We start from the raw sequence: 288,358 nt of genomic DNA, 5'->3' as shown, positions 1-288,358 counted from the left end.
AGGCAGGGGCATTTCTGTGAGTTTGAGGTCAGCCTCGTCTACAGAGTGAGTTCCAGGTCAGACAGGCCTACAAAGACACACACACACACACACACACACACACACACACACACACACACACACACAAAAATAATAGTAATAACAGTTTATTGATTAAGCTCCATTTTAAGTATTTTAATATATGTCTTAGTTAAGATTTCTAATGCTATGAAAAGATACCATGACTACTGCTGGCATTTTCTTGTCCCGCCTGGTCCCACCACCCTTCTCAGTCCAATATAAACACACAAAGACATGTTAATTCTTAATCTGTTGGCTGATGGCTAGGGCTTCTTATTGGCTAGCTCTGTCTTAATTATTAGCCCATTTATATAAATCTATGTATTTCTACACAGCCTTATCTTACAGGATAGGCGCGTCCTATCCTCTCACTCTCCACTTGGTGACCTATTGGTGGCGCCTGTCTCCCCAGCATTCTCCTTGTCCCCTAGTCCTGCCTATCTTCCTTCATGTACTAGCTACTAACTAAACAGTGTTTTATTCATCAACCAATAAGAGAAACATACATACAGAAGGACATCATGGCAACTCTTAAAAGAAAAAACTTTAATTAGGGCTGGCTTACAGTTTCAGTCCATTATTGTCATGTCAAGAAGCATGGTAGCATGCAGGCAGATATGGCACTAGAGAAGGAGCTGAGAGTTCGACATCTTGATCAACAGGCAACAAGAAGTAAACTGTCAGCCGGGAGGTGGTGGTGCACACCTTTAATCCCAGCACTCAGGAGGCAGAGACAGGCAGATCTCTGAGTTTGAGGCCAGCCTCAAACAACAAGTTCCAGGACCACAAAACTACACCTACTCCAAAAATACCACACCTCCTAATAGTACCACTCCAAATGAGCCAAGCATTTAAACATGTGAATCAATGGAGGCCACAATATAGTTGCTTGCTTGCTTTCTACGTTTTGTTTTTTTGAGACAGCATTTCTCTGTGTAACAGCCCCAGCTGTCCTGGAACTCACTGTGTAGACCAGGCTGGCCTCAAACTCATATCTGCCTGCCTCTGCCACACACATGCTGGGATTAAAGTGTGTGCAACCGTGCTACCACTGCCTGGCCAATATAGTTGCTTTCTAAGCAAGTCTGTCCGAAGGTTATCTTATCCTTGCATCCCCATGACCCAACCTCACGGGGACCAAACTGTGCTCATCTTCATTCATTTCATTACCGATTTTCTTTCTCAGCTTCACAACACCATCTCTCTGTGGTGCCCTGCTTTTCCTAATTTGATAAGGAACATAGACAATAGAAAAGGCTGTCCCATGGATAATACTTAGGAACATCACTAAGGAAACATGCTTATAACTAGAAATCCATTATAAAATTAATTCCAGGGTTATATCTTAAGCAGACATCAGAAGCAAGCACCACAATATGTATCCTATATCCAAAAGTATTTAATATCTATATCAAAATTATAATACATGAGTCTATGCATTTTGTCTTTACATTTGTACAATTAAAACAATTATATGTTTGTTGTTGTGTCCCTCTTTTTCCCTTCTCCTTTTTACAGTCAATGCATTTGGGAGGGATCACAAGAAAAGAAAGGGAGAAGCAGGCATGTCAGCATGAGACAGAAATTCCAGGACTGGGAAGTTGAGGCAGGAGGATAAAAAGTTCAGATCATCCCAAGCTACATAGGGAGAGCCTGTCTCAAAATAAATAAATATTAAGCCAGGTATAGTGGTGCACTTGGGCAGCTAATACAAGGGAATTGTTACAAGTCAAGACCAGCTGGATACATGTACCATGTCATAAAGGTTTTATAACAAGTCCCCATCTCAACAAAACAAAATAAAAATAGGCCAAAGGGAAGACAAGTTTGGCAAGGAACTTAGTTAGGATTTTTTGTTTTTCATAATTTGCTTATTGCATTTCTTTATTTAGTTATCCTGCAGGAAGGGACACTAATGCCATAGCTTACATGTGGCGGTCAGAGGACAACTTTCAGGGTCAGTTTTCTCCTTCCAGCATGTGGCTCCTGGGGATACAATTCAGGTCATCTGACTTACTGCAAGTGTCTTTATCTGCTTAGCTATCTTGCTGGCCCAGAATTTGGTATTTCTTATTTCATCTTACTAAGTTGCTAAATGGTACCTGCTGATCTGGGGTGGCATAGACCAGACGAGTGTTAACTTCTCAACTCCCATTGTTAATGTGTATTTTCACAGACATTTTCCCAACGTTTCTGTAGCTCTCAATGCTGACTGTACATTAACTTCTTTAATTTTTTTTATTTGCTTGTGTGCCTCGTGTGCATGCATGTTCCTCTGACTTCCCCATGGGTGCTCCGACTTTCATGTGTGCTCTTTGCTCTGCACTCTCTAGGCTCTTTCTGGGTGAGAGGGTTGAGACAGTGTGTCTCTGTGTAGCCCTGGCTGTCCTGGAACTCACTATGTAGACCAGGCTGGCCTCAAACTCACAGAGATCCACCTGCCTCTACCTCCAGAGTGCTGGGATTAAAAATGTGTGCCTCTGCAGAGACTGTAGTGTAACAGGTCAGCAGAAAAATCACCCTGCCCATGCTCTGTGCCCAAGCTTTGAGATTTGGAAATCCTGTCTCCAAGACTCAGCCATAACAGTCAAACAATGCTCCAGAGTTAACAGCCAGGCAATACTTCTGGCTGTACCTTTTCCACTAGATCACTGCAAATGCTCCAAAGACCACATAAAAGCCTGCCCGAGCACCCTGCCCACTGTTGTCTCTGCTGCCAGTCAGATGCAGCCACTATTCTGTTCCTGTCCCCAATAATTCTCTTGTGTGAGGTTTGTTGCATTGCGTGGCTTTGTAGTATTCCTTGGCTTCCAACTGCCAAGATACCCTTGCCCAAGAAAACCCTTAAGGAGATCCAGTCTCAAAAAACAAAAGCAAAAAAGAAAAGAGAGTAGAGAAACTAACATTTATTTTAAAACTTAAATTGAAAGGAAAATGATGTCTACAGATAGATACATGTTTACTTATAAAATAGAAATTTGTCAGTGGTTATAGACCAAATCGTTGAAATGACATTTTTTAGGTGACAGGGTTATAAGTCTATCTGATTATCTTTATTTTCTACAATAAGAAAACACTGTATTAGCAATAAAACCAGTTCGTTTGTTTGTTTGTTTTTTGGTTTTTCAAGACAGGGTTTCTCTGTGGCTTTGGAGGCTGTCCTAGAACTAGCTCTTGTAGACCACGCTGGTCTCGAACTCACAGAGATCTGCCTGCCCTCTGCCTCCCGTGTGCTGGGATTAAAAGCGTGTGCCGCCACCGCCCGGCTAAAACTAGCATTTTTTTTTTAATTTAATGTTTTCCAGTATAACTCTGAGCAATTCCTGCAATACACAGTTGCAGGCTTTTTCCAGAATTCTACCTCTTATCAAATAGCACTTCCAAGGAATGGCTGCTCGTAGCAGCAGTGTGGTGATTTCTGCTCCAGCCAAGGGTTTGGAAGCCGCACCATCTTTCTGGAGTTGGGGCAGACACAAACAGTTCAAAAAGGCCCATAATGACTCCATTTGGAGAAGCCATCATATGTGAATTGAGTCTGTGCTGACCACACACTCTCTTGGTGTATGTGGCAAACACACCTGACTTGTTTTGTTTTGTTTTTTCCAGACAGTTTTTCTGTGTAACTGCCCTGACTGTCTTAGAATTCACTATGTAGACCAGGCTGGCCTTGAACTCACAGAGATACACCTGCCTCTGTCTCCCAAGTGCATGAACCACTACACCTAACTAACACAGAATTGAAAATTACGATTTCAACAGATTATGACTGTTCCATTTAGCTAACATTGCATAAGGTTGTGCAACCACAACTTATGCCTGCCAGAATTTTTTATAATCCAACCAGAAACTATCCATTAAACAACTGCCTATTTCTCCTGGCAGCCACTGTTCTGTTCTCTGTCCAGTGGATTTGATTGCTCTAACAGGTGGAATCATACCTCATTCATGTCTGGCTTATTTTATTAGCTTACTTCCTGTGGCCATTGTTTTGTTTTGCTTGTTTGATTATGAGACAGGATCTCTCCATGTAGCCCTGGCTGACTCTTTGCACATGGCTGGCCTCAAACTTTTAGTAATCCTCTTGTTGCCTCTAGAATTAGTACTACAGTTGTGCGCCACCACACCCTGATCTCTCTTTTTGTTAAAAAGTACATTTGTTTATTATTTATCTGTGTGCATGTGTGTGCTATGGGTGTCACATGCTGTGATGTATATGGAGGTAGGAGGACAACTTACAAGAGTTGGTTCTCTTCTTCCACCATACAGGTCCCAAAGATCAAATTCTGATTGCGTTTTGCAGCTGGCTTGATGACCTAGTTTTTGTTTATTGAGACAAGATCTCACTACCAACAGGTTCACTCACACTCACACTTGTTTGGTAGCACAGACTGGCTGGGCTTGCAATCTTGCCTCCTCAGCTGGGACAAAAAACATGTACCACTATGCCCATTTTAGCCCAAGGTTCTTAAGGTTCAACCACGTGGTAGCATGTATCAGGATTCCAGTCCTTTTCAAGATATATTCTGGTCTATGCACACTTCACATTTACTTCATGCAGTTGTCTGTACATAAACACAGGCTGGGGACTGAGTAAATGACTCAGTAGGTAGTGCTGTGCAAGCCTAAGGACTTGTGTTCGATCCCCTAGAACCTAAAGCCAGATACTGTGCCATGTAGCTCTAGTCCCATTATTCCTAAATTGAAGCATGAGGGCCAGCTAGCCTGGAGTGTCTACCTCAGCAGCCTGAGCAAGAGAGACGGTGCCTCCAAACAAAATGGGAGGAAAGAACTGTCTTCAAGAACTGTCTTTTTAAACATGGGTTGTTTCTACATTTAACTATTATGAATATTTTCCATGTCCTGTGTGTCCTTAACAAGTAAATTACCAACAAACAATTATACTTATTTGTTAAGATTTGTCACACTCAAGCCGGGCAGTTGTGGTGCACAACTTTAATCCCAGCACTAGGAGGCAAAGACAGGCAGATCTCTGTGAATTCCAGGCCAGCCCGATCTACAAACTGATTTCCACAGACTGAGTTCCAGGCCATCCAGGGATACACAGAGAAACCCTGTCTTGAAAACCAAATTAAAGAAAAAGATTTGTCACACTCTTTAATGTCACCCAGGGCAGTTGAAATGCAAAGTTTGCTTTATTTCCTACTCCAGGTCATCTCCCAAACACATTGCCTAGAAAAACAGGCACAGAATTCTATTTGGGAAAACATGACAAGTAAGGGCAGGGAGAGATCCAGGAAAGACCCTGCAGGGAACAGAGCCCAGAGGGAACTGAGCTGAGACAGGATGATTAAAGAGTTAAAGAATAGGGCCCAGATCCCAAAAACTCAAAGAGCTTTTGCCCAACCAGATGGATCAACAACTGTCATTCATCTGAACAAAGCCTGCCACCAGAAAAGCCAGTTTGGTGACTTACAAGGTGGAGAGGAGTGAAGTCAAAGCTTTGGATTTGAACACTGCAAACATATCTGGGCAGAACCATATCTGGGCAGAACCCGTTCATAGTTTGAACTTTTTGGTTTTTGTTTTTGTTTGTTTGTCTTGGTACTTTGCTAATCCCTACTCTGCTGTAAGTAATTTCTGAAATTAATCTAAGCATTACAAATGCATAAATCATTCAGGTATCCACAATGAAAGTCTTTCACCAGCCTCTGAAAGTGCTTGTCTGGGTGTGTGCTAGCAGGGAATGCCAAAGATGCATGTCTCTTATGTTAACCTCCCACAAAGCATTTCACGGGTCAGTAGCATGCTTTCACATTTTAACAGAAAAACAAAAACAAACAAACAAAAACTTTCCATTTCTCTTTCTTTTCCCTAGAATTGTCAGATTTTGTTTTGTTTTGTTTTGCTTTCTTTTGTTTTGTGTGTCTGTGTGTGTCTGTGTGTGTCTATGTGTGGTGTGCTCTCACACTTGCCTTTGGAGGCCAGAGGGTAACTTTGGGTGTCATTGCACGGGAGCTATCTACCTCGTGTTTTTTTGTTTTTGTTTTTGTTTTTGTTTTTTGAGACACAGTCTCTCAGGATCCCAAGTCTAATCAAGTAGGCTGGGTTGGCTAGCCAGTGAGCCCTGGAAACCTCCTGTGTCTAACCCTTAGCCTGGCACTAGGATCACATACACAGGCCAGCAAACCAGCCTTTTCCCATGTGGGTCCTAGAGCTCAAGCTCAGGTCTTCTGGTTTATGTCACCAGCACTTTACCAGTTGACCTATCTCCCCAGCACCTCTGCACCCAAATATTAGATTTTCTTATTTTTTTTTAGACAGGGTCTTCATGTGTAAGCTCTGGCTGGCCAAGAACTTGCTATGTAGGCTGTCCTCAAACTCACAAAGGTCTGCCTGCCTCTGCCTCTGAGTGCTAGGAGTAAAAGAATGTGCTACCATGCCCGCCTCAAATGTTAGAAATCCATATTCTTCTCTTCTCCCCTCCTTTTTTCACTTTGAAAGTGATTTTTGCTATGTAGGCTAGGCTGACTTTCAGCTCACAGTGATCCTCCTGCCTCAGCCTCTCTTGTGCTAGGATTGCATGAATCATCATATATACCTTATATGGAGATATACCTTAGTGGTAGATTGTTTATCCCGAATTTACAAGCCCTGAGTTTTACACACACACACACACACACACACACACCCTTTTGATGAGAGGAGACCATAAAGGGGGAGGGCCGATTCCAGAGATATTAAAAGGTAATCATAGGCTTAGTGCCCACTGACCGTGGGAACGGAAGAGACAGTAGCTTGGTCTATGGTCACAAGTCACTAGGGATTGGTGATGACTACGATAAGGCAGGTGGGCAAGGGTCAGGGCTGGGAACGATAATGAGGCACCTTCAGGGGACAATGTCTGCATGACCAGTCCAGAGCTCAGGAGCATGTACGTAGGAGTCACCGTGCACCCGTAATTACAGGTCTGGCCGTAGATGAAACTGCATGGGAGAATGCAGAAGGAGGAAGCCAGGGTCACAGCTCAGGTCCTCCTGCCTCTAGTCTCACACCAGGGCTGAGCAGGTGATGCTCTCTGTTTCGTTCTCAGGTTTTGACTATAGAAGACTAGCCACATTTAAAAACAAATCAAATTGTGTATGTGAAAAGATATGGTTTGGGAGGCTGGAAGCCAGTTCGGTAGTTAGGAGCACATGTTGCTCTCCAGAGGACCAAGTTCAGGTCCTAACAGCCATATGTTGGCATACAACCTACATTATCTCCAGTTTCTGGGGATCTGATGGCCTCTTCTGGCACCCGAGGACACCAGGCATGCATGGGATACACATACATACATGTAGGCAAAACCTTCATATGCAAAAAAAAAAAAAAACATTTTTAAGATGATACAGTTTGAGTATCTATTAAAATTAAAACATAGGTGGCCGTAAGAATTGGGCTCTGGGCAGCTGAGGTGGAGGTGCTTAGTAGAGTAAGGGAAGGTTTTGCACATGTCCTTTCCACTAGAAACAGCCCATGTACTCTGTAACAGCCAGACTGGAGCCCACCTCTTGGGGGTCTGCTCTTTAGTTGAGAGTTATCAATTTGAAAGCCTTTCAACAGCCTCATCTTTGGGTTCCGATGGATCTCAGGTAGCTGCTGTACTCTCGATGGCTGCTGTGCCTCACATATATGCTCTTGAACAGTGAGGCCTGGTGAAAACACTGGACCACTTGGACCTCAGGATCAGAACTTCCAGATTCTTGGAAACATGGAACTCCTAAAAATCTATTCTTTGACAATGTCATACATGTATATAATAGATCCTGGTCACACATATCCCCATTCTTTTATCTTCTTCCCATCCCCACCACATACCACCATGCCATCAAGTTCCCATCCCATTTTCTTATCTTTGTATTTTTGTTTTGTAGCACATTAGGTTTAACCAGGGCCTCTCCAGTGGGGATGGGTGTGGAGATTACATCTCTGAAGACAATGACTTTCTCTCCAGCAGCCCTCAGTTGTCAATAGCTCCCCTGGGTGAGGCGGGGCACCATGAGTCTTCCCCTGTCTATGACTGAATGTTCACAGGTTCAGCCTTGTCCAGGCACTATGCATGCAACTACAGCTACTACAAGTTCATGAGTGACACGGCCACGTCATGCCCATGAAAAAGCACTTCCCCGAACCTCCTCCCCATGCCCCTATTGTACACTGTTTTTCACCTTCTCTTCTAAGAGAGTCCCTCAGTCTTGGATGGTGATATGGATGCCACATTTAAGGCTGAGCACTCTTAACAGTCAGTCACTAATCTCAACGAGTGTATCTCAGCATCTGCCTTCCATTGGATGTGAAGAGAAGTGTCTTTGACCAAGGCTGAGGACAACACTAGTCTACTTCTGGACAACATGTCCATTCAGTAAAACAAAGTAGGTTCACCCCTGGGGCCTTTAACATCCCCAGACCAGGTCCACAGTACTGGGCATGCACCGCTTCCTAAAGAGGGGGGCCTCAGATTTGATCAAAAATCAATTGGCTACACCCATAATAGTCATGCCACTATTATACCAGAACACACCTCTTGCCTAGCAAGTTGGCATTGTAGCATGCAAGATGCAAAGTTGAGAAAGACCATTGCAGGATTTCCCCATCCAGCAACTCCTATGGCAGCTAGTCAGCTAGGAAGAAGCTTGCAGTTCAGTCACAATATGATTTCCTATGCTCTACAACTGGATGTGTGGAGTCTTCAACAATAGGGTCTTAGCATCCAGTCCTGTGGGCAGTGGCTATAACCTATATAGTTTTGGGGGAACCTCTGGGGTCTTCTTGGCTATCAACTCTTAAGGAAGTGTACCATATCTGACACTTGGACTTTTGTTTAATAACCCATAGCTCTCTTGGCATAGTGGTGCATGTCTTTAATGCCAGCACGTAAGAGGCAGAGGCAGGCAGATCTCTGTGAGTTCCAGGCCAGCCTGGTACACAAATTGAATTTCAGAACAGTCAGGGCTACACAGAGAAACCCCGTCTCAAAACAAAACAAAACAAAACAAAAAACCAAACCCATAAAAACATGGCTTCTGGGACCATTACCCACATATTCATGGTATCTCTGTTCAAACTCTTTTAAAATTAGGAGCATAATTTTGTTTTTATTTTATTCTGAAGCAAGGTCTCACTATATAGCAGCAATTCTCAATCTGTAGGTCGTGGCCCCTTTGGGGGTTGAGCAATCCTTTCACAGTAGTTGCCTAAGACCCCTAAGGAAAAAAAAAACAGATATTTACACTATGATTCATAACAGTAGCAAAATTACAGTTATGAAGTAGCAATAAAAATAATTTTATGGTTGGGGTCACCACAACATAAGGAACTGTATTGAAGGTCACAGCATTAGGAAGGTTGAGAATTACTGTTATATAGCCCTTCTGGCCTGGAACTCACTCTGTAGACCAGGCTGGCCTCAAACTGACAGAGATTCAACTGCCTCTGCCTCCCAAGTGCTGGGTTCAAAGGTGTGCACTACCACTGCCCAAACTTTTTGTTATGAAAAATGTGAAGCAGTAATTCCCACAGGTTTCTATTGTGCATCCCAGTTTCCCTTGGATGTACCTAGTATCAACTCTTCTATTAAAAGTACCATTCTCGACAGAGGTGGTGATGCACACCTTTAATCACAGTACTTGGGAGACACAGACAGATGGATCTCTGAGTTCCAGGACAGCCAAGGGAAACAGGGAAACCCTGTCTTGGAAAAAAAAAAAAAAAGTACCATTCACCCCGGCCCTAGGAATAGCTCCTTCCTGTCATGAACAAGGACTGTGGAGAATAAAAGAGAGGAAACATAGCCAGCAAGGAAGAAGAGAGGTAGAGACCTTGCTTGAATGCCAAGACCGTGTGAATTGGCCTTCACGGTGCCACAGAGAAGTCTGGGTCTCCAGGAAACTGAGAGATAGTGAGCAGCTTTCACCCTTCTTCAAAGGATAGATCACAATGAGGGGGTACTAGGAAAAGGAAGGACTCTTTCCAGGACAGGTGTGTGTTTCCAATTTCAGCTACTAGAGGGCAGAATTGCAGCACTGGTAATGGAGAGATGTTTCCATCCCTGATGACTCAGGAGGCCAAAATAGGCACACATCCAGTTTAAAAAAAAAAAAAAAAAAAAAAAAAAAAAAAAAAAAAAAAAAAAAGGCAAGGTGCTGGCCAGGAAAGGTACAGGAAACAAGGGCAGGGCAGAGCTGGTAGGTGAGACCAGGGTGTGGCCGGACCAGGAACGCGCTGCTGAGGCGGCATCTAACAACTGCTGATGGGACAGCGGTGACCCCCGGGTCCTGGCATCACCTCAAATGAGACTGTCTAAGGTGTGGCTGACACAGATGAGAAATCTCTGAGCCTGGAAGCTCAGACTTCTGCTCAGAGTTGCGGGTGGGGGTAGAGAGTCCTACTAGAGTAGAACATTTTTTTCCAAGGGAAACTCCCAGGAAAGTTGGAGGGGATCCAGAAGCAAGTACAGACAGAGTATGGGGGTGGCCTGTAAAAAGCAAGGGATGACTTCTGGGGAGTGGTGAAGACATTCTCCTCAGTCAGTAAGCTGATAATTAAAATCCCAGAGCTCTGACCCCAGCTCCGAATCAATGCCCAGGAAAGATCAAGTCTCCTGCATACCTGTTAGTCATCTAGTGTATGACGAGAACTAGTGATTGATTAGGAAACATTAACAGACACTTCATGTACGATGGATATATGCAATGCAAAAAGGTTTTATTTTATAATTTATAAGCAATCGTAATTGAAACCAAGCCTGGTTGCATAGGACAGCAATCCCCAGCTACTCAGGAAACTGAGGCAGGGGCTCACGTGGGCTACAGAGTGAGTTCAAAGTCACCCTGCGTAACTTACTGAGAACCAGTCTCAAAATAAAAAATAAAAAAGAGAAGAGACTGTAGCTTGTGGTAGGATACTTGCCTAGCATGTGTGAGGCCCCAGGTTTGGGCCCTAGTACCACACACACACACACACACACACACACACACAGTAGGACTTTTAGCCAAGTATGCCAGTTGAAACTTGTAAGTCTAGCTCTTGGGAGAAGACTTTAAGTCCTTCTAGGTTATGTGAGCATTTGAGGTCAGCCTGGACTATCTGACACTTGTCTCAAAATTAGTTCCATCACCAGAATCTTGGGGGTGGGGATGAATGTTCTTGAACACATGTTTATGGACCTAGAGCACCATTTAGGCTACCTGGAACAGCCACAAATAGTGAATAAGTATACAAATAAAATGTTCATAGCATGAGAGAGCAAAAGGGAGGAAGGGAAGCTGGACAGGTGGCTGAGTCTCTCAAAACATGTGTTGGCAAGGAACCTATGTCTCCAGTGTGATGTCTGAGCCAAGGCTAAATGCTAAGGAGCTTGCAGAGCAAAGCTGTGTGAGGAAAAACCTTTCAGGCAGGGGGAAAGGCATTGTGCATACTTAGGGCTTTATTATTTATTATTTAGACTTTGTAGGCTCTTAAATAAGGGGTTGGGTTTTATTCTATCACAAAGCAAAGTCAGTAGAGGATTTTAATCAGGACTCTCTGGTTTGAATTTATTTTTCTTCTCTTTAGTATTGGGATCAAATTCAGTCTCAAACATACTACGCAAGAACTAATCCCCAATCCCCAAATTCACTTCCCCCGCCCCCTCACATTTGTAATAGTGTTCAGTGGACCAGGTATGGTGGTGTCTCATGCCTGTAATCGCCACACTCAGGAAGCTGAGGCAGGAGGACAATGGCAAGTTCCAGAGCAGCCAGGGCTATATAATGCAACCCTGTGTTAAAAAAAAAAAAAATAGGGCTGGTGAAATGGCTGTGTGGGTAAAGGCACTTTGCTGCCAAGTTTGATAATTTGAGTTCAATACTGGGGATCCAGGTGGTAGAAGAAGAGAACTGACCCCCACAAGTTTTCCTCTGACCTTCACACACACATGCCATGACACACACACACACACACACACACACATGTACATATAGGCACACACATTACATAAATAAATAAATAAATACCAACAAGTAGTGATCAGTGAGATATTAACCCTAAGGAGACAAGAATGGAAGCAGAACAGAGTGGTACACAGCGTTGATCCTAGCACTACAGAGGCAGAGGCAGGCTGATCTCTGCAAGTTCAAGGCCAGTCTGGACTACATAGAGAGTTTCAGGACAGCTGGGGCTACCTAGGGAGTCCCTCCTTCAAGGAAGGGGGATAAAGGGAAAGAATGAGGAGGAGTAGGAGAAGAGGAAGAAGAAGACAAGAACTGAGGCCAAAGGGTCAGGCTCAGCAGCAGAGCACTTGCGTGGCATGCAGGTAGCTTTGGGTTCCATTTCTACCTCTGAGAAAACAATAGAGGCAGAGACTAGTTAAGGGCCGTGACCAGAGTGAATGAAAGCTCATGGCACCATGGACTATGGAAGAAGCAGAGAGACAGGGAAAAGTTTCACAAGTGGATGACGAAATAAGAACAAGTACAGATGATTGCTAGAGGTTTCTCTAGAACAACCACACAGCTGGTGTTACAGTTGGCCCTGTTAAATGAGAGGAGGCTGCAGAGCCAGGCTAATAGCGCTGATGGAGGTGGGTTGGGGAGAGAGTTCTAGTTTGAAAAAACCCAAGCAGGCAGCTCTGTGGATCTTATCAGCTTATTATTTTTTCTTTTTTTTTTTTTTGTTTTTCAATTGTGAAAAAGTCTTTATTTTAAGAAAAAAAAAATTAGTTAACAAAAAATTCAACAAGTTTCACTTAGAAAAATACACCCAAAAGGAAAAACACAGTACAAAGAAAGCTTTAAGCTTTCCTCACCAATTCCTACAGTATTAGTATTGTGTCTTAATTCTCAAAACTAACTTTAAAAAGCTTAAACTTAGCCTAAAGATTTAAATGAAAATATAAACTAGAATGAACATGAGAAACCCTTCTCTTCCCATCAGGGATCTAGCACCTTTTGAGTTCTCCAGAAAGTACATGTCCCCAGTGCATTCACGGTGGTGTGCTTAAAGATCTGCTCAACATACTCAAACTACTTAACTCAGATAACATCACTCTTAAGTATAACACTAAAAATGTTAATTGAGAGAAGCAGAAGTAAATAGTTTTAGTTTGCTCAATATTACATGCTAGAAGAAAAGTTTGCATGAGAAACACTGAAGCGGTAATTTTTTAAATCCAGATTTCACAAACTCATGTTGCAAAGTGGGTCCCAAGCTTCCTCTAGAGTTTAAACTGCTCTTGACTGCTTATTGGCTGCCTGTGAAATTTTCAATTGAAATAACTCAAATGCTCCTACTATACTAATCATATCCACCCATGCTGTTCTGACCGCTGTAGCCGGCAAATAATAGAATTCGTCAAAGGACAGAGTGTAGATTAAGGCAGGGAAAGAAGACAATCTAGACCTGGAGAGATGGCTCCTGGTTTGGTCCTCAGAACCCAAATTGCACAAAGACAGAAATAACCCCCAAAATTGACCTCCACATGCATGCCATGGAACTTGCATGGTTCACAGTCCATTTAAATTTAAAACAAAAAAGCATCCAACCAGAGCTCCTGGACAGAGGACTCAGAAGAGGAAAGGATGGAGGACAACCAGGAAAAGAAAAATCTGAGGGTTCCAAGACTCTACCCTCAAAGAAAGGGCATTTGAGAGAAGAGTGGCCCACCATACTAAATGCATCTGTCAATCAATGGCTTCAAAACTGTCAGAATGAAAATGTGAGGACGACCAGGAAAAAATGTAATTCCAAGGAGTATGAAGCTGAACCACTCATGGAACTTGCAAATTCCCTTTAGGGCTGTAGTGTGGCCCAGTGAGAGCACTTGTGTGTATCCATGAGGCTCTGAGTTCCATCCCCAACAGCGCTCATAAAAGCAAAAACAAATTGGGCCATGGTGGTGCACACCTTTAATCCTAGCACTCAGGAGGCAGGAGGATCTCTGAGTTTGAGGCCAGCCTGGTCTACAGAGTGAGTTTCAGGATAGCTAGGACTACACAGAGAAATCCTGTCTCAAAGAACTAAACTATTTTTTTTCTAGTACTGGGAACAAATCCAGGTTCTCATACATGTTAGACAATGGGGATCTTCCCTCAGCAAGGGCGTTATAATGACCGGGGGTGTTCTGCTTACACACTCCCAACCCTAATCGGAAAATTTTTGTGGAAGATCTTACAGGAGATCTCAAGAAATGTCAGACCAAATCAATCCAAAAGCCAGAGACATCCTAAGTAGGAGAGGTTCCCAACTTGGTTGACTACTGTAATCTTTCAAGAAAGTTAAACAAAACAAAAACCACATGGGGTGGGTGAAAGGCTGGGTGCCCATGGTCAAGCTGATGACCTGAGTTTAATCTCAGGAATGAGAACTAAATCCTTCAAGTTGTCCTTGACTTCCACACAATCCCAACACCCAAATAATAAATAAATGTAATAAAAAGTAAAGACACACACACACATCACACACATACATACTCATACACACATATCACACACATGCACATACGTAAACACATATCACACACATCACATGCACATGCACGGACACTTCCTAGTCCCATTTGATATCTGTTGAATTAATAAGAGAGAATATTTGTGTCTGTATTGGAATCCCGAGACAGTTGTAATTTAGCTAAATAAGAGCAGAAAGCAGGGCAGAGGTATTCCCACCGTATATAGGTAGGACACTCAGATTTTAAGTTGTTCTTCCCTAATGTTTGCTTCAACCTTTAGGTCTTGCTATCACTGGTTGCCAGTGAGCTCTTCTGGAAGCCAAATGCAATGTTTAAAGGAAACTCAGAACCAACTCGCCTTGGGTTGACTCCTCTCTCTCACACATGTGCCTTGTACCATGGCTGAGAAGCAGCATACACAGAACTAGAGGGCATTTCCTTACTTGACTGAGAAGCTGGTCGGCTGTAAAGTTTTGTTGGCTGTGCACATGGCACAGACACTGTCAAGACTCTGCACCACACTTGGAGGATAACTGGGAAGAGCCTTAATATCTTCACCACCTTTTATACTGTGTCCCTCGATGCCATGCTCAGGGAAGCCATTCCTCAGAGGAGGCCCAAGAGTCTAATTCCTGCCCCTCTTGAGTTCACAAAAATATTCCTGAACAAGAGCAAAGCAGGAAAGACAGAAGTCCTTGAGTGGTTGCACTGACACCCTCCTGTGCATGACCACGGTCCTGTGCCTGCCGGGCAGGCTTATCTCATTTGATCCATTCTGCTATGGGTTTTTTTGTTGTTTGTTTGTTTGTTTGTTTTGTTTTTTAAACTAGGTCTCACTTTGTAGCCCAGGCTGATCTGGAACTCTTTATGTAACCCAGGCTGACCTCAGCCTTGTGGCAATTGGCAATCCTTTTATTTCAGCTTCCCAAGTGCTGGGATTATAGGTGTGGACTATCCCACAGAGCCTTCTTGTTGTTGTTCCTTTCAGACAGTCTCACTAAGGAGATGGACTAGATGTCTTCACACTCTTCCTTGGTCTTCTGAGTGTCAGCCTGGATGAGTCATGACAGTCCTTTCTTCAGATGATAAAGCAGACTTCTAACTGACTTGTTCACAGTCACAGAATTAAAGGTAAACACAGCAACCACAGGGAATGAGCACCGAGTTATGACGCAATTTGGATGATTCTCTAGGGAATTCTGCCGATTACAAAAGCCAGTCCCAAAAAGTTCACATTCTAGTTAGGTGATGATGATGCATGCCTTTAATCCCAGCACTTGAGAGGCAGAGGCAGGTGAATCTCTGAGATCGAGGCCAGCTTGGTCTATAGAAAGAGTTCCAGGACAGCCAGGGCTACATGAAGAAACCCTGTCTTGAAAAAAAAAGAAGTTTACTTACTCTATGACAAGATTTTAGAACTGGCAATAGTGGTTTGCAAAGGTTGGGTATCACATGAAGAAGCAACGCCAGGGAGGCAAGTGTGCTTATCTTAGGACAGTACAAAGGATGCTAAAGGAACGGTTCAGTATCCAGAGTACATGGACCTTCCTGAGTGACCACAGAGTGTAGATTTAAAACCCGGGAACTTTCAGCTTGGCAGTGGTGGCACATGCTGTTAGTCCCAGCATTAGGGAGGCAAAGGCAGGCAGATCTCAATGAGTTTGAGGCCAGCCTGGTCTACAGAGTGAGTCCCAGGACAGCCCGAGTTACACAGAGAGAGACCCTGTCTCAAAAAAACAAAATCAAAACAAAAAACGAGGGGAACTTTGAATAGTGCATCTTCTGAACATCTTGGTTATGAAAATGCTACTTATTATTTGGGAAAATGATAAAAGCTGCAGAGAATTTCTCAATATAATTACTTAGAACTCTGCATAAATTCATAATTACCTCAATAAAATCTTCCATTCAAATAACGAATGAGTCAGGTTGTGTCTCTGGCGCCTGGTCTTGCCTGTTTCATTATGTGTCACCACCGAGTGTAACAGAGGAAGGTATGATCTGAACTTTACAGCCCCCAGTCTGACTCACTGAATTCTGGGCAGGTTGGAAATTGGGCATATCTAAGCCTTACCCTAGGAGATGAAATGGATTCCCCAGAATAAACTTCCAAAAATATTCCCGTCTTGAAAGCCAAGATGACCTAAACTCCAAATGACCCAAACTCTACTGCGCGCTAACATTTTATGTCTAAGTCAGCTATTCTGATGCATCCTCTGAGTTTTCCTTTACTCCTTGCTTAGATAGGAGAGGATGAGAGAGGTGGCTCTGGGCTTAAGAGCAATGACGGCTCTGCAAAGGACCTTGGCAGGTTCAGTTCCCAGCGCCACACTGGGTTGTGCCCATGATGGCCTGCAGCTCCCTCTTCTGGACTCTGAAGGCACCTGCATGCAGACATACGGGCAAGAACCCCTTTTAAAAATTTTTATATTTATTTATTTATTTATTTATTTATTTATTTTACATAAGAAAGGAAACAGCCAGGTGGTGGTGGTGGTGGCGTACAACTTTAATCCCAGCACTTGGAAGGCAGACACAGGCAGAGGGCAGAGTTTGAGGCCAGTCAGGTCTACAGAGTGAGTTCCAGGATAGCCAGGGATACACAGAGAAACACTGTTTTTGGTTTGTTTGTTTTTTTCAAAGGAAACTGAAACAACAACAACAACAACAACAAAAAAAAGGAAATTGTCATTGTAACAAGGCCTCAAAACTTAGTAGGCCCCCAGTCCTCAGCACAACTGAATCCATGATGGAAGTGCCATTCAGGTGTAAAACTCAGCACATAGACAGCACCACCTGCTAAAACTAAAACAAACGACTAATCCATCAAAGTCCGTAGCTCTGGGTAAGTCTCTAAATGGACTAAGCTTGCTATTTTGGCTTCTATAGTTCTTCTTCTGGCTAAGTGTTCTTGTTAACTGAAATATGTCAACCCAGAACACGGATTTTTGCTTAGAAGTTCATCCTGAGAAAGGCTCAGGGGTACACTGAGATCCTGAACACCTAGTAGTAGCTGGCTGGTTAATAAAGACTTTCTCTTGACTTAAACCCATGTCCAAGCACTCTTCTCTGGTGAATACCCGACAAAATTTCTGGAGGTCCTGAGATCCCAGAGACCAGATCTCTAGACACCTGGGATCTGGTAACTGACCTTCACCAGTCTACTTATCTGGGGTCCACAAAACTTTCTAAGTTGCTCAGACCAAGGTATCTTACACCTAGACCGGATAGCCTAGAGTAGGATGTTCTGGGAAAAGTGACTTCGCTGAGATCTGGTGGGGGGGAGGGGACGGTTGAAAGTTGTTGTAGATACTTTTTTAAAGTTGTTATAGATACCTTTTTCTGAGCTGGGCAGTAGTGGTGCACGCCTGCCTTTAATCCCAGCACTCGGGAGGCAGAGGCAGGTGGATCTCTGTGAGTTCAACACCAGCCTGGTCTACAAGAGCTAGTTCTAGGACAGCCTCCAAAGCCACAGAAAAGCCCTGTCTTGAAAAAAATAAAAAAAAAAAGATACCTTTTTCGGGTTGGTAGAAGCTTCTGCACCTGGAGTGAAACTATTCAAATTGTACCTAAAAAGCTCCTCCAGGAACTGATCCCCTGATCTGGCCTTCCCCTAGCAATGGGTCTGTGGTAGTCTGAAAGAAAATGGCCCCCAAAGGAAATGGCACTATTGGGAGGTATGGCCTTATTAGAGGAAGTGTGTCACTGTGGAGGCAGGCTTTGAGATCTCATATATGCTCAAGTCACACCCAGTATCTTAGACTACTTCCTGTTGCCTACATAAGATGTAGAACTCTCAGCTACCTTTCCAGCACCATGTCTGCCTACACACTGCCATGTCCCACCATGATGATAATGGACTGAACCTTTGAACTGTAAACCAGCCCCAATTAAATGTTTTCCTTTATAAGAGTTGATGTGGTCATAGTATCTCGTCACAGCAACAGAAACCCTAAGACAGAGTCCAACCATGTCCTGGCTTTCATAGCCAAAAATCTCCTAATTAACAGCTAAAACTTTAGATATAGAGTAAAATCTTCATTGTGCAGAGACCTCAGAGTTCTGGGCAGGTAGAAAGAGTAAACAATACATCAAAGGAAACTCTAACAAAACTCTCATTAGAGTCCAGCAAAGGTTGGATAAACCTCCTTCCCTTTGCTTCACTATGATACTGTGTTTAGAAAACTTCCTCCATTGCTTCTCAGGCTCAGAGACCAGTGGTTGCCAGAACTCTCTAACCATTCTTTTCTCAAGTTGCTACAGGCTCTGCAGTGGACTATCCTAGAGACCTAACCAACCACTTTCCTTTCCCCTTGCTCCAGTCCGATGATACTGTCTAGGTCAGGCAGGTAGCCAAAGGGGCACTGAAACCAACCTGGAGAGGACTCTACATGGCAATTCTCTCCACTCTATGGCTGTGAAGGTAGCTGACATTACACCATGAATATACCATACCCAGGTCAAGAATGTGGATGCTGCCAAATGGACTGTCTCCAAACTATGAACCCATTGAAATTAAGGTTTCTTTAGGCCCTCAGGCCCCTTTCCTCTCTGCTCCTCTACACTATCCTGAGACTTGTGTTTGGTACAACCCTCACTGTCCCCAGGCCTGGACTTGGGAACTATGGGAGACAGATATAGAGAATTTACTAGTTAATGTGACTACAGACCAGAGCCATATCCATCTGGACCTTTGCTCACTGATGCCCACTTGAAGTGTCTGGTTGTATTGGAGAAAGGAAAGATGTGGGACTTTATCTTTTGAGATAAGAATACAGAGTTTACAATTACACGCATGCCCTGTGACTGGAGACCCTAGTTGCCAGAAATAAGGTTGTTTCTGTTGGAAAAACTGGGGTTGTAAAACTGGGGTTTCCTGAAAAAAAAAAATCTTTTAAAAAGATTCTGGCCTGGGGCTAGAGAGATGCCTTAGCAGTTAAGAGTGCTGGCTGCTCTCCCAGAGGACCCAAGTTCAATTCCCAGCACCCACATGGCAGCTCACAACTGTCTGTAATTCCAGTTCCAGGGGCTCTGACGCCAATGTACATAAAATACAGTTAAGTAAATTATATAAAAAAAGATTATGGACTTTAGGAAATAGGAAAAATCTGGGGGAATCAGATTCTATACCACAGGAAGGGACCCTAGGGATAGAGTTAACCATTCCCAGCCAAAATCAGCCAGGATGGCTTGTTATGCTTATGCATCCAGCCCCGGTACTACACAGGATTAGCAACCAACCATATTGTCAGCTCATTGACTAATGAAACTGATTGTTACTGGGAACAGCCCAAATTAACATTAGAGGACTTATAAGGGGCTAAAACTTATCTAATATCCAAAACGTTTAACCCTTGTGCTTTCCTTATTCCAATTCTAGAATGCCTGCAATTCTATCTTATGAGTTAATTCATCTGGATAACAGCAATATTACTGAGCCTCTGAGACTACTTGGTAGGTATGTTTGACTGAATGTTCCTCCTCTGATGCTTTCCAAACTAAGTAGACAGGTTGATCAGGACTTAGAGGTATTAAAAGTTTCTATTTTTAGCTAGATGGTGGTGGCACATGCCTTTAATCTCAGCACTTGGGAGGCAGAGGCAGGCAGATCTCTGGATTTGAGGCCAGCTTGGTCTACAGAATGAATTCCAGGACAGCCAGGGCTGCACAGAGAAACCCTGTCTTAAAAAAAAAAAAAAAAAAAAAAAAAAAAAAAAAAAAAGTTTTCATTTCTGAATTAAAACTACAGATTCCTGAACACCCAGTGTAGTTGCTGACCAGCTATTCAGGTCTTTTTATTGACTTAAACCCACAACCAAACAGTCTTCTCTGGTGGATACTTGCCTATAGTACAAAAGAGAGCCATTATTGCATTTAAAGCCACTTTCAGTTTTGTCTGAGTCTAAGAAAAACATGCCTTCCAAGCAAGGAATGGTAGAATCCTGGCTAATCTAATCAAAAACTAGAACTTGGAGTGCTACTTCATTCAGACTCTTCCTGGAAGATCTGTGTTCTTAGTAAGCACAATCCAGGAGATTAGGAGCAAGGTTCGTCCCATGAACTCAAGACTGCGCAGCCCAACACGTAATCACAAGTGGGCACAACCTGCAAGGTACAGAAAGAGTGGAGGTTGTAAGGATTCAGGCATTATGCTGGCCTGCCCCTGCCACTTGGCAGAATGCACTCAGGCAGTACCCTGGTCAGCCCAGGGTTCCATGGTTGCAGTGGTCTGCATCCAGTTACAAAGGACCCCTTTAAAAGAAAGACCCCCCGTCCATTTGCACCCCCTTTCCTGTTTCCTGCTGTTTCCTTGGGGCAAACAGGACTTTTCCTGTCTCCTTTTCTGTCTTCTCTCTGTCTCTGAGTCTTTTACCTCTTTTCTCTTGCCTTCCCCCTTCCCTCCCCTTTCTAGTAGAACTTCTCATTTAAGCTCTGTCTGCCTGGCGTGTTTGTCCCTCTGCCTGGGTCACCCTCGCCTGCCATGGAATCCAACAAGGTTCCCCATGCACATTATTCATAACAGAAGTGGCTAATCAGAAGAAGAAGGGATTGGACAGAACCAGGAGGGAAGGAGGGATGTGGCAGAATGCTACTGGAAAAAGGAGGTGATTCGTCGTTTCATGCATCCAGCAAAGGTATGAAAAGACGTGATTTGAACAGTGGCAAGGAGAAGGGAAATTGTCACAGAAGTGTATTGCCTCATATTAGAAAACTAAGTCAGCCTTTTGTTTTTGTCCTTTGTCTGAGATAAATTGACAGAAGGAATAGCCACCACTAAATATCCCCTGGCAGCAGAAACCATGCTGCAAGCCCTGGCCACTTCCGGGTTAGGCATTGTGGTAGCAGCATGGTTTTTATTGTTCTACAAATGTCTTGGCTGGAGTGAAAATATTCTGAAGTTCTCTATAGCCCTCCCTTAGCTATCAGACTATTGAAACACAGGAACCCAAGGAATTGGAATTTCTCCAGGAATCTCATGCTGGGGGAAAGGGAAGGCTAAAGACTGGTGCCTGCCAGAAAAGGAACTTGTCTGACAGGGAGAGATTTCACCCTGGCTGACAACTTGGGGACCACGTGTATTTAGTTACTTTTGCTGTTATCAAACACCATGACCAAAAGCAGCTCACTTGAGGAAGGCAACATGAGACAACGCCAGGAACTCTCAAAGTACCCCACCCAATGACACTCCTCTCAAAGGTTCCAGGACATCCCTCAAGCGGCACTGACAACTGGGAACATAGGTGTGCAAAGACCTGAGCCTGTGGGGACATTTCCATTCCAGCTACCACATCACTGTTCAGGAGAGAGCCAGGCAGACTGAACAGTGGTTCACTGATGGACTGGGTATGTAACTATGCATACCTCATGCCCTTTAGTTAAACATAAAGTCATGCCAGCACTTTAAAATGGATTTGGGGGTGTGGATGGGTCACTGGACCTTCTTATTTGTTCCTTTTGCCAGAGCGGCCACATTGAATAAATCTCATTTCTCTGTTTCTCCCATTACATGTCCCTTTAATTGTTATGATAAGGCACAAGAGGGACGTTGGAAGGTTGGATCCAAGGAGCCCCACAGTGGGTAAGAGACAGGTACACCATGCAGACAAAACTCATGTGGAGAGTTTTATTGGCAAGGGGGCGGGGGAGAGGGGAGAGAAAAATGAAGTGCAGAGTGGCCTCATGGGAAGAGAGACAGAGGTACAGAGAGATGGGGGGGGTGCTGGAGAGAAGAGGAAGAGAAAGAAGAGACATAAAGCAGCCGGAGTGTGTTGGTGGCGCACGCCTTTAATCCCAGCACTGGGGAGGCAGAGGCAGGTGGATCTCTGTGAGTTCGAGGCCAGCCTGGTCTAGAAGAGCTAGTTCCAGGACAGCCTCCAAAGCAATACAGAGAAACCTTGTCTTGAAAACCAGAGAGAGAGAGAGAGAGAGAGAGAGAGAGAGAGAGAGAGAGAAAGGTGAAGAGTTAGGAATAGCAGTTTAGGGGAATGAGTTCTCAAGACTGCTTCCTGCTGAACTGGGGATGTCAGAATCTTGGGGACCTGATAAAGCTGGGGTGCTGGCCATGTCCTGGGGTAGCTGTTTGTTTCACTTCTGTCCAGGCTCTATGGAACCAGCCAGTGCCTCTTGGATCTAGAAAGATCATGGCAGAGCAGAGGACAAAGTGAAGTTAGGGAAAAATAGTGTTCTTAGGTCCTGGTAATTGAGGTAGAAGGGTGTCAAGACCAGAGAAAGGTAGGGAAGCTTAGGCTGTTGATTAACAGTACTTAATTGAGGGGTGCATCTGACCTGTTTGAGATGAATCCAAATCGAGTTCCTGGAACTTACAGGAATTCTTTGAGCTTATAAAAATGTGTAAGTTTTAAAAACGTTAGCATTCCCACTATTTGTAATCTGTACTAAAATTCACACTGTAGACAAGGCAGTATACTTAGGCCAGAAATTATTCTGGTTGAAAGCATTAATACTCCTTTTTCTATTCAGAAAACTGTGACAGATGTTTTTACAACCATGAAAAGCACCTTTTTAATCTATAGTTAGAAAACAACCAAAAGAACAGGGTGGTGTCAGTTGGTGCACTCCTTTAATCTCAGTGCTTGGAAGGCAGAGGCAGGCAGATTTCTGTGAGTTAAAGGCCAGCCTGGTCTACAGAATGAGTGCCAGGATAGGCTCCAAAGCTACACAGAGAAACCCTGTTTCAGAAAACAAAAAAAGAAAGGAAGGAAGGAGGGAAGAAAGGAAGGAAGAAAAGAAGGAAGGAAGGAAGGAAGGAAGGAAGGAAGGAAGGAAGGAAAGAAGGAAGGAAGGAAAAGGAATTTAAAATCCTGATCATATGATCATATGGTGACAGTATGGTGTTTAGTATTCTGCCAGAGCTAAGTTAATAGTTTATCAGAATTCCATCAATTAATGTTAAGACTATTAACTTTTGGAGTCTTAATATACCAGTAGCATAATGAGAGTGAGAAATCTGAAATATGTTTCATTCTTTTAAATGCCTCAAATCACTGAGTCTCTATCAGCACTTAAGCCGTTTCATCCTCAGACTTACATGACTTACACTTACACACCTTAAGTCACTTTCTTAGCCCCTGAAACATTCTTAGATTCTCACATCTTAAGTTTTCATGTCCTCACATAAGCTTTGGACCTTAAAACACCGTTTATCTAATTCACCAGGAGATACAGGTGGCTGACCACTGAGAACACACGATGCAAAGCAGGTTTCTTTAAACAAAGGAATGATAAGACATTACACTGAAATCTGTTTTGTGAGTTTATCTCTTTTCTGAGTGGTAAAAAGGTAGATTGTGTCTAGACTTAGTATTAGCTCGAGGACAGTGAGGCCTGTGACCTGAATTTCATACAGAGACCTGATAAGGCAGCTGAAGCCCTGGTTGCTGCGGTTTAATTGACAAAGCTACCTCTAGTCTAGTTGTCAAATAGCATCAGAGTTCTGAGAAGGATAAATTTTACCTGAGTTAGTGATTGAAAATGACAGAAACTTACTTGCTGGCTACCTAGACAGCTACTCCCCAGGGTCCCTCACAGTTATTCACAGCAGTGGTCTCAGGGCAACATCGGTCTTGAGCCTGCCAAGCCTCAGAAGATCCTATAGAACAGGAAGACCAGTCTGCCTTTATCAAGGCAACTCAAGGCAATTGATTTCCCAGTGTCCTGTTGTCCAAGGTCTGAAGAGGGTCTTAGCAGCAGTTGAGGTGAAAGGCAGGTTTGCCCAGTGGCTAGCATTGCCAATTTTGAAGCAAGTTCTGGGTGGAGGTTCTTCTGGACCCATCCATCTTCTTTGGAGGAAATAGGGGTGCTGCCAGGAGCTGGCATGTTTCTCTATTACGGAAGGCCTTTTTTGTTTGTTTGTTTCTCTTTCAAGACAGGGTTTCTCTGTGTAGAGCCTATCCTGGCACTCCCTCTGTAGACCAGGCAGCCTCGAACTCACAGAGATCCACCTGCTTCTGCCTCCTGAGTGCTGGGATTAAAGGCATGCACCACCAACTGACATGAAAAGCCTTTAAAAAAAAAAGATTTTATTTATTGTGTATACAGTCTTCTGCCTGCATGCCAACAGAGGTCACCAGATCTCATTCAAGGTGGTTGTGAGCCACCATGTGGTTTCAGGGAATTGAACTCAGGACCTCTGGAAGAATGGTCAGTGCTCTTAACCGCTGAGCAGTCTCTCCAGCCCATGAAAAGTCTTTTTAATTAAACATTTTAAATGCCATATTCTGCAGATCTCTGAGCATTTGAGGACTATCTGTCTATTGGGTGTATCTGAGTAGAAAAATTTTGTCTTTAGTTACTTGTTTTAAGTCTAACTCTGAAAACATATAAGGGACTAGGTAAGGCTTACCCCTGTAATTAATTACATCAGTACTTAACATGACTATAATTAAAGAGCTTGATGATTTATAACATGACTATTGTCTTCCTTAACAATCTACAATAGGTTAGCAGCTCTCCTAAGTCTAGGACTTTACATTACATTCTTGTCAGGTTTAGCATTAAGAATAATAATAATTTTTACCCAGTCACTGAGCTGCCACTGAGGACTCAGCTGCCTTCATCCCCCTGTCCACCTTCTCCCGCAGCTACCTTCCACAGGCCGTTTCCACCAAGGAAAAGGAATCTTATCGGATGTCCACTATCCAGAACCTCCACTCTTTGGACCCCTTTGGTGATGCAAGTAAAGGTGAAGACCTGCTTCCTGCTGGCACTGAGGATTATATCCATATAAGAATTCAACAGAGAAAAAAAAAATAATTCAACAGAGAAACAGCATGAAGGCCCTTACCACTATCCAAGGGATCACTGATGATTGTAAGAAAAAGAAACTAGTAAAGGCATTTAAGAAGAAATTTGCCTGCAATGGTACTGTAATTGAGCATCCAGAATATGGAGAAGTAATTCAGCTACAGAGTAACCAGCGCAAGAACATATGCCAGTTCCTGATAGAGATTGGACTGGCTAAGGACGACCAGCTGAAGGTTCATGGGTTTTAAGTGCTTGTGACTCTCTGAAGCTTAAGTGAGGATTTCCTTGCAATGAGTAGAATTTCTCTCCTGTCCCTTGTCACAAGTTTAAAAACCTCACAGCTTGTATAATGTGAGGTCCACTTTTAACTTGGACTAGTGTAACTCCTTCATGCAATAAACTGAAAAGAAAAAAAAAGAATAATAATTTTAAATTGAAGGTCTTTTAGTAGCAAAACAAAACTTTTTAATCATAGATAATGGGTCTAGTAAAGAAACCAAAATAGCCATTCTGTGGGTAAAAACAAACAAGTTTGTATCAAACTAAGACTGTCTCCTGAGAAGACAAGAAAAAGTGATAGATAGGAACAGATCCAGGACCTAATGGAAACAGGAGAAAAGGGAGGTTGCAAGTTGCAGTGGGGTCCATGAGCAGGGACTGTGGGCGCACACAGGCCAGCACTGACCATGGCAGGCCACGGGGGACTCTGCCCAAATGCCCAACTCTGGGAAAAGGACCCTCTCTGGGGACCAAGCATTCTATTATAGAATAGCTATCCTATTTATCAAACACCTTATACATCAAACACATGTCATTTATTTAAATTCTCTGGAAGCTTGGTATTGAACACTTGTCAAAGACATAAGTTCTTAGGTTTAAATCTCTAGGTTAACTTTTTGCCATTTTTTTTATTGAGTTATACATTTTTCCCCACTCCCCTTTCCTCCTCCCCTTTCACCTACCACCCTTCCCCCTGTTCCCCCCCCACACACACACACATATTCCGGATTTACCTAGGAGATCTTGTCTTTTTCTCCTTCCTAGGCAGATCCATGTATGTCTCTCTTAGTGTCCTCTTTGTTACCTAGGTTCTCTAGGGTTGTGACCTATATATACTCTGGTTTTCTTTTGCTTTATGTGTAATATTCACTTATGATTAAGTACATATTATATTTGTCTTTCTGGATCTTGGTTACTTCACTCAGGATGACTTTTTCTACTTCCATTCATTTGCCTGCAATTTTCAAGATGTCATAGTTTTTTTACCAGAGTAGTATTCCATTGTGTAAATGTACCACATTTTTCTTATCCATTCTTCCGTTGAGGGGCGTCTAGGTTTCTTCCAAGTTCTGGCTATTACAAATAATGCTGCTATGAACATAGTTGAACAGATGTCCTTGTGGTGCGACTATGTATCCTCTGGGTATAAGCCCAAAAATGGTATTGCTGGGTCTTAAGGTAGATTAATTTCCAATTTTCTGAGAAACCACCATCTTGATTTCCAAAGTGGCTGTACAAGTTTGCACTCCCACCGGCAATGGATGAGTGTTCCCTTTACTCCCCATCCCCTCCCGAATAAGCTGTCATTCATGTTTTTGATCTTGGCCATTCTGACAGGTGTAAAATGGTATCTTAGTGTTGTTTTGTTTTGCATTTCTCTGATGACTAAGAACATTGAGCATTTCCTTAAGTGTTTTTTTTTTTTTAACCATTTGAGATTCCTCTGTTGAGAATTCTCTTTTTAGATTTATACCCCATTTTTTATTGGATTATTTGGTCTTTTGATGTCTAACTTCTTGAGTTCTTTGTATATTTTGGAGATCAATCCTCTGTCAGATATAGGGTTGGTAAAGATCTTTTCCAATTCTATGGGATGACATTTTGTCTTGTTGACTGTTTCCTTTACCTTACAGAAGCATCTCAATTTTAGGAGGTCCCATTTAATAACTGTTACTCTCTGTGCTACTGGTGTTATATTAAGAAAGCTGTCTCCTGTGCCAATGTGTTCAAGGCTACTTCCCACTATGAGGTTCAGTGTGGTTGGTTTTATGTTGAGGTGGTTTTGTTTGTTTGTTTTTTGAGACAGGGTTTCTCTGTATTGCTTTGGAGGTTGTCCTGGAACTCGCTCTGTAGACCAGGCTGGCCTTGAGCTCACAGAGATCTGCCAGCCTCTGCCTCCCGAGTGCTGGGATTAAAGGCGTGTGCCACCAGCACCTGTCTTTATGTTGAGGTCTTTGATCCATTTGGACTTGAGTTTTGTGCATGGTGATAGACGTGGATCTATTTGTATTCTTCTACATGTTGACATCCAGTTACACCAGCACCATTTGTTGAAGATGCTTTCTTTTTTCCATTTTATACTTTTAGCTTCTTTGTCAAAAATCAGGTTTTCACAGGTGTGTGGATTGATATCAGGGCCTTCAGTTTGATTCTGTTGGCCCACCAGTGTCCTTTTATGCCAATACCAAGCTGTTTTCATTACTGTAGTTCTATAGTAGAGTTTGAAGTCAAGTATGGTGATGCCTCCAGAAGTTCCTTTATGTACAGGATTGTTTTGGCTATCCTGGGTTTCTTGTTTTTCCATATGAACTTGAGTATTGTCCTTTTGAGGTCTGTGAAAAATTTTGCTGGGTATTTTGATGAGTATTGCTTTGAATCTATAGATTGTTTTTGGTGAGATTGCCATTTTTACTATATTAATTCTCACTCACAGAAACATGGCCAGAGGTGGTGGAGGGGTTCGCCAATCATTCTGGTGTTGGATGGAGGAATCCATCGATCCCTTAGTTGGAAAAGTTATGAAGTTTGAGCTTGCAGGGTCCTGGCTTGCCTCAGGGCAGGTGCCAGGAGGGCACCAATGTTTTGATATGGCCTGAGAGGGTTGGATCCAAGGAGTTCCCACCAGCACAGTGGGTGAGAGACAGACACACCATGAAGACAGTGCTCACGTGGAGAGTTTTATTGGGGGGTTGAGAGAAAAAGAGCACAGAGAGGCCTATAGGAAGAAAGAGACAGAGACAGAGAGAGAGCCAGAGAGGTACAGAGAGGCAGAGAGAGAGAGCGCCAGAGAGAGAGAGTGAGGTGGGTGAGAAGAAGAGGAAGACAAAAAAGAGAGAGAAAGCAGGTTGGGTTCCACCTTTTTAAGGGAGCATAGCTATAGAGATGTAGCTGAAGACATTGTTAGGACCCTGAGCAGATCAGAATAATGCCTGAGTATTGGCAAGGGTATGTGCATAGGGGTGATTCACTCTGCCAGGTCTCCAAGGAGGTGGGTCAGATGTGCATGAATTCTAACATTAATTGTCCTATTCAGTATTGGTGGACAAGTCTGCATTATTAGGACTGTCAGGGCCCAGACTTTGACCTTAATGATTCTGGTAACAATTTTTTTTCCTATTTTGGCTATTACCTTCAAACTTTAATGCTAATATAGCAGGGCATGGACATGACAGACAACAAACAAGTGAATATCCAATGGAAAAGTGTTCAAAATTTTCTGTGACCTCACTGGCTTCTAGATGCACCCCTGTGCTGCTCAGAGAAGCCTGGGAAAGGCAGCAAGTTGCAAGGCTGCTGTCTCTTTGGACCTGAAGTTTTTTCCTAAACAGATTTTTAAAAATCAAATAAAAGGAGAGTGCTGCACATAAGAGGTCATTCCTAGAATTACAGCACTTGGGAACTTAGTCCAGAGGATTGCCATAAGTTTGCAGCCAGCCTGAGCTACATGGTGAGTTCTAAACCAGCTTGGGCTGAGTTTCAAACTACCCTAGACTATGTGAGATCTTGCATCAAAAAGAAAAAGTTGCCCAATCCAAACTTCAACTTCTCTGACTTCTCAATGGCTAGAGGATGGGGTTAAAACTGCCAACCCTCTAGTGTTTCTTTGGTCTTTCTAGTGAAATAACTCCAGAAGCTACTAGGGGATACCAACCACCAGTCATTATTATCAAGAAAGTTAGGACTTGATAGATTCCTGGGGCTTCATCAGCTATTTGTTGGGAAATTGATCCAAAGCCAAACAAATATATATCATACAATTATCTCACAGTATCCTAGGGGTAGAGAAAGAGGCTCAGCAAGAAGCAACCAAACTGTACTCCCAGACAGAATTCTTCTGCTTTGTCAGCTTCCATCATTTACTTAGAGACACTCTTGAGTTAAGAGATGTCGCTAGCACAATTAAGATATATGTTAGCTAGGTGACTGGAGGAGAGTTTGCTACAACTCTGGGATCAGGGAACTTGGGTTAGGAGATCTTGGAGCAATTGAGAGAAGCAATTTAAAGTATTGTTGTAGGCAAAAGAAAGCAAAGACAGAAAGGAGGTGCTAAGTATAGATTATAAAGAACAAGAATTATAGGATTTTAATACAGGCATGATGAATCCTCTGATGCAATAGTGGCAGGTCCAGTATTGGTGTAACCAATCACTTTTCATATTCAATTTGATGCCCAGTCCATGAGAATTCAACTCTGATATTGTCTTTTTTAGTATTTACTTGTATTTTATGTGCAATGGTGTTTTGCCTTCATGTTTGTCTGTATGAGAGTGTCACATCTTAGAGTTACAGACAGGTGTGAGCTGCCCTGTGGGTGCATGTGGGGATTGAACTGGGGTCTTCTTGAAGAGCAGTCATTGATCTTAACCACTGAGCCATCTCTCCAACCCCCTCCCATACTGCCTTAGTGTTTTTATTGCTGTGAAGACACACCATGACCATGACAACTCTTAAAAAGGAAAACGTAATTAGGACTGGCTTACAGTGAAAGACCCCCGAAGAGGTACTTTCATAGAAGGAGACCCGCACCCAGGAATCAGCGAGACCACAAACTTGGATGCAAAACCGCAAGAGGCTTTATTGGAGATACGGGTACCCGGGCGACTTAGCTTCTGTGAGGCCAAGCGCCCCGAGCCAAGGGAAAGGGGTCCTTATATAGGGAAAAAGGCGCAAGCTAGGAGCAGGGATTCTATTGGATAATTCTAATGAGGCATTGTACAGAGCTATTCCCATTGGTCAATGTAAATGAGGCACTATACAGGGTTATTCAAATGAGGCGCAGTACAGAGTTATTCAAATGAGGTGAAACACAGAGTCTTTCAAATGAGGTGAAATACAGAATCATTTCTATTGGATGGTTCAAATGAGACACAGAGCCATTCCAGATCAGCATATTCTCAAGGTCTGGTGTCTGGTGTCTGGTACAGACTCAATTCCCCCCTCCGCTTCCTGATGGCTGACCTTGGGGGCGGAGACCTTGGGACAGAGTGTTTCTCATCGGGCGGGGGCTCAGGGGCAGGGCTCCAGGCCGGCTCACTTGGTGTTTGTTCTCGTGCCGGCCCACCTGGTGCTCGTTCTCGGGCCGGCCCACCTGGTGCTCGTTCTCGGGCCGGGCGTGCGGCGGGTGGCGGGGGAAGTGGAGGCCGCCAGGGGTGGGGATCAGGGAAGCCGCCGACAGGAGGAGGAGGAGACAAACGAGAAAGAAAGGGCTAAGGGGCAGGGGTCTTTCAACAGTTTCAGCAGTTTAGTCCGTTATCATCATGGTAAGAAGCATGGCAGCATGCAGGCAGACATGGTGCTGGAGAAGATACTGAGAATTCTACATCTTCATCCGAAGGCAGCAGGAAGTAAACTGTCACACTGGGCATGACTTGAACATATATGAAACCTCAAAACCGGCCCCCACAGTGACACATTTCCTCCAACAAAGCCACACCTGCTCCAACAAGGCCACACCTACTCCAACAAGGCCACTCCCTATGGGCCAAGCATTCAAACACCTGAGTCTGTGGGAATCATACCCATTCAAACCACCACAGGCACTAAACAGTGTCAGTCTATGACTGGGACTTTCCCTAGTGGGAAAACTTTTGCTGCTGTTTTGCTGGGCAGACATTATGTAACTGTCAGATTGCCTTCTAAATAATTATGTTTATGCCAATAGAATAGCACTGATTTTATTTTTGATCAGAGAAGCTTCTTTTTACAGTAGTGAATGGTGACTGACTGCAGAGATTCATAACTGGTCAAAGAACTGAGGATTAATGACTGTGGAAAGCCCAGCCATAGATGGGACATCTACATCAGTCCTTCTAAGGATCAGAAAACATCCTGAAAGAAGTGTGAAAGTGAATATGAGATCCAGGCAAAGAGAGGAGAAAGATGTGCGGAATGAAGACTTCTGGGCATGGCTAGGCTGCTGTCCCTTGGACCCAGAGCCATTGTAATGACATGCACTAGGTCTGCACAGTACTAGGTCCATTAACACATAACCATGTCGGGGAGGGGCTCACAGGGCCTTGCCCCTTCCTGAGGATGCAATTAACAGTGACAGTAGACAAAGAGACATTTTTCTCAGTGGTGTAGCCACTGGTAAGGTGTCCATGCTACTGTGAACAAACCCTCACTCATGCTTCTGTAAACAACCATAATGAAACTCATTGGGGCACACACAGGACATGAATGTAGGGGGATGGCATTTGGGAAGGGCTAATGAAGCAGCTTTGTGACTGTCTCTTGGCATTTACCGCTTCTGCCAAGCTGTGCCAGCAGCTTATGTGACCCTCAAACTAGATGCATACTAGATTGAAAGAAGGACTGGGGAAATGGAGTTGTTTGAAGGTTTGAGGATGCTGTCCAGTAGTAGACCATTGACACAAGGTCCCAGAGTGATCTCCAATACTGCAAGAAGAAAAGGAGGGAAAGAGGTGTGCCCGCACACATGAGCAATTGTATGAAGAGGTCAGAGGATTGCTTCTGTCTCAGTATGTAAAGATTAAAGGTATGTGTTGTGTAACCGTTTCCTCTGAGACAGAAACATTCTATCTACATGGAAGCTCCTTAAACAGGAAGGTAAACAACTCAAAACAAAGTCAGGAAGTTCCCCAAAATAACCAGATTCACTAGGCTCTTCGCTGCCAGAGTAAACAATGAAAAGGTCAGGGTCACTGGGAAATAGCCTGCCAGAACAGAACTAACAAGACTCTCAGACCAGACTAAGCTTCCTGGAAAAATCAGAAACCAACAGAGGTGCCTGGAAGGGGTTTAGACCACTGAGGCACCGGAGGAGGATACTCTCCAGTCTAGTGAGCTGCCTGCAGGCTGTGCAGTGTGAGTGCGCCAGGTTCCCAGCTTTGCGAGCACACATGCTGGTGTAGGCTTTGGTGACTCAGCCATCTGTAAGTCATTTCTGCTCCTGTAAGTAACTGCTCACCCATATTCTTGTAAGTAACCCCAATAAAACTCATGGTTCACCAAGTTGGACTTTGTTGGTATCTGTACTTTGCTCTGTCACCCATTGGTTCCTTGTCTGTGGTGAGTAGACATGTGTGCTGCATCTCCCCAGGAAAACTGTTGTCACACACAGAACGTGCCACTGCAGACAGCTTATTTTTTCCTGTGAGTGTGTGCACACATGCGCGCACACACACATGCATGCACTTTAATCCTGTGTCTCTAATGTATGTTGCGAACTCTGAAATCTAGGGCAGAGAGGGCTTCATTCTTGTTTGTTTTCAATGGGCCAGGTATTTTGCAGGGTGAGCTAAGTTTAGAAAAATTCACTCACTGAGAAGTGATCCTTGGAATGAATGGCAAGTCTCTCTGTAGGCAGCTTTGTGTGGCCTGCCCTGGTTGACAAGGAACTATACACTGTGCTACCGATGGTTGTAGATTGACTTCTGTTCTCATTAACTGTGCACTTACAAGTCTCATAGAAACCTATCTTCTCATCTCCATCTGCTGGCTTCCTTCCTTTTCTCCTTGATGGCTGCCTGCTTATAAAATGGATAGTACATGCAGTGTGATTTATTAAAACATTTAAAAGATCAAACCTAACAGTTCTCTGCTGCCTTATCGTTTTCACACAGAGACAGCTGCTCTCTAAGAAGTCAAACTTCCTGTCTGGGAAGGAGCAATAGTAGACGCAACCAATTGGCAGCCTTGGGAGGAGGGGTGTCAAGGCAGGTTTTCTTGTTTACTAGCTGTGTGGACTAGAAGAAACCACTCCAAACTCAGCAATCTCCTCTGTAGAATGAAGACACTACCTGTCTCAACATGTTTCTTGTTTTTCTTTTTTTTTTTAAGATGTATTTATTTATTATATATACAGGGTTTTGCCTGCATGTATGCCTGCAGGCCAGAAGAGGGCATTATGGATGGTTATGAGCTACCATGTGATTGCTGGGAATTGAACTCAGGACCTCTGCCACTGCTCTTAACCTCTGAGCCATCTCAATACAGGGTTTCTCTGTAGCTTTGGAGCCTGTCCTGGAACTTACTCTGTAGACCAGGCTGGCCTCAACTCATAGTAATCTGTCTGCCTCTGCCTCCTGAGTCCTGGGATTAAAGGCATGCACCAACCACCACCACCCAGCTTCCTCTCCATCTTTCTAATACATTTGACTATAAAATGGAATATTGAATATCAAATATTTCTATGTGTCTTTTACTGGGGACTATACCTGTTTGACAAGGGCTCTACCAGTAAGCTATATCCCCATGACACCCAAGCCCTTGAATAGTCCTATTCAAATGCACAGAGTATTCTCAAGAGATTCTCAGAGAAATCTCCAAAACACTGGTCCTAAATCAAACAGAAATGCCTCACCTAATGTGGGACACTGTGACATCTGTCAAGAGCATAGTTTACTTATTTATGGACACATCAAGCACCAGGTACAACACCTGGGTGGAAAGTAAGTAGTGAATTATCAAGGAAGAAATCTGGGTAGGTAGATGCAAACAGGAGGCTTCAGGCTTTATCACTTACTGTGCATTCATTCATTCTCTTTTTCTCTGAAGAGAAAGCATACCATGGAACATGTGTGGCAGTCTGAGAAAACTGTGGTACAGCTCTCCTTGTTTTGTTTCTGTTTGGTTTGGTTTTTCAAGATGGTCTTCTGTGTAGTCTTGGCTGTCCTGCAACTTGTTCTGTGGACCAGGCTGTCCTCTGACTCAGATCTGTCTGCCTCTGCCTCCCCAGTGCTGGGACAAAGGCCTGTGCCACCTGTGCCTGGCTAGTTCTCTCCTTCTTAACACATGGAGTCCAGAGATGGAACTCAGGTTTTCAGGATTGGTAGTGAGTGTTTTTATCTGCTGAGCCACTTCAGTGGCCCAAACAAGAGAATTCTGACTTTAGAACTTTTAAAAAGCTAGGCAGAGTGAATAGAGCATACCATTTGTTTATATGTCAGAAGCATTGATTAACATATCTGTACCTTTCTATGTATGTCATCAGAATTTACTGAATGGCAATAACTTGACAATCTGTTCAGTTCTGTTGGTGCAGTTTGTCACATAGCCTGTTTCCCTTGATTGCTAGCCATTGGCAATCACTGTTTCCTTTATTCCGATCTTAATTGTTAATATTAACTTTGAGATCACACGTTACACTTTATAGAAAAATCCCTATGCAGGTGAGAAAATGTCAGAGAAAGGGTTAAAGGTTTCAGAAGATCACAGAGGTTGTCCTGAAGTTGGAGCAGGAGCTGGTACAGACTCAAGGAAGAAGCCTGTAGCTGGACAGGTAAGAGCTCTTGCAGTGTGAGATGTCAGGAGTAGGCCTGGGCGGCAGGCAAGACTCAGCTAAAAGAACATACCCTCACCGGGCGTTGGTGGCCCATGCCTTTAATCTCAGCACTCGGGAGGCAGAGGCAGGTGGATCTCTGTGAGTTCGTAGGCCAGCCTGGTCTCCAGAGCGAGTGCCAGGATGGGCTCCAAAGCTATATAGAGAAACCCTGTCTCGAAAAACCAAAAAAAAAAAAAAAAAAAAAAAAAAAAAAAAAAAAAAAAATCGAGACCAGCCTGGTCTACAAGAGCTAGTTCCAGGACAGCCTCCAATGCCACAGAGAAACCCTGTCTCTAAAAACAAAAAACAAAACAAAAAAAAAAAGAACGCTTCTCAGAGGAGAAACTGTTTAAGATGGGGAGAGTGGGAACAGAGGTGGGGCTCCTTTTTCCTAGATGAGGATGATTGGTAAGCATCTGGGTGACTAGTCAGTATGTCTGCGGCACTGTAGTCTTAGGGTGCTCCTTTTCTATAGTCCCGGGTAAGGGGCTACATCTGATGTGACTAACAAAGCTTGTGTGTCAGGTGTTTCCCATGACTTGATATATTTGCAGGTGCCGTTCTTCATGGGCACAAACAAATAGCCAGTGTGTGCCTCCTGGTATACAGAAGGTTCCTTACTTGCCTACACTAGATGTAGAGTCATCCTTCCTTGGCACTTATACTCAAAATGAAATATCTCAGGTTGCAGATGTTGCTTCATAAAATGGAGTCACTCAAGGCTTGGCACAGCCTGAAAGCTGCTATTCCATACCCCAGAAGTGTGATCCAGAGTAGCCCTGCCTGCTCTGGTGTGGTAACAACCATAGACTTTGTGTGTATGTGTGTACATGTGCACAAGGGCTGACATAGCTAAGTTTGTGCCTTACTGTTTAGCCATGCCCCTAGACCCCATCTTGAACTTTTTATTGTTGTTAATTTTTTTATTATTTTTTTACATTCCAATCCCAGTTCCCCTTCTCTTTTCCTCCCACTGCCCCACCCCCCTCATCTGCTACTCAGAGAGGATAAGGACTTCCCTAGAAAGTCTACTCAGTCTGTCCCATCATCTAGTTGAGGCAGGACCAACGCACCTCTTCACCCCCACACCCCTGTGTCTAGGCTGAGCAAGTTATTGCTCCATATAGAATGGGCTCCACTAAGTCAGTTTGTGCATTAGTGTTAGATCTTGGATCCACTGCCAGTGGCCTCATATATTGTCCCAGTCACACCATTGTCACCTATATTAAGCGAGTCTAGTTTGGCCTTATGCAGGTTCCCCATTTGTCAGACTCTCTCTAGCTCGGGTCAGCTGTTTTTGTGAGTTTCCCCATCATGATCTCCACTCCTTTGTTTATACTATCGATCCTCCCTCACTTCGACTGTACTCCAGGAGCTTGGCCCATTGGTTAGTTGTGGATTTCTGCATCTGTTTCCATCTGTTTCTGGAGGAAGGTTCAAGCTTCTCTGAGGTTATGGATTGTAGGCTGGGTATCTTTTGCTTTATGTCTGGTACCCACTTATGAGTGAGTATATATTATAATTGTCTTTCTGGTTTTGGGCCCACCCTGAATTTTTAAATCAGGGTGTCCAGAGTGGGCAGAGATGGCTGTGGTCTGCCAATGACAGAGCAGTAGAGCTGGCAAGATGGCTTCTTGGGTAAAGCAATTTGCTGCCAAGCCTGATTACCCTGTGACCTGTATGGGGGGAGGGGAGAACCAACTCCTGAAAATTGTCCTCTGACGTCCACACATTCTGTGGCACACATACAAGATAAATAAATATAATTTTTAAGTGTCATCTGCTGTTTTGTTCCTGTTAGATCAGTCTTACTTATAGCTTTTGACTAAACTAAGGAGGCAGGGAAAATAGAGAAAGGCAGGAGCAGCGTTTTGTTTTAATGTAATCTTAGCTAAACTCCATTGATGAATATCAACAAAAGAGTGAACACACTTCGAAGGTCATCAATGAAGGAGGAGTGAACATCCCACGCAGATCATCCCATGCTACTATTTCCTCTTCTACTATTCAAAGGAGGATGAAGGCTGGGTTGTAGCCTTTGTAAGAAACAGTCATCCTTCCCAACTGCCTGTCAGCTACTTAACTCTCCCAAAGATTACATCAATGAATTAATGACAGGTTATCATGTTTTGTTTGTTTCTGCAGTAGGGGAAGGCTTGAACTCAAGGCCTCTCACATGCAAACAAGTGCTCTACTGCAGACTCACACTAATGCTTTCATCAAGTTTATTGTGGGGGGGGGTGCTGCATATACACAAGTAAAAAGGAAGAGAGCACATGGTTGTATTTTACTAGGACAGGAATATGAGGAAACAGTTTTAATGCTGTGTGAGAGGGTTTGGTTTTTAGGTCAGCTTTATTGACACATTGTTTACACACTATAAAATATGTCCTTTTCCAGCATGCTGTTCAATGGTCTTTAGTATACCACAGAGTCCAAAAATCAACTTTATTATCTAATTCTAGAACATTCCACCAACCCCAAAAGAAACCTGTGATTCATGACCAAACGTTTCCTGCTCTTTGCTTTTTCCTTCTAAGTCCATGGTAACACTTGTAGTTATTATTTTTTCCAGACAGGGTTTCTCTGTGTAGCCATGGCTGTTCTGGAACTCACTCTGTAGACCAGGCTAGAAGTGGAATATTCACTGTGTAAACTGGGAGGTAGTGGCACATGCCTTTAATCCCAGCACTGGGGAGGCAGAGGCAGGTGGATCTCTCTGACTTCCAGACCAGCTTGGTCTACAGAGCAATCCAGGACAGCCAGGGCAACACAGAGAAACCCTGTCTCCAAAAACCAAAAAATCAGAAAAAAATAATTCTGCTTCTTGGCATTTCATACACACGAAGTCATACAGTAGCTTCTCTGGTTGGCGTATTTCATAGTTTCAAAGTTGATGCAGGCGATATAGCATGTATCAGTAATTCATTGCCTTAACATTTATTTCCCTTTCCCTAGTACTGAGGAATCAAACCTAGGGCTTCTGAACATAGGCACAGACTAGACAGGCACTCCATTACCAGACAGTACTCTTAGCCTCTACCATTGCCTTTCTGGAGCTAAGTAATAGTCCATTGTAGGGGTAACACACTTTCACGGCTCCTTAATTGGAGAGCATCTGGTTGTTTTCATATTTCTTAGATTTGTACCTGGAAGTACAATTGCCAAGTCATATCGTAATTCTACGTTTTTACCCTTTGAAAACCTATCAGTGTTTTCCAGTGTGGCTATACCACTGAACTATCCTTCCAACAATGTAAGGGTTCAGTATCTTCATGTCTTATTGCCAGCCTCTTTAATCTTAGCCCACTCAATTTGCTGAAGTAGTACTTCTTTTTTATTGGAATTTCCATAACGACTAATAACATTAAGTCTTTTCATGTCTTTTGTCTAGATGCACATATAGATAACACATATCAACACAAACATATTTGTGGCAGGGTTTAATTGTGTTGCAGAGAAATTGACTTCAAATTCCCAAACCTCTTGCATTAGTCAATTACTGGAATTACAAGGTATGTGCTACTACTCCTTTATTCATATATATATTTTTCCCCAACACTTCCCACCCTTTTTTTTTCTTCCAATGCTAGAGACAAAACCCAATATTTCACGCAGAGAAGGCAAGCTCTTCACCACTGAGTTCATACTCTTATCTCCAAGCCTATTTGTATATATTCCTTAAGGAAATATTAACTGATGCCAGTCGTATGGCCCACATATGTAATGCCATCATTCAGGGGTGTGATGTAGGAAGCTTGAGAGCATAAGGCTAGGCTGGGTTACATAGTGAGATGTCCTCTAAAATCAAAGGGGAAGGGGGAAGAGGAAGCAGTAAGGGTTTGCTTTGTATTACTGGGGCTGTACTGTGGGGATGTGGAGGAAGAGGAAGAGACAGGCAGTCTCTCACGAGCCAACTCATCAGTCTGCTACTTCTCCCAGGTGGTTGTGGTCATTGAAGTAAAGGCTTTTACACAGAAGCATGGAGCCTGTGACCAAGCAATGGGAGCAAGCACAATGCTGGTCAGCAAGAATCATGCCTTAGGGTAAAGAGTACAGCCCCACTGATTAATTAAAGTAGGTAAAACCAGTTGGAGGAGGCAATAAAGTGAGGATACACAATAAAAAGCCATACTGGTCACCAAAGGATCAGAGTCTTCCTAGCCAGATGTGGCAGCCTATGAGGTCTTAGCTATTCTGGAAGTGGAGGCAGGAGGATATTGTTACCTTAGGACTTAAGACCATCCTGGCAAGACTCATTTCTAATAAAAGGAGATGGGTGTTTAGGAATGTTTGGCACAAGGCCCCATGTGTGGTGGTGCACTCAGAAGGCAGAAGCAGCAGATATGTGAATATGTGGCCACCTGGCTTATATAGACAGTTCTAGACCAGCCAGGGCTACATTAAAGTAAACAGATAAATAAATTTCTCTGAACATTTTAAAACAGGAAAGCTCAGTCAAACTTCCTATTTCCTGCCTCTCTCCGAAGAAATTCTTCTAAGTTCTCAATATGCCAAGCAGCAGTTCCAGAACCATAGAAGGAGGGGAGGAAGGAGTGGGCCAACATCGGGGGTGAACATCTACCCTACTTATATTCCTAATTTGAAGTAAACAAGATCTCTCAAGTATATGCTTTCTCTATCACAATCTTTATCAAGAGAGCTGGGCTGTCTCTGTTAGTGCCTCTTAAGCAAGCATGAGACCCCATGTTTGTTTGTTTTTGTATGTATTCATATTATTCAACAGTTTTCTGAATTTAGATAATGAATCTTAGTAACTTTCATGCCATATTATTTGGCCGTGGGTTTGATCGTAAGAGAACTGATTTTAAGCAACACCAGCTACCCAGACTCTCCAGGGTCTAATATGAAAGCTGAGCATATTCTCAGTGGGACCTGTCTGGGTAGCCATGGACACAACAGGGAAAGAGCATTGGCCCGTGAGCCAGGAGACCTGAGCACTAAGTACAGTAGTGCTACCAATTAGCTGTGTCATCTTGGTTGGGCAAGTCATTTCTTTGGCCTATTTCGAAACAAGGGTGTTGGGACAAAATAGATACTCAACTCTTCCTAATATGCAAAACGTAAGCTTTGATGGCATACTTACCACTTATTTTGACAGATGTGGTTTTGTAAAGTTATTGTAGAATGTCACTTATTGTGTCTCAAATGTTCTTCACAACTCATGACTATAATAAATAATCTGAGGCTGAGGCAGTAGGATTACCAGGAATTTGAAGCCAGCCTGGGGTACACAGTGTCAGGACAGTTAGGAATATAGAACCAGATCCTGTTAAAAAAGAAAGGAGGGTAGAGGTGGCTCAGCGGTCAAGAGCACTGGCTGCTCTTCTGGAGGACATGAGTTTGATTCCCAGCACCTAATTTGGCTCACAACCACCTGTAACTCCAGCTTTAGGGGCTCTTATGCCCTTTTCCAGGCTCCGATGGCATCTGCACCCATGTGTATGTACAGAGACACATACACACACATTATTTATTTACTTTTGGTTTTTCAAGACAGGGTTTCTCTGTGTAGCTTTGGAGACTGTCCTGGAACTCACTCTATAGACCAGACATATAATTTAAAATAAGATAAATATTACAAAAAGGGGGTAGGAGGAAAGGAAGAAAGGTAGAAGAGGAAAAAAACCATGCCACAGGGCTGAGGACATAGCTCAGTTGGTAGAATGCTTGCTTAGCAAGTCAAATGCCCTGGGTTTAATCCCAAACACAGTGTAAATGCTAAGGTTATAGCCCAAGCTTAGCACCCAGCAGGTAGAAGCAGAAGACCAGGAGTTCAAGGTCATCCTTCACTATAAAACAAGCTAGAGGTCAGCCTAAGTTACATGAAAGCTTGTGTAAAAAAAGTGAAGTATATAGAAATATGTATATATATATATATATATATATACATTAAATAAATATATGGAAAACAAAAGTGGGTTTAAGGGAAATCAATTGGCTTAAAATTTTCAGAAAACATTAAGGTAATGATTCTAAACTCCTAGTATACAATTCACTTTTTTCCTTAAGAAATTGATGTGACTGTTTTTTCATAAAAAAAAAAAAAAAGAAAGAAAGAAAAAGAAAAAAAAAGGTGGTGGGTAGGCTGGGGTCAGTGGGGAGCATGGGAGGATGGAAGATAGAGGCAATGGGGGATTGATATGTAAATAAGAGTGCTTCTAAAAGAAAAAAAAAAGCTTTTATTATTGATTAGTCTTTTTGACATTAAAACTGTTTTTTCTGAGACAGGGTGTCACTATGTAGCCTTGGCTAACATTGAACTCAAGGAGATCTTTTTTCAAGTTAGATTCCTAAATTGAATTAAAGGTAGCCAAAACTGCATAGTAATTCATATTCCTTATTTTTTTTAAAAAATTATTTCTTAGGGCCAGTAGAACATCTCAGTGGGTAAAACCACTTCCAGCACAAGCCTGGTGACCCAAATTTGATCCCCAGAACCCTACATAAAGAGCCACCTGCATTCAGGGAGTGGTGGCACTCGCCTTTAATCCCAGCACTTGGGAGGCGGAAGCAGTGGGATCTCTGTGATTTACAGGCCAGCCTGGTCTACTGAGTGAGTTCCAGGACAGTCAGGGCTACACAGAGAAACCCTGCCTGACCACCCTCCACCCCAGACATGTGCAACAGTGAGCATCTGCAATCTTAGCTATTTTTCTTTTTTCCTTTCTTTCCCCAACACAGGGTTTTTCTGTGTAGCCCTGGCTGTTCTGGAACCTGCCTCTGCCTCTGCTGGGATTAAAGGCATGCACCACCACTGCCCGGGCAGTCTTAGTTTTTTTCTGGTGAGCACAGACAACTGTTAGAAACTGAAGTGCGTGCAGCAGCGATAAGAAGAGATCTAGATCTCTCTCTCTCTCTCTCTCTCTCTCTCTCTCTCTCTCTCTCTCTCTCTCTCTCTCTCACTCTCTCACACACACACACACACACACACACACACAACACACACAGAGTCAGGAATATCAGGAACGCACCTTGGCAAGCACTTGGTCACAGCAAGGCAAGAGTAACTCCCAAATTCTCTCCTATACAGACTGTTGGGCATTTCCTTAATGATTTTGGTATGCTGTGAGCCCTCCCACTCATGGCTGTTGATTGTGCAGACAGCACTTTCTGTTTGGTTATTTCACCTTGATTAGTGGATTGGAATTCAAATGCCATTTCCTGTCTCCCTGGAGGCATGTCACCGCTATGGAGCCCGAGGGGCCTGACACTGAGAGAACTTGTACTGTTTATGCATTTGTTGTTGTGACTTGCTATCTGTTCACCCCCATCACTGAGCAAGGACCATGTTTGTTTTTATCACAATTGAATTTCCTGTCCCTAACATCTTCTTTGGGGCAACAAGCCTGTCAAGTGTATTAGATAAGTGACTGAACACATTCCACCAAGTCTGACACTCTGGCACTGAGATGTTCTGACTACACTGTATGGAGCAGATATAGACCCATCATAAAAATTATCTCCCTTGTCTCCAAACAGCAGTTTCTGCCAAATGTACTCTTTCAACATAACATTCTATATACTTCAAACACACACAAGGCAAGAAGAAAACTATTTCCTGGTCCCCAGGTTATATTTTGCCAGACTAGCAACACAGGTCCTTTTATCAAAAGGGTAGTGACTCCAAGGAAGCCAGAGACGTAGGAAATAAGAGACAATACTTTACTTTCATTAAAAACATATATTAATATATTATATAGAGTTCCATTATGACATGGTCATCCATGTATAAAATGTATTTTGATCATAATCACTCACACCCCTTTTCCTTTTTTGTCCCCTCCACATTCCTTCTGGTCCTTCCTCTTTCTAACTCCTCCCCTTCTATTTTCACCTCTTAGATTTTCATTAGAGTTGCTTACAGGAGTCTGGGAGGTTTATTACAGGGAGTTTGGCTGGTGGTGATTTGAAAGAAAATGGCTCCCATGAGCATAACCACTTTGTGAACACTTCCGTACTTGCCTCTTCAAAGTATACATAGGGACCTACTGGGCTGCTCCTCCAGGCAGGCTGGCACTGGACAGAGGAGGTCCAGGGGGATCTGAGCTGGCTGCAGAAATCACAACAGCTTTTGATTTCCAGCTGCGGAGCAGGGACACAGAGAATTGTCTCAAACACATGGTGAGTGTTTTCAACATCTTAACCTCATTCCTACCTGGGAGATTCTTATTCAGGATCTTCATGTCTTCTTCAGTGGGGAGGTTGTCAAGAACCTGAAAGACTTTGCTCCTAAAAGACTTCTTGGCTAGTAAATGACTTGGCTGGTAAATGAGAGCATTAATGGATATTTCCAGAGAACCATACTTGTTTATGATGGGGTTTCTGTTGTGATATACTCAAGTTCTTCAGCTAACACAACCATTCTTCCATTCCTGTGTGGTTGAAAACTTCACTCACAGCCAGGCAGTGGTGGTGCACACCTTATACTCCCAGCACTCTGAGGCAGAGGCAGGCAGATTTCTGTGAGTTCAAGGCCAGCCTGGTCTATATAGTGAGTTGCCAAGGCTACACAAAGAAATCTTGTCTCAAGAAAGAAAAAAGAAAAATAAGAGAAAAAGGAAAAGAAAACTCCAGTCACTAGTTGCTGGACTTCTGTCTCCATTGTTCGTTGACATGCCATCTTCTGGCCCCCTCTCTGGTGCATCTCTGATGGGCTGGCTGCCTTAGTTTGCTCTGAAGTCTGGGTTCTTAGCTCTTGGTGGAGTGGTAGCTCCACCTTCTCTGACTCATCTTCTTCCCAAGTATTCAACTCCCCCAGTTCCCACAACGGGCTAGCAAGTGAGTTCTTCAAAACAGAGAAGCATACTTTCTCTACCCTACACCTATGCTTTTGTATAAACTAGTTTAGTTCATGTTTCTCAAAACAAACAAAACCTGCAGAAATAGCAAGAAGTTCAATTACCAGCACCACACAAAACACACACTCACATGCACACACAAGTGCCAAAGATGATAATGAAGATAAGGAAAGAGCAGGAAATGAAGAGGTTCCAGCTATTCAGTCTAGGAAAGGTCGCTTTACATCAGCCTTAAAGTATATGAAAAGATTGTGATAAGGAACAAGGTGGGGGGCTGGAGAGACTCAGCCCTTAAGAGCACTTACAGTTCTTGCAGTGGAGTGAGCTTGGTGCCCAGGACCAGCCATAACTCCAGTCCTGTCCTCCATACTCAACATGCACACACTCATGCTCCCACCCCAATAAAAAATAAATCTACAACCACAGAAAACCCTTTTTCTTTACCTTTATTCTATTCATTAAAGAAAAGCAACACAAATATGTGAATCCTATGCTAATGAAGTATTACATCATCATAGAAGAAAATGGTGACACAGAGCCTTGCTAAACACCTGCATGGCAGCAGCAGGGGGCCAGAGGCTAAAACAAAAGCCCAGGAAATCTGAAGCAATCTTAGCCTTACAGTTATAGAGAATAGTACAAAGGATTCTCTCACCTATCACTGAGGCTGCAAAGCTATTACCCAGCATGTGTGAGGAAGCAAGACCCTGGGGTTGATACTCATTCCTCATTAGGTCTATTAACATCTACAAGGACTTTGTCTGAATCTCTGGTGAGCAATTTTCAGACATTTTTCTTTGTCCCTAAAATTTTCATTCATACTTCCTTAAAACTAGGATATGCTCCTGCCTAAGGAGCGATACTAATTTGTGAAACCAAAAGTAATACAATACTATTTAATTGTATTCAGTTTTTTACTGAAATTTGCCTGTCCTTTATGTTGTTTGTTTTGTTACCTAATTTTTTGAGACAGGGTCTCTCTCATGTAGCCAAGACTCCTTGATCTCCACCTCCTCCGAAATGCCTAGACTATAGCCATGTACTGCCATGCCCAACACCCCAAAGTCCTTTTAAAAAAAAAAAAAAAAAAAAAAAAAAGACCTGGCCTGCTGGTCTACTATAGAACACTCTCGTGGTGAGCACTCCTTTAATCCAGCATTTGGGAGGCAGGCAGAGGCAGATCTGAGTTTGAGGCCCTCTGGGGTGTAAATCGGGTTTCAGGACAGCTAGGGCTACACAGAGAAACCTTGATTGGTGGTGGTGGGATGGGATTGTTTGTGTAGCTGTCAGCTGAGAATATCATCTTTATGGTGATGAATTAACACCTTGATGATAAGACAAAGTGCAAATCTGGGCACATGTAATTACAATTACATTAGGTCTCAAACCAGGGATGAATGGCTGAGGTGCCTATTAACATATCAAAACTGACGATCAGTAACCAACCACCTATTGGATTAAAAATAAATAAATAAATAAAGCTGGGAGGTAGGGTTGCAAACCTTTAATCCCAGCACTTCAGAAGTAGAGGCAGGTGGATTTGTATGAATTCGAGGCCAGACAGGACTATGGAGTACGTTGTAGGACAGCCAAGGCGACACAGAGAAACCCTGTCTGGAAAAAACAAAAGCAAAAACAAAAACAAAACAAAACAAAAAAGTTTAGGGCTGGAGAGACAGCTAAGTGGTTAAGAGCACTGACTGCTCTTCCAGAGGACAGTGGTTCAATTCCCAGCACCAACATGGCAGCTGACAACTGTCGGTAACTCCAGTTCCAGGGGATCTGATACATACATACATACATACACACACACACACACACACACACACACACACACACACACACACACACACACGAAGGCAAAAAACACCAGTGCACATTATATGTGTAAAATATATATATATAATATATTTTTTTTTTTTTTTTCTTTTAAAGACAGGGTTTCTCTGTGAAACAGTCCTGGCTTTCCTGAAACTGAGATCCAACAGCCTCTGCCTCCCCTGTGCTGGGATTATAGGTGTAAACCACAAGAGCCTGGCAAAATAAGTAAATCTTAAAAAAACAAAGTTTTAAACATTATGTATATTTTGAGTATCCAAGTAGGTGTTCTACAGTATATAAATAGAAGTTGTAAAGGTCTGAGGATATAAAACCTTAAGTAAAGTTGTGAGGGTCTAAAAAAGTTTTAAGATGTATCAATGCAAGTTATAAAGGTCTAAGGAAGTGATTTAAGGTATATAAAAATGAAAACTGTTTCAGATTTCTTTCCCTTTCTATGCTATTGTTATACTAAGACTTCAAAAGCTCAGAGTTTTAGCATTAGTCAACGGAGTTCTTATAAACTATTAATCTTTGGTAAAGAATTGCTACTATTATAGTTACAAGCTCAAAATTGTAAATCTCTTGTGGCTATTTTCTAAGTATAGACTTAAAAATGCTTCTCATTGTGCTAAAAAATCTCTAAACGTAAACTCACGCCAGAGGTGGTGGCTCAAGGCTTTAATTCCAGAATTCAGGAGGCAGAGACTGGCAGATCTCTTTGAATTCCTGCACAGCCAGGGCTGTTACAGAGAAACCTTGAAAACAACAAATTCATATAAGCTTCAGAGAGTCATACGTCTCTCACAGGTCAAATGAACTCAGGATAAATATTCCTGTCAATCAACAGGCTATATTTTCCCACTGTCTATTCCTGAAGGTTGGGGTGTCTCCCCCTCCCCCTGACCTTAGGACTCCCCTCTAACTACCAAGACCACGGGCCTGAAGGTTTCAAGTGTACACCCAAGATAAAAATTCTCTCTAAACCCCTTAACTTTGCATTCTCTCCCTAGTCTATCTGTCCCAGGAAGTTTCAAGTCAACAGCTACAAAGTCAGCAGCTAGCCCTAGGTGGTCCAGGCACACAAACTGCTCCAAAGTGGCCTGCACTTCCCGAGCCCCAGGTGGACCTGCAGAACCTGGGCAGAGAGCAGTGGGGGAAACAGCCTGCACTGCTTTCACTTTATCGGAATTCCAGCTTTCCTGGGTCCCTGACATCGCCACAACGACCAAAAAGGTTGTGATGTCAGATTTCAAATGACTGAGGAAGGGCTAACCGAGGCGCATATTAACATACCAAAACTGATACAGGCAGGTTCTCCCAGCATCTTTCAGTCTGTCTCTATTACAGGTCCCCTACCCTGAATTCTTCAGCCCAGACAGTGGCTGGACTGCTCTTCCCTATATAACCCAGTCATTTTGGCTACACCCGCCCTTTTTTGTTCCTTTTGGCATCTTGGGCGATGCTCCAGGTTCTCCTCTCTCCTTATACTACTCCCCTCTCTTCACATGGTCTGGCTCAGAGTGACGTTCACTCTGGACCCTTCTAGATGCCTCCCGCTCTGCTCCCTCTCATGTCTTAAAAAAAAAACCTCTCCACACACACCTTGGAGTTCGAGTGTCCTTTTCATCCTTTCTTTTCAATAACATTATTCAAGAAATATTTGTTGAGTTCAGAGTACATGCCAGGCTGTTAGAAGCCCTGAGAATCTACTCAAGAACAAAACCCCTATTATGGTAAATTAATTTTTCGGAGAAATTAAGCTATTAATTTTTCAATGTTAGAAACGGAGAATCCGGCTTTCTTAAATGGGGAAGGAAAGACTCTGCAAAGAGGGGCAGCCATGAAATTCGTGATTCTAGTTTTCCTATTGAGGCATCTCCCAGTAAGAGCGCTGACTTTCCGTCGAAACTCGTTATACAAACGATGAATTCAAACTCCAAAGTGCTGTCGGAGCTGCTTCAGGTGTGGTTGTAATCACTTTCTCTACGCCATTCGCTTGCCTGACGTCGGGCCTCCCAACCTGGCTGTTGAGCCAGTGTTGGTTCCTGCCGAGGCCCGTGCTCCCTCCAGGTGTTGCCTATCTCGGTAGAGCTGAGCAACACAGAAATTGAGTGTGCAGAGCCCGGAGGCAATGCGGCTCTCGGGGGAACCGGCTCCTCTAGGCGGCCTCGCCCACTGCAAGGCAATCTGGGTGGTTTTTCCAGATCCCCCGCCCAGTCCCAGCCCCCGCGACTCCTAGGGACAGGAAGGTTGGCTCAGAGACTCCGAGGCTAGGGCGGGGCTGCGAGGCGTCCTTGAAGCCCAGGAGAGGCAGCCGCGGACCTGGGTGGTACCAGCGCCCTCTCTGGGGCGGAGTGCGAGCCAGGCTGCCACCTGCACGGACCGCCACCCGCAACCGGTCTCCGGCCGCACCCTGTCTTAATCGGAAAACGCGCGTTGCGGACCTTCGACTCATCTCCCTAATCGCCAGAGTCTATGCTCCCACTGGGAAAGCCTGATCCCTAGTTCCCTCTGATAAACATCCTCGGGAGGGTACCGATGGGTTTCAGGGGTTGCAAGGATGTGGGGGCTTCATTTAAAATCAAGAATACGCAGGGCCTGCCAAGCGGTGGTGGTGCACGGAGGCAGAGACAGGTGGAGTTTGAGGCCAGCCTGGTCTACAAGAGCTAGTTCCAAGATAGCCTCCAAAGCTCAGAAAACAAAAAACAAAACAAACAAAAAAAAAATACGAAGGGGGGAAGACCCGGCGCCACGCTAGTAATCTTTCAGATAAAACCCGGTTCTCAAGAGTGGGCGGTTTGAAACAGAAAACTCAAGGGAACTACACCTCTAGCACTTTTCTAAAAGGTCAACAAGACCTACCTTGCCTTGAGTGGCTCGTGGCGGGGGCTAGGGGTGGAGTTGGTGATGACGCAAGAGTCTGTGGCCCTAAATTGAGCTGGAGACCTTGGTCAAGTCACACTCCAAGAACAAATTCAAGAGGCAGGAGTGGAGAGCGTGGATATAGGGCAGAAAACTTAGCAAAAAGCGTGTTTGGCCCGATTCAGGAAGGCCTTTATGAAATCTGCGGGGCAGATGCATTTTATTTCGTATTCAAGGCAACTCGGTTAACTATGCTGTAGTCCTGGAGGGCGTTCCGGTCTCAAACTAGCAAACAGCGCAACGAAGATATAACGAAGTGTATGACAGAGAAGGAGCCGCAGGATCCTTCCTCCCCAGCTGCTGTGGGCGCTGTGATTGCGTCCCGGGATGCACCTAGGGCTTAGAGTTCTTTGGCTAATGGGGGGTGGGGGGTACGGGTGTCTCCAGGTAGAGAGAGCCAGTGCCTGCTCCCGCGTAGTGACGGGCAGGGCTTGCAGGACTTCTCCCTTTCGCTGTTTGCCCTGAAGGTGTGCTGGGTTCAGGAGCGGCTTTTCCCGGGTTCCGCAACTGCCCGCACCTCCTTCCCGGGCGATCGTAGGCCGGTCCCTCCCAGACGCCGCGCCCTGGGCCTCACCTCTGGCCTCCTTTTGCCTTTCGGCGCCTTGGTCTTTCGCGCGACCCTTCAGCTTCTTCCCCCACCGCCAAGGCTTCCCTCCAACTTCCTCACCTCTCCGTCCCCTCGAGCAGGGACCCTTCAACGCCGTCGCGCACCCTTTGCCCCCCCCCCTTACCGGTCTGGCCTTGGCTACTCGGCGGTGACAACCGGCTCTTCCCCGCCCCACCTCTCCTCCCCTCCTCCCCTCCAGTCCTGGCCTCTCCATTCATCCAGCCTTTGTCTCCCGCCCCCTCCTCTCCCTCCTCCAGCCCCCCCCACCGCTGCCACGTCGTGGTTTGAAGAAGCCAATGGGCGGGCGCCGCCAGGTGTCTCTTACCTGCACCACGTGGGGGAGGGGGAAAGGGGCGGGCAGGTAGAGCCACATCCCAAAACAGAAAAGCTTTCAGCCATTGCGCGCGCCTCCCGGGGGTGCAGCCGGGCTCCTCGGCTTTTTCATAGACGCACCAGCAATTGGGTAGAGAAAGGGCAGGCCTGCTGCTCCCTCCTTCCACCCCCCTTCCTGCCCTGGGTGTGGAGCGCCCGCCAGGTGTGGGCTTGGGTGGCTGGTTACCGCCTTTTGCCCTGGCGGCCGCGAGAAGGGGGGTGGGCGCTTTCTTTTTCTCTTGGTAGAGGGCTTTAGCACAGGTTTTCTCGTTCTCACTTCCAACCCCACCTCGCCACCTCCCGACCCCCCTCCTCCCCCTCCCCACCTATCGTCATGACGGCGTCTCCGGATTACTTGGTGGTGCTTTTTGGGATCACTGCCGGGGCCACCGGAGCCAAGCTGGGTTCGGATGAGAAGGAGCTGATCCTGCTGTTATGGAAAGTCGTGGACTTGGCCAACAAGAAGGTACTTTACCACGTTCTGGTCCAAACGAGGAGTGGGGCAAGAACTTAATTGTAGAAGTTGGAGAGGAAATAAAGGGTTTCTTTTTTCTTTCTTTTTTGTTTGTTTGCACGCTTATGAAGCGGGGCCCCGAGGCCTAGAGAATCCATAGTAGAGTCAAACCTGTTGGCCAACCACCTTGAAGCCATTTCAGTCTTCCGAAACCTGGCCCAGGTAGAGGCCTCGCGCCGCCGAGACGCGTTCTCTGCCGGTCGTGGGACGCCTGGGCCAGGCTGTGGTTCTTGGGGCGCTGGGGTCCCCTCCAGGGCCTCGGCGACTTGATCCGGGTAGGGTGGGGGTGGGGCGGGGGAGCTGCGACCGGATCGCTGGGCGTCCAGGGAGCCTTGATTATGCTGTTGGCTGCCTGGAAAGCCTCGAGCCGCCCGGGGGAATCCGGGGAGGAGAAAGAATTTCCAAAATGCAAAAAGGGAGCTGACCCCTGATTCTCCACCCTTCACCCCCCGAGGTGGGACAGTTGCATGAAGTACTAGTTAGACCGGATCAGTTGGAACTGACGGAGGATTGTAAAGAAGAAACTAAAATAGACGCCGAAAACCTGTCCTCCGCGCCGCAGCTGGACCAAGCCCTCCGACAGGTGACAGTTTGGGCCCGGCCACGCCGTCCACCCCCATCCCAGCCGCCCCCAGACCCGACCCAGCCCTGTGGCTCCACGCCCTCGTGGGGCGGTCTCCGCTTGTTTCTGGGGCGGGGTGACGAGACTACCAGCCTTGTGTGTGGGAGTCCGGCCTGGGGGAGGGGGATGGGCTCTGGAGGGGCTGCTGTGGTTGGCTTCCGGGTACCCAGGGTCTTGGGATAGAAATTCGCTCGACTTCCAGTTGCCTCCTGAGTAGTCTTTGGGTGGGAGAAACAGTCGCGTTTTACTTAAGCGAATTTGAATACTGGCTCCCGCAGCTCCTAGCTCAGCCCCTCGTGGGTCTGGGTCTGCAGCCGAGCCATGTAGAGGGGCAGTGCCCTAGAGGGGCAGACCTTCAGTCATCCCGCGCTAGTTCTAGCACCTGAGTGCCCGCCTGGTGTCTCTGCTCCAAAGGCTCGGCTTCCTCATTACTTTAGTGCCTTGATTGGGATCCCAGGGAGGGGTTGCAAGTACGAACCTGTGGGGCTGCTGTTGGGTCACCGTGGAGCTGCCGGGATCCCCTATTGGAATTGAGGTGACCTAAAAACTGCTTGCTGTCGGTGCTGACGGTTGCTAGAATCCGGGATAGGGCGGGTCTCAACACCTGTGCGGCGATGTCTGCTCTACGCTCTCCCAGCCCCAGTTCTAGCGCACGAGTTTCCTATTAAAGGAATAGGCTATTTCTATAGTATTTTCTAAGAAAAGTGTTACCCGCCTTACAGCGTTCTGCCTATTCTCTATCCCGTTTGCTTATTGGAAATGGGTGCCTTAAAGCTGGAACATCCAAACATTTAAAAAGTAGCACTATGGAATGATGTAATCTGAAGGCAACCTGTAAAAAGAGACCTCGGATAGTCTCTTTCTGAATATAAGGGCTGCTTCTCCCAAGCAAAAAACTGCAGATTGTTTGGAAAGCTTCCTAGCTTAGAGGAAAGGGGCAGGTTCGTGGGAAAGAGGAGGGGGCAGACTTTGTGACATTGCCGGAGTTCCTCTGGCTTCAGAACCCTCAGGACGGTTTTTTCTGGTTATCTTGAAGTTGGGCCACTTTGACATGCTTGTAAATTCTGCTTTCGTTGCATCCCTCGTGTTCTTGTTCTTGCAGTTTAACCAGTCAGTGAGCAATGAACTGAACATTGGGGTAGGGACCTCCTTCTGTTTGTGTACTGATGGGCAGCTTCATGTCAGGCAGATCTTGCATCCCGAGGCTTCCAAGAAGGTAAGCGTGTTGTCTTCTGGATGTTCTCTGCGGGGTGACTTGAGTTTGAAAACAAACAAAAAAACATACCATATGGTTTATCCAAATCTGTTTATTCTGGCTTCAGGAAAAACTTCTGTACTTCAGGGGTTGACTGGAGACTTTTTAAAATGCATCCAAATTATTCTACTTTTAAAGAAGTGAGAGCCGGAGTTTATTGCTTAGTGGTGCAGATTTTCGTTTTGTAAAGATAAAAATGTTCTGAATCAAAAGGATGGTGGTGACAGTTGCAAAGCGTTAGTGAACTTGATGTTGCTGTACTTGCAAGCGATAAAACTCGAGGCTCAGCATGAAACTTGGTGCTGTAATTTAAAAGGGGTTAACATGGTAGAAATTTTACAATTGAAAAACATGTAATTTTCATGGAAATGTCTGGGATTGCAGTTATTTTATAGGTATCCTTCGGTGATTTAAAACATTTTCTTTGTTATGTTTCCAGCTTGACACTCTCCATTTCGCAAAGTTAATATAAAATTTGAATTTTTGTCACTTAAAGTAGAAAAGACTGCATTGTGGAAATTTCCTTATGCGAAATGCTTTATCCTTGAAAGAGAATCAAAAGCTTTTAAAACTTTTAAATCCTTTTAAGACTGCTTAGATGACAATTGCCAACATAACAGCAAAATGACATTTTAGAATACTTCCCCTTTGATTTGAAGTGTTGAAAACTGAATTTTAAAATTTTTATTTTTTTTTTCGAAAATGTGTGGATTTTTTTTTTTTTTTTTTTTTTTTTTGAGACAGTCTCACTCTGGAGCCCAGGCTAGCCTCAAATTCATGAAACTCCTGCCTCATCTGTGTGCTGGAATTCCAGGGGTGCACTGAAGTCTTGTAACAGTTGGTTACCTTTACTGACTTTTCTCATATGGAAAAGACCATGCAATAGGAGTCTTAAAAAAAAGGAAAGGACTGTGAATCTTACTCTGAATCTAGTGTTTCTTTACCTGGGGAGGGTTTTTTGGTAGGACAATGAAGAGCATAGACAACAGTTGAAATTCCTTGTGTCATGTGCAGCAGAAGGCAGGCACTGAGGTTGAAAAGACTGTGAGGCTAAGAAAGTTGGAAGATTGAAATAGACACAGGCAGGTACAGTTAGCCCAGTCTTCTTTATGTTCATTCTTTAAAGTACGGAAAGCTGGCAAGTTAGTTAAATGTATAATTATTTGAAAAGTCTGCAGGAGAAACCCCAGGTCCTCCACCTTGAAAGTTGATCACTCCTTAAATCTTAGTAACCAGTTGGTGTTAATGGAATGAAATACCATAACCATGTCATTGACTTAGAAGTCCAAAAGAGGATTCTCCTCCAACCCCCAAGTCACAGATGAAGGGCCAAGACTTAATTGCTTAATTCTTTCACTACTGGCAAGGGGAAAATAGCTTTTTATTATAGTTTACCCCCTCCCAATTTTTTGAAATGGTTATAGCCCAGGCTAGTCTTTGAATGTATTGGAGGGCCCCTTACTCAGGAGGTCCCCCGCCCCCTAATTTCCTCAAGTGCTGGGTTACAGGTCAGGGGAACTATTCCCAGCACAGTTTCTTCTGTTATGTTTTTAGATGCCTCACTTTGCAGGAAAGAAAACTAGAGGAAAACCATGGCAGTTTACCAAGCCATTTGTATAAAAATAGTGTTGTGCCAGGCACTGGTGGTGCATGCCTTCTGTCCCAGCACTCGTGAGGCACAGGCAGGCAGATTTCTGTGAGTTCAAGACCAGCCTGGTCTAGAAGAGCTAATTCCAGGACAGCCTCCAAAGCCACAGAGAAACCCTGTCTCACCCCCCCCCCCATAGTGTTATAACAAAAATTATATATATTCCTTTATCCACAAAATGGCAAAACATCAAAGAAAATAACTTGACTACACAGAAAACAATAGATGAAAAAATTTCCCTAACATTATATTATTCCTAATATAATATCCCTAATATTATATATTCTCTAGAATTCTGTGGGGGAAGCATTATTTTTGCAACAGCATTTACACTACACAAACCTGTTTATATTTTGTTTTATAATTTAGTGTAATGTCAATACATTTATGAACTAAATAGGATGGATGCTAAGTATTTTAAGTGGGGAATAGTGATTTGAACTGGTGTTTTCCTGTTTTGAGTTACTGCTGTAGATTATCATGACCATAGGGCATTGTAGGGAGTCAAGTTTTACATAGTTCTTCAAACCAGTCACTGGTTTGGTGATGCTGATTTCAGATACAGTATGAGAAAATCATGCAAACTAGAATCTACTAGAGACATTATTATATATGTAGCAAACATTAAAGACATATTTCCTGGCTGGAGAGATGGTCCAGCAGTTAAGAGCTCTTGCTCTTGAAAAGGGTTTGGTTCCCAGCACCTACATAGTGGTTCACAACCATCAGTGACTCCATATAACCTCTGTGGGCACCAGGCTTATACGTATTGTAATACATACATGAAGGCAAAATACTCAAAAATTTTTAAATTAAGAAAACAACATGTATTTCTGTTTGGTTTTTTTTTTTTTTAAGTAAATGGAAATTTCAAGTCAATGAACACGAACTGTTTTGAAATTAAACAAACATATATTTAAGGCTAAAGTTGCTTGCCTTCAAGCTGAATGGAGTTCAGTCCCAAGACCCACATTAGAAGGAAAGAACCTGACTTGCCCAACCTCCAGATTCATGGCAGTGGCACACGTGTGCTCCATCCAGCAAATAATGTAAAAAGGGGGAGGAAAATCTAAATTCTGTCTTGTAAAAATGTATTTTAGTCCAAGAATGGGGATCTGTGCCTCTGACACCAGTACTCTTGAAGCTGAGCCAGGAGATAATTTCAAAGCCAGTCATATATAGTAGATTCCGAACAAAAAGCAGAAGCCCAGGATTAAGGGCTTTTGGGGCTGAGAATTTACCTCCACTACTAAGAGTGTTTGTCAGGTCTCCTGGGTTCATCCTTCAGCCCACATAAAACTAGGTGTGGAGGCACATTCAAGGAGGATGAGAATCGGGAAGTACAAGGCTTGGCCAGGTGTAGTGGCACAGACCTTTAGTCCCAGCGCTCAGGAGGCAGGGGCAGGTGGATCTGAGTTTGAAGCCAGTCTGGTCATGAGATCAAGATAGCCAGGGCTGTGGAAAGAGGGAGAAGAGACCTTGTCTCAAAAAATTAAAAGTTCAAGGCTTTCCCAGCCTTGAGTTTGAGGTCAGCCTGGGATAATACAAGGAGACTGTCTTAAACAAATTAAAAAAAAAAACAAACAAAAAAAACCCCTTGACCAGTGGTGTAATATTTATTTATCTGCACAATGATCTTTACTCTTCATAAGAATGATATTCAGACCTAAGAACAGTAGGTAGAGTTCTTTGCTTTGGATTAAAGTTCTTTTCTTTTTGATCTGTTGCCGGGGATTGAACCTCTAGAGCCTTGCACATGCTGGGCAGGCACTCTGCTGAGCTACATTCTTAGCCCTGGGCCTTTTTGAGACAATCTTAGTATATAACTCAGGCTGGGCATGGTCTCACAAGTTTCCAGCATCCACCTCCACAATTATGTGCACTCTCTACCTTGTCTAGTTGTGTGCCTTTTTGCTTTAAATGTTTTATTACTGTGTGTGTATGGTGTTAGCATACGAAATTCGCATGTTGAGGTGGGGGGGGGGTGTATCTTGGAGGCCATTCTTTCCTTCCACTGTGATGTGGGTTTCAGAGATCAAACTCCAGTCACCAGGTCTAAGCACTTTTAAGCACTTTACCTACTGAGCCACCTGACCAGCATGTGGTTTATTTAAGATTTTTTTTATGTGTATTGGTGTTTTGCCTGCATGGATTATGTGTGCCATGTGCGTGCGTGCCTATAGAGGCTGGAAGTCAGATCGCTGGGCCTGAAGTTACAGATGATTGTGAGCCACCATGTGATTGCTGGGAATTGAACTCAGGACCTCTCTGAAAGAGCAGCCAGTGCTCTTAACCTTTGAGCCATCCATCTCTCTAGCTCCAGAACTACAAAATCTGAACCACTTGATCTTAGTCTAAAATTTATCTCTGATACCTGAAAAAACAGAGCTCTAAAATAATTACAGCTACAAAAGGTCTATTATGATCTGAAAAAATAACAGCACATAGTCCACATATGTAATAGCTTCAGAAAGGGTTTGATAGGAGTGGGGAGTGGCTCAGCACTTAGCAGAGTATCTGGTCGCTTCACTGCTCTCTTGTCTGTCCATCCTCAATTCCTGCAGCTCCTGCAGTTCTGACAACCTCTTCTGGCCTTCATGAGAACACACACACCTGGTGCACATGCAGGCAAATATACACATACACGTAAAAGTAAATTAAGATTTAAAGAAAATGGTTTGAGGCCAGGTAATCCTGCACTCCTTTAATCTCGTACATGGGGAGGAAGAGGCAGGAGGATCTCTCTGAATTCAAGGCCAGCCTGGTCTATGGAGTGAGTTCAGGACAGCCAAGGCTACACAGAGAAACCCTGTCTCCTAAATAAAACAAGCAAAAAACAAAAATGGTTTCATCAGAAGGTTCAGTGAGCCATAAACATTATTATCCATTTCATTACAATGGGATGACTTCTATGAAGTTGCTACAAGATCTAATGCAGTATTGTGACCAAGCATTAAAAATAGAGCCATTTCACATTGAATTTTATATTTCTAAAAATTGTGGTAAGTTGTACTATATTCCATTATTAGGTTTCTAGTTATTAGGGAAATATGGACCAGATTCACCCAGTTAACAGCCTCTCCCTTCTCCTTCCCTCAGAATGTATTACTTCCTGAATGCTTCTACTCCTTTTTTGATCTTCGAAAAGAATTCAAGAAATGTTGCCCTGGTTCACCTGATATCGACAAGCTGGACATAGCAGCAATGGCAGAGAGTATCCTTTAAAGTTATTTAAGAAGGCTTTGTACCTCTACCCCATGCTTTTCTTTTTCTTTTGTTGTTACTTTCATTTGTTCTTTTAAGTTTGGAGATAAGAGTCTTGTGATGGCCTGGGGGTAGGCTGCCTTACAGCTTGTGGGTGTCCTCCTGCCTTAAGCCCCTCCAGTACTGGCCTTAAAGGCACTCACCACTGCACCGCGCTCAAGGAAAATGCTTTAAACTTTGTCAGTGTGTGGCTGAAACTGTGCCAATATACTGTACTAGGAGGAAGTAACAATATAAATATAGGTATCTTCCAGAGTAGGCATGACCCAACATGAGCAGTTACATGGTTTACAAGTTTATGTGAGGTGGTTTCATTTCTGAAAATAGATACGTGAATATGTCATATATAGGTGTGTATGTGTGTTTGTAAAGATACACACACATAGATATTTGATAGATTATAAAATAGGAAGACTCTTGTCTACAGCTCCCAAAGCCACTTGTGCTCAGTTACTTTGGTCTTGGGGTCTATGTTGGCTTCTTTACAGTAGATAAGATTTTGTGTTGACGTACTGAGTGTTCTTTAGACTTCACCTGTTTCAAATATATACCAGCCAGATTTTTTGATCATAGTAAGATATGTGGGGGAATGGTAAAACTGGGACTAAGCCAGATGTGTTGACACACACCTTTAATTCCAGCACTCAGGAGGCAGAGACAGGTGTGAGTTTGAAGCCAGCTAGAGATACATGGTGAGACTGTCTCAAAAAATTGAGGGAGGGGAATAGATTGTCTCCAAAGTATTTACTTACAAAGGTAGTATTTCTTTTGTTTTGTTTTGTTTTCTTTATTTATTTTCAAGATAGGATCTCACTAAGTAGTTCTGGCTGTCCTAGAACTCACTATGTAGACCAGAGATCTACCCTCTCTGCCTCCTAAGTGCCTCCCAAGTGCGTATACCACTTGGCTACGCTTCATATATTGTAAAATTAAGTTTTAATGCTTAGAAGTCATACATCATGAATGACCCATTTCTTCCATCTATGGAATCTCTTTAATGTGCTAATAAGTCACATATTAATGTGTCAGAAGGGAAGACTGAGAATTGGGATAGGGCTCCCTTGAAGAAGCCACTTTGTGGGGTTGTGGGTTGCTGGAGAGATGGCTCCACAGTCAGGAGGTCTTGTTTCAGTTCTGAGCATCCCCATGGGGTAGCTCATAGCCATCTGTAACTCTAGGTTCAGGGGATTAGATACCTTCTGGCCTCCCGGTACCAGGCACCTACATGGTATGTGTATATATTGCAGACATCACACATACATATAAAACAAAAATAAATTTCAAATCGTTCTAAAAATACTAATAGACATGCAAATTTGGGGGGGGTGTTTTTGGTTTTCTGTTTTGTTTTTGTTTTTTAGTGAGCTATGTGGAACATCATCCTGAAGTCCAATTTAAGTTGTCTGTAGGATTTGTGGGGCTGCTGACAGGCAATTCTTGCCATCCTCCTTTCTCTTTCATAAGGTGCTAGGCTGGCGTCACCTCATAATCTTCTGCTCCTAAATGCTGGATTTCAGGAATGCGCCACCAAAACTGCACATGGCTTAAACTTTCTCATTGTTTTCAATAACTAAAACCTCATCCCCCCCCCCCACACACACACACACCCCAGTGTTCCTCTGTGTGACAACCCTGGCTGTTCTGGAACTGACTCTATAGATCAGGCTAGCCTTGAACTCACCTGCTTCTGCCTCCTGAGTGCTAGGATTAAAGGCATGTACCACCATTATTGTTCACTCTTAATGGGATCTTAACAAGTTTTTAGCCTCTGAAGACCTTTTCTCCAGATAGCCACCATGGGAGGGAGTTAGGGTGCAAACATGCACATACAATTCAGTGCTTAGCAAATGGTAAACTATTTGAGGTAAGATAGAAAATAAAATAGAAAATAAAAGTAACTAGAAAAAAATCTAATGCACATAGAGGCCCTGGGTTTGCCCCCACCTCCCAAAATAGAACCTTTCTCTGGTGGTATTTTCATCAGATTGGTAAAATGTCCACTGCTCTATGTATGAGGTCCTCTGTGTAGGCATTTTTATTTTTCTCAGTTAAAGAGTTCAGAGAAATCTTGATAAAACATAATCCCCTATCCCTTTCTTCTGTCAGTCTTGGCATATGTAAGGTTGAGGCTTTGCTAGCGTTTAAAGAATGTTACTTGGGTAGCTTCCTTGCTCTGGGCAGTACTTCCTAACATGTTTTAGTAGACATTTGATCAGCATGATGTGTTTGTGTTTTTGTCTACTGTTACCCCTGACCCTAGTTCTATAAGCATCTTTGGCAGTTCTTTTCCAAGTGCAATGGTGATAAAGTTCAGAAATATTTTTCTATAATAAATGGATAAATTATGACTGAGTCACGCGCATTGTTCTTGTCATTGGAAGTAGAACTGCTGACTGCTTAACAATGCATTCGATTAAAAACAGGATTTTCTATTTCTTAAAATGTAGCTGTGTAAGGGCTGGAGGTGTAGCTCAGTTGGTGGGTGCTTACTCTACTTAAGACGGAGCTCTGGGTCAGATCACATCTGGGTTGTAATCCCAGCACATGGCAGGTAGAGGCAGGAGGATCGCTACTTCAAGATTATCCAGGCCAGCCTGGGCTGTTTGAGGTCCTGTCTTTAAAAAAAGATGGATTCTAACCTTAAACGTTTTGATGAATATTTCTGTTTTTTTCCCCCTTTAACGTTTTGGTTTTTATTTTCATTCTTGCTGCAATCAATTGATGTAACTTTGTATTCAGAGGAATAGATCACTTCCCTGACTAGGGCTGCCAAACCAACTTTAGAGGCCAGAGAGACTTGAATGGTTTATCTCTCTGAGCATGTCTGAGTTGAAGAGCTGTGTTCTTTGACACCACTAAACACTTTCCTTGTTAATACGGAAATGGTCCTGAATCTGGAAACTTGAAGATAGTCATTAAATGTATTTAATGGTCTTGACAAATGGTCTTGACAAAAAGAGAGCCTTGGCTCTTGTAAGCTTCTCTGTCACAGTAGAAACCAGTGTGAAAGTTGACACACTTCTACACACAGTAGAAAAAAAAAATATATATATATATAAATATATATATATCTACTGTGCTGTTAGATGTTTTCTTATTTTTAAATCTTTGTCATTTGAGACAGTCTTATGGAGCCCAAGCTGACTTAGACCTTGCTTTGCCATTAAGGATGACCTTGGGCTCCTGAGCTTCCTGCAACCACCTCCTTTAAGTGCTGGGATTATAGGTATGCACCTCCCGGCCAGCCTGGTGTATTTTATTGTTGGTTTTAATGCAAGTGTAGACTTTGTTTGGAATGTCAGTGGCTGTGGTACTGTGTTGGGAGTAAATGTAAATTCTTGGTACTGTTTTGTTTTTGTTTCACTTTGAAATGGGGACTTGCTATACAATTTAGGCTTGCTTGGAACTTGGGCAGTCCTGCATCAGCTCTTCCTCTTGGCTGCTCAGATTATATGCATGAGCTGTCACACCCGACTAAAATTCTTTTTTTTTTTTTAATAGTAATTTTAGATCGGGGCAAATTGAGCAGAGCGTATAGATTTTCCATTAGATCCTCCTCCCTTTCCTCACTGTCTGTGGCACATGCGCACAAGTTTGCTAAAACTGAACCTCCTTTGGCACGTTATCCTCAGTTTACATTAGTGTTCTCTTTCCGGGTTGGGCATTCTTGGGCTTTTGCAGGTGTATAATGGTGTCTCCACCATGTAATGTCAGGAAACGTAGGATGGGAGAGCCTGACTCTTTACCTGTTCTTCCCTCTCTAGCCATTTTCTGTCCCTGTCTGTGCTTTTGTTTTTCCAGAATGTTTTGTAATCAAAGTTAAATAGTAATAGTGTTTTCAGATTGCTTTTTAAACCCAACAAGACACATCTAAGGTGCTTGCATGTATTTTCATGGTTTGATATTTTATCTCCTTTTAGCGATGTGTACTCTTGTCTGGATATACAACAATTTGTCCACCCTCCTACTGAAATCTTCCTTGATTCCCAGCTGTGACAGTTACTAATAAAGTTGCTCTAAACATCTTAATACATAATTGTGGGTAGACATACATTTTTTTTTAATTCATTTAGGCTAAGTACAGAGAATTAGGATTGCTGGATTTATATAGTACAAGTATGATTGTTTTATAGTACAAGTATGATTGTTTTATATAGTACAAGTATGATTGTTTTATCTTCATGCATTTTTATGTTTAATGCTTATTTTGGAGGGTGGGTTGAGAAAGCAGGGACTTTGAGTTTGTTTTTTTTTTTTTTAAAAAAAAGAAATGTAGAACTTGAATGTGTGGTTTTTCAAGAAACTTTTGGGAGATGAAAGAAAATGAGAATGTTGTCATTTTCTGTGAAGTTGTTGTGCCATGCAGCCCTTGCCTCTGCCCCAGCCCCTGCCGGAGCCCTGGCCCCAGTGTTGTCATTTCCTAGTGGAAAAGGAAACTTAAGTGTTGAAGTCTTGTAACTGGGTCTCCAGAGGGTGCTCCCACTCTGTAGTTTTTCCCTGTGGGAGCTGAACTTTCTTCTCTTTGTGTTGGATGTTCTCAAATGAAAGTTTTGTGGGCCTTGTTGGGCTGCTTTGAGGAGGGGCAGGTTTGGGACTTTGTGACACAGCTCTGGTACCTGCAGCACTTTTCCCCTCCTGTTTTTGTGTTTGCTCTGAAACTGTTTCTAGCCTTGGTCTAGGTGTCCAGAGTAATTGCAGCTGCTGGTGTGCTACAAGTTTGTGAGTTACACAGTGCTGGATGGAAAGGCCTTATCAGGTGAACTGTGCCTTGCAATGTATTTAACCAGGTGAGGTGGGGAGAGGGTGATGATGGGGTGTGGGGTGTGTCCTTTTTTTTTTTTTTTTTTTTTTTTAGGAATTATATTAGATCTCTTGGAGAACCTAATACTAGCTACTTCCTATTGGCATCTTGATTACAGAGCCATTTGTATAAATGATTTTTATTCATTTACTAAAATAGCTGGCCATACCATGGTGGCACACACCTTAATCCCAGCACTCAAGGGGGAGAGGCAGAGGCAAATGGAACTCTGTGAGTTCAAGGCCAGCCTGGTCTACAGAGAGAGTTCCAAGACAGGCTCCAAAGCTACTTGTTTAGGACAAAGACAAAAACAAAAAAATGGCATAGTGCTTGAAGACATGAACTCTGCAGTCTCGTGTATTAGAGTTAAGTTGTTGGTACTTATCAGCTCAGTTTCCCTATTTGAAAACAGAGACTTGAAAAAAATAATGCCATGGTGCCTGTCACCATGTTATCCAGTGCCTGGCCAGTGTGACTGTTTTCCTCCCAGGTTACTGGGGATATGAAAAGAGATAAAACATCTGCCAACAACTTTAAAATGAACTTCCATATTGATTTAAAATCTTATTTGGACTATTTTACAGTTAAACGTTTTTGAACCTTGTGTGACACTGGCTAGAGAGCTTTCAAAGCATCAGGTACATATTAGTGTAAATGGCCATGTTAACTTTTTTCTTTTGTATATACTATGTGACTATGACTCTTCTTTGTTTATGTTTTGGTTTTCTTCAGACAGGGTTTCTTTGTGTAGCCTTGGTTGTCCTGGAACTCAAACTCACAGAGATCTGCCTGCCTTTGCCTCCTGAGTGCTATGATTAAAGGCATGTGCCAGCACTGCCTGGTTTACAACTCAATTTTGCATGAGGTTTTTATGATTAATTGAACAGGACCATTGTAATTACACAAACCACTACCCAACTTAAAAGACAGAGGAAAGAGCGTTGACTGTTCTTTATAAGTATCTCTTTATGTGAAAACAATTTAAAATATCAACTGTGCAGCTAAGGTATGCTCCAGTAGTTGACCTTGTTAGCTGGAGGGAGATGGAATTATCTTTGGCATCACATCTGCACAGTGTGAACCAAGTTAGCAAATACATTGGCTGTGGTCTGTCGTGAGTTAAGCACTAGAAATAACTGCTTGTCCCAGCTGGCACACAGGCTAACTTTGTGTGGCTTATCGATTCTAGAAGTATATTTTGCTTTGGATGTAGTTGATTTGGTAGAATGCTTGTTTGGCACCCAGGAAACCCTGGGTTTGATACCTAATGCCTGTTGTTAGTACTCTTCTATAAGCCAGATGTTTCCATATTGATGCACATCAGTAATTGCAGAACAAGAGATGTGGAGAGAGGAAAGTCAGGAGTTCAGGGTCATCCTCAGCTATGTAATCAAATGGGAATGAGACCCTGTCTCAAAAAGCAAATCTAGTTTGAGAATTCTCAGATAATTGCTGTTTTAGAGGGCCCTTTGCAACACCAGTTGGACCTGTAGTTTATTTATATACATATATAGACACACATGCACATGAGATCAAGAGTAGTATACATGTGTACATGTGAGAGAAACAGAGAACATGAAATTGGGGGAGGGACTGTGGGACACAGGTGGAGTTAAGAGACAAAAGTGTGAGGATGGATTTGATCCAAACAAAGTGCATTCATGAATGAAGGAAAAAATTGAGGACAGGCCTTTGTTTTTGTAGTCGCTTCCTAATTTACTTACTCCTTATAAATATCTTTTTGTCGGGTCTGAGCGGATCACTGAGGATCTATGGCTGGCCTGGTCTAGATAGTTTGTTTTGGGGTAACCTGGGCTACAGAATGAGGTTCTAGCTAAGAAAAAAAAAATCTTTTGTGTTCTGGTGTTGCAATGTCGGGGACTAAGCCCAGGGTCTTGTGCATGCCAGACAAGCACTATGCCATTGTTCCATGCCCTCCAATTCTTAAATATGCCTGTTTGTTTTGTTATTGTTATGTTTGTTGAGATACTACTCCATTGTGGTGCTAGAGTAGCTCCAAACTCATGAGCCTTCATTCTTAGCCTTCCAAGTAGCTAAGGTTACAGATATGAGCTACCACGTTCACGTCTGTTGGCTAGTGCCTACCTACATCTTACTGCTTCTGTCATATGTCTGACTCATCAGATTTGTTTGAAATTCCATTACTTGGCCTTTGATTAAGCTAATAACTTCCAGGAAGTAGGATTTGTTAGGTAGGTATTTCTACCTCTCACCCCCACCCCTGCCCCTTGGAAAGAGTAATTGGAGTTACAGATTCTTCTCCCAAGATATTTCTGTTATAAGGAAGTTGCTGCTGTGGCTTCTACTGGTGTTTATAGTGGTGTCCTTTGTTTGTTTTCTTGTCTTTTGAAAGGGGATTTCTCTGTGTGACTCTGGCTGTCCCAGAACTCAACCTGTAGGCCTGGCTGGCTTTAAACTCAGAGACCTGCCTGCCTCACTTCCCAGTGGGTTAAAGGCATGGTCCACCAGCAGGTATCCTTTTAGTTGTGTGTGTCTGAGTCTCAAGTAGTCCTAGCTGTCCTCAAACTTGCCATGTAATAGAGAAAGACCTTATAATCCTCCCAGTCAGTCCCACAGGTGCTCTGCCTTGTTATGCTTATGTAGTGCAGGGGATTTGAACCTAGGACCTCATGCATGCTAGGCAGGTGCTTTACCAATTGAGCTACACCTTCAACCATATCTTTTTTTTTTTTTTTTTTAAATGTGTATGGTTTTGTGCCTATGTGTAGTGTATTTGTGTCCTTCCAGAAGAAGGTGTCTTATTCTTTGGGACTCAAGTTTCAGCTGATTCGGAGCCTCTGTGTGGGAGCTGGGAATCAAACCCTGTTCCCTGGAAGAGCAGCCAGTGCTTGCTCTCTTGACCTCTGAGCCATCTCTCCAGCCCTGCATTCTGTTTTTTTTTTTTTTTTTTTTAAATCCTATACAACATCTGTTACTTTCTTCTTCACTCCCCACCCCCGATACTTGTGGAAATGTTGGTTCTAATACGCCACTGCTGTGTGCTCCCTTTGCTCTTCCTTTGTTCCTACCACGGGTGTTTTAATAGGTCTGGCAACAATATTTGTGTTGTGCTATAAATACAACAGGGAGGGAACAAGACTGTCTTCTGATGAGTCTCAGCAGGGCTTTAATACAGAATTTCCTCTGGGATGTAGTTCTAAGACTTGAAATGTGCTTCTTGGGTAACTAATATATTCCCTGTCTTATGTGTGATTGTCTTAGATACAAACTAAAAACATAATTTGAGAAGGATGTTTACATGTGGAAAGTAAATGCACTGAAAATGTGTTGGTTTTCTGACAGTCAGGAAAAATGTTGTGAATTTAGTCAGCTAGTATAGATGAACCTGATGGGACTAAATCCTCAGCCCATTTCACTAAAGGCAGTCGTTAAGGAAAAGCTCCTGCTGTTGGGATAGCCTCGTCTACTGCTTCAGCCTCTCTGTGGATGGATAGACACTTTGTTCAGTATAGCTTGAAATGTTGGGTTTTGTTCCCACCGTCCTAGGCTGTATTCTTTACTCCCTGCTGGCGTTTCTGGTTTGTAAAGCTGGCTGAGCCTGTCTGTGCTGTTGTGGCTGCCTGAGGGCACAGTGAGTAACTTCCATGAATAGCCCTGCAGTAAATCAGGAAGCACAGGCTCTTCTCACCTTCTCTCAAGATGAGATATGAAGCAAGTAATTCAAAATATAATAGGCCTTGATGGAAGGAAGTATTGATGCTAAAGCATTAGAAACTATTCCTAAGCTGGAGATGGTTCAGAGGTTAAGACACTGGTTGCTGTTCCAGAGGACCAGGGTTCAATTCCCAAAACCCACGTAGCAGCTCAAAGCTCTCGTCTCCCAGCCATTACTACAGTGTAGTTACATAGAACCAAAGGGGAGGGCCAGTGAACGAGATGAAAGGAAGGGTGAGGTCCATGCTTGGGAAATGTGTAATACAATTGAAAAGCAGTTTTCTAGAGGGACAGTGGCTGGCAGCACTGCTGGCTGTGGCCTGGAGCTTCCCTAGCTGCTTCCTTAGTGCTGTGTGCCGGTTCCTCTGGGCTGAACTGGTGAAGGAACTGAGGAGATGGGTATTTTGTAACTCACTTCGGTGACTATAGAAGAGAAAGATGAATGATGATGAATAAAAGTTGAGTAGAATAGCCTCTTTTTTTTTTTTTTTCCCTTTGTGGTTTTTTTTTTTTTCAAGGCAGGGTGTCTCTGTGTAGCCCTGGCTATCTTGGAACTCACTCTGTAGACCAAACTGGCCTCAAATTCACAGGGCCTGCCTCTGCCTCCCTGAGTGCTGGGATTAAAGATGTAAGTCACCATACCTGGTGAGTAGAATATCCTTTTATACTGGCTATTTCCCCAAACCTCCTCCTAAGCCTTGGTATTCTCTTATAGGATGGAAAGTTAGGATGTGGTTGACATTGCTGTGTCTGTCTTTGTATCTGACCATCATTTGGCTGCCTGTATCCCTCGAGGTCACACAAAAAGCTAGATAACTGGAAATTTAGGGTCTGCTGTCCACATAGGGTATCTTGCCCTGCCCCCCCTCAACACCTTAACAGTATAAAACCTATTCTTTGTTCCAGCTGTATAATAAATCCTTTGATGAACCAGTGTTGACTTTGCAGGAAACAGGTGTTTTCTCCAAGTTCTCCAAGGTGTACACATGTGTCAGCTCATGGAATTTTACATCTGCCATTTTGATCTTGCGCCATACTGGTCCTTATGCACTATTAACGTGTCTTAACTTTCTTCAAATGATCTAGTGATTCTTGGGGTGGAGGAACTTTCCCTGAGAAGTGAAAGCATGGTAAGTGGTGGCATTGGAGCTGTTGGAAGCTATTCAATGGCAGCAGTAGTTCTTAGCCTACAGTGACTGTTTAATTTTATTATTTTAGATATCACTGGAGGGTAGAGGACAACATGCTGCTGAAAGTCACACAGTATACAGAGACAGCCTCTCCCCTCACTGATATTCCTGACCTTCCTACAAAGAACCATGTGGTGAAGCACACGTTAAGCCTAGACACCAGACTTGTACAGTGGGACTGGTTTCCATTCCTTGATTCTTTAAAGATCCCAGTCATCTTATCTGATGCCCCTGAAGATATAGGCAGTTGTCCTTCCTAGGGTTCTGGTCTTTTAGATTCATAAAAACATGTATAGGAGTGGTAGCTCCTACTGACGATAGCCTTTAGAGTAGGCTGACATCTTGCCTGAACATCTAGGACTAGCTCTCTAGTCCTTCACACATTTATTTTCTCACTAGACAGTAGAAAGAGTAGAGGCAAGAGTGTAGGCTTCATCTGCTGTTTGAAACTAATGGTTGTCCTATGAGAATTTTTGGATTCTTTTTCAGTTGTAAGTGTATGTGTGGTCATCATGGGTTAAAGTAGGCACTGAGGTGTCCAAAGGAAGGGAGCACGCTGTTATTAAATGTCTGCTTTGTACCTATTTATTTCTGTCTTCACACAAAGCCCAGAGGGTGAGGTTATCACAGCTTTGGCTTCATAGATAAGCTGGAGTATAGTGGGGTTAAGTCATTTCTTGGGAATTGTCCCTACTGAGAAAAAGGGGAAGCTGAGGCCCGGGAATGACTTTAAAGAGAGGGGAAAAGAAGTGCTTATGGACTTGACTGATTGACTAGCCTCTGAATTGTTGAATTTTGTATTCAAGCTTTAAAAGCTTTTAAAAATACCAGATACTCTCACAGAGTATATATAGTCAAAATACCAGTGCACATTAAATAAATAAGTCTTTAAAACTATATTCTGGGGCTGGGCGTTGGTGGCGCATGCCTTTAATCCCAGCACTCAGGAGGCAGAGGCAGGAGGATCTCTGAGTTTTAGGCCAGCCTGGTCTCCAGAGTGAGTGCCAGGATAGGCTCCAAAGCTACACAGAGAAACCCTGTCTCAAAAAACAAAAATAAATAAATAAAATAAATAAAAGTGTATTCTGGACCAGTATACACATAAGACTGCTGCTATGCCTGAGGACCCAAGTTCAATCCCTGGGAGTCACGTGGTAAAGGGGGGAGACTGGTCCTGAAAGCTGGCCTCATTGTCACACATGGTTGTGGTATAGGCACTCCCACATATTGAATGCCAGTTTTTAGAGCAAAATACCACACAAATAATTAAAATGTAATACAAGTTTTAAAAATACTTAAATATTGTGATTTACACGTAAAACAACTCCTGGTCAAGGAGCATGAGGGTTCGTCGTTGGGTGTACCTACCACTCTCTGCACACTGAGGTTCCAGTGCGTGGGTTGTCTGAGCCCTGTCGTCCTGACCATAGTGAGCTCACCATGTCAAAACACATATGACATTACTGGTTCCAGCTGCTTGAATTATTTCTAAAATTTGCTGTCAAGGAACTTGCATTTTATGTACTACCATTGAAGATATGATATCCCATAGGGCTCTAAAAGTATTCTGGAAGGGAAGTTTGAGTAAAAGCATGGGAATGATGTCACTAGCACTCTCAAGTGTGGATTGTAAATGTTATACCTCTTGGTCTTGACTGACAGCCATATCTTTTGGTTACCGGGTCATTGCCTTGCATGTATAATGATAAAGGATTCTATCATAGTTGTTTTATGATTTGACACTAAATGCACACAGTTTTCAAGCATTTGCTATTTCCTGAGTAAACCAAACTTTTCTTACTGGTAATGCCCCAGGATGGGGTTGACTTGGACACTTGCTGCAAGAGGGCAGAGACATCAGGACTTCATGTGTAATCCTGACTGCTGAGAGTCATGCTAAGCTTTGTAAACAGCTTCCTTGATTTTACTGCTAGGCAGACGTTAAACTTAACCTACCTTTACCTCTCCAAATGTTTCCTTAACCTAGTTCCACAGCGCTAAACTTTGAGAAGAATGCCTCCATCTCCAGATATGGAGCCTCTCAAGTTGAAGATATGGGGAACATAATTTTATCAATGATCTCAGAGCCTTACAGTGGGTATCACTATTGTGATTGTGTAGTGCTGGGATTTGATTCCTTTAATCGTACTTTTTATTGATTTGCACAGCTTTACTGTCTAGTAGCCAGAATGATGACTGTCTATTCTCATTTTTAGATCACAGATTTTCAGATCCAGAGAGAGTAAACCACAAATTTGAAAGTGGCACATGGTGAGTGGTTGAATTTTATTCATTTGAACATTGGGTTTGTTCTTACTCATGACATTTAAGTCCCTTTAAGTTTTCCTAATTTTATTATAACTTCCAGTTATCATTTCTTATTGTTATATCATCTATTATTTAAAGAAAGCTTGTAGATTGCTGTTAAAATTGAGTGTTGGGGGCGCTGGAGAGATGGCTCAGAGGTTAAGAGTGCCGACTGCTCTTCCAGAGGTCCTGAGTTCAATTCCCAACAACCACATGGTGGCTCACACCCATCCATTATGAGATATGGTGCCCTCTTCTGGTGTGCAGTTATACATGGAAGCAGAATGTTGCATACATAATAAATAAATAAAATCTTTAAAAATAATTTTAAAAAGATCAGAAATGACAAAAAAAAAAAATTGAGTGCTGGGCGGTGGTGCACACCTTTGATTCCAGCACTCGAGAGGCAGAGGCAGGCAGATATCTGTGAGTTCAAGGCCAGTCTAGTATACATAATGAGGTCCTGGACAGCCAGGGCTACACAAAGACACCCCGTCTCAATAAATAAATAAAAATGGAAAACTAAAAAAAGTTTAGTGAAGAGTTGGTGTCTTAATTGGCTTAGGTACTTGATGTTTAATTTGTGATTCTTACTTTTTCTCCATGTCTGCCTACCCTTTCTAAAGAAAAGTCAGGATTTGAAAGTTCTAGAGGCATTGGAAGATGATGGTTCATTAGTTGATTGCAGAGGACCTGAGGTTTGGTTCCCAGAGTCCACACCATGCAGTTCACAACTGCCTGAAACTCCAGTTCCAAGGGATTCAGTGCTGTCTTTCTGGCCTCTGCATGTGGTAACAAAAATTCATAGGCACACATACATATAAAATAGACCTTTAAAGGAGTTCTTATTGTTCATGGGGTAAGTTACATATGTCCTTTCGGTGTCTGCTTATCCCAACAGACATCTAGGGAGGAGTCTGAAGTGGTAGATCACAGGTAGACGTGGTTATGGCAGTCAGTCACAGTTGTTACATTGTCTGGTACCTGGTGATGACCAGAAACTAACAGCTTTGCCAGTGGGGAGACTTTAGCACTGATTTGTTGTAGAGAAAGTGACTCGGAAGGAAAATGGATTTAGGATTACTGAAAATTGGAGCAAGAGAAAGACAGGCCATCAAAAGGTGTCAAAATGCATAATGGGTGATTTGCAAGTGACTCATTAAGGTGTGGAGACTCCCAAGTGTTTTCCATAAACACCCTCTGCTGCCTGGCACTCTGGTTTGCTGAGGGAGACGCTTAAATACTGACCACATGCTCACATTCCCAGTGTGGGTTAATTGTAGTTTTCTGTTCTAGTCAGCTTGCTGCCAAGCTGGATTTCACTCCTACATGTGTGTTTGATACACATTTAAAAAAAAAAAAAAAAAAAAAAAACTGAAGCCCCACCCCCACTTGATCTCAGTATGGTATCTCATGCCCGGAATCTTAGTATTTTGGAAGGTTGAGGTAGAAACTGCTCAAGTTCAAGGCCAGCCAGGGTGACTTATTGAAGTGCTGTCTCCAAACAGCAACAAAACAAAGAAGAAAGCTCCTCCATTCTAGGTCAGGCCTTAAGGGTGCTGAGAGAGTTGTTTCTGTAAATGCTGAGACGCTTTTGAATGTATGGCAAGCAGATGAGCTATCAGATGAGAGATGGTTTCCTGGATGAGCTAGCTGTATTGGACCTATACATTCAGCCATCTTTCTATAGCGACGAAACAAATTCTTTGGACTCTCTCCAGACAAGTTTTGAGGGTACAGAGGAAGCTGGGATTGCTAGTCAGTCTGATCTGTAGTTGAAGCAGTCCTGGTGTCACCCAGCAGCTTGCCTTTCGCTCACTAGGCAACTTGGAGTTGTGTTTCATTCACAGCAGCAAGATGGAACTCATTGATGACAACACAGTCGTGAGGGCTCGAGGTTTGCCCTGGCAGTCTTCGGATCAAGATATTGCAAGGTTCTTCAAAGGACTCAATATTGCCAAGTTGGTTTTCATTGTTTTACTCAACTCCAAAGGAGTACAGGTTTTTCTATCATTTTGCCTCACTGTTTTCCTGACCTGCCATCTGTTTTGTTTCTTTTTAAAGGGGAGGTGCTGCTCTCTGCCTGAATGCGCAGGGGCGGAGGAATGGAGAAGCACTGGTTAGGTTTGTAAGTGAGGAGCACAGAGACCTAGCTCTACAGAGACACAAACACCATATGGGGACCCGGTACATTGAGGTACGTTTCACAGCCGGACACCTTGACCCCTCCACTTGATATTAGCATATGATTGGTGGTTTAGAAATGGATTTAATGTCTCTTTATTTTCTTAGGTTTACAAAGCAACAGGGGAAGATTTTCTTAAAATCGCTGGAGGTGAGAGTTGCTTTTTATGTGGTACACATTTCATTGATAACCTGAGACTCTTCGTATACTGAGTGCCCTGAGAAGCATGATGGTTCCTTCCTAGTAAAACCTGGGCTTGGTTATAAATAGAAGAACCTTCCAGTACTGCAGGTGAATTTAATGTACTGTAACATTTGCCCTAAGGCCTGAGCCAATCTACTATGGCTAAATAGCCATTAGGAACGAGACCATTGAAAGGTGAAAGGTCACATACAGTCACGTGTAAAGAGAAAGGGTAGTTTTTGAGGGAAATGTGTCTGAACTGTTGGAATCAGCCACCTGCAGAACCTGAGGCAATTTCAGATCTACTTGTAGAATTTCTCTAAGTTATTGAACTCACCAGTGCTCAGGACCGTGGCAATTTCTTGTACTTGGGGAATAATTTTTATGGATTTGGTTCTTTCTCTCCTTCCACCTTTATGTGGATCCTGAGGGTTGATCTTAGGTCATCAGGTCCCAATCTAGTATTTTCAGATATATGGCATTCACAGACATAAGACTAGAGGAATAAAGAGATTTTAAACCTTTTTTAGGTTTCCAATTTTTCTTGTTAGACTAGTCACATATATACCATATTTTACTGTTATTAACCCCAAGATAGCACCTTTCTCCAGTTTTTTAGTAAGTCATGATTTAAAAACTTAAAATTCACAAAATACTAAATTTTTTAAAATGTTTAATTTTATGTGTGTGTTTTTCCTGCATGTATATGCACCATGCATGCCTTGCTCGGTGCCCGAGGAGGCCAGAAGACATTAGAGTCCCGGAAGTGGATTCACAGGGAGCTGTGAGCCACCCCATGGGTGCCGGTACCTGAACCCAGGTCCTCCAGAGGGGCAGCCAGTGTATTTAAGCAACTGAGCCTTCAGTCCAGCCCTTTTTGGTTTTTGAGATTGTTTTAGTTCATAGCCCAGGATGACCTGGAACTTGTTATATAGATCAAGCTGGCCTTAAACTCTAGGCATTCTTCATTCCTTAGCCTTGCAGTGTTTGTGTTAGAAGCAGGAGCCATGATGCTGGCTTGGGTTTTTTGTTTGTTTGTTTTTAATGGTAATTTTTTAAGACATCTACTTTGTAAGCTTCTATTGTTTGGCTTGTGTGGTTTTAAAACTTCATTTCTTTTAATACATTCTAAACATCTCATGTTCAGTTTCTTTTATGTTAATTGCACCTAGTATTGGGTATATAATGGTTTTGTTTGTTTGTTTGGTTTTGGTTTTTGGAGACAAGGTTCTCTGTGTAGTCCTGGCTGTCCTGGAACTCACTCTGTAGACCAGGCTGGCCTCAAACTCAGAGATCTGCCTGCCTCTGCTTTCTGAGTGCTGAGATTAAAGGTGTGCACCACTGTGCTACCGGCTTGTATGCCATGGTTTTATTCATCCTTACTGAATGCCTGGAGCTTATTTTTAATTTCTAAGTATGTGGTGATGTTTTATATGTTTGTGTGTATTGTTCTTTAGGATGGGGCTCAGAAAGTAGGATAGTGGAATCCAAGAACTGCAGTCTTTTTAATGGATCTTTGATGAGGTTCCGGATTATACCAGGGTGACTCTGACTTAAATACAGAACCCTGTATAATATAGCACTGGTGAATCTTTTCCAGACTTAGGCTTGTTTTCTACAAAAGTATTCTTTTCCTCCAAATTTCTAGTATTTTTTTTCCTGGTGCTTTCTATAGCTAAACCCTAAGGCTCCAAAGGTTAAGACTTTACTTTTTACTTAGTTTCTGAAGATCCACAGCAGCATGTGAATTAAATGTGTTTGGAGTTGCTGGGTTCTTCCTGTGTCCTGGACTTTTAAGTTAACTGGATTTCATTATATTTGCATAGTGTGACAAGTATTGTCTGCTTGGAGAAAGTGGTGCTAGTGGGAGTCTGCAGACGAGCAGTCAGTGCTAGCATGCTCCACACAGTGCTAGAGAAATGCTGCAGTTGGGGCAGAATTTGGTAAACATTGGGACTGTGCATTATTCTCTACAAAAGTTTCTTAATTAGAAGTAATGAAGAAATTATAGACACAATTTGCTTTATTAACCTAATTAATTCACTCTCATAGTTTATGGAGTTTTTAATTTAGCAGATGTGGAAACTAAGACATAAATGTTAGCTTGAATGAAGTCATGCCCTAGTAGACAGGATAGCTAAGATGAGACCCAGGTATTCTGGATCCAGGACTTGTGCCTTTGGTTGCTGTGTGGCTGGACATTGAACTCAAAGGTATACGCCTTAGGCAAAATCTCTAGCACTGAGCTTGACACCCCACCACCCACCAGCCACCCCTGCCACAGGCCCTACGTGTCTGTAAGTACCGTGATGGCTCACTGGATGTCTGTGAGAAGAATGGGCAGACACTCTTCTGGTTTGTCTGGCCAGCTTCCCAAGAGGGGTATTTTAGAAAAGTGCTATGGAAAGAGTTTCAAATAGGTACTTCTGAGTTTCAAAGGTACTTCTGAGTCCTAGGATATTATATCATGATCAATCTAGTAGTGGTAAGGAGCTTAACTATAAATGGTTCTACATTGCCAGAAGGACCTCAAGTGTGGCTCAGTGGTGGAGCACTTGTCTGATAGAGTAAGGTACTGACTGGGTTTGACTCCCAGAAACATACACACACTGTCTGGGATTTTATCATTTTAAATTTGCTAATGTTGACTTCATAACTCTTTCTCCCCGTGTTTTCTAATACTCATTTTCTCTAGGAACATCCAATGAGGTAGCCCAGTTCCTCTCCAAGGAAAACCAAGTCATTGTCCGCATGCGGGGGCTCCCTTTCACAGCCACAGCTGAAGAGGTGGTGGCCTTCTTTGGACAGCATTGCCCCATCACTGGGGGAAAGGAAGGCATCCTCTTTGTCACCTACCCAGATGGTAGGCCAACAGGGGATGCTTTTGTCCTCTTCGCTTGTGAGGAATATGCTCAGAATGCCCTGCGGAAGCATAAGGACTTGCTGGGCAAAAGATATATCGAGCTGTTTAGGAGCACAGCAGCTGAAGTTCAGCAGGTCAGTGTTACAAGGTCTCTGCGACCTTTGCACTCACTTTTCCTTTCACTAAGCCGTAGTATGTATTTGTATATTAAATAGCTTCCTAAATAGAAATTACATAGACGTAAGAAAGAAATTAATAAAAATATATTTAAAAACTGGCATGGTGGTGAGGCCACTCTCTTTTTTGAGTTCAGAGTTGGACTGTGAAGATATAATATTGAGGAAACACTGTGTTAAATATACTTAGTGACATGAAATGGAATAAATTACCACCAAAGTCCACATCTTGGCAGTATTGCCTAGATTTTTAAATATGTTTACCCAGATAGATACTGCCTAATAAGTACACTGTATGATATGGGAGTGTGCCTTGATTGGTTTTACTGAGTTTATTTTTTTTTTTTTTTTGAAAGATAGTCTCAAAATTAGCCCTGGCTGGCCTAAAACTCACTATAGAGAGCAGATCAGCCTTAAAATTAATAGACAGCCCTCCTGTATCTGCTTCCTAAGGACTGGGATTGCAGTCCTGTACTACCATGCCTCAATTTACTTCATGTATTTGATAGAAGTCGACGTCACATTTTCTCAGAGGGAATTCGTGAGCCCTTCATCAGGGCTTCTCAAGCTTACTTGCATTTAGAAATCCCCAACGGATCCTGAGAAACAGTCGTATTTTGTGATGGCTGTGTAGTGGAGCCATGAGTGTACCCACCACACGCTTACCCTGAGGACTTGACTCGGGGCCTCCTGCATGCTGGGGTGCTCTATGGCTGTACTCTCATTAGAACCTGCATTTTTAAATAGGATTCTTTGTGATTCTAGGTCAGCAAAGGAGCAGCAAGCCTCTTGAGTCACTTGTGTTTTGCTTTGTGTGTAGGTGCTGAATCGATTCTCCTCAGCCCCTCTGATTCCACTTCCAACCCCGCCCATTATCCCAGTACTACCTCAGCAATTTGTACCCCCCACAAATGTAAGAGACTGTATACGTCTGCGAGGTCTTCCCTATGCTGCCACAATAGAGGACATTCTGGACTTCCTGGGGGAGTTCTCTACAGACATTCGTACGCATGGGGTTCACATGGTATTGAATCACCAGGTAAGGAAGGGGTTATTGGAAATGTGTTTGCCCATTCTTTCTGGTAGTCAAGTGTCCCCTTCTAGTAAGAAATAAGTACAAAAGTCCAAAGTTTTACATTGTCCTTAAGAAAAAGATTTATCTGTAAGTATAAGAAATCTTTAGGCTATACTCCAAAAATTAGCCTGCCATTAGTGTGGTAATTGAAATTCAGCTGTTTCTTTCATCACAGAAATCTGTTCCGTTATCATCAGCATGTTATGAGTGTATACAGCATTTTCCTGTTGTAGCTACTGAACTCTGCAACTCTGCTGTTTTGGTGTGAGTGGTCACAGACCAGACATAAGCAAAGAGCATACCAGTGTTGTAAAGTACTCCACATCCACAGACATTGCAAATGCCTTACTTCAGATGCATTTTAGACATCTTAGACTTCCACTCACATTCAGTAGAATGAGGACCCAGAGAGCTGTATGCTGTATCAAATGTGACTCTCAGTCTCTGCTGCATCAAAGAATAATTGCAAGCTTTTCTGTTAAAGGCTGACTGAATTCTTTCCATATGCAGGAAGTATTTACTAGCTTGGTGCTACTTGGGTTTTGGTTCAACAAAATTAATCCTATGAGGTGCTGGACAGTCTACTGGTATTCTGTGCTATCTCAAGCAGTACAAAATTCCAAATGCTAATAGACTAAGTAGCACTAGCTTAAAACTTAGGAACTCTGTTAAAAGCAAAGAATTTAATTTTGGATAACAAGTATTTTCTCAGAGTATTAATGGATTGAATGCAGACTTATAGTGGAAATACTTTATTTTTTTCCTGACAATTAATTTCTCACTTCTTCCCACTTGGAGGTTTATTCACTTTTATAACTATCTTCCTACTTACTGGGCACAAGTAGTCACAAGCTCCTGAGCCCTTGCACACTAGCACATATCCATCTAACACTTCAGACTGTGTAAGCCACACACCTTTTTGGTCTGACCACTCATAGCACACTTCACCTGTTAGATTTCCTTTGAAATAGAATTCCCCATTATTCAGCATCACCAGGGAATTGTTTCTTTCAAGTTACCGTTTTTTTCTAATAACCTTGGGGCCATTACCCTTTGATTAACAGCAGTAGACAAATTTGCCTCTCATTTGACCTCCTTTGATAGCCAAGCTCTTATCTGCCTGGAAGATGTTGGGTTTTCATGTGGAATGGGTTTTGTTGCTAATTTCCCTGGTGTGGTGACTATTATGGTAACTTGCATGGTAAATCATTTGTAAAATGGTATAGTATTATAAATGTTTCCTAGGAGACTTGGAGAACTAACTTTAAAAATAGTCCTATAAACTAGTTGTCTTTTTTTCCCCTCCAATATTGTTCATGTAAAAATATTACCAAGGTGTTCTACTTGTATGCAGCACAAACAGAGAGGCTTAGTTTTCCAGAGGGGAATTTTAGATACAAAAACCACCTCTGAATACCTCTTTGAGCCATTTAAGGAGAGAGTGGGAGAGAATGGCTTCCCAGCATGGCAGATGGCCACTTAGTGTCATACTTTGCAACTCCCTGTTACTTATCCCCAAGATGCATCCCAACCTCGTCTCCCAGGGATGAGGTACAAGCTTGAAAGGATGTGGCAGGTCAGAGAGGAACCAATACAGAGCCAAAGGACAACACAGGCTTAGTTAGTTTCCTGTAGGAGGGTGTATTTACTAGCTTTTCTCATCAAATGATATTAATCGGATTTTTAGAAGGGAAAAAAATCCAATATATAATCCTATATTTTGAAACTACAGTCACAACGAGACCTTTTAAAGACCTGTAAATTTGATACTAAATAGAACCCAAACAGGTCACTTTCAACCATGATCCTCAAACTTCAAGATTTTGTGGGCCATTCTGGTGATTAAGGAATGAAATCCAAATCAGATTTCAGCAGATCACACTGTCACCCAGATTTTGTGGCTAAACATGTCTTGTGCTATGGGTGATTGTCACTTCCAATGCTTTCCTTGTTGAAGGAGACAGTCTCCTTTTGTTTCTCCTCTTCCCCACACACTCAGGGACGCCCATCAGGAGACGCCTTTATCCAGATGAAGTCTGCAGACAGAGCGTTCATGGCTGCGCAGAAGTATCATAAAAAAACCATGAAGGACAGATATGTTGAAGTCTTTCAGTGTTCAGCTGAGGAGATGAACTTTGTGTTAATGGGGGGCACTTTAAATCGAAATGGCTTATCCCCACCGCCATGTAAGTTACCATGTAAGTTTTTCTTGGGTCTTGGCGCTCTTCTACGCTGTATGCTGGTAGGTGCTTAAGCTGCTTCCGTGTCACTTTCTGTGCCCCTGGTTCTTTCTGAGGCAGGTGAGGTGGTTACGTAAGGCTTTCCCATCTGAAATCACTAGTATCTGGTAATCAGTTAAGACCTTGGTTGCGGACACCCATAATTAGAGATGCTACAAATACCTCCTTTCAAATTATATTCTTGCTTTTCCAGTGATAAGCATTTGGTTTCTGAAGCTTAGTGTGCTCCAGATAAGCACTGACTCTGGGAGGCAACCTGGCTATCTAGATAATTTAATGCGCATTTAAAGGTAAAATATACATCTGGCTGGATCCTTTCCTTTATGTCCTCAGTTATTTTTGTATTTACTCACTGTTCTTTTACACGTTACACTTTTAAGAAGTGTTTTGGATTCTTTAAGTATCTTGAGCATCACCTGTGTCTTCAAATGATAACCTGGAGAACATTCCTGTTGCTCTCCAGGTTATCTGGAATGAGCAAGTTAGTAAGCTTTGTTTATATATAAATGCATGTTTGATTAGCCAATGTTGATTGACTCACAGGATCAGTGCTTAGTTCCAAGCTGTGCTCTTGCTCAATGGCAACTGGGTGCAGGCGATCTGGAATCCTATTTGAGAGGAATAAGCCCCGTAGTCTAGAAACAAGTTCTAGTGAATGACTCAGGAGCATTTGGAAACCTGATGTTAAAACATGAGTCTTTTTAAAAATGTAGTTCTTAACCTTTAAGTTTATATATCTTATATATCAACATTGGGAGAGTTGAGAAATACTGGAGAAGCACACAGGGTTGATGTGTTTGATTCTATTACAGGGGGCAGTTAGAGGCAATGAATTTTATTTTGAGTCAAAGAAGGATCTATATCAATTAACTTATTTACTAAAGTATCATTTGTAGAATGTTTGGTGGGGCTTAATCCTTTTTTCCCCTTGGAATTCCTGAACTCTAATAATTCCCTTTACCTGCTGCTTGCTATTGGTGAATATCTGTTTATTGTTAATGAGATAAATGTTTTTAGAAATGCATGATTGAGTACAGAAAAAGTACTTCAGGTTAATACTTGAATGTCTTCTGTCTATAAATCACTGTTGATGTCAATACCATTAAATATGGTATCCCTTAGTGACCATCCATAAAATACCTTGAAACAAAGAAATTTCCACATTGTTTCTTGTTCGCTTTATTGTAGACTCAGGTTTTGAGATGGAGTTTCACTATATACCAGGCTGGCCTGGAGATCAGTGACGCTCCTACCTTAGCCTCCAGAGCACTATTAGGGCTATAGGTTTAAGCCATGATTCTCATCCAGCAAAGGAGAAATTTTAAATCGCTGTTTCCTGTAAAATTATGTCTGAAGACCTAGTCTTTAAAACAGTTTTTTAAAATTATATTTCTGCAGACAGGCAAATGGTGGCACATGCCTTTTCGTCCCAGTATGAGGTGGGGAGGGAGTTAGAAGTAGGTGGATCTCTGTGAGTTCAAGGCCAGCCTGGTCTATAAATCGAGTCCAGGACAGTCAGGGCTCTGTTAATACAGAGAAACCTTTTCTTGAAAAAAACAACAACAAAAACATATATTTCTGCATCTTTGGTTACTTTTAATACTTCCAAAAAATGAAGACAAGATTTGTTCCTAAAATTTGGTCATGTGTCTTTCTAGCAGAAGTGCTAATTTCTTTAAAATTCACAAGTTGAGTGTGCATGTAGTTGCTTCCTACACATCTGTGCCACCACCTTTAGGTGCCTGCCTAATTATATCACAACCACAAGACTTAGAGAAATTGCTGATCTTTTATCTAATCTCAAGGATTTAAAGTGATTTAAATACTGATGGGGTTGACATTTCCCACTGAATACTTTCTTGATGAATTTGTCAAAAGAAATGCTGGTATAGTCTTAATATATTATAGTATGCCTGGTGTTGGTGGCCGACGCCTTTAATCCCACTCGGGAGGCAGAGGCAGGTGGAGCTCTGTGAGTTTGAGGCCAGCCTGTTCTACAGAGAGAGTTCCAGGACAGCCTCCAAAGCTACACAGAGAAACCCTGTCTTGAAACAAAACAAAACAAAATTACAGTATGGCACGTTAATTCACCAAGAAATCAGCCTAAGCTGGATGTAGTAGTACACACCTTTGATGCCAGTAGGGAAGCATAGGCAGGTAAGAATTCAAGACCAGCCTGGTCTACATAGTTAGTTTCAGGGCAGCCAAAGCTCAAAATCAAAGAAAAAAAAAGTCAATTTAATTTCACGGTCAACTTTTTATTGCCTGTGCATGGATACACCTGACTTTTCTTTAGGAAATTAAGAAATAGCCATACTTCCACTTGAATAATGCCCAGATCATCTCATCTCTTGTCAAGTTTTACTTTGTTTTCAAATAGAATAGTTTTTTGTTGTTGCTGTTGTTCGTTTTTTGTGTTGCTGGAGGTCCAATTTAGGGTCCTGCTCATGCTAAGACTGCCACTGAGCTATGTGCCCAATACCTATACTTGTCTTAATGACACATAATGTTTATAAAAAGAGTTTCTTGGTGATTTTTACAAGCAAGGCATAAGCGCAGGCTCCATAATCTTCTGTCATTCTTGAGGTTTTGAGCTGTGGGTGTGGGTGTGGGGGTGATTCTGAGTACTGAACCCTGAACTTTCACATGCTCCACCACTGAGCCGCATGCCTAGTCCATTTGACATTGTAGGCGTTTCTGTGATCTTGAAGGCCGAACAACATGATGTAAAGGTTTATCATTGTCTAACATTAGCAGAGTTTTTGAGCACACCTGCCAGGTGTGATGGAACACACATAAATCCCACCACTGGGGAGGCAAAAGGGTTATGAGTTTGAGGCCAGCCTGGGATATATAATGAGACTGTCTTAAAACTTCAAGGGCTGCTGATATAGTATCATGGCAGCATGCTCACCTGACAAACACAAAGGAAACCATAAGTCCTATAGGAGATTTTCCTGTGACTGTTGCCCCTTGGGGCTCTGCGACTTACAAAATCTAATGGATCTCAGTCTGCTTCTTAAAGTCAGATTCTGTTGGCTTAGTTACCCATCTTCCCTTCGGTGCATATGGTTTATCTAGTGTATTCATGCTACTTGGGAAAGCTAGTGACCACCAGCAGCTCCAATTTAAGGAAGTTTCAGATCAAGGAAAAGACAGGCTACCTAGAAGATACAGGACTTTGCTCTCCCGTCTATGGTAGTAGGCTTGACCCCAGGTCCCAACCCACAGCAAACATGCACTCCACCATGTAACTACACCCTCTGCCCCTAGATTTCATTTATTTAAAAAATTGAGCCACCTTTTTGTATATGTGGGGTTTGATTCATTTGCTTTTATTTTGTTTAGCTTCTTGAGACAGGGCCTCATGATGTAGCTCTGGTAACTGGCTTGGAACTTGCTACATAGACCAGACTGGCCTTGAAGTCATGACAGTAATTCTGGCCTCTGCCTCTTGAGTACTGGCAGTGTTACATGTATGTACCAGTCTTTTATCAGCTGGTGTGGGAAAAGAGTTATGTGTCTGTTTCCTCTGGATATTTCCTAGTTGGAACTTGTTTATAGGTCTGAAGGATTAACTTCAAAGCCTCGGATTGCCTTTAGGTGAACATAATGTAGAGTCCACCTGTTTTCCTGAGACACACATGTGCTTTAGCATAAAGCCTGGTGCAGCATTTTATCTTTGATTTTGTGTCACACTAAAGGGGGAAAAAATCCATAAAAGCAAAAGAAGTTGCTTGGGGTATAAAGAACTGTGATGGTTTTTTCATTTAAAATATATAGCTGAGGCAGGGGTGATGACTCATATCCTGCTTTGCAGAGGACCTGGTTTCAGTTCTCAGCACCTACATGGCAGCTCACAGTCGCCTTTAATGTCACTTCTAGGGGATATAAATCCCTCTTCCGGCTTCCAAAGGGCTCTTGCATGCACATATTGCATATTAACTCACACAGGCATATACATACACACAGCAATTATCTTTACAAAATATGTAGGTGGAAGAATATCTATAGCTTGAGTGCTAACATCCGTTCTGGCTGTTACAGAGTCTCTCTCTTTGCTTATTTAGGCCTGTCTCCTCCTTCCTACACATTCCCGGCTCCTGCAGCAGTGATTCCTACCGAAGCTGCCATCTATCAGCCCTCTCTGCTCTTCAGTCCACGGGCACTGCAACCCTCCACCGCATACTACCCAGCGGGCACTCAGCTCTTCATGAACTACACAGCTTACTACCCCAGGTAAGGTTATACAGGAAGTGACAACAGGAGACGGAAACAAAGGACTCCTTTGATAACCAGTGCGTGTGCTCACAAAAGAATATTGTCTCCCTTGTAGAAGGTTAGCATGGCAGGCCACAGCTTCTGGTCATATCTCTGACCTGTAGGTCAGAATGGATGGAGAAGTTTATTATTTGTTTCATGGTATGTGACTAGCATAGTCTTTAGATTGCCCATGAGTTCAGCTCTCCCTCTTCAACCTCCTGTTTTTGATCTGGTGGTAACAACAAGGAGATGAATCACAAAGCAGAATAATTCATAATGGGAGCGATTGTATTTTAGCTTGAATATCAGCCCATAATAAATGTAGTTGCTTTAAATTTCCCAACCCTAGGGCTGGAGAGATGGCTCAGGGGTTAAGAGCACTGGCTGCTCTTCCAGAGGTTATGAGTTCAATTACCAGCAACCACGTGGTGGCTCACAATCATCCATAATGAGATCTGGTGCCCTCTTCTGGCCTGGAGGCACATATGCAGGCAGATATACATAATAAATAAAATCTTTAAGAAAAAAAAATCCCAACGCTATATTCCTTGCTTCTTAAATACATACTATAAGCAAATCCAGAATGAAATTATTCAGTGTTTTCATGGGGTCCGCACTTTTTGTGTCTTTGCTTCATTTCAGTTGCAGTCAGTTTCTGGGATGTAGAACTGTATAATGGATGAGTATATACTTGGAAGTTAGGAGCTTTATTTATTTATTTATTTATTTTGGCTATTCGAGACAGTGTTCCTCTGTGTAGCTTTGGAGCCTATACTGGCACTCGCTCTGGAGACCAGGCTGGCCTCGAACTCACAGAGATCCGTAGTGCTGGGATTAAAGGCATGCGCCACCAACGCCCGTCTAGGAGCTTTATCTTAATGTCAGTATTGGTGTTCTTATGCTGGGATTTCCTTCCTTCTATCTTTACCTCCCTCTATTTTTTAAGTACAGAGTCTCACTTTGCTGTCTATGCTGGCCTCAATTTGGCAGTAATCCTCCTGTTTCTGCCTCCCAAGTTCTGGGATTATAGGTGTGAACTACCATGCCAAATCTATGTTTCTCTAGTATTACAAATGTGCACACACATGCCAGGGTACACATGAGAAAGTTAGAATAATTTGGAGACTCCACTGTGTGGTCCCAGGGGTGGAACAAAAGTCTTGGATCTTATAAAGTGATGTAATTGGTGAAGATTTTTGAAACCCCTTTTCTATCTATGCCTGTGATTCTAACTTGGGTATATAAGGAACAGTTCTGATCATCAGGGTTTTGGGGGTTTGTTGTTTGGTTTTTGTCTCTGTGTGTAGCCCTGGCTGTCCTGGAAATCCTTCTGTAGACCAGGCTGACCTCCCTCTTAGAGAAATCTGCCTGCCTCTGCCTCCTGAGTGCTGGGGTTAAAAGCATGCACCACTACCATCTGGCCTAATCTTCAGTTTAAAAAATGTTCAGTACCTTTGTTGATCCAATAGTAAGCTTTCTTTATTCATATAAAACTTGAGTTTTGTAAAGCCGTAGGTGCTTTACAAAAACAAAGTGTTTATAGCAGGGCTTGTTTTTATCCTAAGCTCTTTAGACTGGTATTTGAGGATATTTATGAATCTGTATGTGGCTTTTGATAATGGCCTGAAGCTAGCTTGTCCTATCCCTACTGTTGTCTTCTATTGTGGAGTCTTCAAGTAGGGAACCAGAATGTTGGTGTCTCACAGTAGAACCAGTTAATCACACTTGCTGATTAGGAGTTTTGAAAGTATTTGTGCTATTGAAAATCTGCTGCTGGAGAGTAGGAATAGGAATAAGGCCATGATGGTTGCCAGGAAGTTGTCCTTTAAAGAAATTAGAATGGCTCAGAAAGGGGGTGGGGTTGGGTGTTCATAGTAAAGTGGTCACCTAGTGTACTTGAGTACTGAGTTGGGCTGACCTGTAAACCCTGTATAAACTTTTATTGTTGGTGGCCTCTTGTATCAGGGCACTCTTTGTCTGCCTCTTTATGTTTTTAAAATGTCAGGACTAAAAGATGATGAGCCCCTTATAGTTCTTAAGCCTCCAGTGTGTATCCATAGTCACCACTTCCATCACTGACTTGTCCATGTTATAAGAAGAAGAAGTCTCTAGAAAGGAGACCATAAGTGTTGAATTGAAATGCTAAAGATAAGAAAAACTTACATTTACGGCTTTATCAATTCTATATGTTTGGGACCCTAACTTTGGATGAATACTTTTTCAGCTAGTGGTTTTAAAATTTTGGACACGCTCATTATTAAGTTGAAGAGTATAGATGTATAGTGAATAAAAGACTTTCATCTTGAATACTGCCTAGCCCAGGAGTGTCATTATTAGTTTAAAACATACATGTTTATATTTCTAAATATGTGCCTACTTTTTAAAAAACTAATCAGATGTCAGGCATGGTGGTGCACACTTCTAATCTTAGCACTCAGGAGGTTGAGGTAGGCAGCTCTCTGATTTCAAGGCCAGTCTGGTCTACTTGGTGAATGCCAGGTCTATAGAGGAAGAACCTGTATCTAAATAAATAAAACAAGCCTGGTGTGTTGACTCATGCCTTTAATCCCAGTGCTAGAGTGGCCAAGGCAGGGAATCTGAGTTTGAGGTCAGCCTTGTCTACAAAGTGAGTCCCAGGATAGCCAGGGCTACATATAATAAGTTTATCTTTAAACATTTAAGATTTTAATTTTCTCTGTATCCCAAAGTTCCTTTAATACACTTCTATAGGAGGATTTAGGTATGAAATTTTGGAATTGAAGTTCTGTGCATTAGATTTAACTATCATGTTGCTTCTGGATTAACTCATACACTCACACACACAATCTAGTTGTAGGGTATTTACTCCAGGTTTCTATTGCTGTGATGAAACACCATGACCAAAAAGCAAGTTGGTGAGGAAAGGGTTTATTTGTCTTACACTTCCAGATCACTAATCATCATCAAAGGAAGTCAAAGCAGGAACTCAAACAGGGCAGGATCCTGGAGGCAGGAACTGATGCAGGGACCACAGAGAAGGTGCTGCTTACTGACTTGCTGCTCATGGCTTGCTCAGCCTGCTTTCTTATAGAACCCAATCCCACAGCCCAGGGATGGTACCACCTATAATGGTCTGGGCCTCCCTCCATCAATCACTAAGAAAATAACCCTACAACCAGATTTTATAGAGTCATTTTCTCAATTGAGGTTCCCTCTTTTCAGATGACTGTAGCTTGTCCTAAGTTGACATAAAACTAGCCAGCATTTTTGCTTATTGTACACATGTAATAAATTATATAATTTATGTTATTTATAATTACATATAATTTTTAACTTATGTATATGTGCACAGATTTGAAGGTGGTTGTGAGCCAACTGGCGATAGGCACTGAGAACCAGGATTTGGGTCCTCTGGAAGAACACTACACTCTACCATAGAGCTCTCTCTCTCCAGCCCTGGGTTTACCCTCAATGCACTTATTAATTTACATTTCCCTAGTTCTAGTGGCATTATCTACACAAACACAGAAACTTACTGAAACATGGGTATATACTTTAATGCTTTAAAATCTGATTCTCACCCTGGGTTGGGTTTGAACTCAAGGCTTTTATAGAAGCAAGGTAAACACTCTTATCACTGGGTTATCAGCCTGGAGCCATTTAAGAATAAAATTTAAAAACAAAATATTTGGACCACAGAGACGTCTCAGCAGGGAAAGACCTTTGCCAACAAGATCAATGATGAGAGTTCAATGCTTCGGACCCATCTGGTGAAAAGAAAGCCCCAACAATGGAACATCGTGCTCTGACTTGTGCATATAGACTACGGCACTGCCACCCCATAATAAAGATGTTATTTTTAACCAGTATATTTGCTAAGTATGGTAGCTCACACCTTTAATCCTAGCACCTAAAAGGTAGAGGCAGGAGGGTTACCATGAGTTCTAGATTAGATCAGCATGACTATAGAGACCCTGTTTCAAAAGACAAAACCATAATTTAGTACTTTAGATACAACAATATTAACTATTAACCTGTTGTGACAGTTAGGCCATTTGAGACGATTGAAACAATGGGGTACAGAGCATGACCACATTTTTTTCCTTTCCATGTCTTTTATGTACCAAACATGTGCATTTAAGTTGGTACACAGATTATGTATAAGTTTGCAATATTAAAAATGAAAAACTTCATCATACAAATGTTTGAGTGGATTTTGTCCTGTCATTACCAGAAGCCATGGTTTATTCCTGTCCTCTCAGTCTCTGGCTCTTAACCCTCTCTGCCCTCCCTTCTGTGATGGTCTCTGAGCAGTGAGGAGGGTAGGGGTATGAGAGAGATGTCCCATTTGGGGCTGCACACTTGACTCCGCATCTTGACCAGTTGTGAGTTTCTGTGTTCACCTCCATCCACTTCTGAGGAGGAAGGAACCCGTGGTTCATGCCCTTGGTGTGAGGAGAGAGGATCGCATGGTTTGAGCCCTTGGTGCACCTTGCACAGAGGGAGGTATCGTTCCACTCTTCCTGCCTTTACAGTCTGGTGATACAATGGTTTCCAGAATGAGAGCATTTATTTTTCTTCTCTTTTATTTCCTCTTGCTCCTACCCCCTTTTCAGGCCTTTCCTCCAGGATTTGTTACCTAGTTCAAGTACAATCTCTTTGCTAGCTTTTTTTATGTGGCCCCAACTCTCTGGTGGGAAACACCTGGAGTTCATTGTGATCCTGACATCTCATTTGATACCTATTCCATTCTTTTCTAGTGCTGTCGAGCATTTTAACATTTGTAGAAGGGTTGATACCAAGAGTACATGGGAACTGATACATCGATACATGAAAATCTCAAACCTCAAAAGTTACTGGCAGTCTTGCTTTCTGTTAGTAGTTGAAGCATAGTTTGAGAACTTGGTGCGTGAGTTCCTTACATTCTCTGTATTATATCTAATTCTATGTAATAGCATCTCTATTATGGTAATAAAATTGATGTCACACTCCTAATATATACTAGGCAACAGTAAAGATTTACATTTAGTTTTTTGTGTGGATCCAGACTCACCCACCTCATCCCATCCCCGCCCCAAGTATGTTTGTGTGTGCATGGGGGTGTATATGTGTACTTTTGTTCATGTGAAGGCCAGACATCAGTGTTGAGTGTCTTCATCACTTTCAACTTATATTTTTGAAACAGGATCTCGCAGTGAACATGAACTTGCCAATTCAGCTAGGCTGACTGGCCAGCAAGCTCCAGGAACCCACCAGTCTCTGCCTCCCCAGTATGGGATTACAGATGCACCGTAACACGTGGGTGTCTGTGATTGAACTTGATCCTCTTGCTTGATGGCAAGCATCTTGTCGATAGTGGTATCTTCTCAGTCCAAAGGTTACTTGTTTTGAGATATAGAGGGGGGTGTGTGTGTGTTTGTGTGTTTACATCTGTTTCTACCTTTTTGAACTCCACTTTTGGTGTCAAATCTAAGCATACGTACAAAAGCCTGATATAATTTCCTTATGTTTTTATATTTTTAGCTCTCATATTTATATAAATGACTCAATTTGAGTTCACCCTTTTTAATTTTTGTAAAACTTATTAGTGGGTCTATGTATGGTGTCTGAGTACAGGCATATGTGTGTATTGGCCAGAAGTCAGCTCGTACTCATTTGCATGGGTTATTGGGATTGAGCCATCTTGCTAGGTACATCAATTTGAGTTAATTTTTTGTAGGATTTCAGGTGGGAATCTAAATTTTGTTCTTCCATAACTACTTAACAAAATGGATTTTGTGTTTATTAGTTTTTATTTTTTTGTTTTAGTGTATAATATATTTGTATGTGACTGGGCCATGGTGGCACACACCTTTAGTCCCGCACTCAGGAGACAGAGGTAGACAGATCTCTGAGTTTGAGGCCAGCCAAGGCCACGTAGAGAAATTGTGTCTCAAAATATCAAAAAGAAAAAAATAAATTTTATGTGTGCACAGTGCACATGTAAAGCTCAAGGACAATAATGGTACCTTCTACCTTTTTATATGAGGCAAACCTACTTGGCCTTCAAGCTTCCAGGAATCCACCTGACTTCATTTCCTGTCTCAACGACCCTGAGATGCCTGCTTACACTCCCACATCCAGCTGTTGATTGGGTTCTGCTGTTTTGAACTCAGGTCCTCACACTTAACCTCTTGAGCCATCTCCCTTGCCATTGTTTTTAACTGTGATACTGGGTCTCGCACCCAAGTTCTCATGCAAATTAAACATATTCTGTGCTACTGAGCTACACTGATACTTAAAATGACCATAAGCCTAATACTCAGAAGGATGAAGCAGGGGGAATTACAAATGTGGAGTCAGCCTCAGCTGTTTCCTACATTTGATCTTTGCTAAAAAGATAGAGGTCATACTGAGTGAGCTTTTTAGACAATTGAAGTTATTGTGTGCCTTTTTGTTTGTTTGTTTTTGTTTTGTTTCGAGACAGGGTTTCTCTAGCTTTGGAACCTGTCCTGAAGCTCTCTCTGTAGACCAGGCTGGCTTCAAACTCACAGAGATCCACCTGTCTCGGCCTCCCGAGTACTGGGATCAGAGATGTGCGCCACGGCCGCCTGGCTCCAATTGCAGTTTTTATGATGCTTTTGAAGTTGGTGAAAGATCCTTTTTTCTTTTATTAAATTGGTGTGGATGCACCCATGCTCTGTCACATTAAGGGTTTGGAGGTTATCAGAAAGCCTTTGGGAGCTGGTTTTTGCCTTCTAATTTTTTGAAACAACATCTCCTCATCTCTATTGCTGGGCAGTGTACCCTAGGCTAACTAGGTCCTTGCTTTGATCCAATTTTTCTATCTCCACATCTTATCTCATCATAAAAATGCTGGGATCACAGATGTGCATCACTGCATCCAGGTTTTTATGTGTGTTCTGGGAATCGGATGGGTCATCGGGCTTGCACAGCAGGTGCTGTCATCACCTAAAACATCTCCTGACTCAGGGAATGGAGAATCTTAACAAGGTTCAAGCTTCTTTTATAAACCTGGCTTATTGGTTCTTAGAGGCAACCTCTCAAGAAACCCAGGGTGGCCTGGAACTCACTGTGCAGCTGAGGTTGATTTTGTACTCCTGCCTCCAAATCCCAAGTGCTAGGATTAGACAGCCAAAGCATGAGCTTTATAAATACATAGTGTACAACTCCTGTGCTTTTGTGAATTTTTCCCTGGGAATGTTCCTTTTGATGTTATTGTAAGTAGAATTGTTTTTGATTGTGGTGGTGGTGGTGTTTGTTGTCATATGTAGAAAAACAAAGTTTGTGTTCCTTAAAATGCCCTAACTTATTTGTCCTATTAGGTTTTTTTGGTAACTGTTCTTTGATTTTCTGTATACATACATGTTTGTCTCAGTCAATTTTATTCTAAAACTTGATCTTTTTGCTGATTATTTGAATAATCCTTGAAAAATCTTGGAATTTAGATTTTAGATTGGTAGAAAATTCCTTTCTTCTCTCTCAAGGAGAGAGTCAGGTTCCTTGAGTTCCCTTATGGCTTCCAGACTATAATAGGTGATTACAGTTTTGAAAAAATAAGACTAGAACCTGGGTGGTGGTGTCATATACCTTGAGTTCAAGGCCAGCCTGGCCTACAGAGCGAGTACCAAATTTATAGAAGATCTTTAGGCAAAAACAATAATATATAATAAGACAGTGTATGAAAAATAAGTATGCTAGGAAAATGACAAGACTGCCAAGGCTACACAGAGAAACTCTTGAAAAACTGAAAGAAAAATGAGACAAAATTGAAGTTGGGTTACTGTTCATTGGAATAATTGCTACCTCAAGAGCTGAATATATTGTCTTTATAAATGTAAATTTCAAATTGTGACTCCTTGTTTTGTTTAGTTTTGGTTTTTTGGTTTTTTGAAACAAGGTTTGAAAGCTTTGGAGGCTGTCCTGGAACGAGCTCTTGTTGACCAGCCTGGTCTTGAACTCACAGAGATCCACCTGCCTCTGCCTCCCGAGTGCTGGGACTAAAGGTGTGCACCACCACTGCCCAGCCTCAAATTGTGACTTCTTAAGAGACCTTTTTTAATAGTGCATGCACAGGGGTGAATGTGTAGGCAAACGGTGCACATGCCATAGTGCAAATGTGGAAGTCAGAAGACAACTGTGGAATCAACTGTCACATGCTTTTGTGTGGGTTTCAGGGACAGAGCTCATGTTATATGGTTTATGCAGCAAGTGCATTTATCCATTGAGCCATCAACCCTTATGTTGACAACTTGCTTTTTTGTTTGTTTGTTTGTTTAAGAAGCCCTGCTGTATTTAATTTATATGTGTTCATTTTGTGTTGGCATGTGTATGCATGTGCCATGTCTCTCTGTCCACCATGTGGGTTCCAGGGATCAGACTTAACGGCAAGTGCCTTTGCCCACTAAGCTGTCTTCACCGCCCCTTATCTGCTTCTATCTTGAATATATTTTGAAGATACCAAGGATCCCCCAAACTGAATTTATAGATGCCCTTCAGGCAAAAAGAAATAAAATGTGATAGGGCAGTGTATGAAAATAAGTATGCTATGGACATAAGACTTACATGTCTTTATAGAAGAGTCTAGGTTGTATTGAAATATATGGAGAGACCTTTGTATATTAGACTCATCAGATATTTAATATGAACACATTTACTCACTGAATATTGGTTAAATATAAAGAAAACATTGAACTTGAGTGAACAGTGTGGTTTTCTAGTTTGACAAATTGCTAAGTGTTATGTTTTTAGTAGGAAACTAACTCTTAAGGTCTCTCTCAACCTCTGTAAAGCCAAGGAGAGTTGCGTTGGCTTGAGGGGTGGCCATAATGTTAGATTCAGTTCAGCATACACTCTGTTTCTAGTTTGATTTCACAAGTCTCTTAAGCAGTGATTTCAGTCTTGGTTTTCATTAAAATCACTTTGGTTGCTTTACATTATATTGGTACAGTAAAGGGGCATTTGGCTTTCTTGAGTCTTTGATATGTAATTTGGAGGGGTGGACAGGCAAGCTCTTATCAGAAGTGTGAAGGTCTCCCAGGGTAATTCAATTTTGTTACATAGTTGAGATCTACTGATTTAGACACTTAAAGATTTAGGGTTGGATGCCCGGTTCTGTTTTCAGGCTTTTAATTTTTATTTTATTATAATAATCATTATTTTTTGTTTTTGTTTTTCAAGACAGGGTTTCTCTGTGGCTTTGGAGGCTGTCCTGGAACTAGCTCTTGTAGACCAGGCTGGTCTGGAACTCACAGAGATCCACCTGCCTCTGCCTCCTGAGTGCTGGGACTAAAGGCATGCACCACCACCCCCAGTAGGCTTTTAATATTTACTAAGTGATAAGACAGCAAGAGTAAGAATGTTCAGAATCTTATGATTGTTTGGATATGCTAAATCATGGTTTGAGAACATTGCTGTGAAACTGAAGGTGTTGACCATCCCTGTGTAAGCAAATGAAAGGTTTCTGGGCTAATTAATGTAATCTATGGGCTAGAGGCACATTTAGTAAGCTGTTTGTTACAATTATGTAGGGTGGCTACTCTGAAATGGTACAATTACCTCTATGGGAAGATGACTAGGAGTTCATAATCTAAAGTTGGAAACAGTGTTGCTTCTTAAGTTTATGACTGGGTTAAAAAATGTTCCTGTACATATATCAAATTGTAATTATCTAGCCTCCAATTGTAGAGAACTGATTGGGTGGGAATCTCATAAAAGTGATTGAGTTAATTAATGAGACTAATATGATGATCACTAGAGGTACCTCATAAGCTAGGCACTGATGGGCTTCTTGGAGGAAATTGCTACAGAAGATGCCAGGAGGCCTCATTTCTTTTAATGGTGATCAGTTCAGCTTGCTGTTTCCCTTCTAACTCTTTCTCTCTTCTGTTTTAAAGAGACATGTTGGCAGAGATCTGCTCTGCTGTGTCATTCTTACGCTTCACATTTCTTGTGCACATGGGTAGAGCCATTGGTTCTTGGGAGCATTCACTTTGGACACTTTCCATCTCTGGCTGTGGTTCCTATAGTCCCTTATAGCCATGTCTGTTCTTCATGTCCTGAAAACTAGCTCATTAACCATCAAGGATCTGGGCTTTGGCAGTGGTTGAGTGGCTGAGGTGGCTTAGTTCTTCTTCCTCTCCCTGTGAGAACCTTAGCGATTGGAGAAAATCCTGCATCTAACACTGCATTAACCCCACTCCCTGCTGTGGAAACCTGAAGCAGAATCTCTGTGGTATTCTTCCCTGTCTTAGAAAAGCATAAGAAACATCACCTTCAAAAAGTCAGTTTCTTAAGCAATGTATTTTAGAATAAATATTCAACATTGTGTGTTCCTGTCAGTTCACTGTGCTTTCTCTCCCTTTAGCCCCCCAGGTTCGCCTAATAGTCTTGGCTACTTCCCTACAGCTGCTAATCTTAGCAGTGTCCCGCCCCAGCCTGGCACGGTGGTCAGAATGCAGGGCCTGGCCTACAATACTGGAGTTAAGGAAATTCTTAACTTCTTCCAAGGTTACCAGGTCAGTAGCTTGAAGAAGAAATATCATCAGTGCCCTTATAAACTCGGTTTGGCTTTAAAATGTAGCTAGGAAAGAAACATTCTCTGAAACGTGTGCCTGTGCTAATGGATCTGCTTATATAGATAGGGTCTCTGTTGAGGACCTAACTCCAGGTTCATTCTCTTGACAAGATGAGGACTTCCGTCTGTTGTCATCATTCTTGCCCCATAATCCTCTTTCTCTGCAATCTGTCTGTGCTTTTAAAACCTGTGTGCTATGGGAAAGTTCATTAGGGCGTATCAGTACAGGTGTGTGCATGAAGAACCGGATTGCAAAGGATGTCCTTGGAATCATCTCTTAATTCCTTGACTTAAAAAATAAAATAAGCTGAGCATAGTGGTGCATGACTTTAATCCTAGGAAAAGGCAGGCAGATATTTGAGTTCCAGGCCAGCCAAGGCCACAAAATGGGACACTATCTCAAAAGAAAAAAAGGAGATAAAATTATAGGGCTTGAGAGATGCTTTGCATGCCAACAGTGCTTCCTGCTCTTTTAGAGGGCACTGATTCAGTATCAGAACCCATATGGCTGGCTCACACCCATCAGTAATTCTCTGGATTCAGTGCCCTCTTGTAGCCTCAAAGGGCATCAAGGATGTACATGTGCACATAGATACATACATGTAGGTAGATTACTCATACTCATAAAATTTTGTTTTGTTTTTTTGAGATAGTCTCTCCCTGTGTAGCTCTGGCTGTTTTGTAGCTCACTGTGTAGAGTAGGCTAGAACTCAGAGACCTGCCTGCCTCTGCCTTCCAAGTGCTGGAATAAAAGATGCACCACCACACCCACCTGAATTTTATTGTTTTAAGAAGGTACTTACCACCAGTCCTTGTGACCTGAATTTGATCCATGGGATTCACTCATGAAAGTTGCCCTCTGGGGCTGGAGAGATGGCTTAGCGGTTAAGAGCACTGACTGTTCTTCCAGAGGTCCTGAGTACAATTCCCAGCAACCACACGGTGGCTCACAACCACCTTTAATGAGATCTGGAGCCCTCTGCTGGCATGCAGGCAGAACACTGTAAACATAATAAATAAATCTTAAAAAAAAAAATTGTCCTCTGACTTCACACACTCCAGAGCATATGCACCTCCCCAAACACACACAATAAATGTAATTTTAAAATTTTTAAAGAAATAAAAGGAGTGATAGGAACATGATAGAGTACTTGTCCAATCTTCAGTACTGCAAATAATAAAAGTAAATAAACAAAAATAAACATTTAAATGTGGAGTTTCAAGTTGAGTATTTAAAATCAGAAAGCCTTTTCTAATGGCACAGGGGAAAAATGAAAGTGAAAAATCTCTGCCTAACCTTGGTAAAAGAAAATAAAACAGACACCCCAACTAATACATGTTGGGTACATGGACTGGATTGGGGCTCTTGGCCTCATGAAATGACCTCCTCTGCTGCCGCTGGCTTTCCTCTCATCTATCTTTGCTGCTGCCTGTGTCCATCACTGTCTTCTGACTTTAAGAATAAGCCTTTCTTGTTAACAGGTTTGTAACAGTGAATGAAGTCTGTTCCTTTCTAGTTCATCTTAGCAAACCTGGCTCCTCCTTAGAGACACTTGATTACTTAAATCAAATAGACTTCCTGCAAAGTCTACAAACCAGTGACTTGTAATCTTCTGGTCTGTGAGCAAACACTGTCTTTCCTCTTAGAGCTGAAATTAGCTCGAGTCTTCAAATAGCCAAATCCAGAATGCCCCTGCTCATGCACAGCACGAAGTAGGAGAGCCATGTCTGCAGAGGCCGTTCCACTGTGGGGTGTGTTTCCCAAGAACGGTCCATGACTCAGGAGGGTGTGGTCTCAAGCAAAATGGTGTCTGATTAGGTAGCCTCCATCCACCACCCTAACCATCATGGTCTTAAAGACTGTTTTCTGTCAGTGAGGAAGAAGTAACCATTTCTTCCTGGTTTGGTGTGTTCTTCTGGAAGAACTAAGGGTTCTTGATTGGTCAGTAGCTCATTACTCTTCTTCGGCTGACTGATTTTTCAGCCCCTGGAGGACTGGATGTTAAAAAGTTACTTTACAGTCCTTTTTCTCTGATTAAGTTACACAGCCGTTTTTTTGTTTTTGTTGTTTGGCTTTTTTATACAGGGTTTCACTGTGTAGCCCTGGCTGTCCTGGAACTCTCTCTGTAGACCTTGATGGCCTCAAACTCAGAGATCCACCTGCCTCTGACTCCTGAGTGTTGGAATTGAAGGTGTGTGCCACTGCAAATTATATGGTTTTTACTAGAAGTGAATTGAAAAAGTTACTCAGTCAAATACTTTGACTTTTGTATTTCCCCTTTGTAGAGACTCAGAAGAATTTTCAATTTTAATGTTCCGCCGGGCTTGCTTAACAGTGTAGCTTGGTTTGACCAATTTCATTTACTTTTTTTTTTTTAAAGATTTTATTTATTTATTATGTATACAACATTCTGCTTCCATGTATATCTGTACATCACAAGAGGGCACCAGATCTCATAAGGGATGGTTGGGAGCCACCATGTGGTTGCTGGGAATTGAACTCAGGACCTCTGTAAGAGCAGTTGGTGCTCTTAACCTCTGAGCCATCTCTCCAGCCCTTATTTACTTTCATACTGGATAAAATTAAATAGCCCTACACGTACATTAATGATGAGATTAAGAAAAATTATTCTTATGTAAAAAGCACCATGGTTGGCAATTATAGATAGTATTTCCCCTCAAACACATAATTGGAGCCATTTCTAGATTTATGATGAAGAATCTGACACAGACTGACAAGGTGGCTTGAAGGGTAATGGAGCTTGTTGCCAAGCCTGAGTTCCTGAGCCTTTGTGGTGGAGAGAACCAACTCCTGAGAGTTGTCCTGTGACCTACATCTCTGTGCTATGGCACACACATGCCTGTGTACATACACATACATGTACAAACTAAGTTAATGAAAAGTGACAGATTTAAAATTAAAAACTCTGACATGCTTCAAAAATGGTACATTCTCTTGAGTAGCTAAGTCATTCAGAGTTAGGATTACCTGCTATAATCAGAAGCTCGATGACGGTACATTTCTTCTGGGTATTGTGCTCTTGTTTTGGAAGTGTTTGAAACTTATTTTTCTTTTCTATTTTTTATTGAATTAATTTGAGATACACTTTTTTTTTTAAAGATTTATTTATTATGTATACAGTATTCTGCTTGCATGTGTCTCTGCAGGTCAGAAGAGGGCACCAGATCTCCTTGTAGATGGTAGTGAGCCACCATGTGGTTGCTGGGAATTGAACTCAGAACCTCTGGAAGAGCAGGCAGTGCTCTTAACGTCTGAGCCATCTCTCCAGCCCGAGATACACTTTCATATAGATCTACACTATATGGTGTAGATGAGGCTAGCCTTCCACTTTGGTGATCTCCTGGCTCTGCTTCACAGGTGCTGAGCTTATAGGCCTGCACTGCACACCTGTTGAAGATTTTGATTCTATAAACTGGATCAGTGAATTGGGATTGCTTTGGGACTCAAACATCCAAACCTGTAGTTCCAATAATAGGCCTACAGTAACTTGAGCTGTGAGACATGAACTCAAGTCTTTATTCCTAACCGAATTTCTTTTCACTCTTACATAAAACTTAGATTTTCTACTATCTTTTTAAGAGTCCTTATTTGTTGGCTCTTCAGGTAACAGCTGGTTCTTATGGGGGTCTTAGATTCCTTGGCTTTGTCACAGGTGCTAAAATCTGTAGATAACATATTCAGAACTGTTCCCTTGTACATCTTTACCCGCAGTGTTCTGATTGCTGTTGGCTGGTCATTTTTTATTTGCTCTTGTTTATAGTCATCCATTTCTCTCTCTCTCTCTCTCTCTCTCTCTCTCTCTCTCTCTCTCTCTCTCTCTCTCTCTCCCTGTCTTCTCCCCTCCCCTCTCCTTTTCCTCTCTTTTCTGTCAGAATTTAAGTATGTAGCCCTTGGCTGGTCTGGAATTCACTCTAGACCAGGCTAGCCTAGAATTCATAGAGATACACCTGTCTCTTTCACCCAAATACTGAGACTTAAAGGCATACATTACCATGCCAGTTATTTTGTTAATTTTTTTTTAATTAATTCACATTAAGGAACAAGCTTGTTTCACATGTAAGTCCCTCTCCCTCTCCCTCTCCCTCTCCCTCCCCTCACCCACCCCATCCACCCACCCCTACCTACCCCCCACCCCATCCACCCACCACTCCCCAGGCAGGGTAGGCCCTCAACGGAGGCTCTGCAAAGTCCACCAAATCTTCCTGTGCTGGGCCTGGGCCCTTCCCCATGTGTCCAGGACCAAAGTGTATCTCTTCACGTGGGATGGGCTCTCAAAGTCCCTTCTTAGACCAGGGAAAAATGCTAATCCACCACCAAAGGCTCCCTGGAGTACAGAGGCCTCCTTATTGACATCCATGTTCAGGGGGCTGGATCAGTCTTGTACTGGCCTCCCAGATAGTATCTGGGGTCGACGTGCTCTCCCTTGTTCAGGCCAACTGTTTCTGTGGGTTTCTCCAACCTGGTACAGACCCCTTCGTTCTTCATTCCTCCCTCTCTTCAACTAAATTCCAGATTTCAGCTCAGTGTATTTCTGTGGATGTCTGTCTCTGCTTCCATCAGCCACTGGATGAGGGCTCTAGGATGGCATAAAGAGTAGTCATCAATCTCATTTTAGGGGAAGGGCGTTTAGGTTATCCTCTCCTCCATTGCCTGGATTGTCAGATCGTGTCATCCTTGTAGGTCTCTGGAGATCTCCCTGGTTCCATATCTCTTCTCGGACCTATAGTGGCTCCCTCTGATATGGTATCTCTCATCCTGCTCTCTCTCCTATTCTTCCCCCTACTCAATATCTCTGCTCCTCCATTTCCTCTTCTCTACTCCTCTTCTCGTGCTCTTATTGTGGCAGCACCCTCTCCCCTACCCTCATGCTCCCAGTTAGCTCAGGAGTTCATGCCACTTCCCATTCCTGGGGTCTATTTATCCCTTAGAGTCCTTCATGATTCCCTGTTTCTTTGGTGAAGAGTATTATAGGCTGGTAAACCTTTGCTCTATGTCTAAAATTCATATATGAGTGAGTACATACCATATTTGTCTTTTTGTGACTGGGTTACCTCATTTAGGATGGTTTCTTCTAGTTCCATCCATTTGCCTGCAAATTTCAAGATTCCATTGCTTTTTTCTGCTGAGTAGTATTACCACATTTTCTCTATCCATTCTTCAGTTGAGGGGCTGGAGAGATGGCTCAGCCGTTAAAGGCTGGGCTCACAACCAAAAATATTTTGTTAATCTTAATGACTTGGTTTAATTTTATTTCTGGTTCTTTCTGATTAATTTTATGTAACTATAATTAGTGATTAATTTCATGTGTTTATGTATTAAGCAAATAACCAGGAAATAACAGGTTGAATAAATGAAAATTGCCAATGGTGTCCAATTTTATCTTTTAAATGAAGTCATAATGGCAAATGTCATAGTAGAAATTCATTATCTTAGTTCGGCATGGTGGCACACACCTTTAATCCTGTCACTTGGGAGGCAGAGGCAGGTAGATCTCTGTGAGGCCAGCCCGGTCTATATAGTGAGTTTCAGGACAGCTAGAGCTACATAGACTGTGTCTTGAAAAAGCATAAGAAAGTGGGGGGGGGGAGGCATACTCTTTAAATAAGGAATTTAGATATATTTCCCCATTAACTTCAGTAACATTTGTCTCAAACTGTTGTTAATTCCCTACTTATAGGAGTAGGAGAGGGCACAAAGCTAGTAAAGAGTACAGAATTTTTTAAGTAGGGAGAAATTCTGATGGCAAAGTAGGTAGTATATAGAGCATAGGTCCTGCTACCAAACCTGTTGTAACTGGTTGTAGTATCACACACTTGTAATCCCATCACTCAAGCTGAAGAGGGAAGATTGAAGCCAGCTTAAGGTGTATCAAAAGACTTTGTCAAAATAAAAAGCAAAATGAAAAGAAACAAAAACAGGGTGGACCTACAGCTCCGCTGGTGGGCTTGCTTAGCATGCAGGAAGCCCTGATTTTCAACAATACATAATCCAACATGGTGGCCCGTGTCCATAACCCCAGCACTTGGAAGTAGGGGCAGGAGGAACACGAAGTTCTGCGTAGTTTGGATCTAGTCTGTGGTGTGGAGAAAAGCCTGTCGGTAATGAAAAAGGAGGTCAGGAGAAGATGCTGCTGAAGAAAAGGGGGAGCAGAAGTTCTGAAGATAAAGTACTTTGAAAACATTCGGCAGGGAGAGGGTTGATTTGGTCAGTAAATTGAAGGCACAGGTATCTTGGCTGATGGATTGATTGCTTATCCTGGTGGCTCCTGGGAGTCCTTACACACCTAAAATACCTACCATTTGCTCCTTTATCAGCTGTTACTTGCAAGGGCTTTGGGTTTTCAATTAAATAGTGGGCTTCTTCCTTGACATTCTGAATTTGGGTCTTTTGATGACTCACACAAAAAATATTTATTTAGTACCCAACTGAGAATTTTACTTCAGTGGTTGTTTTTCAAATTTAAAACTATTTAAAATGCACTGGTTTTGCCAGGCAGTGGTGGCACATGCCTTTAATACCAGCACTCGGGGAGACAGAGGCAGGCAGATCTCTGAGTTTGAGGCTGACCTACCTGGTCTACAGAGTGAGTTCTACGACAGCCGGGGCAATGCAGAGAAACCCTATCTCCAAAATCAAACAAATAAATGAAACCCACTGGTTTGGGAGGTTTAATATATAAAGCCTGACAAAGTAATTGATGCTCAAATAGGTGATGTCCTGTCACACCTGAAGTTATGTGAACTTACTATTAAGTTATCATGTGAATTTAGTATCTAAGAGATCAGATCTGGGCTGCAAAGATGGCTCACTGGCTGCTTGTCTAGAGGTCCTCAGTTCAATTCCCAGCATCCACATGGCAGTCCACAACCATCTGTGGCATCCAATGACCTCCACTGGTCTACAGATATACATGCAAACAAAACACCGATTGATATATATTATCCTGTTTAAAACAAAAAGATCAGATTTGATCCTCCTTCATTTTGGTCTGGTGGTTTTGTTTCAGTTTGTTTTTTGTTTTTGTTTGTTTGTTTTGGGTTTTTTGAGAGGAGGCTGTCCTGGAACTAGTTCTTGTAGACCAGGCTGGTCTTGAACTCATAGAGATCCGCCTGCCTCTGCCTCCCGAGTGTTGGGACTAAAGGTGTGCCCCACCACCACCCAGCCTTGTTTTAGTTTTTATGGTAGTTAATGTAACTTCCTCCTAGGAGAGATTTTGATAGGTAATAAGTAAAGCATTAAGTGTCAATGTGTGTGGCTTATAATGGTGTCATTTCCTAGGATCTAAATGTCATATACTTTTGTTGATATATTTAGTTAAAATGACATCCACAGTGACAAGCTGTCCGCCTTTTGATCCTGTTTGTTTTAACTTGCATTTTAGTATGCAACCGAGGATGGACTTGTACACACAAATGACCAGGCCAGGACTCTACCCAAAGAATGGGTTTGTATATAAGGGCCCAAGCAGTTAGATCGTCCTCAGAAAAGAAGGTAAGGACCTATCGTGTAAGCTAAATCAGAGAGGCCCAAATAGACATGCCAAGAGTCATCTGAGGCTTCTGTAGGAAGGAGATAAGGAGTTACACTTTCCTCATTGATAGGTCAGGAGTTCTTGAAGGAATCTAGACTAGAATGAAGTTTGTAATCTAAGAACATGGTATCAGTGTAATGTATATGACTGAGAATTGTGTACTACTGTGGCATTGTGTATGATTCTGGAATAAATGTCTTTTTGGACATTCATTTTTCAATTGTGAGATAGGCTGAGTACTTTTCTCATCCTCCTCTTCCTCCTCCTTTTACTTTTTCCTCCTCCTTTTTCCTCCTTGCTTTTTCTTCTTCCTTATTCCTCTTCTTCTTTGTGTGTGTGTAATTAAGATAACCAGCAAGATGCTCACTTGCTGCTTAACCAGATAACCTGAATTTTATTCCTGAGTTCCTCATAATGGAAGAACTGACTCCCACATGTGTACTACACACAAATGTTATAGAAAAGAAGAAGTCACCATTCTAGAGGAATTTTTTTTTTTTTTTTTGAGGTATATACATACATACCTGCTATTGCCTACCAAGGAGATCACTTGAGCCTAGACTAGGATTTGAAACCAGCCTGGACAATATTGTAAGACCTCATGTTTAAAAAATGGCTTTGTTCCAAAATTATTGAAAAACATTTCATTGTATGCCTTTTTTCTCTCCTTTCAATCTAAAACTAAAGGGAAGAAATATTGATAGCTAATGAGTTGTTGTTAAGAAGGGCCCTTCCTATTAACCCACAAGTTTTGCCAGAAGGATGCTGGCATTCTGTTTGGTTTCCCAAGAGGTGGTATGGCAAGGCTGTGTCCGGGGTTTCATGCAGTTCATTTCTTCATATTTGGTGTTGGAACCTGAAACTGCCAGTATTCCTTCATTTTCTAGAATTGACTCTTATATGTGGGTCCTCATTCTGAGCCAAAAATAGTTTTTGGGTGCAAGTGAAGAGGTTTGGATCTGCCTTTTCCAGTGAGACTTCACAGTGGCTGGGGCTACTGTTGTGTTCCTCAAAGTAGGAACGTGCCCAGGTCCTACTGAAGAAACCACATCATTTTAGCTCACTGATAGCATTTTCATTTTCATTTTGTCTGCTCTTGTTCCCAAAAGATAATGAAAGCCCTTTTCACAAGTTACTGAGTGTGCCCAGAGCACCCCATCCCTGAGAGGGAGGCTTGACATTTGGGTGGAAGAAATGTCTCTTGTTCTAACTAGACAAGGTTTTTTGGTGGTGTGTGTGTGTGTGTGTGTGTGTGTGTGTGTGTGTGTGTTGTTTGTTTGTTTGTTTGTTTGTTTGTTTCAGGGGTTTCTCTGTCTAACATTCCTAGTTGTCCTGGAACTCACTCTGCAGACCAGACTGGCTTCTACCTCATAGAGATCTGCCTATCTCTGCCTACCAAGTGCTGGGATTAAAAGTCATCATGCCTAACCAAACAATTGCTTATTTTTGTTCTCTCCCTGTGTAATTGTAGTCTGTACTCCTGAGGTCCCAGAGATGGTGTTTGTACCTAAATTTCAATCTATCACTATTGCTTGTCTATAGATGTGTTCTGTGTTAAAGGTGGCATTTCTCAAGCCGGGCGTTGGTGGTGCAAGCCTTTAATCCCAGTACTGGTGAGGCAGAGGCAGGCGGATCTCTGTGAGTTCAAGGCCAGCCTGGTCTACAAGACCTAGTTCCAGGATAGCCTTCAAAGCCACCGAGAAACCCTGTCTCGAAAAACAAAAAAAAATGAAACAAAAGAGGTGGCATTTCTCAGTGCTATAAAAGACGGAGACATCAATGTTGAGTGTTTGACTTAACATTGTCTGGGAATCAGGTAGATTAACAAATATAAACAAAATTTGTAAACTATATGTTTTTGTGGATCTGGGAAAAGAACCCTGGGTTATGTGTACAAAGTTCTGTTTTGATACTATTGATTTTTGTGGTTACAGGAGTGTATTTTTTTTTTAAGATTTTATTTATTTATTATGTATGTATGCTTCCATGTATATCTGCACACCAGAAGAGGGTACCAGATCTCATTATGGATGGTTATGAGCCACCATGTGGTTGCTGGGAATTGAACTCAGGACCTCTGGAAGAGCAGCCGGTGCTCTTAACCTCTGAGCCATCTCTCCAGCTCCCCAGAAGTATATTTTACTTACTAAGTTACAGTAACTGAGAAGTAATGAAGATTTCTCCAGCTTTCCCACACAAACCCTTTCCTGCCTCCAGCCCAAGACTTTTCCTTGGATTGCGTTGTCCATTTAGTGCTACTCTCTGTGCTGCTCAGAATGCTCTGTCCTCCCTCTGAGCTTAGGAGCTCAGTCTGCTCTGCCCTTTAGCATGTTCCAGCCCTTAAGATTTCTCTTTTAGAGTCTTTGAAAGTAACTGACCTAGGGGCGTGGCCTCTTGGTCTCTCTGGATCTTAACCTCCTGAGCTGAGTCTCCTTTCACCCTTTATCATTGTGATGTCATCCCCCAAACAATAGGAGTTGACATTTTGGGAGTGTTTTCTATTCTTTCCATAGAATATATTACTTTTGTGTGTGTGTGTACGTGCGTTCAAACGCACGTACACACATGTATATACACAATATTTTGTATCGTGTATGGGTATTTTGCCTACATGTATGTCTGTGCACCACAGACAGAGGCCAGAAAAAGTTGTTCTTTGTGATGTTTCTGTCTGTAATGTCAACACTTGAGAAAGACATCGAAACAGGAACGTCAAAACCAAGCTTGGCGGTGTTGATGCATGCCTTAAATCCCAGCACTCGGGAGGCAGAGGCCGGCGGATCTCTGAGTTTCAGACCAGCCTGGTCTACAAGAGCTAGTTCCAGAACAGCCTCCAAAGCCACAGAGAAACCCTGCCTCGAACTGCCCCCCCCCCAAAAAAAAAAGAGTTCAAGGCCAGCGTAGACTACATAATGAGTTCCATCCAGTCTACCTTATTCTAGAGTATTTAAACAAACACAACTCAAGCCAGAATTTTTAGGCTTCTGCTTTTTTTCTTTTTTGTTTTATTGTGACAGGGTCTTGTTATATAACCCTGGCTAATTTCATACCCATTTAAATCCTGTTATCTTTTAAAATTTCTGTGTAGCTGGAAGTGTTGGTGCAGTTTCACAATTCTAGTACTTTGGAGGCGGAGGTTAGGTTTTCATGAAGTCCAGGCCAGCCAAGACTAAACAAGAAAGATCCAAGTCTCAAAATCTAAACGCAAAGTAAACAAGTGAGCATGGCTATTTACACCTGGAATCTCAGCTCTTAGAAGAGTTCAAAGTTCAAGTCTCACCTAGCTATTTAGTGAGTTTCCAGGCAGACTCAGGCTGGGCTGCAACATGAAGCTTTCCATGTCTCTAAAAAAGAAAAAGAAAAAAAATCTCATGTGTACATAATACTTTAATGATAGTTTATGACAAAATAAAGCATTGTTTTAACATACATCTTACCAGAAAGGAAAGACAGATCTGTGAATGTTTACATTTAAAACTTCAAAAATTATCTTTGGATCATACTATTTGTTTTATTGTTGCTAAAGAAAAAAGGAAACATTTTTCTCTTGTCCTGAGATTCTCTCTTCCTGATAGCTGTTAGGATGCTGCAGCTTCATCATTAAACCCTGGAATGCCACTGACATCACTGAGATGAAGAAGCAGGTCTAAGAAGGCTAAACATCTAATATTCTTTAATAATTCTGACCCTTGCCCACAACAGCTTAGGATGTACTTTTATGTCCACAAAGGGCATTCTTAGTATGATTCAGTGAGCTGGGAATAGGAAAGTACAATTGATATGGATAACTGCCAGGCTCAGAGTTGACTGATGTGGGAGAACCAGGGCCTTGTGTTAACCAAGTTCATGTCATGAAGTACCCATCAACAACTTTCAGAAGCCAGCCAGGAATTGGGTTCACTGGCATGCCTCATTGCTCTCGATCACAGGCTGTCCGGGTTGCTCTTTAGCTGGTGGTAAAATTGCCTCTCCATGGTATTAGCATTGGGAAAGGCAAAAAGGGGAATTATGGTGTTGTTGCCTAAAGAAGTGGGAAATTGTGCAACCATGGATGCATAGTTGATAGATTTCCTTACCCATATTTTTTTGTATCCAAAGAGCTCTTCCATTCATAGTGTTTTGCCAGGCGGTGGTAGTGCATGCCTTTAATCCCAGCACTTGGGAGGCAGAGGCAGGTGGATCTCTGTGAGTTCAAGACCAACCTGGTCTACAAGAGCTAGTTACAGGACAGCCTCTAAAGCCACAGAGACACCTGTCTCAAACCCCCCTCCCCCTCCAAAAAAAAAAAAATGAAAGAAACCCTGTCTCGAAAAACCAAAACCATTCAGTGTTTTAAGCTGAGCTCAAAGTTGCCTGTTTGTAAACCACATATTAAACATGAGTGCTAACAAACTAGCACATGGGGGGTTGTGTTTTGAATACTTGATTTTAAATTTGTATCCAGTGCAGAATTTGTTACTTAATCTTGACCATGTTTCAGACCGGCCACATGAAAGGAAAGAAGCCATTTCCATTTTTATCTCTTTCTGTTCCTCATTTACATGTAAAAGTATACACAGTGCCAATGTTTTGATTTTTGGTTTAGTTCTATATGCCATGTAAATAAAGCACCATAGGGGAAACCTGCCTGTGTAAAGCTTTTGTCCTAGGTCTGTCCATTCCAACCAACCCTTGGAATCTGAGACGTCATGTACCAAAAATCCACAGGTGCTCCCAACCTTCATATAAACCTGCACAGAATGTGTTATTTATAGCCTACATTTATCCTCCCATATGCCTTGAAATATTTCTGGACTACTTATAATGCAAAGTGAATGTTGACACACAGTGTTGCTGTGTCTTCTGGCTAGTCTGGTATTGTCTGTATATCCCAGATTGGCCTTGAACTTGAGGCAAATCACCTGCCTCAGCTTCCTGAGTGTTGTGATTACAAATGTGCACTACCATACCTGGCCTGGTTGCTGCTGTTGCCAGTGGTTGCTTGCCAGTGGAGAACAGTGACAGGATGTGCTGGGGAGATGACTCAGGGTTTTAAGAGCACATACTGCTAACCAGGTGGTGGTGGTGTCACATGACTTTAATTTCAGCATCCAGGAAGCAGAGGCAGGCAGATCTCTGAGTTCAAGAACAGCCAGGGTGACACAAAGAAACCCTGTCTTGAAAAACCAAAGAGTGCATACTGCTCTTGCTGACAAGCTTTGTTTCCTAGCACCCGTGTCAGGGGCCTCACAACTTTAGCTCCAGGTATTCTCTGGCCTCCTCAGTCACCTGCACTCACATGCACATATTCCCACACAGACACACATGAATACACTTAAATAAAATAAGACATTCGAAACAAGATGCTGTCCAGAAAAGAGTGTACATGATCAGGGCTCACACTTCTCCTTTTGGGTGTTCATCCCCAGCTGTTAAAATTCATAAATTATCTGTATCCATGAGTATGAATGGCTTTCTATGCCAGTTTAGCCACTATCTGCTTCACTTTCCCCATCTTCAAGGTGACCACAGGGACTCGGGGGTTTACTCAGCAGCAATGGTTCTCCTAATGCTGTGACCCTTTAATACATAGTTTTTCATGTCGTGGTGACCCCTGACCATAAAATTATTTTCATTACTACTTGATAACTATAATTCTGCTACTGTTATGAATAATGTAAATATTTTTGAAGATAGAGGTTTGCCGAAGAGTTTGAGAAAGCCGGAAGTACTGATCAGTCACTGGCTTGGAGAGGTCCTGTTTGCATTGGTCACGCCTTGGTACTACATTGATTTCTATCATTTTTGTTTGAAATTTAACTTGTTCCTATTTAAATTTTTTCTCAAGGTTTTTTACTTTTTTTCTCCCCCTTTTTAAAAATTTATTTCACGTTCATTGGTGTTTTTCCTCTATGAGGATGTCAAGTCCCCTGAAACTGTAGCTGCTGTGTGGATGCTGGGTATTGAACCCAGGACCTCGGAAAAGCAGCCAGTTCTCTTTACCACTGAGCCATCTCTTCAGCTCCTCAAGATACTGGTTTTCCAAGACAGGTTTTCTTTTTGGAGCTTGTCCTGGAACTAGCTCTGTAGACCAGGTTGACCTTGAACTCACAGAGATTTGCCTGTCTCTGCCTCCCTAGTGCTGAGGTTAAAGGTGTGTGTTATCACTGCTGGGCCATGATTTATTTTTAAAGATTCGGTTTTAATTATGTGTGTGTGTCTGTCTGTCTGTCTGATGAGACCAGAAACGTTGATCATCCTGGGCTGGAGTTACAAGCAGTTGTGATGTGCCTGATTGGGGTCCTGAGAAGTAGTAAACTTAGGTCTTCTACAAGAGTAATTTGTGTTCTTATCCACTGAGCCTTCTCTAGCCTGTCAAAGGTTATGTGTTTGCATGTGTTCCATGAGTATGTGGTGCCTATTAAGGCCAACAGGATGTCAGAACCCCTTAGCTCGAGTTACAGGCAGCTATGTGTGCTGTGAGCCAAACTGCAGTCTTCTGGAAGAGATGTGGAAGAGCAGCTCTTAACCACTGAGCCATTTCTCCAGACCTATGTTTTGTTTAGTTTAATTGGTTTTCTCGAGACTAGATCTCTATGTAGAGCAGACTGGCCTGTAAGTCACAGAAAGTCTTCCACCTCTGCCTACTCATTCCTGTGTGTGAAGCCTGTAATACTGAGTTGAACTTCTAATGCTAGAAGAATATCACAACTACTTGACCCACCTGAAGAATGGGTAAAATTGGAACTGAGTTGAGTTTTGCAGATGCAATGTTACATGTTAAATACACAGAGTAATACAAAGGGAAGTGTATTACAGAAAATGCCAGGTGCCTTTGCCAGTCTATTTAACTCTAAACCATTGAGTGTGTGAATGTCACTGTGAAATAAGAACTGGGACTGTCTGAAAGCTGTTAGTCTCCTAAGAATTTAAAAGGTTAAATTTAGAGGTTATAATGTTGTCTTTTTTTTTCTCTCTCTCTTTCCCTTCAGTGTTTGAAAGACGTATGGTGATCCTGAAACTATCTGACAAGAAAACTTCTAGCAATTTCAGGGGATGTTTGTCTACACTCAGGCTGCAGTATTTTCAGCCAACACGACTGGACAGTGGGCCTGGGCCTTATCTTTTGGTGGAGTGAAAAAAGTTGAGCCAGTGAAGCCAAATCTTTTTGTTTTTGTTTTTCAAAACAGGGTTTCTCAGTAGTGCTTAGGAGCCTGTCCTGGAACTTGCTCTGTAGACCAGGCTGGCCTTGAACTCACAGAGATCCACCTGCCTCTGCCTCCTGAGTGCTGGGACTAAAGGTGTGTACCACCAATGCCTGGCAAAGCCAAATCTTAATAGCAAGCAGCTTGTACATACCTGGCGCCTTGCTGAGTGAAAATAGGGATTTAAAAATGTGAATTTGAAGTCAAATGTTTCACTTCCAGCTAAAGTGGCATCAATTATTTCCTGTGTTTAAGTAAAAAGTAATCCATTGGTGCCCACCACTACTTGCTATGGGAGCTTCATTGTGTATTCCCACTCTTCTAAGTAATTTAAGTGTAAGGCCTTAGAATACTTAAGTACCAAACTAAGAAAAGGAATAAAATAAAACTAGTGTTTTCCCAAATACTAGTTTTCTTCAATATGCCATCATGATGCCTTATAGTTAAAAAATACAGATTTTTTTAAAAACCCCTCAGAGAGGCTAGGCTATAGCTCAATGGTAGAGCGCTTGCCTAGCACAGTTAAGCCCTGGGTACTAGTCCCAGCACCCTTGTCACATCTGCACACGTACACCTGAAAATTCCCCTTCCATACATATGCCTAGTTAAAGGGGTTGGATGTTTTTCTCAGCAGGTACTGGTTGTAAGTAAGAATGAAGTGGGGGCCAAAATTTGAAACCAAAAATGAAGCAGCTAAATGTAGTTAGTAATTCCTAGCTAGAGCTGTGACTGGATGTTCAGCTTCATATGTATTATTTCATATTGTACTTTTTTCATTGTTGATGGTTTGGACTTTAATAAGAGAAACTCCATAGTTTTTAATGTCACAAAAGACTATTTGAACAGTGTGTTCTGGAAAGCAATGTACTAACCAAAGTGAATGCTTGTATATATTATGATAGCCCTTTTCTCTAATGCCTCAACTGTCAAGTAATTAAAGACTGTCAAAGCTTAAGGCTAGTCAGCATGCTGGACTAAGGTAAACCCTGATGCTGTCAAGTGGAACCAATGCTCCTGGTTTAGCTGTGTTTATGCTTCAGAAGTGCAATCTTAGACACTAGCTAGTACCGCTGCCTCCTGTAACTCAAGGGGAAAAGTGATTTGATTAAATGCACATGTTTCTTTGTTACTCATTCTTTGTTACTTGGATGCAATACCATGCAGATTTTGTGGCTGCTATTTTTAGTTACTTTGCATTAACACCTTGACTGAGAGTCAAACATTACCCTTTTACTTGACCAACACTAGCCCTTCAACTGCAGTGGGAAGAAAGAAGAAAAAAAGAAAGCATTTTGTGTGAAAATTAGTGAGATCTGGCACACAATAAAACAAGAAAAAAGTTCATACTTGATGCCTTAAGCAATGCTTATACAGTACTACTGCAGCCTTTGTAGAATTGTTACATTCAGTAATAAAACTCTCCTGCTTAATCTCATTGTTTGCATTCTTGTTTTTGAGAAAGCTCGGTGGTGGTGGCAGGTAGGGAAGTCTGTCTTTCTTGTAGTTTTTCAGTCCTTTGCCCTCAATTACCATTCAGAGTTATAAAAGCTTTTGATAAATGAGTTTCTCTGAAATTTGAAAGTTTCAACCACTTTGACATGTTTGATCTTGACATGGTTTTGTGTTGGGGCACTTATTCAGGCCCATGCGTGTATGGTTAGTTATTCTCCAGCTTCTGTTTGAGACCGGAATGCCACTGAATCTGCAGCTCAGTGCTGCTGCCATGCCTGGCTTTTTTTTTTTTTTTTTTTTTTTTGCGGGGGGGGGGGGTGGGGGGGGTGGGGGGTGGGGGGTGGGGATGGGGGTGGGGGGGTCGAGACAGGGTTTCTCTGTGTAGCTTTGGAACCTATCCTGGCACTTTGTGTAGACCAGGCTGGCCTTGAACTCACAGAGATCTGCTCTGCCTCCGCCTCCCGAGTGCTGGGATTAAAGGTGTGTGCCACCAACGCCGGGCCATGCCTGACTTTGTTTGTGGGTGCTGAGAATGGTTGTGCAGCAACGAGCTTTACTGCTAGCCTACCAGTGTTTGCTTCTTATTTCCAGTTCTCTGTACTTGATGAGCAGGACATGACTAGCCCATACTTAGAAGGATGAGGCATGATTCCCAATTGGAGGTCAGACTGAGGTGCAATGTGAAAAATTGTCACAAAAATAGAAAACAAAAAACAAAAACAAAAAACCCACACACTGTATGACCAGATGGTGGCAGTACACACCTTTGGTCCTTGCACTCAGGAGGCAGAGGCCAGAGTTCGAGGACAGCCTGGTTTACAGAGTAAGTTCCAGGACAGTCAGGGCTACACAGTGAAACCCTGTCTCAAAAACCTAAATAAATAAGTTAAACCTATTTGGGAGATAAGGAATTGAGTAAAGGTGATGTCACAGAAATGAGAGGTCCAGAATGTATAAAAACCTTAATGTCCTATCAGGTTTCTAGTCTTCCTGGTTTTCCCAGCCTTGGCATGCTGCAGGATCAGAATTAACAACCTCAGTCCTGCATGACAGTGAAGTTCATGTTACCCACTACATTCTTTGACTATGCAGTACTTGACATGTATGGTACACAGTAAAATACTACTTGAGTGAGTATCTTAGTTACTTTTTTGTCACTATGACTAAACACTATGGCAGAGACAACTTACAGAAGAAAACCGTTAATGTGGGCTCACAGTTGATAGTTTTGGACTGAGGTTATATTCCAGTGCTTGCCCAGTGCCCTGGGTTTGATCCCCGATACCAAAATAATAAGTCTTTGATGGGGGTTGGAGACAGGATTTCTTTGTGTAGCCCTGGCTGTCCTAGAATTTGCTGTGTAGACAAGGCTGGCCTTCCAACTCACAGAGATCTGCCTGCCTCTGCCTCCTGAGTGCTAGGGTTAAAAGTCTGAGCTACCACCCACCCTGGCCAGTTCTGACTTTTATTTTGAAATACTAATGTACTCAAGGAGTCTCTCTTCATACTTGGCTAGCCAGTCATCTGTATTCGTAGATGGTTATGACATCTTCCTCATACTTTATTTGGTTGCTTCAGACATCTGGACACAGTGCTACGTGCCTCACAGGAACCAGCTCCCAGATGTAGGTACACATCCAAGATGGTAACAGGATCTAAGGGAACCTGACTGGCTGGGTAGTACTAGAAACTGAATCCATGGCAACCAAGTGTGCTACCATTATCTACAATGCAGTTCTTTGTTTTGAGACAGGGTTTCACTAAATTGGTCAATTTAGTAGTTCCCCTATTTGAGCCTCCGGAGTAGCTGGGATTACAGGCATGTGCCTGGCTAAAACTTCTGTTTTAATTAAAAATGTTTTTATACAATATATGCCGATCATGGTTTCCCCTCATCTCCCAGATCATTGCCACCTCAAAGTCCATGGTCTTTCTTTCTCTTTAGAAAACAGAGAAAAAAGAAAAAGCATGGGGCATAGGAGGATAGGAGGGAGAGGGAACTGGGATTGATACGTAAAGTAAGATTGTTTCTGATTTAAATTTAAAAAAAAAGAAAAAGAAAAAGCACAAGAAACACAGACACAGAAACACAAAAGCAAAGTCCATAACAATACAAAAGTGGAGCCAGTTGTTGGTGGCACATGCCTTTAATCCCAGCACTCGGGAGGCAGGCAGATCTCTTGTGAGTTTGAGGCCAGCCTGGTCTCCAGAGCGAGTGCCAGGATAGGCTCCAAAGCTACACAGAGAAACCCTATCTGGGGAAAAAAATAAATAAATAAAACATTTTGACAGGTTTTCACTTGGCTAGCCTGGACCTCACTATATAGGCCAGGCTGGCCTGAATTCAGAGATTCATGTACTTTTGCCTCCTTAAGTGGTGGGATTAAGGGCATGTACCACCAGTGTTAGGATAAAGCTCGAGGGCGACCTTGAGTGGGAGCCTTGGTCGATTCCATGGCAGGTGATGGTGACCGAGGTAGAGGGACAAACACACCAGGCAGACAGAGCTTAAGTGAGAAGTTCCATTAGGAAGGGGAGGGAGGGGGAAGGAAAGAGAAAAGAGGTAAAGAGACACAGAGACAGAAAGAGGACAGAAGAGAAGAGGGAGACAGGAAAAGTCCTGTCTGCCCCAGGGGAACTGAAGGGAAGAGATCAGGAAAGAGAAGAGAGCAGAGAGAGAGAAGAGGTGGAAATAGAGCTTAAGTGGGTGGGGTCTTCTTTTAAAGGAGCCTTTGCACCTACATACAGACAAATACTCATGGAACCCTGGTCTGACCAGGGTACTGCCTGAGTGCATTCTGCCAGGTTACAGGGACAGGCCAGCATGACTGAATCCTTACATTTCCACCTTTACTTATTATTAAAAAGGTGAGGAGTTAGGCGTGGCAGATTAAGGAATAAGGGCTTCAAGTTCTCAAGACTGCTTCCTGCTGACTATTTTTGGGGGACCTGAGAAAGCTGTAGTGCTGCCACATTCTGGAGTAACTGGTTTCATCTGGAGTAGCAGGCTATATGGAACTCTCTGGTGCCTCTTAGACCTGGCAAGATGTTGGCAGAGCAGAGAACAAGGGTGTTTTTGTTTTTGAAGACAGAGTTTCTCAGTGGCTTTGGAAGCTATCCTGGAACCAGCTCTTGTAGACCAGGCTGGTCTCGAACTCATAGAGATCCGCCTGCCTCTGCCTCCCGAGTGCTGGGACTAAAGGCTTGTGACATTACCACCCTGCTGAGAACAAGGTTAAGTTTAGGAAAAAAATTTTTTCTTAGGTCCTGGTATTGGATCGGAGGAGGATCCCAAGCAACCTTGGAGTCATGACTCCAAAATGTTATTTGTCTTCAGTTACAGTTGTAGTGGAAACAGAGATAGAAGAGAGAGAGGGAATGGGAGGTGCTCACTTAAAAGGGGAAGCTTGCACATGCCCACAGAGTCCTTTCACAGCCATGATGTAGCCATGGAGTAGCCAGGCAACACAGGGCCTAAGTATCTACCTGAATGCCAGTGTGCTTACCCTGCTGATTGTCGGGGGCAGGGTCAGCATAATGACAGGATACCAACAATCATGCTTTGCATATTCTTAGTAATCCTGTTTAAGAAGAAAAGTCATGGTGGTTTCAACTGTTACACACAAATTGTTTTGGTGATCATTCCTAGTTTTGGTAGAAAAAATGTTTTCTAAATCACAAGCCAAGTGTGTGTGTGTGTTGTGTGGTGTGTGTGTGTGTGTGTGTGTGTGTGTGTGTATTACATACACAGAAATACAGTTTAAAGTGTGATTAATTGGTTTCCAGTATTAGGTTTAAGCAGTTGGGGTACCTGTATGTCTCTTAAGAGATCACACCATGCAACAGACCTAATGCAAGAGGTTTATGGGGAGGCCAGGAAAGAGAGATAAAGATAGACTGGGTGATAGAAGGAGAAAGACACAGAGAGAGAGAGAGAGAGAGAGAGAGAGAGAGAGAGAGAGAGATATGTGATGTGGAGAGAGACCTTTTAAAGGGTTCAAGTGTCTCAGGAAAATATGGAGCTACAACAGAAATGCACCATACCACCGGGGGTTGGTAGCACACACCTTTAATCCCAGCACTCGGGAGGCAGAGGCAGGCTGGTCTTGAACTCATAGAGATCTGCCTTCTGTAGAGGTAGACTCCCGAGTGCTGGAATTACAAGCATGCACCACCACTGCCCGGTGCCTTTCCATTTTAAGTTGTAAAAGAATTTAACCTTTCCTTTTGTAAGACCCCTGGAAAGCTCAGGCCTCCAGGATCTCAGCCCAGGACCTCGGTCACCCCAATCACCAGGCAGATTCGAAAGCTTGATGCAAACTTCACGAGGCTTTATTGTTGTTTAACGAGCTAACCCCATGTTAGCTCGGGTCTTTCATTCACCCGCCATGGCAGCTCAAACTGGCTGCATAGAGATCTTGTAGGGCAGCGTAAGAGGAGTGTCTAGGGGTACGCACAGGCTCAGGATTGGTGTGGCTCCAGGCTTGGAGGGCTTGCCCTGTGTTGATTGGTCAACTGGTTGTTATGGCCCATAGGCCCTCCCAGGGTGGTTGCTATGCTCTGTGCGTCATTGTTGTGCACTTGTCTGTGAAGCACACCCAGAGCCGTAAAGCATAGCACCACCAGCTAACTTCTGATTGGTTCCTTGCCACGAGGCAGACATCTGACCTCTTAGTGACCAAGGCAAGCCTGTGTTACTGTCCTGGCTGCCGAAATGGGGAGCTGGCCCCTTCACTTTCCATGTACCCAGACCGCTGAGATCAATTAACACTTTTATCTTCTAGTGGGACATCTCAGTCCCTGTATACAGATCTGCCCAAGCTAACAAGAAAACAAAAAGCAGAACAAAGGGGCTGAGCAGATGGCATGAGGATGTGAGTTAAACCCAAACATGCATTCAAAAAACAGGACTTGGTGACTCTTGTTGCTGTTCCAGCAGCAGGTAAGCAAAGACAGGTGGATTCCTGGGGACTTGTTGGCCAGCCAGTTTTGACTAATCAGTGAACTTCAAGTCTCCAAGTGCCAGTTGTTGTGGGATCCCTTCAGGTATCAGCAGCAGCAGGGAAGGAACATTGAAGAGGTGATCAATCTTTCTCTAGAGAGTCTGATGCCATCATGGCTTATCCTGCTCACACATCCCAACACAGTAAAACTTTGAGAAAAGATTTTAAGGTGACAGTTATTAGAACACAGTTTAGGCTAGGCATAACTGCATAGAAACTCACTAGCTAGCTAGCTAGCAAAACAAGTAACCTTTGCAACAATTCTGTTGGCTGATAAACAGAGCTCAGGGCCAGGGCCTAGAGTAAGGATTTGTAATAAGCATAAGGATGGATTCTATTGATGGAGGATGCAGAGTACATGGGGCCTCTTCCATAGGGATGGGTTCTAGTCACAGAGACAAAGCTCAGGATTAGGGCCTCAACAATGCTCAGGATATTGGGGATTTAGGTGGAAGCTGGCTCCTAATAGGATAGCAAAGGATAACTTGGTGTTTGACCACTTTCACTGGCATTCCAGGTGACCAGGCGTCATTCCTTTCCTTAGGTGAAGAAAACGGTTCCCTGTGATGACAATCCTGGTTTTTCCAGTACTTACTCAAAGCTGTGCTTCCTACACCTAGTAAGAGGCCCTGTCTGGAAAAACAGGTGGGGCAATCCAAACAGCTTACTGGGAAAAGGTTCTGGTGTGGGAAGACTGGCAACTGGGATTTTTTTTTTTTTTTTTGGCTTTATTTTAATTTTCAAGACAGGGTTTCTCTGTGTAGCCCTGGCTATCCTGGAACTCATTTGGTAAACCAGGCTGGGCTCAAACCCACAGAAATCTGCCTGCCTCTGCCTCCAAGCGCTGGCATTAAAGGCTTGCACCACCACCACCTGTTGTTGTCTTTGCTTGTTTTTTGTTGTTTTGTTGTTGTTATGACATTTATAGCTGTGTAATACTCCATTGTGTAGAACTATGACATTTTCTTTATCTATTCTTCAGTTGAGGGGCATCTAGATTGTTTCCAGGTTCTGACTATTACAAATAATGCTGCTATGAACATAGTTGAGCAAATGTCCTTGTTGTATGATTGTGTATCCTTTGGGTATATGCCCAAGATTGGTATAGCTAGGTTGAGGTAGATTGGTTCCCAATTGTCTGAGAAACTGCCATACTGATTTCCAAAGTGGTCGTACAAATTTGGACTCCCACCACCAATGGAGGAGTGTCCCCATGCTGTTGGAAAAATGTCTTAATGGTGCTTTGTAAAGCACCTGTTCCTCAAGCTGGGTCGCCCTAGCCCAGCCATGATGCAGGGGGGGAGGAGCGTGGTCCTGCCTCAACTTGATGTCCCATGCTTTGTTGACTAACAAGGGAGGCCTGCCCTTTTCTGAAAGGAGTCCAAGGAGGTATGGATGGAGGGGGGGTTGAGGGAAGGCTCAAGGAAGGGGGGCAGGAGGAGAGGAGGAAGGGAAACTTCTGTCAGGATGTAAAATGAATGAAAAAATTAATTAATAAAAAAATTACATTTATGGTCAGGCAGTGGTGTCTCATGCCTTTAGTCCCAGCACTCGGGAGGCAGAGGCAGGCAGATCTCTGTGAGTTCCAGACCAGCCAGGTCTACAAGAGCCAGTTCCAGGACAGCCTCCAAAGCCACAGAGAAACCCTGTTTTGAAAATGCCCCCCCCAAATTAATTTACACGTGTGTGTGTGTGTGTGTGTGTGTGTGTGTGTGTGTGTGTGTATTTGCTTGTTTGTAAGAGAGACAAATGATCCACAGGGAAATGATCCATTAGAGATTGTTATTGACAACTATGCTAATTAAGCCTGTTAGAACGTCACCTGGCCAATTAAAAGTATATGAGTTCACCGAGCAAGCCTTTAATCCCAGCACTCGGGAGGCAGAGGCAGCTGGATCTCTGTGAGTTTGAGGCCAGCCTGGTCTCCAGAGTGAGTGCCAGGATAGGCTCCAAAGCTACACAGAGAAACCCTGTCTCGAAAAACCAAAAAAAAAAAAAAAAAAAGTTCTTTAACTCACTGAGCCATCTGGCTGGCCCTGTTCTTGGTTTGTTTGTTTGTTCCTTTCTATTTCTTCCCTAGAAACATGGCCTCACATAGCCTACAGAAAACTTGAACTCACTGTGTAGCTGTGATTGGTTGGCCTTGAACTCTTTATCCTCTTGTCTGTGGCATGTGCCACTATGCCGTTTCACCTGGGATAGTTTTGATGCTAGAGAGCTTGGTATCAATAATCTTTTGAAAATATGTGAACATTGTTTCATATAACCAGTCTAAAAATTTCTTTCTAAAAGAGTTTTGACTAGGAAAATCTGTATTTCAAAATGTTTTAAGATGTTTAATCTCTCCAGCTCAAAAATACTTTGATATGAGCCTGGAGAGATGGTACAGCAGTTTAGAACACTTTCTGCTGCTACAGAGGACCCAGGATGGATTCCCAGCATTCCCAAGGTGGCTCACAATCTTCTATAACTGGTCCCAAGGCATCCACTACACAATTTTTTTTGTTTTTGTTTTTTTGGGTTTTTTGTTTTGTTTTGTTTTTTGTTTTTTGAGACAGGGTTTCTCTGTGTAGCTTTGGAACCTGTCCTGGAACTCCCTTTGTAGACCAGCCTGGCCTTGAACTCACGCCTGTCTCTGCCTCCTGAGTGCTGGGACTAAAAGTGTGCAACACCATGACCCGGCCTACTATACTCTTGTGACTACCTCAGGTACCAGGGACACATGTGGTACATATGCAGGCATGCAAAACATTTATATACATAAATCTAAAACCCACTTTACAAATATTTTAATAGAACACATTTTAAATTTCTTCATTTTTATTTTATTCTTTTATGAATATGGGTGTTTGCCCTCTTGCCTGGTATCTGATCTTTTAAGTTCTGAGCCATCTCTTCTACTCAACCTCTGTAGTATTTTAAAAGAAAAGTATAGCCAAGTGGTGGTAGCTTACACCTTTAACCCTAGAACTCGGGAGATAGAGACAGGCAGATCACTGTGAGTTCGAGACCAGCCTGGTCTACAAGAGCTAGTTCCAGGACAGCCTCCAAAGCTACAGAGAAACCCTGTCTCAAAAAACCAGAAAAAAGAAAAAAAGAAAAAAAAAAGAAAGAAAGAAAAGAAAGAAAGAAAGAAAAAAGTAAAGTACAGAAAGCTAGCCATAGTAACTCTTATAAAGAAAGCATTTAGCTGGGCAGTGGTGGCTCATGCCTTTAATCCAAGTACTCAGGAGGCAGAGGCAGGTGGATCTCTTTAAGTCTGAGGCCAGTCTGGTTTACCTAGTGAGTCTTAGGACAGCCAGGGCTAAACAAAACAAACAAAAAGAAGACATTTAATTGTGTGGCTCACTTACAGTTTTAGAGGTTCAGTCTACTATCATCATGATGGGGAGCATGGTGGCATTTAGGCAGATGTGGTGCTGGAGCTATAAGTGCTACATCTTGGCTTACAGGGAACAGGAAGTCAACTGGCAATCACACTGAGGGAAGCTTGAGCAAAAGTGACACACTTCCTGCAACAAGGCCACACTTCCTAATAGTGTCACTCCCTTTGGGAGCCATTGTTGTGGAATATTATTTTAACTGGGAAAAGATGTGTTACCTTTGTTTATGCTGCAGAATATAGCTTTAACTCTGTAAAGATGTGTTACATCTGTTTATACTATGTTTGTTAAGCATATAAGAATGTATGTTTAATTGTATAAAGATGTGTTATATCTGTTTCACCTTGCCTGCCTAAGGCATCTGTTTGGTCTAATAAAAGCTGAACAGGCAGGAGAGAGATAGGTGGTGCTGGCAGGGAGAAATTAAATAGGAGGAGAAATCTATGCTAGGAAGAACAGAGGAAGAAGGAAAAAGGAGGGGAGGGCAGTAGGTAGCACAGGGAGGCAGGGAGATGCCTGGAGCCAGAAGCTAGGCCACTGCCAGCCAGATCGACAGACACAAGAAACAGTGAAAATAAGATATACAGAAGGAGCACTAGGGATGCAGAGGCAGGTGGATCTCTGTGAGTTTGAGACCAGCCAGGTCTACAACAGCTAGTTCCAGGATGGGCTCTAAAGCTATGCAGAGAAACTCTGTCTCAAAAAACAAAAGCAACACAAAACAAACAAACAAAAAGATATATAGGAGGAATGATAAAAAGCCCCAAGACAAAAGATAGAGAGAAACAGATTAAATAAGAGCTAAGATAAGCCCGAGCATTCATAACTAATAATAAGCCTCATGTCATGATTTGGGAGCTGATTGTTGGTCCTAAAAGAAAAAGCCTGATACAAGCCATTTTCTTACAACCACCATACATTTCATACTAATCATGTTACTAGTAATCTAGTGAAGCCTTGGTTAGAAGAATATGTTTGAAGTAGATTTTTATTATTATTTCATTCTACGTGTATGGGTGTTTTTGCTTTCAAATATGTCTGTATACCACGTGTATTCCTGATGCCCAGAGGCCAAAGGAATGTGTTAGAACTCCTGGGACTGAAGTTATCACCTTCAGTTGTTGTAAGCCATCATGTGGATGCTGGGAATAGATTCTAGGTCCTCTTGAAGAGTAGCCAATGTTCTTAATGCCTTAGCCATCTCTCCAGCCCCCAAATACATTTTGTTCAGGATTATACTTATTTTTCTCTGTATAAGCATGTGCGTGTGTGTGTGTGTGGGGGGGTATATCCACTACAGCACATATGTGGGAATCAGGACAGACTGTGGGAGTCAGTTTTCTTACTCCACCTTGTATATCCTTGGGATTGAACTCAAGTCAATAGGCCTGGCAGCAAATGCTCTTAATCTGTGGAGCCAGCTTGTTGGCCCTTAAAATAAATTTTGGATTTAACTCTGGTTTCAAGAAGATAAATTCTTATGGACTTCCATATTTTTCTAGTATCTTGGCAATAGATCGTGCTTGGCATATAGAAAGAACATTGTTGTGGAATATTATTTTAAGATATGTTACATTTGTTTATGCTATGGAATATATGTTTACTGATGTAAAGATGTGTTGTATTCTTTAAGTTGCATTTGTTTAACTCTGTGAAGTTGTGTTACTTTGCCTGTCTAAAACACCTGATTGGTCTAGTAAAGAGTTGAATGGCCAAAAGCGAGGCAAGAGAAAGGATTTTCTGCCTGTGGCTGGCAGGCAGAAAAGAATAAATAGGAGGAGGATAAAGGAGCAAGAGAACAAGTAGAAGAGGACGTCAGGGGCCAGCCACACAGCCAGCCATGGAGTAAGAGTGAAAGATATACAGAAGTGAGAAAAGGAAAAAGCCTAGAAGCAAAAGGTACTTGGGATAATTTAAGGAATGTTGGCAAGAAACAAGCCAAATTAAGACCCAGCATTTATAAGAAAGAATAAGCCTCCATGTATTCATTTGGGAGCTGTGTGGCAGGCCATCAAAAGAGTAAAAAAAAAGAAAAGAAAAGAAACAAACAAACAAAAAAACAACCAACAACCAACATGATGAATTTCAAGATAGCCATCTCAGAAATCATCTTCATTTATCATATCAAAAGAAAACCAACTCCTGCAGGTTTAGCTCAGACTTATCCAGACACACCTTTGAGCCATCTCTCCAGCCCCAGTTTTCTCCAATTTTTTTTTTAACAATAAAAATGTGTTTAGCAGGTTCTTCTTAAAACTTGCAAGTGGGGACTGGAGAAATGGCTCAGAAGTTAAGAGCACTGACTGTTCTTCCAGAGGTCCTGAGTTCAATTCCCAGCAACCACATGGTGGCTCACAACCATCTGTAATGAGATATGGTGCCCTCTTCTGGCGTGCAGGCATATATGGAGGCAGAATGTTGTATACATAATAAATAAATCATAAAAAAAAACCCCAAAACTTGCAAGTGTTATTCAGCGCACTGTATGCAGTATGAGACATGCTTAGTACAACAAACTGAAGCCACATTCTATTGTTATGGAATAAAATCTTCATGCTTTCCTTCATAACAAACCAAAGTACTATTTGTGCTTTCTTACAGAACATTGAGATGTGTTTTGTTGAAGCCAATTTTGATGACTGACACATTGCTGTTTTGTGTGTTTCCTTTTTATTTGATAATAGTTTAACTTGCAAATACAGCTGCGTTTGACCTTGCATCTATCTGTGAAGTTCTGGGATTACAATAGGGAATAGCCTGGTAAAAGCTTCTTTTCTGCAGCTGTCAAGTGCCTATGAAACCCAACAGTGGATCACTGCTGTCATTGTAGTAGTGGGGAACCTGAGGCAAGTTAAGAACAACAGCCTGGGGCCATATAGAGGGACCCGGCCCCTAAAACAAAAAACAAATAACCAACTAAACAAAATCCTACCAACCATCCTGAGAACACGCATCGCTCACTGTCCGTCGGGTCCACGGTCCCAGTTCTAGCTCTTACTAGCAGTGACTTGCTCTGCGTTTGAGCAAGAAAACTTGCTCAGTTTTCTGTTTGTAAAATGGGACGGTTATGGGGACTGGATGTGACTTCCTGTCCAATCCCACGTCACGAAAAGCTCGCTCTGGCTCCTGATTTCTTGTGAGAGTCACACGCAGGAGGGAGGGCAGCCGCAGGAGCACCAGCCTAGCTCCTCCATGGAGTATGGCGAACACTGGTCCGCGGTGGGCTCGGCCCCAGGCGCGCTGGCGAAACGCTCCGGCCGGCCTCCGCTCCCTACACTCTGGTTCCCGGCGCGTCTGGGGGACACAGTTGGCGGCGACACCAGAGGGGGGCGGGTCAGGAAGTGGGGGCGCGGCAGCTGGGAGCGGGCCGGGGCGGCCTCGGCTGGACAGACGCGGAGGTTTGGGAGACTCCGGGCCGCTCGGCAGCCGGCGGGCCACCCGCGCCTCCGCGGAGACGATGGCGAAGGAAGAAGGTGACGGCCGCGGCGTGCAGCTCGCCAACTGCCGCGACGGGCTCGGGAGAGGGGCCGGGGCCGGGGCCTGGCTGCGGGCCGCGGGGAGCAGGGAGGGCGGGGGCGCGCGCCCCTCAGTTTGCAGAGGAATCGGGCGCGCGGAGAGAATGGCCCAAAGTTTTGTCTCCCGAAGTGGGACGCCAAGGTGGGGCTTAAAGTTGGGAGTCGCCAAGAGGAAGCTGGTGGGGAGTTGCTCGGCGCTGGAAAGCCGGACGAGGTTGGGTAGGGGTTCGGGTGCGCACTGGGAGCTTGGGGTGCAGAATGCGAGGGCTCGCCCCTCCCCCCACTGAGAAAGGGATCTGGTAAAGAGAAACTGAGGCAGGGATCTGGGATGGATGCGCAGAACCTGGCCGAGTTCACTTGTGCTATGAGAGATAACGAATCGCAAAGGGCAGGGGCGTGCAAGTGGTTTTGGGAGATGAGGAGGCCAAAAAGCACCTCTAGGGTTAAAACTAATGGGCTGGAGAGAGCTCTGCATGCCCTACAGGGTCAATGTCAAGAAAATGAGTTTTTTTTTAGCAAGCAGTATTTATCCAGAGAGGATGCACACAGTGAGAGAACACTAGGAAGCGGAAAGAAACCAAGCAGCCAATGATACATAGTTTTAAAAAGTAACTGTGGCAGGGTAACTTCATGGTACGGGTATGCACCACTGAGCTCTTTGATCTCCCTCGCTTTGCTGCATTCTGCTGGAAAAGTTTTTTATCTTACACAGTAGAGTTGTGAATGTGATCGTTAGTTCATAGAATTTAGATTTAAGCCGTTGAACAGAGGGTACAAGAAGGGAGTTTGCAAAATTCAGTGGAAAGCCATTTTTCAAAAGATTATCAGAACTGTAGTGCTGACTGGGACTTGATCCTGTTCCTGAGATCACAATTTAACCATTCGTCCTACAGTCCTCCGTGTTAAAATTCATCCTCGTTTAAGATACTACCTAAAAACAGCCTCAAAAACAGGTAGTTTGTAAGGAAGGATGTATTTCCTCTTGCTTCCTTAGTTTTACCTGTGGTTACAATGTGATATCATATGATTTTTTTTTTTTGTAAATTTTATTTTTGTGGTTAGCTACAAGTCTGTGTGGGAAGGTTGACAAACCAGTTTGCATGCCTTTGTAAGCACATCCGAAAAAAATAATACACACTACTAAAACTTGGTATTGTAAACATGGAAAAAATGCCATTTAGGATGTAATTATGTTTAATAGCAATGATACCAAAATTGTTAAAAGACTATGTCATTTTGTAAAATTATTTGGCTATAAACTAATAGGTGATTTTTGGTTTTAAAATCAATGTGTTTTATTTGGGAAACCAATGTGTTTTATTTGGGAAAATTAGTGGGTGACAGTTTTATTAAAATATGTTGTTTCCTTTAACAAATGTTTAATTCCATGGCTAGGCCTCTACCCTTTTAGGTGCTGGGCCATAAGACAGAGAATGATGAATATTTTTTTGTAATGATACTGGTGATGATCATATTTATAGCAAACATGCATGTTAAAATTAGGCCATTCTATATATGTTTATTTAAATCCAGGTGCTATTTCTAGCTTTTGGATTATTTACAGGTACTTGGAACCTCTTTGTTTTCCAACTGTCTCTCAAACAGTAATAGTCTTCCAAACACCTTTCTTGATGCCCTAGAAGTTTATTGGTGCTTATATTTATACTTCCTGAGGCACACTTAGGGCAAAAAAGGGAGCAACAAGCTTTTCTTCTGGACCCTCTCTGTCTATTGTACAAGATTTGGTAGACAGTTTTAGCGTTTCTTCTGGGCCCTCAATGTCTATTCTACACACTTTGACAGAACAGTGTTAGCGTTTCTCCTGGACCCTCCCTGTCTATTTTAGATGATCATCTAGAAGCATGTTATAACTGTTAATTCATGTGATGATGATGGGACTAGAGATTGAAGTAGCATATTATTCTTGTGAGTATGAAATCATCTTTTGGTTTAGCTTTTTCTTTATAATGCTAAAAATGTGACCTGTTGAAAAGGGAACTGGAATTCATTCCAGAGATTGCTTTCAGCTTTGCTATTTTCCACCTCGACCCTTTGGTTAGTGTTAACTCAAACCTAGGGTCTAAGCTTTGCTGCCTAACTTTGTCATCCCCATGCCATTAGTTTTGTCTTTCCATTGTCAAGTGACATGAACAATAATATAAAGGAAGTGAGAAATTTACATTCATTTAGCTTTTGTTTTTTAGTACCAGGCAAAACTTGGTTTTATTGACAACATTTATGAATTGGCTAAAATACATGTTCTCTTTGCCAGGTTGTACTTTTTAATTTTTATTTATTTTTTACTTTTGAAATAGCATCTTACTGTGTAGCTTTGGGTGGCCTAGAACTGATTTTGTAGAACTTCAACTCATAGAGATCTGCCTGCCTCTGGAGTGCTGGAGGTTGCACTTTTTTTTTTGCTGTCAATTTTGTTTTTGTTTTTTGTTTGTTTTTCAAGACAAGGCTTCTCTGTGTAGCTCTGGCTGTTCTGGAACTCGATTTGTAGACCAGGCTGGCCTCAAACGCCTCACTCAGAAAGCCACCTGCCTCTGCCTCCCAAATGCTAGGATTAAAGGCATGTGCCACCACTATCAGGCCTTGCTGCAAAGATTTAATATAACTAAACACCATTAAAAATCAGTTAAAAATTTTTTCTTGTTATTTATTTTAAAAATATTTTTCTGTTATTTTTGAGATTGTAATACAATGACATTAATCCCCTTTCTCTTCTAAACCCTCTCATATACCCTTTCTTGTTCACTTTCAAATTTATGGCCTCCCTTTTCATTAATTGTTGTTACATGCACACACACACACATTCCTAATTATAACCTATTCAGTCTGTATAATGTTAACGTGTGTGTGTGTGTGTGTGTGTGTGTGTGTGTGTGTGTGTGTGTGTGTATGTGTGTGTGTGTGTGTTGGGACTGACCATTTGTTATTGAATAACTAAGTGGCATGCTCTTCCCTGGGGTAGAACATTTCTCCCATTCTCAGCAATCCTTATTTGTTTTTAGTTTTTTGTATAGAGTTGAGGTCTAGCAGTCTTTCCCTGTTCTCTTTGGCAGTCCATTATTGCTCTTGTTCTGGCTATCATGTTGGTAAGACTTTGTGGGTCTAGCCTCTGACATTTCTGGGAGACACAATCTCACAGCTAAGTCCTTTATCCTCTGGCTCTTACAGTCTTTTCACTCCCTCTTCCACAATGTTCCCTGAACCTTAGGTCTGAGAGTTGTCCTGTAGATGTAGCCATTGGGCCTGGCTCCTCAGCTTTGCATTTTGATTGGTTGTGGTTTTCTGTGATGGTCTCTGTGCAGAGGCCTTTTGTTGATGAGGAGTGAGGAGTACAGTTTGGGAATTTAGAATATGGTTAGGAATTGTGCCATAAAAGTAGCTGAGAATTAGACTGAGAACGAATCTACTAAACATACAGTTTGTTTTCTTATTACATCTTAAAGACTTTTTAGTAAGCTTGAGTTTGCTTGGAAACAGTTTTAGAATATATTTGTTTTACTAAGTTTTCACAGTAAAGCTAAAGAGTTGTCTATTTGATGAGAACAGTCCATTCTCACTGCTACTGATTCCATTTCTTAGTCTCACATTTTATAGCTGAAAGACAGAACTGTGAAAAAGGAAGAGAAATAAAACTTGGGTCACATTATTAACTTGACAGGGGCATTTTAATCCTTTAGTTATTATTAGCTCACAGATAATTTTAGGAAAGGAAAAAGCTGTGTTTCCTATGTCAAATTCCTGTTTAATTTTGAGTCTCTCTCTTTTTTTAAGATCTTATTTATTTATTATGCCTTTTGCCTGCATGCCAGCAGAGGGCACCAGATCCCATTCAAGGTGGTTGTGAACCACCATGTGGTTGCTAGAAATTGAACTCAGGACCTCTGGAAGAGCAGTCAGTGCTCTTAACCTCTGAGTCATCTCTCCAGCCCAAGAGCTTACCTTTAAAAAGAAGAGGGACCAGAAAAAAAAAAGCATAATTTTATGGCTAATACATTGTATTTTGATCAAAAATTGTTAACCTACAAATGATGGATTTGATAATCTTGGGTAGCTGACATGGTAAGGTGAAAAATATCCCTTAAAATTTTGGGGAAAAAATTACTTATTTTGGAACATTATAAAAGAGCATCATTTCAGGCTGGAGAGATAGCTCAGAGGTTAAGAGCATTGGCTGTTTTTCCAGAGGTCTTGAGTTCAATTCCCAGCCACCACACGGTGGCTCACAACCATCTGTAATGAGATCTGGTGCCCTCTTCTGGCGTGCAGGCATATATGGAGGCAGATGTTGTATACTTAATAAATAATTTTTTTTTTAAGCATCATTTCAGCAGAAGAATTTGGAAGCTTTTTTATCAAGTGGACTCTCAAAATATAAGTGGCAGTGGTGGTGATAGGGAAGATAGTTTGTTGTTGTTTTGCTTGTGTATACAAAAGACAGTTTGAGGAAGAGACACAGATAGGAAAAGTTTCTTCTGGCACTAATGGGTCTCATGACTTGTTTTAGTCACATGACTCCAAAATCTTTCTCTTTATAGAGTCATAGACATTATATTTGATTCCTTCAGTATCAAAGTTGTGCCACTTGTGGCTTTATCAACAGGGAAGCTCAGTAGAGACAGGGCTCAGGGGCTTCTACTGGGCTCTGGCCGTGTAGGTAATCTTTGCTTGTCATGTAGCAAAGTTCATCCACTGGAGGTACCAAAGATTGATGCACTCACTGCAATAATGTCTTCAATGTCTTAAGGATCACCTGTAGAACTCTGCCAAAGGAAAAAGCAAAAGACTGCAGGGAGTCAGGAAGCCAGAGCAGAGAAGATCAGCAAGACCCCGGTTCCCGAAAGAGCTCCAAAATGTAAGTCATGTACATCTGGAGGTTGCTTGCATGGCAGTACCCCAGCTGGAGAAAGTGTGCTTCCAACATTTAAGTGTGTGAACTTTCAAACATTATTTCTTTTGCTTTTTGTGTTTTGAGGTGTTGAGAGCTAAACCTAGGGCTTGTGCTAGGCAAGCACTCTACTATCTTTTTTTTTTTTTTCAAAGATTTATTTATTATGTACAGTGTTCTGTCTACATATATCCCTGCAAGTCAGAAGAGGGCACCAGATCTCATTACAGATGGTTATGAGCCACCATGTGATTGCTGGGAATTGAACTCAGGACCTCTGGAAGAGCAGCTAGTGCTTTTAACCTCTGAGCCATCTCTCTAGCCTGCACTCTACTATCTTATATAAAGATATTTTGAGACTAAATTCATGGTTGACATAATCGAGTTTTGCTATAGAACAGCCCCTAAACTGTATCACCTTTCAGTAAACATTTATATCTTGTTTATGGTCTGTGTTGTGGTCATGATATGACAAACATTTCTGAGTTATGTTACATGTTTTATTTACAGGTTGGCTGGTTTGGGTCATGTTTTTATGGGGGATGGAGGAAAAGAGCAGCAGAGCATGTAGAATCATAGGTGCCCCTTAGGGGTTGTACTGGACTCGTCCACTGTCATGTGTACTTCTAGTAGTGGTCCAAGCAAGTTCTATTTAGTCCAGATAATGGGTTACAGAAGCACACCGTGACTACTGAAAACAGAAGTGTCATGGTCATGGATATAAATACATAATCTTCTATCTCCATTCATTTATTTATCACATTTTGGACCAAGCCCCGGGCTTTGGACGTGTGGCTCACGCTATGGATGAGCAATATCACCCTGTAATTTTTGTGTAAGGAAGGAGAAAGTGGTTGGGAATATTAACACCATCTTACTACACTTTATCCTTTTCCTCATCAATATTTGCCCTGCTCTCTCAGACAAAACATAACCTCCCCTGCACTAAGGAAAGCATCCAGTCTTATTTTGTCATAGTATCAGTTTTAAAACTCAAGGTATCTTTTCTACATCATTCTGATCTTAGATTTATGAACTAAAGATACAAGTTATCTGCAATATGTCACAGTCCTCAAAAACTCCCATGTTCAGCCGTTTGCCTCAAGGACTTACAGATCTTATAATTGTTCTTAAAGCGCTGATTGCTAGAGTGAATAACACAGAAATCATCATAGGACAGAGGCCTTATGGGTGAAGTGGAGTTATATAGGACATTCTTTATTTCTTTGGCCTCAAGTTGTGGCATTTATACTTTTGTCAGAGTGAATGAAACTCATCAGAGACAGCACTCAGGGCTTTTACAGGGAGTTGGCATGTGGGGTCACTTTGCCTATCCTCTGACCAAATTTTAGACTGGAAGAAAGCATAAATGACATTATACAAATAAGGTGGGCACAGTAAACCACACTTATCAAAGAATGGTTCCCAGATGCCAGCCAAGAGCCTGCCTTGTAAGCAGTCCTGTCCTATGGCACTGCCCAGGCCTGCCTTGCTAATTCTTTCTGTATGTGCCCCTCTCAGTATACACCATTAGCATGATACTGTAAATGCTTCTATTTGAAAGGAACAGTCTCCCACTCTCCATCACATGTGCCATAGCAATTCATAGCTAAGCACAAGATCTCCTTCCCTGAGGTAGGAAATCTTTTGTGTGTCCTATTTGTTCTTTGGGAGTTGCTTGAAGTTCTTTTTTCCTTGTGGTCCTTGACTTGTCTCCCAGAGGCTCTCCCTTCCCTCTTACCTTCCTTATCTGAAGAGGGCGTTAGATCTGTGTCACGCATAAGGGCCAAACAACTTTCTTAGACTGCTTCCTCCCTATAGAAAGTTAAGGGCCTGTATATATTTGCTCAAATAAGTCATGGTGCTGGCATGGTGGTGCACACCTGTAATCCCAACACCCAGGAGGCCAAGGAAGGAGGATGAGAGCTCAAGGCTGACAAGCAATGCAGAGTGTAACCTTTTTTTTTTTTTGCTTTTGGAGACAGGGTTTCTCTGTGGCTTTGGAGACTGTCCTGGAACTAGCTGGTCTCAAACTCACAGACATCCACCTGCCTCTGCTTCCTGAGTGCTGGGATTAAAGACATGAGCCACCACCGCCCAGCCAGAGTGTAACCTTATCACAGACAAACACACAAGCATATTATACAGTGGCAAACATGCTGTTGCTGTGAGTAGTTGCAGTTATTTTTTAAATTTACATATATATCTATGTGTATGAGTGTTTTGTCTGCATGTATGTATGTGAACATCATACATGCCCTGTGACTGCTGAGGCTAGAAATGTGTGTCAGATCCCGTGAGAATGGAGTTACAGACAGTTGTAAGCTGCTGGCTGCGTGGGGGCTGAGCATCAAACCTTTGTCCCCTGGAAGAGCAGCCAGTACTCTTAACCATGGAGCCATCTCTTCAGCCCCTATACTACTATTATTAGGTGTGTATAGGTGTGTGTGTGTATGAGTGCAGGTATCTAAAGAGGGCAAAGGTGTCAAATCTCCTAACTAAAGGCAGTGCAGGCCTTTAGTTCCAGCACTAAAGGCAGAGGCAGGCAGATCTCTGTGAGTTCAAGGCCACCCTGGTCTACAGAGTGAGTTCCAGGACTGGCTCCTTAGCTACTGAGAAACCCTGTCTTGAACCCCCCCCCCCCCTCCGCAAAAAAAAAAAAAAAGAGGAGGAGGAAGCTGAGGAGGAGAAAGAAATACCCTGGAGCTTGAGTTATAGATAGTTATAAGCCATCAGAAATGGGTCTTGGGGACTGAGCTGGGTCCTCTGGGAAAGCAGCAAGTACTCTTAACCACTGAGCCATCTTTCTGGCTCCCTGCTTATCAGTATTTCATTGTTTGAATTGACCATAATTGTTTGTTGGACATTTGGGTTGTTTTCAATATTTAGTTACAAATGTTCTTGTTATGAACTTTGTATATGTGAATGTAGTGTCCTGAAACTCACCCTGTAGAGTAGGCTGGTTTTGAACTCAGAAATCACCTGCCTCTGCCTCCTGAGTGTTGGGATTAAAGGTGTGCACTATCATACTTAGCTTTTTTTTTTTTTTTTTTTTTTTTTTTTTTTAAGAGTTGGTCCTTACTAAGTTGTTCTGGCTGACTTCAGACTCTTGAGCTCTTGCTTCACCTCAGCCTCCCAAGTATCAGAACTTGAGTTTCTGCAACTTTACCTCTAACTAAACCTTTGGGAGTGTCTGTCAAAATTAAAAAGGCCTGTAACTTGCCAACTCTCTGTGCTTTTTGTTTGTTTGTTTGTTTTTGTTTGTTTGTTTGTTTGAGACAGGGTTTCTCTGTGTAACTCTAGCTGTCCTGGAACTCACTATGTTGACCAGGCTGGCCTTAAACTCAGAGATCCACCTGCCTCTACCTCCGGAGTCCTGGGATTAAAGGCATGCACCACCACTGCCCTCCTCCAAGTCTTAATTGACTGATGAGCCTGTCTGCAGACAGGAAGCAGATCTGAGAAAACTGTTCCACCCCATGTGATTCAATGAGTGTGCTGTGCTTTGGGGAAGGAAGTAAATATTTGTGGCTGTGAAGACAGATAGTCGGTTACTGTTTCATTATTCATTCCCAGACATTCGCTGTCTTTCCTAAAAATGGATTACAATCCCTTCAATTGCCCTTTAATTTGGACAGCCTCTCTGAGGCAGCGCCCTTCCCTGTCCCAGTGAGGTGCAGGCCTGTTACAGTTTGAGCCTATGCAATGTGGGTGGAAGAGCAATGTACTAGTTGTGTCTGCCTTTCCGTTCTGTCCTCTGTCATGACAGAAGGGCTCTAGCAGGCCCAAGCATGGCAACCATAGGCAGGAGCTTGGCAGACATGGCACTGACAGCTTTTGTGTTTAACCCTTCTCCCCTTGCTAAAAACCATTAGATTACATTCCTAAAAGCTAGCTACCAAGATCCATTCCCTTATTTGGCCACCGACTCATTCTTGAAACAAAACACCAAGATCCAGCAATCAAAATTTATTGTTTGGCTAATATGTCCAATCAGGATTTACCAACTCACCCTAGCACACACTCCCTCTTTTCTCCTTAAAAACCCGCTCCTACGAAAACACCTGCTTGCAGCTTGTTGCTGCTGCTGTGGGTTTTTGTCTGCTTTGCAGCGCCCCTCCATCCACCACCCCTCCACCCACCACCCACCCCCAGCCGAGGTAATAAATCTTCTTTGTGCTGAGAATTTGGTGTCTCTGTGTGTCCTGTACCAACTTGGAGGGGACTGTCTTCCTTTATAGTGACAATAGTATGTCCTAGATGGGGAGTGATGCTAGTCTGGAACTGTGAAGACACAAGAAGATCAAGAACCAACTGATGAGGTCTTGAATTAAGCAGTAGCCTGAATTGGAATTACGGTTGACTCAGAACCCATGCATTGCCTGCAGTGGTGGTTCATACCTTTAATCCCAGCTCTCAGGAGGCTGAGGCAGGTGGATCTCTGTGAGTTTGAGGCCAGCCTGGTCTACAGAGTGAGTTTCAGGAAAGCTTGGGATACACAGAGAAACCCTGTCTTGAAAAGCAAAAACAAATATAGAAGAACCCATACATAATAGAAGTGAGAAATAAAGCTTTCCTTATAAGGTATTGATGTTTTTTTGTTTTTTTTTTTTAAGATTTATTTATTACATATACAGTGTTCTGCCTGTATGCAGGCCAGAAGAGGGCACCAGCTCTCATTATAGGTGGCTGTGAGCCACCATGTGGTTTTTATGAATTGAACTCAGTTCCTCTGAAGAGCAGACAGTGCTCTTAACCTCTAAGCCATCTCTCCAGCCCTTGAGGTTTTTTTTTTTATTTCATCAGAAAAAGTTAATCAATAAAATTATCATTTCTGACTGACAGAAACAACTTCCATTAAATGTCCTCTGGCCTCCACATGCACATGGTAGCATGTACATACATACAAAAAAAAAAGTCAATAACTGAAATGTTAAGAACAACAAAAGCTATTATCTATATTACTGATTCTGAAATTTATGAAATATTTTTATTTTCTATACTTGATCAGCATTTTACAATTGAAAGATTATCTGATTATCCTAGTTTATCACTGACAACTTAATTTGAAAGTTCTACCTTTGTTGTTTATTTACTTATTTAGAAAAAGATCTTGCTAGGTAACCCATACAGCCTAGAACCCATCTATAGCCCAGGCTGGCTTTGAATTTGTGCTTTGCCTGCCTTAACTTTCTTATTGCTGGACTAATGGGCATGTACTGTCATCTTCAAATGAATTTTTATTATTTTATTAAGTCTGATTTTTGAGTCACAGTTTCTCTTCATGGCCTTGACTGTCCTAGAGCTCATTCTGTTGATCAGGCTAGCCTTGAACTCACAGAAATCTGCTGGCCTCTGTCTCCCAAGTGCTGAGATTAAAGGTGTGCCCTACCACTACCTAGTTTATTGTTTTTTGTTTTGTTTTGTTTTGTTTTTAAGGGTTAGATATTGGGCTGTCATTACTTCAGTTGCTTTATATATTTATGAAAGTACACTTACTTAGCACAACTGGTGTTTGCTGTGCTCTTAGAACATAATAATCACTAATTGCTTTGGGAATAAGAAATATATATGGAAATGTGTGTATATATATTATGTATGTGTGTGTTTATATATACTATAATAATTATATATAGTATTAGAAACAGTAACTTAAAAGAACCAGGCATCATGGCATATAACTGTGATGTTAGCACCTGGAAGGTGGCAGCTAAAGGATCAAGAATTTAAGTTCAGCCCATGTTATGTTGTGACATTTAGGTCATCGTAGTCTACATATGATCCTGTGAAAAAGCTAAAACACCAAAACCAAATTGTAAGACAGTTATATCAAGGCTGGCCACAGTGGCTCACACATTTAATCCCAGTATCTGGAAAGCAGAGGCAGGTGAATCTCTATCTATATGAGTCCCCAGCCAACTAAAGTGAGACCTTGTCCCAAAAATGCCACCACCACTACTGATGCCATCACCAAGAACAAAAAAACTAAAACCATGAAACAATTATACTGGCACTAATAGTTGATTTATTGAATAGTTTTAAAATATTTAGACTATGGTTATTTTTTATTTAGAGATATGTATTTTATATGATAAATACTAATGTTTGCAAACACTGAGCTTTGTTTGCCTTTCAATGCTAGGGATTGAGCCTGGGCATTGCCCACTCTAGGTAGCAACTAACACTGTGCTAAACCAACTGATACAGTAAATCCAAAGGTTGATTTGACTGGGTGGTGGTGGTGCATGCCTTTAGTCCCAGCACGTGGGAGGCAGAGGCAGATGGATCTCTGTGAGTTTGAGACCAGCCTGGTCTACAAGAGCTAGTTCCAGGACAACCTCCAAAGCCTCAGAGAAACCCTGTCTCGAAAAACAAAAAACAAACAAACAAACAAAATAGTTGATTTTCCCTAAGTTGTCTGCTATTCAATCCCAGAGCAGTAAAGGACTGTAGTTTATAGTATATGTGTCAGTAATTCTTGGAAGGAAAAATATATCAATAGTAATTCAGAATGAGTGTGTTTTTAGATATTAGTGCATGATGTAGCATGAATTCTAGTTGGTATTAATAAAAACCCAGAGACAGATAGAGGTTAAAGCTGAAGGTCAGAGAAGCAAAGTGGCCAGGAACTAGAAAGCTCTCACCTCTACTCAGACCGAAAGGGCGATCCTGTCTTCAGACTGGATCTCCAGTTTGCATCTGTCTTCACCAAACCTCAGCTGCACTGAGCTCCTGTCTCCTCTGGCCTTATATTCCTCTCTAGTGCTAGGGTTAAAGGCATGGGATCCCAAGTGCTGAGATCACTTTTGTGTAAGCTCTGTTTCTCTTTTAGACTGGATCAATTTTGTGAAGCTCAGGGTGACCTTTAACTAACGTAGATCCTTCTGCCTCTGTTTGCCGAGTGTACCACCACTGCCTGGCCTCTATGGCTAAGTAGTGTGGCTAGCTTTGCACTCTGATCTTCAGGCAAGCTTTATTTGTTAGATCATAAAGTACCACCACAGCATTCATTTTGATTACTTTTTTTCCCCTCATGTCTTTTTTTGTTTGCTTTTTATCAAGACAGAATTTCTTTCTGTAGTCCTGGCTGTCCTGGAACTCACTATGCAGACCGTGCTGGCCCCAGACTCAGAGATCTGTCTGCCTTTGACTCCTAAGTGCTGGGATTAAAGGCATGTGCCACCACCACCTGGATTTTTTTCATGACTTAACCAGTTTTCAGTGTATTGTTCTTTAATTTTATGCATATTTACCTTATAGTGTGTTCATCATGTAAAATAGACTTTAAACATTTTTTCTTCTCTCTCTCTCTCTCTCTCTCTCTCTGTGTGTGTGTGTGTGTGTGTGTGTGTGTGTGTGTGTGTTTGGGCATATGAGCACACATGCACATCAGAGGACAACTCTTGGGAATAAGTTCTCTCCTTCCACTATGTTGGTCCCAAGGATTGAACACAGGTCATCATGATTGGTGACTAGTACTTTTCTCCACTAAAGCTTCTCACTGGGGCCCTGAGCCTTGAGTACCTCTTCCCTTGTTAGCATTTTAATTAGTGTGGCACATTTGTTACAGGCAATAAATACTGATGGATTACCCTTAAGTGAAGCCTGTACTTTATTCAAATGGTTTCAGTTTTTACCTTATGTTGTCTTACCTTTGTGTAGTTGTCCTGACCCGAAGGACAGCAACCTAGAGCGAGAAGTCCAGGGAGGGGAATGGGGACAAGAGACTCAAGAGAATGACCACAAGACAGGATTCTGATCAAGTGGCAAATTTTATTTTTTCCAGGCTAGCTTATATAGTCAGTGGTATGGGGTGAAGGGGAGGGGGAGAAGAGGCCAAGAGCCAGGTAGGTGTTAGTTTAAGCAGGATGTTAGAAAACTATGGAAAGAGGATGTTGGCAGGGTAAAAAGTTCATAGGTGGTGGGGAGAGGGAGGGTTACCTAGGTGAGTGGTGGGACACGGGAGGGTTGCCTAGGTAAGTGGGCTTGTGGTTGGAACAAAGGATTGACGTCTGGGTCATGTTGTTCCTTTTGGGTGCTCATGCTTCTAGAAGCCATTTTTAATCAAAAGACAGTTCTATAACTATATGGCTTGCCAAGTTTGGCCTAAAGGTTCATGCTAAGCTGTATGGCTCCCAACACCTTTGCTGCCATGTTTTTCTGGACTCTGCTCTGACAGTTTCTTAGGTTTCTGATGCCCCTGCCACCCACCTGTGCTTTCCATCTCCTCTTCTTTCCTTTGCTTATAGTGGAGATTAACCCAGGGAAGCATTCCAGTAACTGAGTCCTGGTCAGGTGACCTTAGGATGGGCTTCTGTTGGAGTTTAACATTTTCTCATGCTTAGACTGGGGTTATGTGTTTTGGGGGAGAAACCATTGGGTTAGGATGTCATTTTAATCACTTTTTGATTATCTTTAATATTCTTTTTTCAGATGTGTCATGTCAGCGCTTTGCAAAGATTTTTATTGGCTGTCTTGCAGCTGTCATTAGTGGTATGATGCATGTTTTCTACTTATCAGCATACCATGAACGGAAATTCTGGTTTTCCAACAGGCAGGTAAGAAGAATTTTGAGTATATTAAAAGTATTTCCATACTTACAATAATTTGAGTAATGTGATTCTTAGGGGGTCATATATATATATAATATATATATATATATATATATATATATATTTGGTAGGTGTGGCATGTGCCATCTTATTTTTAGGTATTAGCAAAATGCTGTAGAAGCTCTTTTGAGACAGTTACAGTAGCAACCTTAAAATGTGTAATAAGCTGGCATGATGGCTCATGTCATTAATCCTAACACTGGGGAGGCAGATGTAGTCAGATCTCTTGAGTTCTAGGCTAACCTGGTCTACATAGTTAGTTCCAGGCTGATCAGGCTACCATAGTGAGACCCTGTCTCAAATACAATCTAATAAGTTAATTTGAAATGTGGAAATTATTAGGGTACTCTCCTTGAACAATTAATTTATCTGGGACTGTTTCAGGAAAATTTGGTTCAAGTGTATGAGAACTGGCTGCAAGAGGCACCAGACCAAAAAGAAAGACAGGAAGTTCCAGGTTGCAGAGAAGTGGGGCTCATGTGTAGAAGTGAGTTGTGGGCAATAGCAAAATAAGTGAGACCTTGAGATCGGAATCCAAAGAAAGGCAGGGCAGGGGTGGTGCACGTCTTTAATCCCAGCACTTTGGAGGCAGAGGCAGGCGGATCCTTGTGAGTACAAGACCAGCCTGACCTATAACAGCTAGTTCCAGGACAGGTTCCAAAGCTACACAGGGAAAACCTGTCTTAAAAAACAAAAAAACAAAAAACAAAAAACAAAAAAAAGAGGAAGTGGTAATAAAATGTCAGAACAGTGCTAACTTGCTAATTTCTTTCCAAAGGAATACACTGGTTTATATCAAGCTAATACCAAGGACACTGGGCACATTTGTGGTGCTGGTGTAGATAAGATGTAGGTTCCAGGTTCCAGTCTAAGAAGCGGGGAACAGATCAGAACTACTCAGGAGAGCCATGGTCAGATCAAGCAGAATCTCTGGGACTTGCAGTACAGTGTGGTGGATTTGGTCAGCCTCTTAGTAGTACTGGTAGCTCACATTTCAGAAATGTGGATTTCAGCATTAAAATACTTTTTTAGATTGTGTAGTTATATATGTTTAATTTTGGAATTAGATTATATAATTGCAATTTTGGGGGAAGGTTAAAGATGATTAACAAACAACAGGATTACATTTTAAATTTTATTGATTTTAAAATTTTTTAATTACATTTTTTAATTTATTGTGTGTATGTGTTCGGTATGACAAGTGTCTTGATCCATCGAATCATCTGACTGGTTCCAATAACAATATTAAGATGTTGTCTCATGTTAGTGTTTGGCTTTAAATTATGGGTATTTCACAGAATCCTTAATCACTATAGTTATTTTTGAAATTTCATCATTTGACCTTTGAATAAATTTGCTTTCAAAGTTCACCTGACTATATGGAGTTTTAAAAGTTTTGAGTTTACAATGGTGCTTTTTTGTTTAGTTTTGTTACTGTGCTTAATTTTGAGCAAGTGGTTAAGTTGACTGAATATTTTTAGACACCGATTTGTGTAAAAGAATAAATATATACATTTTAAGTAATTACTGACCATGTCTGTATATTGGTTTAATTTATCAATATCTGTATATTGGTTTAGTAGCCTGTGCCTTTTCCTTAAAAGTCTGTATCTTAAGCTAGGCATATTGGGTACACCTTTAATCCCAGTACTCAGGCTGAGGCAGGTGGAGCTCTGTGATTTCAAGGGCAGCCAGGTTTACACATTAAGTTCCAGAACAGGCAGGACTGTACAGAAAGACCCTGTCTTTGAAAAGAAAGAAAGAAAGAAAGAAAAGAAGAAAATTATCTCTGTTATTATAGTTCTCTGTGCCAAGTGTAGGGAGGTCACCCAGGAGCCTGCAGAAAGTAACCTCCCTCTCAGTTCTTCAGGCTGGTAGTCTGGAGTGTTTAGGATCATTGTATTGTACAGGTATGGAATGTAGCATGTGTTCTGAAGAACATGGAGTCACAGTAGTATATACAAATGAGAGATAGTGGCACTGAGAGCTTCTTCAACACTGCACAACTTCCTCAAACTTGTAGAACCCACTTTAGAATTAGTCTACATTTTAGTAAACTTTTTTATTTTTATTTTTATTTTTTTTTTAAGACAGTAGCCCTTGCTGTCCTGGAACTAGCCTTGTAGCCCAGGTTAACCTCAAACTGAGAGATCCATGTATCTCTGCCTTCTGAGTGCTGGGATTAAAGGAATGCACCACCATGCCCAGATAATTAGTAAGATCTTTATGTGTTTCATATGCACTGTAAATTTAAAAGATGATCGTTAGAGTTTCATCTTTGAAATCTTGCAAAGAAACAAATCTGTGTCTGTTGTTTCGCTTTTGAGACAAACCTCACTCTGTTAATCCAGATAGCAGGAAACTCACTGTATCTAATCTAGTCTGGCCTCATCCTCCTGAGTACTGGAGTTAGAGACATGAGCTATCAGGCTTGAAGGCCAACATAAGTCACCAGCAGATTTAGTATTCATTGAGGACCTGCTGTACCCTCCCTCCCTTCCCCCCCTCCCTCCCTCCCCCTTCCCTCCCTCCCTCCCTCCCTCCCTCCTCCCCCCCAACCCTCCTCTCTTACTGTCTAAGACAGAATCTCACTATGTAACACTGGCTGGCCAGGAACTTACCGATGTATCTGCCTCTGCCTCCAGAATGCTGAGATTAAAGGTGTGTGCTATGAGGTCCAGTCCGGGACCTGCTGCTTGATCTTACTGTGACAGGTGGATGAGGGGATTCTGGGGCCTCTTTTAAAAGGCACTGATTCTGCTCATGAAGGCTATGTCCTCATGACATACCCACCTTCCAAATTCCCTCTTTAAAATACTACCTACTACTAGAGACTAAGTTTCAACATACAAAACTGATCCCTGTCTAGAGACACTGATATCCAGACCATAGCAGTTTCTAAATGGGAGAACAGTTCATTGACCTGGAAACATTTCCTCTTGGAGACTCACAGTGGAAAACAAATGGAAACAGAAATGTTTTAAAATAAAGAAATTCATAGGACTGTTTAATCTACTTCTTTTCAAAGCATAATTACAGAAATTTGTATATTTTACATTTACTTAAAGGCAAAGTCTTGTTATGTAGCTCAACCTTGCCTTGAACTGTTAATCCTCCTGTTTCACCATTTAAGTGCTAGAATTACAGGCTTGAGCTCCTAACAGATAAAATTTTTATTTGTATTTATTTATCTTATGTGTGTGTACTCAGGGCAATTAGAGGACAACTTTGTCTTTCCAACATGTAGCTTCTGGGGACCAAACTTGGGTTATCAGACTGAGCTATCTTGCCAGTCCCAAGGCTCTTTAAGTAACATTCAGTAAAACTGTAAGTTAGAACTTTGGAAAAATGCTCCTAGGGGCTTGAGAGATGGCTCATTGGTAAGAGAACATACTGTTCTTACAAAGGAGCCAGGTTCAGTTCCCTGCACCCGTATCAGGCAGCTCACAGCAACCTGTGATCTGGCTACACACACACACACACACACACACACACACACACACACACACACACACACACACACACACAATTTAAAAATGATAAAAAAAATTTTTTTTAAAAAATGGTTCTAGCCAGGTGATAGTGGCACGTACCTTTAATCCCAGCACTCTGGAGGCAGAGGCATGTGGATCTCTGTGAGTTCAAGGCCAGCCTGGTCCACAGAGTGAGTTCCAGAACAGCCAGGGCCATTACACAGAGAAACCCTGTCTCGGAAGAAAAAAAAAAAGGATTTAAGTTTTTGAGGTTTAATCTGTATTATGGGTGAAAATTTCTTAGGGCTGGGATTATAGTGCAGGGATATAGCTCTTGACTAGCAATGCAAGGCTTTAGGGTTTGACCCCGGTACAGGAGAAAATAAGATTATGGTGGAACAAAAAACTGACTTAGCACTAAAGAATATAAAGCTTTCTGTTGCTTTTTCTTTATTTGTTATAGATAGTTCTCATTGTGTATTATCTGGTTGGCCTGGAACTTGCTAGCAGAGCAAGCTCACCTCAACAGAGATTCACTTGCCTCAGCCTCTAGAGTGCTGGAATTAAAAGTGTGAGACACCACACCTGGCTTTTACCTTTATGTTTTTGTTTTGTTTTGTTTTGATATGAGTGCTTTGTCTGCTACCATGTGGATGCTGGGAATTAAACTTGGGTCCTCTGGAAGAGCAGCCAGTGCTCTTAATCTCTCCAGGCTTAGGTTTTTAATTACTATCTTTATAGTTGAATCTTAGATTTTTTTTTTCCTTTCTGATGTGAGGATTGAACCAGGACCTGCAAGTCCTCCACCACAGAGCCACATGTCCAGCCCTTTTGCGCTGTGAATCTTGCTTTCTTGGGAAACACTGATTGAGAGTCTGTGGTTCCTCAGATGTACCTGTTAAGGCCTTGCTCTTCCCAGTATTTAAGGTTATATATAGTCACGAAAAACACTGCTTTCTGCCTAAATTTATATCTTCTTATTTTGGACTATTTGTTTATAAAGATATATATTATATATAATATATATATATATATATATATATATATAATTTTTTCAACATATGGTTTCTCTGTGTAGCTTTGGAGCCTGTCCTGGAACTCACTCTATACAGCAGGCTGGCCTTGAACTCATAGAGATCCTGCTGTCTCTGCCACCGCCGCCCAGCTCATTTATATTTTTTGATACAAATCACACCATGTAGCTCAGGCTGGTCTGGAACTCACTATGTAACTCAAACTGGTCTCAAACTTGATCCTCCTGCCTCAACCTCCTGCGTGCCAGGACTATGCCTGGCTTTTATTTCAAAGTCCTACACTTCAGTTTATTGTCCTTGCCTTTTTACTATTATTGCTATTTTTAGGAGATTCTTTGGGTTTTCCTTCTAGAATTTCATTATATGTAAAAGATATAATGATGGGGGCTGGAGAGATGGCTCAGAGGTCAAGAGCACCGACTGCTCTTCTTCCAGAGGTCCTGAGTTCAATTCCCAACAACCACATGGTGGCTCACAACCACCCATTATGAGATCTGGTGCCCTCTTCTGGTATGCAGATATAAATGGAAGCAGAATGTTGTATGCATAATAAATAAATAAATTCTTTTTAAAAAAAGATATAATGATGTATCAGTTTTAATCCATTTGAAACCTTATGTGTTTTCACTAAAATGATTGTCAGACTATTGAGAAATTTAATCTTTTTAATAACTTAATTAAGGAAAATTCAAATATCTACTGCAATAAAATGGTAAATCCTTGTCATGTTAATTTAAAATATGAAGGAGACAAGCAAACCAAACACAAGAAGATGAGGGACAAGAAAGTACAGCTGAAATTTAACACTGACATCTAAATATTTATTTCGTTGTAGGAACTTGAACGAGAAATCACATTTCAGGGTGACAGTGCTGTTTATTACTCCTATTATAAAGACATGTTAAAGGCGCCTTCATTTGAAAGAGGTATGATCAACCACAGTTGTAATTGCAATAATAATATTGTTCTAAAGTAAAACACTGTTCTTAAAGATTAACAGCTTTTGGTGTGGGACTTTGTCTCAGAATATAGGTTATTTTTCTTTATGTACATAATAAAGTTGGGAAAATGAGGCATCTTGTGTTGCATTTGAGTGTCTTTATATTAATCATGATGACTGATGAATAACATGTTCAATCATTGCCAAAGCAGAGCAGTAATCTAGAGAGAAATCTTTGTATATCTAGGTGTGTACGAGCTGACGCACAATAACAGAACTGTCTCCCTGAAGACGATCAATGCAGTGCAGCAGATGTCACTGTATCCAGAGCTTATTGCCAGTGTTCTCTATCAAGCAACTGGGAGCAATGTATGTGTTTCTTTTTTACTTTAGATTTATTTCATGTGTGTGAGTGTTTTTCTTGCATGTCTGTATGTGCAGCACATGTGTGCCTGGTGCCCTCAGAGTTCAGAGGGCATTGGATCCTCTAGAACAGCAGTTCTCAACCTGTGGCTCTAGACCCCTTTGGGGGGGTCACATATCAGATGTCCTGCATATCATATATTTACATTATTATTCATAACAGTATCAAAATTACAGCTATGTGGTGGCAACAAAATAATTTTAATGTTGGGGGGGTCACCACAACATGAGGAGTTGTATCAAAGGGTAGCAGCATTAGGAAGGTTAAGAACCACTGCTCTAGAAGTTAGAGGTGGTTGTGATCCACCTTGTTGAGTCTGGAAACTGAACTAAGGACCTCTTCAAGAAAAAAAAATGCTCTTAATCACTAAGCTGTCTCTCCAGCCCTCCCTTCCTTAATAGTCTCCCTCCCTCCCTTCCTCCTCCTCCTCCTCCCCTTCCTTCCTTCCTTCCTTCCTTCCTTCCTTCCATTTCTCAAGACCTCTGTTTAACAGCCCTGGTTGTCTTAGAACTCATTCTGTAGACCAGGCTGATATCACCTGCCTCTCTCTGCCTCTTGAGTGCTGGAATTAAAGGCATGAGCCACCACCACCCGGCTATTCTCCGTTTTCTTACATGTTATGTATCCTTGGGTTATATAGCATCATCCTCTTTATCATTCCTTTCTTTTTGCCTTTAGGAAATGATTGAACCAGTATATTTCTACATTGGAATTGTTTTTGGATTACAAGGAATATATGTTACAGCTTTATTTGTTACAAGTTGGCTTATGAGTGGCACATGGTTAGCAGGAATGCTTACTGTTGCGTGGTTCCTAATTAACAGGTATGAAAGGTTTTTTAATCGATATTTACAAAATTTCATTCCAGCTGCATGGTAGTGGCACATGCCTTATCCCAGCACTCGGGAGGCACTTGGATCTCTGAGTTCAAGACCAGCATGGTCTACAAAGCTACACAGAGAAACCCTGTCTTCAAAAAAAAAAAAAAATTATTCCAAAAATAGTCCCTTCTTTTCAATTCTCAGCTATAATCTGCAAACCTATTGACTGTTACGCAACATGGTGAAGTTTAGATAGGATTCCCCCTAGGGCCTAATATAGATATATGATCACTTAAAAAGGAGGTCTGGGAGTGACATAGTTCTTTAATCACAGCATGTGTAAGTCAGAGGCAGGTGGAGGCTCTGTGAGTTGGAGGCTAGCCTTATCTACAAAGCGAGTTTCAAGACAGTCAAGACTGTTTTGTCTCTTAAAGAAAAAAAAAAAAAACAGGTTCAGTGGTTAAAACATTTGCTGTGTGAGCATGAGAACTAGAGTTTGGATACCCAGACCCTACGTAAATGCTGGGTGGACATGGAGCTTCCTGTAATTCTTCCTGGAGCAAGTTGGTTAGCCAGTCTTGTCATATGGGCAAGATCTCTGTTGATCATTAGACTACCTCAATGAGTAAAGTGGAGCACAATCCAAGAAAGGTACTAAAATCAACCTCAGGCTTCTTTACAAGTGGTTGTGGATGGGCGTTTCTGTCCTGCCTGGTCCTGCGGTCATTTAGTCCCAAATAAACACACAGAGGCTTATATTAATTATGAACTGTTTGGCTGATGGCTCAGGCTTCTTATTGGCTAGTGCTCTCTCTCTCTCTCTCTGTCTCTCTGTCTCGCTGTCTCTCTCTCTCTCTCTCTGGTTTTTCAAGACAGAGTTTCTCTGTATTGTTTTGGAGCCTGTCCTGGCACTTGCTCTGTAGACCAGGCTGGCCTTGAACTCAGAGATGCTCCTGCCTCTGCCTCGCAAGTGCTGGGATTAAAAGCGTGCACCACCAACGCCTGGCAGCTAGCTCTCTCTTAATTATTAACCCATTTCTATTAATCTACTTGGTCTTGGCTTACCAGGGAATGCCCGAGAAGCTACATTATATCTCTCTTGCAACTCATTCTCTGCTTTCCTCTTCCCAGCAAAGTTTCTCCTAGTCTGGTAGCTCTGCCTATACTTCTTACCTGGCCTCATCCTGCCTGTCCATTGGCCGAAACAGCTTTATTCATCAACCAATAAGAGAAAGATATATTTACAGCATACAGGACATCCCCTACTACACATGGTTATACATGTGCTCCCACACACATGACAAAACACACAAGTGTATGCGCACCACACATACACATGCGGGTAAAACAAAGCAGAAAGCTTTCTGTAGCTGATAGAAGTGGTGACATTAAAGGGATTCACTGGGCCATAACTGGCTTGAAGCAAAGAGAATGAATTCTGTGAGAATGTAGTAACTGAGTGAGAAGACTGCTTGCTGCTAAGCCTGATGACCTGAGTTTGATCAGGTCATATGGTGGTCCAAGAAACAGATTCCTACAGATTGTTCTGTGTCCCCGACTGATACGCAGTGGCATGCTCCTAGATGAGTTTTAGTTAATCCTTGTCTGTTCAAAATCTTGACTCAAAAAACTTAACCCCAACCCAATGTAGTGGTGTACACCTTTACTCCCAGCATTCGGGAGGCAGATGCAGGTGGATCTCTATGAGCCTGAGACCTAGGATAGCCAGAGCTGGCATACAGAGAGACTATATCTCCAAAAAAAGAAAGGAAGGAAGAAAGAAAAAAAAGAAAGAAGGAAGATGGTATTTTACAATAAAAAATTCAAGAGACTGAAAGAACGGCATTGATGGATGTCTTTTATAACTTACAATCTAATCTCGGAGACAGCATAGCATCACTCTGATGTATATACTGTGGAAGATGACAACATTAACACCAGAAGGCAAGTACCATTAAGACTATTATGGAGGTTACTATATCTGATAAAGTTAGTAGCTCTTTTCATTTGATCCTTAAATATGTATCATCACATTCAAGGGAGAAGCCATGTATACGTTTTTACATGCTAGGAAGGGACTCTCCCACAGAGCTGTTCCCTGGTGGTTTTTATTTTTGAGACAGAATCTTGCTATGTTGACCAGACTAGTCTCAACTTTGTAGCCCAGTGTGGTCTCAGATGCAGTATCCTTTCCAGCCCTGGGGTGGCAGACATGCCTCATGTGCAGCTAGACATTGAATCCAGGTTTTTGGGCATGCCAACTAAATATATCCACACTGTTAACTCATGTTCTTAACATTTGTGTGCTGCACTTTGGTATCTCTGTTGGTTTGATTATCTCTTCTGGGCTATTTGGGGGAAGGGTGTCTTATTTTATTGATCAGTTTCTTTTTTTTTTAAATCCATTATTTATTTTCATGTGTATGGATGTTGCCTACAGGTATACATGTGCATCATATGTATTCCTGGTACCCACAAAGACCAGAAGAGGGCACTGGATCCCTGGTACTGGAGTTACAGGCCACTGTGAGCCGCCATGTGGGTGCCAGGAATTCCCCAGCCTACTGATGAGTTTATCTCTGAAGGCTCAATCAGTCCTCAGTATTCTGCAAGGAGAAAACAGAATGCTTCTGGAAGCTGCAACTGGCTCTTCTCTCACTCGAGCTATACAGCTAAAGCTGTGTTCAGTTTATTTTTGTGTTCCCTGCCCTTTTCTCTGCTCAGATATCCTCTATTTTCTTTGTATATTTTTCTGGCTTTCTCTTTCACCAGCTCACACTTGAGGCAGCTTGCAGCTTTCCGTTTTATCTGGAAGTTATAGCATAAGTTATTTTAAGCATAGGAGCTTTCCCTAGCTTTGTTTCCTTTTAGTTTTTGTTTGGGTAATGCTGGGTATTGAATCCCAGGCCTTGTGCTTGCTAGGCAAGTTGCTGTGCCATTGAGCCGTATAATTTGCCCCTAATATAAGCCACTGCGTGTGCATGAGGGTGTGTGGTACAGAGATTGTTGCAGAGTAGGTAATATAGTTAGAGTAATACCTCATTGTAGTTTATTACTACTTTTTTTCATGAGACAAAGGAAGGGAATTTAGTTTTCAGCATGGTTTACTAGAAACACAAGAGAGACCAAGCACTAGGCTTCTCACATGTATTGAGGGATTAGATGGGAGCTGTCAGTGTACGTGAGGGGAAACGGGGAGAGGGATGCATAATTCTGCAGTCCTGATTGTAGTCAGAGGTTCTGTTCTGCCTGGTCCCAAGCCCTTCCAAATAAACATACAAAGACTTACAATAATTTATAAACTGTTTGGCTGATGGCTCAAGCTTCTTATTGGCTATCTCTTAATCATTATCCCATTTTCTTAATCTAAGTATTTTCACGTAGTGTTACCTTACTGGAGATGGATCTGGCGTCCTATTTTCCCAACAGCTACAAGGCATCTCTCTTTGGTGGCTTCTCTGTCTCTCCTCTCCCCAGAATTCTCCTTGTCTGGTAGCCCCACCTATACTTCTTGCCTGGCTACTGGCCAATCAGTGTTTCATTCATCACCCAAAAAGAGAAACATATATACAGAAGGATATTCCTCCATCACCTGATGAGAATTGAGTTGCTTTCTCACTTTCTTCAGTTTTGCTTCTGTGAAGTGGCCCTCTTAAGGAGAAGTCTTCACAGACATATTGCTTAAGGGGACCATGTGGTTCCCAGTTAAGATTCCTTGATTCTACTGAGGGCGGTTGAGGTGGTGTAGTTAGCTCCCTTGAGGAGTAAGTAGTGCATGCTGCTTCTAGGGGCTATCTCATCAGGGTTTCTCTTTCTGTAGGGCTCCACTGCATTTGAGGATGCCTGCAGGCTTGAGGCACTACTCTTAGAAGAGAAGATGCTATGCCCCCATTCCCCATTATTGTCTCCCTCCTCCTTCTTTCTCCCCTCCCCTCCTCCTCCCCTCCCCTCCCTCCCCTCTCCTCTTCTCTCCTCTCCTCCCCTCACTTCCCCTCTCCTCCCTCCCTCCCCTCCCCTCCCCTCCCCTACTTTCCCCTCCTCCCTCCCCTCTCTCCTCTCCCTCCACCCCTCTCTCTTTCTGTCTCTCTCTCTGTAGCCCTGGGTCTCCCAGAACTTTCTTTGTGGACCAAGCTGTTCTCAGACTCACAGAGATCTGCCTGCCTGAGCCTCCTGAGTGCTGGCATTAAACACATGAGACACACAACTGGCCACATGCTTTCTTTTTTTGGGGGGGGGGTTCGAGACAGGGTTTCTCTATGGCTATGGAGGCTGTCCTGGAACTAGCTCTTGTAGACCAGGCTGGTCTGGAACTCACAGAGATCTGCCTGTCTCTGCTTCCTGAGTGCTGGGATTAAAGGCGTGCACCACCACCAACTGGCGAAAATTGAAAGTTTTATATTTTGATCAAGTCCATTGAGTTGGGTTTTAATTTTCCTTTCTTTCATACTTTTGTGTCATAATTAAAAAATCTTTGCCAAGCCCAGAATTGTTAGAATTGCCATTTGTTCTTCTATGCTTTGAATGTGTCTCCCCCGAGTTCATATATTAAAATTCAGTTGTTAATGTAATGTAAATGTAAATACTATTGAGGGATGGGGTCATGAATGAAGAGGAGTCTTTCTGAAGACTCCTCTGCCCCTGTAGAAATGGTGAAGGGCACTGGGATGTGGCTGTGAGCTAGAGGGCTTGCCTAGCATATACATGTGAGGAAAGGGATGGAAGGTTTCATCTGTGAGGACTGGGTTCTCAATGGACACCAGTCCCCTGCACCTTCCTTGGTCTTGGGTTTCTTAGCTTCTAGAACTGTGAGCAATGCCTTGCTGTTCTTTACAAATTGCAAAGTCCATGGTATTCTGATATAGGAACTCAAACCCTCAAAGACATAGTATCATTGTTTTTTCTTGGTATTTTTGAAAAAAAAAAAGTTAAAAACAAAATATAAGGATTTTAAGTGTTTAGTTCAATGAACTTTACTTTTTGTTTACATTGTGTTGGTTGACTGGTTAAGTGTATGTGTGTAAGTCAGAAGAGACCTTTCAGGAGCTGGTTTCCCCTTCCACTGTGGGGCTCAGGGATTGTTTGTTGGAAGTACCTTTGCCCAGTGAGCCTCCCACTCATCGGTCCCAAATTCTGACTGTTTATACTCTTACATATTAGGTAACTAAAACTGATTACAATTTCATAAACAGGGAACTAATTATTCTGACTTCTTTCACTTTTTTATTTCCCTATTTTTAGTACTTTTGAGATGGTCTTGCTATATTTCTTTGACTAACATGGAACTTGATATGTAGACCAGGCTCCAAGCTTGCAATGATCCTCCTGCCTCTGCCTTCCAAATACTGGGATTGCTGCTGTGAATCACCTTGGCTCATCAGTTCAGAGCACTAGCTGCTCTTCAGAGGACCCAGGTTTAATTCCTAGCACCCGAGTGGCAGTTCACAACTGTCTATAGCTCCAGTTCTAGGAATCTGATGCACTTTTCTGGCATCCCAGAGCACCAGGCACACACATGGTACACAGATATACATACAGGCAAAACATTCATATGTGTATGCATAAAATAATAATACTCAATAAGATAAAGAAAGGTAGAATGTTACACAAGTGTATCCTCACTTTTGGTGTTCCTCTGTGGTTTATTTTAGGGTAGATACAACAAGAATCGAATACTCCATTCCTTTAAGAGAAAACTGGGCTCTACCTTACTTTGCATGCCAAGTTGCTGCACTTACAGGGTATTTAAAAAGAAACTTAAATACTTATGCAGAGGTAAGATGAAAATCTGTTTTATATAGCACAGCTAATTCTGATGCTTTGCAAATGTGGACATGTTTTCTTTTGTTTTGAGACAAAAATCTCTTGTAGTTCAGGCTGGCTTCAAACTCATTACATAGCTGAGGCTAGGCCTTGAGTACTTAATCCATCTGGCTCCATGTAGGATTACAGTTGTTTCTCAACTTGGTGTATTATGTTGCATAATTTTAGAGTAAGTCATATTAGGAGTTTAGTTATATTCAGTGAAGCATGTTCTATGTAACATATAGTTAGGTAGTTGTTATATCATGTTTTTTCTGTAATCTGATAGCAGCCAAATATTTTTAGAAAAATAGATGTTATATAACTTTTAATGTGGTTATTTGACAATTACATGAAAAATATCTCATTTTGAAAGTTAATCCATCCGAGTATTGTTTTTGCCATTTCTCTTATTTCAGGGACATTTATGTCCTTTAGTCATCAGAACCTAAAGAAATAGTACTGAAGATACAACAGTGATGGAGAATGACAGTGGTGTGAACTTTGATGGCAGTATGGCATATTCTTTTGTTCACCCTCATGTCTTCCCTGTCTGAATTGTAGTAGGTTAGTCAAAATTGAAGGAAACGTCCATCCCAGATCACTTTTAATTCTTAATTTTTTGTTAATCTTATCGCCACAATCCTATTGTCAATTGAATGATGCCTTATAGACTGTGCCACAGAATAACTTTAGTGAGACGCATGTCTACAGGGGCGGTTAATTATCTTGAAATTGACTGGAATGTAGCAGACCTTTGGCAGTTTGCCTGCCTGTCTTGATAAACAGTTCCTGGCTAGGAAGAGACCAGAGAGACCAAACAAAGAGGATTCTTTCCTCTATTTTAAATCTCCATTTGTACTTTACATTATTAAGAAGCAAACACATTAGAAAACTGAAAGGTAATATTGTTTTTACTGTGGCTACATTTGCAATGATAGGTGTTGTGGAATATTATTTTATTTTTTGTTTTATGAGACAGGGTTTCTCTGTGCCTTTGGAGGCTGTCCTGGAACTAGATCTTGTAGACCAGGCTGGTCTCAAACTCACAGAGATCTGCCTGCCTCTGCCTCCCAAGTGCTGGGATGAAAGGTGTGCATCACCAATGCCTGGTGGAGTATTATTTTAACTGGGCAAAGATGTGTTACATTTGTTCATGCTGCATTTGTTTAATTATGTAAAGATGTGTGTTTAATTATGTAAAGATATGTTACATTTGCTTATGCTGCATTTGTTTGATGATGTAAGGATGTGTGTTTAATTATGTAAAGATGTGTTGCATTTGTTTCACCTTGCTGGGCAGAGAGAGTAGATGGGAGAAAGGAACCAGAGAAGGAGGAGGAGAGAGTGAGTGAGTGAGATGCCTGGGGCCAGAAGTCACACAGCCTCCACCGGCCTGAACGAAAGTAAGAAAGATAAAACCCCTGAGGCACAAGGTAGCTAGAGAGAAACAGGTTAATTTAGTTCAAAGAACTAGCCAGAAAACTAGTTGGTCAAGTATCCATAACGAATAAGAAGTCTTTGTGTCATGATTTGGGAGCTGGTTGGTGGCCCAAAAGAAAAAGCTTGGTACAGACAGAATTGTTTTTGACCATGTATCTAATATAGTGCAATATTATATCTATATTTCATTTTATGAAACTTAAAATAGTAAGCCAGGTATGATGATGCATGTCTTTAATGCCAGTACTCAGGAGGCAGAAGCAGGAGGATCTTTAAGTTTGAGGCCTGCCTGGTCTCCATAATGAGTTCCAGGGTAGCCAGAGCTCCATAGTATAGAGACTTTGTCTCAAAAAAAAAAAAAAAAAAAAAAACCTTAAAAATAATAAATGCAGCATAGCATGAAACATTGTAAAGAAAAAAGTTCCATAAAAATAACAATATGGTATAAATGGGGTAAAGTTTATTAAAAATATTTTAAAATATACAAAAGAACAGCTAGGTGTTGTAGCCCACACCTGTGATCCCACAACTTGGGAAGCAGAAAGCAAGGGCTCAGGTTATTCTTAGTGACATGATGAATTCAAAGTCCTGTCCACGGGTAAAACAAAAATGATACACAATAATAAAAAAAGTTTACTGAACAAATTTTACTAAAAAAATTTTTTTTTCCAGTAGAAGTGAATGACATCAAAAAACCATTTTTTTTAAAGAAAATTGTTTTAGTTCAAAATAAATACCATAAAAGCAGCTTTGGCAGTTCATTTTTCTCCACTAAGAACTAATGTTTAAAATGTAAAGACCTGTGCTGCAGATGTACCTCCATGGTAGGATACTTGCAGGGCTGAAGCCTTGTGTGAGATCCCTAGCACCAGAAGAAGCACTGAACTATGGGAAATGGCTCTTACAGAGCTGAAGTGTGTTCATGTTGTTTTACATGCAAATGAAACCTTCAGGGTCTAACAGTTCAGGTACAAAAAACTGTACCTCGAACTCTACCCCCTTCTGTCCTACCCCTTTGTCATACACGGAAGGAGAGGTGCTGATTTCTCTCTCTGCGCTCTGTTCCAATCCTGTTGAGTTTGTTTGTTTTGTTTTATTTTGTTTTGAGACTGGGCCTTTCTACATAGACCTGGATGTGTCCTAGAACTTATATGTAGACCAGGCTGGTCTTGAACTTATAGATACCCACCTGCCTCTACTTCCCAAGTACTGGGATTAAGGCATGCACCACTACACTTGAGTGGCACTGTGAGTTTAAAAATAGCTTCAAGTGTTGTAGCTCCTTGGATCTTTATAGTAGTAAAGCTACTGATCTTAGCTGATGTTTTTCTCTAGAGGTTTTGCTACCTGTTGATGAGCGCCTCGACGTACACTTTCATGATGGCATGGGAGTACAGCCACTATGTCTTGTTTCTCCAAGCAGTATCTCTGCTGCTGCTGGACGTCTTCGCAGAGGAACAAGGTGACAAGGTAGTATGACATTTTGAAATAAGGAATTTAATGCAAAAGCTAATGTTCTTAGAGCATTGTTTCTTAAAACTTTTTTCTATATCTCCATTTTTTATTCTCAGCTGTCAGAACTGTGATTTAATTTAATTTAACTGTGATTTAATTAAACTGTCAAAATTTAAATTGTTTGAACAGAGAGGACCTAATGTACAGATTCAATAACTAAGACTGTGCAGCTAGTTCAGTGGCAGAGCACTTTGCTGAACATGCGAAAGTCTGCAGTTTAGTTGTAATACCAAAATCCTCAAAACCACTCTCCAAAGCAATTGTTAATCAAGAATAAAGTTGTTGTCTTAATAATTGGTCAGTTGAAGGCTGATGATAATAGGGGCCTGAAAGTATTGTGGAAGTAGCAACAGCCGGAAGTAGGAGGGATGGAGCTGTATCATCAAGTGAGCTCGACAGGAGGAACTGCTTTGTTGGGGTCAAGAACTGACAGTCTTTTAGGTAAAGTTTGGAGGAAGTGTAAGCCAACAAGAAGCAAGAAGAGAGCAAACATTTTCTTCTTCCAGTTTTGCACTTTCCCTGAAGCTTTCCTGTTGCCAGAACTTCACCTGGAAAAGAGAAGTGTGCAGGAGAAGTTGGCTGGGAGCTGAGAGTTAGTTCCTCTGTAATGGCACACATTTGTATGGAAGTAGCCAAGTCAAGCATTGAACATTACCAATACCAGAAGACTATTACACTCTCTCCCAAGCATGCTTAGCATTCTCCAAGGATATCATGACTTGTTACAGTGAAATCTCTCTTTTTAGGTTTATTTATTTATATTTTAAGTTATCTTTTTGTTTTCTTTTGTTTACTTAAACAGGGGTTTCTCTGTGTTGCCCTGGCTATCCTGGAACTCTCTCTGTAGACCAGGCTGGCCTCAACTTCACATAGATCAGCCTGCCTCTGCCTCCTGAGTGCTGGGATTAAAGGTGTGAGCCACTGCCCATTTCAGACAAGCTCTTGCCATGTAGTCCAAGCTCATCTTTATTTATAATCCTGTACCAGCCGTCCAAGGCTGGGTTTGTTGTCAGTGCTGTATCACACCTACATAAAACTGACTTGAAAACAGAAACCAAGCAAAATTAAAGTGTGGCATTAAACAAAGTTCTTCAGCTTTCACTTTAGATTTTAGAGCTCTTTACTTTGTTTCTATGGAATGCTAAGAAGAATATGGTTAGTTCATTATATACTATAATGCTAAAAATACAGATCGAACATTTCCTAACACTGTACTAAATTATAGCAGAGCATTGCTTATAATTACCATTTTTAAAATTCATTTTATTCTCATTTATGTTATTTTTGCTCCAACAGGTTTATGAAGTATATAAGATCTACATATTTTCTCTCTTCCTTGGGTATTTACTACAGTTTGAGAATCCAGCTTTATTGGTGTCTCCTTTATTAAGTTTAGTAGGCTCATTAATGCTTATTAAGTGCCTTCAGGTAATTAACATTGCTGTTTTAAAACGTAGTCTTATTATTGTAAATTGTTAATGCTTATAACTCACTCCTTTGTTCATGGGATTTTGTTTTTTTTCTTTATAGCTGAATGGGAAAAAAGGAACTTTTGTAGCTAAAGTAATCAAAGTGTTTAAGTTTTACTTGGTATGTACTCTGCCACTGACCTTGAATTTGATAATGAAGGTAAGTGACTCTGAGATTTATATCTAGATTGATTTGAGTAGAGAAATATATTATTACAGCTTCAATGAGAATGATAAGCTAGCAAAGGTATAGAGTATATACAAAATTATCTTCAATGACACAGTGAGTTTGATGCTAGTGTCCTCTACATCAGACTGTGTGAAAAACCAAACAAACCAACAACTTCAGGAGCAGGGATTATTTGAATCAGCTCTCTTAGGTTGAAATTTTCATACTCTCAAAATGCCTAAGCATACAGTAAATGTGTTTATAGTCACACTGTGTGTTATTTAACTCACTGTTTTTAATCTGGCTGTGTTTTCTATCATTAGTAATTAGAAATGCATACATTGTTAAAAGCTTAGACAGAGATGGGTGGTAGTAGCCCCCACCTTTAATCACAGTATTGGGGAAGGCAGAGGCAGGTGGATCTCTGTGAGTTCCAGGCCAGCCTCGACTACCTAGTGGGTTTCTGGACAGCCAGAGCTACTCAGAGAAACTCTGTCTCAAAAAAACAGAAACTACAACAACAAAAAAAATCATAGGTATTAGGCATAGGGAGTGTTCTTTGTCTAGATGTTTTCTCTTCTGTGAAAATGATACCTCACAAGTTGGCCATGGTGCCTGATTACTTAATTCTCTCTCTTCTAGACATTTGTCCCACACAAAGAAAATGAGCATGTGCTGAAGTTTCTTGAAGTGAAATTTGGACTGAATGTGACTAAGTAAGTTTCACATTCACTTAATCTATAGCACCTAGAAAATAAAAAAAGAACACTTGACGGAGGGAATGTGTTAGATGTCACTTAGAAAATAGTTTTGGATATTATATAGGTTACTTATTGGTTTTTGATTTATGGAATTGAGCATTGTCTCTAGGGCCTTGAGAATTATAGGCAATATCTTACCACAGAACTATTGTCCTAGCCCTATAGAAGAGACATGACATTGATATTTGGAGTGGGGCTGAGGGGAGTTGGTAGAGCATTTGCTTAGTATGCACAGGGCCCCCAGTTCTACACCCAGCACTGCAGGGAAAACACATGGTTAGCATGCTTGGGACTGTGGTTGGAATACCTCAACAGCAGCTTAAATAAATAAATTCCTAGTCTCCTAAAAAGTAGATATACTTAAACTTTTAACAACATTATAATATTTTTATTGAATTATTTATTTACTTATTGTTGTGTGTGCATATGTTGTATATGTGGAAGTAAGCATGTGTTTGCCACAGCACATGTGTAAGGATCAGAGGGTAAGTTTTGGGAGTTAGTTCTTTTCTTTTACCATGGGCACCAGGGGTCCAACTCAGATTATGGGGCTTGCATAGGAAGTTCCTTTACTTGTGAGTATCTCACTGACCTCGTAGTATTTTTTTTAAAGAGATTTATCCTTTATATTTGTTTATTTTGGTTTTTCAAGATGGTTTCTCTGTGTCGCCTTGGCTGTCCTAGAACTCTCTCTGTAGACTAGGCTGGCCTTGAACTCACAGGGATCTGCCTGCCTCTGCCTCCCTATGCTGTTATTAAAGGTGTGCACCACCACTGCCATGCTATTTTTATTTTTATTTATATGTATATTGTGCTGGCATGCATGTACAGGTGAATGCAGAGACCAGATTCTCTGGAACTGGAATTACAGGTGGATTTGAGAGTCTCAGCTCCACCTGATGTGGGAGCTGAGACTGAACTTAGGTTCTCTGCAAGAGCCTCGGGTGCGTGGACCACCCAGCCATCTCTCCAGCTCCCTCATAGTATTTTACGTCTGACCTTTGGTGAAGATCAACAGCACAGTCTAAGTTAGAATAAGTAAAGGCTTAAAATCATGACTGGTAATGCAGCTGAGGGGCAGAGTGCAGGCCTAGCAAGTACATAGCCCTAGGTTTGATCGACAGTACTGCAGAAAAACAAATAAAATAAGCAATAACCATTGGGTCAGCACTGTTTGTCTGTAAAAAGCTCAGTAGCAGACTTGGAATGTAGTTAGTAATGAAGCCTTTGCCTCCATGTGAGAGGCCCTGCGTTTAATCTCTAACACTGCCAAACAAGAGGAAAGAAAAGGGCAAAGGGCAGACGGAGTATTTGTTTCCTAAAACAGTCATTGGTTTTATGATTAGACCAAAAGCTGCCTGGGGTTTATTGTTATTTTTAATTAAAAAATAATGTTGTATTTCTAGTTGTTGAATTACTTTTTGCTTTGTTTTATGAAACAAAAATAAAAGAAATGATTATGTACTGATATTTGCTTATACATGTCTCAAGTTCCAAGAAGGGTTGGGAACCTTTTTCTCACATGTGTGATTGTATAGGGTTGTAGATTGAATTTCTCATTATGGTATAACACAGTTAGCAAATGAAGTGTTTGATATATATCTTTATTCACTAAGATAAAGGATCCTTGAGACTGTACACCTGGTACATAGACAGTGCAAGCTGGTGTAGCCCTCCAGACGGGAGGTCTTTTTCTGTTAACTTTACCCCTAACCCTGAGCTCATGCCACAGTCTTTTAAGGTTGAGGGCTGTTTCAAGCCAGTGTGTTTATTGTTGTTGTTATTGTTGTTTGTTTGTTGTTTTAGACAGGGTTTCTCTATGTACCTTGGCTGTTCTGGAACTCACTTTTTGTAGACCAGGCTGGCCTTGAACTCACAGAGATCCACCTGCCTCTACCTTTCAAGTACTGGGATTTAGAAAATGTGTTTTATCTTCATTTTTACTGAGATTTTAAAATACCTTTATGTTTGGTGGTTTAAAGTACATATGATTCTAACATCATACATTTTGTCTCTTGTAGGAATTTTACACTGAACTGGCTGCTCTGTCAAGAATCTCTCCAAGCACCATCTCAGGATTTTTTTTTACGATTGACACAATCTTCCCTATTACCATTCTATATTTTAGTGTTAATCATTTGTCTTCTGTCTATGACACAAGTTATTTTTAGGAGGATAAAGTAAGTGTTTATAATAACCAATTATATTGCTAATTAACATATTTTAAAGATATAAAATGCATGAGTGTGTATACATGTGTTGTCTGGTGCTGGGGTTTAATAACCCAGGGCCTTATGCATGACGAGTACATGCTCTGTCACTAAGTTATACTCAGATCCAGCTATATTTTTAGAGACCTGGTTTGGGGTGAGGGGTGTAGTGCTATGGTAGAACACTGAAGTAGCCTGCACAGGGCCCTGGGTTCAGTTCTAAGGGGGAAAGGAGGGTGAGAGAAAGGTTTTGCTGTGCTGCCTCAAATGACTAAGAACTCATATTCTTGAGCAATCCTCCTGAGTCAGCCTCCAAATCATTTAAGCCTACAGTGTGTGCCACCTCACATCTTTTCAGTACTGCTTCTATAGAGCCTCCAATTCCACTCTTTTTTCATGGGTCATTGTAAATTAATCAGGAAAGCTCATGTTAGCTTTATACATATGAATATGTAGAATCCAGCTTTGATTTATGGACATGTAAGTAATAGATTAAGCTTTTGCAGACTTATTTACTGATTAACTAAAATTTTTACGTAAAGATAATATATTTGGCTTGGTGTAATGGCACATGCCTTTAATTCTATCACTTGAGAGGCTGAAGCGGGCTGATCTATGATTTTATGTTGACAGAAGTTTCTGTCCCACTCAGTCTCACAGCCATTTAGTTCCAAATAAACACACAGAGGTTTATATTATAAATTGTTTGACCGATGGCTAAGGGTTCTTATTGGCTACCTCTCCCTTAATTATTAACCCATTTCTATTTCCACATGGTCTTGGCTTACTGGAGAATGCCCGGATGTCTTACCTTCCTGGTAGTTACATGGCATCTCCTCTGGCAACTCACTGTCTGCATCCCTCTTTCCAGATTTCTCCTAGTTTGGTAGCCCTGCCTATACTTCCTGCCTGGCTACATCCTGACTGTCCATTGGCCAAAACAGCTTTATCCACGAACCAATAAGAGAAACATATTCACAGCATACAGAAAGGACATCTACCAAGCAAATTCCAGGATGGCCAGAGCTACACAGGAAAACACTATCTTTGGACATTGGTGTGTGTGTGTGTGTGTGTGTGTGTGTGTGTGTGTGTGTGTGTGTATTATAGCACAAAATATTTTACAGTACAAATCACATTGAAATTACTGCCAATTTTTCTGAGTATGATGGGGCATGTCTATAATCCAAGCACTCAGGAGGCCGAGTTGAATTGTGAGTTCAAGGGCAGCCTAGGCAACATACTGATAACCTGTCTCAAAAAATGAGAAACAAAAGCAAAAAAAATAAATAAATAAAATCACTATAATTATGGTTTTTTAATATGTTTATTATGCTGGAAAGGTAGTTCTGGGTACTTCTAATATGCTTGTAATTCCAGCACTTGAAAGGTGAGGGCAGGATCTTGAGAGCCAGCCTTGCCTATATACCAAGTTCAGAGTAGTCAGGCTACATGAGACCCCATTGCAAAAACCAACACTAAATACATATAAGAACCACTAGCAGTTACTTCACAGTCAGTCTCCCTATTTGTATGGTTATGCTCCCTTACAGGCTGACAATAAATACATAACAGTACTTACTTAATGTGTAAACACCTGCACTTGGTGACCCCTAGCACTAAAATAAAAGAGAACGGAATCTTGAATTCAGGTATGGCAGCTCATGCTTGTAATCTCAACTCTACATAGCCTAAATCAAAAGGATTGCCTGGAATAGAGACATGCTTAGTTACATAATGTGTTCTAGGCCAGCCTGATGGTGGGGAAGCCCTGGTTCTAAAAAATAACACAACTAAAAAAAAAGAGGAGGATGGTTAGGTACAGCTTAACTCTGAAGTTTAACTGTATTGGTTAGCACTAATTCAGACATAATGGATCTTTTTGTTTGTTTGTTTTTCGAGACAGGCTTTCTCTGTGTAGCCTATCTTGGCACTCAGTCTGTAGACCAGGCTGGCCTCACAGAGATCCACCTGCTTCTGCCTCTTGAGTGCTGGGATTAAAGGCAAGCGCCACCAACTCCCGGCTTGCATAATGGATCTTAAAAACAAGAAATTCAGTTTTAAGTATAGCCTTCAAAGATGGTAATGAATATTTGATTTTTCATGTATATTTTTCCAAACTATTAAAAACATGTTTCCTTTCAATAGTGGTAAATCCCAGAAAGAAACTGTAACTCTTGAAGATGGAAGAATTGGAGAAAGGCCAGAAATAATTTATCATGTAATTCATACTCTTATCCTGGGTTCTCTTTCAATGCTCATGGAAGGGTAAGTGCATCTGTTTGATGAGCCTGTTGTTATAAAACTTACCTTTTCTATGGGTAGCTAATGGGTAGCTACATTTAAACCAGTTTGTAAAACTTTATTTAAGAAAGTATAAACTTTTTAGGGTGCCAGGCGGTGGCCTTTAATGGTAGCACTTGGGAGGCAGAGTCCAGCAGATATTTTGATTTGAGGTCAGCCTGGTCTACATAGTGAGTTCCAGGACAGTCAGGACTACATAGAGAAACCCTGTCTCAAAAATCAAAACAAAACAACAGCAAGAACAATTTAAAAAGTACAAACCTTTAGAATATGAGTAAATTTAGCAAAGATTTTTATAATATGGCAAACTGATATTTATTCATTTTTTTGTAAAAACACTGGTAAATGTCTTCTAAGATTCATGCATTGTCCTATATACTCAAAGTACAGTGGTAAGCACAGGGTTTCTACTTTGTGTAGCTGTTGGCCCAATGGAGCCAACAGATGTTAATTAAACAAAACTAAAATTATAACTTGATAGTTGAAGGAAGGGAAAATGGTGCTGTAAGAACACTTGAAGTCAGGATATGACTTGAAAAGATGCTTGAGTGAGGACTGAACAGTGAGTAAAAATGAATTTGTGAACAGAAGAGGGAAGCTTATTCCAGGCAGAAGGAATCACACTGCCATGTTTTGTAATAGGAAGGCACGCAGCCCATCCTGGAGATGGCTACGGAAGTATGGTGAAGGACAGTGACCTCACTGTAGGACTGGAGCTGGGGTGGGGTGGGAGTCACATGAGGGTGAGGTTCTTTTTGTTTTTTCCCTGATTTTATTGCTTTTGAATGGAAAATGAACCCTTGATACCCTGAAGTTTGGCAAGCCAAATGTTTACATTTCTTTCTAATTGTTCTGTTATTGTATGTCCTTAAATTTGCTAAGGGAAGTATCTGTGTCCAGTCAACTGTCACTTCACATCAGTATATGTAAGATATGCATTGTTGTGTTGTATGAACTTCATAGGTATGCCCACTCAGACTAACGCCACCATGACTTCACTAGGCAGTATTATCTTGTGGGATCGCTGTCATATATGCAGTCTGTTGTTGATCAGAATACCATTATGTAGCATACTACTGTTAATATTCACGTAAGTTATGTCACAGTTATAGAAGGCAAAGGCAGATTGCTTCCGGTGAGCTCAAGGTTCTAGACCAGCCAGGACTACATAGTGAAACCCTGTTTCCCAATAAGAAAAAAGAAACAGCAACAATCACAAAACCCCTAAAAACCATGTATCTAATTTATTTTAAGTTTTTAGTTTTCAAACTTTCCTTATTCCTGCTAATAGATAAAATCACACCAACTTGTTATTAAACTTCATGAAAATATATTCCTTGAGGAGAAGGTTTTTGTTTGTTTGTTTTTTGAGACAGGGTTTCTCTGTGGCTTTGGAGGCTGTCCTGGAACTAGCTCTTATAGACCAGGCTGGTCTTGAACTCACAGAGATCCACCTGCCTCTGCCTCCCAAGTGCTCCACCAACGCCTGTTGAGGAGGTTTCGTTGCTGTTTTGTTTTGTCTTGAACTTGAACTTGAGAGCCTCAAAAATCTGCTCCCCCTTTTTGTGCAGTGCTAGGGACTGAACCCAGGACCTTGCACGTGTTAGGCAATCAGTGTACCCCTAGCCCAAGCAGAGGTTTTCCATTTTTATATGTAAGTCAATTACAGCAAATAAGATGGGTGCCTTTTTTCAGAGTGTAAGATGGTCAGTGCAATGTTCAGGAGTCCTTGAGACCATCCCTACATTTGAAAGGAACTACAAGTTTGGAATTTCCCAAAAACATGTTTGGGTTTGTAGATGGAAGTTTTTCTGTCCTACAACTGCATGAAAATAAACACACACAGGTTTATCAGCCAAGATCTCAGGCTTATTTCTAACTGTTACATTTAAATTAACCCATATTTCTATTTATGCTTTGTCACCTGGCTCATGGTGTATTACCTCATTTTCTACATGCCCTGCTTCCTTGGCACCTGGCTGTTGTCTCTCAACTCCTTGACTCCTCCTTTCTTCATCCCAGTGCCCTCAATTTGATTGTCCTGCCTAATCAGCTTCTTTATTAACCAATGAGAGTAATACATATTCACAGTGTGCATATTCCACAGCATGGGTTTTATTACTAGGATTTACACAACCAGAATAGTGAAACAGGCTGTATAATGAGAGAAGAAAGAGACACACAGAATAGGGTCTAGGAGACACATGGGCATAGGACACTAGCTGTCATGCTGTGGAGATGCACAGAAAGTGCCTTCTTTTCAGGAGGAGTGCAAACATGGTAGTACACAGGGGACACAGCTGTCAGTCAGGGAAGCCCTCGTGTTTAGTTGTTGTTGGTGTTCAGTCATATATGAAGGAGGGCACTTGTGGCTGGCCTGATTCTGAAGCCTCTCCAGAGATTGAATTGATACTTTGTGGCCCAAAGACCCACAATAAATGCTCTTAGCTTAACTCATAGCCTTGGCTTAACCACCCCATCTTCACAAAGCCATTCTTGTGAGACAGGTACTTAAATCCCAAGAGTGAAGGTCAGAGGCCAGAGCTCTCTTTGTGCAAGATTAACATGTATTCTCAAAAAGGAAGACGCATGAAAATAAGTATGACAAGAGGTCATTTGTGAGGCTTTTTGCGTGATAATTTATTATTAGATTGTAATTCAGAGCAAAGTATCCTTTCCCAGTTTGTCCCTTTCCTCTTCTCTACTTCCATCCTTTCTGATTTTTTTGTCCTTGTGTTGGAAATTAAATTAGGGCCTCATATATGCTAGACAAACACTCTTATCACTGAGCTATACTCCAGCCTCTTCTTTCTGTTTAAATAAAAGTGGATTAAAAACTGGACAAGGTGACTCACTTGAGTAATTATAGTACTACAGAAGTAGAAGCAGCAGAGTCAGAAGTTCAAGGTCATCCTTGGCTTGGCCACATCACAAGTTTTATATTAGCTTTTGATACTTGAAACCTTACCTAAAAAAAAAAATTAAAAGGAATGTCAGTATGGCAGCTTGTGCACTCAGAAGGCTGAAGCCGGAGGATTGCCTTGAGTTTGGGGACTACAGGGTGAGATTTTTCCCAAAGACCAAAGGAAAAGCAGCCACAGTGGCTCATGCCTGTAAACTCAAAAGGCTGAGGCAAGAGACTCACTCTAGTAAATGTCAGCCTAGTGAGTTCTCACACAACCTGGACCACTGAGGGATCTCATCCTGTCTCAAAACAAGGGAAAAAAAAACAGGAAAAGAAAAGAGGGCTTCACATGGAGGTGCACACCTTTAATCCCAGCACTTGGAAGCAGAGACGTGAGTCTGTGAGTTTGGTGCCAGCCTGGTCTACACAATGAGACCTTGTATCAAAAACAAATAACAACAAATTGGACACTAATCTGTTGCTGAAAATTAGAAGTAAAGATTTTTCATTATCCATTAATATTTGTGGGTAGTTAAACAGAATTTAGAAAGGAGAAATCAGATAGATAATGGTGGTTGTAGGATGTATGATATGTGACTTATTTTGATATGTGACATTTGTTTTTCAGCTTGAAATTCATTTGGACTCCTTATGTGTGCATGTTAGCAGCTTTTGGTGTGTGTTCTCCTGAACTTTGGATGACACTTTTAAAGTGGCTTCGATTAAGAACTGTACACCCAATATTGTTGGTGAGCCATTGTTATTTTGTGTTTAATACTTGTTTATTTTACAGTTATATAAAATAAAATGCTAGGGCCATAAAGATGGCTCAGTGGGGTAAAGGCACCTGCCCCAAGCCTGATGATTTGAGTTCAATCCCTGGACCCACATGATGGAAGGAGAGAACTATGCCCATTAGTTGCTCTACATGCACAGATGTATGTGTGTGCACATACATCTAGTAAATGTAGCCCAAGGCATTGAAATAGCCTCAATAAATTATATAACAAGTTTTGGGTAAAGTCAGGTAAGGCGGCTCACACCTTTAATCCCAGCACTCAGGAGGTAGAGGCAGGTGAATCTCTGTGAGATCCAGGCCATCCTGATCTACAGAGTATGTTCCAGGCCAGCCAGGGCTACACAGAGAAACCCTGTCTCGAAAAACCAAAATAAATAATGTTACAGGTAGTACAACAGATTATGATAAACATGCTTAACATGCTTTTTTTTTTTTTTTGGTTTTTCAAGACAGGGTTTCTCTGTAGCTTTGGAGGCTGTCCTGGAACTTGCTCTGTACACCAGGCTGGCCTTGAACTCACACAGATCCACCTGCCTCTGCCTCCGGAGTGCTGGGATTAAAGGGGAACCGCCACTGCCTGGCTATGATAAACATTTTTAAAATAAATTTTTATTTAAATTAAAAACAATCTTATTTTCCATACCAGTCCCAGTTCCCTCTCCCTCCCATCCTCCCATCGCCCACCACTAACTCCCCCATCCCCTCCCCAGGGAGGATGAGGCCTCCCATGGGGGACCATCAAAGTCTGTCATATCATTTGGGTCAGGGCCTAGGCCCTCTCCCATGTATCTAGGCTGAGAGAGTATCCCTCCATGGGGAATGGGCTCCCAAAGTCCATTTGTGCACTAGGGATAAATACTGGTTCTACTGCCAAAGGCCCCATAGACTGCCCAGGCCTCCCAACTGGCACCCACATTCAGAGTGCCTGGTTTGGTCCTATGCTGCTTTCCCAGCTGTCAGATTGGGGTCCTTCAGCTCCCACTTGCTCAAATCAGCTGTTTCTGTGGGTTTCCCCATCATGGTCTTGACCCCTTTGCTCATCACTCCTCCCTCTCTCTCTACAACTGGATTCCAGGAGTTCAGCTTAGCACTTAGGTGTGAATTTCTTCATCAGCTATTGGGTGAACGCTTTATGATGGCATTTAAGGTAGTCATCAATCTCATTATAGGGGAAGGGCATTTAAGGTAGCCTCTCCACTGTTGCTTAGGTTCTTAGTTAGGGTCATCCTTGTGGATCCCTGGAGATTTCCCTAGTGCCAGATTTCTCTTTAAACCTATACTGGCTCCCTCTATTAAGGTATCTCTTTTTTGCTCTCCTTCTCTATTCTTCCCCAAACTCAGTCTTCCTGATTCCAGACGTTCTCCCCCTGCCACCTCCCAATTTGCTCAGGATATCTTGTCTCCTTCCCCTTGGCTTCTAGCAATCCTCCTGCCTCAGCCTTCTGAAGAGCAGAGATTTTTCTGCATGGGTTTAGGTTTTAGAATATGTTCCTTGGTTTTACTTAGATCTTTGTTTGATTGCTCCACATGATTCCCATGTGAATATTTACACTCTTCTGCTGTGGTCTTTTTTTTTTTTTTAATGTATACAGTTATCTGCATGCATGTTTACACACCAGAAGAGGGCACCAGATCTCATTACGGATGGTTGTAAGCCACCATGTGGGTCCTGGGAATTGAACTCAGGACCTCTGGAAGAGCAGTCAGTGCTCTTAACCTCTGAGCCATCTCGCCAGCCCTTCTGCTGTGTTCTTAAAGTAAAGATAAAGTTTTAGAGTCCAGTGTGATAGACTAGGGTAGTTGAGACTGGAAGATTCCAAGTTTGAGGTCAGCCTTGGCTACCCAGTGAGATACTGTGTATAACACAAAACAAATGGAGGAGGGAGGGCGGGGTGTGGCTCAGTGGGATGCTTGTCTAGCATTTCTGAGGGTTCCAGTTGGATCCCCACCAAGGGGAAAACAGTGCCTAATGCTATAGAATGCTTCTACCTGGCAGGGAATTTCATGGTGATATGGTTTTCCCTGAGTGAGGCTCATCCATTGAATCTGAATGTCCAAACCCCTGTTATTTCCCCAAATACAGGAATCTGGGCAAAACTATTTGTGGTAGTGGGAGAGGGAACTCACTGTCTGTGCATCCTAATGGTTTTGAAGGAGATGAAACAATAACAAATAAATAAGCAAAACCCCTACCACAAATAGAATAGGAAGGACAGGTTTGAGCAAGATGATAAATTATGTTCAACAGTGTTCTTCTTATATTTTTCCAGTCTTAGTTGCAGAATTTGAATTTTCCTATTTTAACATAGTATGGTGATCTATGCTAGCTATTTTTCCTGTTTGGTTTCAGTGCCTTTTGCTGTTACCTTTTAATGCTAATTCACAATTACTTTTGAGTTCTTTATGACACAGAACTCTGGCAGGAGTTTCATGTATATTGGGGCTAAAGAGATGGCTCAGCAGTTAAGAGCATGACCTGCTCTACAGAGGACCTACATTAGCTTCCCAGCACCTATGTCAGGTGTCTTATAACCACCTGTAACTCCAGCTCCAGGGGAGCCAGCCAGAGCCTTCCACCTACCTTAGGCACCAACACTCAACATGCACATACTTACAGAGAGATACACACTCCTACGTAAACCAAAAGGAAAATAAATCTTTTGCAGTTTTACATATTTGCTATTTGAAATATCATTATGAAAGTAATGTTTTCTAGTTTGTTCTGTGAGATAGACTCACTCAGATTGGCATCAAATCCTCAGTCCTCCTGCTTATCTCAATTTTAGGATTACAGGCAACCAGAAGTTCAGATCAACGAAGCATTGACTTTTTTAATATTTTAAAAATTATTTTATTTATTTACAGACAGAATTTCTCTGTGTAGACCAGATTGGCCTTGAACTTCCATAGATTCCCCTGCCTCCGGCTGCTGGTGCTGACACTAAAGGCGTGCACCACCATGCTCTGAAAAAGCATGTATGTGCTTTAGTGCATATATGTGCACTACATGTGTGCATGAGCCTGTGGACATTAGGAGAGGTGTTACAGTCTGCTGTGAGCCACTATGTTGTTGCTGGGGACTGACCCCTGGTCCTCTGCAAGAGCACTAAGCACTCTGTAACTGTTGAGTTGTCTTTCTGGCACACAGCATTAATTTTGATTTTGTTTTAGACGGAATCTCACTGTGTAGCCCTGGTTGGACTGTAGCTAGTTCTGTAGACCTAGTGGTCTTGAATGCAGATCCTTCTACCTCTACCTCCCAAGTGCTGGGATTAAAGGCATGTGTCACCATGCACCCTCCCTTTTTGATGGTCTTATATATAGCAATATATATATTTGTTTTGTTTTTCAAGACAGGGTTTCTCTGTAGCTTTGGAGCCTGTCCTGGAACTCACTCTGGAGACCAGGCTGAACTTAAACTCACAGAGATCCGCCTGCCTCTGCCTCCCAAGTGCTGGGATCAAAGGCGAGTGCCGCCGCCACCGCCACCGCCACCACCACCACCTGACTGTAGCAAATATTTTTACCAACACTTCAGTGTGTTTGAAACACATTCACTCACTTCACTTTGAACTAGATTCATACTTATGTCAGTCTCTCTGATTGAATTTTTAACTATAAGGATAGTCAATGGGTCATAGAATTAATGTGAATACTTTTAGCATATATTCTAAAATGCTTACCCAGAACCCTTTTTCCTTTACCATTTTAGGCTCTTATTCTGAGCATGGCTGTGCCCACTATTATAGGTCTAAGTTTGTGGAAAGAGGTAAGAAAATTGAATTTTTATACTATGAAAATGTATTTATATATGAAGTGATAGATGTGTGTGCGTGCGTGGGCGCACGAAGCTTCTATCAAGGCATTGCACTAACCAAGCTTATTTATTTGTTTGTTTTGGTTTTTCTAAATAGGGTTTCTCTGTGTAACAGCCCTGGCTGTCCTGGAACTCACTCTGTAGACCAGACTGGCCTTGAACTCACAGAGATTTGCCTGCCCCTGCCTCCTGAAAAACTGATTATTGTTTCTGTTGCCTCCTTTTTCTTCTTTTCCCCCATTAGGAACCTAACAAAAGAACCAAAACAAATTTTGTTTTTCTTCCTTTTTCCTTTTTTTTTTTTTTTTTTTAGGCAGGATTTCACTGCTGGCTGTTTTGGAATTCATTCCATAGATAAGGCTGAAGGCTGGCCTCCAACTCATGGAAATCTGCTTGCCTCTTCCTCCCAAGTGCTGGGATTAAAGACATGCACTACCAACTTCTCCTAAAACATTTTATACCTTTGTTTGCTTGTTGTCTTTTGAGACCAGGTCTCACTATGTAGCCCAGGCTAGCCTTGCTTTTGTGGTGACAGCGAGCCCCCTGACTCGGCATCTCAAGTGTTGGGATTACACATAGTTCCAGTATATCCAGCCTAAGACATCCTTAGAATGCCATCCAATGCAGTTTCCTTTAATGCCATTGTCAATTCTTAACACAATTGACAAAATTGTTGGTAATTTCAGTTCTAACATCTGTGAAATGAAATAAAGTTTTTGGCTTAACATAATGTAACAGAAAACTAACTGCCAATAAACTTGCAAAGTATTTGTATTGGAATTTGTTATTTAATATGTCTATGCATTGAAAGATACAACTGATGATTGTTTAGTAATAACATTAAATGTCTATGCATAAATGATATAGCTGATAATTGTGATAACATTAGTTACTGAGTCTAAGCAGTGAGTAAACTATAAAGTTATAATAATTATTCAGGATGAGAAGATGAATTAGTCAGTGAAAATGGCAGAGACCCATTAGCTTTGTCAGGTTAACAGTGTTTAAAGTTAGTCTTTTGGAATACTGTGAAACAATTTTAGACTTTCCAGTTACTTATACCTATGGGTATTTTGTTTTGTGTTTTAGTTTTTTCCAAGATTAATTACAGAATTAACAGAACTACAGGAATTCTATGATCCAGATACAGTGGAACTTATGACCTGGATAAAGTAAGGACCAAATTGCCCAAGACTGTTGTTAAGTGTCATTAACTGGTTATTGTATGATATCTCATGAGCTAAGGGACAATGATAAATGGATTGTTCTCCACATTCATTTGTAAATGTTGACATGACATTGGTAAGTATTAAATTGGAGGTTTGGAGGCCCTCCTTTGCATACAGCAGAAATGTGGATGCACTTATAGGGACAGAATCCTTTGCTTACTTGTGGATAACTCCAGGACTTAGAAAAGGTTGTATTGTTGGGGAAAACATCAAATAACAAAATATCCAAGATAGCCATGTTCCTCTGCTAATTGGACACAACCACAACAATGAAGTCAAACTCCTCTCTTGAGTGTATAGTAATGGATCTGAATTTACATGGGCTTGGAGTTTGATGTTATACTTGTATGTTTCAGGAAACCTGAGGTATTGAAATGTTCATGCAAAGTAGCCCTGAGTTGGTTCCTCTTCAACTCATGTTATACAGAATTCCATAAATAGTTTTATGAAACTCTGAAGTAACAAACAAATGAGAAAAAAATTGAGCATAGCAAATGCCAGCTATTCTTTGTGATAAATAGTAGAATTGACTTTAGCAATTTGTGGTAATTTTTGTTTTTTCCTTTTTGGTATGTAACAGACTGTCATAAACTTTATGACAACAGTTAGTGTTTTGCACATTTTTTGAGGGACAACAAGTAGTAACACGGTTGGGAAGTTTTTTTCTGGCTTCAGCTAGCTCAAGTGGGACTGGGTAGTCTGACATGGCTTCTTTTGCCTGTCTGTATTCAACTAGTTGTCACCTGAGATGAGATTAACTTGGCCTGTGGTCTAGTGCTATGTGCACCTGTTTATGAGGTAGTAGCTGTGGAATTCCCAAGACTAACAATGTGGACATGGTTCAGTATAAAGCACACTGTTGTAATATTGTGCTGTGATAAAACACCATGACCAAAAGAGCTTGGAGAGGAAAGGATTTAATTTCACTTATACTTTTATATCAGAGTCCTTCAGTGAAGGAAGTCAGGACAGGAATCTGCAGATAGGAGCTGATACAGTGACCATGCTGCTTACTGGCTTCTTCTTCATAGCTTGTCCAGTCTGCTTTTTTTTCTTTCTTTCTTTCTTTTTTTCTTTCTTTCTTTCTTTCTTCCGTCCATTGTCCTTCCTTCCTTCCTTTTTTTTTTTTTTTTTTTTTTTTTTTTTTTGTTTTGTTTTTGAGACAGGGTTTCTCTGTAGACCAGGCTGGCCTCAAACTCACAGAGGTTTGCCTGCCTCTGCCTCCCCAAGTGCTGGGTTTAAAGGTGTGTACACCACCACTGCCCAGCCAGCCTGCTTTCTTCTAGCGCTCAGGACCACCCTCACAGGGGTGACACCATGCCCCGTGAACTGGATCTACCCACATCAATTATGAATGAAGACAAGAGTCTCTCCTCCCAAATATTTCTCTAGCTTATATAAAGTTGACATGAAACAAGCCCACACACAACTATTGTCCTATTGATCCAGCAAATCACAAGGCTAGGATTAGCATTTCCCTCCATAACCATGGTAAGAGAGAAGAATTACTACAGCCATTTTTGTAATCAATCTACTCCTGGGTAGAGACTTCCAAATAGCTGTGTTGAAAGTTGTTAAAGATACGTAAAGAAACAAAACACTAAAAGTTGTGAAATACTTTTAAAAAGTCCTGGAAGAGGCCAAGTGGTGGTGTACACCTTTTAAGCCCAGCCCTAGGAGACAGAGGCAGGTAGATCTCTGAGTTTGTGGTCATGCTGGTCTACAGAGTGAGTTCCAGCACAGTCAGGGCTACACAGATAAACCTTGTCTGGGGTGGTGGGCAGTGGGGGAGGGGATAGAGGCAACATGGCAAAAGGCCTGTACAGTTGGATGTTGGATAATTGGATATTTATCTGAGTATAATTAGTTTGGTCTAAGTCTGTTTCCTTATTCCAGAGTCTTCCATTGGCCAGGTACTGTTCCTTTTCTTCTTGAACTTAGCTCTAGCCATGGTACATATACTCAGCCAAATGCTGAGTAGTCCATATCTGAAGTGAATAGATCATTAAGTTTGGCTGGAGGTGCAGCTCAGAGGTAGAATGCATATGTGCCTGTGTCTTAGGGTTTCTGTTGCTGTCAAAGAGACACCATTGCCATGGCAACTCTTATGAGTAAAACATTTAATTCAGGTGGTTCACTTAGAGTTTTAGAAGCTCAGTCCATTATCATCATGTTGGAGAGCATGGTGGCTTGCAGGCAGACATGGTGCTGGCTGCATCTTGATCAGAAGGCAACAGGAAGTGGTCTGTCTCACTGGGCCGTGTCTTAAGCATTTATGCGACCTCAAAGCCCATCCCCACAGTAACACACTTCCTCCAACAAAGCCACACCTCTTAATGGTGCCACTCCTTTGAGCTTATGTGGGCCAATTACATTCAAACTACCACAGCATGTGTGCACCTGGTGTGTGTGTAAAAGTCAGAGAACAATTTGCATGAGTAAGTTATTTCCACTATATCGTCCTGGCATCAAGCTCATGCCATCAGGTTTGGCAGCAAGCATCTTTACCTGTCGGGCCCTTTCTCCAGTCTGATAGAGTACTCTTTGAAGTTTCCTCCTAGCACTGTGAAAATGAGGAGGATGGAAGGCACTTGGTTGTTGTTTCCCACCCTCTGAGTGGATATGAGACTGTAGTGGACTTAATGTGGAGAGGTCTACACTGCTGTCAGGAGACAGAGGAGCAGAAGGGTGAATGAATGTGGAAGGATTTGAGTTGCCTGGGTAAGTGTTTGCAGATCATGTGAGCACTAGCCACCCTCTCTGGTGGAGCATATTTTTGGTTGTGAGCCTAGCCTTTAGCAGCTGAGCCATCTCTCCAGCCCATATTCTTTTTTTTTTTTTTTTTTTTTTTTTTTTTTTTTTTTTTTGGTTTTTTCGAGACAGGGCTTCTCTGTGTAGTTTTGGAGCTATCCTGGCACTCGCTCTGGAGACCAGATTGGCCTCGAACTCACAGAGATCTGCCTGCCTCTTGCCTCCTAGTGCTGGGAATAAAGGCGTGCACCTCCAACGCCCAGCCATATTCTTGTTTCTTATCTCCACTTTTTCTGCATCTTTGGTACTTAAAACAGCTGCTAGCATATAGTAGATGTTCAGTCTAGCCTGCTTTTTAATGAATACGTGAGTGAAATGAACTGCACTGACTTTGAAATCTAAGTGCCATATATTTCAACTAGCTGGTATTTGAGAGTTGGCATAAAGCAGTGATCTTACTAGCGTATTTGCTCTTTTATCATATGATCTTTTGGTTCTTTACAGGAGGCAAGCCCCAGTTGCAGCTGTGTTTGCAGGAAGTCCACAGTTAATGGGTGTGATTAAGCTGTGTACTGGGTGGATGGTGACGAGCCTGCCACTTTATAGTGATGATGACCTTCTTAGGAGAAATGAAAACGTAAGTCATTTCAGGTCCTACATTTGGGAATTTTAAAGTAACCCTATAATTTTATCTTGTTCTGTGCTGATGAGTGTTTCCTGATAGCTAGGAAAATACAATTTTAGAAGATGTAATTCAGATTAGTTTTTAAAAAGTTGTTGGGAGGTTGAAACAGGAGGGCCATTGTGAGTTTGATACCAGCCTGTACTCCGTAGTGAGTTTCAGACTGGCCAGAGCTACATAGCAGGACCATCTCAAAACTGAAAAACATAAAAAGAAAAAAAAAGTTGTATTGTTAATTTAACCAAGAGAAAATCCAGGGTTAAATTCTGTGTTTTGTGAAGAGTATTACTACGCTTCTTGAGAGGTTCTTTCTATAACGCTGTCAGGGGAATGAATGGAGATTTATCAGAGTTTTAATTAAATATTTTATGTTTTATGGAACTCGGCTCCAAGAACAGTCATAACCTTAACTGCTGAGTCATCTCTCCATCCCTGTGAAGTGTATTGTATTAAAGCTGTGTAATTTTAATTAGCAGGTGCTTTCAGTGTCTTTTAAATTTTGTCTTAATTATTTCCTTTCAGATTTACCAGATCTATTCAAAGCGATCTGCTGAGGACATTTATAAAATACTGACATCTTATAAAGCTAACTACCTAATTGTAGAAGATGCCATCTGCAATGAGATGGGAACCACGAGAGGCTGCAGGGTTAAGGACTTATTAGATGTTGCCAATGGACATGTAAGTAACCATCTGAAAAGGTGATTGTTTCTTAGAAAAATGACTTTATTTAGCCTTGTAATCTTCTTACATGAGGTTAGCAGCTTTAGCAAGCCACCTTCTCTCTCTACTTACAGTAGCTACACTGCATACCTAGTAAGCAAGAAGACTCACAGGGGAGTTTGCAAGTCTGAGAAATCGTACTGTTGGGAGTAAATGCTTCTTCCTGAGAAAGTTAGACTGGGGGAGTTGGGAAAAGATGAATAGATCATTTTGAGTTGGAGGACAAATTCTGTTTAGGCCACAGCTAGGATTTTTCCTTTCCCTTCTGAAAAATGTTTGTCTTATAAGCCAAGATCAGTTTGGAGGTGAGGAATTTGTTTTCACAGTTTCCATCTTTCAGTACTGGAGAGACAGCTCAGCATTTAAGAGCCCCTCTTGCCCTCGAAGAGGACCCTGGTTCAGTCTCAGAGCTCACATAGCAGTTTGCAACCTTCAGGGGAATCTGATGCCCTCTTCTGGCCTCTGAGGGCACTGCATGCATGCCTGGCAAAACACACATAAAATAAAAATGTCTTTAAAATTTTTCCCATTCTCATGTCTTCATGACCCAATAAGCTTGCATTGTAAACTTACTTATGCTTTGTGTGTTTCGAATGTTCTCAGGGGTGCTTGATAATGTGATTTTGTTTTACTGGTGATAGATGGACTGTAATCAAGAAGTGATATTTAGGCTGGGCATTGGTGGTGCACACCTTTAATCCCAGCACTCGGGAGGCAGAGGCAGGTGGATCTCTGTGATTTCGAGACCAGCCTGGTCTACAGGAGCGAGCTAGTTCCAGGACAGCCTCCAAAGCCACAGAGAAACCCTGTCTCCAAAAACCAAAATAAATAAATAAATAAATAAAAGTCCCCCCCCCAAAAAAAAGAAGTGATATTTAGTAATTATTGGTATTTTTGTTTGCTCTCCCCTGTCTTTCTATTCTTTTTTATTTTTTGTTTTTGTTTTGTTGGTTTTTCGAGACAGGGTTTCTCTGTGTAGCTTTGGAGCCTATCCTGGCACTCGCTCTGTAGACCAGGCTGGCCTCGAACTCACAGAGATCCACCTGCCTCTGCCTCCTGAGTGCTGGGAATAAAGGTGTGTACCACCAACACCCGGCTCTATTCTTTTTAAAGATCTTATTTATTTACTTTACATTCTTATTGCAGTTTCCCCACCCTCCTGTTTGCCTCCCTCAATCCACTCCTCCTCTGTTTCTGTTCAGAAAGGAGCAGGCCTCACACAGGAATCAACAAAACATGGCATATCAAGTTGCCTTTCTAGTCCTTTGGGGCCCACCTTTCTGCTCTTGCTTTCATGTAGTACCAGATGTAGACATAAGCCACTTTACTATTAATGTTGGCTATCTTATGTCAGTTATAGGTGTTACAATAGTATTAGAAAAACAAACAAACCTGGGGCAGCAAGCTTGTTTAGTGGGTAAAGTCTGACAACCTGAGTTCCTTCCACCCCTGGGACTCCTGAAGGTTGTAAAGTTGTAAAGTTGTCTGCTGACCAAAACACACACACACACACACACACACACACACACACACACACACACACACACACACACAATAATGTAATAGAGAACCCACAAAACTTAATGTTAGCTGAGCTATGGCAGTGAGAGCACTGTTAGATGGGAATGTAAAAGCCTAGTGCTAGATAAGGATCATTTGTGCTTGTCTACTGGCTGCTTCTGACTTCATAGGAGGGAGATGGTGTGTTCATTTCCCATCCTTAGGAGCTGTATGATGGAGTTCTTCAGACCAGTCATGTCAGATTATAGGAACAATGTCAGCTAAATTTTAAAGTTCTTTACAAATTGCAAACATTTTATATTTCTCAATCAAAGTTCAGGAGTTAAGTGGTCATGATGAGGACTTAGGAAAGGCTTAAATTTGCTAAACAGCCTAAGATATTTTATAGTCATATTTAGGGATGATAATTTTCATATATATATCTGTATACACACCCTAGTACAAGGATTGCATTCCTCATAAATTTAGTAAGTTTTTTTATATTGTTTCTTGGTTTTTGACAGGTGGTTTGTGATGAAGGTGACAAATTAACCTATTCAAAGTATGGACGGTTTTGTCATGAGGTCAAAATTAACTATTCTCCATATGTGAATTATTTCACTCGAGTGTACTGGAACAGATCCTACTTTGTATATAAAGTCAACACTGTGATATCCTTCCAGTCTTGAAAATTACAGCCTTCCCTTCAGAGACCTGCTACTTGAAGTAAAATGCAATTTTCTGGACCTACACGGAGTCTTGCAAAAAGACTATGGAATCTGGAATGCTGCTGCTCTTCCCATGCCTGCTGCTGATTCTTGGGTTTAGGGTTCTGTTGGCAGTAGAAGATCAGATATCGCTGTCTTTAGTAAAATCTCAAGTCCACTGCTTCAACCTTCTTGACAGGTTTTACTTACTTACTACATGATTTAAAGATTTCCCTGTTGCATCATCTCCTCATAAATCTTATCTGTCATAATATAGGTCTTTAATTTGGATATTTTTCAGGGTCAGTGTTTACTTCAAAAACATAATTTTTAATGAGTACTTAATGTGATTTAATTCTGTAGTAGAAGAGAAAATTCTCCAAGCAAGTTTGTAACAGTTATAAATTTTTTACAACTAAAAGTAATTTAAATGTTAGTTAAAAATATGTGACATTTAAATTAAAAGGGAAATAACATAAAGGAAAGTGATTGTTTTTATGATACTGTTCCTGTCATCTGCTGCTCAAGTGACTTAGCAGGTTCTTAGCAATACATAGGATGAATTAGTACTTTAATTACTCCATAACTATTAAGTGATTGCCTTTTCTCACTTATGCCCATTAAGTTAACAATTTAATCATGCTAAAACAATAACTTATGTTTGTTTATATATATATATATATATATGTGTGTGTGTGTGTGTGTATACATGTATATGTGTGTATATACATACTGACACATATACATGGACATATATGCATACACATATATATGTATATATATGGACAATTTAAAAGAATTTTGTAGGGTTTTTTTGCCTGTGGAGTATACAGTTCTAATCACACGTTTTCTATGGACACAATAAGTAAAAATAATTAACACTGTCACAGTAATAATATGTAGACTACCGTGGGCACCAGTTTCTGGAGGAGTCTGCAGATGCTTTTAAACACACCTCTGCATATAGGTGTATTGGCTATAAACTATAACCAGTAAAGTGATATTATTCGTGAAACAATACATGCTTAACAGCAAGAGCAAAACGAGGGTTAAATAAAATTTTCAACAATTCACAGTATAAATGCTATATTCCTTTATATTCCTTTGTGTATTTTCAGTTTTATATCACTAAAAGAAATTCTAAGCCAGTGTAGTGACTTGTGCCTTTAATCCCAGCATATGGGAAGCAAAGGCAGGTAGATTTCTGTGAATTCCAGGACAACCAGAGTTGTCTTTGGAGAGGGGGAAAAATTGTAAATTAATTTGTCCTCTTAAAGAGATTTAAGATGCCTTTAATCCCACCACTTAGAGGCAGAGTCGGGTGGATCTCTGTGAATTTGAGGCCAACCTGGTCTACAAAGCAAGTTCCAGGACAGCCAGGATTGTTACACAGAGTAACCCTGTCTTGAAAAAAACCAAAAAGAAAAAAAGAGAGAGAGAGCTTCAGGAAAGATGAAGCCTGTAGATAAATGGTTTTTAATAAAATGAATATTTAATTTTCTATTATACATTTGTTCTGTGAACAGTTTCTCTAACTTTTTATTTGTTATAGTGCTATAAGATTGCATTTTCGGCATTGGTGGTGCCGCCTTTATTCCCAGCACTAGGGAGGCAGAGGCAGGCAAATCTGTGTGAGTTCAAGGCCAGCCTGATCTCCAGAGCGAGTGCCAGGATAGGCTCCAAAGCTACACAGAGAAACCCTGTCTCGAAAAACCAAAAAAAAAAAAAAAAAAAAGATTGCATTTTCAGAACTCCAAATTACCACATCGGGAGGCAAAATACTTCCTTTCTTTGTGTGATACATATGTACATATATTTTTTTTTCAAGTATGTGCACTTAGAATAACTTTAAGATGCTTTACCATTGTGGAGCTTTACTGACATCTGTCATACCTTCTAGTTAGAGCAGTGGTCCCGTTCATTCTTTTACATCCTTATTGTAACTATAGAAAAGCAGCTATAGCAATGGATCTCAGACTGACTCTGAACACCTTGATAGCCAAGTAGTGGTTAGCATCAGACTTTATTGAAAATTACAGGCTAGTATGCAGTGAGTAGTCTTGTGGTCATATTGTATGAAAGCATGTGGAAACAGCTTATGTATTGTAATGGGAAGTCCAAACCCTGTTTCCCTTGTAATATGAAATATTCAATTGAATTTTTACTGACATGGTAGCATGTGGTGTTTTAGTTTTTGTTTTACTTGCTGTAATAGTAAGTTGCTTGCTTCTGTTACCATATTTCTTAAATAGCTAGAAAGAACTTTTTAGTTGAAAGTTTATAATTCGTCCCAGGCAGTGGTGGTGCACTCTTTTATTCCAGCACTCAGGAGGCAGAGGCAAGAGGATCTCTGGGTTCAAGTCCATCCTGGCATACAGATTGAATTCCAGGACAGCCAGAGCTGCATAGTGAGACTCTCTTTCATATATATATATATATATATATATATATATATATATATATATATATAAAGTTTCTAATTAACTTTTCACTCAGCATGAACTGAAACGGAGAAGTAAGGTTTACTGTAGAAATCAAAATATTAGCTGTGACTGTAGGTCAGTGGCATAGTGCTGGGTTCGCATATACAAGGCCTTGGGTTCAGTCCCTAGCACAACTGAAAAAGAGACAAAAATGAAGGAAAGAAAAGAATAAAATGATAATGTTAGGCATGAGAGATAATTTGGTTCACTTCACCGTCACTAACACTAGGAAACTGTGTGTGCAAAGCATCTCATGTTTTATTAGGAATCTGTAGGGTAACAAGTGGGAGACTCTGAAGGTGGTTATAATTGGTAACCTAGAAGCTGTCAGATGCAACAGTGAAGCTCCCGTGAAGGAGCAGAGCTTATGGGATTGGGTGGAAAGAGTTCCTTAAAAAAATAGAAAACATTTTTGCTCGTAATATAACAAGCCCATTGAAATAAGTGCCTTAACTTCTTTATTTCTAAATTCATTTTATATTTCATACCATATTATCCATTTTCTTTTTCCATAAGAAAATATTGGTGACATTTCCACCTTGAGAAATCGCACTAAGGCTGAGAAGGAAGTCCCATGGTAGAGTCCTTTTCTAGTGTACAAGAGGCACTGTTTTATCTCCAGCACAACAAAAAATGTCTCCGTGCCATTGACACTTAACTTCAAATTCAACAATAAGCAAGTCTTTGTCAGGAACATACAGTCTCCTAAGTTAATTTATTTAGCCTCTTGAATGCCAAATAGTTCAACAAGTGAAACTGACTTCATAGGAGATGTAGTATGGACTCTGTGAGTTTAGTAATGTTTTTATGACTTTGGCATTTGTATCCTGGTGTTTTTATTATATTGGCAGAGTTTTACAATCTAAGTAGTATGTACTGTACTTCAGCACTAACTTTACACACACATCCACACTCTCACACACACAGAGGCTTTTCTTTCCAGGACAGTAACCCAAATTGCCAGTAGCATCAGTGTTCTGACTCTCTTCCATACCAGCCAGATTCAGTCAACAAAGAATGGAGAGATGGAGGTCAAAGTGTTAACAATTTGAGATTGAAAAACATGCCTAAAAATGGATTATTAATTTCTTATATAACTTTCCTATTAAATTTGTTTTGAGAAATCTTCTTTGGGGCCTCTTATTTTTGAACTGGTAACACATTTTGAAGCCTCTTTTTGTATGAAAGTAGTATTTTCTTCAGTTGGCAGAGTTTTTAACATTTCTGTGTAAATTGATCTTTTGGTAAATTTATTTTTATTGCATGAATATTTCAAAGACATATGCTACCAATTCTGTATACTTAAGAACCCTTTTAAAGCTAGTAATTACTTTCTAATTTATATCTTAGTATACCCTTCTTTTATCCAGCTTACTGTGTGTGGTGGTGCATACCTGTGATTCTAGCACTTGGGAGATAGAGACAGGAGGATCAAGTGTTCAAAGTCATCCTCAGCTATATAAATGAGTTTGAGACTAGCCTGGGCTGCATGAGGCACCCCCCCCATAAAGAAATAAGTTCATACATTAAATAAAGAGTCTCTGTTGTTGCTATTTGCTAATAGTGTTTAGACTCTATTTGTATTGGAATCCTGGCTCTGGCTGGGTGGTGGTGGCAGAAGCCTTAAATCCCAGAACTGGGAGGCAGAGCCAGGCAGATCTTTGCGAGTTTGAGGTCAGCCTGGGCTACAGAGTGAGTTCCAGGACAGCCAAGGCTACACAGATAAATCCCATCTCGGGAAAAAAAAAAACAAAGAATTCTGGCTCTGCAAATTACAAGGAAAATCAAACAACTTCTTACTTAAATTATTTAGTCTTTTAATGTGTAAGGCTAATTGCTTTAAATAAAATTAAATGCAGCAGTGCAAAAGAATATATATGATAGCTTATTTTCTGTCTAGTAAAGTTTCTAAATTAATATACTTACTTGCTTCTGTAATAAAATGGACATTTTGGAACCAAATGTGTTGAATTTAGTATAAAGGTTTTGTGAAAAAATGTCATAAAAGCAACATTCGGTATCTCTTTATTTACTTTTGGATGTTTTAAGCTGATAGCCTTGTACAGCTACTAAGGAGTGAATACAGCTGCCTTTATGTAGGTTTGTCTCTTAGTCAAATCTACATGACATATATGTATTTAAATTAAATGTGTTCTTCCTGTAACTAAGGTTGGATCTCTGTGAAATTATAAAATGTCAGGAAATGCAAATACTTTACAAGAGTTGTCTATAGACAGTTTCATTCCAGATTTTGTAACATAAATGTCCTTTATCAACGATGGTTCTTTCATGTTCCTTTACTCTCCTTGTTTTGTTTTCATAATAAAACCTCTCAGAATTTTAAGCTGTCTCTTACTCATACTTGAACTTTCTTGTTAAATTTACTGAGATATAATTAATGCATCGTTCAACTCACTCATTTAATAATTCAGTGGTTTGCAGTAGTATTCACAGTTATCACCACAGCCAACTTCAAGACATCTTCATCACCCCCCACAAGTAAATTCCATTCTTTTTAGCTGTCAGCTGTAACTACCCTGTCCCCAGCGTTAGGCAATTCTCACTAATCTACATATATATTTTCTGGATATTGCATACTAAATGGAATCACATATATTTGATGCCTGGCTGCTTTCACCTGACATAATATTGCCAAGACTTATCCATGCTGTAGCATGTATCATTCCTTTTTAGTGTGTGTGAAGTATATTTCTTTCTGTCTTTCTAGAGCAGTAGTCCTCAACTTTCCCAATCCTGCATACCTTTTAATACAGTTATAGTGACCCCCAACTACAAAATTATTTTTGTTGCTACTTCATAAGTGTAATTTTGCTACTGTTATGAATTCTAATGTAAATATCTGTGTTTTCTAATGGTCCCTCCCCCCCAATCAGGGTTTCTTTGTGTAACAGCTCTGGCTGTCCTGGAACTCACTTTATAGACCAGGCTGGCCTAGAAATCACAGAGAACCACCTGCCTCTGCCTCCCAAGTGCTGGGATTCAAGGTGTGAACTGCTTCCACTGGGCTGTTTTTTTTGTTTTTGTTTTTGTTTTTTTTCTTTTTTCCAATGGTCTTAGGCAACCCCTGTGAAAGGTTGTTTGACCTTCTAGGGGGTTGTGACCCACAGGTTACTAAAATACCAGGTTCACAGTGGAGACAATAAATTTTTAAGCTATTACCTTCTCATGGAGAAGCTAAGCCTGGTTTCTTATCTGTGTTTCTCTTTTCATATCTATACTGTTCTCTACTCTATAGACCCACTTGCTAAATTTTTTATTTAAATTTTTAAAAATTTATGTGTGTGAGGATTTTTTCCCTGTATGTGTAATTTTGCTCACTACCTATGTGCAATGACGGCATAGTATTTTCTAGAACTGGTTACAGATGGTTGTGAGCCACCAAGTGGGTGCTGGGAGTCAAATGCAGGCTTTTTTTTTTTTTTTTTTTTTTTTTTTTTTTTTTTTTTGCTTTTGGGGTATGCTGAGGGATAGTACAGGAATTTGAACCCAGGGCCTTTACATGTCAAGCAAGTGATCTACCACTGAGCTACAGCCTCAGCTCCACCTTCTAAGTCTAGTGTCTACCACAGCTAGTCTTGGTTTTTGAACCTTTTAATTAATCTGATGGAGGCGTGTGGCAAAACAAAACAAAACAAAAAACCATAGACTGCTTCCCAGCCAATGATCTACCTGCCTTTGGGTCAGGTGATGCCTACTTTTGGGAGTCAGCAACTTTTGAATGACTGCAGTTTGACTGAGTGTTAGAAGTTGCCTACTTATACTCCTAGCCTGGATATAATCACCTGTGGAGTAAGTGTTCCCAGTTAGAGCTAAGAGCTGAGTCCCTCCTACCCCAGGCTTATTTGCAAAAGGGAGGTAGCTTTTGGTTAGTTGTTGCTTGCTGGTGCTGCCATTCAGCACCCAGGTTTCTAGTTTCCCCTGGTAGTCTGGTGACTCCTCATCTACACAGTGCACTTTCCATAATACGGGCAGCATGTATTGGGTCTAAAGCAAAGATATTATTCATTAGTTAATTTTTAGTGCTGAGAATCTAACCCAGAGCCTCACCCACAATAGGCTGGCACTCCACCACCAAGCAACAATCCTATAAGACTTCTGACTCTGGGCCGGAAGAATTAGCCACGACAGGCGGATCTCTGTGCATTTGAGGCCAGCCTGGTCTACATGTGAGTTCCAGGACAGCCAATGCTAAGTAATGAGATCCTGTCTGGAAAAGCAAACAATGATGTGTTTGTCATAATTGTAGACAATGGGACTATTGCTCCTCTCCAGCTGCAGTGCAGCCTGTGATGGTTCTGTTCACTGTGTGCAGTGTGGAGAAGCAGCTTCCAGGGCATGCTTCATCCTAACTCTACAAACCAGCTTTGCTTCCACAACAAATGACACAGCTCCAAAGAGGTAGATGAAGGAAGTGCATGTTTCTGACATGCCAAAGCAAGCACCACCTTTCTTCATAGACAACTTTTGTAGATTTTGCTGTTCATTTGGAAAATTCAGTGTTACTAAACATGGCAGAGAATTTCTTTCATATAAATTCTGTAAGTGTTCCTTAAATTATCTATGTTCAAGAACCAGTTTTTTTTTTCTCTAAATCTCTCATAGATTAATAAGTGGTCTGCTGTGTCTGAGCAGTTTCCAGCTTATGCTGCATGTTCAATTTGCCACTCAGGTTACTCAGCACCCAAACGTGTTAAAACCTGCCCCACCACATGTGACCATTGAAAGTACACTCAGATAGCAGGACAAAGCAGACTGTTGAAAAGATTTTTGACCTGATAGTCTCATTGCCAGTACTTACCTTGATAAAGCCTGTCTTAGTTACTGTTCTATTGCCATGACAAAGTAATAGGATCAAGGCAACTTAGGAAAGAAAGCATTTAATTGGGACTCACAGTTCTAGAAAGTTAGAGTTGGGGGACTATCATTACAGGGAGCATGGCACAGTGCTGGAGCAGTAGCTAAGAGCTTACATCTGATACGAAAGTGTGAGGTAGAGGGAGAGAAAACTAACTGGAATGACAAGGGCTTCTGAAACCTCAAAGTCCATCCCTATTGACACACCTCCCCAACAAGACCAGACCTCCCAATTCTTCCCAAACAGTTCCACCTTTTGAGGTCCACATATTCTTTTGAATTTATGAACCTATAGGGGCCATTCTCATTCAAACCAGCTCAAAAACTGTTGAAGAACCTTCTGTGCAGCTGTCTTAGGTTTCTATTGCCGTGATAAAACAGCACAACCAAAAACAAGTTGGGGAGGAAAGAGTTTATTAGTTTACAATTCCACAGCACAGTCGATCTCCGTGAGAAGTCAGGGCAGGAACTAAACAGGACAGGAACCTACATGAAGGAGCTGATGCGGAAGCCCTGAAGAAGTGTTGTGTGCTCGGCTTGTTTCCTTACACCACCTAGGATCCCCACCAGTGAGCTGGGCCCACTCACATCAATAGTAAATCAAGAAAATGCAGTACAGATTTACCAGAGATCTAGAGGGATATTTTCTCAATTGAGAATCCCAAATGACTCTAGCTTGCATCAAGGTGACATAAAAGACATAAAAGGAGGAAAAGGAGGAGAAGGAGGAGGAGGAGGAGGAGGGAAGAAGAAGAAGAAGAAGAAGAAGAAGAAGAAGAAGAAGAAGAAGAAGAAGAAGAAGAAGAAGAACAAGAACAAGAACAAGAACAAGAAGAAGAAGAAGGAAGAAGAAAAAGAAGAAGAATTGCCAAGCAATGGTGGTACACGACTTTAATCCCCCTGGCACTCAGGGGGCAGAGGCGTTCGAGACCAGCCTGGTCTACAAGAGCTAGTTCCAGGACAGCCTTCAAAGCCATAGAGAAACACTATCTTCAAAAACCAAAAACCAAAACAAAACAAAAAGAAAAAATGGGGAACCAAGATATGTATTCACTGATTTTGTTTGTATGTGGTGTAAGAGATGGAGTTTGTTGTTATAGAGGTAAGAGTTTTGCTATGTAGCCAAGACTGGCCTCAAACTCATCAGTCCTCCTACAGCTTTGTGCATGCTGGGAGTCTAGGCATGTACAACCATGCCAGGCTTGAGAATATAATCTTTAAGCAATTGCTGGAAGAAATCACATTTGCTAGCACACACATCTGTTCTCATTTTGAAAGTGTCTGGATAAGACTTTAGAGGGTTAGCTTATGCCAGGGTGGCTCCGCCTTTGACAGTTGTGACTTAACAGCACGGAGTGGAGGGGGGATAGTCAATTGCACCTGTGATCTACAGGTGATGTATTAATGTTACAGTATCTCTCAACTACCAAGGAAAATTCTGAGATCCAATCCTAAAAGCACACTGTAAATTTGTGCTCTTTGTACACAGAAGAATTTGTGGGGTTTGGTTTTTTTTTTTTTGTTTTTGGAGACAGGGTTTCTCTGTGGCGTTGGAGGCTTTCCTGGAACTTGCTCTTGTAAAACAGGTTGGGCTCGAACTCACAGAGATCTGCCTGCCTCTGCCTCCAGAGTGCTGGGACTAAAGGCGTGTGACATGCTCCAAACTCCATAGGCTCCAAAGCTACACAGAGAAACCCTGTCTCGAAAAAACCAAAACAAAACAAAACAAAAAAACAAAAAAACCTTATTACTTGTAAGTAAGAGGTTCCTATGACTTTATCTCCAGAGGCCCAGGTAGCAGCCTTCCCACTGTCCAGAACTGTATTTTCCCTCTATGCAACTTGAACATGCCAAATGGAGGTGCCTGTCTAGATGTTTTCTTTACCAATCTTGTCTGCTACTGTAGAAGGTTCTAAAGTTTAGAGGAAGAGGGTGGGAGTTGGTATTTAAAGACAGAATGACTTGGAAATCAGAGCTGGCTCTGCTGACTCAGTTTCTCCTTCAGTTCTTCAATCAGCGAGATATTGTTTACAAATAATACAAAGAAAGAAGCTTAAGGCATTGACACGACTTTGTAATAGCTTTCAAATTCATTTCTGGTTTTTAAAATCTATGAGAAAGTCAGACCTAGTGGCAAAAGTCTGTCATCTAACTATTCCTAAGGGCGTTGGTGGTGCACGCCTTTAATCCAAGCACTCGGGAGGCAGAGGCAGGCAGATCTCTGTGAGTTCAAGCTCAGCCTGGTCTGCAGAGCTAGTGCCAGGACAACCTCCCAAAGCAATACAGAGAAACCCTGTGTGGAAAAAAGAAAAAAGAAAGAAAAAAAACCCATAGGATCCAAACCTCAGCATATTTATAGAATGGTTTTACATATTACACACACACACACACACACACACACACACACACACACACACACACACACACATTTATCTTAAGAAAGCTAAAAACAAAACACTCAAAAACCCACAAAGAACCACAAGAAACATGGTGACCTATAATCTCAGTACTTGGGAGGCTGAGTCAAAAAGATCTAAGCAGGTTCATGTTCAGCCTGGGCTACATAGTTTCAGGTCATTCTGGGCTGCAGAGTGAAACCCTTGTTTCAAACAAAGCAAAACAAAACAGAAAGAGAGGCATCTGACTACATCTGAATTTATTTCTGTGAAAACAATCATCTTTAGTAATATATATTTGTGAAATTTTCTATGGAGTGTGTGTAGGACAGCGGTAGATGGTAGATGCCGGGGAGTTTAATTTCAGTCTCTCTCCAGGAGCTATTTTGGCTACATCAGCTGGCAGTCAGCCCCCAGGATCCCAGGAACTCGCTATGAGGACCAATCTGGCCTCTATCTTGAGAGGTCCTTTGGCTTCTGCTTCCCAAGTGCCGGGTTTTCCGGGCAGGCCCCACCAGGCTTTGCTCTTTAGTTCCGTTGGTGACGATACTTAAGAACGTTACAGATTGGCGGCAAATGTCAAGTAGGGCTTAATGCGCCTAGACTGTAGAGCTGAGGAGCACTGATTAACCAGGTCCTGAACACCTAGAGCTGGTCTTGAGAAGTCGCCGAAAAGTTGGATTTGTTTTCAATCTTCACTCGGCAAACGGGGAGAGGAGGTAGGTGGAAAGGGATCTCAGAAAGGGAAAGCACCAGAGACAAGACAACCATATCTGGTCTCGTTCCTCTGATTACGAAGACACCGAAGTCGCTCCGTTTCCTCTGTGAGGAACTCCCAGGCAACCTGGAAAGCCCCAGCCAGAACCGAGCTTCACCGTAAGGCAACTCCAGGGCAGCCAGGAGGCGGGGCGGTCTGTTGCTCCCGCCCCTTTTCCTCCGAATTCCGACAGCGATTGGTCGAGAGCCGCGGAGAGCTGCTAATCCGGGGCGGGGCTCGGGCAGGCGGCTCCGCCATCTTGTGCCGTGCGAGTGGTCTGGACGTTCCGGGCGGTTCCACTGGTCGCAGGCCTCCGGACAGGGTCAGGTTGGAGCCGGGAGGCGGCGGGAGCAGCGGCGGCGGGGGCAGGATGAGCGCGGAGGCGGCGGACCGGGAGGCGGCCACCTCCAGCCGGCCCTGCACCCCGCCGCAGACCTGCTGGTTCGAGTTCCTGCTGGAGGAGTCGCTGTTGGAGAAGCATCTGCGCAAAGCCTGCCCGGGTAAGCGGGCTCCTGCGGGCGGACGGACGGGCGGGCGGGCGTGGTCCGCGGCCCCGCTGCTCAGGTTCCCCGGCGGCTGCGGCCTGGCAGGCGCTGCCGAGCCCAGCTGGACTGTGCCCAGGCCGCAGGCGTCGCCGCCGAGCGTCTGAGAAGCGCTCCAGACAAAGGCCTTCTCGTCTGCCACGGTCCTTACTGCGTGGGGCGCCGACACCTGCCACTGGGGGGGCCGTGTCGCCGGAGTCGCAGGGCCCGGGGGCTGACTCCGTGAGGGACAGCGGGAGAAACTAGCTGCCCCGCGCTGCGAAGCTTGGAGCCAGCCCCAGCCTTAGGTTCTTGTGTACTTCACTGTTGGACCCCCGAATTAAAATAAAATCCCCGAGAGCAGGAACTGCTGTGCAATCGCCAGGTGGCTGTTGTGTAGGGATACCAATGCTTGCATGAATGTTACTGGGCAAGGACCATGGTATTTTCCTATTTCCAGGCATTTCTGAAAATGTAGAGTAAGCTGTAGTTTGCTCAGTTCTAATCCAAATTTGGCCTTACTTGTAGGCGACTACTTTGTGAAAACTTGGCATCATTAGGTAGGCAGGTTTTTTTGTTTTTGTTGTTGTTTGTTTGTTTTGTTTTTTGTTTTTTCGAGACAGGGTTTCTCTGTATTGCATTGGAGCCTATCCTGGCACTCGCTCTGGAGACCAGGCTGGCCTCGAACTCACAGAGATCCGCCTGCCTCTGTCTCCCAAGCGCTGGGATTAAAGGCGTGTGCCAGCAACGCCAGCCTAGGCAGGCAGTTTTCTCAGGTGTATCTTAATGCTTTTAGCACCTTCTTATTTAGGGCTCTTGTTTAGGGTTTGCAGGGTGGTGCCAAGCCACTGTACTTAGTTAGCTCTTTATATCACCTTACTTAATGACATCTTCATAATTCGTGATGTAAATGGCATTAGCCTCTACTTTTTATTGTGGGAAACATGGCAGAGACATACTAAATAAAAGACCCCTAGTCGTCAAAACAACAGTTCTGCAGCCTGCTTTCTTTCCTTTAATTAGCACTGGTCCTGTGGTGGACTGGGAACCTGTAATGGTTAGTTCTACCCTGTGAAATGCTTTGTTCTGAACTAATTTTTTTTTTTTTTGCTCCCTTCCTCCTGGAGCTAACTCCCTCTAGTACTGGGAATTGAATTCAGGCTGATTGCATATCAGGCAAGGTGGCAACCACTGAGCTGTAACTGTCTATTTTACCACTTTTTCAGATGTTGCCCCCCCCATGTGTCATGTTCTTAGTCAGTGTGCCTGAATAGTTGTTTGTATTCCTTGTAGTTAAAAAAAAAGTATAGTACAGTGAATCCTTTTTTTTTTTTTTTTCCCTCGAGACAGGGTTTCTCTGTGTAGCTCTGTCTGGCCTGTAGACCAGGCTGGCATTGAGATCCTCCTGCCTTTTCAGGCTACAAAAGAGTAAAGGTGCACCCACCCCCAGTGACTCCTTTACATATTTATAATGCAAACTAAGAATTTTATTTCCTTTAAATCCTAGATCCAGCTCCAGTTCAGCTTATAGTTCAGTTTTTGGAGCAGGCTTCCAAACCTTCAGTTAATGAGCAGAACCAAGTACAGCCTCCACCTGATAACAAGAGAAACCGAATCCTAAAGCTTCTTGCTCTTAAGGTTGCTGCACATTTGAAGTGGGATTTAGACATATTGGAGAAAAGGTATGAAAGTTTAAATGGCATTCCTTTTGGACACTATTTAGATACCTTTGTTTCTGTCTATATGCTCTTGTCTTTCTGATAGTGACAAAATATTCAAGCCTTTTAAAAAAGGTATAAGAAAGTATTTAAAACATGACATGTGTGTAGTTGCAGCATCTTGAATCTGGACAGTAGATTCACGAAAGCCCCGAGTTTAGAGACCAGACAGAACAACACAGGGTTATTCAAACCATCCAGCCCCAAACAAAGCAGGGACTGCAGGATCATTTGGTAAACCACCCTTTAAAGTTTAAACTTTTCCAATCAGTAAAGAGGAGACACTCCCCTCCCTCTTACTGAAAATTGAAGTCAGGACCTCAGGCATCCTAGCCAAGGTTTTACTTCTAGGCTGTAGACTAGACAGTCTAGCTGGAGCTAATTACCACTTTAGGTGCTGTAACAGGAGAAAATCCAGACTTCAAGTGCTTAAATGTTTCAGCAAACCTAATATAAGGTGACAATGAGTACAAGTTAGTGATGGATATGACATATGATTTACTATTGAGTGATTTGGTTAATTTTTTTGGTCAGCAGTCAGTCATTCCTTTCCCAAAACTGTTAACAATACTATTTGTATGGGCATTCATTTCCTTAAAAGCAAATACTTTCAAAGCTGTGGTTAGAAAGTTATTTGTTTTTATCCTTTCATTAAAAAAAAAAAGAAACCCTGAAGAATTTAGAAGACAAAAGTAACATTGTAATATTTGTACTTGTTTGCCCAGTGTTTTAACTTGTTGACAGTGTCAGAGACTGAGCCTGAACCTCAGCAGTGCCAGGGTGCACTGCCACCAAGCCACCTGTCGACCCTTCCTCCATTTTTAGTACTTTTGTTTGGTTTAGAAAAAAATTAAAAAAAAATATTTTGGTTTTTCAAGACAGGGTTTCTCTATGTAACAGCCCTGGCTGGAACTCGCTTTGTAGACCAGGCTGACCTGGAACTCACAGAGATCCACCTGCCTCTGCCCCCCTGGGATTAAAGGCGTGCAGCAGCAGCAGCAGCAGCAGCAGCAGCAGCAGCAGCACCACCACCACCACCACCACCACCACCGCCACCGCCACCACCACCCAGCCTTTTTATTTATTTTAATTAATGTATTTATTTTATTTATATGGATGTTTTGCCAGCATGTATATCTGTGTACCACATATGTGCCTGGTGCCCTTGGAATCAGAAAAGGGCTTCAGATCCCCTGGGATTAGAGTTACAGACAATTGTGAGCTACCATGTGGGTGCTGGGAGCCAAACCTGGGGCCTCTGTAAGAGTAGCCAGTGCTCTTAAAACCATTGAGCCATCTCTCTAGCCCCTGTTGCCAGTTTTTCACCCTTGTAAACTATAAAGTTTTAATGTTTTTGTCTGAGCAGGAGTTTACTGTGTAGCAGCCCAGGCTGTCTTCAGATTCTCTGGTCTCTGCCTTGCAGTTGGGTGTCACCATACCCAGCATCTGAGAGTTTATACTTTAGTCAGCATAACATTTCAAAAACACTTTAGCCCACCATATGTTCTTCAGCATTAAATATAATTTTTTAAAAAGTAAAATGATTAGTTTAATTTTTGGTTGTTTGAGACCCAGGTTGGTCTCAAGCTCTATAGTGGAAGATGGCCTTCGGCTCCTGATAGCTTGCTTCTACCTTCCAAGTGTTGGGAAGATGTGTTCATGCCTGGCTTCTAGACTTTTTTTTTTTTTTTTTTTTTGTTTGTTGAGACAGGGTTTCTCTGAGGCTTTGGAGGCTGTTCTGGAACTAGCTCTTGTAGACCAGGCTGGTCTCGAACTCACAGAGATCCGCCTGCCTCTGCCTCCCGAGCGCTGGCATTAAAGGCGTGGGCCACCAACGCCCAGCTTAGACTTTTTAATCTATTAGTACATTAATAGACTACAAAAGACATTATCTATTCATGGTAATGTATGGAGTGTTAAGGCACACATGACTTATATGAAACAGTTGGAAAATTGAACACCTGCTGGATTTTTCTGGTGCTAGGAATTGAATCCATGATCTCATGCCTGCTGGACAAGTAAGCTGCCATTGGCTATACCAGGCAGAAACTAATTGGTTGTTTGATGATAATCAAATGTAAATTATTGCTTTTTCTTTTTTGGGGGTAGGGTGGGGTGGGGTGATAAAGTGGTGTTGAGAAAAGGTCTCCCTCTGTAGAGCAGGCTGTCCTCAAACTCAGAGACCCTCATGCCTCTGCCTCCAGAGTGCTGGGAAATTAAATTATTTCTCTGTGAAATTAAACTGTCATTTTGTTGAGAATTGACTTTTTGCAGGTATGGTGGTATACACCTGTTAAGCCAACACCTTGGAGGCTGAGACAGGAGCCTGCTGCCAGTTTGAAGCCAGCCTGGGTTGCTATGCAAACCTCAATTTGAAAAAAGGAAAGTTAAATGTTTTAGATATAATCTGCAATCTATAATTTGGGAAGGAGGTAAGAGTAAAAATAAAAGAATACTGGTCTTTAGTTGAATAGTTAAAGGTACATGATAAGTGCTCATTAGTGATTTTCCACTTTGGTATTGTGTAAGTCCACTTAAAAAGTCTTGGAATCCACCAGGTAGTTCTTCAGATTCTCTCATAGTGGGGTTTGTGTTCTGTGACTTGTGCAGCTAATGTGCGGATATGCAACTTTGCTCCTCTTCAGCCTGTCTGTGCCGGTGTTGAACATGCTGCTTAACGAGCTGCTATGTATCAGTAAAGTCCCAGCAGGGACCAAGCATGTGGACATGGATCTGGCAGCCCTCCCCCCAACCACTGCCATGGCCATCCTCCTCTACAACAGATGGTGAGAAGCCTCCTGTCCTTGCATACTGACTTTCTGGTCATGCTTTTCAGGGTGTCCTTTTGCTCCGGGGATCTCTCTAGGCATCTTTGGAACTGTGAGTCTGGAGGTGGACAGACTTTATTTATGGCTATGTAGGTGAAAAGCATGCTGCTGAAACTCTATGAAATCTAACATTTGTTAAATTATTGTATTATGATTTAACTGACTTTTTTATTGTTATCCTATCTTTTCTTTAGGGCAATTAGGACAATTGTTCAAAGTAGTTTTCCTGTCAAACAGTCAAAACCTGGACCCCCTCAACTAAATGTGTAAGTTGGCTAACATACACTTACTTGGGACATTTTTCATTGTAATTATAGATTGCTGTCTAAGCTTTTAGCTCATATTACAGAGTAGTGGAGCAGAGGGAGGACAGAAGGCCTCCACAGAGGTTTGAAGGAGCTGTGGGTTGGTGAAATGGCTATGAAGATTTTTTTTTTATCTAATTGTCTTTAATGTGCATTAGTTTTGTACCTGGGGAAATTATTTTAATATTTATGAGTGTTAACAGTACAAAGTTCAGCCAGGCGTTGGTGGCACATGCCTTTAATCCCAACACTCGGGAGGTAGAGGCAGGTGGATCTCTGTGAGTTCAAGGCCAGCCTGGACTCCAGAGCGAGTGCCAGGATAGGCTCCAAAAGTCACACAGAGAAAACCTGTCTCGAAAAACAAAAAACAAAACAAAACAAAAAAGACAGTACAAAGTTCATGACAAAGGCTTGGTTAAATGTGGAGTTTTAAACCTACTTTATAAATTCTGTGTGGCAGCTTATCACACTTGGGAGCTAGACTCCATGGTGACTGAATATAAGTGAAATTTGCTTACATACACTTAAAAAGAGTATAGACTTACTTGTGGCACAGGTTTGAATGGTTAGCTGAATTCTTTGTACTGGTACATTGTAGGAAGCTCTTTCAGGGCAAATGGTTCACTTCATGAGCCAGGATGCCAAGGAAGAAAGGATGGAACAGGGGCTAATACTTACTTCTGGGGGCACACCTCAGTGTTGTACCCACCTTCCACTTACCTCACTTCCCAGAGGTCAACAGCATATCCCAGAAATACCATATGAGGAGCAAACCTTTAACAAACCTCTTGAGGAAACTGACAATATTCAAGGAATGGCAACATGTTAGGACATAAAAACAACACACTTCTTTGTAATATAACATATTCTCTTATCACGTTTTTTTTTTTTTTTTTTTTTTTTGTGTGTGTGTGTGTGTGTGTGTGTGTGTGTGTATTTTTAGTAGGATCTTACTATTTAGTTCTACTTGACTTGAAACTCAATAATATAGGCCAGGCAGGCTGGTCTTGAATTCACAGAGATCCCCCTGTCTCTGCTTTCTGAGTGCTAGGATTAAAGGCTAGTGCCGCCATGCTTAGTTTCTATATCTATTTTTTTTAAAAAAAGATTTAATTTTGTTTTCTGCTGCTGAGTGTTTTGCCAACACATATGTAATTGTACCTTGTGCATGCCTCATACCTTAGGCCAGAAGGTCTGGATCTCTTGGAACTTGAATTATAGTAGGTTGTGAGCCACCATGTGGGTGCTGGGAAGAGCAGCCAGTGCTTCTACCCACGGTGCCATCTCTCCATCCCACCTCTGTGGCTCTTCTTTAAATAAGTGAATTTTCTGGGTGAGGGTGGTGCATGCCTTTAATCCCAGCACTCTGAAGGCAAAGGCAGGTGGATCTCTGAGTTTGAGGCAAACCAGGTCTACAGAGAGAGTTCCAGGATATCCAAGACTGTTTCACAGAGAAGCCCTGTCTGGAAAAAACAAAAACAAAAAAGATTTTGTTGTCAATAAGCTTTATTACTCTTTTTTTTTTTTTTTTTTTATCCTTCACCTTTCTTCTTTTTCTTCCTTTTCCTCCTCCTGTTCTCCAGCAGGATCAGATAGAATTCAAGGTAGCTTCAGAACTCAATTTTGTAGCTTGATTGTTCCCAATCCTCCTGTCTCCACTGCTCAAATGTTGGGATTATAGGTGTGTGTTATACTTAGCTAGTTTTTCCCCCCTAAATATTATGTATACAGTGTTCTATTTGCATACATGCTTGCATGCCAGAAGAAGGCATCAGCTCTTCTAGATGGCTGTGAGCCACCATGTGGTTGCTAGGAATTGAACTCAGGACCTCTGGAAGAGCAGGCAGTGCTCATATATATATGAGCACACACACACACACACACACACACACACACACACACACACACACATATTTGAATTACAAGCAATATTGAATTACATGACGATCCCAGTTCCCTTCTCCCTCCCTTCCTCCTCTACCACCCCCCCACTAAAATCCTACCTGTCATATGTCCTTTCTTCTAATCTACACCTGACTCAAAATTTTTGCTTCCTCATGACCTCTGCATCCTTCCTTTTCTTCCCTTCTCACTTTCGTAACTTCCTCCCGTCTCTTCCCATGTTCTCAATTTGCTTAGGGGATGGTGACCCTTTCCCCTTCTCCAGGGGACAAAGTTTCTCTCTTTTAGGGTATTTCTTGTTTACTAGTATCTCTGATAGTGTAGATTGTAGGATGGTAATCCCTTACTTTATGTCTAAAATCCACATATGAGTGAGTACATATCATGTTTGTCTTTTTGTGATTAGGTTACCTCGCTCAGAATGGTTTCTTCGAGTTCCATCCATTTTCCTGCAAATTTCAAGATTCCACTTTTTTTTCTGCTGAGTAGTACTCCATTGTGTAAATGTACCACATTTTCTCTGTCCACTCTTCATTTGAGAGTCATCTAGGCTGCTTCCAGTGTCTGGCTATTACAAATAATGCTGCTATGAACATGGTTGAACAGATGTCCTTGTTGTATGAATGTGCTTCTTTGGGGTACATGCTTAGGAGTGGAATTGCTGGATCTTGTGGTAGACTTGATTCCCATTTTCTTGAGGAGTCGCCATACTGATTTCCAAAGTGGCTGTACAAGTTGGCACTCCCACCAGCAGTGGAGGAGTGTTCCTCTTTCTCCACATCCTCTCCAGCATAAACTGTCATTGGTGTTTTTGATTTTAGCCATTCTGACAGGAATAAGATGGTATCTCAGAGTTGTTTTGATTTGCATTTCACTGATGACTAAGGATGTTGAACACTTTTTTATGTGTCTTTCAGCCATTTTAGATTCCTCTATTGAGAATTGTCTATTTAGTTCTGTACCCCATTTTTTAATTGGATTGTTTGGTGTTTTGGAGACTAGCTTCTTGAGTTCTTTGTATATTTTGGAGATCAGTCCTCTGTCAGATGTGGAGTTGGTGAATATCTTTTCCCAGTCTGTGGGCTGTCGTTTTGTCTTGCTGACTGTGTCCTTTGCCTTACAGAAGCCTCTCAGCTTCAGGAGGTCCCATTTATTAATTGTTGATCTCAGTGTCTGTGCTACTGGTGTTATGTTCAGGAAGCAGTCTCCTGTACCAATTAATTCAAGGGTATTTCCCACTTTATCTTCTAGTAGGTTCAGTGTGGCTGGGTTTATGTTGAGGTCTTTGATCCATTTGGACTTAAATTTTGTGCAGGGCAAAAGGCTTGGGTCTATCTGTAGTCTTCTACATGTTTGCATCCAGTTATGCGAGCACCATTTGTTGAAGATGTTCTCTTTGTTCCAGCGTATATATTTGGATTGTAAGTCAAAAATCAGGTGTTTGTAGGTGTGTGGGTTAATCTCAGGGTTTTCAAGTCTATTCCATTGGTCTACCTGTCTATTTTTGTCACGCAGTTCTCTTAACCACTGAGCTATCGCTTCAGCCCTACTTAGCTGGGTTTAATCCAAAATAAAATATGATGTAAAGCAATTGAGAAGGTCCTGGTAAATTAATGATCATCATAATAATATGTGCTTTCATTTGTTTAAACAAACAAAAAAATAAACTTAACATACTTTAAAAATAATAGTCTTAAATTTAGACTTTTACAGACTTGCCTTGAGAGTTGTATTTCATCGATCTTGAATCATTTCTCTTTTAGCATGAATCAAATGCAACAGGAAAAAGAATTAACAGAAAACATATTGAAAGTGGTGAGTATTGGCAGTGTCTACAGTTAGGTGTAGAGATACATCTTTTAATCTTAGTTTTGTGAGTGTTATAAAGGTCCAAGCACAGTGGTGGTGGTTTATTTGCTGTAAGCATGTAAATAAGGTGCGTGCGTGCGTGCGTGCGTGCGTGTTTTGCTTTTATGAGACAGTCTTGTGCAGTCTGCTTGGCCTTAAGTTTTCCATGTAGCGAAGATGTCTCTAATTCTTTATCTTCCTACTTCTGCCTCACAAGTGTTAGGATTACAGACATTTGTTACCATTACTTGACCTAAATTGTACATTTTTCAACACTGTTGGTACAGTACTTTATCGTCCTTTTGTTAATACTTGATGATATTTGATTTTGTTTTATTTTTTAATTTATTTATTTGTATTTTATGTACATTGGCATTTTGCCCACATATATGTCTGTCCGTGTGAGGGTATCGGATCCTTTGGAACAGGAGTTACGGATAGCTGTGAGTTGCCATGTGGGTGCTGGGAATTGAACCTGGGTCCTCTGGAAGAGCAGCCAATGCTCTTAACCGCTGAGCCATCTCTCCAGCCCAACTTCATGATATTTTAACAGACATTGTTCAAGTCATGTTAATATGCTTGGCTAACATTGTTAAAGACATGATTTTTAGTGGGACTGGGAGATGGGGTGGCTTAGTTGGTAAAGTGCTTGCTATTTAAGCAAAGAACTTGAGTGTGGTCCTTAGCACCCATATAAAATCCAGATGAATCAGTGTGCTTGCCTATAACCCCACCACTGGAGAAATGGAGACAGAAGGATTCCTGGGCCTTACTGTACTGGCCAGTTTATCTACCAGGGCTTGTGAGCTCTAGTTTTAGTGATTGACTCATCATCAGAAACTAAGATGAAGAATAATTGAGAGAGATTCCAACATCACCTCTTGGCATTGACAGTCATACATACAGAGCCAAGTATGGTTATGTACACTGAGTGGAGGTGGAGGGCTGAAGATCTGGAATTCAAGGTCATCTTCAAGTATGTAGCAGGTTTGAGGCTACCCTGGGCTACATGAGACCTTGTCAACAAAATAGGGCTGGGGATATAGGTAAGTTGATAGAGTGGCCTGCACAAAGCCTGGGTTTGATCCCTGCAACTGCATAAACTGGTAGTGGTATAAGTCTTGCACTGGGGAGGTAAAATCATGAGAATCAAAATTTCAAGTTCACCCTCAACTACTTAAGAAGGCCAACCCGGGCTGGAGAGCCTGTTAAAAATAGAAGAAACTAAGAAAATCTAAAAGTTGATTTTTAGGTGATATTATTATACTCTTTGTGTTTATTAAAAATTCATTGCACAGGGGCAGGGACTAGAAGAAGAGTGAGGGGAAATGGCCCTGGATTTAAAATAATACATAATTAAAAAATTCACAGCTGGGCGTTGGTGGCGCACGCCTTTAATCCCAGCACTCGGGAGGCAGAGGCAGGTGGATCTCTGAGTTTGAGGCCAGCCTGGTCTCCAGAGAGAGTGACAGGATAGGCTCCAAAGCTACACAGAGAAACCTTGTCTCGAAAAACCAAAAAAAAAAAAAAAAAAAAAAAAAAAAAAAATTCACAGCAGTTTCTTTGAAAAACAGAATACTGTCAGAAAATTATAGCATATCTCTAATGTGTTTGCTGGGATGTAGCCCAAGGCCTACTCATGCTAGGCAGTGCTGTGCCTATGTTACCCCATAGGGTTTTTTTTTATGATTCTTACATTTTTATTATTTTTCATTTGTTTGTGTGTGTATGTCTGTCTGTCTGTGTCTGTGTGTGCACGAGTGCAATTGTCTGCAAGAAGCCAGAGGTGTCAGATTCCCATGGAGCTGAAGTTACAGGTGGTTGTATGCCCCCATATGTAGGTTCTGGGACTTAAACTCGAAGTCCACTGGAAGAGTAATACATGCTTTTAACTGCTCAGCCAGCTCTCCAGCACCCATATTTATTTTTTAATCTTCTCAATATAAAAGAAATGGGAGATTACCTATAAATTATATATGATCTCTGTAAGTATGTAACACCTACAGTATTCTGAAGAAGGTTAGCTGTAAGTATGGAGAACTGAGATAAAAGAAAAAAATCCTACCCATGTGAAACAAATATACAGGAGGGTTTGTAATATTTTGAATAGAGAAGAAAAAGCCTGTGTCGTTTATTGTCCTTATGTAGTGTCTAGTAACATGACTTTTCACAGTGAAGTATACAAATATCCATTGCATAAATTAAAGTGAAATAGTGCAAATTTTTCCTATATTTTGTTTCTAACTTTACAAAGGAACATACTCTATATTTTAATATTTAAGATTCTTAACACAACAAATAATTGTTCCTGTTGAAATGTCTCCTATTTTAGCATATGAAACTACTAAGTATTCTGTAAAATTTTTTTGGTTATCATAATCAATTTCTGTTGTTGCATTTTCATTTGTTTATTGAATTTTGTAGCTAAAAGAACAAGCTGGTGATTCTATTTTGGTCCTGGAAGCAGCCTTGAAACTAAACAAGGATCTGTATGTTCACACTATGAGAACTCTAGACTTACTGGCAATGGAACCAGGCATGGTGAATGGTGAAACTGACACTTCTACAGCCGGGTTGAAAATCAAAACTGAAGAGATGCAATGCCAGGTATTTCCTTCATTATTTATTGGAAATTGCATGTAAGACCTTGATGTTTTAGTTAGATGTATTTTTACCTTTGTTTCTGTGATTTAGATTAGAGTTCCTTTTTAAAAAAAAAAAGAATGAAAGAAACATGTTCATTAATATAAAGGGTTGGCCTGGAACTTGCTTTTCTTTTGATCAGGACTTGCCTTGAACTTGTGACTCTCTTGCATCAGCTTCCTCAGTGCTGGGGTGATTGGCATATTCTACCATATATAATCTATATAAAAACTGCTAAGCAATTTGGTGTTTTGTTTGGTTATTTCAGGTGTGTTATGATTTAGGTGCAGTGTACTTCCAGCAAGGCTCTACAAATTCAGCTGTCTATGAAAATGCCAGAGAGAAGTTTTTTAGGACTAAAGAACTAATTGCAGAGGTAAGTACAGTCATAACCAATACATAATACAGGTCCCTTAAAGACCTGTAGGGTTTTTGGCTTTAAGTTTTCTAAGGAAAAGCTGTGTTCGTACTAGAGTGTAACTTGTTTGGTTTTTAAGACAATTTCACTGTGTGTCTCTGTTTTGCCTGATACAGTGTAGACAAGGCTGGCCCTAGTGCTGGGATGAGTAAATATATGGCACCAAATCAAGTTTGGTGGGATGACTTCATGGTAGAATGTGTTCTTTGCATGCACAAATCCTGTGGTTCAATCCCAGCACCAACAAACGAATGTGACCATTGCAGAAAATTTGGAAAGTTAAAAAGAAATCGTTCAAACGAGCTTTTAAAAATGTGGATTATTTCCTTGTTATCTTAGTTTCTTTTCCTGTTGCTGTGATAACATATCCAAAAGGAACTTACAAGATACAGTTTATTTTGGATCATAGTTTGAGGTTCTTCATGGCAGGGAGTCAAGGCAGTGGGGACTTGATGCAGCTGTTCATCTTGTGTCCAGTGTGAAGAAGTAGAGTGCTAGCCATATGTGGTGTGCACACCTCTAGTTCAGCCCTCAGGAGGCAGAGCCAGCCTGCTCTATAGAACTAGCTTCTTTCATGATTCCGATGATTACATTTTCAATAGAACGACTTATATTTTCAATTCTGGCTTGTTTCTGTCTGGAATTGGGTCTATACACATGAGGACTTGTTCACCTGGAGGCCAGCCAGCCGATAGTGTTTGGACCCCTGGAGCTGTGATTATAGATGGCTAAGAGCCACCCAATGTGGGCACTGGGAACCAAACTCAGGTCCTCAGTGTGAGCTGTCTCTCCAGCCTTAGATGATGATTGAATATTTAAAAGTGTGTAACTGGTTTTTTAAATCTAAGAATCTGAAAAATTATTTTAATTTTCTTTTCTCACTAGAAAAATCAGTCAGATACCCTCAAAGCTTAATTTATTCTTTGTTCATTCACTTTTGTAGTACTAGGGCTTGATCCCATTTTCAGTTTGGTAGGCAGCTGTTCCGCCATGGACTGCCTCTCTAGCCCTAGGCTTACTCTATCTAGAGCTATTAGAAATTGCTAATCTTGTTGATTTTATGTATAATTATTTAAAATTTTATCTAAAAGTATCTTTAGAGTTGTTTTTGTTAGTAACATTTCTAATATTATTTGAGAAAAAATTGTTCTTTTTAACCATCTTTTAAATCTGCCTTATGTATGGATTTTATGGTGTGTAGGTTTGCTGTAAGTTGCAACTCACCATTAATGCCTTCTTTGTCATAACTCCTGAGTGGTGATAAATAAATAAGTAAAGGGTGGAATAATTAAATAGCTTAGATTTTTATGGATCACATTCAGTCTGTGTTGGGTGTTTTGTTCAACCCTAAAAAAATGTTTTTGCCCAAGGGACAAGCAAAAGCAGATCACAGATTGCATTTGGTCATTGAAGTATGTTTTGCTGATCTCTTCTGAAAACATTTAACTTTGTCATCATTTGTGGTTCCTTCAGTTTTGAAATTTTCATTGTAGTTTTCTCGTACTGTTAGATGCACTAAGGAGTACTGGTCTGTTATGTGTATCTCATTAACGGATAATGATGTATAACTCTTACTTTACAGATAGGTTCATTATCTCTTCATTGTACCATAGATGAGAAGCGGCTAGCCGGCTACTGTCAAGCCTGTGATGTTCTTGTACCTTCTTCTGATAATAACTCTCAGCAGTTGACTCCATATAGTCAGGTCCACATTTGTTTACGATCTGGCAGCTATCAGGTAAGATGAGGTAGGATTATAGAGGTGTACTTGAAAAGTTTTAGAAACAAACTGAGTTCAAATCATGCTACCACTATTTGCCAGCTCTGTAATTTGGAGCTAGTTACTTACAATGTCAGCCAGGACTAAACAGTAATGTAACCCTTAATATTATTACCTCATTTTTTCAGATTAACATGTGTCTTGGGTGAGACATTAAAATTAGTCATATATGTATTTACTGTTACTGACAAAAGCTTGCCCAGGAAACTGTAAGAACTGTCCAAATCAGAAAGCCAGGCTTTAAAATCACAGGTAGAGAGAGAGCTTTACTATGGAACCTGAGGTCTTCTTTCTGTTTTAGCACAGCTCATCTACCATCTCAGCCTTGGACGGGAAGAACAGAATGGTTTGGTGGGATGGATATTCTTTAACACACTCCCTTTGTCAGTGAGCCTGCCCATTGTCTCAGGCTATAATTAGCATCTTGTCTACGCACTCGTCCTTTAATTTTTTTGTTTGTTTTGAGTCAGGGTCTCTTTTGTTATACTGCTCTGGCTGTCCTGGAACTTATATAGACCAGGGTGGTCTGGGAATAAAGGCATATGCCACCACATCTGTGCTTTTTTGTGCTTATAATGAAAGTCTTCAGTAATGAGAGTTTGTGGTGGGGAAGTCATTTTGAGAATGTTTTCATCTGAACATTGCCTTTATGTTATTTAGCTCAGAACAGGAAAAATGAAAAGGTTAAGCTTAACTTTCTTCAGTTTTTTGTTCCTTTGTTTTGTTTTTCGAGACAGGTTTTTGTCTAACAGCTCTGACTGTCCTGGAACTAGCTTTAGAGACCAGGCTGGCCTTGAACTCCCAAGATCTGCTTGTCTCTGCCTCCTGGGATCAAAGTGTTGGCATTAAAGGTGTGCGCCACCACTGCCCGGCACTCAACTGAGTTTTTAGCCCAGATTTATAATTCACTAACTTCATTTGAAGTGTGATTTCTTCATCCATCCAAAAATACATGAAGAGGAAGATTACAACTTTTTTAAATACTGCTTTGTCTAGGGGAGAAAATTAAATTTTTTTTGAAGATGAATGATAGGTACTAGTGAATTAAAGTTTAGATATCTTTCAGTTACATCTCAGTAATACAGGCTTATAGAGAGTTAGGATCCGTTAGAGCTGTGGTTCTCAACCTATGGGTTTCAACTCCTTTGGGAGGTAAACAACCCTTTCACAGAAGTCGCATATCAGATATCCTGCATATCAGATATTTACATTATTGGTGGCACATGCCTTTAGTCCCAGCACTTGGGAGGCAGAGGCAGGCAGATCTCTGTGAGTTCGAGACTAGCCTGGTCTACAAAAGCTAGTTCCGGGACAGCCTCCAAAGCCACAGAGAAAGCCTGTCTTGAAAAACCAAAAAAAAAAAAAAAAAAAAAAAAAAAAACAGAAAAAAAAGATATTTACATTATGATTGATAACAGTAGTAAAATTACAGTTATGAAGTAGCAACAAAAATAATTTTTATGATGGGATTAAAGGCGTGCGCCACCAATGCCCGGCTTCCAGGGCTACATATTAAAAGCCTGTTTCAAAACTCCTTCCCTCATGTGATAAAGTCTGTGCAAATAAGACCTTCAGAGTGTTCTTCTTAGACAAGCATGTTACTCTGAATGTGTGTAGCATCCGTACAGTGCATCAGGAACATAGCTATACTGGGTAGCTAAGAAGGGGAAGGGTGGTTGTATTGGCAGTTGCATATATAAATATTTTGTGTTTTTCAGATCTTGTATTTAGGTTTTTCGTTCGCTTCTCTTACTTATTGAGATGGACTTTTGCTTGTGTAGTCCAGGCAGGCCTTTGCCTCAACCTCCCAAGTGCTCAGTTACGTATGATAGCACTCTTGGCTCGTGTTTGATGTAGTTTTTGTTTTGTTTCTAGTTAGAGGCAAAGCTTCATTAATTTGTTTCTCTTCTCACTTGCGGTCCATAGTCTTTAACTTTGAAAAGGGAAATTATTTTGGTTCTTAATCTAATTTTAGAATTTTTGAAAGAAAATACTTTTCCAATAAGATTTTTATAATTTTCTATAACTCAATATATAGCATAGAATAACATTGAACTTCTGATTTTCCTGCCTCTACTCCCCATTGCTAAGATTACAGGCATGTACCACCATCTCCAGTTTTATGTAGTGCTGGACACTGAGCCAGGGCTTTGTCGATGCCAGGCAAGCAAGCTTTCTGCCAACTGAGCTACATCCCTACCCTGTAGGAAGTGTGTCTTAAAAGAACTGTCTTGGTTATTTACTTGGATGTAATTTTATGTCTTTGTTTTAGGAGGTAGTGCAGATTTTCATTGAAGATAACCTAACCTTCACTTTACCTGTTCAGTTCCGGCAGTCAGTATTAAGGGAGCTTTTTCAAAAAGCTCAGCAAGGGTAAGTTGAAAAATTAGTTTTGATCTTTGAGTAATAGAACAAGTGCTTTGTGAGTTACCAATCACATTTGCAAATTACCTGTCAATCATTGACATTCTTTTCACTTTTGATATAAGGAACACTAATGTGGTCATGGAGACATTTTAAAAAATTACTTGTTTTTATGTATATGGGTGTTTTCCTTGCTTGGATGTCTGTGCACCTTGTGCATGTCTTGTGCCCTCAGAGGCCAGAAGAGGGTGTTGGATCCTCTGGAACTGGAACTAAGAACAGTTGTGAGGTGACATCAAACCCATGTCTTCTCTTAGTCACTGAGCCAGCCTGTTAGCCCCAGTGGAGACATTTTAAAATTCTTTCTCCTAGTTTCTTTTTCCTTTTTCTTCCTTTTTAATAATTTATTTTTATTTTATGTGCATTGGTGTTTTCCTGAATGTGTATCTGTGTGAGAGTGTCAGATCCCATGGAACTGGAGTTATAGACAGTTGTGAACTGCCATGTGGGTGCTGGGGGTTAAATCTGGGGCCTCTAGAAGAGCAGTCAATACTCTTAACTGCTGAGCTGTCTTTCCAGCCCCTCCTGGTTTCTTTTTAAAGTGTTTGAAATGAGAAAGTTATTTGGAGCATAATTCTGTTCTTATACTTAATATTTAGAATTAAATTATTCTTTTGGTACATTTTTTGAGTTAGTATGTGATATTTAGTAGCGTATGTAAAGATTCTAAAATATTATTCTCAAGAAGAAATGGCTCCATCCTTTTAAATTTTGTTTTGTGCTACTCATCCCATTTTATAATAAAAAGAACACTCTTGTTTCTACTTCTGTGTTCTGTAGAAATGAAGCTCTAGATGAAATCTGTTTTAAAGTGTGTGTCTGCAACACAGTACGTGATATTCTGGAAGGAAGAACAATTAGTGTCCAGTTTAACCAGCTGTTTCTTAGACCAAACAAAGAAAAAATAGACTTTCTCCTTGAGGTAAGGCATTTCCCCTGTGGTAATAGCTTTATGTTTACCGGTGGCTGTCTGCTCTGCCTTCTGCCTTTTTTCTCTGCAGCATAGAGTTGACAGTATTAACAAACTGAGCAGCAGAAGCTGCTTCTCCTCCCCTCCTCCCCTTCATTCTTCTTCCTCTTCCCCTCCTTCTCTTCTCCCTCCTCTGCCTTCCTACCCCTTTTTCTTTCTCCTCATTTTCCTCTCCTTCTTCCTGCTTTCTCCTCCCCCTCCTCTTCTTTCTCTGCCTTCTCTTCCTCTTCTCTCCCTCTTCCTTCCCCTCCATTTCCTTTCCTCCCCTCTCTCTCCCCTCCCCACTCTTCCCTCATTTTTCTTTCCCTTCCACCTCCTACTCTTCCTCTAACCCCCCCCCCCCTTTGTTTTAAAAGACTGGATCTTGCTGTCTGTTCTTCTGCCAGCAACCTCCCATTGGTGAGGTAGGCATATGCCATCAACATTTTGTTCTGTTTCATCTTGAGACAGCTCTTTTCTCCTCCTCCTCCTTGTTCCTTTTGTATTCTCTGCTTGTGTCGTTCTTGGTCTTTCCTTTTCTCCTCTGCTGCACCCTAAGGCTTTGCCTTTTTTAAAAATGTCTTATTTTTTCTCTGTGGCTTTGGAGGCTGTCCTGGAACAGCCTCTTGTAGCTCTTGTAGATCCACCTGCCTCTCCCTCCCAAGTGCTGGGACTAAAGACGTGCACCACCACCACCGCCTGGCCTGCTTTTTTTAAAAAGAGAAAAATCCTTATTTATTGAGACAATAAATAAACGTATTTATTGAGACAGAGTCCTCTGTATAGACCAGGCTGGCCTCAAATTTACAGAGCTCCACTTGCCTCTGCCACCCAAGGCCTATACCTTGTTTATTGCATGTATATATGTGTGTGTATACAATAGCACAGAAGTAGGAGATCAGAGGATAACTTGTCAAGTTTGGAACTCAAAGATTATCATGCTTTGTCAAGCTCCCTTAGCTGTTGAGCCATCTTGCCAGACCTAAAGATTCACTTTTAATTACTTAGGTGTCTAGATGAGCATATGCACGTAGCTGTATATACCTGTGTATGAATGAGCTCAGAGGCCAGAAGAGGGTATAAAGTGTCCTCTTCATCCACTGTCCACCTAATCTTTTGAGTCATGGTTTCGTTGCTGATCCTTGTGTTTTCCCCACTTTGGTGGAATGCAGTAGGGCCCAGGGGTCCTCCTGTCTCTTAGCCTTTGGAGCTGGGTTCACTGGCCTTGTGCGAGTGTTGGAATCTGAGTTTTGGTCCCTCAGATTTTCAGAGTAACTGTTGAGCAATTTCTGAGTTTTAATTGTTTTGTTTTGTGATAAAGGCTGGCTGCTTGGCCTGGGGTGGCATCAGACTTGACTTTCTAAGTGCTGGGATTATAGGCATGTGCTACCTTGTCTGGCTTTAAATATTTTTTGGTGTAGACTTGATGTGTTGATTACAGGCATAATGAACTTTATACATTTTTGTATCCAACATCTTTGCTAATCTCTGAAAAGCGTTCCTTACCAGAGTGGAGATGTAGCTCTGTTCGTAGAATGCTTGTCTAGCATGCCTAAAAGCCCAGGTTCATCCCTATTAGCATAGTGATTGTGGTTATATACCATTCCAATCCTGAGATACCTGCAGGAGAATGAGAAGTTCAAGGTCATTGACAGCTGGGAGACCACCTGGAATATACAGGAACCTGTCTCAAAAACAAACAAAAAAGACAGAGAGGGAGGAAGGGAGGGAGGGAGGGAGGGAGGAGGAGGGAGGGAGGGAGGGAGGGAGGGGGAGGAGGAGAATGGAGAAGGAAAACAAAAATGGGCACATTTTACAATTAAAAATAAAAGACACCTAAAAAGGCATTCTAACTTTATTGAAATTTCTCAGTCTAGCTAGTCTGCTGTCATAGGTGTTTAGACTTCTACCTCTTTGATGGTGTTTGTCCATATTTTCCCCTTTTATGTGTAAGAGGAATTTTGGAAACTTAGTAGAAGGCAAGTCTTGTTTCCTATAATAGGAACTTATTTTTTGTTTTTTTGAGACAGGGTTTCTCTGTGGCTTTGGAGGCTGTCCTGGAACTAGCTCTTGTAGACCAGGCTGGTCTCGAACTCACAGAGATCCACCTGCCTCTGCCTCCCGAGTGCTGGGATTAAAGGTGTATGCCACCAACACCCGGCTATAATAGGAACTTAATGTGCCAAGTTACTCGTTTTTTGGTGGTGGGGTGTTTGAGACAGTCCCCTCTTTAGTATATTCTTATCTTGACTTTTGTCTTAAGTTATTTAACTAAATCAGTGGTGGGTGATTGCGTTAATTAGGATTTCTGTTGCTGTGAAGAGACCCCATGATCACGGCAACTTTTATAAAGGAAAGCATTTAATTGGGGTGTCTTATATTTTTAGAGGTTTAGTCTTTTATCTTCATGGTGGAGTACAGGCAAACATGTTGCAGCTGCTAGAGACGAGAGTCCTGTACCTTGACCCCCAGGCAACAGGAAGTAGTCTTTCTCACTGAGTCTGGCTTGAGCATGTATGAGACCTCAAAGCCTGCCTCCACAGTGACAACATTTTCTTAAACAAGGTCACACCTACTCCAACAAAACCACACCTCCTTATAATGTCACTCCTTTTGGGGCCTTTTTTTAAAAAAAAACACAACAGTGATTGAAACATAAAAGTTCGGTTGTTTGGAGCACTGGAGAGCTGGCTTGGTGGTTAAGAACACAGGCTGCTCTTCAGAGGAGGACCAGCACCTACTTGGCTGCTCACCACTATCTGTAACTCCAGTTCCAGGGCCTCCACCCAGCACTGCCTTCTGGCCTCTGCAGGCATCAGAGAAATGTAAATTTCAAATTTTTAAACTGAGATCCATATTCAAATGAAAATTGTTCAAATTCCTAGGTATGTTCAAGATCAATAAATGTAGAAAAAGCTTCAGACTCTTTGAAGGGCAACATGGCTGCTTTTCTAAAGTAAGTACCTTTTTCTTTTTTTTTTAAACCTGGAACTTAGTTTCATGAGGAAAGTGTCTCTTTCTTTCTTTCTTTCTTTCTTTCTTTCTTTCTTTCTTTTTTAAATTTTATGTGTGTGTACATTTGTCTGTCTCTGTATGAGCACATGCCAGGGTATGTGTGGCTGTAAGTGGACAGAATAAAGGGTTCTGTTCTTTCCTTGTATAATGTGGGCTCTGGGAATTAATATTGGCTTAGCAGCAAGTATTTTAACCCTATAAGCTATACTGTTCTCCTTGTACCTCTCTCTCCCCTGCCCCAGCTTTTAATTTTTTAGATAGGATTTTGCTGTGAATATGCAGTTATCCTGAAACTCATAATCCTGTGACCTCGAGTCCTGACTGCTGAGATTGAATATGTGTGCTACTATCATGCCTTGCTGGAAGTGTGATACTGGAGATCAAACCCAGGATTTGCACATGCTGGGCAAGTCCTCTACTGGTGGGGGTACCCTCACCCCATTTATTTATATGAGACTAGGGCTCACCATGTACTTCCAGTTGGCCCCAAATGCTGAGATTATAGGTGTCCTCTGCTGTGCCTATCTTGTTAAATAATGTCCAAAATGATGGCTCTTTAAAGTGGATTATGAATAATAATTGGTTGGTAGGAATGTTTTTCCCAAGCAAAAGTTTGCACTCTTTTAAATGTTTCTCATTGCTTTAGGAATGTATGTCTGGGGTTAGAAGACCTACAGTATGTCTTCATGATTTCTTCACACGAGCTTTTCATTACATTGTTGAAAGATGAAGAACGAAAGCTTCTTGTCGATCAGATGAGGAAGAGGTCTCCCAGAGTCAATCTGTGCATTAAGCCCGTGACTTCTTTTTATGATATCCCAGGTTAGTCCTATTCTGCCTGCTCACATTTTGCCCCTGTTCAAGTTAATACTAAGATATTCCTAAGGCTTTCTTGTTATTTCAGTTGGTGTTTGTGTGAGTAATTAATGGAAACTTAATCTCTCTGCTGTGGTCAGATTTCTATGTGAGCAGCCTCTGAGCCAGAGGCTGATAGAAATTTGGGCATAGTTCATAAAAAGGGTTTAGCTGGGGATAGACCCAGACAGACACTACTACTATTGTGTTCTTGAGAGTAAAAGTATGAATGGAGTGAGGTTGGCAAGGGATGCTAGGACCAAAAGGAATTGTGATTGTCAGCCAGTATGGCTGTGCTGTCAACTGCTGGTTAAGCATTTAATGTTGAGAGTGTTGTCATTTTTATCTTATTTGACTTTTCTCCCATTTTCGACCTTATCAATATGTATACAAAATAAGAAACAGCCTAAAACCACACAGGTTGTTAGTCATTTACTTGGTTTATCAAACGCAAAATTTTTAGCTGTCTTGATCCTCTTTGGATTTCAACTGTCTGAATGTTCAGTATAAAGAATGGTATTAACACAAAAAAGTGCCAGGCATGTATTATTGAAGCCTGGTAACTAAGCTGAAAAATTAGAGTTTAAGTCATCATTTGGGTTGTTTTTGTATTTTTCTGCAGTAAGAGGATGGGAATCCTCTTTCTCTTTTCTCCTTAAAAAATATACATCTGGGCTTATAGATTGTACCTGCCACCAAGCCTGATGACCCATGTTCAGGTCCTGGAACCTCCATGGTAGCAGGAGAGAACCATCTCTTGAAGCTTGTCTTTTGACCTCCACATATATGCTGTGGCATGTGGGCACACACACACACAATAAATAAATGTAAAAATTTGATGAAGAAAAACACACACTTCTTCAGTATTTGCCAGTAAAGATTTATTCCAACACACTTTTATTAACACATATTCACAGGGGAGAATCTGTTAATATTGGTTTTTCCCATATGCTCTGCAAATCCTGAGAGCCAATTAATTGCTTTGACTGTTACATTTCTACTGTGTATTTTTTAAAAATATGTATTTATTTATCGTATACAGTGTTCTGTCTGCATGTATCCCTGCAGGCCAGAAAAGGGCACCAGATCTCATTACAGATGGTTGTTAGCCATCATGTGGTTGCTGGGAACTAAACTCAGGACCTTGAGAAGAGCAGCCAGTGCTCTTAACCTCTGAGCCATCTATGCAGCCCCTTTATTGTGTATTTTTAAAGATGCATTCACTTTACTAAGTACATACAAGTTGTGGTAGGTTTTCTTTGTGGGAATAAAGTTAGAACATAATTTGATTCACATAAAATAATTCCATTCTCAAAATGATTTCTACTTTTAACTTAAGACATTTCAAATATGCCATTTCTCTCAGTTGTATAATCCTTAAAATTTTACATTTGACTCTGAGTTTAATCATTAGCTAAAATGAAGCTTTCCTCCTTAGCTTCAGCAAGTGTCAACATTGGCCAGTTGGAACATCAGCTTATATTATCAGTGGATCCCTGGCGGATCAGACAGATTTTAATTGAATTACACGGTATGACTTCAGATCGACAATTTTGGACTGTGTCCAATAAGGTAAGAAACTGTTAAGAATAGGTATGAATTTCTTTGTTTTATACTGTAAAGGCTGTTCTTTCACTTTTTTTTAAATAATAAGGACCCCTTTAATAGACTTTCATATGACCACAATTGTACCTTTAACATTTGCAATGGAAGGAGAAAAGGAAAACACACACAAATTCAGTAACATGAACATTGAGTTTGTATTACATTTGTTGTCTGAGCACCTCCATGCATTTTAAATATGGCTATAAATATAGGTAAAATGTGATTATTTATACTACCTTTATAGGGTTCAAGGCTTTTGTTCTTGTCTTTTTTGTTTCTGGTTCCGAGAATTGAACCCAAGGCTTCACTCACTCTTGGCAAGTACTAGGCCACTGAGTTATACCTCCAACCTTTGTATTTTTATTTTTTTTTTTTACTATTTTTTGATTTCATGCATGAATGCCATGGTTTTTGATCATATAACTCCCACTACTCCTGGACCTCCACCCACAACCCTCTCCACACTTTGTTTTTTTTGTTCTTTTTATAGCCCCTTGAACTCAACTAAGCTGCTCATACATGCATGGGTTTGGGGCCATGTACTGGAGGATGGGCCTGAAGAAACTCTGCCTGCCCTAGAAGCCTAGCAATTACCAATAGTTCCTCAGCTTTGGGTGGGAAGGTTTTGTGAGTCCCTCCCTAACCATGCTGAAAGTTTGACTTACTTGATCTCTTGTTAAGTGTTTTTACTTCTGCCAGGTGTGGTGGTGCACACCTTACTCCCAGCACTCCGGAGGTAGAAGCAGGTGAATCTCTTGAGTTACGGGCCAGCCTGGTCTACAGAGTGAGTTTCAGGACAGCCAGGACTACCTAGACAACCTATGTGGGTTGTTTCTTTCTCTTTTCTTTTTCTTTTTCTTTATGTGCATTGGTGGTTTGCCTGCATACGTATCTGTATGATGGTGTCAGATCCCTTGGAACTGGAGTTTCAGAGAGTTGTGTGTTGCCATGTTCGTGGGTCCTGGGAATTGAACCCGGGTCCTCTGGAAGAGCATCCAGTGCTCTTAACTGCTAAGCCATCTCTTCAGCTCCTGTAGATTGTTTTTTCAAAACAACCCTGTCTTTAAAAAAAATAAAAAGTGTTTTTCCTTTTTAATACTGTCTTGAAAATCTACAGCTTCCACTTTGGAATCAATTCACTAAAACTTCTTCATAAGACTATTTTTTTTTTTCATTCAAACTTTCTTGAGGGTTGGAGAGGTGGCTCAGAGGTTAAGAACACTGGCTGCTCTTCCAGAAGTCCTGAGTTCAATTCCCAGCAACTACATGGTGGCTCCCAACTTTCTGTATTGAGATCTGGTGCTCTCTACTGGTGTGGAGGCATATATGCAGGCAGCACACTGTATACATTATAAGTAACTCTTTGGGGGAAATAACCTTTTTTTAAAAAAAAAAAATTTATTTATTTCTATTATTTTATGTGCATTAGTGTTTTGGCTGCATGTATGTCTGTGTGAGGGTGTCAGATCTTGAAGTTATAGACAGTTGTGAGCTGCCATGTGGGTGCTGGGATTTGAACCCAGCTTCTCTGGAAGAGCAGTCAGTGCTCTTAAACCACTGAGCCATTTCTCCAGTCCTCCCCCCGCCCCAAAAAAAAACCTTCTTATTGCGTCCATTCAAAGATGATCCGTAGGCCGTAATGCTAAGATTTCTTTATTTAGATAAACACCAGCCCAAATGCAAGCCAGTTCTTGCCCAGAGGCTGCAAGCTAGCTGGCCAGAGAGAGAGCTATCCACATGTTCCTGGCCTCTTAGAATTGCCTCCAAGTCATCTTCTCCCTCCCCCGACCACGCCCTCATGGGCGTGGCCAGGCACACCTGTAGGGGCTACTAGGAGGCGGGGCTTCAATGTCTCCCTACATCTTCTTGCATGAAAATAACTTTTAAAATAGCGATTCAAACTGGAAACACAGGTGTATATCTCTAATCCTAGCACCTAAGAAACTGGGGTAGGAGCATCCAGGGTTTGAAACCCTGTCTCAAAAATGTAGTAAACATAAAAATGCATAATGTACTCTTTCAGTGGATTGTAGTTTATGGGGTAAAAGAATTAATCTTAGGAAAAACTTCAGATAATATGGCAATACTTCTTGATGCTTTGTTTGTAAGCCTAGTCTTTAACAGCTGAACCATCTCTCTAGTCCTTTGGCAGTATTTCTAACTGCATTTTCCCCTTGGTGACACTGCTTAGGAAAAGCCTGGAATTATATAAGGCTTAAATACACAAATGCAGTGATGTGGAAATTGTTCTAAATATTAATTGAATTCTCTTGGTATTTATGGTATTTATTGGTATTAATTTGTGTTTCCTTTTTGAGCTATAGTTTCTCTGTAACATTTCTGGCTGTCTTGGAACTAGCTTTGTAAACCAGACTGGCCTTTAACTGAGGTCCACCTGCCTCAGCTTCTTGAGATTAAGGGTGCAGTATTTATTTTTTAAATGCAATTGAAGATCTTTGAGGGAGTCTCACCTAGATTTGCCTTCCTTTATATATGTGCTTATGCATTTTAATTATTTGTTTTTTAGTGGGAAGTACCTTCTGTATATAGTGGTGTTATCCTCGGAATTAAGGACAATTTAACAAGAGATTTGGTTTACATTCTCATGGCCAAAGGTTTACACTGCAGTACTGTCAAGGTGAGTGAAAATGTTTGTGAAACACTTGTTCAAACTTCTTCTTTGGTCATGGAGATGCTTAATGGATAAATTGCTTGGTGCATGGGCTTGAGAATCTGAGTTCAAATCCCCAGAACTCACATAAAGTCAGACATGGTAGCAGAAGCAATTAATCATAGTACTGCTAGGGCAAGCTGGAAGGAAGAGACAAACTCTACAAGTCTAGGGCTAGTTAGCTTTGTTAGCCAACAAAAAGACCTTGTCTCACACATGGTGAAAGTTGAAGACCAACCTGAAGTTGTCCTCTTGACTCTCACATACATGACATGGCACATGCACCACACACACACAATTGTGCAAGCAACACACACTTCTCTAATCAGAACAAAAATCCTGGTTTCATAATTTCAGGATAAAGGAATTAAAGCTGATTGTTTCTGATTTGAAAACAAGATTTTTATTTTCAATTGTGTGTGTGTGTGTGTGTGTGTGTGTGTGTGTGTGTGTGTGTAATGCATGTAGGTGCCCTTGAATTTAGATTCCATGAATTTAGAGTTATAGGAGTTTGTGAGCTATCAGACATTAGTGCTTTGAACTGAACTTGGGTCCTCTGTGAGAACAGCATGTGCTGTTGCCTGCTAAGCTATTTCTCTAGCCCTCCTTTCCTGATGGTAATGTTCACAGTGGAATCCTAGAGCAGAGTACCATCAGGTCCAAGAGTGTTGTGATGAGTATAGATATCACACAAATACAAAACAGGAAAAGATAGCAAGTGTGAAAAGATGGCTCATCGGTTAAGAACACTTGCTGGTTAAGAACACTTGCTGCTCTTGTAGAAGGCATGGGTTTGGTTTCTAGTACCCATGTGGTGGCTTACCAACATTCTAAATTCAGTTCAATGGGGTCTAATGCCCACTTTATGGACACACCCATTCACATATGTACAAACAAAACACTAGTATGCACACAATAAAAATAGTAAGTCTATGTCTGGCTGTGGTGGTGCACTCACTTTTTTAAGTGATTTATTTTTCGTTTACGTGCACTGATGTTTTACTTGCATGTATGTCTATGTGACAGTGTTGGATTCCCTGGAACAGTTACAGACAGTTGTGAGCTGACATGTGGGTGCTAGGAATTGAACCTAGGTCCTCTGCAAGAACATCTGGTGCTCTTAACCTCTGAGTCATCTCTCCAGCCCTAGTGGTTCAGACCTTTAATCCCAGAACTTGGGAGGCAGAGGCAAGCAAATCTCCTGGTTTGAGGCCAACCTAGTCTATAGAGTGAGTTCCACACTATAGAGCCAGTGCCACATAGTGAACCTTGTATTGAAAATCCAAAAGAAAAAGTCTGTAAGGGAAAGAGAAGCGCTTGGTTGTGATGGCCATGCTAATGGAACCATCCTGGTCTACATTGGAAGTTCCTGAAAGCCCATGTCTGCATCTTGAGGTCCTGTCTAAGAAACAAGCCAACTACCCCCTACCCCCAAAGACTGGCAGAACCCTGGGGTCTAGCCCCTGATTCCATTAAGATAACTGAGAAGACCTTTTATTGTGAGGGCTGTTACATGTATTGAATGGGGCAAGTCACACTGTTGAAAAGGGATGGGCAGAGTGTTAATAATAGTTTGCAGTGTGACGGATAGGAAAGGAGTGAGTGGAACATTGATTATATTTGTTTTATTAGGTAGTTACACAGTAGTTATGCAAGGAATGTGGAATGTGAAACCTCTTTCAGGGTCTATGTTCAAATTCTGAGTATGTTAGGTGAGAAGGGTTCTTGTCATAAAATTTAATACTTGGGTAATATCAAAGTCTTTGCTACTGTATAATTTGTGTCCAGCTTGTTTAGGTACTTATTGTAATAAATCAAGAGTAAAGAAAAAGGTAATCTAGCCGCACTTTCCTAGCAGCAGTGTTAACCCTTTCATTTATTTGTACCCTTCTCTTTTTCCCAGTGTCTGTGAAGATGTACATTACTTTGGCTCCATAGGTCTGACTAAAGCTATCTTCTTGCTTTTGTAGGACTTTCCCCATGCTAAACAGCTATTTGCAGCTTGTTTGGAGTTGGTAACAGAGTTCTCACCGAAACTACGGCAGGTTATGCTGAATGAGATGTTACTTTTGGATATTCACACCCATGAAGCTGGAATGGGCCAATCAGGGGAGAGACCTCCTTCTGATCTTATTAGTAGGGTCCGAGGATATCTGGAAATGAGGCTTCCTGGTAAGACTGGTGCACACATCCACAGACAAAATTCTGTACTTTACTTTTGGGGGATGTGTTGGGTGCGTGTCTGTTTACCTGACTTTACCTCTATCGGAAAATTTCTGTCCTGGCACATTTTGGGTTTGGAGGTGACTTGAGAACATTGGTGACAGAGGAGAAACTTTCTTCCCTAGGGTTTCCATAGCAACCATGCAAATGGGGTGGCTTAAAATGACATAAATTGCCATTGTACTGTTGTAAAGACTAGACATATGACATCAGAGTGACTCAGCCTTGGCCTACCAAGGTTGTGGGGAACAGTTTGCCCTTGCCTTCCTAGTTTCTTGCTGTGCCTGGCAGTCGTTGGCATTGCTTGGCTGTCAGTGCATGCTTCTAATCTCTTGCCCTTGTTCTTTCATGTGGCTGCTTTTTCTCTTGGAATGACACTCCTTACGGCATTTAGGGTCATCCCTAAACCAGTGTGACCTCAGTTCACCTGATTATATATGTAGAAATCTTATTTCACATTTAGAAGTTTTGGAGGCAGGGGTTGGGGTTAGGGTGGAATGAGTTTTGTTGGACTTTTCAACACATTGCAGGAACTGTATGTTGTAATTTTATTTATTTTCTAAGACATAGTCTTTCTATGTTGACCATCTGTCTGACTTCAAGTGAACCTCCTGCCTTGGCCTGCAGAGTATTTGGGTCTACAAGTATATGCCACTCTGCTTGGCCTACACTTGGGCCTTTTGCCTCTCAGTCTCCTGTGCTGGCATTCCAGGTATGAATTAGCACACTCAGGTCTTATATTGAAATTTTATGATACCCTTTTAAGAAGCCTGGTTTAGTTGTATAAGGTTATAATCCCAGCACTCAGGAGGCAGAGGCAATTAGAACTCTGAGTTCAAGGCCTGCCTGGTCTACACAGTGAGTTCCAGGATAACCAGAGCTACATAGAGACTCTTTTTCAGAACAAACAAACAAAACAAAAATGTATAGTCTGTTAAAAAGGGATGGGAAAGGACTGAAGATAGGTAATGGACAGGAGTTATGAAAAGGAATATAAAAGTAATTGTCTCTCTACTTCTAATTCTGTCATGAAGTTTTTTGGTTTTGGTGGCGAATAAGTGTATAAAGTATATTTTGTACTGAAAGTGTAAAACTGAATGGGAAGTGCCACTTAAGGTTTTATAAGAATAGCATTCCTTATGCCTATGCTAATTGTGTAGAAGCTCACAGAGTTGTATCAACTTTAGGTCTTACTAATTTTAATGTGTGTTCTTTTTGTTTTTAATATAAAAAAGGTATATATGCTTAAAAGGACAAAATGTCCTTAGCTGCACTGGTTGAAGACTTATCTTCTCACTACTGCAATAAATGCATTCCAACTGATTGAAGGGTGTTAGGAATTCACTTGTGGCCACTCACTTCAGGATCAGAGGTTGAGGGTCCACTTCAAATATTCAATAGCTCACTCTGAAAGTGATCATGTAAACCAGCACCTGTGACTTACATGGATGGTTTTTAGGTAAAGTAGTTTCTTAATCTCAGAGGTATGAGATGCAATTACAGGAATTAATGTATATGTTTGATACTGTAGACACTAAAATTGAATTGTGAAGAAAGATGTTAACACTATGCCCAAATGGTAATAGTTGGTAGTCCTCTGGTGTATTATGAACAAGTTTAATTATTACATTCTAGTTTCCAAAGAGACTTGTAATTTTCAAATGTGTGATAACACATTTTCAACAATGTGTGTTGATGTTTTTTACCTTTAGTGAACCAGTGCTCTTTGTTAGCATGATGTGTTTGCTTTGGATGGTAATGGGGATTGCACCCAGAGCCTCACATGCCAGCCCAGTACTTTACTGCTGAGCTGTAGCTCTAGCCCATGATTTACATTGCTGAACTAACATGGTCAGCAACTTGTCCTATAGCTTATGCTGTCACTATTGTTCAGAATGAGAAGGAAAAATTATTTGAAATGTTTTGGAGAAAAACAAGGAAATGAATTTTTTCTTCCCATTGGTAGGTATAGTTCCTATCTTTGTCTAAGCCATAATTATGTACCTAGGTATTTTACTACAGCATAGACCAAATCAGTGTCACTGTAAGAGCCAGAGTTGGAATCTCTTTGTGGGTCAGGATGTAGAGAGAGATTTGTCTAGTGTATGTACATGTGTAAGGGGTGCCCTTGCAGATTCAATGAGAGACACTGTCTCAAAAAAAAAAAAGAAAAAAGAAAAGAAAAAAAAAAGTTGAGCGGGGATGGGGAGATGACTCAGGTTAGGTGTAGCACGGATTCTAATTGTTATTAATAATAAAAACTCCCCAGAGGTGAAAGCTGAAGGATCAGAGAAGTAAAGGAGCCAGCCACTAGAGAGACCTCTTACCTCTACTGAGTCCTCACACCAAAGGGCCGATCCTGTCCTCAGACTGCACTGAGCTCCTGTCTCCTCCTGACTTAAATCCCTCTCTCTGCCCAGCCATATCACTCCTGTCTCCACCTCTTTAGTGCTGGGATTAAAGGCATGTGATCACAAGTTCTAGGGTCAAATGTGTGAGCTCTGTTTATTTTTTAGACTGATTCACTCTCATGTAGCCCATGGTAGCCTTGGACTCGCAGACATCCATCTGCCCCTGTCTCCTGAGTCTTGGGATTAAAGGTGTGTGCCACCACTGCCTGGCCTCTATGGCTGATCTGCACTCTGATTTTCAGGCCAAGTTTTATTTGTTAGATCATAAACAAAATATCACCACAGTTAGGTTTACTGGCTTCTCTTACTGAGGATCTGAGTTCAGTTCTAAGCAGTCACATGGTGTCTTACAACCATGTATAACTCCAGTTCCAGGAAACCCAATGGCCTCTTCTAGCCTCAGGCACTAGATTCATTTGTCTCTCCATGGCATTGTCTTAGCATTGTGATTTATGATGCATTATATTCTTATTCCTAAAGTACATTAAAATATTACTACTGCTTTGAGGCAAAAAAAAAATCACAACATACTTTGGTATTTTTAAATGGTTAAAACAAGCTTTGGTTATTTATTTTTTCTCCCTTACTACTTTTATATTTTAAATTATTTCTATCACATTTATATTTATTCATTCACTTACTTATAGGTAAGGTCTTTTTTAACCCAGACTGCATTTGCAATTGCTGTGGAGCCTGGGTTACCTCTCCCTGAATGTTGAGATTCTACACTTTTGTCTCCACACTTGGCTATTCCAACTGTTTCTTTCCTTGCTTTTTAGATATTCCTCTTCGTCAAGTTGTAGCTGAAGAGTGTGTTGCTTTTATGTTAAACTGGAGAGAAAATGAGTATCTTACTCTGCAAGTTCCTGCATTTTTACTTCAGAGTAATCCATATGTAAAGGTAATTAATGTTTAATATAAAATGATTATCAGAGTATTGGTATTTTGTATTGCTAGTACTCTGTATTATTGTACCCATGTCATTAGTTTCTACTCTGAAATTTGTCTGATTTCTCAGGTGCCCTGTCAGTTAAGGCAAGCACTTGTCAGTTTGTAGTGAAGTACATAGTTTTGGGCTGGTAATGTAGCTTAGTTTCTACAGCCCCTTCCTAGCATATATGAAACCAAAATAATCCTAACACCCTATAGTTTGGATAGTACAAGCCACTTGACTTTGTCCTGATACTGCTTCCTAATACCAAATAATGTGAACATACAAACACAAGTTAGGAGGTTCAGCAAACATTTTGTTGAAATCGTTAAAGTAGCAGGAGGTTTGTTATCATTTCTTGCTTTGACTGCTAAGGCCAGACTCTGAACAGGTGGAGAACATGACTTCTACCTACTTTCCTTTTTGAGCAGTTACCCAATTAGACAGGAACTAGTTAGGCATGCATGCATTTGAGCTCATTGGATTGAGTTCAATCCTTTTTTCCCCCCTTGGACCAGAAAGGGGAACATTGTTTTATAATGACAATAGCAGAGTATTTACAGGCACAGGGCTTATTGTCAATTCCATTACACAGTTAGTCAGGGGGAGGATGTCAAGTGGTTATAGTAGCAGTAGTGCTAATCCTTTAGGAAAACAACTTGGGTTTTTTTTTGTTTGTTTGTTTGTTTTTTAAGTTTTAAGAACGTTTTTTAATGTGAATGCATACATGTCTATGCACTTACCTGTCCTCAAAAGTCAGGAGAGGAGGCTGGAGAAATGGCTCAGAGGTTAAGAACACTGGCTGCTTTTCCAGAGGTCCTGAGTTCAATTCCCAGCAACCATATGGTGGTTCACAACCATCTGTAATGAGATCTGGTGCCCTCTTATGGCCTGCAAGGATACATGCAGACAGAACACTGTATACATAACAAATAGATAAATCTTAAAAAAAAAAAAAAAGTCAGAAGAGGGCATTGGATCTCTTGAAACATGAGTTAAACGATGGTTGTGATCCATCATGTGGGTGGTGGGAATTAAGTTGGATCGTCTAGAAGAGCAGCCAGTTCTTCTAAGGGCTGAGCCTTGAGGTTTTTTAATCTGACCTACAAGGCCTTTTAAGGTGTGAGTGCTTCTTTGGCATGTCCTCCTGCAGCTCTCGTCAGCCACCTCTGTTGGTAGCTCACAGCATTGTGCGGATGCTTTTTCTTTCTGTTCTTTGCACATGCTGTCTGTTCTTCATGCCAGCATGACTCTTCTCACTTGGCTTATGTGTTTTCTGTAGTTGGGCTTTTCTTTGGGCTGACAGCTCACAAAAACAACTCTGTGACTTACATAAATTATGAAAGCTTGGCCTTAACTTAGGCTTGTTTCTGACTATCTTTTATAACTTAAATTAACCTATTTCTTTCTTTCTTTTTTTTTTTTTTTTTTAAAGAATTTGCTTTATTGGCCACAACAAAGTGCCACAACTAGGTGGAGTAGATAATGTAATTTATTGTCCTATACTTCAGGATCTGGAAGTTCAAGGTCAAGGCATGGGCAGGTCGAGTCCTCCCAAAGTCAGCGAGGGTGGGTCTACTCTGTGCCTTTCTCCCAATGGCTGGTACTTTGCTTGTAACTTTTGGAGTTCCTTGATTTTTAAAATTAACCTATTTCTATTAATTTACTTTCTGCCTCGTGGCTTTTTTACCTCATCATAGTGCCTATTCCACTTGCTCTGAGTCTACTGGCATTTCCACCTTTTTCTTCCCAGCATCCTCTCTGGCCAGAAATCATGTCTAGTTATTGGCTGTTCAGCTTTTTATTAAACCAAAGTTACACTTCTTCACAGTGATCTTTCTTTCTAAATGGAATAATCACTTTCACCTCTTGCTAACTTTATGTTCATCCTGCTTTTGTCAAAGTGTTGACATTTTTGTTTATGTCAAAAAGAATTGTATGGGGAGTTCTTCTTCTTCGTTTTTTTTGTTTTGTTTTGTTTTTTTGGTTTTTTTTTTTTTTGGTTTTTCCCAAGACAGGGTTTCTCTGTGGCTTTGGAGGCTGTCCTGAAACTAGTTCTTGTAGACCAGGCTGGTCTCGAACTCACAGAGATCCACCTGCCTCTGCCTCCTGAGTCCTGGGACTAAAGGCATGCACCACCACCACCCAGCAGAGATGGGGAGTTCTTGAAAGCAGTTAATTTTATATTTTGTGTACTATATGTTACCCAGCATAGGTGCTCAAGAGGGGCTATCTAGTTCAGGTAATTTGAGGTGTTTAAGATTGTGTGTGAGGGGGAGAAGTTTTCCCTCTTGAGACAGGTTTTAATGTGTGGCCTGGGCTGGCCATAAATGTGATAAATAGTCCAGGCTAGCCTTAGACTTCAGCCTTGGCCTCTCCTGAGTGTTGGGATTTTAGACATAACCACTACTCCAAGATAATACCTTTAAATAAAAATTTACTTGTCTAGTAAATTCAGTGACCCTCAGCTAAGCATATGATCTCTGGTGTATTAGTTATTTTTGTGTTGCTCTAATAAAACCATAACCAAAAGGAAACACTGCAGTATGTGGAGTGTCAGGTATTTGTTGAACTATTTAGATCTTTTTGTTAGAAAATTTTTATAACAAAAATTAGGAAAATACCAGTTCTTACTTGTCGAAATCCTGCCTTTTTCCTAAAGAAGGTACCTTATTAAATAGTAGGGACTCCAAAAAAAAAAAAAAACTTTGTGGGTCCAGTTTTGTGGGCACTGGGGTTTCCTGATGGGCTTTGAAGACCTCTATTGTACCTGCCTGCCATGCTGCATTCTCTGGTTTGCTGCCTGAATAGCTTCCAGGAACTCTGCTGTCTTTGTCTCCCATCTTGCTATAGGAATGCTGAAATTAATATAGTATATCCAGGTTTTTGTTTTAAAACATGGGATTTAGGGATCACACTGAGGTTATCAGGTGTAATCAGGCTTGCATGGCAAGAGCTTTTACCTACTAGGCCATCTTTGTTTGTTTGTTTTGAGACAGGGTTTCCTCTGTAGGTCTGGCTGTCCTGGAACTCACTGTGTAGACCAGGCTGGCCTTGAACTCACAGAGATTCACTTGCCCCTGCCTCCCAAGTGCTAGGATGTTAAAGGCATGTGCCACCACCATCCAGCCCCACTGGACCATCTTATTGGCCCTGAATTTGAATTAAACTTGTACCCTCTCATATTTGAGGACCTTTATTTCCCTCTGACTTTCATTTCTATTCTTTATTCCAAACTTGGTCCTGCATGTTAGGGCCTTCTGTCAATTTTAATTAGATCAATCACCTTCTGTAATCATCTTAATTTTATCCTGACTGAGGCCAGTGCAGTGGCTCAGCATATAAAAGGTGCTTTCCACCCAGCCTGACAGCCTGAGTTTGATCCCCAGGACCCACATGGTGGAGGAGGAGTTCTCAGTATATTGAATACTAAGCATGAATGTTTGAGTGTTTGCATAGGTTCCTGTCATTTTCCAGTGTGCCCTTCTTTTAAGATTGTCATGTGAATTAGACTTGCTTTTTATATATTTTTGTTTGATTTTCACATTACAGCTTGGACAGCTTTTAGCAGCCACCTGCAAGGAACTTCCAGGCCCTAAAGAAAGTAGGCGGACTGCTAAAGACCTTTGGGAAGTTATTGTTCAGATCTGCAGTGTGTCTAACCAGCACAAACGAGGAAATGATGGCAGAGTTAGTTTAATAAAGCAGAGGGAATCTACACTAGGCATAATGTATCGGTATGTTTCAGTGATACTTTTGCATTTGCCTGTATTTTTTCCAGAACATCTTTATCCTGTAGAGTGTAAAAATAGATAATCTTAGGCTGTGATGTAGCTGAGTAGGAGAGTATTACCTAGTGTTCACAAGACTATGGATTCATTTGTGTAAAACAAAATTGAAAAACCTGACGTATAATTAATATACTATACATATATACATATATGTGTGTAACATATACAATACTGTATAATGTATAATCATCTTAAAACCCAAGATTTTAAGAGTTCTAGAGAAGGGCACAGTGGCACATGCCTTTAATCCTAGCACTTGGGAGGCCAAGGCAGGCGGATCTCTCTGGATTTGAGGTCAGTCTAGTCTACAGAGTGAGTTCAAAGACAGCCAGAGCTACATAGTTTAGACCCTGTCTCAAAAACCAAAAAGGAAAACAAAAAAGAATTCTGGACTGGTGAAATGGCTTATTGGGTAAAGGCATTCTCCACCAAGCCTGACACCTCAAGTTCAATCCCCCAACCTGCTGGAGGAAGAAAACTAACACTTACAGGTTGTTGCCTGTTCTCCACAGGTGCACCATTGCCATGTGTGTGCCTCCATGCATGTCTGCTGTGTATGTGTCTCTGTGTACAGTGTGTCTCTGTACGTGTGCATGTGTGTGTGTGTCTTTGTATCTATATGTCATTATGTGTGTTTGTGTGTGCATGCATTTGCATGTCATGTGCATCTGTGTGTCTGTGTGTGGACAAACAATAAATAAACATAATTATAAACATTCTAAGGTGCTCTTCTCTGCCTGGCTGTTCCTGGAAATCCCTTTTGTTTGAGAAGACTATAGATTATCAGCATCTTAATTATTTGTTTGTTTGCTTTTCTGGAGTGGTTGTATGTGTATGGAGGTCAGAGGACAACTGTACAAGTTGGTTCTTTCCTGTTTTCTCAAGTGTGTTCCAAGGATCCAATTCAGGCTTATCAACAAGTGCCTTTACCTATTAGGCCATCATGCCAGCCTGATCAATTTAATTTTATCTCTGTGAATTCAAAATTAGTATTGTGTGCAGTGTGTAATATTGAGAAATTCATGTGATTAAAATAGAGAATAAATGTTCCTAGGTTATTTTGACATTGGGTATGATAAGCTTCTTTTTGGTTTTTTGAGACAGGTTTCTCTGCGTAGCTTTGGCTATCCTAGAACTCACTCTGTAGACCAGGCTGGTCTCATCGAACTAAGAGTTCCTCCAGCCTCTGCCTCCCCAAGTTCTGGGATTAAAGATATGCACTACTGTGACTGGCTAGAGACATACCTTTCATAACTAAGAGGGGGAAGTAAAGCATTATATCACTTGCATTCTTTGTCTTATTTTAATGTCTCATATTAAGTATATATACGAATTTTTTTGTAGGAGTGAACTACTTTCTTTTATCAAAAAATTACGGGTAAGTTTTTTTTTTAATGTAATTACTGAGTTTTATAAGATTTCAAATGCTGGTTTGATCACTAACAAGTATTTGTCTGTAGCGATCTTTATTGAGCATGGGATAATCTGAATTAAGAAATGAATTTTGCTCTCTGGTTTTAATAAATATAGTGGGGGCTTTTTAAAATTAAGTCTTAAGTTAGATGTGGTGGCAAACACAAGTATCCAAACACTTGGGAAGCTAAGATAGGAGGATTCCAAATTTGAAGTCAACATGGTTTATGTAAGGAAACCTAGTCGTAACAAAACATACAAAAATCCATACAAAAAGCCCATCACATACAAGCCTCCATAAGTGTTTGAGGCTCTGGCTTTCATTTCTACTTAATACTAATTCCATGTTCACTTAGTGGTCATAACCTTGATTTCATCTTTTAAATATCACTTTAAATGAATACATAGCTCAATTTTGGAAGTAGCTAGAAGTTTTGGAAAGATAACCAAATGTCAAATAAAAGGGGACACTGGGAAAACTAAAGTGGTGGTGGGGGGCACTGGGGATATAGTCCATGGCTGAGTGTTTGCTCAGAGGTTTGGGTTCAATTTCCTAGCATTGCTCTCCCAAAAACATGGGAAAGAAAAAAAAAAAAGATATAAGCTGGGCGGTGGTGGTGCACACCTTTAGTCCCAGTGGGAGGTAGAGAGGCAGGCGGATCTCTGTGAGTTTGAGACCAACCTGGTCTACAGAGTGAGTTCCAGGGCAGGCTTCAAAGCAATACAGAAAAACCCTGTCTCGAAAAACAAACAAACAAACAAAAAACAGCAACAAAAAAAGATTTATAGTGATGCTAAGCCAGGGATCTAACTGTGATGATTTCATTGTGTATTGTGTGCTGTGATTTTATTGTGAAGCTGAAAGAGTTTAGTGTGCTCAGCTGTAGATGTCAAGTTCTCAGCTGATACAGTTCTCTGTTAAGAAAAACGTGTTGTCCCTGGGGGTGACAGGGTACATGAACACCAGCACACATACTTTTTGAATATTCTTGTGTTTTTTTTCTCATAGGAACCACTGGTTTTGACTATTATTTTATCACTCTTTGTGAAGCTACACAATGTTCGGGTCAGTGTCTTATAATTTCATTTTAAAATTATTTGAAAGAAATTGTTAAAAATTATACTGCTTAAAAATAAAAAACACGTTTTCTTTCTAAAAGGAGGACATTGTGAATGATATCACAGCTGAACACATTTCTATTTGGCCATCTTCCATTCCTAAGTAAGTAGTAGTATATGCTTACAATAAATTATGTATTTAGAAATCATCCTGTTTGATACAGATAACCTGAGATAATTGAAGGCCACAAGTATGTAGGATTCTGTAGACATTTTTGCGTTTCTCTGCTACCGTTGTTATCTTCCTAACAATTATAAGAGTGATTTGTTTTATAATTCCCTGTAATTCTCTTCTGCTTTGATTTTTTTTCAGTATCCCAACCCCCTGTAGCTGTCATAGGACCAGCCTCACCTTCCTTCCTTTACATGTGTTTCTGTTTGTAGTCTAGGCTGGTCTTGAACTCCCCCATGCTAGGGTCACAGGAGTACAGCATCATGCTGTTTTATGGCCCAAAGTTTCTTTTTCAAATCCCTGCCCCATCCCGCCTAAGCTTCCTATGTGCTTGAAGGACAGGTTCCCAACCTCAGGTGTGCAATCTCAGTGACATCTTTGAAGAAGAAAAGTTTTAGTAGGTAGATAGAAAGGTAGTGCAGTGAATATAAATAATTGTCTTCCGTTTCCCAGAGTTTGGAAGCAGCAGGCCTGGTGGTATGCTCACCACTCTGGAGGGGTGAGGCCTGGGAGAATGGAGTTGATAAATGAGGTGGAAAAGTCTCATGCAATAGCCACCTTTAGTCATAGCATCTGACAGTTTATACCCTGAGGGATAAGAAGAGTTACAGAGTAAAGTGTACACTCACAAGGCCAAGCTGTATGTGACAAAAACATGTTTCTCCATAAAACCATATAAATTGTAATGAATAATCTCAAGTAAACTCGCTCTTATCCACTACCTGTGGGATGGGCATAAAAGCATAATCTAAGAACAGTTCCATGTTTTTTTGAAGCAACTGAGGTCACAAGACTCTAGTCTTGGTTTCTTGGAGTTCTCTCACAAGCACTCAGAAATCTCCTCATAGGACTCCATTCTTGGACCCTGTCCCTCCCAACAGTGGTTCTTTTCTATAATCCCAGCACTCAGCAGACTGAGGTAGGAAGATCACTGAGCTTGAGGCCAATTCAAAACAAAACAAAACAGGGAGGGAGAGAGGGAGGAGAGGAGAGCAGGTGTGTTACATGCAGCAGTCTGGAAAGTTAGAGTGCCTCTGTGACCAAAGGAACAACATGCTTTATTATCTGTGCTCCGACACCCAGGCTGCAGACTTTACTGTGCATGTTTCTGATTTTACATATAATTTTCTATATGGTACAGCATTCCAAGAATCATATGGTTTTGTGTCCTGCTTCTTTGTTTTGAATGATACTGGGAATTGAACTCAGAACCAGTGCTAGGCAGGCATCCTGCAACTGAGCTACATTCCCAGCCCCTAGTTTTCCTTATGGATTCCTAAGATGGCATTCCAAGAACAGTGTGGATGGCATTGCATTAAGTGTCACTATTAACACTGGTTACTACATAGATAGGACTCTTACACCTGCTAACATTTTACAGATTCAGTAAAATAACATAAGTCAGCTGGGCGTTGGTGGCACACACCTTTAATCCCAACACTCGGGAGGCAGAGGAAGGCGGATCTCTGTGAGTTCGAGGCCAGCCTGGTCTCCAGAGTCCATGCCAGGATAGGCTCCAAAGCTACACAGAGAAACCCTGTCTCGAAAACCCCCCCAAAAAAAAAAAAAAAAAAGTTTAATTCCTTTAGCTGTAAATCTAGTACTGGTTTTTGCTAACTATTATAGTTTCTTCCTCATTGTACTGGCTACAGTTGTGGATGATGACACAATCTAACCCTTTAGGCCAATAGAAGTGCTTTGTCATGTTCCTTTGCTGTGGCATTTGAGCCTCATCTGCTTCTGAATCCCAGGCCTGAGTTCCCTTTCACTAAGCTTTTGGTGTCTAGGAAAGAGGAGCAATTGGCTGTATGTTGGGTGCTGGCCCCACTTTTCTCAGGCCAGAGCATTTGGCCCTTTTCCCTGTTTTCTTGACTGTGTTGCTGTGTAAAGCATTGAGTAGCATATTTGCCATCCTGTAACCTTGTAACCTCATTAGGGTCAGTGAAACAGCGAATCCGGAGCACACTCTTGTGAGAAGTCTTGGGGAGATGTAAGGTCACAGAGGAGTATTTGTTAGTGTTTGAGCTCTTAGGTTTTTTGTGGCTAATAGAAAACATAATTTTGCGGTTGCTCTAATTAATGTCAAGCAGAGGTAAAGGTTGTATCATTCTGGCTACTGAGATTTTTGGCTGTGTCTTTTGTTTTCTAATAATACTTGTATGGAATTTGAAAATAGAGATTAATATGTAATGTTTCCTTCAGCCTCCAGTCTGTGGATTTTGAAGCCGTAGCAATCACAGTGAAAGAGCTAGTTCGATATACACTCAGTATAAATCCGAACAACCATGCTTGGTTAATTATTCAAGCAGATATTTATTTTGGTAAGTGAGATAGTCATTGCTTTATGTTTCATTTGTGTCTGGGTCCTCCGAAGCACAATATGTACTCTTTCTTAACCATTGAACCATCTCCCCAGATCTGGTAATATGAATGAAACTTGTTTGTAAAATTGTTTAAGATTTCTAGCCTGGGCCTGGGGAGATGCTTAGTGGGTAAAAGTACTAGCTACCAAGCCTAATGACCTGAGTTCAATATGCAGGACCCATATGGTGAATATTGAGAACCTTCTCTGGAGAGTTGTCCTTTGACCTTCTGTGTGTGCTAGGGTATGCACATACACAGAATAAATAAATAATGTGAGTAAATGTAAGAATTCTGGTTAAGTTTGGTCCTCATCCTTATAATCTCAGCACTTGGGAAGCTGACATAGGGAGATTTGCTACAAGTTCAAGATACATAGTACTATCTAGGCCAGCTAAGACTACATGGTAAGATCCTGTCTCAAACTCGGAAGCACATGTGTACGAGTGCACAAACACACACACACACACACACACAAACACAAAGGTACATATATACTTTACAATCTGTATTCTTAGAAATTAATGTTTAGCTCCCCCATGAACAATTCTATGTCTGTCATAAGATTTCCAAGTTAATATGGAGTTTCCAAAATTCATATTGCTCTACAGATAAAATTTCTGACTGGTATCATTTTTGGGATCAATGTTTTAAAAAAGGAATTTCAAAATTTAAAGGTAGAAGAGATAATAAAATGAACTTCCATGTGTCCAGTAATTTTTGGAAGTGTTGTAAAGGGTTGAGAATAGGGTCTTTTGTAGCTCATTTTGGCCTTGTATTCATGACTTAGCGGAGGATGGCCTTAAACTCCAATTGTGATGCCTCTACATCCCAACTGCTAGGATTATAGGTGTGCACTACCACAGCTAGCTAATTGCTTTTTCTTTCTTTCTTTCTTTATTATGTATACAGTGTTCTGCCTGGGTATTTGCCTGTATACTTGAAACATACACCAAATCTTATTATAGATGGTTGTGAGCCGCCATGTGGTAATTGATGGGAATTGAACTCAGGAACTCTGGAATAACAGACAGTGCTCAGAACCTCTGAGCTGTCTCCTAGCCCTAATTGCTTGTTTTTAACGTCTATTTTCATCCTTGCTTTCAAAAGAATGCATTGCCAAACCTGAATGTCTAATTGCACACTAGATATGTAGATTGTAAGGTACTTTCAAAAATTAGGATATATTTCTAGTCTGGACATAAGGGAAATAAAAATCTCCATCGTAGTAAATCCTGTACTTACCAGGCTGTGGTGTTGTACATTTTTAATCTCAGCAGAGGCAGGTGGATCTGAGTTCTAGGACATCCTGGTTTGTAGACTTATTTCCAGGACAGCCGGGGCTACACAGAGAAACTATGTCTTGAAAAACAAAACAAACTTAAACTTACTACACACACACACACACACACCCACACACCCACACATCCTGTACTATAAATTTAATGAGAAATATGATTAGATTTTGGCTAATCAGTTTTAGGAGGTAAAGAATTTATTGTTACCACTTTGAAAAGTTTTTGTTTTTATATGTAGTTTTCCACAATGTTTTCTTCAATAAAAAGTGTTATCACTGCTCAGCAAAATACAAAGTTTTACCCTTTAAAAACAAAAAATTGTATGTTGTGGTAGTTTTTTGTCCCCCAGGTCTTGCTGCTGCTTCAGCCTAAATAAACTCACAGACACTATATTAATTATAAAACTGTTGGTCGATGGCTAGAACTTCTTACTGGTTAGCTCTGTCTTAATTATTAACCCATTTCTATTAATCTAAGTATTTCCATGTGGTCTTATCTTACTGGAGAAGTGTCCAGACCTGTTACTCCTTCCTCTGCTACATGGTGTCCTACTCTTGAGGCGCCTGTCTCCGAGACTTCTCCCTATCTCCTAGCCCTGCCTATCTTCCTGCCTCTACTGGCTATTGGCCAAACTGTTTTATTCATCAACCAATAAGAGAAACATATACAGAAGGACGTACCCCATCATGTGTGCACATGGCATACATGTGGAATTCAGAGGACAGCTTGTGTTCTCGATTTCTACCCTGTGGGTTCCAAGGATCAAGCTTGAGTGGTCAGGCTTGGTGGCAGCACCTTTACCTTGTGAGCCATCCTACTGGCCCCTGAATTTATTGTCTGAATCTGTTTCAACTCTTGCATATTAATGGCAAGTAACTTACTCCTGTTTCCTCTTTTAGCAACAAATCAGCATTCAGCAGCTCTTCACTATTACCTCCAGGCTGGGGCTGTGTGCTCTGACTTCTTTAATAAGGCTGTGCCCCCTGATGTATATACCGATCAAGTAAGTTGTTTTGTGGGCTGGCTTTCTTCTTGTCTACCTTCAGTTTTTTTCTTCATGAGCCTTTGATGATAACTCTCAAGTTGATGGCTTTAGACCATATTGCTCTCCATTTGTTTATTTGGGCCTTTTGGAGATGGTCTTGATGTAGCCCATATTAGCCTTGAACTAGTGATTCACCTGCTTCAGCCTCCGCAGTGCTAGTATTACAGACTTGTGTTCACATGCTCAACTTGTGTCTCCTTTTCAGGATCAATATACACAGAGCTTGTTGCTGCTTTGATATCCTTACCCACACCCACACCCTCCTCAAACTCAGCCTGTTCAAACTGATTTTAGTGTCTTACTTTACTGGATTCTCTTCTAACAAACTGACCTGCCCTTCCACAAAGCCCTACAAAAATACCAAACACATTTAATTATTTACTACGCCTAGTCCTGAGCACCATGCTTGATTTTTCCTCACCTAACTAGTCTTGTTAGAATGTCCACTTAGTTCTCACATCAGAGGGTCTATTGAGTGTCCCCACCCCCTTCCTTATGTGTGTATTTAAGACATAAAACATGTGATGCACCTAAAAAGTGCTAGTGCATTAAATGTGCATTGCCTTCCATAGTTATAGTTACCCTTTTTGTGATAAGAATATTTGAAGTCAGAGTTGGCTGCTATGGTACATACTTAGGATCCCAGCCCTTGGAAGACTGAAGCATGAGGGTTACATTACCACAAGTCTGAGGCCAGCCTGGGATGAAAATCAAACAGAAAACTCTAAAATCCATGTTGTTATTGTTATGTTTGTTTTTGAGACAGAGTCTCTGTAGCCCTGGCTGGCCTGGAATTCACTATGTTGACCAGGCCGGCTCTGAACTCAGATTTTTCTTCCTCTGCCACCCTAGTGCTGGGATTGAAGGTGTGCACCACTATGCCCAGTCCTTGAAATCCACTCTTTCTAGAGTTTATTTTGTATTGTAAGTACCATTATGGTTTTATGGTGTTGGGATCTCACCCAGGACTTTGTGTGTGCTACTCAAGAGTTATACTGTTGAGCTACATCTCCAGCCCTGTAAGACAAGTTACTTCTTCATCATGCTGGCCATTAGATCTCTAGATATATACTCATCTTGCTGGTTACATCCTTTGACATACTTATCCTCCCATCTCTCATAATCAAGCCAGATTATGTTTTGCTCTTTAAAAAAAATATATATGTTGCTATTAAGTCTGATTTAGATCACTAGCATAACAATAACATGAAAGTTTTCAGTATTTAACAAGTTTTAAGGAAAGACTTAGAGATTTTTAGTTTATTTTTTTAATAGCATTTTGAACTAGCTAAAGTGAATAGGAAGCCCTGAGTTTCCACGTAGCTGCTGTCCTCCCTTATACTTCCTGCTTCTCTACTGTTGACATCTACTACCAGAGTGGTTGGTACATATATTACAGTCAGTGTTAGCTAATTTTTGACATTAATAATTGTCTTTTTGTAGGTGATAAAACGAATGATAAAGTGCTGTTCTTTGCTGAATTGTCACACACAGGTTAGTTTGTGATACTATAGTATTGGCTTATTTTCATGTGTTTATATGTAAATTCATGCTTCGAAGTAGCTTTTATTTTGTGTCAGATTGGCTGTTAGTAGCTTATCATATTTAAATTTATAATTTATAGAACTGAACTAGATGCAGGTAGGAATTAGTAAACTTGACCATTAAACTTAGCTGGAAAAGAAGCACTTTATGCTTTCTACTGGCAAATTGTTTGGCAGTTCCACTTCTACTTAAATATCCAAGAGAATTAGAAAAGGTTGTACTGGAATGTTCATAGCAGCAGCATTCACCTCAGCCAAAACAAAGAGAAAAAAATCCCAGCGTCCATTAAATAATGGATGGTTAAATAAAGTGTGGTGTATCTATATCTCAAAATCCTGCAGCTCTATACAGGAATGAATTACATATGTACTACAGCATGGGTTAACTGAAAAATGACTAAGTGAAAGACAGACAGGATTATATTTAATCTGATTCCATTTTTAAGAAATGCTCAAAATAGGCAAGTCTGTATGCAGAGACAGAAAGAGATAGAGAGTATGGTCTAATGCTTGATACTATACAATTTTGTAAAGACACTAGGACATCTGTGTTTTTTGCTTTTTCAGACAGGGTTTCTCTGTGTAGTCCTGGCTGTCATGGAACTCACTATGTAGACCAGGCTGGCCTTGAACTCAGAGATCCACCTGTCTCTGCCTTCCAAGTGCTGGGACAAAAGTTTGCTGCCTCCATTGGTTTTTTTCTTTTTTCTTTTTTTTCTTTTTTGAGACAGGGTTTCTCTGTGTAACAGTTCTGGCTGTCTTGGAACTCTCGTTTTAGTCTAGGCTGGCCTTGAAGTGACTGAGATCCTCTTACCTCTGCCTCTCAAGTGCTGGTATTAAAGGCATGCACCACCATTACCTGGCCCTCTGTTTTATTTTTACAAAAATAATTTTCATGGCATATGAACTACTTCAGATATTCTCTACTTTTTTTAAAGTTTTAAACAATTTTTTTTTAATTCTTTTGAGACAAGGTCTTTGTGTAGTCTTGGCTGTCCTGGAACTTACTATGTTCACTAGGGTGGTCTCAAACTCACAGACATCTGTCTGCCTCTGCCTCCTGCATGCTGGGACTAAAGGCAAGTGCTACCATGCCCAGCTTTCAGTTTTATTTTTTAAAGTATGTGCACACACACACACACACACACACACACACACACACACACACACACACACACACACACACACACACACACACACACACACACAAAGTGTTGTCATGTATGTCTGCACACCAGAAGAGAGCACCAGATCCTATTATAGATGGTGTGAGCCACCATGTGTTTGCTGGAAATTAAACTCAGGAACTCTGGAAGAGCAGCCAGAGCTCTTAACTTCTGAGCCATCTCTCTAGCCCCTCAATTTTTATTTTTAATCTTTGCTTTCTCTAATACTGGAGATAAATCCTGTACCTCACAAATGCTACCAACTGTTGTAACCCTGACCCACCACTCCCAGATCCCTCCAATATGAGCATTCAGACCTGTCTGCCCGGTTGAACTAGCTTTATTCTGTTTTTAGTGACTGGTAGCCTATTTTTTTTTTTTTAATGACCTTTATCTGCCAGCTTTTAAGGGTACAATTCCATGTGCATATGTCCTTGAATGCTGGGACACTTGCTTAGCAGTTTCCATCTTCAGCTTCTCATTCAAATGAAGAAAGATCTAAAACTGATTTAGGTCACTGATAAACTAGCTTGTGGTTCAGATAGACACAAAAATCTGGAGTAAAGGTTTTTGAAACAAAAATTAAATGGGATCCATAAATACGAGCTGACTTTATCCAGTGTGATTTCAAGCTTCCTGAAGAATGTATTCTTGGGCTGCAGAATTGGCTCAGTGTTTAAGAACAGTGACTTCTCTTTCAGAGGATCTGGGTTCAGTTCCCAGCACCCACATGTCAGCTCACAGCCATCTGTGACTCCAGTTCCAGGGGATCTTGTTTTTTGTTTTGTTTGTTTTTTTTTTCCAAGACAGGGTTTTTCTGTATAATAAACAGCCCTTGGTGTCCTGGAACTCTCTGTGTAGGCCAGGCTGGCCTTGAACTAAGAGATCCACCTGCCTCTCTCACCCAAGCTCTGGGATTAAAGGCGTGCCCTACCACTGCCGGGCAGTTCTGGGGAATCATATGCTGTCTTCTGGTCTCAGAAGGCCCCAGGCATACACGTGATACTCAGAGGTACATGTGGACAAAACAGAATAAAATAAATATGAAAAAAAAAATTACTCTCCCAATCCAGGGTCATGTTACCTTTTTCAAATATTTATTCACATAGGTGGCAATTTTATGTCAGTTCCTCAGAGAAATTGATTACAAGACAGCCTTCAAGTCATTGCAGGAACAAAACAGGTATTTTTTTTTTATTATTTTTTTAAAACATGAGTCTGAAGCTTTTGCATTAAATAATGAGAGATTGTGTTTTGCAGCCATGACGCTATGGACTCCTACTATGACTACATTTGGGATGTCACTATCTTGGAGTACTTGACTTGTATCCTTCCACCAGTGCATGTGATGTCACAGCAGTTCATGTCTGTCATTTCAAGTATTTCGTACATGCCCCTAATCCCAGCACTCAGGAGGCAGAGGCAGGTGGATCTCTGTGAGTTCCAGGACAGCTGGGACTACACAGAGAAACTGTGTTGAACCCCCCCCCCAAAAAAAAAAATACTTCATGGAACATGGTTTCCAAGCTAAAACAGAAACAGTTCAGAATTTTAAAAATATGTCACATATATGATTGTGTATATACACATTCTGCAGTGTGTATGAATGTCACACACACTGAGGACAACCTTGAAGTCAATTTTCTTCTGCCATGTAGGTCTTGGGGGTTGAGCTCCGGTCATTAGATTTGGCAGCAAGCTCCTTTACCTGCTGAACCACCTCACCAGACTCACAGAATTGAGATCCTATATTGATATAACAATCAGTTTTATTACCCTCCCCCCCTTTGGTTTTTCGAGACAGGGTTTCTCTGTGGCTTTGGAGGCTGTCCTGGAACTAGCTCTTGTAGACCAAGCTGGTCTCGAATTCACAGTGATCTGCCTGTCTCTGCCTCCTGAGTGCTGGGATCAAAGGCGTGCGCCACCACTGCCCTGCTCAGTTTTATTATTCTTAACTGCACATTCAGATCTTCATCATAAAAGAGGAGAAACAGATAAAAGACAGATTGCTGTAAGTTGCCTTACCCTTTCTTCAGTGATGTTATTTTCAGAATATTAAACAATTTAGATTTGTGAGATTGAGCAAAGATCCTGTTTGCCCATTTACTGTCAGAATTTAGTTATCATTTGCTTGTAATGTTAATTGACTTTAAAATGTTAGAAGATTTTGTAATCTGTTGTAAATTTTCAAGTGATTTTTCCTGTCACAGAAGCCTTACAGTGGCTGATTTGGTTTTCCCCTTTGCTAAACTTCAATGCAAATATCCCTAGGGACTTTTGGTATTTTCTTATCTTGGAATGTTCTGGTTCCTTCAGGTCTCTGCTTTGTTGTCTTAGTGATTAGCCTTCCCTGGCCACCTCTGTTACTCTTATTCTCATTTTCCTTTTAAAGTTTTTCTGTAACATTTACCAATATTTGACATGCTGTGTATTTATTTACTATTCTGTGAGGCCTTGGCTTTTTCATAGATAACCAGAATGGTGCCCAACAATTACTCAATAAGTAATTTATTTAAATTTGACTCATCCTTTTCTTATTTTTACATTTCTGTATAATGTGTGAGTGTATTCTAAAGATCAGTGTCAACTTGCATTAGTCCGTTCTCTACTTCTGTTATGTGAGTGTCAAAGATTGAACTCAGGATGTCAGGTTTGGCAACAAGCCCAACCATGACAACTCTTATAAAGGAAAATACTTAATTAGGATTGGCTTACAGTTCAGAGGTTTACTCTATTGTCATCATGGTGGGGAGCATGGCGGCATGCAGACAGACATGGTGCTGGAAAGGTAGTTGAGAGTTCTATATCTGGATCTGCAGGCAGCAAGAAGAGTGTCACACTGGGCCTGGCTTGAGTATCTGAGACCTCAAAACCTGCCACCAGTGACATTTCCTCCAATACCACCACACCTACTCCAAAAGGCCACACCTCCTAAAAATGCTACTCCATGTGAGCTATGGGGGTCATTTTCTTTCAAACCACTACACTATTCCAATATTTAAAATTTTACATGTATTACATGTGGTAAATCAGTATTACTGCAGATCTTTCCTTTCTTTTACACTTTCCTTCCTTTACTCTTTAGTGAAAGTATGTTCTGTTAGTACCTTCTAAAATGTACTTTGGTGGGGGGCTAGAGAGATGGCTCAGCAGTCAAGAGCACTGGCTGCTCTTCTAGAGGTCCAATTCCCAGCAACCACTTGCTGGGTGGGTCACAACCATCTATAATGAGATCTGGTACCCTCTTCTTCTATGCAGGCATACATGCAGACAGGACATTGTATATATAATAAATCTTTTTTTAAAAAAAGGTATACTTAGATAAAGTTGTAAGACTATTAATTCAATGAAACAGACTTTTGTCCCCCTAAAATAATAAAAGAAAGAACATGATGTTAGCCCACTTGATTGAATGCCCTATCTTCTCCCATTTGTTTTTTAATAGTGTGTTTAGCGTTTGTAGTGTTTTAGTGTGCCATGGTGGACATGTGGCTGGCTGACAGGACAACCTTGGGTGTTGATCCTTGCCTTCTACCTTTCGAGGATCTTTTGTTAATTGCTGGGTGTGTTAGACCAGTAGGTCTGTAGGCTTCTGGGTATTGTTTTTACCTCCCATCTCCAGAGGGATGTGCTGGAATTACAGATGTGTGTGCTATTGTGGCTGCCCTTTATGATAGTCTGGGAACCTGACTGAACTCAAGTCAGGCTTGAGTGGCTAACACTGCCACTAATCCTAACCCTGAACCATCTCACCAGCCCCTATTCTATTTCCCTTTTACTATTAGTGCATGTTTGTGTACCAGAGTATACCTATAGAGTTCACAGTTGGGAAACTAGTTCTGCCATGGGATCATCAGGCTTTCATGGCAAGCACTTTTACCATTGAGCTATCTTGCTTCTGTTCCCCCATTCCTAATTTACCTGGGGCTGGAAGGCAATATTCATAGTGTTCCCTTGGTATTTTTATACTGTATCATTAAAAAACAGTTGAGATTACATAATTTCTCCCTTCCCTTTCCTCTCTCCAAGCCCTCTCATATCCCCTTCCTTTCAAATTCACAGCCTTTTAAAAAGAATTATTGCGTACATGAATGTATGTGTGTATATACAAGAACTAATAACCAGTTGGGGGGCTCTTTCCTGATGTGACTATCTTTCCCACTCTTAGGATTGAGGCCTTGTAAACTTTCCCCATCCACTTTAGCTTGTCTATTGTCCTGTTAGATTATTTTGTGAGTTTATGGGTTTCTAACACTCTTAGGAGATGCACTATCACAGAAAACTCCCTTACCCTCTGGTTCTTAAAATCTTTAAGATGATCCCTGAGCCTTAGGTGTGGGAGTTATCTTGTGGATGTATCTGTTGTTACCAGGCTCCACATCTCTATACTTTGATCAGTTGAGATTTTCTGTAATGGTTTCTGTCTGGTACAAAGAGAAGCTTTCTTGATGAGAAGTGAGGACTACACTTACTTGTGGGTATAAGGACAAATATTTAGAGTGCAGTTAGGGATTATGCTGGTTTAGTAAAGTAGCCCTGGGTAGTTGGACAGATTTCTGGTACAAGGCATGGTTTCCCTCTTGATGAATGGTGTTAGATCCAGTTAGAGAGCTGTTGGTTACTACCAAGGTATGAGTGACACTGCTGCACCTTTGAGTTATTGTGCCATGCTGGTTATTGTGGGTCATAGGTATCATAGCTAAGTAGGGCTGTGGCTTGCTTATTACTTCCTTTGTATGATGCCTTCTGGTACCATGGAAGCTAGGCCTTGAGAGGCTTTCAGGTCAGGAGACTTTGGGCCCTGTATTTGAAGTGTACTGAGTCTTGAGGAGTATATCTTACTACCTTCCATGTCTGGGAGGCAACCAAGGGCAATAGCCTATGATGTCTTTAATTTTCTGAGACAGTCTTACTATGTAGCCCTAGTGGGCCTGCAACTCAAAATGAAGATCATGCTGGCCTCAAACTTGGAGATCATCTGCCTCCTGAATGCTATGCTTAAAGGTGTATGTCACCACACATGAGCCCCCCCCCCCCCCCCCCAACTATATATTTTTAAAGTTCCTTCTCCTTTAAAGCTTCTAACTATATATCCTTATTGTCTCATTTAGCCTCCTGATTCTTCTACATAGGCTTATCTTAACCCACATTAGAGGGGTCTCGTAGCTACAGTTTTACTTACCACTTTTACACTATTCTTATTGTCAAATGTTTTCCATGGTGTTATTACTATAACCCACTCTGTCCATAGCCTCTTCTGACTTTCTTGCCTCTGTGCTTCCCTAAATTGGGTTTGTGACCCAACCCCACCCCTTCCACCCACCCTTCCTTTCCTGCTAACCCATAGCATACAGGAATTTATTTAATGTAACAAAATGTTCTTCCAGGTAATTATATCTTAGGAGATCAATGCAATAGTTAGGTTAATTTTTTCTGTAGCTCTTAAACTAATTGCATAATTCAATTTAGTTATTTTTAACTTTGACTTATTTTTTTAGCCAGACTCCTAATAACACTTTTCTGTTTTAAGATCAAAGCCATTGGCCAAACAGAATTGAATGCAAGCAACCCTGAAGAAGTACTACAGCTGGCAGCACAGAGAAGGAAAAAGAAGTTTCTACAAGCAATGGCAAAACTTTACTTTTAAGCAGTTAGTTACTTTTTTAAACTTTTATTTTTTAAACATGGGCTAAAAGTAAACAGTATTAAAAGATTAAGTTTGTATAATACATATGTACACTTAGTGGTGTTTTCTTTTCAGACAAAAACTGAAAGTAGTTTTATAAACAAAAACTATACAAAAACTTAACAAATTAACATATAGTTTACAATTTCTTCAAAGAGAGAAAAGGTTCACATGTCTGGTAACCTGGCACTCTGGTATCACTTTTGTTCTAATGAAACTGACTTTTGGGCCCAAATTTCCTTTTCAAAGGCTAACTTAAAATATTTAATGTATAAGTAGCTATTGTATATACAGTAAGTTTAAATAAATAGATTTCTAGGAGTCAGTATACATTTAATATTTTTTCTGCCATAGAAAATAGAATTTTAGGTCACATAAGTTTTACCATGTTGACACGGTCCTCATCTCATAATATAGGGCTTAAAAATAGACTGACAGTTTTCCAAACATAAAGCCTTAGTCATATAACACTTCAAAATACTTAAGGATAGCTTAGTGTAATAAAGTGACTTTCTAATGTAGTTTGCAAATGCATTAAAGTTTCACTCAGATTGTGATACATGAAAAGATTATAAAGGAAACTTTAGCTAAAGTACAAACCCCTATAGAAGCCAAAGCATTTATCTTGTTTATAATTTCTTTGGTTCTCCCATTGTTTAGAGCAGTTTAAACATTTGGTTCAATGCCACTGATTAAGAAATATGGCAAGGCAAACAAACTAGTTAAAAACAGATTGAACTTCACCATTTGTAAATATTCAAGTTTTGTCACTGTTACAAACAGCTTTAGATAAATTAGTCACTTTATTACAAAACAATCTTTGTAAATAGGTTTAAATTTCATTTTCAAAAGACAAATTGCACCATTCAAGAGTATAGGAATTTAAGAATCTAAAATCTAGTTTTAGAGTTCTGTGTAGGCTTATGTATCCTTTAAGTAGTTTAGTCCATATTCCAATGATAAAATTCCTAGTTTACCAAGAGAAACACAGTAACACTGGACTGTAAAGAAACACAATAACAAACAGAAACTGCTACAGCATAAATTGTTTCTGGCTTCTATCCACTGTCCTTGGGAGTGAAGTCGCCTCTGTAAACAAATCCTCTTTTAAATGGAGGAAATTTTCTTAGTGCCAATCTTTTTGTGAAGTTTTTTTGTTCTTTTGTAGTGCCGAGTATTGAACCCAAGGCTTCATGCATCCTAGGCATTTAGTGCCAAATTGATGTAGTTTTTAAATAAAAGAATGGCAGTGTAACTCCTCAGTAGGCAAGGATAGCCACAGCACTACTTTCCTGTAACTTACTCATGTGTATGAACCTCTATCCAGTATTTGCTCAATTCCAATTTGTTGTTAACTTCAGTGTTTTAATGGTGGTTTCTCAGTACTCTTCGGTGGTGTCATGATGCCTCCATTACACACTGGTGACAACTGCCCTCCTTTTCTGAAGGTGTTCACGTAGTTTACTTCATTCTGTACATGTGAAGGAATTATTCAATAATTAACAGCTAAATAGATGTAATATATACTTTTATATCTACAATATACATACACATACACATAAATATCTCAGATATATACCTACTTGTTTGAGACTCTCCAAGCCTAATTTAGAGTCTACCTTAGGCCAGTTGTTTAATCCCAACACTCAGGTGGCAGAGGCAGATGGATCTATATGAATTTGAGGCCAGCCTGGTTTATTTAGCTAATTCTAATAAGGCCCTGTTTCAAAACAACAACAAACAAAAACATTTTTAATTTCTTATCTGGACTGCTGGTCTTGATTTTGAGCTGCTTCACAGTAATCTTTTCCTTGAGACAGTCTTACTATGTGGCCCTAGGTGGTCTTGATCCTCCTGCCTCAGGCTTCCCATTGTTAAGATTATAGGCCTGTGCCAACAAGCTTGCCTTAATTTTATTATCTCCTTCACATTTTAAAATCAACATGACTGTTACTTTCCCCTTTATCATCCTATGTAACTGTCTGAAGTAGTAGTCTACAATGTCCTCTCCATCTCTTGCAAGACTTGACTAGATGGCAAGACTTAAACAGTGAAAGATTTTAAATTAAAGTTTAAATTAAAACAAGTCCCCAAATTAAAAAACCGTACCAGCAAAGCCAAATAATTCGTGTGTGTCTGGATATTATGTCTGTCTTCCATGGGTATCTTCTTAAAAGTCTTCAGCTTCACTGGACTTACACTTTTTACTACACTGACAAAAGGCACCATCCAGTCTACACATTCTGAAATGTCATCCCATTCCAAACCTAGATTTAAAAAGTTAATAAAATGTTAAATTATGTAACAGAAACGATCTTAATATGCCCAATGTACTTTGTTCTTCCATTTTTTAAAAGATTTATTTATTATATATATATATAGTGTTCTGTCTGCATGTATCCCTGCAGGCCAGAAGAGGGCACCAGATCTCATTACAGATGGTTGTGAGCCATCATGTGGTTGCTGGGAACTAAACTCAGGACCTTGAGAAGACCAGCTAGTGTTCCTAACCACTGAGCCATCTCTCCAGGCCCCCACTTCCAATTTTTAGGTCCTTTAAAAACTTAACAGAAATGATCACACATTTATCAAACTTTTTTATGACGGTAAAGCTGAAAGAACACATAGCTTTCTCAAGGCTCATTCTGAAGCCCAGGTTGGCTGCCCTCCTGATTCAGCTTCCCAAGTGTTGGGGTTATAAGCTTGTGCCTCTCACCTGACTCTGTAAAGTGTTTTTAGGTTTATAATTTTGTGAGTCTGTGCACAAGTGTCCACAGAGATCAGAAGAGGGCATCAGATGCCCTGGAGCTAGAGTTATGGGTGGTTGTGAACCACCTGATATGGGGTTAGGAACCAAACCTTGGTCTTCTAAAAGAAGTATGTGCTGTTAACCACCGAGCCATCTTTCTAGGCCCGCTTCAGAGCTTTTTAACCTACACACACATATTAGTACAAAGTAGAATTGTGCTTATTTGCTTCAAATGAATTTAATAAATTTAATTTCCATTGTATTAGTTTGCTTGTGGAGAGACCCTAAGGGCTTTAAAGTACTTCTAACAGAAAAATAATCAGTAAATTATTAAATTGTGTGCTTGATAAGGTATTAAAGTCCCTGTAGTTCCATTAAAAGAGAACAGGTAAGAAGTGAACAATAGGCCAGGCAGTGGTCCCAGCACTTGGGAGGCAGAGGCAGGCGGATCTCTGTGAGTTTGAGACCACACTGGTCTATGAGAGCTAGTTCCAGGACAGCCTCCAAAGCCACAGAGAAACCCTGTCTCCAAAAACAAAAACAAAAACAAAAACAAAAACAAAAAAAAAAAAAGAGAAGTGAACAATAGTCATACCTGAGGCTTTCTTAACTACTTCAATGGAGGTAAAATGGCACAAAGCAGCAGCTGCCAGAATTCTGTATTGGAATTCTAATGAGTCAATGGCGAGGATACACAGATCTAAAAGCTAATAAAGAAAAAGTATAAGTAATTTAAGAGATGAGTATGTCCCTACTTTGTAGATCATATACCATGACTGCTAACTCTAAGGTAAATGAATAAGCAACCATCTAGTCTCAGGATTGCAGGGGAGGGAGCAAAAACCAGGATAGCACTGTAGGAACATAGTGATAATGTATTAGCAGGGTGTGTACTTCATCTAGACTGGGAAAAGCTAACAAAGCCTTCTAAATTAGGTTAATAAGCCAGGCAGAAAGATTGGTGGACAGAGAAATGTTTGAGATAGAAGAATATTACCAAATGTAATAGTTTTTATTATGAAATAAGCAAGAAATACCTTCCTTCATTAGCCAAGTGAGCAGTTGAAGGCAAATAAAGCTAGAAGGTTAAGTTGTAAAGACCTTTTAGAAGTTAGATCACTACTACTTAAACTTATTTTAACTACTGTTAAGATTCTAAATCTAGGAAAAAGGACAGTAAAATGGACAAACTAGAATGCAATAATCTTAGCAGCAACTAGAGTTAAGTAGTATCATCTTGGTAATGCAAGAACCCAAAAAGCAGCAATTGGAATGATGTAAAGGCTAGATTGTTTCAAAGATTTAAGGTGATTGCTGTTCAGTAAATAAAACTTAGTTTTTGTACTCATCAGGCAAGAAAGTGGTATAAACTGGAGGAGAGTTGGAAGTGAAATACTACAACAAATTGAATAAGATAAGTGTTTTGGAATTTGGATGTTTCTGGATTTAAGTATTTACACGTGTGAGAAGTTGGGATTCATGTCAAAACTCCATTCACTTACACATACCTTATATACATACATATTCAGCTTTATAGAATATTTTTAGTGTGCCTGTTCTTTGTGACCAATTACTGAAGTGTGGAAGTTTTCATTCAAAAATTCCAATTTCAGAGTATTTTCAACATTTTGGAATAGGGATATTCAAAAGTATATACTAGAAACATTCCACAACTTTGTTGGCTAACAGATTTAAAACCCAAGCTCTAACCCATATGACTTAATACTCATCGAAATTCAATTTCCCATCCTACATTGAATAAAACTGTAGATTTTTTTCACACTTATATATGGTAGAACTCCAGCCTTCAGATCTTACTTATTTAAAAAGAATGGGATCCTCAATCTCTACAGTCATTTTGTTAGAATGCCTGTTATATGCTGGCCTAGGAAAATTTTAATTAGAATTAAATAACAGCAGGTTGGGCATAGTGGTACAATGCTATCTTTAAACCCAGCACTTGGGAGGCAGAGACAGGTGGATCTCTGAGTTCAAGGCCAGCCTGGTTTTCAGAGAAAAGTGCCAGGACAGCCAGGGCTACATAGAAGAACCCTATCTGGAAAAACAAAAACAAAATAGCCTCTCCTGCCCCCAAAACCCCAAAGACAACTAGTTGATACCATTTTTGCCCCATTTTATATCAAAAGGGCATTTTACTCCAACCCCAAACCCTAAAAATGGAAATTCTTATAAAAGTTTAAGATTTTCTTCTCTAGAATTATTAAGCAATGTTAAGTATTAGGGACAGAATTTTATGGGTCAAAATTTTTTTGTCAACTAAGATGTAAGTTGGTATGCCATATCATTGTGTAGTCCAGGACTTATATATACACTAAATAAATCTGTAATCAACAATAACATTAGCTATGTTCAGTAACAGGGTCAGTACCTGAGCTATCTGGATGAATGTCTCCTGAGAATATTGAGGTAGAAGAACCTTAGGAACATCTTTAACAGCATCAACTTGGAGAAAAAGATTCAACCAGGAAATGACTGTTACAGGACAAAGTTCCCATTTTAAAGCCTGTCAATGAAATTTTAAAAATTCCCATTAATAACTACACACACACACACACACACACACACACACACACACACACACACACACACAGAGTATACATAGAGTTCAGAGGTTAATTCCCTTACCAATCACCAATCAATAGCAATATATGCTGCATTAATCTTTTAGAATTCTATGCCCAGGTTAAAACATCGATTTTGGCTCTTTTTAACAGTTTGTTCAAAAATCATATTTATTTTGGGTGTAGGCACATGTGTGACTTGCATGTGGAAGTCAGAGGACTTTGTACACTATGTGAGTCCCCTAGGAATCAAAATGTTGTCATCTCATTGCCCCTAAGTTTGGCTCTTTGCTATATCCAAAGTTCACTCATAACTATATATCACAAAGCTGCAATTAAGAAAGCACACTGATTGTTATTACCTTTAATATAGAGAGTTCCATCTTTAAGATATCTACTTCACTGCAAGCACCATCAGTGACATAAGCAAACTCTTGGAGTTTGGGAGCGTAGATTTCCTTTAATTTAAAATTTTTTTATTAGGCATTGTAAATAAAAAAAGAATTACATACAGACTATATATATGTACACTTCAGTTTTAAGGACAGCTTTACAAAGTGATTATAAATCAAAACCAGTGTTTTTTATTTTTTGTATGTAGTTATCTGTGGCTAGCTATTGTACTGATTATCAAGATTTATTTTTCTAGAGTTGACTTTGTATTTTAGTTAATAATCAATGCATATCTTAATCTGTTACAATAACCTTTTTAATATTGTCTAGTCTGGTGGTCAGACCAAAACAAGACACTCTGCAAATAAACTGGGGTGTGGCTCCTTTGGTTGAGCTCTTGCCTTATGTGTAGGAAGTCTTAGCACTGCATATAGGCCTGCCTGTAATCCTTGGTAAGTGGAGGCAGCAAGATCAAGGTCATCTTCCAGCTTAGGCCACTCAAAGCAACAAAAGTAAGTTCTAGTAACTAAACACATTAACTTAGTATGAAAGTATATTTGTGAAAATATACTTGGTTTATGATTGCTTTGGTAACACGTAATCTTAAAAAAAAAAAAAAAAAAAAAAAAAAACAAGGCCAGATGTGATAATACACATTTTTAATTCTAGCAAAGAGATAGGGTCAGGCAAATCTCTTTGAGGTCTCTGTACTAAGTTCCAGGCCAGCCAGTGCTACACTGGGAGACCCTGGGCTCAATCTCCAGTATAGCAAGGGGCAGGAGGAGAGGATTCTTTTGTTTAATGGCAAATTTGTCTTGAAAGTCCCAAGGATTAGAAATTATCAGAGGCTTAGAAACCTGGCTCATGGCAGCAAACTAAAGACTATGATTTTAATATACAAAGGTGCCTGAAACAATAGGACAGGCTGATTCTAAAAAGTGATATGCCATATGTTGCAGAACTGGGAGATAACTTAAAAAGCTTAGAAGGCATACTTAGAAAAATATACTTTGGGATATTAATGTGCTCATAATGGTACCAGCTGTAGAGAACATTGGTAACAACCAAATAGTCTATTAAAAAGTAAAAGATGGCAATTACGTATTTTAAAAGTTTGAGGCAATAGTTTTCTCCTAACATGACACCAACATTAGACAGGAAAATTTTTGCTTGATAGACTATTATTCTTAAACAAAATAACATTTCTTTCATTTGATTGTTTAATTTTTAAAGACCATTCTTTTGAACCCATGTGCTATATAACTTTGTAAAAACCCTGATAGTTTATCTGGTGAAATGAGCCATATTATTTCAACATTTAAACTAGAGACTAATATAGACAAACTATATAAACCAGAGACTAAAATTAAGACCTATGATAATTTCTTCTTCTGCTAATGAAACAATTCCTATTCCTATTAAAGATTTAATACAGAAAATGATAGTAACCTGAGATTAATGTGTTCATTTAGAAACCAGGTTTACAATAAATATATCTGTATGAAATTTAAGAACTTACCTCAAGTTTAGAAGCAATGAACAATGAGGTAATCCCAATGAGTTGAAGCATATTTTTATTTACATCTTTCTGTGTCAACATAAATCTGTCAAAAAAGTCTTGGGCAAGGTAAAATGTCTCCCTATGAAGTGTGTATACTTCACAAACCTGAAGGATAAAATATTCAAATATCATCTCTAGAGCTTTTCCAAAGTATAAAGTCATCTTTATTATACCAAATTATGGACTGCTTTGAGGCTAATATATTAACACAATGGAGGGATTAGTATGTATGGCTAGTGAGCCCATTATCATCCTCATGCTCCTAATTTTACAGCTTTGCCTTTTCATATTTTTTGTAGGCTAATATAGAAACATTGGTCATAAAATCTTTTCATGATTTTGATTTACTGGTAATTGCCCTCATTTTCATATTAATAAATATTGCCATTCCCACACTTAAAGATTTTAACTTTCAAAGTTAGTCCATGAAATGGGTGCCATTATCTCCTTTTTGGAAACGAGTAAACAGAAACAATAACAGATGAGTTTAAAACAAGCACTGAGTATATTAAGAACTATTCTGTTCCTATCCAGGAATGACACCTGGTGAATGGCTCAGTAGCAAAGAGCTTGTACTGGTTCCTGGAATCAGAATCTAGGCAGCTTATCACTGCTTATAACTTCAGTACTAGATCTGATGCCCACTTCAGGAGAGATGTTGCATTTTTTTTCAACAATGAACTTATTTTTACATTCATACAAAGTAAAAACTTTAATTAATAGAATTCTGATTTATTGATGCCATTATAACTAGATATTCAGAAATAGACCGTATGTTCAATTTCAGATCCCCCAAATGAAAAAAAAGCAAACTCTATTGTTTCCTTTCCATGCTGTTAATGGATAATCTCACGGACAATGACCTGATAACACAACCTCATTTTATAGTCTTGGAAACATTTCTGATAAGTTCTGAGATCTACCATGTTTACCTACCAGAAGGTCCACCCAGTCTTCCTCCCTTAGAATAAATCTACAACTTCCCCCTAATGTTAGGGATCAAACCCAGAGCTTCACTGTGCTGGGTAAGCATTGGCCACTAAGCCCCTTAAATTTATTTTGAGATAATATAACCTGTACTGGCTTGCTTGAAACTTGTAAATCCTCCTGCCACAATCCATCATCTCCTATCAGACTACAAAGCAAATATCCAGGGGTGGAAGAAAATCAGTTTAACATCAAATAATTGTTTCCTCAGCAGTAATTTGAGGGACCTATAATAATCCAGAGACGGTGAATGGACCCAAATAATAAAAAAAAAATGTTTGCATGAATTTAGAGATTTCAGGCTTACTGATACTCCCTTTAGCCCTAACCTTTCTGCCTCAGCCTTTGTGGGTTGCAGGCATATACAACAGAAGTATAGTGTATTTCTGAAAGGAAGCTAAATGGGACTTAGAGGACTTGGGGCCTCTGGGTATCCAAAACTTCTTGGCTTAGGATTCATGATTTGGCTTTGATAATGCAGAAAAAGGATGTCCAAGGGCCTTGAAGTCTAAGCTGGTTCTTTGTCTGCTTGTATTCAAAACCTAGTCAACTATACATTCTATCACCTTTAGTACCCTCAAGTAGAACCAAACCTGGCAGGTTGGGGATTTCTGATTGTGGTTTGGGTTGGATCACAGAAGGTATATTCTTGGGATTTTACTCTCTGCTTTGGTACTGAGGACACACTACCATTAGCTATGCTCCAATTCCTGGTTTTACCCTTAAGAAAGGTAGCTGGTCTGGGGTTGTAGTTCAGTGCTGGCCTAACACACAAAGGCCCTAAGTTCAATCCCCAGCACTACAAGGAAAAAAAAAAATCAAGTCATATTCTACTTTAGGTGCTACAAATTAGTTTGTGCCCTACAAAAGGTAGTTTCCTGGTACTGGATAGCATGGCCTGAAGTCACATGGAAAGCACTACCCATCCAAATACTTTTCCATTATAGACAAAAAGAAATTTCTAATTTTTGAACATACCTCTAAAAGCCAGTCTAAAAGTATTGACCTCATCTGTGGTTCCAGGTCAGAATGCAGAACTTCAAAATGTTTGTCATGCACGTATCTGCTCTCCTTTTGTAGCATGTTTAGCCAAACCTCCTGTGAACACCCCCAGCTACATGGGGGAGGGGGACACATAATTGATACCTTGTCATCTATACAAGTTTGGTTTACAATAGCATAACCCCACATTTCAAACTTCCAACTCCAACTTCAAATTACACACTGAAAAAAGTAGCTCTTGGCATCAACTCGAAAGATTTCCACTTTATTGGTAAATTTCAGGAATACTGTATAATCCTTATAATTTTTAAAAGTTACGATTTAAGGTACCATTTAAAAGCAAACTAGAAAAAATTTAAAATAGATTATCTCAATGATTAAGTCCCAACACTTAAAAATATATCAGCAGCAGCACTTATGTATCAGTATCATTTATAATGGGGTTAAGGTGGAACAAAGTAGTAGGTGCATGAGGACGATTTATTATGTATTTGACTATTAATTTGCTTATTCAAGTTAAATGTCAATTACTACATAAATATTTTTTATAAGCTATACCTCTTAGTCATATCATATCTGATAGTAACCTTGGTAAGGAATAAGTGGCGTTGATAAGTCAATTGAAAATGTTCCCATTTTTATTTAAGCTACATTTAAAAAGTAGTTCAGTTCTTCGTAGTCTGGGTTTTAAATATATCACTGGCTATCACTTGAAAATATTGTCTCATGTAGAATGATACCTGTTTTTCAGTAAGGGAAGTATTAAAAAAACCAAGTCTCCCTATTTTATAATGGAGTCAAAAGAAAATACATGGCATTATTTTAATTCTGTTTTAACTTTTGATATGAAATTACTGGAAAAATTTTACCTTAAATCTGGCAGAGGTGAAGGATTAATAAAAAGATTTTTAAATCTGTAATTTGTAAATCTAGAGAAGTCACTTGTTTCTATTTCTTTATGGGGCGTTTCAATGATAATGCAAGGACTGATTCCTCCAGACAGTACAGGTGGCCAACAATTCTGTCATTTCAAAAAAGAAAGAGAAAAAGTTATTAGTCTATCTGGAAACCATAGCTTTTGTTCTTCAAATGACGGCCAATTAGATATCCATATTAAAATTTTAAAGCCATACAATTCATACCAGTCTTCATAAATTAGATAGCAAATCCTGGTAATACAAGATATTAAGTATTGAAATAATGAATGCATTTGTAGAGTAAAATAATTTTTAAAAAATTGTTGAAATTCTCTGGATTTAGAAATTTTAGCAGGACAACCTCCAAAGTCACAGAGAAACCCTGTCTTGAAAAACCAAAAAAAAAAAAAAAAAAAAAAAAAAAAAAATTTAGCAAGGATACTTTTTAAAAATAAAAGCTCTTTTCTAACAGTTGAGAAAACTCACTTAGAGGATCTTTTTGAAAAAATTATTGTCTCCAAGTGAACACATAGGAAGAAGGGTAGCAAAAGGCTCCTGCCAGGCTGTCAGTGATCTCACATCCTTTTTTATGCCAACTCGGTAGCTATTAGGACCCTCCAACTGTAGTCTGAAAGTGAACAAAGAGCTGTATATAGGCGGGCCCTGATATACCAGCCAGCTCCAAAAGGGAGGGATTTACAAAAAGGAACCAGCTGCTTCTAGGCCAACTACACTGCAGCTGTAGTATTCAGGCACATATGAAACCCCTTCCTGTTAACCTCGAAGATCATCACAAGTGTCAGAGGAATCTTCCTACTGTAACCCACCCAGTCCACGTCTGCATTACCCTGATCTCATACTGATGCTTCTTGGTGATCTCCTCTTTTCTTTTTTTGACATCCTGGAGAATAGAAAAGACCATTGTAAACTAAGGTCTCGGCAAGGAATTTCCTCCCTTCCTCCCTTATTTTCCTTAAATCACCTGTGCTGTTTTTCTCTTCTTGGCCTGAATTATCTGGACTTCTTGCGGAGAGTCTGGCTGGTTGGGCTGGGCATGCTGCTGCTTAGCTTGTAAACGGCTACTGTGATGAATTTTAGAAAGGAAGTTTAATTAGTAGTCATGTATTTCAAAGGCATGGGCTAATTTTGAAACATGCCTCCAAAACTAACAGTGTTACCTGCGTCTCGACATTCTCTTCTTTGAGGCCTATGAAAACTCTAAATGGGGGAGAAGAAGAACCAAAATCAACAACAGTCATTCATATTCTCCAAGTGCTAATCAAAATTGATTCAGAAATTAACAGCTAACGTTACTAGCTGTTAAAAAAAAAACACGCTATCTTCTGAAATACATTAGTTATCTATCTCATAGTAATTTTACATACATGCCATCATTTCATCAACTGAACAGACACTCGGAAAGTAAGTGCGTTCAGTAATTTGCCAAGTTCCCCAGCAGCACCCTTCAGATGAATTTTTTTTCGGCCATTCACGCATTTCCCTGTACATGCAGGGTGGGAAAGGCACGTCCGGGCCTCGGCCCGCCAGGCGCCTGGAGGAGCCTCCAAGAGCGGGCTCTGGAGAAGCCGGTTCCGCGCCAATTTGGAGAGCCGCAGTGGCGGGGAAGCAGGGGGTGGAGGGAACCGAGTCTGGTGTCACGTCCTCCAGGCTCCCTTCTCTCCTTCCCAGCCCCACCCGGCAGGCAGTGCCGCTTGCAGGGGCGACAGGACCCCAATTTCAGAAGAGCAAAAGGAAAAAAAAAAACGGGGGGGATTAAATGAGGAAACTCTGTTCAAGTATTTTCCCCCGTAAAAGGATCCACACCTCCATCCTCTCGCGCGGGAGACCTTCCCAAAATGAGGGTGGTCTGAAAGGCTTTTCCGTGGCCTCTCACTTGGGGGTACCCTCCATCCCCGACCTCTCCTTGGCCCCCTGACAAGGATCCTGACAGGGACCGACCTCAGGAACCCATTAACCCCAGGCTCCTAGCCCTTCGTCCTCCCCCTCCCCCCCCCCGTTTCTCCTCTCCCATGGCTCCCGCCAGCCGGGGTTCCCTTCCCTCCCGCATCCCCTGTACTCAGCACCTCCTCACCGCCAGACCCTCTACAGCTCGGCTCAGCTGGCGCCGGCGCCAACTCAATATATAGGCCGGGCCGGGACCGCCCCGCACGCATGCGCCGCAGACTGACACCTCGGCCGGCGCCTTCCCCTCCCCCTCCCGCGCAGCTCGCTCGCCCGCGCGCGCCGCGCCCTGCCCTCAGTGCGCGCGGGCGGGCGCCGAGTGGCCGCAGGGCTGCCCTCCCGGCCTGTGCTGCTCCTCCCCTCGGCGCTTCACCTGCGCGCGCCGCGGCTGCTGCTGTGGAGACTCCTCCCCCGGGTCGGTCCCCCCATACGGGCTCCCGCATGCCCTGCCGCTCGCTCCTCTCCCTTTCCGCGATGGCTCTCGGATGCCGAGGAGTCAGGCAGCGCCTCAGCTCGGCATTTCAGGGGAGGGGACACGGGATCGCCCGGGCCTCGGGAAACCCGCGTCTTACCCGGACGCGGGGAGCGGGAGCCGAGGGCCCGCCCCTCCGGGAGGAGCGAGGCGGCGGCTCCGGAGCCGGCCAATGGCGAGAGAGGACGGCGGCACAACGTGGAGCGCTCGCGGAATGTAAACACGCCGGAGCTCGCGGGCCGCCACGTGCGGAGCCGGAGCCGGAGCCGGAGCCATGCGCCGGGGGACGAGCAGCTCGTCCTGCCCGGGCAGCCGCGCACGGGAAGGTGTCCCGGCCGCTGGATGAGGTACGTGTCAGCCCTGCCCTCCCGACCCGCCGTCCCGCCACTCGGCCCTTGCCTGCGGCTCCCTCGCATACCCCGGCGGGAAACCCTGGCGCCGCGCCCTTCCCTTCTGGTCCCGGACTCCTGTTCCGGGCACTGACCACCTCTCGAGACGGAAGCGGGAGCTGTCCCCATCCGCACGAGTGCCGGCTCTCTGGGGACCCGGCCAAAGGCCAGGACGGGCCGCACCACGTGTGCGCCCCGCCCCGCCCCGCCCTGCCCCGCCGCCAGCGCGCCCTGCGGAGCCCGCGCGAACGGTCTGCGCGGAGAGCCTCCCGCCCCGCCCGCCCGCCCGCCCCGCCAGCCAGCCATCCATCCATCCGGCCTGTGAGCGCTGCTGGGACGTGGCGGGCCGCGCCGAACCTCGATCCGGGTATTTCAGCTCAGCTCCCGCCACCTCTCAGACGCCCCGCACATCTACGGGCCGGTGTGCGGTGGCATCCCCTCACAGCCCGGTGGCGGGCCGCCGCTCCGGGAACAAAGACCGCCGGGCGGTCCTCCGGCTTCGTCAGGGCGAGCTGGTGCGAGGGCGCCAAGGCCAGCCGCCGCGCGGGCCGCCCTTCCCGAGATGCACATGGAGGCCGCGGCCCCGGACGACCTTTTGTGCCTCTCTGCGCTTGAGCCTCTGGGAGCCTGGGAAGGGCCCCCGCAGAGGACCCTTTTCACACACCTTTCGATTCCCAGGACAGTTTCTTACACCGGCAAAAGCCCCCTTTCCCAGATTGACATGTAGGCGACAGAATCAGAGAGAGGCACAAGAAAGTTCTAGGCCTAAGAAAGTTCCAACAACCAATAATGTTTACCATGGCTCTTGAGTTGCCTCCTTTTGCAGTTGCCGTCATCTTGTACAGATTAGAGATCTAACCTGTGGTGGCAAGAAAGCAGAAGGGACTTAGTGAATATCTTTCAATAAATGTGTTAAATGAGTATGAGCTAAACAGATGGCCTCAGCCCCTAGTGAGTTCAAGACCAACCTAAGTTATGTGTGACACTGTCCTAAAAAACCCAAACTGGTGGCCTGTGTGGGTGAACTTGATCAAGATATACTAAATGTTGTTAACATGGAGTTGGTCTTAGAGTATCATTTGCTGAGCCAAATAAGTTATTGTAAATAAGTCATTAGAATTGTGATCATATCCTGAACTATTACGTGAGCAGAGTAGCTGTAGTGAAAGCAAAATCAGGATGATTCTCTTGGGTATACACCCAAAGGAAATGAGTCAACAGAAAGCAGAGGTACCAAGCTGGGCAATGGTGGCACTCGAATTTAATCCCAACACTTGGGAGTCATCGACAGGTAGATCTCTGTGAGCTCGAGGCCACCCTGGTCTACGTAGTGAGTTCCAAGACGGCCAGGACTACACAGAGAAACCCTGTCTCAAAAAACCAAAAGGTATCTTCAAGCGTTTATTATGGCACCGATATTCACAATACCTAGGTTACAGAATCAGCTTAGGCAACTGTCCAAATAAACGGATAAAGAAAATGTGCTAGACATACACAACTGAGTATTATTCAGTCATAAAGAACAAAGTTATATTTGCAGGAAAATTAATGGAATTGGGACATAATGTTAAGGGAGATAAGATTCAGAAAGACAGGTATGGCATGTTTTCTCATGCAAAACCTAGATTAGAATTAAAGACAGGAATAGCTCAGTGGTAGAGCACTTGCCTATCATTAAAACTCATGTTGGGGGGCATGAAATAGAAAAGGGACTGTTTATAAAGAGAAACCGAACAAAAGTGGATAGTGGGAAGTAAATAGTATCAAGGTTTTATGCAGGCATATAATATGATGAAACCTTTCTGTATAGCTAACATGTATTAAAAAAAAGATTAAATTTGGTAATGTAAAGAGTCTCCTTACATACCAACCAATCACAGAATTGATGGTCAATAAATACAAGCTATTCTGGCTCTTACCAGAAGTTAAAGAACTGTTTTAGCTCTCTGTCAGGGTGACAGGCACATGCCTTTAATCCTCGCAATCAGAAAGCAGAGGCAGGTGTATCTCTGTGAGTATGAGGTCAGTCTGGTCTATGGAGCAAGTTCTAGTACTTGTTGTGTATTTTTAAATGTCATCTTAAGTATGTCATCTTTCATATTTTAAAGTTCATTTTTGGTGCCCCCCCCTTCCCCAGTGGTTCCAGCTTTACATTTATCTGCTTTAAAATGTATAAAATTGTGACAAGCATGGTGACCCACACCTTTAATCCCAGTAGAGCAGGTGGATCTTTGAGTCTGGTCTGCATAGTAGGTTTCAGGATAGCCAGGGCTATGTAGAAAGAGTATAAAATTCCTTTATACATTTAGGAAACTTGTCATTTTCTGAAGAACCTACTATGCATGCCCCAAATGTGGTGATAATTTTGTTTATGAATATAACAAATAAAGCTTGTCTGAAGATCAGAGTGCAAAGCTAGCCACACTAATTAGCCATAGATGTCAGGCAGTGGTGGTTCACACTTTTAATCCCAGCATTTAGGAGACAGAGGCAGATAAATCTCTGTTAATTCAAGACCACCCTGAGCTACACAAAATTGAACCCATCTAAAAGAGAAACAGAGTTCACACAAAAGTGATCTTAGCACTTGGGATCTCACGCCTTTAATCCTAGCTCTAGAGAGGAATATAAGGCCAGAGGAGACAGGAGCTCAGTGCAGCTGAGGTTTGGTGGAGACAGATGCAGTCTGGAGATGCAGTTTGGGACAGGATGGCTCCTTCTGTCTGAGCATTGGTGGAGGTGAGAACTCTCTAGTGGTAGCCGTTTTGCTTCTCTGATCTTCAGCTTTAACCCCAATATCTGTCTTTGGGTTTTTATTATTAATACCAATTAGAATTTGTGGTACAGCTAATAAACCATTAACCTCTACAACATTTATTGGAGTAATTATTTTGATTGTTCTTATGTTCATTTTCAGGAAGGAAAAAACCAAAAAAACCTACATAGGTTCTTTATTTTCCAGAAAGCCAGGTTTGAGTTTTTGCCTATTTCTGGTTACTGATACACTGAAGCAGGGTGGTTTGAGCCCAGGCTCCAAGGCTAATCTGGGCAGGATAGTAAAACCCTGTTTCTTTGAAATGAAGTCAGACATGCTTGTTATTCCTGTGTCTTTGCCATGCCCTCTCTGTGTAGAACTCCTGGATCTTTATTTTTGTACTCAACAGTTACCTATTTAAGCCCTGAACCGAGAGCCTCCTGTATAAGTACCACTTCTATATTATGGCTTCATTTTTTTCTTTTAGTTTTTTGAGATCAGGTCTCAACAAGTTGCCTGGGCTGGGCATTGTGTTTGCAGCTCTCCTGCCTCAGTTTCTGACATAGCAGGGATTACAGGTTTGTACCACCAGGCCCAGCTTTATTCATCTTTTTATAGTTAGTTAACCCAGTGGTTCAGAGACACAGGGTTCAGGATCTTGGAAAATGCTAATCTGAAAGATGATGGGCAAGAGAATTAACTAAGCTTCCTTCCTTTGTCAAGGTTTTGAGGCAAGATCTCACTGTATAGTCCTGGCTGGTTTGACCTTGTTATGTAGATTAGGATGCCTTTAAGCTCATGGAGATCTGTCTGTCTCTGCTTTCTAACACTTTTATATTTTTTCTGCATGTTTTTTAGAATAGTTTTAAACTTATAGGAAAAAAAAAAAAAGAGCAGGTAGAATAGAGCTCTCATGTATCCCCGCCTGCTTCACCCGAATGCCCAGTATGTCATACTCTAGTGTCACGTGTCATGACATATTTGTCATTAATAAGTCAGTGTTGATCGTGTTATTATTAACTAAAGTATATGCTTTATTCGGACTTCCTTAGTTTTTTACTTAATGTATGTTTGGTTTCTTTGTCTTTAAGACAGGTTCCCATGAATCTCAGGATGGCCTTGAATTCTATTTGTAGTTAAGGATAGCCTTGAACTTACTCCAGTGCTGGATCACAGGTATGCTTTATCATAACCAGTTTATATGTTTCTGGGTGGGCCTCTAACCCATTGAGACAGGGTCTCTAACTGTCAATGTCCAGCTCAAGCTGGCCTTGAACTTCTGATCCTACTGCTTTCATGTCCCAAATAATGGGATTGCTGGCTTTACCTGTCTTTTTATCCCTCCACAATCGTATCTTAGATAAAGCACATTCAGATATTGTGTCCATAGTTTCCTTTAGCCTGTGACAGTTTTCAGCTTTGCCTTGCTTTTTATGACAGGGTTTCTCTGTGACTTTGGAGGCTGTCCTGGAACTAGCTCTTGTAGACCAGGCTGATCTCGAACTCACGGAGATCTGCCTGCCTCTGCCTCTGAGTGCTGGGACTAAAGGCGTGCACCACCACCGCCAGGCTCATGACTGAAATTTTATTTATTTATTTATTTATTTATTTATTTATTATGTATACAACATTCTGCTTCCATGTATATCTGCACACCAGAGCTCATAACGGATGATTGTGAGTCACCATGTGGTTGCTGGGAATTGAACTCAGGACCTCTGGAAGAGCAGTCAGTGCTCTTAACCTCTGAGCCATCTTTCCAGCCCCATGATACCTCTCCAGCCCCATGACTGTAAATTTTTAAGAAAGCTGATAAAGTGTTTTGTAGGCTGCCCTTTAGGAATTTGATGGGGTTGTTTGAATATCTTTTGGATTCATTTATTTTGTGTGTAGAGTATTTTGCCTGCATATATATGTGTGTGCTTGTCTGGTGCCCACAGAGGTCAGAAGAAGGCATCAGATCCCCTAGGACTAGAGTTACAGATAGTTATGAGCTACTGGGTGGGTGCTGCAGAGTGAACTTTTGCAAGAGCAATGAGTATTCTTAACTACTAACTATTCTTAACTCTCCAGCCCTGCTTTGCTTTTTTAATCATGGTAGGATTGATGTAAAATGTATTTTCATTTCATTGAATTAAGATGTGTGCTGCCATGGTTTATCATGATTGATGTTGACCGTTGATCACTTGTCTGAGGTAATCTTTGCCATTATAAAGTTAGTCTTTTTTCCCATTCCGTGCTGTGCTCTTTGGAAAGAGTCAATATATGCAGCTCAAACCTAGGTGTAGAGGAAATAATGTCTCTTCTCCTTTAAAGTGAAGTACCCATGTTTCTGCATTGAAGGTTGTTATTGTTTAATTTTCTCTATTGTTTGTATCTAGAACTATTTTATGTAACTCAGCACTTAATCTTTGCAAATTGTGTAAAGCTTTGATCTTTATCTTTTTAAGACTTTTTAAATCATGAAGCTGATTTAAAGCTAAGCAACAATGAATTATGCATAATGATAATGAGGTAATAATACATAATGATAATCTCACATAATAAGAAAAGAACAAGCCAGGACTGGGGTATGATTCAGTAGTAGAGTGCTTATTTAGGATCCATGCCTGGACTTAACCTCTAGTACTACCTGGAGTTAAAGGGAATCCATCTAGTAAACCCTGCTGAGCCCGGCATCATCACACATACTCATAATCGAAGCAGTCAGGAGATGGAGGCAGGAGTCCAGCCATGTGCTGTTGTCTACTTGCTGCCCTGTTTGTTCTCCTGCATCTCCTCTGTCCCCTGTCATTTATCCCTGCACACTCAGACCACACCCCTCCTCTAGAAGACTGTCCTGCCTGTTGGGAAATATTGGGGACTTGGAAGCTGTGCCTCCCTGTTACATGCTTACCTCCACCAAAGCCCTACAGGCCTGCTAGAGCAGGACTGACTTTCATGACTGCCAACCCCAGCCCTCATGAGGTAACAGCTGTCAGCAGAGGTGTGCGTACTGTCCTGTGAATCAAAGTCCATGGAAAACTTTGCAGCTTGTCCCTCAACAAACTCGTCAGTGTCTTGCCCTCTAGAGGGAGAGCTGCTCCTGACTTCTAGGATGGCAAAAGCCTGGCCTTTTGTTAGATGTCCCCGTGGCTCTGTAGACTTGCCCTTAGAGTTAAGTTAAGTAACTCCAGTGCTTGGGAGATCGAGGCAGGAGGATCAGGAGTTTAAGATCATCCTTGGCTACAAAGTAAGTTCCGGGCCAACATGGGCTACAAATTCAGTTCCTTCCTAAAAGCAAAAACAAACTAAAGGAAAAGGAAAACAAGAAGGCAGGCCTAGTGAGGCAAGAACTATAGCACAGTCCAGGGACAGTAGGTATGCTTCCTCAGCCTTCTCCGTGTTCCATGCAGAGAAGCATGACCTGGGCAAGTAGGATGTTATGACTCTAGAAGCTGCAGGTAGATGCCCTTATGGGCAGGGGACAGGAAGCCAGCTTTCTGCAGGAGATGTGACACTCACCAGTAAGCCAGCGAGACGGCTCAGTAGGTAAAGGCACCTCCTGGAAGTCTGACCTGAGTTCAACCCTCAGGAACCAACTCCCAACAAGTTTTCTCTGACAAAGTGACACATGTTTACACACACAAATAATCTTTTTTAAAGAATAAATAATCGGGGGGCTAGAGAGATGGTTCAGCGGTTAAGAGCACTGGCTGATCTTCCAGAGGTCCTGAGTTCAATTCCTAGCAACTACATGTTGGCTCACAGCCATCTATAGTGGGATTTGATGTCCTCTTCTGGCATAAAGGCATACATGCAGTTGAAGCACTCATAAATAATAAATCTTAAAAAAAAAAGAATAAATGATCTCTGGGAGGGGGGCAGAATAAGTATCTATTGCTGAGCACTAAGGAAAAAAATAATATGGTATCTCAGAGGGGAATGACCTGGAAAGGAAGCAGAAACATTTCATTCTTGAATTCATTACCATAACACAGGCTAGTATATAGTTTTTGACTGATTAGAACACAGATCTAGTCAGAAAAGGGTAAGCATTAGGAAAGGACAAACCTATGTAACCGAGAAGGAAATGAAGGCAGGGTGAGGGATGTGCTGTGTCAGATGTTTAGTGAAGGCGTCTGGTGTGACATTTGAGCAGAGAATGTTCCAGGTAGAGAAATGACAGGCCCAGAGGTCCTTGGCATATTTAAACAAGAAGAGCATATGATTTGGTGGAAGTTGGCAGAGATGCAGTAGGGGAGATTGATAAGGATCTGCATTGTTTGAAGCATAGCCCCAAGAAGGAATAGAGCACAAGCAGGGATCAGTTGGTAGACTGGTGAGAGTGAGGTTACTGGGAAATGGTGAGGTGTCTCATCCAGTATTTGTGTCAGAGGTAGAGCCGAACGGCTTTACTGAGTGAAGTTGACAGCAGAGAGAGGAGCCAAAGGCTAGTCGAGTATCTTGTCTCTTGCTTAGAGGAGGAGCTATAGGCATGATGACAACTTAAATGATGGACAACTTAAATGTTGAAAAGTTTCACTTTCATTTTATTACAGAAAGTTTAAAGTGTTGAGCAACCAGAATCCACCATTGCCATTTCCCTATTTTGCTTTATCATCAAATTTTCCATCTATTCTGCCTTATTTTGGGGAGTATTTCCAAAAATAAAATAAGAGATTTTATACTTACTTCTAAATATTTTAGCACATATAATATTGGGAGTTCAATATTTTGATTAGCTTTTCTTTTGAGGTAAAGTTTAATTTCAATAATAAAGTATAAATTTTTCAGTGCTGGGGGTTGGGTAATAAGTATCTACCACTGTGCTGTACCTTCAGCCTTAGATATATTAAAAGTATATAAACATTTTTGAGACAGGGTCTCATGTAGTTCATGCTGGCCTCAAACTCAGTGTAGCTGAGGATGACCTTGAACTGATACTCCTGCTTTTACATACTTGGTGCTGGAATTATAAGCGTCACCCTGCCTGATTTTTTATTTTATTCATTCATTCATTCATTCATTCATTCATTCATTCATTCATTCAGTTTTGAGGCAGGCCCTGGAACTCCCTCTGTAGAACATGCTGGCCTCCAACTCAGAGATCTGCCTGCCTCTATCTCCAAGAGCTTGGATTAAAGGTGTATGTCACCATGCCTAATTTTAATCGTGTGTGCCCGTGCATGCATGAGTGTGTTTACATTCGTATAGAGGCAGTCAACATGGGGTGTCTTTCTCAATTGCCTTCAGCCTTTCCCGCATTTTATTAATATTTATTAATTGTACAAAATAATTGTTGTGGTGTTTTCTTGTCCCACCAAGTCCCGCCACCCTTCTCAGCCCCAAATAAACACATAGATGCTATTATTATTAAACTGTTGGCCAATGACTAGGGCTTATTATTGGCTAGCTGTGTCTTAATTATTAACCCATTTCTATTAATCTGTGTATTTTCATGTGGTCTTATCTTACCAGAGAACACCTAGTGTGTCCTTTCTTTCCAGTCCCTCATGGCGTTGCATTTCCTCAAAGGCATTAGAAGCAATTATAGTAAACTGACAGGATTTGATAATGATGAATGTGTATTCCACCACAGGTGTTATGCTTTGAGGTTTGTGGATTTCTACTTGCTGATTTAGTTCCCAGGGATCTCCTGATCTGTTTGTTTACCACTTTAGCCCTCTCCTGATCATGGAGTTGACTGAAGCTAGGTGGGACTAGGAGGTGGGGCACAGCCCTTTGCTCTCTAGGTTACCACTTTGGAGGAACAACTTGAGGGCTGGGACAGAGCACCTCTGACCTGCTCCTAGCTACTGCCTCAAGAGAGCCTGCCTGCCTTCCCTTTGTCCCTGAATCTTGGTCTGACCTGGTGCTGGATGAATTTAAGACACATAATAAAATATTTATTCCCTTTCATTGTTTTGGGTCTTTTCATTTGTGTGTTTTCAACTTGCCCATCTTCTCTGTCATTTTCTATCTAATTAGTTTTAAAACTTTCCCATTCTTCACTTTCCATACTTCATCTTTCACAGAGGGTCCTTAAAGCACTACCATGTGTCCCTGACTTTGTTTGTTTTGTTTTTTAATTGGTTTTTCAGCTCTGAAATGTGTTTTCTCCCCTCTTCCTTTCTGAACTCCCAGTTCCTGGTTCGAGTAACCTATAGCTTCTGGTTCCTGCATTCCATTGCTTCTGCTTTATTGTCTTCCTGCATAGACACTGTCTCATTACATTTCTTAAATTCATAGTAGATTTCCTAGTGAGTTTTCTTTCTGGGACAAGTTTTGCTATTCCTTTTCAGTTTTCTGGTAATATCTTACACAGACTTTTTATGCTGCCTTTGATTGGATTCTGAGTCACATCTTTGTCTTAGGGTTTCTGGTGCTGTGAAGAGACACCATGACCACAGCAACTCTTTTTTTTTGTTTTTGTTTTTGTTTTTGTTTTTTTGAGACAGGGTTTCTCTGTGGCTTTGGAGGCTGTCCTGGAACTAGCTCTTGTAGACCAGGCTGGTCTCGAACTCACAGAGATCTGCCTGCCTCTGCCTCCCGAGTGCTGGGATTAAAGGTGTGCACCACCAATGCCCGGCTCACAGCAACTCTTATAAAGGAAAATATTTAATTGAGGTGGGTCACTTACAGTTCAGAGGTTCAGTCCATTGTCATCATGGTGAGACATGGTTGTGTGTGCTGGAAAAGTAGCTGAGAGTCTTATAATGTGGAGGCAACAGGAAGTGGTCTGGGTCACTGGGCATGACTTGAGCATATATGAGACCTCAATGCCCACCACCCCAGTGACACACTTCCTCCAACAAGGCCATACCTACTCCAACAAAGCCACATCCCCCTAATAATGCCTCTCACTATGAGCTCATGGGGGGCCAATTGCATTCAAACTACCACAACCTTTTTATCTTTTATTTTGAGGTACATTGTATTTCTTCAGACCAAGAGTTAAACAATCCTGTTATGGGGTAAGGGAAGTACCTTCCTCCCATCTCTTCTGTTAACCTACCATCTCCAGAAAAACCAGATGTATTAGTCCACCTGTGACTCAGTAGTGCCACTACCTTGGCCACAGTGATATTTCAGGGAAAGAATAATGTCCAGGGAGGGCAAACCTTTCTCTGAATCTTTCCACCAACTAGCGCTAGCTAAGAAGCAGACTGTTGTTTTGGGTTCACTGTCATGGAATGTTTACCTGGAGGGACAGTCCATCCACCATTCTAACATGCATCACTTGACAAAGCAGAGAGGCTATCAGAGTGTAACACAAACCATTCTGCCTTGTATTCCCATACAGTATTTGGAGTCCACTTTGTCATGTGCAACTGAAAGAGCCCTGACAAATGCACCTCAATTGTTCTCACACAGCCAACTTTCCTGACTGACCTACTTCACTCATTTCGTGGACACTGTGACTGCTTTTTTTATTTGCTTGCATCTCCCACTGAAAGCTTTCGCCGCATATGTGTGGTATCCTAGCACTTTACCTGGCCAGCTCTGGTCAGGGAATAAAAATTCAACTGACAGCCGGGTACATTGGTACATTCCTGTAAACCTTAGCATTTGGAAGGCAAAGCCAAGAAGTGTACTGCAAGGTCCAGGCCAGCCCGGTCAGCACACCAAGTTTCAAGCCAGCTGGGCTTATATAGTGTGATGGGTAGTCTTGGTTATAAATTTGACTATATAGGGAATGAATTGTAATTCAGAAATGGAGGCACACTTGTGGTTCAGATCTTCAGGCAAGAAGACAACATACCTTTGATCTGCATTTTGAGTCTGGAAGGCAATCTGGGCCATACCTTCTGCTGGAAGCCTATATAATGATAAGAGAAGAAGGGGGCTGGAGAGATGGCTCATCAGTTAAGAGCATTGGATGCTCTTCCAGAGGACCTGGGTTCAATTCCCAGCACCTACAAGGAAGCTCACAGCTGTCTGTAACTCCAGTTCCAGGGGACCAGAGACCCTCACACAGATATACATGCAGGCAAAACACCAATGCACATGAAATTAAAAAAAAAAAAATGGACAAGGGAAGAAGAAAGGGGGTGTGTTTGTTCTTTGCCTGCCTTCGCCTTGTCAGCACATCCTTTCCTTCACTGACACGGAGCTTACTTCTTTGGGATTCCAGCATATACAGAAGACCATGGGACTGAGCAGCTACTAGATTTTTGGACTTTCCATTCACAACTAGCCATTGTTGGACTGCAGCCTGTAAGTCATTCCAGTAAATACATACATACATACATACATATATACATACATCTAAATATGAGAGATTCATTCCATAAGTTCTGTGACTCTAGAGAAACCTGAATAATACAGGAAGGCCCTCTCTTAAACTAACCAAACAACAAAAAGAACAGGGCCAGGCATAGTGGTGCAAGCCTTTATTTAGTTCCTGCACTTGTGTTTGAGGTCAGCCTGTTCTGCATAGTAAGTTCCCTGCCTTTCAGGCAGACTAGGTAGTGAGACTGTCTCAAAAAATAAAGCAGCAAAAATCAACTAGTGGTGTTGATTTTCAGGTTCTTCCCAAACCCATCCTCTCTTGTGGGCATGCTTTATAATGTCTAGTACAGAGCAACCTCTCAAAGGGACTATCTCCTCTACTCTAGTTATGCATGGTTCAAGTATGGTACTTTTTCTTTTTTCTTTTTGTTTTTTGTTTTGTTTTGTTTGTTTTTTTGTTTGTTTGTTTGTTTGTTTTTTTTGAGACAGGGTTTCTCTGTATTGCTTTGGAGCCTATCCTGGAACTCACTCTGTAGACCAGGCTGGCTTCGAACTCACAGAGATCCGCCTGCCTCTACCTTCCGAATGCTGGGATTAAAGGCGGGTACTTTTTAATAGTTTTGAGAACAACTTTGATATGGTCAGAAGGCTATAGTCTACTTTCTGTCTTTTGATGTTTGCAAAGTTGATTCATTCAGTTCTGTCTATAAAGGAGGTGTATATATACACCCCAAGGCCCAAGATTAGGGAAGCTGAGAAGTAAGGAGGAAAGAATAGGGCATCTTTCAAAACAGCTGTCTAAAGCCACAGCTTCTATCAACTCATTTGCTCCTGTTTCAGAAAACCCAAAGAAGCCATTTTGGCTTCCATTCATTAGCAAGGATGCAACAGCAGGCAGCCAGGGAGCAAAAGTGATAAGTCTGGGTTGGGCTCCGAAGTGCTGAGGAGACTGAAACAGACTAGAGAACTCTGGGAGCCAGATGCTTTCTGTGAATCGATGTTCATTGTAGTGGTGATGCTGCCTTTGAGCTTGTAAAGATCCCTAATTACAGTATGACACCAACCAAAAGTATTTCCACCAGGAGTGGTCATCTTCAGTTGTGTTGCTTAAAAAGAGGAAGATATGTGTACTTGTCCAAGAACACAATGATCTGGGTACCACAAGAGAAAAGCACAGTGACTGCCTACAGTTAGAAATCTGCTTAGCCCAATGTGTGTTCATTTTCCTATTCATTTATTATGATTTCTTCTGGAAATTGGAAATAGGGCCCTCAGTTATGGTAGGTAAGCACTCTCCCACTGAGCTGTATCCCCAGCCATCCTTTTGGTGGTGAGTTGGATTTATGCATTTAATTAGAACAAATAAGTCTAGCCACACAATAAAACTTGGTGGTCATAGGAAGCCATCACTTCTAAGAAACAATTGTGCATTTAAAGTGAAGATACAAGGGTTTCTTCACACCCATAACCCACTCATAGTTGATTGAATAATGTATTCTAATGAGTAAGCTATTAGTTACAAATATGTTGTTAAGAGATTCTCTGAGAAGATAGAAAGAACTAGAGTAGTAACAAAGGGAAGAGAGGCTGGTGTCCTTTAGCCACTTCTAGCGCGGTGGCCCTCTTTTCACTTCTTTTTTTGAGATGGTCTCACTAACTTGCCCAGGCTGGCCTTCAACTCACTCTCTTACCTGAGCAGATCTTGAATTTGGAACCCTGCCTATGCCACCAGACTTGGCTGCTTTCTGAGGACAGGGTTACAGTCTTAAGTGGAATCTGGAAGCTGGATGAGTTTTGGAATTCAGAACTTTTCAGATGTCTTGAAAGAGCATGAATGAATGTATTCATGCCATATTTTTTTTTTTTTGACAGCCCAGCAGGGCCTGAAGTAATGCCAAACAGCATTTCTTTAAAATTTTTAATATATGCATTTTTGGGGAGGGATGTGTATGTGTAGAACCCAGAGGTGGATGTCAGCTATCTTCCTCAATTGCTCTCCACCTTAGTTTTTGAAGCAGTCTGTCACTGAACATAGCTTGCCATTTTGGCTAAACTGACTGGCCAGGTAAGCCAGTGGAACCCTACTATCCCTACCTCCCAACATTGGGGTCACAGGTGTACACTATCATGCCCAGCTTTTGTAGGTGCTGGGGATCTCTGAGCTCAGGTTCTCATGTTCACGTGGTAAGTGCTTTACTAACGGAATCACCTCTCCTGCCCCTCATTTTTGGTTTTCTTTTTTCTTTTTGAAAATGGGTGGCATTTTGCCTTCCATCTTCTGCAGTGCCTGCTTAGGCCAGAAGAGGGCATTAGATCCTTCGAAATTGGAGTTCCAGTTGGCGCTGTTCTGGGATTCAAAGACAGGTGTATAGGTGCTGAGAGAGATGCTGGGAACCGACCTGGGTTCTCCAGAAGACTAGCCTGTGCTCTCTCTTTCTTAGTGATTGAGCCATTACTTCAATACCCCTACCTAATCTTTGACCATTACATGGTTACAGAAAAACAAAATAGCAACAGATTTTGGCACATGGGAGAGGCGTTGGACAATGTTGTGACAATGGAGTCTTAGGTCAGTTAAGACAGATTTTTTTTCTTTTTTTTAAATTTGGGCAGTAAGTTTGGCAACAAACTTAGGGGGAATATCTTAGTTTTAAGGGCTTTTCAAATACTGCAAATAAAGGATTATGGACTGAATTTTAAATTTTATTTTCTATTAGTATGTTTATGAAAGATTATGGGAGCACAGCACACTTGTGGTAATCAGAGGACAGTATTTAGTAATCTGTTCTCTTGTTCCATTGTGGGATCCAGAGATTGAATTCATGTTATTGGGGTTGCATAGCAAGCACTTAGACAGACAAGACAGACAGACAGACAAACAGACACACACACACACACACACACACACACACACACACACACCAGCAACAACAACAAAAACAAAACTACAAGGGAAGTGCTGATTTGTTACTGTGTTTTGGTAGTGCTGAGGGTCAAATGCAGGACCTCCTGATAGTAGGAAAAGACTGACTCACAGCTTAGAGCATAAGAAGTCTCTGCTTTGTCAAGTCCGTCAATAAATGTTATGCCACAAGAATTAATGTTTTACCAGTCTAGTTCTGTTACAAGGGGTACAAGAACAATTGGCATTGTTCTAGGAATCAGAACTTCTGATCATCTTATCTACACCTCCCCAGTGCTGGAATTACAGGCAAAACACCATACCCAATTTTATCCAGTGTGTCCAGGCTTCATGTGTGTTAGGCAAACATTCTACCAAATGAGTTATACCCCGACCCTGTTAGGTTTGGGTTTGTTTGTTTGTTTGTTTGTTTTCCCCTGAGACAGGGTTTCTCTGTGTAACAGCCCTAGCTGTCCTGGAACTCCCTCTGTAGACTAGGCTGCTCTCAAACTCACAGAGATCCGCCTGCCTCTGCCTCCCAAGTGCTGGGATTAAAGGCATGTACTACCACCACCAGGCAAAGTCCAAGAAAGTTAATGTAGTTAACTTAGGCCAGTCATCCCTTGGGCATTTCTAGAGCTGTATCTACATACATCTCTTGGGCTACAGATTGACATTCTCTGTCACATTTGTCCAATATTTTCAGATCAATAAGACTTTCTTTTGAGCTAGATGTGGTGCACAACTGTGAATTTCAATACTTGGGAGGCAGAGGCAGGAAGAATGCCACAAGTTTGAGGCTAGACCAGGCTACATATTGAGACCCTGTCCAACTGTCCCTCTCTCTGAAACAAAAATCTTTCTTTTGAAAGTTATTTCATAATTTCAATACTTTCAGACTTGCTGTAAGTGAATATCTGATTTTTTTTTTTTCAGAATGAAATATTGATTGACCTCTTAACACTCAGAAATTTTTTGTTTTCAGACAAGGTCCCATGTAGTCCAGGCTGGCCTCGAATTTGCTATGTATCAAGGATGACCTTGAATCCCTGATCCTCCTGCTTCCCTCCATCTCCCAAATGCTGAGATTGGAGGCATGTACCACCAAGCCCCATTGAGAAACTTGTTAGCTTCTTTAACAAGATATTCAACATAACCAGTGGCTCCCTTCTGAATGACACAGTCCAGGCTCCTCAGAAACAAATACCCTGAAATGATGACACCATCTGATCATCTGAATGCTGAGTCCCCTGGGATTTGTGTCCTGGCCTTGACCTGAAACCCTCCGTGTTTCCAGACATGCTGGTGCAGGGTGGGCTTAGTGCCCTGTGCCACCTTGTCATGCTCTGCTGTGATTTCAGAGTCTTGGTTTATCTCAGAAAAAGCAGAGCCAGCTCTTCAACTGCTAGTTGTCTTTGTCCTGTACATTTCCCCATAGGCTGGTTTTAGAGTATAAATTAATCACTGAATAAAATATTTTGATTTCTCTTTGTTAACTCTTGAGTATAACTGCCAAAAAAATTGATTGGCAATTTTCTTCCTGTAATTTGTCATTAAAGGGCAGGCAGATAGAGGTACCATAGACCAGTGTACTCTGCTTGCATTCCCAGTAGTCTGCACCAGTTGCCACCATCCTTTGCTTACCTCTTCCTAATGTCCTCTTCTCCACTCTAACCCAGCCACACACCTCTTTCTGTCCCCCCAGTCTGCAGTGCCCTGTCTCCAGTGTTTGATCTTTGGGAGATGAGTCAGTAAATTTGGAACTGATAAAATGGGTTTCTCCTTTAAAAAAAAAAAAAAAAAGGATATGTATGTCAGTTTTAAATTTAGTCAGGTGTTACATTTTACTTTAAAGCTTTTAGACTAAGGCTTATTTAGGTAATTTTCGAACACATCCTTTTTGGCAAGACTATTCAACAAAAGAAAAGACTTAGGGCTAGGAATATGGCTCAGTGAATGAAGCACTTGCTATTGCAAGCATGAAGACGGAGCTAAGAACCACAGCACACATATAATGTTAGGTGGTTGTGGCAGGGTCTGGGATCCCTGGAGTTCCCTGGCTAGTTCAGCTGTTGAAGGAATTAAGAGTGCTAAGTTCATGTGACATCCTGCCTCAGCAAAATAGAGAGCCACTGAAGAAGACACCCAGCAATGACTTTTGGTGCTCCAGCTTCTCCCCACATACAACATGCATACACAGAAAAAAACTTAATGAGAAACTGAAGTTTTATTCATGTTAGCAGTAAGCTCTTCCCTTTTAAAAGACTGGCCCTCCAAATACAATTTTATTTCTGCCTTAGTTTGAAAAATATCTGATAGGAGGATCAGGAATTCAAGGCCATCCTGGGTTAGCTGAGACACTGTCTCAAAAAATTATCTTTGGAGCTGGAGAGGTGGCTGTGTGGTTAAGAACACTGGTTAATCTTCAGAGGAACTGGGTTTGATTCCAAGCTCTTAACTGAGAGCTCACAACTGTAACTCTAGACCCAGGGGATCCATCACCCTCTTCTGACCACCACAGGCACTGCATGTACATGGTAAACAGACATACATGTAAAGCACATATACCCATTCCCCCAAAATACAGAATAGACTGGCTAGAGGATAAAGTACTAGTTCGAAATCACCCTTAAACTTAAACTCATTTAAATAACTATTCACTTTAGATGGAAAATATATTATACATACATACACACACACATATATATACATATATATATGTATGTATGTATACACACATATAAACTATACAATATATGCTATATACATATATATGTATACACACAAAGGCTTTGTTGTTTTGGTTTTGTGTGTGTTGGGGGGGCATGGAGGGAGGCTCGAGATAGGGTTTCTCTGTGGCTTTGGAGGCTGTCCTGGAACTAGCTCTTGTAGATCAGGCTGGTCTCGAACTCACAGAGATCCGCCTGCCTCTGCCTCTGCCTCCTGAGTGCTGGGATTAAAGGTGTATGCCACCACCACCTGTCGATAGCAAGTGTTTTAAGTTGTATTACTTTCAAGAGTAATGACTGGGCTGGAGGTATGGCTCAGAGATTAAGAGCACAGACTGCTCTTCCAGAGGATCCAAATTCAATTCCCAGCACCCAAATGTCAGTTCACAACTATAACTCCAGTTCCAGTGGACCTGCCACCCATGTCAAAACGCACATTTAAAAAAAAGTAATGACCATGAAGATAAAAGTATCCAACACATGTTAAGTTAAAGGACATTTTATTTACTGACAGATTAAAAAAACATAGCTCCAGGCAGTGCAAAATGCACTACTGAACCCATTACAAAGAACTGGTGTTAGTACACAATGTTTAAGCAATGCTACATGTGTTTTTGGCAAAGTGCTGTTCATTCTGTATAAAACTGACCATCTGTGACCCAATCAGTATAAAAAAATTTATAAAAACAGAAAAACAATTAGTGGCTCAAGAAAACAAGCTGCCATTTATGCATAGATTGATTTACAGTATGTATAACCTAACCAAAATGTCCCTTTTAAAGTTTTCAAGTTGATGAGAGAAAAAACTGTGCCCATAAACACATTACAAAGGCACACAGTACAACCTACAATACTTTTCTGTATCCATAACTCATACCCTGCCTTCAGAAGACAAGTTTGTTCACAATTTTACTAAGGAAAGAAATAAAGCCACTTTTTAAAAATAAAAACACATAAAATTATTAACTAAAGTTCAAAACTTCTAGAGGAAAACGAAACCACACACACAAACACACAAGAGAGGCCCCCAAATACACACATATAACCTCCTAAGCACTGTTTGGTTTTTACAAGTCCACCTAGAAAACAATACTAAAACAGGAAAGTACAGAGCCAAACTGGCCACTTAACAGTTGGAGACATTTCTCAATATCACAAGGAAACTTATCAATGACACACACAACATCATCCACTAAGTTGCCTTCCTCTGAATAGTAACTTCTCTTCCACATAATGGATACTGTTGCCAGTAAGAGGAGACACTTCCTGGTGTGTCTGCACCTAAATTGCTTGAATTGGTGTCACATTTCAAGAGAAATCGGCCTATGACAAAGTAGACACAACTGTCATATGTGTAGATTTGTTAAATAGACAAGTATTCATGTAAAATTTCCGTATAATAAGTAGATAGGGTTGCCATTTATAATACATCATAGACTAATGGCATGGAACTACCTAACTTTAAAGAATTTTAAACTAATAGTATCTATAGGCCTTATAAAATAAAAAGATAACTTCAAGGGAACAATAGAGACATATAGTAGTATCTCCCAGCACAAGGAGCAGTCTCTTAACTGTCTCTAAAATTGAAAATGGTAGAAACTTTTCCCACTAATTTATTAAATGCATTTAAATGTCTGTCTTCTCGTTGTAGTCCTTCCTTCATACTTATATTTGTTTCCAACTCAAAGAAAATGAGAATAGACAATACCCTGCCTAGCTTTTTTTAAAAAAAGTGTATACAAAGACTGTATGCTTCTATGAGGACGGAGCAAAATAGCAAAGCAATTCAGATATCAAAAAAGTGAAAACTAAAAACCAGTGTACAGATTTGAGAAGCAAAAACAGTAGGCAGGCTTATGGGCCCTGGCAAGTTTTAAGTAAACACTCTTCTTGATAGAACCAAAGAACTGATAAAACAGGAACAATCTGCATGGGAATTGGAAAAATATACAGAAAATTAATGAGTTTTGGGTTTTTTTTTTTTAAGTTCCTGTAATGGGAAGTATAAATCAAATCTCTTAGCATCTCTGCACCTACCCAACCACACAAATACAAATAGCCACAAGATAAGTATGGCGAGCCTAGCGTCTTCCTACAGTGCAGAATATAACTCAGGAAATAGTAATTAACAGAATACACACTCTAAATGTTTATTTAACACAAATCACAAACTTCGAGGAATGTGGGGTCTACTATAAAAGCTAAAAGACATACCCCAGATATGTGGCGATGTACACCATGTATTCCAGACTTTCCAAGCATTCTAGGCTATCAGTTTAGAAATGGTCAGCGCTCCTAATGCAGGAGAGTCTTACTTTGTTTTGTTCTACAGTTCTGGGGGTGGAACTCAGCGCGTTGCATATACTAAGCAAGAGTTATACCACTAAGCCACATCCCCAACCCTTGGGGGTCTTCCTACTGCTTGTACTTTTAATGCACTGAAGTACATTGTAAACCACTAGAAGTTGTTACAACAGCAAAATAATGATAATGGTAATCAGTGAGTAATCAACTCATAAAATGCATTCCGGCCATGTTTCAAAAGACATTTAACAGGTTCATATTGGTCTGTGTTACTGGACTTGTGTCTTATAGTAGTTGCCTAACAAAACACCTAATGACCAAGAACTTCAATTTTTCTTCCATTCTTACATGTGCCAATTTTAGACATAGACTTTAAATTTTCTCACAGGAACCACACTGTGCTGCCTACTATAGGTGACGTGGTAATCTTAATCCTAAAGAAAAAAAAAATCCCAGTAATTGATCTGTTTTCAGGTTTTCAGGTCAAAAATACTAGGCACAGACAAGGCAAATGAAAAGTCAGTACTGAAAGAGATGTAAATGTACTCAAGGGATGAACAAGTAAGGGGGAAAGCTGTTTAAAAAAAAAAAAAAAACAAAAAAAAACACTGTAGTTTAATACACAAATCAGTTGATGCTGGCCAAACAAATTGCCATGGCTGAACTTCCAGCTTGTGAGACACAACTTGCATGTGATGTAAGGGGTAGGAAAGGCTTACATGTATTTAGAAGCTTGTGTCCAGAAGACACATAGCTGCTCTGTTTTCAAGTTATTAGCATATGATCCTATAACAGACATGGTATAATAAAACATGCACACCTTCATGAAAACACAAATAGTAACAAATAACTTCTCAGTTTGACAAACTTTACAGACTTGGCCCCTAATTAGAAAACAAATAAATAAAAGGGGAAGTCCATATGGAAAAGGTTTACGGAAGGACAAGGAATCTAGATTCCTGTTCTAAGAGAGCCATCGTGGCACTTACACAGCCAGTGTAAGAACACCCTTCACCATCTAACTGCAGCTCTAACCCCCAGCCTTGTCAGAGGAGAGCGAGTGCAGCTCTTCCCTGAAAGTCTCCCAAGCTTCCCTGTGTCAGGCTGCTCCAGGGACAATACTTCATGTAACAGTATGCTGCCTTTTCCTTGAAATTAGTTCATGAACAAGTGTTTAATGAGGGTTGCAGAGGAGATAGGGAAGTGAGCTGTTTGATTATATAGGTAATGATAGTATTCTCAGTAGAATGTACTTTAAGCAGTACACGGGTTTAATTTTCCAGAAAGTTGGTTGCAAGTGTGGATGGCTCATTAAAATCCATCAAAACTGCTCTTACAAAGAAGTGACCAGTTAGAGGTAAGAAAATGGACTTTCCTTTACATCAAGTTAACTGGCCTATGTGAGTGGAACATTGCACCATTAGCACCAACCCTGAATAATAATCATGGCATAAAAAGTGCCACAGCCTCCCACCACTAGGTTCAGTAGAAAGGCCCTGGAAGTTCACACAAAGTTCAGTTCTGACAGCTCCACTTCTAATTAGTATGTAATCCTCACAACTCTGTGAGGGAGGTAAGTATTATTACTCCCCTGCTGTGGAGGAAACAGAGGCCAAAGTGGTTAAAGATTTTGTGAAGTTAAAAAAGAATGAAAGCTCAAGGAAACCAATCCATCAGTCTTCACTTGGATGCTATAAACAGACACCACCCAAGTCCCCCATGCTTTTCCCTTGGGAGGAGTTACCACTGTCTCTCTTTCTTCCTTTCTTCAGGGCAGACATGAGCATAAAGTCTTCAAGTGCCTGGGCAAGCACTTGTGCATTCTCAGCTGAGCTGGCAGTTAAGACTCTAGAGACCTCCAAATACTGACTGCTCTGTGGGCTACCTACATACAGACAGAATTCCAATATCACCTTGCAGCTCCCATTTTTCTCTTGGCATAGGAGGCAAGTGCTTTTGTCCATGACAGCTCTAGTATCTGTACCATCTTGTGGAGTCACATCAGAATTACTGAATGCATTGTTCACCAAAGAGAATGTACCTGAATTCCACAATAAACTGCAATGACTAATCTGGGAAAAAAGAACCATACATACAAAATACGTCAAGTTTTCTTTCAAAAGTAAGTTCAGCCATCAATTCCATTATATCCATGGCAAAATCACCTGTTAATGCTCATGTTAGTGTATAAAAATGTACTCATTATATACAGAAAAGACTATCAAGTACTGGTCAATAAAGTATATGGCTGACCCTGAGAATAAATTTTTGCTTACACAAAAAGATTAAATAATACAAAATAAATGAAATTGAAAAGATGCCTATTCTTATACTTGGGGTAAGAAATGTCCTTTAAACGCTGACTAACTCATATATACCTCACTGTATTTAAAGACCACCCCAAACACTGTAACTGTATTGATATGTTTCCAAAAAGATTCTGAAAAGGATTTTAAAGTAGTTGTCAGGAGCAAGGCATTATGTGATACACAGCACAACAATCTGGGTGTGACAATGTCTAGACACACTGATACACTAGGCAATTGGTCTTCAGTTGGCTGGAAAGAGACAGCATTTCCATCGTATGCACACACATCCACATACATAGGCACAAACCCAAGGACACCAACCAGCAGAATTCAGTGTTCTCAGTAATTATACTGGCGTGGGCAGGGCTGGTGAACCACCCAGCCACTGTGCTTCATTTGTCGAGCGTGGCAATCCCTGGTAAGGTTGTGGCGACGAAGGCCATTTCTGTTCAGAGACTGTCTTTCACTGTGTCCCTTTATCCATTGTGAAGGGCGGAAGCCCTTGGGTTGTTCCAAAAACGTTGCCTGAGCAGCAAGAGCTGCAACACAGCAGTGAATGTGCTCCCCAATTTCACTTTGGGCTTCCATTCTGAAACAGATCAAAGTGGAATGTATCAACAACAGAGTACTAAAAAGGCTACTTAGTAATTTATTTGTCTCTGGTTGGGTAAGAACTAACTCCTGACTGGTGGGCAGATTTATATTTTGTGACTGTATTTGCTGATGGTGGTAGAAGGGGGAAGCCAATTTTTTTTTGGGGGGGGATAGTGTCTTGTTATTAGGCTACCCTCAAATTCACCACCCCCATGCCTCATCCCCCCCCCTAAGTTTTGGGATTACAAATGTGTGTCATAACTTCTAGGTGAAAGGTTAACTTTTTTAAAAAATGTATGTTCATCGGTGTTTTCCTGCATGCATACATGCATGCATGTCTATGTGAGGGTGTTAGATCCCTGGAATTGGAGTTACAGACAATTGTGAGCTGCCATGTGGGTGCTGGGAATTGAACCTGGGTCCTCTGAAAGCACAGCCAGTGTTCTTAACCTCTGAGCCATCTCTCCAGCCCCTGAAAAGGTTAACTTTTAATATGAGTATAGCATATGATCCAGAGATGGCTAAATGGGCTGTATATTAAAAATGTGCTTCATACTCTGAGTGAATGGTTCTCCAAGAGGAGAACTGATTACTGAACATTTGCAGATCTGTTTATTTAGTTTTCTAAGACAGAATCCCACATAGCTCAGGATGGCCTCAAATTTGCCATGTAAGCAACACTGGCCTTGAATTACTGATCCTCCTGCCTCAGCTTCCCAAGTGTGAGCCACCACATCCAGCTTTTAGCTATTTTGAAGAAATTATCTATTTCAGTTTTACCATAATACTAAAAGTAAAATATTTTAATTCTCAAATTTGACTGATCAAAAAGCATTTACATTAATAGCACCTTCACAGATGATTTCTGGCTACAAGTAAAATGTCTATATTTCATAGAAATGTATATAAGGACATTCCTGCAACTTCATATTTGCTAAGTTAAAAAAAACAATGCCTATTATGTCAGTTTTTTTTATTTATGCCACAGGAGGGCATATTTTGGAATGGCATTTACACTAGAGTGTTTCACAACCCTTAAAAACACATACATTAGAACATGGTTGTATACAGTATGTGTTTTCTAGTCCATCGCCTTAACCACTCGGCCACAACTATATCAGTATGTGTTTTCTATACTAACACATACAAAGCTTTAGTTTTGGGCAGTGCTGTGCATTGATCTCAGGCCTCCTGCAGAATTGACAAGTGAGCTACATTCCCAGCATGACTTGACAATGAGGATGAGGATTGAGACATCTAGCTCAGGGTGGTTTCAAACTCCCAGTGTAGCCATTCTACCTCTCCAGGGCTGGGTTTACAGGTGTGCATTACCAAGTCTGGCTTATTCACTGGCAACTGAATCCAGGTTTTCTTGTGCACCAGACAAGCACTCTACAAACTGAGCTATATCCCAGTCTGAGTTTATTCAGGAATTATTTTATTCAGGAAGGGCAGTTACATAATTTGCCTAAAATGATGGGAGGAAACTATCGTCATGCACATACACGCAGATCCCGTTGGGAAATTAACAGAGAGTTGGGTGGTAGTATAGCTCAGTGGTAGAGTGCTTGTCTAGTATGTATAAGGCTTGATCCCTTGCAGTACGGAAAAACAAAAGGAAAAAAGAAACAAATAGAAGCTAATGGGGGCTGGAGAGATGGCTTGGAGGTTAAGAGCACAGACTGCTCTTCCAAAGGTCCTGAGTTCAATTCCCAGCAACCACATGGTGGCTCACAACCAACTGTAATGGGATCTGGTGCCCTCTTCTGGTGTGCAGATATATATGGAAACAGAATGTTGTATACACAATAAATAAATAAATTCTAAAAAAAAAAAAAAGAAAGAAGCTAATATAAGCTCGATGACTTTTAGAAGGCAGGCATTTTGGATTCCTGAGCTCCTTGCTCAGACTGATAACACACATCATACAGTCTCAAAGTGAACATACTTACTTGTGCCCATGAGTCTTATAAGCAGCTTTTTCTGGCCCTACAAATGTTAAATGGTCAACTATTAAATCACTAGTAAGATTTAAAATGCCATTTTAATTTTACTACTAGGACATGGTCATTTTTCTTTAATAAGACTGATTATGGGCAAAAGAAGACATATTAAAATTATGCTTGCTCATAAACCTTCACAGACAATATTTATAAAGGCTAAGATGCAATAAAATGTACACTCTAAAGCATTATAAGTACTCAGCTTCATCCACTTGTGGTTTATACTATTCCTGAGGACAGACAGAATGGAAGTAATATGTTTGAAAGATAGTATACTGTTTGCTCAGAAAGCACAGGCTTTACTACATAAACAGTGTTGATACTTTGGTTAACACCTGATTCTACCTTGATTTAGAAATATACATACACATCCTTTTTGAGACACCTTTTGTACCACCATGGCTGGCCTTTGGTAATCATGTATGAAAAGTGTCTATCTGCTGATCCTACATGCCAGGACGTACAATACAGTAATGTAAATCCAACTTTTTGTTGCACCAAGTAGCAAACAAACTCCAGATATAGTGCACAGATGCTGGTTTGGATAAAGCTGAAATACTCCAGAACCAGGCTCTTAAGGGGAGGATTAAAGTATGATTTGGTAAGAAGATAAAAGTGAAAATTTGCTGAAACACGATGATGGGTATCATGCCTAATAAATTGGAAACATGCCCCCTTTGGGGTTCAAAGTGTAGGTGAACAGGTACTGGAACTTGCCTATATAGTAAAAACAACTTAGGACATGCCTAGGGTGTTAACAGTATTCATCTGTGGATCATGAGAGATGTCATTTTAAAATTTTAAATTTCTGCATATTTAAATTTTTAGCAGTGTATGCTGTAACATTACAAAACTGCCAATTATACACACACAGATGTACTTTATTTAAAAGTATCAAATGCCAGTAAGTAAATTTAAAGTGACTGTTAATCATGTTAGATTATTTTGACTTTTTTTTGAGATTTTACTTATTTCTACTTTGTAACTATGAATGTTTTACTTGCATGTAAATCAATCTGTGCACCATGTGCCTGCAGTACCCACAGAGGCCAGAAGATGGCGAGATCCCCAGAGCCTGTGGTTACAGTTAGGAGCTGCCATATGGATGCTATAAATTGAATTTGGGTCCTCTGAAAGAGCAGCCAGTGCCATCTCTCTAGCCCCTAATCATGTAAAATTCTTGATTGGATTCCTCAGAGATTCAATCAGTGTTAATAGGGAAGAATTTTTAAGAACTGAGGAAATCTGCTTAAAGCAACTGTAAAGCAATTAAGTCACAATCACCTCCAACAAGGTATGTTTTTAATTTTCATTGGGATGCCAATACATTTAACTCAGCAAAATTATGTCTTTCAAAAAAGTGCCACTTGAAGCCCCAGTTTATGCCTGGTATTACATGACTGTATAAAAACATGACTTTTAATTTGGTACAAGTAAGAGGAGTATTTAGCCTTTCTAAAGTGCATCTATATAATATTGAGACTTGGAAGGGTAGCAATTCTGGAAAGGTTGGCATTGCCTGGGTTTGGTGTTTACTCCATAGATGGGAACAAGCTATATACAATGGGCCAGTGGAGTCATGGCCTGAACTATCCAAAAGGAGCCTTTAGGATCATGGTAAAGTACTCCAAAAGATCCAGAGAAGGCATAAGTCAGTGGCAACATTCACAATGTGGTTTGCTATTACAGGGCATGTTCCACTGACATGTATGACTGACTGGCCAGACTAAGCAGATGAAATGGAGAGGAGAACTTGGTTTTCATAGGTGACAATCGTCTGAGATGTATTGTTGAAAATGTTCTCTTGGTGAAGGCCACAGAATCTCTGGAAGGTTGATTTGTGACACACTAATCTTCACTGACTTCCCTCCCCTGAGCTTACTGGGTCCTCACTCATCTGCCATTCAAAACCCCCTTGCCACTTTGGACTGCCATATAACAGACATCACTGCAATGTGAAATCTGAGGATGGCTCTTAGAACAAATACTTGGATTTTCTAGGTTAAGCAAGTACCACTTAAAGTGATTTAGCTAAGATATGTGGAAGAAAATAAATTTTTGAGACATATTTTAGGTGAATTTGATACCCTAAATAATTTAGTCTACAGTATGCCAGAATTGTATTCTAATATACTTATCAGAAATACTAGTCTTTTTTATTTCCCTCCAGTAGCATAATTTTATAAGTGAGATGGCTCTCTATTATACAACTGAGCCATGCTACAACTAATAACCTTATAAAACTCAATCCTGACCTACATGCTGCAATTTTAGCCCTGACTGTGTTACTTAAGTAAATTTCCAACACAATTACTTGTTTTTCTTCTAAAGCCTTAGCTTTGTACTGTGTAGAAATAAAATTTTTGCTTAGCAGACTGTGCAGAGAGTAGAGTGCTCGCAACATACCTGGGACTGCTTGAGTTATATTCTTCATTCCCACAGCTGGCCTCACTGAGACCAGGGCAGGAATTGTGCACAGCATAGACAGACATGCTGGGATGTTCAATGAGAAGGTTTTCCATAGGACTTGTTTCCACCTTGATAGTGGTTAATCCACCTGCTGTAAAACATGGGGGAGGGGTGATAAACCAGCTCTCCTCCATTGGACAGGACTCAAACTGGAGGAAGCAGGAATCACTGGTATCAGCCAGACACTCCAGAGATGCAGGTAAACAGGAGAAGACTGATGTGTGCTCTGCTGGAGACTCTTCACTGATGTCATCATCTTCTTCCTCTTCTTCTGCTGAGAAACCAGTGCAAGTATCTAGATTGTGATCCACATTGCACACGGGAGGATGAGCAGTCAGTGGTGGTAGTCACCCATCAAGTTCACAACAGAAAAAAAGGACAATACTGTATTAACAGATGCTCACAAAAGCAGTATTCGCTTGTAGCAATTATAAATTAATTTCCAACCTGTCTATATATAGCTATACTGGCATTAAGGAATGACTTTAGGACTTTATATCTGGCAAATAAACATATTGTGAGCCTCATGGGTTCCTGTTGCTCATATGAGGGTTTGCCATTAAAGTATCTCTGCTTGGACTAGGCTTTGGAGTTGCAAAACTGCTAAGTCTGACGTCAGTGGGTTTCATTAACTGGACTGATTGTCTGGCACAAAATGTTTCCTGAAAGTTTAGAAATGTCCTTATTTATTTACTTTTAAACCTTAAAAATTACATTTAAGAGTTCATTTTCTGTGTAAATATATATTTACATTCATTTTTGTGTATAGAGAAGCACTCTACTGACTGAGCCACATGCACACAACCCCAGGTGTTTTGGGCCAGGTGTGGTGGGGTGTGTCTATAATCATAGTCCTTGGGAAATGAAGTCAGGAGGATCGGGAGTTTAGGTTATCCTTAGCTACATAGCTTTCTGGATGCCACTTGTGTTGTGATGATTAATTGTTGAGTATACCTTACCTATGAAGTCAACAAGAATCCATTCATCATCTTCTTTCTCACTAAATTCTGGTTCTTCGTTGGAAGAAGTAGCAACTTCACCTACAAACATTTTGTTCAGTCTCTGAAACATTGTTAAGGCAAGATTGAGACTTTGGCTGGATATCTCTATAGCTGAGATTTTAAAACCCTGTCTTCAGTTGGCCTGATGGCATAGACAGGAGATTAAAGTGCAGTATTTCTTCAACGTGGGTGAAGAACAGTAAGAGTCATCATCCCTAAAATTAAACAGAAAAAGGTTATTTTTATTTGTTGTGAGATTTTTTGAGACAAGGTTGGCCTTGACTCCTAATCCTCTCTCTTGCTTCCACCATGATGCCAAGCCCTCATTTTCCCCACCCCATTACCTTGCTGTTTTGTATTCTTCATGTATTACTTTAAGCAAGCCTCATATTCAAACTCTATAAGAACAGCATAGTTTAACTTTTGAAACTATTCCTGTTACTGGCATAGGGAAATTTACACCATAGAAACTGTAAGTGTGCAAGATCTGGGGCTGGCAATACTGTTCTCTGTGGGGTGGTTCAGGAATCAGTGTGTACATGGGACTGAAATCCTGATTTTCCCCTTTCACTTTAAAACTTAGGAAGATGGGGCTGGAGAGAGATATGGTTAAGATCACTTGTTCTTACAGATGACCAGTTCAGTTCTCAAACACCCATATGGTGGTTTACAGCTGTGGTAGTTTCAATCAAAATGACCCCATAGGCCCATAGGGAGTAGCACTATTGGGAAGTGTGACCTTGTTGGAGTAGGTGTGGCCTTGCTGGAAGAAGTGTGTCACTAGGAGCTGGCTTTAAAGTCTCAGAAGTTCAAGCTAGGCCTAGTGTAGCTCTCATTCTTTTCCTACTGCCTATGGATCCAGATGTAGAAGTCTGAGCTATGTCTGCCTGCATGCCACCATGCTTCCCATCATGATAATGGACTGAACCTCTGAAACTGTAAGCCAGTGCCTCAGTTAAATGTTTTCCTTTATAAGAGCTGCCATGGTCATGGTGTCTCTTCACAGCAATAGAAACCCTAAGACAACAAATCTGTAACTCCAGTTTCAGAGGATCTGATACCCTCTTTTGATCTCAGAGGGCACCAGGCATGTACACAGTACATATACAGGCAAAACACACATATAAATTTTTTTTGTTTGTTTTTTTGTTTTTCGAAACAGGGTTTCTCTGTGGCTTTGTAGGCTGTCCTGGAACTAGCTCTTGTAGACCAGGCTGGTCTCGAACTCACAGAGATCCGCCTGCCTCTGCCTCCCGAGTGCGCCACCACTGCCCGGCTCTAAAATAAATAAATCTTAAAAAAAACAAAAGAACCAAAAACCACAGAAACTTAGGAAGATGAGCCAGTGAAATAGCTCAGTGGGTAAAGGCACTTGCTTCTAAGCCCTAATGATGTTAAGTTTGATCCCTGAGCTGACATGTAGAAGGAAAGAAGCAGCTTACACAACCTCTGACCTCCACAGATGTACACACACACACACACACACACACACACACACACACACACACACACACACACACACACACACACACACACACACACACACATTTAAAAAAAAAAAAAGACTTAGGAAGTTACAAAATGTCAGTTGATAATGGCTCCTACCTAAGGTAGCTCTAAATGAGGAAATGTAGCTTGTCTTATCTAAGAACAGTTACAGATGTAATAAGTGCCCATTTTCTACCTCCTACCAACTCGGATGCCACTCAGTCCCTTATCCAAACTATCAGCAAGTTCTGTGGACTCTGGCTGTACAACTAGCCTAAATCTACTTCCTGTTCTTAATTGCTCTCAATCTTCTGTAGGCCAATAACACTCTCCCTGATCTACTCTTGTTAAGTGAGATTATGAAGGCAGATTGCTCATGCACAAAGTTCTCTGGATAGAACAGCTGTTACTCTACAAATATTTAGTGTGTACCTGCTGTGTGTAAGACAGAGTGTTGAGCACCGGAACTATCGGTGAACAAGAACCACACAGGAAGTGAAGCAGTGAAATTACTGATGTAGCACAAAGAATTTCCAGATGATCCTCAGACTTCCCTGGTGCAGCTCTCCAGTGAGTGACCTTGGATATCCGAGAAGAGTGCAGAGGGGGCCGACAGCACACTATGAAGGCCTACGTAAGTGAGAACATGGCACTGTCTAGATGGCTCAAGATCCAGACTGAGAGTCAAAGAACAGGCTGGGGACCAAACTGGACCAGATCCTGTAGGACCTTATAGAGAAGAAATTAAGAAGAGAAACCCAGGCATGGAAATGATATCTGTAACCCCAGCACTTGACAGACTGTGACCAGAGGATCAATATTTCTTGGCCAGTTTGGGGTACATAGTGAAACCCTGTTTTTTTTGTTTGTTTGTTTTAATAAATAAAGGTGTGGTCAGGAAGAACCAGATTTCTGGATAAGTTGAGTTATAATGGGACCATTTAGAGGACAGGGATATCACACAAAGTACAAGATGGATGCTACTCCTGGGCTGAGTTAGGGGAGTACATGATGGCACAGCTAGAGATGTTAGGCAGTAGAACATGAGTTTAGGAAGATGGTTTCAGCAAGAGCACAAATTTAGGAGCGCAAGGGGAATGAAATAGGTTTTTGTCTTTTTATTTATTTATTTATTTAAACAGGGCCTCACTCTTTAGCCCAGATTGGTTTGGAACTCACAGTGATGTTTCTGAATCAGCTAGGATTATATACATGAGAAAGAGTGCCCAGCTCACATTCAAAATCATCTTCACAGAGGAGTGTTGTGCTGCCTTTGTCTGTGTATAGAATAGACTGCCACAATTATTTGGCAAACAAGGGTAAAACCTCAAACAAATGACATTAAGACACTGTGGTTATAATGCATCATCCTCAGCCATTAATTATTAAAAGTGGGTAAACAGGAAATGTCACTTGCATAACCAGTTTTCCTGAAACGTCCTGGGAAACAGCATGGTCAGATCATGAGGGCTACATGCTAGCAGGAGAATTCAAGAGAAATTATAGAAAAGGTGGAGTGTGCAGTCTGCCTGAAACCAAAGGATGAGTCACTATGAGGTTGGGTGTATATGAAGGGCTTTGAGCATGTAAGAAAGGAGGGATAAAGATATATTTTCAAGCTTTTCCCAATTTCTCTTAGGTTATGAGGGCAGATAACAGCCCAAGTACAACTGTGCCGAAGGAGTTTCGAGAGCTGTCACCAATGTCCTGAGTATAAGGCTCTAGCTATATGCCCTCATTAGCTAGAGCTGCTGTGCAGCAGGGAGAACCTCACAGGGGACTTTTTCAGTCATCCTGGGTGAGAGCCTTGTTCTCCACTTGCCTGAGGACAAGGCACTGGGACGTAGACCGTATCAGTGGCTACAAACCAAAAAATGTGGCTGGGTCAAGGCTCCTGGGGCAGCTGCAAACTGCCCCCCTTTGGCTACAGCCAAACCCAGAGAGGCTGTCTATGCTTGTATTATCTGAGCTCTGCCAAAGACAGGCTGCTCCCGAAGATCTCTGCAAGACAGCACAAGTCATACTCTTGTTTTCTGAAGTCAGGGGTGGTCACACTTCTCTGCAAGGACCAGCAGTGGGAAGGAAAGACTGTCTTCAGCTCACAGTCACTGCTGGTATCTGCATGCAGGCAAGTGACACATTTGGGGGCCTTGGGAAGGACTCAGAATGGAATCCTGGGAAGAGGTGGTAGCGCTAGACTAGGACCCAAGCAGGATAAGCTCTGGCACTACCATGGGTGGCTGGAACTGTGTGAATTAACCCTTGTGAGCTTCAATCTCACTGAGAGAAAAATAAGAGAAATGGACAGGATTGCTTCAAGGAGGACCCACAACTAGTACAATCATGGTGTGAGGATGGTCTAACTATATGAGGCTCTCTGGCCCTACATTCTGTAGGGTTGCCAGGGACAACCAGGTGCTAGGGCGTTGAACCCTGTACCCCAAACTCCATCAAGGCTGCCACCACATGCAGCAGGTAAACTATCCCATGTATTTTACTTCTGTGACCAAGACACTAATTTTTAACTTTTAGAATTGTTCTGTTGGGTTAAACATTTTAAAATTTTGGGGGGTAGGGTTCTTTTCTTTTTTCTTTTTTTTTTTTGTTTTGTTTTGTTTTGTTTTCAAGATAGGGTCTCACTATGTAGCTCTGGCTGTCCTGGAACTTACAATATAGACCAGGCTGGTCTTGAACTCACAGAGATCTACCCGCCTCTGCCTCCCAAGTACTGGGATTAAAGGTTTGCGTCACCACACCCAGCTCAATAAATTCTTCTTAAAGCAAAGCAATAAATATGGTCTAAGTATTCCAGTGAGGGCTTTGCATCTGATTATACCTAAGTTGTATTGGGTATATACTAGAATGCACTTGCAAGATTTTGTACTGAAAACACTATCTCATTAATAATTTTACATCAATTACATGTCAGTACAATGATATTTTGATAGGGTTAAATAAATCATAATAAAATTAATTTCATTTCCCCCTTCATTTTAAACATAGCTACTAGAAAATTTAAGCATTCATGTAGGACAGTGCTGTTGTAAAAAGATTTCTTTTCTTAGGGGCTAAAGAGATAGGTAGACAGAGTGTATGCTGTAGACAGTTAAGAGTGTATGCTGTCTGCAGATGGACTAGAGTTTGGTTCCCATCACGCAAATCAGGTGACTCACAACTGCCAGTAACTCCAGCTCCAGATGGCCCCATGCTCTCTTCTGACCTCTGCAGTACCTGCATGTATGGTCTCTGTGTGGGGCGGTGGGGGATGTGTTTGTGATAAAAAGAGAACATTTCTTAAAAGTGTTCTGAAACTCGAATACCCTACCCTCCCACTGATGACCCAGAGAATGTCCCTTCATAATATTCACTACAATGCCTTTTAACCGCAATGACTACCCAGAGATGTTAGCTCCAAGGAGAGCAGGTGCTGTGTGGAGACAAATAGGAAAAGTACGGTTTCAGAGTTTCCCCCATATGGTCACTGACAGAATCATAACTCTAGGGCAGCAGTAAAACTATAATGAAAGTTCCAGAGAAAACATGAATCCCCAAGAGGACAGACTGACAAATATAGCTATGGAATGTAACAAAGAGGCCAGAGAAGCTGGAGGAAGCAGCCCAGGTAGGAAAAAGAAATAAATTATCTGAGCCCAAGTATTGATCAAGGCAGATTTCCCCATTACTGCTTGCTTGCATTATAAAATAATAATAATAAAGGTACCTTTTTGTTTTTAATAAGATGAACAAAGCCACATCATAGAAGTTGAGAAAATGGTGGTAGATTCTATGCCACCACCTTGTTCAATCATTGTTATCTATGATAACAGCCCTAGCAGTCCTGGAACTCAATTTATAGACCAGGCTGGCCTTGAACTCAGAGATCTGCCTGCCTGCCATCCTGAGTGCTGGGATTAAAGGTGTGTATCACCACCACCCAGCAAATTGTATTTTTTTTCTCCAAGAAATTATTTTTTATTAGTTCAAATTAGAAACAAGCCTGCTTCACATGACAATACCTTCTCCCTCTCCCTCCTCTCCTCCACCAGCCCCCCACTGCATCCCTCCCTGCTCCCCAGGGAGGGTAAGGCCCTCCATGGGGGATCCCCAAAATCTGTCATCATCCTGGGCAGGGCCTAGGCCCTTCCCCATGTGTCCAGGCTGAGAGAGCATCCCTCCACGTGGAATGGGCTCCCAAACTCCTTTCTTACGCTAGGGATAAATACTCATCTACTACCAGAGGCCCCATAGTGTGCCAAGGCCTCTTCATTGACATCCATGTTCAGGGGTCTGGATCAGTCCCGTGCTGGAGAAATTGTATTTTTTTTAACTGAATATTTTAATCCTGTTTTATACAAATGGGTAGAGCCTGTTTTATGGGGAGAGATGGTGACTGAGTTTCCTTGTGGGTAGGAACATTCTCCTTTGGGGACTTTCTCTCGGGCGTGCCTCTCAGTTCTGAGATGCATACTCAGAGAAAGAGAGAGAGTGGTGTGGACTTAACTGCAGGTTTCCAAACTTGGTCCTTCTGCTACAACATTCAGGAACTGGGTGTTTAGACTCCTCTACCTGCTTCTCAGGAATGACCTCACAGTCACTGCCTGTGAATAGGAGGCAGGCTCACAGGGAAACTGAGCAGGTCAGTAAGCATCTTTGGGTCTGGGTGGTATTTTTGTCTTTTGGGGTTTTTTTTTCCCTATAAAGGCCCATATATATGCAAGACTAACTAGCCTTGCACTGGTTAACAAGAATTACAATTTTCAGAATGCTTTATGGTATGTGACAGGCAGTTGAGATATTTACTTCTTGGTCCTGTGATGAAAAAAACTGAGCCCCAGAAATGAAAATAACTTGCCCAAAAGCAAGAGAGCTGGTACCTAGAGGTAGCAATAGGGTAGGAATCCTTCCAACCCCGGTGCCTTGCTTTCCCCCTTCTTCTCCACCTTCTTCCAGCCTGGCTCTAAAACTTCAGACTAGCACTTTTCAGTTGTTTTGGCTGCCAGTAGGCGGCTCCAAAAACACTTTAAAATTAACAACAACAAAAGCACCCACAACTTTGATGAGGGCAGTTGTGGCTCCTTGGCAATTTTGAAATGCCAGCTGACTAAACATATCATTGAAAAGCATCCTTAAAACTATTTCTCTGGGACCAGCAGGAGAGAACCTACTAGTTCAGAAAAACAAAGGTGCTAATACAAGTGTTGGTTCTTTTGGTCTGAGACAAGGGCTGGCCTCCAACTACAGGCTGGGCTGGCCTTGAACTCCTGATTCTCACACTCCACCTTCCCAGTACTGGAATTACAGGTGTGATCCATCAAGCCTTGGCTTTGATTCAAGTAGTTTAAAAAAAAAATCAATTTTGAATTGAAAAAAAAAAAAGCCAAGAAAGTTGTTTTGGCTCATTCCACCTCTATACTGTCTTTTAGCTACTTGACAAGGAGATTATTTCCTAGTGGACACATCACCTCCTGTCCTGAAGTCTGAAGACAGTGAGCAGAGAGCAGTTAGGTTGGTAATTCACTGCTTGTTAAGCTTGACTTTTTTTTTGAAAGCAACCATTCTCAAGAGAAATACACCAGGGAGCAGAAAAGAATAAAAGACTGGATGAGAAAACAAAAGACACCTTGATCCTAAAATTAGGCATTTGGAAATTATAGTTTCGAATTATAGTGGCTGGGACTGAAAAGGCTGCTTGGTGTTTTTCACACCTGACTATGAAAAGTATTACAATCACCAAGCATTTGATTTCAGGATCTTAGACATCTGTAACGATGTCGGTTGAAAGACCCAAGAGTCACACTCCTCTCAAACTAAGCGTTCTGAAGTCCTTGGGAGTTACAGGTAGAAAGGGGGCCCCCCTTAATCTACTCTGAACTTTTACACGGAGTAAACGTACCACGAAAATAGAAGCAAAAAGGAGGAATTGCACGTGAAAGCCCTCTGCAAAGAGTAAACACCGTTTCCTTTTAATTGTCTGTGCGGCCATAAAATTACTTAACCTCCCTCTGCCTCCAAGTTTCCTCCGTTTAAGTAAGCAAAGCTGGCCTCACAGGGCGGTCGCGACCGCCTGAGATGAAGTGTTTAGAGCCCCCAGCGGTCTCCGGCTGTGTCCCTGTGTCCCTGACCAAACTGATGCCGACCGAAGCGACGGGAAGTGCTCGCCCCCCAGGTGCACGCTCGGTGATGCGCGAGGTCCGGAGGGGCCGGGGCGGGTCTCCGGGTAACGGAGCGGGCTTCCCGTCACCCACAGGTCCTCGGTGTCGCCCTGCGCGTCACCGGAGGGAGGTGGCCCAGGAGGGGAGCAGGGAGCGGACACCCAACCGCTCCCCCCGCACTTACGTGAGCCGAGCGCAGCGGCGGGGGAGGCTGAGGTAGCTGCGGCGGGCGGGCCGGCTCCTGCGGCGGTCGGTCGTGCCCTGGCGGCCGCCGGCCCGTCCGGGTCCTTTTGTTGTTGTGCAGCTCTGGAACAGCTGATCGGCTCCCCGGCCCCGCCCCGAGCCGCGCCAGCCCCGGGCTGACCAATGGGCTGCGCCGGGGCCCCCCGGGGCTGCTCCGCGACAGGCTGTCACTAACGCACGTGACCTGGCCGCCGGCCCGCGGCGCGCCCGGGGCAGAAACAAGCCCGGGCAACAAAGCGGGAGCCCGAGCGCACTCGGAGCGAGTGGGAGGAGGGGGAGAACGGGGGCTGGGGACTGGCCGAGATGGGAGCCAGCGAGAGCGAGGGAGGGGAGGGGAGAGCCGAGGGGAGAGCCCGACCCCCACAGCCGCTCCAGCTGAGTGAGGAGCTCAGAGTGTGGGCACAAGACACGCGGAACCCCTTTTCTCTGAGGGGGTGGTTGGGGTTACCAGTGTAGAGGTAAAACCAATTGCCGTGGCGCTGAAGGCAAACCCACCTCTGGGCATTCCTCGAAGTCTGAGCCCCAAATCCATGGGATGCGGTGGCTCACCACCCCACCCCCACCCCGAAAAGCAAGAAACCAGGGCCTCGTCTCTTTTAGGAACTTCAACTGGGAGCTCATGGTCTTGTCCCCAAAATTCTGCCTATGGGCAAAGCAAAAACCGGGCAGAGGAGGCTCCCAGTTGAGGCCTAAAGGCCCTTAACTCCCGAAAAAGAGGAACCCTGAGTGCAGAATTAACTCTTTCTTCCCAGGGGTCTGCATCTAAGCTCTCATATGACCCAAGGAGGTTACGACCTGTTTAGTTTATATGCGGAAAAATGTAGACATTCACATGAGACCTACCTACTCACCAGCTATTTAGTGAGAAGGAAACGAGACACTGCACTTACAAAGGGTTTCCAAACCAAAGCTCTACTGCACATATCTAGATGGATTAACTGACAGTGGTAAGAGTCATGTTGAATACCTGGCTCTTCTGTGGATTCTGTTGGGTTGAGATGTAATCTCTGTTTTTGGTGAGGTGTATAGCTCAAGTGGTCTCTCTAAGGTACTAAGAGCTAGACCAGCAGTTCTCAACCTGTAGGTCTCAACTCCGTTGGGAGTTGAAAGATCCTTTCACAGGGGTCGCCCAAGACCAATGGGAAACACAGATATTTACATTATGATTCATAACAGGCAAAATTATGAAGTTTTGAAGTAATTTTATGGTTGGGGGTCACCACATCATGAGGAACTGTGTTAAAGGGTCCCAGCATTAGGAAATTTGGGAACCACTGAGTTAGATGCCTGAGGGGGAGACAGAGAAACAGGTTATAGATAGATAAAGATGGCAAATGTCTGGCTTCTTCCTCATCTCTTGACCTGAGACAAAGACTTTGTGTGCTTTTTCTCCTGCTAGCGGGGTTTCTCTTCTCAGTGATTAGTCCAGGCTGGTCAGGTATGTTCAAGGCTGGTCCTTAAGATGTTTTTCTGAGGTTGTGGGCCTATCAGCTCCCCTTTGTCTAATTTGCCAACCCAAAACTAGAGGAGGGGATCCATTCCAGGACACCAAGAACACTTAAAATACCCAGCCTTCCAGGGGGCAATGGATTTTGATCTGCAAGTCCTCTCTGATCTGCAGGGAGTCGGGGAATTTTGTCTGGCACTCAGGTAATGATCTTATATGCTTCAAGGGTATAGTCTGGGCAATCTGCATTTTAGATTTTGGCAAATCAGGTTATTTTCTCTCAAATGTTATTGATGTGTTAGGAGCCCCACTATCTCATTTCCCTTTAAGAATCCATCTAGAGGTCATCTTCCATTTAGAACCAAAATTTATTAACAATTATAAAAGTCTAGTTTTGTTTTCTTATGGAAAAGGCTTACCTTGTCCAGCTTAATAAGTTTGTTACCCCAAAAGGCAATGTATCAAAGCATACAATACCTTATCATGATAGAGTAAACTTATCATTTACTCTATCATGATAAGGCAAATGATTCTTCCAGAGAAAGTCACCATTACATCTCCATCATGAAATGTAGTCTGTCCTCTATCCCATACACATACACCTTGAATCTGGACTGGCCCTGTGACTGCTGTGAGCCACACCACAAACTAGTAATGATATTTCAGGACGTACACTTCTGAGCATTAAGAACATTTGGCAGTTTCTGCTTTGTAGTCTGGAAGGAGACAACCACATGACAGGACAGACAGTCAGTCAGGAAGCTCAAACTGGCTGTATAAAGAGGCCACATGGTAAAGATGCCTGGCCAGGCCCTGGGGTACAGTTCAGCCAAGCTGAGGTACCAGACAGGAGAGAAAAAGGCCCTGCAGGCAGTCCTAGCCTCAGTAGACTACTATGTGAAATGTGGAGTAAGCTGTCTCCATAGCATCCTGCCAAAATGACAGAATCCCAAGCAAACAAATGATTGCTCTTTTTTGTTTGTTTGTTTTTGTTTGTTTTGTCTTTTGAGACAGAGTCTCATGTAACCCCGACTGGCCTCCAATTCACTATGAAGTTCAGGCTGGCCTTAAACTCCTGATCCTCTTGCCTCTGCCTCCCAAGGGCTGGGGTCACTGGATTTGTGTTACTATACCCAGCAAATAAATGTTTTAATGCATTAAATGCAGGAGGTTTGTGGTTTCACTTTTGTTTTTCAGGATTGAAGCTAGGGCCTTTTTCTTAAGATAGACAGGAAATCTTAAGATAGACAGAGGTAGACCTCTATATCCCCAGCCCTTGGTGCAGTTTTTAAAGCAACAGATGACCAAAATACAAAATGGAAAATCTGAAAGCCAGCAGAGAGTGGTATCCCACATCTGTAATCTCAGTGCTTGGGTGGTAGAGGCACAAAGATTAGGAGCTCAAGGCCATCTTCCAAGTTGAGGCCTATCTGGCCTACCAGAGACCTTGACTCAAATAACAAGCAAACCAGACCCAAACAGAAACACTGGCATCCCCACAAGCACAAATCCCCAAAGACATCCATCACAGACATCCATCTCTAACTTAACAAGTGCTCATTTTGTTTTGTTTTTTCATCAGGCCCAGCATGTTAGCTCAGTGATAGAGCACCTGCCAGGCATATTCAAGACCCTGGTTCAACACCCAGCACAACTAAAGAAAAGGAAAACCTATCTTATCTCAGGCATCCTTCCTCTCTTGCTGCTTTATTATCTTACCACCTGGTACTTGTTTATTCCTGTGATGTACCAAGAAACTAAGGGTGGATGATTGTTTGTGGAAGGTGTATATGTCTGCCCTATGAAGAAGGAGTATTTTATCATGGGCATTGTCTGGAAGTATGGGGACTAGATAATAGTAAAAGGAACTACTAACAACAACAGAAATCCCCAAACTCCTCACTGCCTACTGCCCACATGGGTGGGGGATGGTGGTGGTGGCGGCAGCAGCAGCAGTAGTGGATCAATCCCTCTGCCCCCCTGCTTGGAGCACTTCTGGTTTGCATCCTTATCTGAAGACTCAGGAGTAAGGTCACCTCCACAGCTCCAAGCTGTCTGCATGCAACTGAACTCAAACCACACAACAGCAACATACTCTTTTCACTGTAGGTTGACAAAAAACCTGACCATTCCCTGCCTGCACAGACCCCATGAATGCAGCCATCCTTTAATGCATAGGCTAATTCTCAGAGTGTTGCTATAGTACCCAGTTCCAGGCTGACCCCCTGCTGTGTGGCTACTCTCTTTCCCCATCTGCCAGAGCACCCTTGTCTGTTTTCCATAGTGCTCAATACACTCCCTTATCTACCAGAACAAAAGGAATTCAACCTCAAGCTTTGTTTGAAGAATCACAGAGCTGGACCACATTTAAGCCAGTATCCAGATACAAGTAATGCTACTGCCTCCTGGTCACAAATTAGGTTGTGGCTGTCACTCTGCCAGCCACACTGAGTTTGCTAAAGAGTATTGTTTCCTTCTAAGCCACAAAGGAGGACCCTACAGGCCTTCTTCTACCATAAAGCACCGAGCTGCTCAGCTTTACTGTAGAGAATCCCAAAGCAAAGTCTGTTTGGGCATTTCAAATCTATCTACCAACAGAGAGGATCAGCCAGGCTTTGACCTTGTACTATTGCCAGTTGTCTAGAAAAAATGCATTTTAGAAGATCAATTACTTAAAATTCCAATGAAATCCATTATCCCTGATGGAGAGAAAGAGTCAAAGTGGACCAGAAAGCTTGGAACAGAAGTGTGGTTTGAATAAGAATGCCCCTCAAAGGGCTTGTAGATTCAAATACTTGGTCACTCTTGAGAGGGATTAAGAGGTATAGCCTTGTTGGAGGAAGTATGTCACTGGGAGTTTCAAAAGCTCATGCCAGGCCAAGATCTGCTGCCTGAAGATCAGGAAGTACAATCCCCAGCTCTTCTTCAGCAGCAGGTCTGCCTGTGCCATGCTTCCCACCCTGATGGCAATGCACTAAACCTCTTTTGAAGGTTGTTCTAGGGGCTAACTGAGGTAATAAATGTGAAGTATCTGATACAGTGTTTGGCGTATGGTTTGGGTGTAACCTGAGTGTGCTGCCTTCTCTGACCTTCCAGCAAGTGCTAGGTGAGAGGGGGGTTTCAGGAAAGACCTCTCCAGAGGGTGGAGTCAGGCCCTAAATGATCCAAAGAGGAAGTAGGAGGAGTGGTGAGTCTGTAGGCCCTACCACCACCCCTGGTCACTACAGGAGACTGGCAATGTAGCCAGAGGGTTGTGAGGGAAGACAATGTGATCACAGCCAGACAGGCCACTGTCAGAGGGAACTTGCAAAGCAGAGCAAATCTGCATTGTATTCAAGATGTGTTGAGAGCCAGATTCTGCAGTGTGAGTCTCTGTCATCCCTGTAACTCAGTCCTGCCCGAACAACTGAAGAATGTGTTTCCAAAAAAAAAAAAAAAAGTGTTTTAAAAAATAAGGGTAGGAGATGTATCTCAGTGACCCATGGTAGAGTCACTGAACTAGCTCCCACTAGCAAGGAAGTCCCAGAGGTCGTCCAGTGACTTCGGACCAGTTGGATAGTATCAGTGGTGACCCTGAAACAGCAGTTGTGGGGATTGGTGAAATCCTGGGTGGTAGAGGTTAAAAAGAGCAATAGAAATAGATTATCTAACTGTAGGGCTGGTTCAGTGGTTAAGAGCACTTATTCTTAGAAAAGACCTGGGTTTGACTCCCAGTCCCCACGTGGTAGCTCATGTTCATAACCCCAGATCCAGAGAATCCAGTGGCCCTCCTCTGTAGGCACCAGGCACAAATGTAGTACAAAGATATACATGTGAGCAAGACACTCATATACATAAAATAAATAAATTTTAAAAACAGAATTTAAAAAGTCCAACTGAGCTGGGCATGTTGGCATACACCTTTAATCCCAGCACTCAGGAGGCAGAGGCAGGCAGATCTCTGTGAGTTCGAGCCAGCTGGTCTACAAATCAAGTTCCAGGACAACCAGGACCCTTACACAGGGAAACCCTGTGTCAAAAAAAAAAAAAAATCAAACAACAACAACAACAACAACAAAGTCTAACTGTATCTGTCTGCTCAGCAGCCTAGGCAGGTCCCCAGAATAGGCAGATTACAGAACAGTTCATACTGACTTGGCTTTTGGAGGGTAGAAATCGGAGGTCAAACAACCAGATCAGTACCTACCCTGATGATCTGTGTCTAACTTACCACCTTTCCAGGTCTAGCCCACTCTGAAGTGCCAGGTGCTGGGCCTCTAACAGGAGTTTAAAGGTGGTGGTGGGGGAACAATTCAGTTCAAACAGTTATGCAATCCTTTTAAGATTATTTTAATTTGCCTCATGTGTGTGAGCACCATGGTGTGCCTGGTGCCCCCGAAGAGCAGAATAGGGTGTCAGATGACCTGGAACTGGTGTTAAAGACAGTTGAGAGAGGTTATGTGCTGGGAACTGAACCTGGGATCTCTGCAAGACCAGCATGTACTCTTAATCACCAAGCCCTCTTTCCAGTCCCAAGAAATCTTTTAAAAGAAACTTTGAGGCAGGCCTGGTGATATACACCTGTGTCCTTGGGAAGTAGAAGCAGGGGACCAAAGGCTGGGGGCCAATCTCAGCTACACAGTGAGTTAGAGAGGTCTGCCTAGGGATCTGAGACTCTGTCTCAAAAACAGAACAAAAGTGAAGAGAGAGAGAGAGAGAGAGAGAGAGAGAGAAAGAGAGAGAGAGAGAGGGAGAGGGAGAGGGAGAGGGAGAGGAGGAAATGCAGGAGAGGAGAGCACAGGACAACTAGAGGGGAGTGAGAGGCAGGGAAATTTTGGTTCCATCTCAGATTTCTGTTGGGGGATAATGACACCCAGGTATTACTGATGAGAAGGGTGTCACAGAGAAGTGAAACTGGCTAGAGGACAGGTGGGGTAATTGCAGTAGCAAAGCCTACCTGAGAAGGGATGGGATCAAGAGGTGTTAAATGACACACGTGTCACATAACCTGCTAGTCACCAGGGGGCCTACACTTGACCCCAGGAATTATCATTCTGCAGCTGTCGAGAGCCACCAAGCTGCATTTTAATCCTTTCCTTGAGAAGCACTAATCAGAATTCTCCCTCAGGATCCAGAGGAGGAAACCTGTTCATATATCAAGTGACAGCTGCTCTGGTGGCCTATATACTAGATGCTCAAGGCTCATGAGGTGAAGTAGGTCAGTGGGTTCACAGCAGGGGCGGAGGAAAAAATGGGCCTAGTTTGCCTGTTAGAAAGCAGGTCCAAAGATTGAGTATTTTGAAACTATGACCCAGCCTTGGCCTACTTGTTTGAACTGAGCATGCTCAACGTGATGGTGAACTTGGATGGTCTCCCTCAGATGTTTCAGAGGGTTACATCATTGGATTTCCATATGCAGATCACATCCTCTCTTGGTGCCAGAAATATGTGGCTTTGCAATGTTGCTTCTACAAACTCTCTTATCACAGCACTTGTGCGTTGCAGCCCAAATGTTAAACAAATCAATCAATAAATAGACCTTGGCTTCACATTTTGTACAGACCAATTGAATAGACAAAGTCTCCTAACTATTCCACAGTGTCCGTGTTGCCAAGTGACACCCTGCCAACACTTCCTCCTAGATACAGGCTAACCTGAAGAGACAGGTCAAACCTCTAGCCTCAGTCATGGCAATTTCCAGGCCTTGTCAAAGTTTCCTGAAGGCAAACCTAGATAGATATGACTGGGTACCTCCGGGACTGATCTAAGTTCACCCAGTGAAAACAGCTCCAGGTGCCATTCTGTGGGGTGCTGTGGTGGAATGAATAGACAAGGAATGGAGTGAGCATTCTTTAATATGAAAGGGATGGGTGCTGCACTTGGTGCTCACACAGTAGCATCTTGGTCTTTTTAAATCCCTCACCCATCTTCCCATGAGTGCTCCCTGCCAGTACCCTCGGAAGTGTTTGTTATGAAGACACCTACACCCCCTTCCTCTTCTGGAAACCACCTGGAGCAGCCACCCCAAAAGTATGTTTTGTAATGGTGCATTTTTGAATTTCTGTGGTTTCAGTTTCTATTTCTGTCACTGACTGTTGTAACTTTTTTATCTCCTTCTACTTTTTATGGGTAGTTTTGGGTTTCCGAGGCATTTGTACTCTGCCCATCATGTCAGCTACATAAAAGGTTGACAAAATTATGGCAAAATCCCACTGTCAACATTGACCCCAGGAAATGTCTATGAAAGTCCAAAACTCAAGCTGGGTATGCTGGCATATGTCTGTAATCCCTATATTTGGGAAGGTGAGACCAGAGGATCTCATTTGA

At 41.6% G+C, this 288,358-nt stretch overlaps 5 protein-coding genes, 1 long non-coding RNA gene and 1 pseudogene across 17 annotated transcripts; 4 read left to right on the top strand and 3 right to left on the bottom strand.

The window, feature by feature from the left end:
- Window positions 1-25,103: 25,103 nt before the first annotated feature.
- Window positions 25,104-25,603, top strand: LOC100757603 (annotated as a pseudogene).
- Window positions 25,604-49,692: 24,089 nt separating this feature from the next.
- On the top strand, window positions 49,693-99,673 carry Esrp1 (epithelial splicing regulatory protein 1). 3 transcript variants are annotated; one of them, XM_035439961.1, is made up of 15 exons: window positions 49,693-49,824; window positions 50,327-50,455; window positions 51,597-51,710; window positions 56,497-56,611; window positions 68,344-68,442; window positions 68,565-68,619; window positions 70,509-70,616; window positions 70,720-70,852; window positions 70,948-70,990; window positions 73,719-74,020; window positions 74,883-75,101; window positions 77,137-77,335; window positions 81,448-81,616; window positions 91,986-92,136; window positions 99,599-99,673. In XM_035439961.1, exons 1-15 carry the CDS (start codon window positions 49,693-49,695, stop codon window positions 99,671-99,673), a joined length of 2,043 nt encoding a protein of 680 aa, XP_035295852.1. The 3 variants fall into 3 exon arrangements, with proteins under 3 accessions (XP_035295852.1, XP_035295853.1, XP_035295851.1); XM_035439962.1 differs by having other exon boundaries at window positions 70,506-70,616; window positions 77,137-77,323; XM_035439960.1 differs by having other exon boundaries at window positions 70,506-70,616.
- Window positions 96,735-120,000, bottom strand: LOC113834416. Its single transcript, XR_003482925.2, has 3 exons — window positions 119,703-120,000; window positions 103,029-103,092; window positions 96,735-96,793 (listed from the first exon to the last, which is right to left on the bottom strand). It is a non-coding gene; the product is annotated as an uncharacterized LOC113834416 (long non-coding RNA).
- A 106-nt stretch (window positions 120,001-120,106) lies between these two features.
- Window positions 120,107-176,099, top strand: Dpy19l4 (dpy-19 like 4). Of its 3 annotated transcripts, none has more exons than XM_027403508.2 (19): window positions 120,107-120,243; window positions 125,045-125,152; window positions 133,619-133,743; window positions 139,140-139,230; window positions 139,492-139,613; window positions 140,347-140,492; window positions 146,138-146,261; window positions 149,067-149,201; window positions 150,543-150,674; window positions 150,777-150,875; window positions 151,527-151,600; window positions 153,667-153,825; window positions 156,004-156,123; window positions 159,693-159,813; window positions 163,576-163,632; window positions 164,770-164,852; window positions 168,165-168,297; window positions 168,865-169,023; window positions 171,090-176,099. In XM_027403508.2, exons 1-19 carry the CDS (start codon window positions 120,228-120,230, stop codon window positions 171,252-171,254), a joined length of 2,169 nt encoding a protein of 722 aa, XP_027259309.2. In that variant the 5' UTR covers window positions 120,107-120,227; the 3' UTR covers window positions 171,255-176,099. The 3 variants fall into 3 exon arrangements, with proteins under 3 accessions (XP_027259309.2, XP_027259310.2, XP_027259311.1); XM_027403509.2 differs by lacking the exon at window positions 171,090-176,099 and adding an exon at window positions 169,392-169,577; XM_027403510.2 differs by lacking the exons at window positions 120,107-120,243; window positions 125,045-125,152 and adding an exon at window positions 127,226-127,352.
- Window positions 176,100-182,010: 5,911 nt separating this feature from the next.
- Ints8 (integrator complex subunit 8) lies at window positions 182,011-232,470 on the top strand. The gene is made up of 27 exons (XM_027403500.2): window positions 182,011-182,283; window positions 183,812-183,986; window positions 186,668-186,808; window positions 187,045-187,116; window positions 190,821-190,872; window positions 193,330-193,512; window positions 193,817-193,924; window positions 195,549-195,704; window positions 198,019-198,119; window positions 198,951-199,092; window positions 202,005-202,075; window positions 202,781-202,956; window positions 204,428-204,561; window positions 207,122-207,232; window positions 209,236-209,437; window positions 212,679-212,800; window positions 216,383-216,567; window positions 217,966-217,999; window positions 219,044-219,100; window positions 219,195-219,256; window positions 221,528-221,646; window positions 223,884-223,987; window positions 225,473-225,523; window positions 227,849-227,922; window positions 228,000-228,064; window positions 228,707-228,750; window positions 232,270-232,470. Exons 1-27 carry the CDS (start codon window positions 182,154-182,156, stop codon window positions 232,384-232,386), a joined length of 2,988 nt encoding a protein of 995 aa, XP_027259301.1. The 5' UTR covers window positions 182,011-182,153; the 3' UTR covers window positions 232,387-232,470.
- Window positions 232,395-245,582, bottom strand: Ccne2 (cyclin E2). Of its 7 annotated transcripts, none has more exons than XM_027403503.2 (12): window positions 245,469-245,582; window positions 243,795-243,834; window positions 243,599-243,698; window positions 243,464-243,517; window positions 242,569-242,720; window positions 241,676-241,811; window positions 239,669-239,815; window positions 238,119-238,214; window positions 237,564-237,698; window positions 235,770-235,881; window positions 234,535-234,692; window positions 232,395-233,896 (listed from the first exon to the last, which is right to left on the bottom strand). In XM_027403503.2, exons 2-12 carry the CDS (start codon window positions 243,806-243,808, stop codon window positions 233,783-233,785), a joined length of 1,218 nt encoding a protein of 405 aa, XP_027259304.1. In that variant the 5' UTR covers window positions 243,809-243,834; window positions 245,469-245,582; the 3' UTR covers window positions 232,395-233,782. The 7 variants fall into 7 exon arrangements, with proteins under 7 accessions (XP_027259304.1, XP_027259307.1, XP_027259303.1 ...); XM_027403506.2 differs by having other exon boundaries at window positions 243,599-243,695; window positions 245,469-245,573; XM_027403502.2 differs by lacking the exon at window positions 245,469-245,582 and adding an exon at window positions 244,952-245,091.
- Window positions 245,583-262,522: 16,940 nt separating this feature from the next.
- Tp53inp1 (tumor protein p53 inducible nuclear protein 1) lies at window positions 262,523-280,661 on the bottom strand. 2 transcript variants are annotated; one of them, XM_027403499.2, is made up of 5 exons: window positions 280,547-280,661; window positions 272,681-272,937; window positions 271,659-272,016; window positions 269,202-269,238; window positions 267,109-267,244 (listed from the first exon to the last, which is right to left on the bottom strand). In XM_027403499.2, the coding sequence occupies exons 2-4, from the start codon at window positions 272,790-272,792 to the stop codon at window positions 269,217-269,219; spliced, it is 492 nt and encodes a 163-aa protein (XP_027259300.1). In that variant the 5' UTR covers window positions 272,793-272,937; window positions 280,547-280,661; the 3' UTR covers window positions 267,109-267,244; window positions 269,202-269,216. The 2 variants fall into 2 exon arrangements, with proteins under 2 accessions (XP_027259299.1, XP_027259300.1); XM_027403498.2 differs by lacking the exon at window positions 269,202-269,238 and having other exon boundaries at window positions 262,523-267,244.
- Between the last annotated feature and the right edge of the window lie 7,697 nt (window positions 280,662-288,358).

This window comes from Cricetulus griseus, chromosome 2, assembly GCF_003668045.3.
Source record: "Cricetulus griseus strain 17A/GY chromosome 2, alternate assembly CriGri-PICRH-1.0, whole genome shotgun sequence".
Lineage (NCBI taxonomy): Eukaryota > Metazoa > Chordata > Mammalia > Rodentia > Cricetidae > Cricetulus > Cricetulus griseus.
The sequence above is the reverse complement of the archived record's forward strand: the minus strand, read 5'-3'. Positions and strand labels throughout refer to the sequence as shown.

Excerpts from the sequence above, each read along its gene's own strand:
- Ccne2 (XM_027403503.2), bottom strand. Across the intron at positions 237,699-238,118 it reads TGGAACTCTCTATATTAAAG|GCTTTAAAATGGGAACTTTG; the intron begins GTAATAACAATC and ends TTTCATTGACAG. Across the intron at positions 234,693-235,769 it reads AGTAGTTAAGAAAGCCTCAG|GTTTGGAATGGGATGACATT; the intron begins GTATGACTATTG and ends TTTTAAATCTAG.
- Esrp1 (XM_035439960.1), top strand. The coding sequence starts at position 49,693 with ATGACGGCGTCTCCGGATTACTTGGTGGTGCTTTTTGGGATCACTGCC. Across the intron at positions 68,620-70,505 it reads AAATTTGAAAGTGGCACATG|CAGCAAGATGGAACTCATTG; the intron begins GTGAGTGGTTGA and ends TTTCATTCACAG. Across the intron at positions 77,336-81,447 it reads ACCGCCATGTAAGTTACCAT|GCCTGTCTCCTCCTTCCTAC; the intron begins GTAAGTTTTTCT and ends TTGCTTATTTAG.
- Ints8 (XM_027403500.2), top strand. The coding sequence starts at position 182,154 with ATGAGCGCGGAGGCGGCGGACCGGGAGGCGGCCACCTCCAGCCGGCCC. Across the intron at positions 183,987-186,667 it reads TTAGACATATTGGAGAAAAG|CCTGTCTGTGCCGGTGTTGA; the intron begins GTATGAAAGTTT and ends GCTCCTCTTCAG. Across the intron at positions 225,524-227,848 it reads TGCTGAATTGTCACACACAG|GTGGCAATTTTATGTCAGTT; the intron begins GTTAGTTTGTGA and ends TTATTCACATAG.
- Tp53inp1 (XM_027403498.2), bottom strand. The coding sequence starts at position 272,792 with ATGTTTCAGAGACTGAACAAAATGTTTGTAGGTGAAGTTGCTACTTCT. Across the intron at positions 272,017-272,680 it reads GATTCTTGTTGACTTCATAG|ATACTTGCACTGGTTTCTCA; the intron begins GTAAGGTATACT and ends ATCACAATCTAG. Across the intron at positions 267,245-271,658 it reads TATAACTCAAGCAGTCCCAG|AATGGAAGCCCAAAGTGAAA; the intron begins GTATGTTGCGAG and ends GATCTGTTTCAG.
- Dpy19l4 (XM_027403508.2), top strand. Across the intron at positions 149,202-150,542 it reads CAGAGGAACAAGGTGACAAG|GTTTATGAAGTATATAAGAT; the intron begins GTAGTATGACAT and ends TTGCTCCAACAG. Across the intron at positions 168,298-168,864 it reads TTCTTAGGAGAAATGAAAAC|ATTTACCAGATCTATTCAAA; the intron begins GTAAGTCATTTC and ends ATTTCCTTTCAG.